At 44.7% G+C, this 288358-nt stretch overlaps 11 protein-coding genes and 1 non-coding gene across 25 annotated transcripts; 4 read left to right on the top strand and 8 right to left on the bottom strand.

The window, feature by feature from the left end:
- Positions 1-40312: 40312 nt before the first annotated feature.
- On the bottom strand, positions 40313-45447 carry fbxw10 (F-box and WD repeat domain containing 10). Its single transcript, XM_076760438.1, is given in 12 exon segments — positions 40313-40980; positions 41285-41562; positions 41657-41815; positions 41900-42042; positions 42154-42308; positions 42592-42713; positions 42800-43003; positions 43081-43187; positions 43294-43401; positions 43517-43647; positions 44490-44645; positions 44934-45447. Coding segments are annotated over 12 exon segments (2745 nt in total).
- Positions 45448-45688: 241 nt separating this feature from the next.
- Positions 45689-50996, top strand: prdm9 (PR domain containing 9). 3 transcript variants are annotated; one of them, XM_076759388.1, is made up of 7 exons: positions 45689-45761; positions 46877-46982; positions 47088-47180; positions 47440-47717; positions 47871-47938; positions 48285-48475; positions 48577-50996. In XM_076759388.1, the coding sequence occupies exons 2-7, from the start codon at positions 46886-46888 to the stop codon at positions 50694-50696; spliced, it is 2847 nt and encodes a 948-aa protein (XP_076615503.1). In that variant the 5' UTR covers positions 45689-45761; positions 46877-46885; the 3' UTR covers positions 50697-50996. The 3 variants fall into 3 exon arrangements, with proteins under 3 accessions (XP_076615503.1, XP_076615502.1, XP_076615501.1); XM_076759387.1 differs by lacking the exon at positions 45689-45761 and adding an exon at positions 46359-46478; XM_076759386.1 differs by lacking the exon at positions 45689-45761 and having other exon boundaries at positions 46651-46982.
- trnag-ccc (transfer RNA glycine (anticodon CCC)) lies at positions 46015-46085 on the bottom strand. The gene has a single exon. It is a non-coding gene; the product is annotated as a tRNA-Gly (tRNA).
- On the bottom strand, positions 50994-70249 carry LOC143338758 (neurabin-2-like). The gene is made up of 11 exons (XM_076759389.1): positions 70136-70249; positions 68395-69887; positions 60132-60264; positions 58283-58403; positions 57945-58049; positions 56152-56284; positions 54385-54537; positions 54224-54277; positions 53906-54135; positions 53724-53820; positions 50994-52451 (listed from the first exon to the last, which is right to left on the bottom strand). Exons 2-11 carry the CDS (start codon positions 69772-69774, stop codon positions 52401-52403), a joined length of 2457 nt encoding a protein of 818 aa, XP_076615504.1. The 5' UTR covers positions 69775-69887; positions 70136-70249; the 3' UTR covers positions 50994-52400.
- Positions 70250-72740: 2491 nt separating this feature from the next.
- sgca (sarcoglycan, alpha) lies at positions 72741-77221 on the top strand. Its single transcript, XM_076760322.1, has 10 exons — positions 72741-73125; positions 73241-73392; positions 74702-74768; positions 74855-75053; positions 75138-75306; positions 75717-75925; positions 76107-76133; positions 76430-76609; positions 76746-76772; positions 77080-77221. The coding sequence occupies exons 1-10, from the start codon at positions 73077-73079 to the stop codon at positions 77084-77086; spliced, it is 1086 nt and encodes a 361-aa protein (XP_076616437.1). The 5' UTR covers positions 72741-73076; the 3' UTR covers positions 77087-77221.
- A 1252-nt stretch (positions 77222-78473) lies between these two features.
- col1a1b (collagen, type I, alpha 1b) lies at positions 78474-95875 on the bottom strand. The gene is made up of 51 exons (XM_076759994.1): positions 95677-95875; positions 94093-94287; positions 93629-93654; positions 93429-93464; positions 92467-92559; positions 91991-92059; positions 91857-91901; positions 91665-91718; positions 91226-91279; positions 90932-90985; positions 90739-90792; positions 90602-90655; positions 90427-90471; positions 90276-90329; positions 90131-90175; positions 89888-89941; positions 89069-89167; positions 88901-88945; positions 88719-88817; positions 88543-88596; positions 88328-88435; positions 88025-88078; positions 87655-87753; positions 87452-87505; positions 87228-87326; positions 86966-87019; positions 86786-86839; positions 86625-86678; positions 86460-86513; positions 86222-86266; positions 86005-86103; positions 85131-85238; positions 84542-84649; positions 84162-84215; positions 83947-84000; positions 83720-83827; positions 83542-83595; positions 83372-83425; positions 83079-83240; positions 82862-82969; positions 82484-82591; positions 82215-82268; positions 81919-82026; positions 81758-81811; positions 81527-81634; positions 81335-81388; positions 80889-80996; positions 80516-80798; positions 80231-80421; positions 79859-80101; positions 78474-79710 (listed from the first exon to the last, which is right to left on the bottom strand). Exons 1-51 carry the CDS (start codon positions 95756-95758, stop codon positions 79564-79566), a joined length of 4353 nt encoding a protein of 1450 aa, XP_076616109.1. The 5' UTR covers positions 95759-95875; the 3' UTR covers positions 78474-79563.
- A 30346-nt stretch (positions 95876-126221) lies between these two features.
- On the bottom strand, positions 126222-131166 carry LOC143339441 (inactive all-trans-retinol 13,14-reductase). The gene is made up of 11 exons (XM_076760670.1): positions 131010-131166; positions 129515-129697; positions 129075-129316; positions 128782-128977; positions 128404-128601; positions 128198-128317; positions 127948-128086; positions 127445-127554; positions 127137-127303; positions 126789-126948; positions 126222-126391 (listed from the first exon to the last, which is right to left on the bottom strand). Exons 1-11 carry the CDS (start codon positions 131164-131166, stop codon positions 126222-126224), a joined length of 1842 nt encoding a protein of 613 aa, XP_076616785.1.
- Positions 131167-133505: 2339 nt separating this feature from the next.
- On the bottom strand, positions 133506-134485 carry gngt2b (guanine nucleotide binding protein (G protein), gamma transducing activity polypeptide 2b). Its single transcript, XM_076760339.1, has 3 exons — positions 134331-134485; positions 134032-134120; positions 133506-133871 (listed from the first exon to the last, which is right to left on the bottom strand). Exons 2-3 carry the CDS (start codon positions 134113-134115, stop codon positions 133743-133745), a joined length of 213 nt encoding a protein of 70 aa, XP_076616454.1. The 5' UTR covers positions 134116-134120; positions 134331-134485; the 3' UTR covers positions 133506-133742.
- Positions 134486-136519: 2034 nt separating this feature from the next.
- On the top strand, positions 136520-140295 carry tmem101 (transmembrane protein 101). Its single transcript, XM_076760136.1, has 4 exons — positions 136520-136688; positions 137811-137991; positions 138283-138429; positions 138853-140295. The coding sequence occupies exons 1-4, from the start codon at positions 136558-136560 to the stop codon at positions 139159-139161; spliced, it is 768 nt and encodes a 255-aa protein (XP_076616251.1). The 5' UTR covers positions 136520-136557; the 3' UTR covers positions 139162-140295.
- Positions 140296-143293: 2998 nt separating this feature from the next.
- lsm12b (LSM12 homolog b) lies at positions 143294-149122 on the bottom strand. The gene is made up of 5 exons (XM_076760135.1): positions 148971-149122; positions 146979-147112; positions 146250-146359; positions 144772-144898; positions 143294-143900 (listed from the first exon to the last, which is right to left on the bottom strand). The coding sequence occupies exons 1-5, from the start codon at positions 149095-149097 to the stop codon at positions 143808-143810; spliced, it is 591 nt and encodes a 196-aa protein (XP_076616250.1). The 5' UTR covers positions 149098-149122; the 3' UTR covers positions 143294-143807.
- A 269-nt stretch (positions 149123-149391) lies between these two features.
- g6pc3 (glucose-6-phosphatase catalytic subunit 3) lies at positions 149392-152870 on the top strand. The gene is made up of 6 exons (XM_076759442.1): positions 149392-149710; positions 150469-150575; positions 150675-150765; positions 150881-150999; positions 151120-151261; positions 151350-152870. Exons 1-6 carry the CDS (start codon positions 149493-149495, stop codon positions 151690-151692), a joined length of 1020 nt encoding a protein of 339 aa, XP_076615557.1. The 5' UTR covers positions 149392-149492; the 3' UTR covers positions 151693-152870.
- On the bottom strand, positions 151838-285964 carry tanc2b (tetratricopeptide repeat, ankyrin repeat and coiled-coil containing 2b). Of its 12 annotated transcripts, XM_076759429.1 has the most exons (31): positions 285614-285964; positions 271026-271141; positions 250550-250654; positions 222613-222684; positions 220031-220210; positions 199869-199985; positions 193846-193994; positions 189421-189604; positions 187556-187804; positions 182042-182173; positions 176074-176112; positions 174670-174951; positions 174382-174506; positions 172256-172487; positions 170479-170648; positions 169817-170095; positions 168788-168955; positions 167498-167658; positions 166792-166900; positions 166566-166688; positions 166129-166365; positions 165835-166041; positions 164821-164914; positions 162701-162958; positions 161808-161983; positions 161119-161251; positions 160196-160225; positions 158661-158752; positions 158288-158434; positions 157995-158095; positions 151838-157899 (listed from the first exon to the last, which is right to left on the bottom strand). In XM_076759429.1, exons 3-31 carry the CDS (start codon positions 250614-250616, stop codon positions 155829-155831), a joined length of 6384 nt encoding a protein of 2127 aa, XP_076615544.1. In that variant the 5' UTR covers positions 250617-250654; positions 271026-271141; positions 285614-285964; the 3' UTR covers positions 151838-155828. The 12 variants fall into 12 exon arrangements, with proteins under 12 accessions (XP_076615544.1, XP_076615545.1, XP_076615546.1 ...); XM_076759430.1 differs by lacking the exon at positions 271026-271141; XM_076759431.1 differs by lacking the exon at positions 160196-160225 and having other exon boundaries at positions 285614-285963.
- Positions 285965-288358: the final 2394 nt, after the last annotated feature.

The following is a 288358-nucleotide window of genomic DNA, read 5'->3' as shown; positions in this document are numbered from 1 at the left end:
TGTTTAATGTTTGTTCTTAGCAGTTTGTAGAGTTGAACCTGAGCAACATTTACCCACAATACATCGCTTTGCACAAGACTGTAGCCCCTTGACTTTACAGAAAACACAATGTTCAGTGGTGGAAAGAAGATTTACTCAAGTACTTCAGAGCGGTTTTGAGGTACTTGTACTTGTTTTTTTTTCACTGTCAGCTACTTCAGACTTCTGCTCCTCTACCTCGGGCAAATATTGCACTTTTCACCCCCACTGCATTCATGTGACGGCTGGAGTTATGAGTAATTTCTCAGCTGAGATCTTCCATCAAAAAAACATTTGATAAGCTTGTAAAATTCAACACGTGGTTAAAGATTAAACCGGCGCTTCCTTCGTGTCGTGACCCCTTGTGAAAAAGCGTCTCATTGTGGCTCCTGCTCGTGTTTCTGATGCCTGTGATGGTTATCAGCTTCATCAAAGAGACATTTCCCCTCAAAGCTGCTCAGATATTTTCATTGAAGCAATTATCCAAGATTCTTGATACTTTAATTACATTTCATTGATAATATTTCTGTACTTTTACTTTAGTAGGTATTTTCGACAAAGTAAAGGACCTGAATACTTCCATCACTGCGCACCACTGTACAGAGCTAGCAGCGCTATGGTGGCCTGAGATCCCCATTGTATGTGCAGATCGTCAGGCAGAGACTGTTTTCCCAGCTGTCTCAGGCACGCCAGGCATGAGAGAACGACGGAGGAGTGACGGATCCGTATCCCTGAGGATTAGCATGCAGAAGACATCCTGGTGTTGAGCAGGAGCGGATTTAAAAGCACTTTGCTGATAATAATGCAACTCTGAAGTTGGCAGACTGGGGAGGAGGACGAGACTCTTTGGGAAGAAAGAGCGGAGGGGGAAAAAAGTGCACATGCCGGAGAAAAGAAAACACAACCTCATCCCTGCGCTCTTTGAACTAGCAGCCACCTGCTCTCTCTTAAAACAACTTGTCTGGCTTTTTTATTATTTTGCTGCTCACCACTATAACACATGCTCACACGGAGAAATGTTTCATGTGCTGCTCGGAGGAATTTCGTGGATGTTTTTTTGCTCATGTGGTCGTATTCTCCACGTAGAAGCTCTACTTTAAAGGATTTGCCTCTGCTGATGTTATGGCATGTGAAATGTCCCATCGTATAGTCTATAGTGCACATGAGATGTTCTTTGGCAGTTGCATTTTATTTGATTGGCACTTTGGGAAGCAAGTGACGGGAAATCTGGCAGTAATCATTGGATTTAAGTGGGGGAGAAATGCTTCTGCATGAACACAAACATGCAAGTGTGCTCTTTGTTTTTCTGTTGTTGTCGGGTACATTTTAGAAAGAGGGTGGATCATTTGACAAGTATTTTGGTGTGAGGGAAGAACTGAAAAAAGAACTGTCCCATTAAAGAAGCAGGGCTCAGCCTGCATTACATAGCTTTATTCATTCAATCGTTTAGTTTCAGCCTTCTTTTCCGACTTTCATTTTTAACGCCAGCCCCACATTCATTTAATATTTCATGGAAGTCTCCCCTTGAAAATGAAAGCTGAGCAATGCCTCACAAAGTTTGCTTCCAGAGCTCTTGTTGTGGGTGTCTAGACATCTCAATCAACAGTGACATGGAGGCTGTCACGAGGAGATATGTTCATCCATTGCATTCATCTCAGCAGGCATCAAAAGCCCCCGACAGCAGCCTCCGTCACGCCACAGGTGGAGGATACGCGGTGAAATGGCACCATTGTCATCTCTCCGAACCATCTGCCTCACTTTCTCCTGCCCCCCTTGCATTGCCACTTGTTGTCATCACAGAGCAGCCACAATGGGCTGTCACCTTGTAATGAACCCTGAGGGTGCAAGGCACTGATTTAAAGTCCCATTACCGTCACAATACAGAGGGACTGTAGGAATGATGGCTGAAGTACGGCGCTTTGCTGGCTCCGAGCACAGATGGTGCTTTTTCACACAGTAAATGTTACTGGGTAAACTGTGCCGAGACTGTTGGACAATGAAGGTGAAAGCGTGCGCCGCGGCAGATTGGCGTTCTCTCTCATTTGGCTCCTTCTGGTCAGTAAAACTTCTCCAGGAATCTGTTTTGATGAGTTATTTCTGAAAACATAAATAAAGCTGCAATATTCTGCACCACTGAAGTGGAAAATGAAAACTGGCGTTGAAATTAATACATTACAGAGCCATTTATAAAAAATGCAGGTTCGTCATCAGCATGCACAAACCCTTTGTAGTGATGAAAAAAGAACATGACTTCTGTTCTGGGCGATTGTGTTGACTCTTGTTCCCCCGAGCTGCCCCGTGTCTTCGCTCTCTCCATGTGAGCCGTGTCTGAAAAGGCAGCGAGCAGCATGAGGCCGGAGCGACTGTGTCCGCTCATGTCACATGGCTCTTTTCATCTCTCCATGCTGCCATTATGGCAGGTCAGGGGGTGAAGGGCACCACAGTGGCAAAGCATGCTGGGATACAAGGACTGTGAGTCACTCTCCCGCCGGCGCTCGCAGCCCTGGTGGGTTTGACGGCACTTGTTGCTAGGGTACGCTGGCAGCTGCTTCGGCGCTGCGAGGAAACCAACCTATGGGGCATTAGTTCTGGTCAGACCCCTGGAGGATGTTTTTCAGCACCTGCATTTTAATTCTTCATCTGTATTCAGATGGAGGACCGTGGCAGCCTAAAATGTGTCATTACCATGAATCTGTAGGGTTTTAAACTCAAACTGAAGTTAAAATCCATTGTCAGAAATCAATATTTCTCCTTGGTGTTTGTTTTGACTTGAGTAGCTATTTATTGGGTCAAACTCACAACTGCTAAATTACCAGAAATGTTAATTTTAAGTCCTTTTCTCCAGTGATAGCACCCCTTATATTGGTGTTTGTTCATATTGCTCATTTTTCATAACATCAATTCGAACAGTCTTACAGGCAGCTAACAAACTGCGTGGCTAACGTTAGCCACTTCTTAGCCCCATCTGTGATTTGAGCTCTACCTACATCACTCTGTGTGATGCACTGTGTCTCCATACAGCACTCCATGTTGTGATTTGAGTGCTGACGTTGCAGGTCTACTCATTGTCATTTGCCATCATCACTTCTGCATCCATTAAAGAAGCTAACAAAGCCTTAAAGAAGCTTAAAAAAGCCTGAACCTTTCATACACTGAGACTGGGAGCTGCAAAGACTGTTGAACTGTTGAAAAAACATGCACAAAAGGTAAAGTCTGGTGGCACAGGCTTCATAATTTTAACAACATATTAAGTTGAGAGAACAAAAACCACTTGGTTAAGGTAAATATAATGTCATGCTAATGCTAATTTCCAGTCTGAGGCGGTATCTCCACACTGGAAATCAGTCCAGTGGTACCACGTTAACGCTAAGGCCTCACAGCAGCAAAGTGGCAAGTGAATACCAGTGGACTACCATTTTCTCAATTACTGTACTTCAGTACAAGTTTGAGATACTTGTACTTAACTTGAGTATTGGCATTTTATGGTAGTCCATACTTCATACACACTGCAGTTGACAGGGAAATAGAGCTTTAATTGCTTTGCAGAGCCACATTAATACAAGATGAAATGAAATGGGACATTCTCCCTAATGTGTACTTTTACTATTTGTACTTGGAATACAGTTTGATGCTAATACTTGCTGTAAAGAGGAAAAATATCTCAGTCTATATGTTCTCCAGCCAGTAGAACAGCGTGGAAGTAAACACTGTGTCTCCCAGCAATGCCAGATCTCAGTTGTCAATCGCTGTAATGGCGAACACCCACCCAGAGGCTCCAGGTTTGGACTCTGTTTCCAAAAATGTGTCCAAAAATGTTTTTTAATCCTCTCTTGAAAAACCGAAAACTACACACAATAGCTGCAGTGTCACTGCAGTTAAGATTTCCTCACGCAAAGAGTGACGAGAATTCAAAATATCAGATTGACTGGAATTTGGGGATTTCAGCCCTTCGCTGTGATGGACGTGCTACGTGTGGATTTTCAAACAAAAACAGCCAAGGATTACAGATGCTGAAGCTTGTCACATCGCTCGCCCTGCAGGATGAAGAAACGTTTGGATCAAACACAATCTCATGTCTCATTCCCGCTCGGCTTTCCCGAGAATCAGTGAAATGACTTGTGGGAATGGTGTGAGAACGGTGGGAAAGGTGTTGCGTTACACAGTCTGTTTGAAGCACAGTGTCAACACAGATTTGTTCATAAGGTTGACGGTTTACATTTAGCAGGTTGATTAGTGTATCCATACCGTCAGGGCTGTCAGGTTTTTGTTTCCTTTACCTTTCTTCTTTTTACGAGATTTTCTTGCCTCCTCCGATGAAATTTGCCACGTCTTCTGCTCGTAACTCCTGCAAACCTGCCAAACATTTCATTTGCCCTAACAATGTTCCCTCTCTGTTCGGAGCCCCGTCTTAATCCTCCATAGCCAGACGTGGCAATCCACATCGCAGTGCTATTAAACCGATCAGACACATCTCAGGCGCTTTGCCCTGCCAGCGAGAAATGCAGATGGAATGAAATCAAATGGCAACCAAACAAGAGTTGTTTTTGTCAGGACTAAACGTATATCTGTCCAATCACGCTGCAGAGCCAGCAGATCAAACCAAATTGTCAATTTAAGGCTGCTTTTGGCCCCTGGCTTGACCTTTATGGAGACAAAGTGGTAATCTCTGGACAGCGGTACGTGCCGAGTTCACACTGTGAACAAGCCGATGAAAAAGAATTGTGCGTCCTGTACAACACTAGCCAGCTCATCAGGCATGCGGTCCCAGCTGGCATGGAGGCAATATGAAACACATAAACCCTTCTGATATTAATGACTCTGTCGAGCTGAAAGCCTCTGATGCTATTCGGAGATAGGCGCTAAATGTCCCTGAGTACTGAGAACACAACATTATATGCATTCATATAAATATCCTCTCATCTCAGCACAAGACTGCCTGTCCTTGAGTTCCCATGAAAATAATAAAGAGGTGGGCCTCTTGTAACTCAATACCCAGATATTGCCTGCAGTGGTGGCGCCGAGAGATGAAATGAAATCAGAACAAGGTGATGACAATGATGCCACTTGTGGTCGAGTAGGAGACTTAAAGATCCATTCCCCTCATATTTCAGCTCCCCCCTCCGGCGTCTCTCTTTAGCCTCCCCTTGGCACTCCTTGACATTATAATGCTGGTAATAATAATCAAAAACCAAGTTACAAAGTGCTTCAAATAAGGGGATCATTATAACAGCAAACAGTGAAACCTGTAGACACCAGAATGGATCAGATTGAAATGCAGTGCAAATTGCAAGATTGCATTATTTTTTACTGTTGAAACTGTTCGTTTCAGTACAAAACGAGGTCTAAACAAGCAGAGAGTACAAGGTTAACATCAACTACATACAGTATCTGCTGCAGAGAAGCACAATATTTCATAGATTTTGCCATTTTAGTAAGTTTTTAACCAGGACTGGACTGTTGTGTCACAGCTGAACCGACAACAAGCTTTCAGTCACCAGTGAGGGAAGCTCCAGGGCTGATGATAGTTTGGATTCTGCACACAAAGTTTCAGGTTTTCTCTGAAATATTCATTCATTCTTTTAACTTTTTATCTTCTAGTCGAAGAATAAATTCAGAAGAATCTGGCCCAGCTCTTGAACAGATATGCATTGGCTCTGATGGGGCTAATTTTGCATTTACCCAGTTTTTATTTGCCACACACCCCCATCCTATTTTCCTTTCCTAAAGCATGGGAAGCCAGTGGAATTCAACCGCTTCTGCGGGTTGACAAGAGCACCAGTGCCATATGGAAAAACTGTGGTGGAGGACAGAGGCTTAGACGTTGATCGGGCATCCCCAACAGCCAGACCCCTAATCAGATCTTGAGACGAGCCAAGAGGCTGTCATCTCTGGGGGGGTCCCAAACGTCCTCTAACGCCCAGATCTGTCACACACCTGCCACTGTCTTTTACAGGGGCTGAGAGGCAGCTCGTACACTGGATCTGTGCCGATGAGACCAGTTATCAGCCCCTCCTGCAGCACTTCAATAACAACGTCAGTGTCAGGTTCCCCTTCAGCAGCGCACTACACATGGATGGGGGGCAATCAAAGGCCACTCTTTAACATTAGGGGAGATTGGCCTGAGTTTAACCCTTCTCTCGAGAGCCTTTAACAGACTGGAAACTCGCAGCGAGCCAGTGTCCGATTTCTCCGCTAGTTTACCCTCTGAACTGTGAGGACGGATGGAAGGACGGCTTAACCTCTTATCGAGACCTCCAGGGACGGGTAGCACTGGAGCCGGATGGGCCCAAGAGATCCTTGATTTCATTACTTGCCTGTTTGGCGTTGGCCTTTGTCGTCTCGCCGTCCCTGTTGTTTCCTGTGTGGGAATTCCCCTCAAATGAACTGTGTACGATAGCATTGCTAATTTGAGACAGAGCGCTAATTAATTTGCAGAATGTTGAGCGGACTCATGTATGAAAGCTGGTCGGACAAAATAATTTAATTTTGAATTTTAATTTCATCAGATTAGATGGAAAAACTAGTGCTAAGGCACCAGTTCAACCACTGAAATCTCTGTCACCACCTCAGCACAACTGAGGTGAGTGCAATTTCATCTGCAACAGAAAATTACACTTAAAAATCATTTTCTTGATCTTTAATTTTTGTCTTTTTTCTAATTTTGTCAGTGATTATAAATATTTTGCTACCTTTGTTAGCAAAGTCAAGTGTGTGACAGCGGATTTGGGTTTGAGTCTTTGAATTATGACAGAGAAAGTATTAAATTGGCTGAGGTTTGGTTTTTTCCCCAGCAGTGCGATGTTGTTTTCACAAGTGGTTTCGCTTCTATATAAATTTCCCCTCCTGTTATTTTCACTTTATTTGCAGTTTTATTTTTCCAGCTTTTTCCTCTTAAGAATTTACACTTACGGTGATAAATTGTGTGTCTTGTGTCAAAGATTATTAAAGAAAAAATGTGTATATTTCAAATCTGTTTTAAATTTAAAAAAACAAGAATTAAAGCCTCTAAAATCAACAGCAACATATTTTTCGCTGAAATCAGTGTCTGAATAATCCATAGAAACTTGCTGTCAGCAGTTTACACAAAGAATATTTCTTTGGACCAAAGTAGTTCCAATGAAAACTGCTGACTGCTCGCCCTGTGGATTATCACAGTGATTCGGGAAGAGATGCTGCCATTGGATTTTTTTTTTTTTTTTTTTTTATGTAATTTTTCATTGCTGTGAAGCTCCACTGACAAAATTAACATCCTTTGTGTCAGATTGGTAGCACAAATCTCACAGGCAGATATCTCAAAACCTGGCCCAAATAAAGTCAAAACTATGTCTGCATGGCACGAAATCACTAGCAGTCAGGGAAAAAATGTTATCCTTTGTAATTTCGATAACCCCATCTTTTAAATGACTGTATCTGCGCTGAGGGGGACTGAGGGAGCTTTGCCGTTCAGAGTGCGCTGGCCCTGATTAGACTGCGTGTAATGCCGAATTTGCACAAATGAGCACAGATTGGGGGAGAATGTCAAGGAAATCATTATCGCCTCCTGTTGCCCAGAGTGTGGTGCCATGGTCCATCATCAGCGCTCAGCTCTGCCAATACGTCTTGTTGCCCACCAAACACAACATTCTCCATTAGTTTCAAGCCCACAGACCCACACTGTTGGGAGATGTGTAGCTTTTCTTTCCGAGTATCACTCATGTACCTGTTTTCTCAGCAAAATGGGAGATGAGAGGAGCAATTACTGTGGAATTATTTTGGGATGTTGTACTCACTCTGAAATCTTCATGCCCGACATTCAAAAGCACGAGCCAGTGTTAAATTATGGGTGACAGACCTACATAAAATGGTAAACCCAGGCTGGTTGCAGTATTTGAATTGGACTGTTCTGCCCTTCATGAGACCAAGACCTTTAAGCAACGCTGACAAATACCACCTCTGGGCTGCCACAGATGGCATAGCAATCCACCCAGGCAATGAATAAAAGAGTAGGTGTTGAGCCCTAATATCCCATGTCTAGGACTATTGCCATTCTGAGGAGGCAGTGACAGCCAAGTCAAACACCAAAACTCCACTCAGCATTAGCCACACTGTAATAGCCACTAGCGAAAATGCCTTCTCTCATGAGCAGTTACAAATTATTCCAAGGTTTTGGCTTAAAAAACAGATTACATCTCGATTACTGTGACAACTGTTCATTCATACTCGCTTTAAAGGAGCAATACGTACAAATTTTATCTTAAAGCATGAAAAATTTCAACTAACATTAATATTATTATTAATTTTGACGCTATATCAAACATGTGTTGTGGAGACATCAACTGAAGTTAGCATGCTAACCAGCTAGCCCTGGCCAGTCCTGTCTCATCATATCAATTTGTACCTCAAGAGGCCGCAGTGAGTCACTGTAGCTTCCAGTGTGCCTTCAGTCCAACAACAGCGAGGGGGATTCCTTGCCAGGTTTGGCTCCTGGCTGCAGGGCTGACCCTGCCAAAACCCTGAGTCAGGCCTCCAGTGGTTGGCGCTGACTGATGCCCTCTCACTCCTCACCCGCTTGACGCCCCTCCTGTCCCCGCCTGAACCTGCCATGTGTTCATCATCCCTTGAGTCCTGGTCAGAGCCGCTGTAAATGACCTTGGTACTGTTCTCCGTGCTGTCAAACTGATCTCCATCAGTATGGGAGGTTGTGTTCATTCCTGGTCCACCTATGCTCACCCCCCCACTGGCCCCAGTCTGAAAACCTCCACCTCCTGCAGCTCCAAAACTCTTATCCTCATGGTGTAAACACCAACCACTGCTCCCAGTCTGAGCAGAGTCAGCTAACAGGACCGCAAGTTGCAAGGCTATCCGAGCTGACTGGCTAACAGTTAGCGGCAGTTAGCGTCTAATCTGGTGATACGCTGCCCCCTGTTTGTTTGGAGTATGAATTCTGTGGGTGGCCACGTCTTATACATTGCACCTTTAACCCAATGTGCTGCTTTGTTGTTCAGATAAACAGAAACCCCTCTCCTTCAGTCACATTATATGGATCAGTACAAGCCGCTAATTGAAAAGAAATTGATGTTCTCCTCGGGATGTGTTCAATGACTTCTGGACAATCAGATAATTCATCTGTTCTCTCTGAGTCCTTAATCCACTCGGCTTTGCTCCGCTGACCAAGCCACAGTCAGACTCAGTTCATGTTATTCTTGCATTTCTCTGCGCTGAAAGCAGCACGTCTTGAGAATTACAACAACATCTATTTTCTTCAATTTCTCACATTTGGCTTCACGCCCTGGCTTATGAAAGCAGGTGAGTGTTTTTCTCTTACCCAATGTCATTTGTCTCCGTGTGGATTGGTGGTGTTACTGGGTGGAATTAAGGGAGAAAAAGAAGAACTGACTGTACTTTGGAAAGAAGGCTGAGGGGTTCACAGCACTGGGTCTGCAAATTCACCAAAGTGCGCTTTCGCCATCATACAGTAAGTGCACAAGAAGCAGAGATATAATTCATAACTCATTTACAGCCTGTCTCATAAGATCAGGATGACTCAGAATTTATGACGAGCCATTATTCTTATTAGGCTTGTAAAAGAAGGCATTAGCCCACGCCAGGCATTAGTAAAATTCACTTTACCTAACAAGGGGCAGGCTGAGGTGAGAGAACAGCTATACTCAATCAGAGCTCTACAAGGTGATGGCAGGATGCCCAATTTCATAACTAGTATGAAGTGTGCTAAATTGCTAAATGTGACTAATTGTATAAGCTAAAGAGGGGGAATGGGAGTTAAGCAGCACAGTAGAGTTTGAAATTCGTGGGGTAAGCATCCAGGCGTTTGAAGAAAGTTTGTGTATACAGCATGGACAGCTGATTGCGTGCGAGGGAAGACAAACGGCAACTCATCACTGCACGGCAAGTTTAACTCCAGCCTCTTCCATCCATGAGATAATGGCGCAAGACAAAATAAAATAAACAAAGTGAAGGAGCTCCGATCCCCCACTCGAATGCCCCACGCGGATCCCGATTCTGCACGGCAGCTTTAGGAAATCCGGCTGTCCCAGGGTGTGTCAAATCCCACACGGAGGACCCCGGAGGAGCGAAGAGCACAGGCCCGGTTTCTTTGATTTTCGCTTGGTGTGACACGGTTCTCGCATGACCTGATAACTTCGCAGCCTCTGTCGGACAGCTGGGCCGAGCCCGGGCCGTCCAGAGGAGGGAACAGGTGGGAAGCGGCCACCTCATTGGAAGAGGTTTGCAACCAGTAGCTATCTGAGGGGTTGAGAGGAGCCGTTCACATGTTGGCAGCACAGGACAAACACGAGAGGCTGCGGCCCCGGAGCTGAGCAGCCAATCGTTTGATTTACACTTAGGATTAAGAGAGAGTCTGCATGGATGGAAACAGCTCCAGCCATTTCTAAGCTTAAAATTACAGGATTTGTCAACCTGGGTGTTATTCTCATATTTCGGCCCATTATGCCTGGTGGTTATGATAACATTTTACTCACCACCTCTGCTGTAGAGATTTTAGAAACATGTACTTTGGCAAGAATTACGTCAATCTGGGCAAAGACGGTGAGCCTCATATAACTCTGCAAAAAAACATAATTTAATAGTTTCAAACTGACGTCTTCCACGCTGCACCAATCAGTAGTTTTATATTAACAAAGGCCAAATGACCATGTGTTATGTGAAAGGGCTTCATAGTGATAAACCCACAGATAATTTTCACCAAACTCTGCAGTTCTCCTCGGCGATGTGGAGTGTTTCTGCATCTTTCACCTCGTCGTTTTGGTTTTCTGACGCGCAGTGACAGACAACGTTAGCGGCTAGCTATGAGCATAGTGGAGCATTAAGCTAAAAGGAGAGTCAGTGTTGGACTTTAGTTGATATGATAGCCAGAAAGACAACTTCAGATGATTGTTAATGTTGCTCCAAGACACCTGGATGAGTAAATAGTCAACTGTGCCTTGCTTGCTTCTGATTGAGACTAAAAAAGGCTCTGAAATCATTTGTGGCAGGTGGGAATTTTGCTTTTTGGATTAAAAACCTGCTGGTGTGTGTATATGATACGATACAGGTTCACAACATTTAAAATAACACGATCTTTCATGGCGTCCTGTCCTGCTCCAAAAGGCACAAATGCTAATTAAACAATGTTTTGAATGTTTGAGCAACATCTTCACTGCTGCCCAAACACAAAAAGACAGTTTGTGTCTGCATGTTTCCAAATGGCACAAATTACATGACAATGTACAGACATTCAGTTTGCACAGGCTGCAGCCATACAATCTGTCTTGATTGTGGCTAATTGCCTGACGACTGCTGTGCAATCAAGTCTGAATTTCCCATGTTTCTACAGCAGAGGTAGCAGGTAAAAATGCCATCAGTCATATTATGAGGACAATAACTTCAGGTTGAAAAATATCAGAATTTGCCATTAAAGCTAAATGTCACTTCAGCTTGGTGAGACAGTCGGGCCAGAAGCCTTAAGGGAAATGTTAACAACTGAATATTACATTGAACAAAAGCAATTAATTAGTGTGTTTTGTGTCATACAGCTGTCTAACCTCCAGGCCAGGGTATTAAATTCAGGATGACTGCAGTCATCAAGTGCGTCAGATCTGCCAAGCGAATGTCCGCTCCTGGGCGCTGTTTTGTGAGAAATATTCTTCATTAAGTCCCAGAGGGTGCAAACGCCATTAAGGAATATGAATTCCATCCCACTCATGCCATCATCTAATCCACCAAGAATCAAAGTCACATCTGTTGTTGTTTTCTTCAAACTGACATAAAAGTGTCGTAAAATTCAGAAGGGGTCGCTTTAAGCACAAAGGATGTAAATATTTTGTACAATCAAGGCGGCGTTGATGCTGCGACGTGATGTGTTTTCCCACTGACAGTTTCTTATGGTTTTGTGGTGAGACATTAGTCCATCATCTCCAGCAGGCACCAACCCCGGATCCCCTCATTGATCCCACACAAAACAAATGGTAATCTCCGACAGTGCGGCACAATGCTTCATCCTGCCCAATCCATTAACCCCTATCACAAAGCTCCCACTCTGAAGATGGAGTGCGCCGATGTCCCGCTGATAGACAGAAAGAAAGGAGACAGAGGCTAGGGGTGGTGAAAAAGATGCTGTGGAAGGAGAGGGAAAACAGGGAAGCAGAGACTGAATGTAAGAACAGAGATAAGGAGGTAGAGAGAGAGAATAAAAGAGGATAAGAGAGCCGAGGGTAAAGAATGGAGCTGCCATAATGGCGACAAAAAGTTCTGCTGCACCGTTCATCTAATCCTCACCTCCCCCAGCAAAGATCATAACCCTTTAAACCAAAGCTTCACTATCAAGTTCCTGCTTTTAACACCCAGTATTTACAGCAAAAACTAATGAAAAAGCACTGATTCAAGGCTACGTGTTAATCAGGTGTCATCACATGGTCCGAGTGGTACAGGTACAGAAGCTAGAGCCGCAACAGAAAGCACATGGTGACGGACTTAACGGCGTGGCGAGGAAAACAGGAAGTAGACCAGCACACGTAGCGAGAGGCCGATGATGGCGTGAGAGGCAGCTGCAGAGCAGATGAGGGAAGTGGGAGCAGGTGTGTGGTGGGGTGGGGCAGTCAGGTGAGGGGGAGTGTGAGCGGAGAGGAGGAACAGGGAGGCGGACCGTGATAGAAATGTTAAAGTAGTGCAATCACTGAATATCTCACACCACTCATCACTGAAAATGTTTTATTCTCAGTAAGTAAAACATCCAAAGTGTTAAGAACACTCACATGTAATGATTGACTTTCACAGATTGCAGCAGAGACGAACTGAGGTTTCCAGTCCAGGTTCCCGAAGTCCTAAAAAATAAAACGTCTTTCTTATAACCACGACAGCACATTAGTCACTGAAACGTCCTGATTGTCCACCGCGACCTGCACGTCTTTTTGCACACAACAGTCCAGACCACAGTCTTGAAAAAAACAGCTGCCGTCGCGAAACTCAGGTTATAATTAAGCTTTAAATTGGCTGCGGTGTTCCTGGCTTACGGGAAAACGGTAGCACCAGCAGCCACCATGCACGCCGGCAGGTTGGGGAGAAGTCAGTGGGTCTTCATTAAAGCCAAACCGCAGAGGGAGGCCTCGTTCTCCCTGCTCTCTCTGGGCTGCGTTGGCTTTGTCAGCCCTTCTTTGTAATTAGAACAGACCTCCTCCTCCCACTGTAATTAACAGCAATAGGATGTGTGCTGTAACTCAGCCTCCTGCTTTGTCATGCTGATAGGTTTCTGGGCCGGGGCTGAAGCTGGGTGGGCCACGTCTCACGCTGCTGCAGTGAGAAAGTACGTATGGATCTTTATAACACCATAACTCATTTTTCGCTTCTCTGTGAAATTAAAATACATGTACTTAATCACATCTGGGAGATTACTCAGGTACCGTGGACGTAGTAATGAGCTTGGAAATCAACATGTGCCATCTTCTGAGCGTTTGATGATGTAGATTACAGCCTTCTTTTAGTACCTGTTTATATATATTTCATATTTATGAATTCATAATTGGTAAGTGATCAATTATTCCACCTTATTATTCATTGTGCATTTTTGTTGCTGGGGAACAAAGGTAGCTTTTCACAAGCTGTACTCGTAGTATTGTTTATTTCCATGGCCTAACACCACCAAATGAAAGTTTTTACCCTCTGTGTTCTACCCTTATACCTGCTGTGGGTATTTTACTGGTGCCTCATATTACAAAATATTTAATCGAAACAAATATGTGCGTATGAATTCGTAGGCAAGGGACAACATTTTGGCACTGGAGGCGTTCTGGTTTCTGTTTGTAGTCTGTTTGTAATCCAAGTATTGACCAATCACGTTTGAGCGGGCTTTGGTTGCGTGCAGGTAAATATGATGTCGAGAAATGTGTGAAATGCAATCTCATAACCCATCGACGAAAGAGCTTAGCCTTTAGGTTCCGAGAGTACGAATCATTTACACTGTGATTCGTCGGCTGTAATCTAAAGTGTTGCTAACACTGAAGTGGTTTAGCAAAGGTTCGACCCTGACATTGACTCAAATTGCCTCTGCTCTCTGAGCCTGAGTCGCTCTTGTTTAAAAGTCGTGGTCAGGTCTTCAGTGGGTCAGAGCAACCTGAGGTCACGATCCTGTGGTACCCTCGTTACTCCATCACGGTTAAATGGCTCCCAGCTGCTCAGATATAGACGTAGCCCCGGGTCATATAGTAGTAAAGCTGGGATGTTTGAGTGAAGGCGGGCTGTGACGCACTTAAGTGGCCGAAACATCAGCGAAGACGGTGCATGAGCAACGAGATGCTCCCCATACCGCTCTCACAGATCCCTTCCAAATGTTTAGAAGGGGTGTATCTATTTATTTTCAGCTGATGAGTGAGAACAAGTGTTTCTCAGCGATTCTCTGCTGACAAGTCGAGACATAGACGGCTGCCTTCAGACGTTCTCCGCGTGCATCTTCTGTTTTGATGTGGCGAAGAGGAGCTGTGATTGCCTAATCCTGTTGAGACGACAACAAGGAGACCCGGGCGGTGCGTTTGATGCTGCAGGGCGCAGCGTGGACCAGATATTCCCGGAGGGACGTCTTCGTTAATACGAGGCGGGTGTGTTTCACGCACCCCGGGGGATCTGTACTCCCTGGCTGTCCTTCAGTGAGCTCAAAATTATAAAACCTACCGCTTCTCCTGCCTCGCCCGCTCAATCTTGTCTCTCCAAACAAGACTGTGATTGGATGGTATTTTTAACCTGTTTGTCCAAAGGTCCTTGGCATATTGAGGAAAGAAAAAAAAAGAGAGATGAGTTGGAAGAAAGATGGGCCGTCATCGAAACACATTTGTGTCAGGTGGTGTCCAATGTGTTGCAGTAATCTATGGGAGCACTTATGTCTGTGACATGAAGGGGCATTCATCACATTCCTCCTCAGTCTGTGGCAGCACAACGCTGGCAGAAGAATTTCAATGCGACACTTGGGCAATACATCACGGTGGACGTTCCTCCGCGGCACGTTCGACACATCGCATTTTCAGGGCCCTCAGCTTTGGCATCAGGATGCACCAATGCCGCCCTCTCTAATGTTCCAAGATGTCAACAAAGATCAGGCTCAGAAAGAGGCCTAAGCAGGCGAAAAAACCTCTAAATCTCCGACATGAAGGTGTCCATTATGCTCTGTTGGTTAACCCCAGAGAGAGCAGGCACAGGTCAGAGACTGTAAACATCTGTGTTGAAATGTGTCTAGACAACATAGAATAGTAAAGCAGTGGCTGCGGGCCAGGTAAACATTAACTGGAGCTCCAACTTATTTTCGCTCAAGCCAAAGACTGGAAAAGCACTTATCTCTGCAAATGGCACAATATCATTTTCCACCGTCCGGGGAGTTTTTATTACAGCTCGGAGACTCTGCTGTGCTAATTAAAATGGAGTTGTGTCCCTTCTACTACCTTTTCCTTCTATAAACCAGAATCTCTGCTCTTCTTGTACAGGACTGTCCTCTCCATTCATCAACACAACGCCGTCGATAGCTTTCAATTCTCTGCTCGCAACATGTGATGGATAGTCTGTGGAGATGTTTGTGTGCCACGCTATGAGGGTGCAAATAGGGTGTCAGAGATAGGCTCCTGAATGATACCACTCCTTATAATGAAGGTATTCTTTCTTTCTTTTTAAGAGGAAACAACCAATAACAAGTAATTAGCTGCAGAATCATCAGGGCACTGTTGTCCTAATTGCATCTCTTAAATGTGGAATCACAAAGTCGGTGGGTTTTTTGGTTTTTTTAGCAGATCAGGTGGAGATCAGATCAGGTTGACGAGTGACTGAAAGTTAAGGTATTTCTGAGGCTCCCTGAAAAATCAACTATATGAAGTTAGGATTTCATGAAGAAGCATCCAATCGGTTTTGTATCAGTCTTTGTAGAAAGCTGGTGAAACATTCATGAGCTCTGCAGTTTCCCTCAGCTCTGCAGAGCTTTTTACCATCTTTGCTTCACTGTTGGTGAACATGCTGAAGCCTTTACCTGCTGAAGAGCCACATATTTCCCTCAGGAGTTGAAGGAGACCAAAACAGAGCGAAAAGAGGGAAGTTTGCGACCTCTCTGTTGGATGTAAATAGGGAACTGTGAGCTCACACATTAGCCACAAGAACTCCATGAGATCTTAATATATCAGTGTTTACGGTTTGTGTTTTTGCCCTGTGGGCCTTAACTTTCACTTCCAGGGAGCTTTGAGTCCTCTTAATGATCTCAAAACACTCTCAGTGACTCGGGCCGAGAAAAGGCCAAAAACAAGTCAAAACCAAGAAAAAGCAGTGCGAGAGAATCTGTTAATGTGAACGAAGGAAGATGTTTTCACAACATCACTGACTTAAAAGCAGCGGTGGGTACGCAGTTGAGGGCCTCCAGGCTGAACCTTTGCTGCCATGCGAGATAAAAGGATGTGTTATTAATCTGCTCCATCTTCAAACTTCTAGGTCGGGAAAAACACCAAAGCAGTATAGAAGCACTAAATGAGCAATTACCCAGCAGCCTTGTTTAGACAAGACCTGCATGTGGCTGACATGAAATTTATTAAGCCCTTCAAGAGTAAAGCTGTCATCAGCTTAGAAATCAAATTACTCCAAATGACAAAAAAAAAACTTCCCCAGTGAAGATTATGCGAGATAACCGTGTGTGCACCAAACATGCACACCAGAGACTAGACAGCCATTATTACATATCTTTCAAATGATCCAGATCTCATCTGATGAAAATGTGAATTGGTATCACCTGTGTTTGTTTATACTCAGCGCTCACGCTGTTTCACAAAAATGCAATATCTCCGTGAGCATTATCAGCCCGCCGCGAACCGAACGCGCACAAGCCGCCTGCGATGCAGCTGTTCTCTTCATTGGGTTTGTTTGTTGTCGCTGTAACACTGATGAGATCAGCGCATGGATTACACTGGTTTGACAGCTCTGTGTGACAAATCTCTCTGCGAGAACGGGATCGGGTCAAGGCGTAATCTGTGGAATACGAACTGAGTTTATGATTCATTACGCGTCTGTGTTTTTGTCCGTGACACGGGGGAAAATAATGAAACCCTGACCTCTTTTATTGGTTTATTATGGTCCTGTCCGTCTCCCGCTGATTAGCATAACATTATTCAATTCTTTTTCACATCACACGTCAGTTTCTCTCGCAACAAATTACTTCGTCAGCGCTCTTGATGCCTATTTGCTGTGAATTTGCAAACAGAAACACACCAGCATTGAATCCGAGGACTGTATTTGTAGGAATATAAGGGCAGGGACACAAAGTGATGAGGGGGATGACAGGAAAGGCTGCTTCCTGTCCAGACAGTGTGGATGGGGCGCGATCTGCTGATGTGGAACACGGCCTGGGGCGCATCCCTGCCTCTCCGCACGGCGCCCATTATCTCCCATTGGGTACAAAGCAGCCCTGCTATGGCGAGCATTTCCTGCTTCCTCTCCCGCGGCAGAGCCAGGTACGTGTATGAGGCAGTAACATGACTTCCCACTGTAACCCAGCGGGAGGACAGAGGATGGAGGGCAGCATCTCGCTGGGTCGTGGCCTCCAGATTTAGTGGGCAGGAAGCATTGTTAAAGAACAAAGCCCGTCTGTTTTTTGGAGATGCAGTGCTACACGGAGCATGCTCAGTGAGGGAGTGAAGAGCTGGGAAAAATACCAAAAAACCAAGTCTGTCTCTGTCTTTTCAGCTCAGCTAGGTGCAGTACGCCGGACGGCATTTGCACACACAAGAAATGTTTTTTGTTTTTTGTTTTTTTTTGGTAAATAAAGAGTTTTTTTGTTGTTAAGATCAGTCATTTGTGTTAAAAATGTCAGCCCTCATATTTTCTTCTCTGCTCAGTACGAACCTGAAGGGAAGTTTAGGTGCAGCCCAACTGCATATGAAGTCTGTGAAAAGACAAATGGATGCTAATTTGTCTGAGGCACAAACTGAGGCATGACTGCAGAAAGTGTTCTTTGCAGCTCCAGTTCATAAACATGCAAGAGGAAGAAACCAGAACTTCCAGGTCAGAAAGCCTCATTAAAAATCCTGCTGATAAGAGAAAATCCAGGCGTGGAACAGAGCTTTAGAGTGAGAAAGACGTAAAAGGCTCAGTCTGAGTTGAAGGAGCTAGTGGAGCGGAGGCTAACCTGGGTGTGACATCAGGTCTGACACGTTACACAAACACCTCATACTCTGCCTCTGATTGGCTTGTTGCCTTCATCCGTTGGGTACGTTAGGCATGATGATTTTTAACCATGACTCGAGTCATACATGTGTGCACAAACAAATTATGTTGTCCTGATGCTAGCAGATCAGAAAACAGGTCACATGGGATATTTTATAGGGTGCTGAGAACACGTTTTGTCATTTAGGTTGGAGAACTTGCTCAACAGAAACATGCACGTTGAAGTCAATACGTCATGAATCTGAAAAGTTTTTGTCTCCGCTCCCACGGGCTTCAGGTGACTCAGTTCCACCGCGAAGGCAAAACAAAGAGGACGGGCCGTTTTGCCAGAAAATGCAAAGCAGCCACTTTGTTTAAACACCTCGCTGAAAACACGTCTTCTCCCAAACGCACAGCTTGGGCCTGAACAAAACATTTTTCTTTTCATGCATCTGACGCTGCCGTCCGTCTGCTGCTTGGCTCGGCTTAGCTTGATGCATCTGTTTGTGAGGAGAGAGAGGAAAAGAAAAAAAAAACACCTGCATATCTCCCTCCCAGCTGAATTGCTTAGAAGTGCTGCCAAGTAGAACCGGACAGATGTGGCGACTGGATCTGCTGTAGACAACTCCATCACTCTCCCCCACTCATCCCTCTGTATAAATCTCTGTCTATCACGGCTGCTGCAGTTGTCCTCCGAATCCCATTAGTTTTTGTCTGCTGCAAAGGGCGCAGGGGAAGGGCATTGGGAGATGAGGAGGGAAGTCAAAACCAAAGACAAGAGGGTTGCTGCTGCTCTACATGCCGTGCACCGTAGGTCAGGAGCAACATGTGTGGTCCATCACGCCATGACGTATCCCCGTCCTGTGCGGTGGCGCGCAGCCATCCCCGCGTTCGACTAATGACGTGTCTGCTCCTAGAAATGTGCTTTCACTCAGCAGGGGACTGACTCACAAAAGAAGTCAATGAGGACGAGCTCTCACATCGGCCATTTCCTCCAAACCGCTCCCGCCCCTGACCATATTCTCCAGGGATGATGTACACATGCATGTTACCGTTGATGAAGTCTCCTTTGCCGTCTTTGTCCGTCTCTCTGAACGCTGTATTCCTTTTAATTAAGCTTAAACATTTGGAATCCAAAAGGAAGACCTCCAAACGATGTAGACAGTTGACTCTTTCCTCCCTCGTCCTTCGGTCTTCCACCCATCCTGCCGCTGTCCGTCCGGCCTGATTTCCAAATCTGAGTCATGAAGTTCAACATCATAAACTCCACACATGCAGCTTAAAGCACAATTCACGTCTTTTGGAGTCATGTTTTTATAGTTTTGGCTATCAATCCTGCACGCTGCACTCACCAAGTTATTTGCCGAGATGTGGGAATGCGTTGCTGCTAAGAGGTCAGAAAGGGCAGCAGAGACACTTCAGCTGGTGGTGAGTGTTGAAAGTATTACCCAAACTATCCGTTTTTAAAGCTTCAGCTTTCTCGCAGTAGTTGTGCATGCTCAGTGTGTCGTGCAGGATTATTTTTGGGTGCTTTCTGTTTTTCATTTTTCGGCGTAGCTTCAGATAAAGTGGTTCGGATATCTGGCTGCGTTGTGGGCTTGTTTAAAACCTCTTTGATTGCTGTGTGTCGGACTGATGTCACCATGTTTCTAGATCCCAACAATTACTCTGATGAGCAGTGTTGACTGATAGAAATGTTAGCCAGAGCTACGAGAAGAGGCCGTGTTCAACCAAAATCCTTTAAAGCCCAAAACCGTAATTTTTTTGACGATGGAAATATGAGCTGAGTTTACATGTATAATCACAGAGTTTGTGCTGGTGATGACAAAGTAAGAATTTCCTTGAAATAAAAGCACATTTTAAACCCAAGTCCATTATTCATTTATTATTGGAAATCCTGTTGTCCATATATGATGAAATGTGTGCACGCCTGTAGGTAAATTGAACATTTTTGCATGTTCAGCTGCCTCTCTGACGGAAAGACTCTTTAGCTTCTGCGAACATTTGATTTGACTGAATAATTGGAAGTGTACCAACTTAGCACTGTTTATTTCTACAGTAACTGCCAAACTTCATAGTTATTTCCTGGAAACATCTTGGAAGGTTTAAGGAAACAGTGAAAGTGAAATAAAGCAGTGCAGAGTTTTGTCTGTCTGTCAACTGGAAATTGAGACTACAGGCCTGATTCAACGCTGTGACAAACAGTGATGCTTTGATAACTCGTTAGCGTCGCGTTTAAAGACTTGTAATCTCGTGATCTTGTGTTTTGGGTTTTGGTGGCAGGCAGAAACCTTTGTTTACATCTAGATGACGGATTGTACTTTTAACCTCCCGGTGTTGTGCGGCGAGTTATCAGGCCATTTTTGCTCCCTCCTTTTGGAAACAAGTAGAATTAATGGCCTGTTTGATCATGTGAACCAGATGTGTGAGATGGGAACATGCCACCATTAACGCCGCTCAGCCGTGAGTCTGCGCAGACGCTTCGGCCACGACGTGATGCATTTCACATTTCTGTTTCGCACTCTGTTGGTGAGGCAGGGGGTTTGGCTTTCTCGCCTCATGCTGGTAAAAATGCACTTTGGCACCACCAGGGTCCCTCTGGGGTAATAGTTGAATCTGAGTTTCTTGTTACAGTTCTGTGAATTTGACAAAGACATTCTTCACATTACTGTGTGCCATTAAAGACGTGATTATCTTGTATCTTGGGTCACAGCTCGGAAAATAGTCCGAGCCTTTGACCTGTATATTGGTTCTCTGGGCCAATAACTAGTGTGTAACATTCTTGGTTACTTCCTTGGCTTGTCACTTGGTACGTATTAAATATTGGACATGAAGGGTGTGTGTGGTGGGAAGGGAGTGACTACAAAGGCATTATTCACTGTGAGAGACAGAAAGGGGAATGAAATCCAGATTGGACAGAACCAGCACGGGCTGTTAGGCAGAGCAGGACATGAAAGCCCGCTCAATTGGTTCAAGTGTCCAGAGAGAAGTGCTTTTTTGGACAGTTTTGAAATGATATGCAAGACTATGAAAGTCACAGCTACGGCGTATGGTTCTGGTCACGGTCGTTTTAACCGCCTCTCCCCTCGCGTCCCCGTCTTCTGCTCGAGCATGAAAATAAAAACAACACGTCTGCTTTGACGAGAATGTGGGACTAATCAGTGCCAAAAAAAGCTGGCGCTCCAGTGCTCGCTGCCTTGACTTAGATGTATGGATGGTATGTGAATTTTTTTTTTTTTTTTTTTAACCATTTCTTGATTTTTTACATGTTTCAGTTCCTTGTTTTTTTTCCATGCACACAAGTGTTTGGCTGCAAAAGACATGTTGACATGTTGAGCTGAGCAGAACTGGACTTTAGAGGCACAGTGCTCACGTCACGTTCATGTACCTGTGGACGGCCTTTAAACACTTTCACCCCGAAACCAAAGTCTTAATCGCGACTGCAAGGTGGGGAAATATTTTTCTTAAAGTTCTGATTTTCTGACTTGAAAACCAAACAAATGTCACCAAAAGTTTGTCGTTCATGGAAATCAAACCCTAATTTGATAGAGAAAGTGTTAAATTCTGAATGTGCACACTCAAATTGGATTTGTTTGTTGTCTCCTTGTTTACTGTCTTTGCTTCATGTGGACTTTGTTAACCTGAATAAAAGTAAAAATGCATTGTTCTTGTTTTTCAAAGGACAAAACAATCACTTCTATTATTGAGTAGAGCCTCATACTTTTATCTATGAGACTATCTAAGAGTTATGGAGGAAAAAAAGGCTGCTTTTATTTACTCTCAATACCCACAATACACCCTGTCTGTGGCACCCGAGCCCATTGGTTCCTAATAAAGATGAAAATCTTTAAGCATAGATTCATTTTTTAAAAGTTTTGCTAACTTCCTTAAACAGATGGGCATTGTAGCTGTTAGCTAGCATTTATCAAACTGGAGAGAATGGTGCTTTTTTGGGGGGGGGACTAGTTTCAGCTGCGGATTAATACACATTCAGTGCTCTTGACTGTTAACAGCAGCAGGACGGTGTGTGTGTGTGTGTGTGGGATCAGCTCTAAATAAACTGCAGTGTATCTTACTGATGTGTTTTTATGGAGCTCTATGGCACAAAGCTACGTAGGAGATAATCCTCGTTAGCCATTCGTTTTCCTGTTCATGAAATTTACTGACAATGAGAAACATAAAGAATATCACCATAAATACTTAAAAAGATCCTAATTTATGTTATTCGATATTGTTATATAACCAGAAGACTTTTACGTTTTCATCATTTCCACATTTAGCCGTTGAAATGGGTCCCCGCTAGCAGCGCTGCAAATCTGCACCAGGAGAAAAGCCCACACTCACTAATGCACAATGCAAAGAGAATCTACAGCCGAGCGAGACCTGGGTCCAAAGAGCATGTGTAAATCTCATTAGCTGTATATCCAACTGTCCTCGTCGTGCAATTACTAAATTATAAATGTGAAATTAATCAGAAAAAGGGCTTGGTGTTTGTGCGAGGGGATTAATCTTGTCCTTGTTGCGCCAATGGCAAGAGGCATTATTCATGAAGCCTCCATTTCTCACCCCCCCGCCCCTCCTGGAATGAGAAATAGAACTCAGAGCCAAGAGCAAGCATTTACTCTCCAACCCCGCGGACCCTGACAAAACAGAGTTGTAATTATGTGAAATTATTGATATAAACAAACTGATGAATGGTCTTTGCGTCAGTGTGTATTTATGCGTTTCTCTTAATGATGTATATGTGCTTGAATGTACAGTATTTGCATGCATGGGGGGGGGGGGGGGGCGGTGCGTTCCTGTTGGAGTGGGTGTTTGCCCTTGAGTGAACAGTCGAGGTCCTCGCATGAGTGAGAGTAATGTGGTGTGGACTGTGGAGCATTTCTGTTTCCAAATCAAAGCAGAGTAAATATTATTTCATACTGAGACTATTATTAGTGAAAGCAGAGGCGGGGGGGGTATTTCTATTAGTCATCAAATGTGAAAAAAATGAAGTCACAAATGAAGAATACTGAAATTGTTTAGGAGCCACTCGAAGCCGGTCGTAGCACTTAATTGAAACCGCACTGCTCTCAAGAGAAGATGTCTGTGCCAAACGCAAATCTGCCCGGCAGTAAAGAGGAACAGTTAGGGAATCTTTAACGGGCCACAATCCATTACGGAGAGTCATAAATGTCCTGGGGAATATACACATCACTGCAGAGTGGGATGTGACCGTACTCCCGCTAAGACTCATCCTCATTTATGCGTCCATAAGCTGAGCTTTTACGAGGACTTTGTATAAGTTTGTGAAAGTAGAGCCGAGGCCGTGTTCTCCATCGTGTTCTTTGGCGCTGCCACCTATGTTCAGCCGTTTCTTCACGGCGATTCTTTACGTTAAAAAAGGCCGACTTGTTGAATTCTTCAGTTTCCTTTTAACAATAATAAAACAGACATTTCCCGTCCCTTCCCACGGCGTGCTGAACATACTCGCCGAGTCCATATAGACCTCTGTGCTTTGACTCCACTTACATCCACGTCAATCTGGATGATATATTCAAACCTGTAACAAATTACTCACTCCCCCACCGCCCCGTGGACGACAGGGGCGTCTTGTGTCTGATTGGTGGGCTTTGCTCTCATTTGTCTTTGACACCCAGCACCGGCCGGCCCGTGGCGTCATTCATCTACCGTGTCACTGGCAGAGCAGCGGAGTCGTGCTGCGAGAGGAGAAGTCTGGTCCTCCTTACAAACCGTCCTCGGTGCCAGGTATAGTCTTTGTCTCGGAGGCCTGTCAGGACCCCACGAGCCTGCCGACAGTATGTAAAATATGATTGGCAGCAGGTCCAGCTGTTGTGCTGTTTAAGGCTGGGGCCAATCACGTGGATGCAGGCCCGCAGATGTCTGCTAAAGCGTTTTAAAGTGATATCTGCTTGATATTGATGAATATGAATGTGACGAGCCGTTGTCAAATGTCAGCAGCGCATTACGTTTTTGAGTCATGAGGTATTTGTGCAGCACACGCGCTCACTCACACACACTTGAGGTGTCAGTCATCCATGTGACAAGCTGAGATTTAATAAGGCGTTTTCTCCCCATGCATCAAATTTAAAAGTCATGGGTCACACAGGCGTCATCGAAGGGCTGTTTGAGGTTTAAGTCCCGGTTTTAGGGTTAAAATGTGTGAAGTGATGTAACATAATATAAAAATACTCCAGGTGGAGCTAATTTCTACACCGCTGGGCAGTTTGTTCCAAAACAATGTGTTGTGATATTTAAGATAATGACATTTGAAATATAAATCTCAAGCGACCAAGTCAAATGAATGGAGTACAATATTTGTCTCTGGAATGAAGTGAGGTACAAGTACCTTAAAAATGTGCCAGACCTGAGTAAATGTACTTTGGGCGTAGGCATGAAGTCAGGAGGGTTGAGGAGAAGTCACATTAGGTCCAGCATGGCGTCGGGGTTTAGACCTCATGACCCCATCACGGTTTGCCCTTCAGCAGCTTCCATGGTCGATACATCAAACCAAACAAATCCCTGTTTGAGAGTGATGCTGACCTGCCTGCCATCCAGCGCTCAGACAAGAGGGATGCTGGGAGGAAAACCAGCGAGCTGCCCAGCAGTTCCTCTGGCGCTCATTAAGTTTTCATAATAAATAATGTTTTTTTAATGATGACCTTTGAAACGGGGAGAGAAACGACCGAAGAGAAACCTCATCGCGCCCCTTTTTGTTCTTTTGTCCTGACACGACAGATCACCGCCGAAACGGCTCGACCCCGCCACGTTGGAATCGGCTCGACGCCCTGCGAAGCGGCATCAAAGGAGCCGTCCGTGTGCGGCGCTGGCTGAGATGAGATGGCGTGGCTTCACATGTAGGACACGCGAAGCCGTGCCATCTCATGAAACTCTTATGACTTTAATTCAAACCCTGCCTTCCTCCCTTGCTAATCCCATTGCTGTTGTCGTGCGTCTGTTCAGCATTATTCATAAAGAGTCCTTTGAACCTCCGTGCCAACTTTCACAAAAGCATATTTCGGGTTTTACGGGCACGTTTATAGGCACACCTGGAAGTTGCTCCATAAAGGTCACAAATTGAAATATTACGAGTGTTACAAATCTGCTCAGCGCCTCGCCAAACGACAGTCCCGCTGAATACTAAACAACTCAATTTGTGCCTGACATCCGAGTGCAAAGCATCGTCCTTCCTGCCTGCCTCTCCTCATTCTCACTTTGTCTCCATGTGAGGTGGCTGAGACGAGCTCCGAGTCAAACGCCCTCCCCGCCTTTGCAGAGAGTCTTCAGCGGACTCTCTGCATGCTATAAAAAGACGGGGTTATCTACGCTTTTAGTTGAGCCGCAGCAGTTTATGGTCGCGGCAGCCCCTCTGGATCTGTGCCACAGTGTGAGAAGACTGAAAGTCTCCGCGCTCACCGAGGCGGAGAAGAGACGTGTGGCCAAAATGTCCTCGACGTGCTGAAGCCCTTTGAACGTTCGGCTCTGAGCTGAGATGCTGTGGATTTAATCTCCATCTTAGTTTGTCTACCCAAACAAAAATGGTGGAATCTAACTAAGTACATTAACTCAAATACTTCCCTGAGTCGGAGCCACTTTAGGATATAGTTTTTACTTGACTGCATTTGTTTGACGGTGTTTGGTTTGTCCCTTCTGGGCTACTGTAGCTACATGTCAGCGCAACATGGCGGACTCTGTGGAATAAGATCCGCTCCCACTGTAGAAATAAAGGGCTCATTCTAAGGTCATGAAAACAGAACGATTCTTATTTTCAGGCACTAATGAAAACATACTTTTGAATATTACATTGACTTCTGCCAGCAGATCGCCATAAATCCTGCACACTGGAGCATTAAGTCATGGTTCCAGCTTCACAAATGTGAGGATTCGTGGGAAAAATGTTCATAATTTTGTAATAATTCTAGCTTTAAGTTGGACAAAACAAGCACTGCAAAGGTCACTGTGGGCTCTGGGTAATTGTGACGCCATTTCTCACCAGTTTCAGAATTTTTACCAACCGAACAATCAATTAATGGAGAAAAATGACCAGCGGTCCATAATGAAAGTAATCATTGTTTGCACAAAATAGTTCAAAATGAGCTCCACTTCAATGAGCTGCAACTGTAAAATCCTGCTTTTATATGAATGTTTGAGTAATAATAATCCAATGAGAAACTTTATGCATTGAGTACTTTAATACTTGAATACACTTGCATGCTTTTAGATTGTAATATGAGTACTTGTAATTGAGTGAAGGATCTGAACTCTTCCTCCTCTGCTGCCAACCAGACGGTCATATTCCCACCGTATGAAAAAGCTTTCATGCTGTCAGATCAATCAGATTGTGATATATGTAAGAAAGCTCAGGAAACGGTCAAAACAAACACATCCAGCGTGAAGTTCAGTCTTAATGGGCCGTCCATTAATCTCCGTGGCCTGCAGCTCTATTCGTCAGCGGCCGTTGTCATCACCGTGGGCGCGCTGTATTAGGCCAAGGGCTCTGGTGTCGCTCCGCTGTGGAGCTGCTGATGGCTAAGGAATGATAAGTGGAGGGATAAACCTTTGTGGGGGTACACAGCAGCAAACAGACCCTCGGCCACTGCTAAGCATCCAGTTTCAAGACTTCAGGGGCACACAGGGTCCCATTCAAAAGCTCCTTCGGACATAGAGGCTCACTGTAGAGTAAATATAATCACATTTGTTCTTCACCTGCACAGGTGGCTTAAGACCGGGATGTCCCGAGCGCACATGTGAGCGAACCCGCGGAAATTAGCCGATTCTTTTTATCAACTCCACAAAATGTACTAAAGGAATGGCTTGACTTTTTCTGAAATACTTTTTTTTTGGCTTTCTTGCTGAGAGCTGGGTGAGAAGATTGATACCACTCTGTACAGTAAACATGAAGGAAAAGCTGCCAGCGGCACTAGAAGACACGAAATGGCAAACCTGGTTCTGTTCAGAGGGAATGAAAACTGCCTACCAGCACCTCTAAAACTGAAAAAACAAGATGTTAAAGCTTGTCTGTTTCATTAATACAGAAGCTGAAGTGTAAAAACGAAATGGTATGCCGTTATGGGAGTTATGTGTCACATTATATCTTGGCCAACAACAACATAGAGAAGATTGAGAGGATGTTTTAACGTGTTGATTTAGAGGTGGATAAACTCAGGCTAGCTGTTTCCCCCCGCTTCCAGTCTTTATGCTAAGCTAAGCTAAGCGGCTGCTGGCTGTAGCTTCAGATTTACTGTGCAGACATGAGAGCGTCAGTGTGATCTTCTCATTTAAGGAAGCGAATAATCTTATTTTTGAAAATGTCTCACTGATGTTTAAAAGACAAATGTGAACAAAAAAGTACCTAAAAAGTTTCATTAAACCTGCATATAAACATGATCAGTTGACAAAACATACAAAATGTGTACCGTACATTTAAATGATTATTGAGCCTTAAATCAAACTCCAGCACTGAGTAGCTTGAAAGCTTCACGCCAGGCAAAGATTTAAGGTTGTTTGTTAAATTCAGCCAGATAATTAAAGCCCAAACGATTCTTCTATGGATTAAATCTCACATCTGGATCGTTACTTACTCTAATTAGCTGACGTGTTGAAAGAAGAGCACTCTGCCCATCGGATTTTTGTCCAGTTCTGCTCCCTATTTTTTTTAAGATAACTCGCAGACAAAGACACAGAAGTGAAAACATACAAACGGAAAAACACTCATTAGCTCACGAGTGGGAGCATTCAAAAGGAAGACTGAAGAGAAATTGTTTGGAAGTGAAAGATTTCGAACCAAAACTCTGAGTCACTCTTTCTATCTGACGCTCTTGACCAAAAAGAGATGATTTAAAATTCATTTGTCAGCTGGTGGTTGCTGATAAGCGAGCGATATCTCACAGTGAGACACATTAAAGTATATTAACTCCAGCCCCTTCATGGCTTTTCTCCAGAGTTCTGTTTGTACTTCAAAGGCTCGGCGACATATTTACACACAAAATCTGCTTAAATCCAGGACACTGAGTATGAAGCCCTCGTCTCAATTGGTCCACTCCAACACTTAAAAGTAATAATTATGTAAAAGCAGAGGTTACTTTAAAGTATCTTGCGACTAACGACTAATCGACATGGCGGACTGGAGGCCTGGTTTTGCAGGCTGTACCTGCTCTTCTGAACATCAGGTGTGTCTCCTCATCACTCACACAGGTAACATGAGGTGAGTTTGAAGCCCAGCTGGAAGCAGGACGTCAAGCCTGTCTGACTTCTCCTCCTCTGCATCACTTTCTTGGTGAGACGTCATCAAGTCGGCCTTCGCGGCGATGCTAATGAGAGCAGTTTAAGGAGCTTGTCTGCGTCTTGTCCTGTGGAAGTGCATTAGAAAGTCATTTAATTGGCGTTCACTCTCAACCTCTCCATTTCTGCTCCCGCTGTTTGTTTGTGCTGCTCAAAGAGCCACGTTGCCATGGCACCTATCTGTGTTTTTCATTCGCCGCTTTATCATGTGGCCATTCCCCACTTTGTGCGTCTGCAGATATAATTTCCTTTTATACAGCCGATTTTATGGTCGGCTTTGCTCTTTGCTTCACCCTGAGGGGCAGCTCCCTCAGAGAGTGATTGAGCCTCTGTGTTTAAGCAGACTACCTCCGAGCAGGCTGGAAAGTGGTGTCGCATCAGAGCTGCAGATCCAGATCCGAGGCGCTTTCACACCTGTAGTTTGGCTCTTTTGGTCCAGGCCAAGGGAGCAAATTGTCGCCTTTTATTTCTGGTCCTGCTCATGATCACACAGACTTCTTACAAATGAATTAAGAGGAGTAAACATGAAGCCAAATGGACTGACAGCGCAGTAACTGGTCATCTCATGGGTTTAATGCATTCTGTGAGCTTTAAGAGTCAAGACTGCAGCTGGACCTTGTATATCGTGAATAGTGATGAACACACACAGATTCACTGTGTGATTGCTGCATTTCACTCGATTCGCCCGCTTCCTGCTGGGGAAATGTTAAAAAGACGGGCTTGGACGCCTCGAGTCAACCTCTTTGTTTGAGTTTGTTTGACAGCTTTGACGCCCGTTCAAACGAACCGCACCGAACGGGCACCAGAGTTCGTTTAAACAAAATCCAACCCGTCCAACCAGGATACGGTTCACACGAAGTGTAGTCCGAACACGTCTGAAGCTCCGAGGTGAGCTGTGCTGAATCGTACAAACACTTCCAGAGAAGCTCTCCTTGAAGGCTTTGTTGCAGTCGGTTGCACGCACATCTGGCCTGTTGCTGCATAAGATGGCTGCGCATGTGGGGTGGACGGGTTACAAAAGAAGCGGGTTGGATGGCGATCCGGAGCTTTCAATCACTTGATCTTCATCTGCTGGTTGTCACTGAATTATAGATGCTCAAATTCCCATTTTTCTGAGCACTTTCAAAGAGAAATATCAGTATCATACTAACACACTGGGTTATAGACCTCAAAATAAGTGTGTGCAACATTTTCACGCTCCCCCTCGCTGCTTTTGATTACACCAAGATCACTCGTTTTAACATATTTATACTTTCATCTTTACAGAGCATCTTCTTCTTTATCTTACACCACACGTCCGTGACCTGCTCTCTGCAAAGATGAAAAAAATCTGTCATTGACCTTCCGTGATCTCTTTTCATGCCCCGGCCCCTGTTAACACCTTTTTCATCATCCAAAGCATGTTTATATGTGCTGTAACAGCACAAAGTGCTGTAACCACTGACCTACAGCAGATTGTTTACGCATCAGAATCGGCCTGATAACTGATTCTTATCCTTCACTCTGGGCTTGTGGATCGCACCGTGTGGTTTGATATGTGTTATTCTTTGTCTGCTTGTCTGAACCACGCAGATGATGAAATGCCGGTGGGCAGTGGTAAAATAAATTAAAAATGATAAGAACAAACACACAAAAAAAAATTAGAAACCCTCCAGTTTTATTTCTGTTGGCTCCCAGCGAGGTCGCATTATTCGCGCAGCCGTATGGAAGTGAATGGCATGTGTGGCACGCCAAACTGATAAACAGCCCTCTTCAAAACTAACATCTCACCCTGCCCTCCAGCTTTCGGGAGAGAGCACCATGTTGACAATGGAGCGTGAGGTGGATGTGGCACTCTTCCCTCTCAAAATAAACCAAAGCATCACATCAACGTACATGAAGGGAATTTGAGGCCTTGCCTTGCTCCCCTCAACATTGGCAGCGGCCGAACGCGGAGAACAGGAACTTCCTGGCACAGTAGTGTTATTGTTGCAGAGGATGAAGAGGGTGTGAGCCAGGTATACAGAGTTAGTTCAATAAAGCTTAGACCAAAAACAGCAAATTGAGCGGGGAGGATTGAGAACAAGCCAGTAGTGTGTCTCGCAGTGTCCTTGAATCTCCTTTTTTTTGTCTGTGGATATTCTGAATATTTGCAGGTATGCACACAGAATGGTAAGAAATGAATAAACTGTGGAAAGACAAAGGGTCAGCAGTAATTCGTGGGCATTTCCATAAAAGCCAGACTATGGACAATTAAGTTTATGGCATCCTCAACACACACTCCATCCAACTGTGGAAGGAGGAAGAGATAGGAGGAGTCCATCCTTTGCCAGGATGCAGTATCACGACCCAAATCTCAGGTTTGATGGTTCGACCCGTGCCAGCAGTTCCCGGAACGTCTCTCTTTCCATGTGGGAAAACTTAACCTCACATGAGATTTCAGGGGTATTTGTTTTCACCTACTGTCACGTTGACGGCTCGCCCATTTGGGACGGATCAAGCTGATGCCAGAATCCGCTGTCACGTCTTCGTGCCACTCGAGAGACTTTCCCAGAGGTAAACACTCAGCTGAGTGGAAGCCAGTCAAATATGGGATATTCACATGGATGTTTGGAGTAATGTTGCGGGCGCCTGTTTTGCGTGGGTATCTCGGCATCTCCACAGTGTTTTTCACGACACAGCGATCCCAGATGTGGCCTTTGTGCCGTCGTCCAGCCCGGCACTCTCGCTCTAACCCGCCTGGGACACGCGCCACTGTTTTGGTCCCGAGAATCATGGGTTCGCTTTTTAAGGCAGCGAGCTGTTTATACGGGCGACGCCAACTGGAACCGTGATTGCAGGCCACTGGTTTATTTTAATTAGCCATGGAGAGCAGTTCCGATGGATTTTGAGTGTGACTCACCCGTTTTTCAAAACATTAGTCTCCACCAAGTCCCACTGTTGCCCTTTGAGGTTTGGTTTCATTTCAGATTGGTAAAAACGAGGGGCCATCCCTGCTGTGGGCCATGTGCACTGTAAGTGTGCATTTAAGTTTGTGAAAGATAGTCGCGTTTGGAAATTTAATTAATGAGACGAGGCTCTTCTCTTACAGTGTTCATGAGCCTACAGTATAATCTTGTGTGTCGGGGATATTAGAATTGCTTTGTTGTTGTTACCTTAGATTGAGCTTTATATCCACAGAGGGAATCTCACCACTAGATGCCACTAAATCCTGCACACTGGACCTTTAAAAAGCAGTCTGTCATCTGTGGACAGAAAAGCTTTTGAGATGGCACCGTGTCTGTAAGCCAGTCAAGACTACACTCACAAGCCTGCAGAAACATCTGGTTTTCTGTTGGTCCTGGAATAGTTCACCTTTAATTGAAAATTTAGTTTGAATAGATTAGATTTTACATTCAATTTACTGCACTCGAGGTGGCCGTCCAAGCCAGTCACAGCCCAGAAATATTACAGCGCGCTGATCCTGGTTTCAATGTGAAAAACGAAAGGAAAATGTTTGTTACAGCGAGGCACCGGCTCGCAGGCTGAAGGAGAAGAAAGCGTTCAATAAAAACTGGATTCTAGAAGCTGAAATATCAGAGTTGTGATCGTGCATTTAAAGCTTCATCCAAAAACAGACCAGCTGTCTGTTTCAGCTTTGTCTGATTTGCCGTCTTATGAAAATAATAAAAATGAATGTGTTTCCATTTTGAGTTTCATCGTCCCACAAACCCCGAGGACTGCTTTTCTTTGGCAAACCAGTGAATATTAAATAGTCCGTTGTCTCCACAGCAAACTTTAAACCGTATTATGTCAAAATCAGAACTTAATTTTTAGGTGAAAATATTGAAATCTGTTTCCTCATAGAGTGTTTTATGGACCCCCCGAGGCAAATTACAAAACACACATAACTTACACTAAACTGACCTGATGTAAGAAAAACACTATTTTAACAAATACATGTGCATTAAAAACTGCTGTAACAGATAAAAAAAAAAGAATAAATATAGATTATAATTAATATAAGATGAGCTCTCAGTGCAATAAAAGGTGAATGTGCAAAGTTACACAGGAAAATAAAGTTTAACGTGCAAAGTCTCCTCTCCTCACAGACGTTCTGTATGTTCGCTCATAATTATGTGAGAACAAAAACTGTTGTCATGATTTCAGTCTCGTCACTGAAGTTGGGTTTCAAACGTGTGCTTTTTTTCTCTGCTCGGCTCTTCTCACATCCTTTTCAGTCCCGTTATTTTAGTCTCATTATCGATGCAGCTTCCTTACTTTGAAATATCACAACAAATATTTGCTGTTTCATGTGTGGAAAAAGCTGAAAAGCCTCAAAGATTTTACAGTCACCACACAGTTTCACCACATCAAATCCTCAAACACCGACATCAGTTTTCCTTAAATACCTGCTTTTGTGATTTTTCTTGCTTCGAGCTTGAAAGTCATTACTTTTCCGTCTACGGCATCAAGCTGCCTGAAGATTCTCACATTTTTTTAATTGTAATTTTGGCTGTAAAATATGTAACAGAGCTGCGTTTTGCAGCCCAGTATCGCTGGGGGACGGCGTCTTTCCCCGTGACACCGGCAGATCATTGCCTCGGCCTCCTTGGCAGAGCGCTTTAAGTGAATCTAGTTTATTCAAAACACATGAGCTGCATGCGAGAGGCTGAGCCGCAGCTTCATACTCGCAGCAAAGACGTCTTTTGATGTAGCCACATCAGTGCGCTCCGTACACAAACGTAGACACTTGCAGAAGGAAAAGAGTGGTCTGACATTTCCAACTTATCACATGGTATCAGGTTTCCTTCGTGTACGTATGCAGTGGCTTGGCATTTAGAGAGCTCGGTGAAATTGTCATGGACTGTCACGGATTTTTATTTCATTAGCCAAAAGATTGCAAACGATGTCTTTCATTCTTCCTGTAGCTTTAATTTCTGCCTCTTTATCTCTGCTTTTCGGCAGCATTCAACATGTTTAGACTGTGTGTGAAACAGCACCGTGTAATAAACCTTGCTAACGTGAAATTTAGCTTTTCCACAGAGGAGCTGTAACTAGATGACAGCCCTACCCCAACACACACTGCAAGACGTGAGATGCCGTGTGCAGATTGTGTGGGAAAGACAACTCCGGCTATGTCATTCTTACTCCATGCTTTTATTGTTGAAGGAAAACAGCGCACTAACCCAAACTGCCTCAGCAGAGCACCTTTTAAACACTCCTAGCTGTTAAAAGCTGCAGCTGCACGAGGATCAGTTACATTCTTTATCTCACCTTATAGAGCTTTTCCGAATGAGAACTATAAATTTCCAGACTTGTGCTCCTCAAGAGTGGCCGTTCGTGTATCTGCAGTCCTTTTTATCTACTTTTTCCCCCCACGCTGGCTTCAAATTAATTTTCTCGCAGCTGTTAACGGACGTTGAAAGAAGAAAAAAATGGGTTGTAATTATTAAAAGTCTTTTGGGGAAGGTTACATAAAACACCATTTGAGTGAGTAAGCAGCCAAAGCCATGGAGTCATGGTGCTCTAGAGAAAGAAAAGAGGAAAATTACTGGCAGGCAGATTTATAAGAAATGGCCAAGACTCTCCTGGTTAAATCACTAATTCTGATTTAGTCATTAAGCAACATAAACACCTTTAAAAGATGTAAGAAATCTTTAGATTTAAGTGGGTGTTATTTGCTCCAGGCGGACGCTAGAAAAATGGGAAAATTTTGAAACACGTGACGCCAAAACGTGCGAGTTACAACACAACCTCTCATTGAAACCAAAGGAAAACACTTGAGAAACACATGTGTATCTTGGAGAACCTGTTAATTCATATCAGCCCGTAAAATTGCCATCATTTCAGAGGAACGTTGCCTGCGTTCATGTTAACTGCACAGTTCTCTCTCCGTATCCATTTCCCACTTTGTGACATGCGTATGAGACATGTCAGCCGTGGCCAAACAGATGTATCGCTGTGTGAATTATTGCAGTTGGAGGATTGTGAAGAAGAAATATTACAGAAATGTTAAACATAGCGGACCCAAATGTGACGGGGAGCCGTATCATCCGGTAAGCCTGAACGGAATGTCTGTGGGTCAATTAGAAGACAGCTCGCCACAGCCCGGCCTTTGTCAGCTTTTATTTGTTTCACACTACCAAATTAAAAGGTAATCACCTGATAATAAGGCGGCCACGCAGGGAAGGAACGGTCCAAACGTCAGAATACCCAGAAGAATGTCAGTAGTCAGAAAATACTTGCCTTTCGCACCGCAACAGTTTTCGATTCCTGACTCATCCAGCTTGGCACATTAAAATAACAGCCTGCACGCTGAAACAATTATGAGAATAATATGGGGTGTTTTAACAGCTGTAGGCTGTGGGAGGGCAGGGTGAGAGGCTGCGGGATTCGGTGAATCGTGGAGTAAGAGAGGAGAGACCCGTCACAATACCAGCATCTCACTCACCAACGGCCCAAGAGCTGCATTTCAATAACGAAAGCTGAAAATGAAACCGCGTCTGGATGCCAGTGGAGGGCATCCAGACGCTGACACGTCTACGGCACCAAAGCATTACAAAGTCCAGCTGAAGGTCGGCGTTGTCCCTCAGAGATTTGTGAGTGAACAGATTAATACGTCCACGTATTGAATGCCCTTAAATGACAGATAACTGATAAGAGAATATTATAGTGTGACATTTTTGATATGCTTAATGGCTTTCTTGTCAAGATGTAGAAAAGAGGAGCGATCCCTTTATCGTCTCAGCCCGCTAAACATGTCCGACGGCCCATTACTACTGAATCCCAGTAGTCCGAAAAATGTCCACATGACCTACACCAGCGTTGCTTGTTGAGGATTAGCGGTAGCAGAGTAGAGGCGGGTCTTCACAGAATATGAAGCTACAGCAAGCAGTTGGTTAGCTTAGCTTAGCTGAAACAGGGAAACACGTGCTCTGTCCACAAACAAAACAAAAAAAAATCTGCTGACGAGTTGGAGACTCTCGATGGCCATGAGAGACTTGATTTCGTGTGACCAACCGGCACAGCTGAAGGCGTTAGTGGGCTAGTTTTCGGTAACCCTGCTAGCTTATCTGCTTGTACGGTAGAAGGAGGAAAACAGTGAAAAAGGAAAACATACAAAAATAGTAAAACTTCTTACAGCAAAGACAAAACGGTAGTAGGCTAAAGCTGTTAAACAACCTGACATATTTCGTTCATTTCCTCCTCCACATTATCGACTGGTCTAGGAGTATAAACTGGCTCCTCTCCAGTGACAAACTCTCCAGCTACCCGCCTGGTGGCCAAGGCTGATACTCCTCTCACCACACGAGCCCCTGGGAAAAGCACATACGACGCTCCACTCCATGACCCAAAACATCTGCTGCTAATATGGGTCAGTTTTATCCACAGCCCCCCCCACCCCCCCACCCACCCTCCACAAAAAAAACCCTGCACATGACAACTAAATGAAAAACACAAATGGCATGAATCAACCAGGCTGTGTGTTATTTCCCAGCACTTGTATCAACACGCTCGGAAACCCGCTGAGCTGTGAAATATCTAAGCTAGGACACCCGTTGGTTCTGCTCGCCTCCAAAAAAGGCTCTTCCTGGGCCAGGGTCAAGCCAGGAGAGAGTAACAGCAGTCGAGTTATTGTGTCTGGAAAGCCGAATTTGTTGTGGCTGGTGTTGGGTTGCTTACAGGAAGATTGTGAATTCAGCTGCGAGGTAAATAGAGCGTTTTCAGAGGTTGCCTGAATTGCTCGAATGTTCTGGGGATTGAGCTTAAATCTAAGTAATGGTGTAAGGTAGAAAGTTTATTTTTCTGAAATGATCTGTGAAGGGAGACTATAGTGGACCACATCCATCAGAATTTCCATGCAGGGGCAGCAGCAGTTCACTTTTCAAGAAAAAAAAAAAAAAAGCACCACAACTCATTTCACAATCAAAACCCGTCTCTTAACGCGCCCCTGAAAGTGAGATTTTGTATGTGTGGGCAGTTGCTCGGCCCACAGTGGGGGCCCTTTCTTATCAGGCTCCGTGAACCTCTCCAAACAGCAAGAGCTCTGCTGGTATCAGGACTCGGTGGAGAGCAAACATCTGTACTAGAGATGAGTGAACAGCCATTTGTTTGTCAGACTGTGATTAAGTGCGTGACTCAAACTCGGAGGAAAGCGCTGATAAAGATGTCCATTAGCTGTCCTGAACTCTCCCTCACACTGCCGCCATGTTGCTGAGACTCTAAATAGAAACACTTCTGTTTACGCTGGAGATGGTGTCACTATTTACCGTACGTGACGAAGATTACACCCTTAATAGAAAAATGGTGGCAGCGCCGTTTTCAAACGCCTCTCCAGCGAGTTGTCACAAGAAGTACAATTGCGTCCAACACGAGACCTCTAATCCTCGGCTGCAGCTCTGGGCCCACTTAAGGGTTTGTTCTTCTTCTTTGGTGCGTGAAGACCTTTGTAGTCCGCTGCTACAATTAATTTTCTGTTCGTTTTGTGGCAGGAAGTGGAGTCAGATGCCGTTTGCTGTGACTTTTCGCGTGTGAATTGCCTTTTTGTTCCAAGGTGCCCCCCCCCAGACGATATGTGTCTACTGACCTCTAAATAGGGAAGTTTTATGCAGTTGACCTTTGACTCTTACGTCTCTGTATTTATGTCTGAGAAAATAGTGAAATTATGACACTTAACACTGTCGCCTGCATGTGTCTGGAGCTGCTCTGTGAAGACTGGGGGCCATTGAGACGGCAGGTCAATCCGCTGACACCCCTCTCTTGTTTAACGGTGACTCACTGAAACACATTCACGCTGACATGCCGAGAAAACCTAAGAAATAATCAAATAGACTGTAAAGCCTGTTATTAAAGCAGCTTCAGCCTGCCTTTAAATTTATGAGCATTTAATTATAGTAGCATACGGAGAGAAACGCAGCACAGTGTAATTTTACATGCAATTTGCAGTAATTACAAGATTATTTCTCAATAATTGTGAGGTCATGCAGTTAATGCAAGACATTATCTTAACAAAGACGCCACGAGACGTCAAAAACATGTAGAAAAGACGAGACTTGAACTGCCGAAGCGTCGATAATTGGTTGAAACATTCAGGACTTGTCACTGAACAGGTCTGTGAACAGGTCTAGTGGGCCCCCCAGAGGACAAGCACTAAAAATCACTGCTGTCTGTCAACAATGGCACAGAAACACCCAAGTTTGAATCTAATATATGCCGCAGCCTCTGGTGTTTCTCTGTGTCTTTTGCGTATAATAGGTCTTGCAGATAGAAAATAATCTCTTTGCAATTATCACAACACATTCCAGATGTCACGCGGTAAAAACAGATGGTCTCTCGGTGCAATCAGTCAGTTCCTAAATGGAAAAGAAAAAGTTTAAGCTTCATAGAATAAACACAAACAAAATCAAGAGCCAGGGAAAAAAAAAAAAAAAAGCAGTCCGATCGCACAGTGGCTCTTTATATGGAGTGACGCGTTTACTGTACGTCAGCCTCAGCTAATTCAGGTGTCACCTCCACAGCCCATATCTGCGCTCTCTGACATGCGCTCGCACTGAACCGTCTGTGAGTAACAGCTTAGCACAATCATCCGCTGGGGGTTTGTCTTGTAGACGAGGAGCAGTAGCCTCTTTGATCATCCTCCTGATGTGTGGTCACAGCGGTTTCACTCCGCTCCTTTTGGCTCAATCAAGGGCCCTTGAACGCAGCGAGGTCCAACTTTAGAAAACAGGAACCTGCCCAGCTGCAGAGGCACCGCCGAGATCCAATCAATGAGCAATCAGATTCCCTCTTATCTAGTTGGCTTGGCTGGATGTGGATGTTAATCAGTCCCATATCTCGGTAATGGTGTTCCTGTTAATTGCCTTCCCTCGTTCTGGCTGTATCCCCTTTCACTTGTGATCTCTATCTGCAAATGAGGTCAGAAAGGCATATGGATCCTGTTTCCAGCCCGTCTCCGCTGAATCCTAACAGGGAAGCAGCGCTGGCCGTGTGGCCTGGCGTTTAAAGCTGTCCTAAGATCAAGGCACTTGTCGTCGCTCCCATGCGTTGATGTCACGGCTGTGTCAGGCCTTGAAGTTGCTCATTATGATCCTCGTTTAAGCTGGGCTTCGGTTCTCCAGCAGTTCCTGGGATACAGCACGGTCTATGGCTGCCTTTCAGAACAATGTCCAGACTATGTTTGCCACAATGGGGAGATTTAGCCTCTGTTCTTATCTCGAGTCAGTGCCCCATGAGAGCGGTCCCATTTGCATATTCATTGAGCTTTTGCATCTGATGCCCATCTCGTTAGACCTGGGAACGGTGTGATATCTGGACAGCTCCGGGGCAAGTCAGCCGCCCGTCTGAGTGACATGCAAATACAAAAATAGAGCAGACCATGATTTGGTTAATCATTCTATAGCATGACTAACCAGGACTGACCTGGTCTGGAAGGACGGTTCTAGTCTAAACCGAGTGAAGAGTTCAAACCTGCTGCTGACACGGCATGACAAAATTTGAAAAATTAATTTGACAAATGAACTATGATGCAAATATCCACCTTTGGAGATGGAGATCCATGTAGAGCAAAGGCCAGCTGGGTCGTACTGAATCGTCCTTTGTCGCCTTCTCCTGAACCTCCAGCCCTTAAAGGCCTTCTTTCACCGCGAGAGGGTTACCCGTCATTTCTTTCAAGCTTCTCCTCATGCATAAATAAACCTGTGCCCTCCTCTCCCCGGCCAACCCTTGGGCCCACTCGAGGGAGCAGAAGGTCTAAGAGCATTCCTCCATGAAGACTTTCCCTTTTCTAACTTTGCTTTGATTTTACGCTCATTATCCCCCCTGCAGCTCCGCCGGTCCTGGACAAGAGACTCCATACCTGATGAAACAATGAGGGAGCTGTGCTGCATGATGAAGCTAAGCCGAGCTCGCGGTGGCAGGAGGGGATTGCATTGTCTCCCTACGTCACACTGCCACAGGAGGAAAAAAGGGGGGGGAGACGCCATTATCCCCAGTTTTCTGCAGATCAAATTAATTAGCAGCAGAGCGCTCCTGAAAGAGGAGCTTCTCCAAAGTGGGGCGTCTTACCCGGTCACTTCTCCCCATAACCCTTTGTTATTCACGGGTGCCCAGCTGTTGTGCTGCTGCTGTCAAAGCAGAGGACCTTCTCCCTGATCTTCAACCTCCTCGCCCCTAATGATGCCCTGGAGGCAGCGGGGCTAGAGGGCAGGTGGCAGGGTGAAAGGTCTCTCTGGATGGGAGAAGCTCCTCACCACTCCCATGACTTCTCCCAGCTTGTTTGAAGTGCTGCGAGAGCTGAAAATCCACAAAGATTTGCTGTCGCTTGATTGCTGAAGGACTGGATGGCTCATTAACGGAGGGAAAATTAGCAGACGAGAATATTCTCCTGATGAAGAATATTAACACTGGTACAAACAGCAGGTGTTAAGTGGCAGGCACTGATTATTCTAACTGCTGGAATCTGAGAAGAAATGCTTGAAAGGGCGTTTTTGTAGAATTAATTAGACAGTGTGGAGGAAAAGTGTCTGAAAATATGAAAACACTACCCCTTATTTCACGTTTTGAAGCAAACTACCTAAAAAATGTAAAAGACACTGCATTAAAACCGTGTTAGCTCAATCTGTATATCGTAAATTCAGAAACAGAAAGAAACATCTAAAAAACATAAACTTGTAAAAACTTACTAATAAATAATTAAACTACCAATGAACAGATTCTGGACAAAGTGCTTCTGCTGCAAAACCACTTTTTAACAACCATCAACCAACAACTGGATGATGCAATACTGACCCCTAGTGGAGCGTTGGTGAAATATCACATATGGTGCCTTTGAGCACAAAGTGGTGGTGCAGTGGTGACACATTATATCAGATAAAAATATAAATTAGCATCTGTCTGTTAGCATCTAATGCACATGTGACTGTCTTCATGTTTCCTCCTGCTTCTTGTCCCTCTCGGACAGTTTTTGCTCACAGCTCTGCGTGAGATGTCTCTCGGCCCGGACACGGTCTTCGAGCTGGGTCACTGCAGGCAGCCTCGATCCTGCCTGCTCCCTGAATGCACCCACAGGGTTGATCCTGGGCAAGCTGGTGCTAGCTTTCATGGAGCATTCTGGATTTGGTGCTGATCTCCTGAGAAGGCGCTCGGGAGCCCGTGGCCCCTCTGTGGCACTCACAGTGAACTCACTCACTTTCTTGCCTGCCCTGTGTGTGTCAGCGCTCTGATGCCGCGCTCTGCCTCGCGTTGTGTTTGTCATATTTTGACTGACAGCTCTTTTTAAAATGGGAACGCATGTCTTGGCCCTGCGGGGCTGCGGTGGATCGATCTGGGTCCGCAGACTCAGGTCGGGGTACAGAGGATCCTGGGACGTGTGAGGGCCCCAGGAGTCTCGCAGCCTGGCGTTGCACTCCATGTTGATGCTGACTTCGTCCGTGCACTGCGCCCTCTGGATGGCGTTGACCCTGAGCAGGAGGGAGTCGCGTGTGGGAGGATGATGAGGACCCCTCCTCTTCATGCGCTCACTCGTTGCCCTCTCACTCAGCATCAGAGCCTGTTTGGCACAGCGCTCTCTGGCTGTGAAGGAAGCGTTTCATTTACAACCAGCTGATCTTCAAACATGTTTCTACCACTTCTACCACACATGGAACAATCTGCAAAAGGCCTTAAACTTGGACTCCCTGCCGTCACTACAGCTGTTCAAAGGTCTTATTTCAGATCTTGTTTGAAATGTCAGCCGCTCTGTTTTCAAGCATTGCTTTACATCACGACGCCTCTGTAAATGAGGATGGCTCCTCAGTGGTGTTTTGAGGTAAAATGCGGCTTGAGTTAGTCGCCTCAGTCTAATATAATCTAATCCAATACAGCTGAGCATGCTTACCTGGTGCTCGACATTTAGCGGGGGTGGGCGGGGAGCAGGTGTGGCGCAGCAGCTGAGCTCTCTCTGGTTTCTTGCTGTTACAGTTGTGCATCCCCTGGCCGGATGAAGCCACCTGAGCCGTGTGATCTGCCTCGACACAGGTGAGAGGAGGCTTTCTGAGAGCAGCAGCGGGTTCCTCAGAAACATCACCCTGACCTCCCTCTGATGAGCTCCCGTAGTCCCAGAACACTTTGGCAAACTGGTAGAGCTTCACGCTGGATGTCGAGTTCACTAATATGCTAAAAGAGGGTGAAGACGTAGAAAACGAGTGACGGGTGTACACCACTGATGCAAGATCTGAGCATGACACCTGCTTTCATGCGGCTGACTCACCTGTTTTCATGGAAGCGCAGCGACAGTATTTGGCCTGTTTCAGCCTCTGCCGTGATGTCTCTCAGACAGTCTCCGGTGAGGAAATTAAATATGCGAATCTTTCCATCCACGCAGCCAGTAACGACGCGGAGGTGGAGGAGAGTCAGAGATTTCACCTCCCTGCAGAAAAGTCAGCATTCAGCTCAACATTTCGGGTAAAAAAGCTGCAGTAGCTTTCTGGACCCACCAGGGTTTCCTGCTTACTTCGGGTGGCTGAAGGTCATCAGACACTGTTCAGTGTCACAGCTGATGCTCCAGGCCATGACCTGACCGTTGCAGTCCCCGGATAAAAGGTGCCATTCGTCCAAGAACAGGCACTTCACTGAGCTCCTGTGCGCATTGATCACCTTCAGGAAACCAAAAAAAAAAAAGAACACCTTATGAACAAAGGTCTTATCAACTGTTGACATACAGAAAACAAAGTGCTTACTGGAACAGAGTTTACACAACAGTCTCACCCTGAGCAGCGACGCACTCTCCATGTCCCATATTTTGACAAGGCCCCGGACACAGCTGCTGCAGACTGTCCTCGTCCTGATCCTCACACACTGGACAGAACTGGGGTGCTTGAAATTTAAACCCTCAAAATGCTTCCCTGTGCGTAGACTCCACGCTGCCAGTGCGGATGTTAAGTATAGTGTAGTTAAGTTCACAACAGTGGTTTAAAACATTAAAACATACAAATGACGTGACATCGAACAGAACGAGCCTGAAACTCGATGAACATATTCTGTGCTATTGGAAATTTATCACAACTTGCAGGATTTTCCTGATTTGAGGAGGCTCCAGCCAAACAGAGATGCGGACGTGTTGAACTGCCAGAGGCTAAAGTGTGTCAGTCCGTCCATTTCTGAAGATGTCTGAACCTCGATGGACGTCCTTCAAAGGCTGCTCACCTTTTACCAGACGGTCTTTAGCTCCTGAGACAAGTCTGTCAGCATGGACATCCAGGCAGTTGACAGTGCCAGTGTGTCCATACAGCACCATCACGCACCTGTCTGTCTTCAGATTCCAGCACCTGCAGGTGTGATGAGAGACAACAAATCTCAACCCGGCCGATCAAATCTCAGTCTAATTATCATACACTGATTGTCTGCCCCTCACCTGATGCTTGTATCGTAGCTCGCAGTTATCACCAGGTCTCGGTCCTCACAGAGCAGCACCGCCCGCACGCTGCCGGCGTGGCCCTTCATCACTGACACCACTTTTGTTTCTGACGCCACATAGAGCAGATGCACCGCACGGTCCTTGGAGCCCATGGCCATGAACGATCCACCTCTGTAGTCCACCACCCGATGAGGATCTCCTCTGTCAGACACAACTGGGATGCATCAGTCACGCAGCATAAGGTTTGTTTCGTGTGCAGCGATTAGCGAGGCACTGACTTGTCCAGCAGCACGGTGGTAAAATATGCACCACAATAAACATTTCGCTCCTCCATTCGCACTGTCCTGGTTTTGATTTTGGCATAAGCAGCTGCAAATGGCTCCACCTGTGAAGGCAGTCAAAGAAAAGACAATTCACACACTGGCAAACGTACGTCTGGCGCGAAAACCAAAGTTTATTTATAGCGCTAATTAAGGTATTGATTTGTTGACCTTTTGGACACCAGCTTGAACATCCTCTGTCTCATCATCCCGGACAGGGACGGGGACTTTGACGATGCTGGCGTACGTAGGACTGACGATATTAACACCTTTGCACCTCTAGAAGAGGAAAAAAAACGATTACTGGTGATTTGATTTCATCCTCATCACCAACAGCTGAAAGACTTTTAAAGATACAAAATCTTACTAAATCATAGACATACAAATGCTCCACCTTCATCATCGCCTTAATCTGATCCTGAAAAATTCTCCTGAACTTGATTTCCTCCAAGGTTTCCTGTGTGCGGCGCTGCCAGTGTGGACAAACCTTCAGGCAGCGCCTCAGAGTGTGCTCATCCAACAGACCTGGTGGAGGACACACAGGGACAGTGTGATGTCTGCGTGCATGCACAACATTAGTAACAGACAGAATGGAAAATATTTTTGACTGTTTATTGTTTTATTGATAAAAATACCAAATGCAAATGTAATATTGATCACTTTGTCTCAGTGTGCTACACTGCTTGGATGCCTTTGTGTCATATTCTTCCTTAAAGTAATCCATCAGACAGAAGTCAATGGGAGCAGACAGCCAATCGCTTGCTTGGCAGGGCTTTGTTGTTCTTATATAAAAGAGCTTCCCACTTGAATGGGAAGAATTTAACGAGCATTCTTAAGTAATTAAGCTGCATCCCCATAGTGCCGTCAGACCGGCTTCGTTTCTCTACGCTGTCAGTTTCAGGGCGGGTAGATGCACACTTTAGACTGAAGATGGACAATAAAGTTGACTCCTGTTTGACTGCATTAGTTAAAGTACTAATATCAGACTGTAAAAATACTCCATTACAGGTACAAGTCGTGCATTTAAAATTTTACTTGGAATGTAAGTGTAATGTAATAATAACAAGACATGAGAAGAAAACACTCACTCAAAGTAGTTAGATTTCATCATTGGACTGCCTGTATGTGTGTGTCTGTCTGGATACAGCATCTTAAAGTACTAAAGATGTGCACATTATCGGATTAACTTGAAACATTTTTAATGATTTATGTTGCATAATAGAAATATATAAAGAATACAATTGGCTGTCAATCTGGCAGCCTGCAAACACTTCGTGTGTGTCTGTTGAAGGTGCCAAAGTAATGAAAGTGCTTCAAATTATCAGTGATTTTAGCATGTCATTAGTGTTACCTGTGCGCTGACTTACCTAATATCCTCTTTGACAGATCAACAGGTAGGTAGCCTATGAAGTCTCGGTATCGGCTGATTCCAGACACAGACTTTGAGGATCCTGGCACCACCATAAGAGCGGGGTCCTCCGGCTCGTCATCACTGTCCTGATCCTGTTGATTGTGGCTACTGGCTGAAAATGGCATACGGTAGGTAAGAATTATTAGTGATTAAAATAAACAAAGCAAAGATCGTGTTGCGTTCAATCACTTCATAACTGAAGCAAACTGTACGTCCTTTACCGACCTCTAGCGGTGGATTGTAGGAATTGCACCGCAACTCAAATTGCTCTAAGTTTGCACAAGTTCAATTTCAAGAGAATAGACTTTTTAACAAAACTAAACTATCTAACCATGATCTTTGTGTTTGTTTGTTTGTTTGTTTGTTTGTTTTGTTTTGTTTTGTTTTGTTTTGTTTTTACCATGAAATTGCAGAAACCCTCGTTTTTGTCTGACCAGAAGCACGCTGGTTAAATTAGCAACCATGCGTAATAGTTCGGCGTCACAAAGTGACAAAACACGGCAGAGATAGCGTGATTTCATCCAGTCCGGGCTGCTGCTGAACCACTTCCAGATCTCATTTATGTCGATGCCCAGCGGTCTCCCACCCAGCGCCGGGTCTGGGCTCCTGCAGGGGAAATCCTGAGGAGACGCGGGGCTCCTGGACCTGGCGTAAGTGAGTAGAGGCCATGATGTGACACTCAGCACACTCTGGATGCTTTCGAGCATTTGGGCGTTACTGCACCGTAAGATCAGCTCCACTACGAATCTCCTCTTGAATTCATCCGACAGCCTCCACGAGCACCGAGCGGAACCCGGTGGGTCAGGGGCGAAGGCGCAAGGCGGACACATTCCGCACATGTCGGCGCATCCTCGCGCCGTGTCACGGCTCAGCTCGCACGCCGACGCGCTTCGACCAAACTTATCGGACTTCATGTCGGTGCTGTGTTTGTGGTGCTCTCCGTTGGCTGCGTCGTCACTTCGAGGAACATCAACAAACAGACAGAAGACATTCAGCGGGTTGCCAGGCAACAGGTTCCACGCGCCAGCAGGGAACGGATGCTCTCGAGGCGAAGTAGCCGAGCTAGCTAGCTGCAGCAGCATTAGCATCACCGTCTGTGAGGAGATTAGTTTGTCCTGCTTTTTCCTGAGTGAAGTTTGAGTTATACAGTAGATTTACGCCAGAAAATGAAGCTATTTGCTTCTTCAAGAAACAACCGAAGGATACTGTCACTCAGGTGCGCACAAGAGTAGGTTTGTTTGTTTGTTTGTTTTTACCTATCTTTGTTCAGTTGTCCTGGTTTGGGGTGTATGTCTATTTCTGTCTACCTTACTGAAAACTATTTTTGGAATTGTGTGACATTGAAAGCAACGGAAAAGCTGTAGTCAAATTCTTCGCACTGAATGTGCACAAGACCTGGTCAATAACGCTGTTTCAAAATATGTGACTTTCTTAAAAAAAAAAAAAAAAAAATGTATATATATATATATAAACAAAACACGTGCGCCGCCCGGGAATCGAACCCGGGTCGCAAGAATGGGAATCTTGCATGATACCACTACACCAGCGGCGCTGTTAGCCAAACCGCAATCGACAGCCGTCTTGTCACTGCATGGTCAAACTTTATCGTTCATGGATTTAAGATGAGTTGGTATATTGCGCTTCAGTGTTGCTGCTTGGAATCGATGAGAAAATACAGTAAAGTGTTGCAATAGTATATAAACCGCAAATTGGTGATTTGACCTAACGCTACCACTTTTATTTGGAAAAGAGCACAGATACACTCGTGTGAACTCTTATGCTGAAAGTGAGATTTATTTACTTCCGGGGAAGCGTCGTCGCTCTCGGATCGTTTCGCCTCTGATTTGCCGTCAAAGTCCATATGAGCTAAAAGCAGGTTTGGAATGGTAACGTTAGCTAAGCTAGTTAGCTTAACTGCCCGAGGATTATAGCCGTTTTGATTTGAGTAGGTACAAAAGTTTATGCACATTAACGCTGAAGGTTTTAACTGTTCATTGTTGTACATTATAATCCCAGTCTTCATCCTGCTGATGCTTCAGTGTTAGCCACATAGCAGTTATTAACTCTAGGATAGCTATGATAATGCTGTCTTATTAGCCGTTACAGCTAACTCACCAGCACACATTTCACTGTATACTTAAGGGACCACGACTCTTGTGTATGAAATGTAATATTAGCCAGCTAGCTAAATTGGTTGCTGATCGGCGTTTAGTGAGCTAGGTCCACATGCTAACGTTAGCTGCCTGCCTGTCTGTCTGTTGTAGCGTTTTGTTTGCAGCCGTTTGTGTGACCAGCTGTCATAAATATCGAAGGTTAACAGTTTCCACCAAACTCTCCACGCAGTCTGCACTCATGTCGGGCAGGAGCAACGGCGTGGAGTGGGTTGAGACCACCGAGGAGGTTGTTGTATCAGAGGAGTGCCTGCCCCCTGACACCAGCAGCCCTGCAGGTATGAGGAGGTTCCTTGTTGCGTTGTGCTATAGCTTGACATGTAAACTGGTGATTTGACTTGATTTCCTACATAAGCTTCCATATTATGTCTGTGTTCCTCCAGTGATGCCGGTTTTAGAGCCAGCAGAAACGCCAATCCAGAGGTTACTGGGCACCGTGGGACATGGAGATAACCCAGAGGCTGACGGCGGGTTCTGTAAGCAAGAGACAATCTTTCCTTGGAAAACTTGTAGAACCACAAACTGAGGACAAAATGTCGGGGAATGTGCCAGAATATGACATTCCTCTTTTCAACCTTGTTACAGTTAATGAAAATACAGTGAAGCAGCCTGTCTCCAGACTGTGCAGGCAGTGTCTTTACGTTCATATTATCGACTTTTTGTTTAATGAGTGGTTTTATACTGATAACTTCAATTAATGAACTCTTCTGTTTTTTACCTTTTTACGTTTTCTAGATTGTGAGGAGTGTCTGACTCTCTTCCAGGACCAGAGCGATCCCTCTAACATTAACGGCCCGTCTTTTATTCTGGACTTTCCCACGAGCACGGGCGTCCCCCAGAGGGCCCTCCTGACTCTTCCCTACGGCCTGATGATAGGCAGGTCCAGTATACCCAGTGCAGGTGTTGGGGTCGTGAATCATGGACCAACAGTGTCTCCAGGAATGCATTTTGGACCATACGAAGGCGAAGCGACCACGAGGGAAAATGCCGCGGCTAGTGACTTCTCCTGGGAGGTGAGCTTTGATATGCTCACCTGAAATCAGTAAAATGAAAAAGTGACATTGAATCTGGACTTAGAGTGGAGATGTGTCCTCCCCAGATGTTTCTTATTGTGGTTATTGTTATGTGTGTGTATTTTGTCTTGAAGATATTCTCATTTTCTGCAGATTTACAAAGGAAAAGACGAGTACGAGTACATTGATGCTGCCAGAGAATCACACTCGAACTGGATGAGGTATTGTTCCATCACTTCTTCTTTTCTTGTCAGAGCCTGGTGCAGTTTCCCTTTAAATTATCTTAGAGAAGAAGAAACTCTAGCCGGAGTGTGAATTGAGTGACAGCCGTGAGGACGCCAGGCTCTGCATTAGTGCCAAGAAAGAGCTTTAACATAGAGGATTAAAATGAGATAACACTGCAGCTGATTTTTGGCAGCTTTAGGGTACAAACCAGAGCTTCCGTTATCTGATAATGAGCTGCTGAAGTCTCATATATTTAATTCCACCAGGTCATAATGTCCATTTTCCTCCACTGCTTCTCTGATGTCTTTTGTTGTCTTTCTGTTACCGTCTCTCCTCACACAGGTACGTGAATTGTGCTCGTAATAAAGACGAGACCAATTTGCTGGCCATCCAGTACAAAGGCAGCATCCTGTTCCACTGCTGTCGCACCATCCAGCCTGGAGATGAGCTCATGGTGTGGCCCAGCAGCAAACTTCTCTCCCACTTCAGTGACGCCTGGATGCAGGTGTGGCTGATGAAGTTGAATACAGCAGGTGAGTTTACTGCCTAAGTCTCTCTTGTCACATATGCAAAATTCCATTGGCTTTTTCTTTTTTTAATCACATTAATTTATGTTATTTTTCTGCCTCTTTAGAAAGTAATACAGCTGCGACATGTCAGATCTTCCTGTGCTCCCACTGTCAGCTGTCCTTCACTACAGCGGCCTTCCTCCAGCGACACACGCAGTCCTTCCACACGCAGCCTAAAGCGGACTGCACGACGCCGGCTGCCGAGGCCGTCGAACCTGGAAATCCAGCTTCCAGCGCCGACTCCGGTGACTCTGCAGCATCCGTGGTGGTGTTATCTGTCGACCCTGACAAGTCCAACACGTGCGGCGATTGCGGGAAGATTTTCAAGCAAATACCTCACCTCAGGAGGCACAAGCTGTGCGTCCACTCCAACAAACGCCCCTACTGCTGCCCACAGTGCAGGCGGAGTTTCAGCCAGGCGTCCGGTTTAATCAGACACCAGCTGGTCCACAGAAAGCAGGCTGTGATAAAAGACACTGACATCGTTCCTAATCAGAGCACAATCCTCAGTGAGAAGATGGAGAGCTCCACACTGAGGTCAGAACTTTTGAACACCGCAGATCCAGATGTAACTGAGGGAACCAAAGAAGTGACTGCAGGTGAGACTCTGCAGGAAGCTATGGATGTAACTGAAACTGAGAATGCTTCCACAGGAGAGGCAGAGACATCCCAGTCCAACTGCTCCGACTGTGGGAAGAGCTTCACGAGTGAAGCGTTCCTCAAAAAGCATAAGGTGACCGTCCACGAACGCTTACGTCCGTACGTCTGCACTGTGTGTCAGAAGTGCTTCGGCCAGTACAACGACCTGACCAGGCACCTGCAGCATCACCAAAAGCGAAGCAAGAGGGGAGAAAACATGAATCAGGCTCCGGAGGAAGCTACCGACATGCTCTTCAGCTGTGCTGAGTGTTCTCTGGCTTTTCCTTCAGTGGACGCCCTTCAGGAGCACATAAGTGAGCATCACTCAGAGGAGACCACAGTGGAAAATCAAGAAGATGATCCGCTTCCTGCTGGTGATGATCAGAGCCATGATCCGGACTTCGTTCCACAATCCTCGGTGGCTGAAACAGTCGAATCTATCCAAAAACGTCTCTCTCAGAGGCCTCAGCGACTTGGAGCTCGATCTAAAATTTCTGCCATAACCAAGCTCATAGCTCCAAAACGAAGGGCGGCCATTTGCAAGAAGCCGTTAAGCAGCCCCGCTCAGGCCGAGCGGAGCGCCACCGAACCGGAAGCCCCCGCTGCCAGAAACGGCAAGCTAACAAAATACAAATGGTTTAGCTGCAATCGCTGTAAACGGACGTACGCAAACCCAGAAGAGCTGAAAGTGCACAAGTGCACTTCGAGACAGCACAAATGTGGTCAGTGTGGGGCGACCTTTAATAAGTCTGGCTTCCTGAAAAGACACGAGCAGACGGCGCACGTGAGTGCAAAATCGTACAGCTGCGACCGCTGTGGCAGAGTCTTCAGCACATCGGGAAACCTCAAACAGCATCAGAAGAGCAACACGTGCATGAAGTATCACTGCACGTCGGAGCTTTTCTCCTGCTCCTTCTGTCAGTTCTCCTTCACTATGAAGAGCTACCTTATTAAACACATCAAGAGGCATCACCCCGCCGAGTATCTGTCGCACTGCGATTCAGACAGCCTCACGGAGCAGCTGGAGGAAGAGGAGGGGAAGAAAGAATGCGTATGCCCCCATTGCGGGAAGAGCTGGGCAAACGCCAAAGGTTTGAAATCTCACACGTGCTTCCAGCAGGTGAACGTACTGTACTTGTGCACAGACTGCGGAAAAGGCTTCACCAACCACTACGGCCTCAAGCAGCACCAGCGCATCCACACCGGCGAGAAGCCGTACAGCTGCCCCCACTGCAGCAAAAGCTTCTCCTACACCGGCCAGCTCAACGTGCACCTCAGGACTCACACCGGGGAGAAGCCGTACCTGTGCACCCACTGCGGGGAGAGCTTTCGGCAGTCGGGAGACCTGAAGCGGCACGAGAGGAAGCACACGGGCGTGAGGCCCTACAGCTGCCCCGAGTGCTGCAAAAGCTTCAGCCGGCCGCAGAGTCTCAAAGCTCACCAGATGCTTCACCTGGGACAGAAAATGTTCAAATGCACCCAGTGCGGGAAGAGCTTTTCCCGCAACTACCACCTCAGGAGACACCATCAGAAGATGCACTTATAGTGAAACTGAATTGCACTAAATGGTCAAGTACTTCACGACTGCGCTCTTCAACAGCTGCAGTGACCGTCTGAATGTCCTGTGCTTTATTTTAATGCTGAAGCATTTCATACCCCCAAAAGGTGTATTTTTATGTTAAGAATATTCAGTGTTCAAGACAGAAAGAGGTAAAGGTTAGAGGTCACATTTCATCTTCTCCATCTGCAACAGAAAAGAATGTAAAGGACGTCGCCACAGTCACATAAACAAACACCTGCTTTCTCTCAGCTCGATTTAAAGTAAAGAAAAACAACTTGACCATCACTGTTGACCATTTATTCCACAAAACATACAATGCAAAGCATGTGCACTGTACAAGCCTTAATATTATGAAAATACTCATAACCATGCCTGTTTTTTTTTTCAATTCATTAATCTTAATTTTGTAGTCATCCAGATCTACGTCTTTTTACATGACACAGTATAACTGTCTAATGAACTTTGCTTTGTGCATCGCGTTTGTCAGTTTTTGTCCTTGTTAGCTCATGTTTCCACCTTGACTATATTATAAATATTAAGTAAAATTAAAATATTTCAGTCTTACCTGAACTATACAAACATACTGGTATGACAGTTGACACAAGTAGACTCAATTTCATTTTAAACTGTGCGGAAATTGAAACAGGTATAAACCTGGCAGTGTTTTCCATGTGCTACACACACCGGTGTCAAGTGCAGCTGCTGGTTTGAGACACGAGCTTTGCAGATCGAGACGTTTGCTGCTGGTAACGGCTTCTTTAACATCCCAGTCCGCTCATGTTGCTTATATCAGTAGTCCTAACTAATACCAGTTACACAAGTCCTTGACAACATCCATTTGGAGGGGAAAAGGTCCATTTTCATTTGTGGCACAGCAGTTGTGGAGGCTTGTTTCTGTGGTCCTTTTTTTTGTTGTTTTTTTGTTTGTTTTGTTTTGTTTTTTTGAAAGAAGCGAGGGGTTGAAACCGGAGGATCGGACGCTCATTTACGAGTCTTTAATGTGTAAAAAAAACACAAACACTTCTGAAAGGTAGGCAGCAGGTGGTTCTCAAGGTTAAGTGACAAGACCCCTACGAAGGTTACTGTTTGTACAAACACCGTTCCCGTTTGTTCCTCCAATCCAGTGAAGCACCTCGCTGACGTCTTCTTCAGTGCAATCTCCGTCCAATTTACACATCTTCATCACATAAAATATACAACAACCCTCAATCTCATTAGTTTATATTATGTTAAATGTTATACACATATTAAAATTTTTTACAAACCAAACTGATTGTTAAACCACACAGTGTCACATCTGTACAAACTCTGAGAAAAAAAAGGAAGGTCACAAAACTAGGCAAAAGAAAGAAAAGGATTTTTGTTTTTTGGCAATTAAAAGCAACAGCCTGGTCTGTCACAAAACCACAAATTAAGGGATTAAATACTCTGAAAATGAAAAAGGAACAGTACACATCTAGAGCTCGGCCGAGTCTGCGTTTGTGACGATGGAACCGTTCTTCGAGTTCCCGTAAATGTTAACAGAAAAAACGTGGTTAAAAGGGTTAATCGGCCGAAATACAAAGCCTGAGGACGCACGTACAGGATGCAGCCGGAAACCAAGCTCAAGTTGAGAAATACCCTGCAGGTCATCGCAAGTACAATAACACTATCATCTGCTTTCCCAAACACGCTGACGGACGAAGGCTTTTATAAAGGTTCGGATTTCAGCTCCTCCACCCTGCACTCCAGGTCAGCCACCTGGAGAAGAGACAGGAAAACACAGTCATCACAGTGTTTCACTGAGCTGCTTCTGTGAGTCACAGTGTGAGAGCAAGAGCCACAGTGAAGATCTGAAACCCACCATACATTCACACTTCATTCAGATATCATCACCTCGTGCTGCAGTGTGACTCACCATGGCCTTTTAGCAACTAAATATGTCCCTCTGAGGTTTGCTTGACATTGCTGGAGCTTTAATATTTTCAAAAAAAGGCCACAAGGTCAAACTGTTCATGTGTGCCGAGAAAAAAACTGACCACGTCCTCAAACTGCGCCTAAAGGTTAACAAGCCGACTGAAAGTTTCTGTGCAGCTGAACCTGAAAACCACTCAAACTGCTGCCTTTTAATGGGAGAGAAGCTGCTTCTTTCAGGACAAAACACCAAAATGTCAGCACTGAAAAGAGGAAGAGAGTCATCTCTGCTGATGACGCCGCTGTAAGTATAAATACGTTGCTGCGAGCAGAGAGTTTCGCCAAGGAGTCCGAGCTGCTGACGGCGCCGAGAAAACGCTCTGCACAGCACGACTCGCCCGGCTACGAGTCAGATGATTGATCTTCCTGCAGAACACTGTCCCCTGAGCGTGCATCAGAGTCATCCCAGGACAGCTAGTCCGAGGAAGAGTGCTGACTCTTTGTGCAACGGCTCGGCCTCCACACTCAGCAGACCCTGACCCTACGGAAAGCCGTAGGGGACGTTTGAAAAAAAGGGACTGCGTGACGCTCTACAAGACAAATGGATCCTCAGAGTGCGAGTGATTAAAATCTGTGAGAGAAAGTACGCCGCGACAAATTTGGACCATCGCTACCTGAGCAAGCAGGGAAGAATTCTGTAACATTAAAGAAATATTCAGAAAGCATCACTGAAGTATTATCTGGGGCTCCCGGTGGCCTCGGGGTTCAGGCCTGAGGCAGACCATGAACTGCAGCGTCCAGTCTGGAGCTCCCTCTCCTCATCTCCTGTCGTTTTCATACAGTTAGCCAACTCGTAAAGGCAGAAAAAGACCACAAAACCGTGAAGCTGTTAAGCAGTGAAACATATTTTTGGTGTAGGACTGGAGTGTTTTGGACCCCACAGACACAAATCTAAACTGGATTGAAATGGATTCAGTCTGCTGTGGCAGAATCAGACACTCAAGGACTCAAATTCGTTGTGGGTGGCTCTTTCGTTTCCTTGAATTCAGTTTACAGTACAGTATACGGTTAATATTTGTCTTTATGTGTTTCTCATGGCTCTCCCCTCCCCCTCCGTACCTGCTCTTGGAGTTGTCCGGACTCCTCTTTCAGCAGAGACGCCTCAGCTCCAACCTGTGCACAGCGCTGGGTCTCCTTCTTCAGGTACTCGATCTCCCTGTTGAAGGAGGCAGAGCAGAGTGTCAGACTGTGAGCATCGCGCAGCTCCTGTCGCTGCCGTCTGCGTGGTCTCGCCCTCTTACTTCTGCTGATACTCCTTGATCAGGCGCTTGGCTTTGCTGTACTTGCGCTCCAGGGCCTGATACTGGGACTGTGTCTCCTTCAGGTGCTCGTCCACCGCCTGGCACAGGCTCTGAGCCTCCATCCAGTAGCCCTCTAGCTTCTCCATGCGCTCCTTGTTCTCCTGCAGGGTCTGCTCCAGCTGGGCTTTGTCCATTCGCCAGCGCTGCTTCTCCTGCTGCGCGTGGTGCAGCTGGAAAGACGGGTGAAGCATTTCAATCACGGGGGACACAGACACACCTATTCACACCATTAAGTTTGGTCTTCATTGATGAGCTCACCTTTCTTTTCAGCTGCTGGATCTCAGCCTGAGTCACAGCGTGTTTTATCTGAAGCTGCAGAGAGGTGACAGGTTTAAATACACGTGTTGATATTCAGCACACCAGAGGAAACGAGCTGTGATTAAACAGGAAATGCTCCAGTTAAGGAGTTCCTTTCTCACCTCTTTGTATTTATGGGCCAGTTTCTCAGGGTCCGTCTCCAGAGGAGACATGTCCTCGTTCTCTGCCAAGTCAAACACCTCGATGGCGCTGGGATACGGCGGGCTGACCTCCTCATCCTCTTCCTCTTCCTCATCTGTGCCATATTCACCGCCCTGCAGGGATGAAGTCGAGGTAAAGAACCCATTGACAGCCAAACGTGCTGATGTAAGGTTGAAGGAAACGGCTCACCCACATCAAGAACGATCGGTTTTCATAGAGGCTGTTTGGTAGAAAGTGTGTTCACAGTGTGTCCTGTGGATTATTATTAGAGGAACTGAGTGTTTCTGGGAAGACAGATTGCCGATGAATAATTTATGAGCAACTTTTGTTTGATTTGAGCACACAATGAAATTTCATCCACCTCCATTTTTGGGGGGGCGACAGCAAAAATCTCAGATACTGACGACTCGAGTGTTCACAGAGTGGTGAACCTCGCTCCATCCTCGCTGTGAGCGACTGAGCCTTTCCAGGACGCCCCTTCATACCCAATCATGACACTATCACCTGTTACCAATCAACCTGTTTACCTGTGGAATGATCCAAACAGGTGATTTTGGAGCGTTCCACATCTTTCCCAGACTTTAGTTGCTCCTGACCCAACGTGTTTGAAACATGTTGCCCCATCAAATTCAGAATAAAGGCAGATATTTACAAAAATCAATGAAGCTGATGAGGTCAAACATTAAATATATTGTCTTTGTGCTGTTTTCAGTTGAGTTTATGTCAAAAAGAATTAGCAAATTATCACATTCTGTGTTTTACACAGCATCCCAACTTGTTTGGAATCAGGGTTGTGGACACTGAACGCTGAATTTTTGTAGGAAAGCTTGTTTAAAAATCTATTCTGTTTGTAATGATTAGAGTTTTATCATTAAACGTTTGGATGAAATGTCACAGAAAGCAGGAAAACAAAGTGAAATAGTCATTTAAACGTGTCTTTAAAAGCATGTTACTGTGCTGTGACACCAAATGGACACTAGATGGCGCAGAACCGCACAGAGCAGACTGTACTTTCTATTATACAACCTAATGCTTTTCAAGAACCACCCACCATCACCCTGCATGAATGGGGCAACTTCCTCTCTTATTACAATGAAACTACACTCAGTGTTTGAGCACTCTCTCTCCGTTTATGTAAAACTCAAACAAATCCCAGGCACATGGATTAAAGCAAATTTGAGTCATCCTGATTTGTCCCCGTTTCGGAGATGAGCTCATCGTTTGATCAGACTGATGCTTCGTGCTGGATACAACAGCGATGGCTTTTGGCCAGGAGCACACAGCCACAGTGAAGAGGGTCACTTCTGTTCATGGTGGAGCTGGAATACATTTCATAATCCTGAAAGAGGAACCAAGGGCATCCAGGGCCAACAGATGACAGCCGAAGAAAATCATTTTAAGGCAGTATTTTGTGCTGATCCGGCTGAAAATGTTACGTAATCTAAAGGTGTTTAGTGACACCTTTGTTTTGTTGTCTAGTAGCTTAGTGCTGGACTGTACTTCAGCTGCACTGTTAAATAATACCTTCAATTGAATTCTCCAAAATCTGTCTGTGTGGTGACAGCATGTGTGTGCATTGGAAGTGTCGGGGGGGGGGTTAGTAAGCGTTGCACCCTCGTTTCAGCACTGTCCATGTGCAGACATTGCACAATCGCTAACTCAAGAATGACAACCCAAGCAGTTTTGTCAGCTCACATCGGATCCTCGGCCACAGCGTGAAGGCTAACCTCTTGTTCGTCCATGTACTGGTTGTAGCGCTGCTCCATCATCTCCCTCTGCCAGCGCTCCTGCTCCAGGGTCTGCTGGATGAGCTGGGCCACTTCGCTCTGTTCTCCCGGCTTCTCCCGCCCGATCACGAACCTGCATTTTGACAAGTCCGGCTCGGTTAGGACCCAACAACAAAGCTAAACCCAAAGCAAAACTGACAAGCTGAGCTGAAACAGCCTTTAATCTGATACGCTGTGATAATGTGCTGTATGTGCACGCTTAATAATACATGATGGTCTTCTTTTTTCCTCCTCTGACCACTGAGAAGCACTGACTCCGCAAGGACCAGGAACATGTTTTTTGCATATAGACTGCTCCCAGCCCTCCTCACTTGATATAGTGTAATGTATTAATGTAGTAAGGAATGCGCCGGCCCTCTGATGACAGAAAATGGCTTCCTGTTTAGAGCTGAACAAAGGCCGTCTCTATGGAGTTGGCCTCTTCTACGATTACAATCAAACCCTCAGCTCTGCCTCCTTTAGCTCATTGTACAGTTCATCTAAAGGCTATATGTTCCTTGTATTGAGGCTCATGAACCTTTGTCCAATTAAATCCACTGCGTGAACAGTAAACAGGAAGTAATACAATAAATCAGGACGCAGCCACAGAAGCTCGTTAAGGCAGCCGCTGCAGCCTTTCAATTTCTTACTGACTAACGGGTAATTAAATGCTCACAAACACACTTCCTGCTCGTCTATTTGTCTGCCTGATGTTTTTTTATGAATAGGCCGGAGCTCCAGTGCCCTTCACCACCACTGCAGCGGATCCATGATGTATGAGCTATCTATGGAGGGCTCTGATCTTCACAAGTCACAAAACACTAACAATTACCCTGCAGTGCTGACCACTAAACCCTGAATTATGAATGAGCTTAGATGACAAAAGGAGCACACAGGGAGCAGCGAAACGCCAAAGAGCCGGGCTGCAAATAGCCCTCTGGCATTTCAAAATGATACTTTCGATGCCAAGCGTATTTGTTCCTGATAACCGTGTTTTCTGTGGCTCCAGTGTGGAATCTTTGGACGTCTCAAAAAGGAGCTTTTCAATACTGAAGGGTATAATCATGACCCTGTGAGACTTAAGATATAAATCTACAGTCTGGTGAGCTGAATGGGCAGGATGTGGTAGACGTCAGTCCTGCGTGTGAGCCTTGCTGTGGGTATATATCAAGAGGAAACCATCTCTTTACGCAAGAATGCTGGATGTCATAGTGAGCTGCGGCAACAAAGTGTAAAAAAACACATGTCCTGGTCACAGCTGAGGCGTACGCAACGACACGATGATGAAAACGTTAGAAACCAAATACCCATTTATCTGAGAGCGCGGCCTTGAGATACATGCTAACATCTGCATGCTACAATGCCCAGAATGACAACGCTAACATGTTCACGTTTGACAGGTGTTCACCACCATTGTTTAGCATGTTAGCATGTGCTAATTAGCACTAAACACAAAGTACAGCTGAGGCTGCTTTGAAGGGATTTAGCCTGATGATGGCGCTCGGTTAAGTATGAAAAAGTCATTACGGCTGATCCCGAGGAGTCCGTGGATGTCTGTAGACAATTTCATGGCAATCCATCCAGTGGTTGTTGACATATTTCGGTCGTGACCACAGTGGTGGACCAACATTTCCATCTCCAGAGCCATGCTGCTGTTGTGGCTAATAAACACTACGCTGGTGCTGGATGATTTGTGTTCCTGTGCTAAAGTGTGTCAAAGCAACTGCAACAAAACTACTGAGAGTGACTCTTACTTGACAGTTCCTGAGGTGTTCCTGAGTACAGAGGCCGCAAAGCTCTGGGTGACTCCCACCAAACTGGTCCCGTCCACCTCCACAATCAGATCGTTCACCTGGATCCTGGAGGAGGCAGTTAAGAGACGAGGTTAGTAATAGCTCAGCTGCGCGCCTCTGCTCATCATCTTTCCACTCGAGCCCACACGAGCCAAACTCCATTTATAAGTCGCCGTTGTTGGCAGCGAGACGTATTTGCAGTTGCCAAGAATCAGAAAGACAAGTGGGACAATGAAGCATCGGAGCTCGTGAGCTGACCTCAGGCTGACGTTGGGCCTTTTCAGTATGAATAAACATACCTGCCATCCCTGTGTGCCGCTCCTCCATCTGTGACTGTCTTCACAAAGATGCCCAGCTTCTCCAGGCCCATGTCAGCCCCTGCCCCCATCCCGATGATACTGATGCCCAGACCATCGCCATCTGAAAGTGAGTGTGGAACAGCAGACCTGCCGTTACTATACGGTTACTGTAGTCCACGTTTAACAGGTTTGATTTGTTATCCTGTCATGTCGCTGTGAGTCAAGCATGGGAGCTCATGGACTCTCCGTGGGTGGGAAGCGTGGCTTTGATTCCACGTCGATGCCCTTGGGATTCAAATGTTTAGTAATAATTTGCGGCGGTGGAAGACTGTCAGCTCTGTCTCCGGAGCGTGAGGATAAATCTGTGTGATGAAGTACAGAAAAGAGCAGTGTTTGCCTATTTCCCTTCAACACAGATGAGATCCAAATTAAAGGTGCCTGGTGGAGTTTTCTGGAAAACAAACAGTTTTGTTTACGTTCTGTGTTACTCACCAAAAGGCATTGTGTGTGTCCTTGAGGCCTCACAATGCACTTCCTTCCTCGTAAAACATTTCTAAAACCATTTGTTCCTTTACTATTTTAAACCTCGCATTGTTTACATGCATGTTTGCTTGCCACCACCACTCTTCTTCCCCGCCTTTGTTGGCTGTGTTTTGCACACTACTGCCACCAACTGCCAGTCAGCGGAATGACACTGAAACACCAACAGACTATAGACCACATATTAATGCCCTGCGGTGTATCAAGATGTAATGTTAACGCTTTAAGCCCCCAGTGTAGCTGTGTAGTTGTTCAGAACCAGCGGAAGAATCTGTTCCAAAGGCTGGATCCAAAACTGCAGAAGGCAGCTTCCCCGCTGGTCTTTGTCTGATTGTTTTCGGTACAGTGAGCAGCAGAGAGTCCACCACGGACACGCAGCACATCGAGTTCAGATCAAATCAAACTTTGCATCTTTGCATCATATGAACCGCACAGTCAGGGGCAAGTCCATGGCAAGATTTCTTTAGCAGGAGTGGGATCTTAAATCAATCCTAAGGCTTACTGAAGGCGATGAAAGGATCAAGAGTGATGTGAGCTCTTTGCACTTGTAAACTGCAAACTGACAGCGGCATTCTGCATGCTGCTGTAATTGATTTACAGCTGGAATAAAAGCATGCACAAGCTCCTTTGTATCTCGAGGAGGAAGGAAGAGTCAGACCTTCACGTAGCCTTTAAAAGATAAAGCAGCGTTTCAGTTCTTTCTGTGTGACTTGAAAGTGAGATCAGATTCAGCGATAAAAGCCAGATTTCCTGCCTGAGGTGTCGTGCTGAGGTGATATTTTAATTTGTTCTGTTTCTCTCTTTTGGGCCAATAACTAGAACCTCTGTTTCATCCTGATTCGATTAATGTGCACACAGTAGAACATCATTTATATAGAACATGGTCACATATGGTATCCTGTGTAAGCTGCCCTGTACACAATTCTAAATATAGTCTTCTATAAATATATTAATGCTCCATAATGTTGAAGGGATGTTGGAAGTGTGGCTCACTGGGGAGAGATGGACGGTAAAACCGCTGCCTTGCCTTGCAGGAAAACAGGGTGGTGGGCAGAGGGCAGATGGCGAGCACTGAAGGTCTTTTCACTTAAGTAATAAGGTTTTCTCATTTGACTTCAAAGATGGAAAGAAAGGACAAATCTCTTTTGTGTTGGTAAAGGGTCTTGTACTCATGCAAACCATCCACCTGGTGCCCCAAGCAGGTTAAAACACTCTGAATTCTTTGCATGACCAAATCCAACTCTTGTGAACGCAGCTGCGTACGGGCACAATGTAGACAAACTCTGTACACGTGAGCGCCGTTCGGTACCTTTCTCCAGCTCCACGGGGAACAGGTCCAGCCTCTCCACCCTCTTCTCCAGCTCGTACTCCGCAGACGCCGCCATGGGGTCCACGTCTTCATTACGCCTGTCGTAGTCCTCGTTGGGGTAGGTGGCAAACACCTGCAGGAGGAGAAGGAGAGTCACAAACACTGAAGCGTCTTTGACTGTAGAAAACAGTGTAAACGTCTGCACTGCATTTACAAATGTTCAGTTTTCAGATTTCCCTGAAAAGAGGGTAAAGAATTGCACACTTCTGGAAATACAGAGTTAGAAGAGAAGATTAAAACCAGTATCTTACATCCAAAGATAAAAAAAAAAAAAAAACCCGCCTATCAGCACCTCCAAAGGTCTCTAATCAACATGTTAAGTCGTGTTTCCGTTCAGCTCATTGTGAAAGCAACAATTTGTGGTTTTATGTTTGGACAGCCACACTCGCTGGTTCCCCATGTTTGCTGCCTCTGTTAGTATCGATTCTCTTATCACATTTTCACCAAGAAAGCGCAAAAAAGTCAATCTATTCCTTTAAATGAGTCTGTTCTTTAGTGATAGCTGGTCCTCTTCGAGTTTCTGTGGGTGGCTCTTCTTTGCAGACACGGTGGCTCTCTCTCTTCTACCTGGTTGTTTTTGCATTTACTCCAAATATAGTAACTGCTACTGAAAACAGAAAGCATCACTTCCTGTGCACCCCGCTGAGTATGATAAATGGTGAATCACTTGTGTGTGTGCGTGTGTGTACCAGCAGGTAAAATAAATGGGCAAAATGCACGTTTATTTAAATGGTTTTCAGTCTCTCTGCTCATGTATTAAATCCAGAATTTCACTTTAATTCTGAAATGTGCTTCTGCTTAAGCTAATACACATGGGAAAATGGATATGATGCATCCAGTGGGAGGAAGCTACTGATCTCAATTCAGCTTTTAATTTCTATCATTTAGTTTGGGCAGTAGTTCACTCAGCGCTGAAGAATGCTTGTTGTGCACTGAGAAATGTTCAACATATCTGAGATTACAAAAATGATGGCAGCTCATCGCCAAACACTCAGCAGTTGTGGAGACGCATGCAGCTGAGACAGACAAGCTGGTTACATGGTTTGATAATGTCTGACCACCGGCGTTAACGCGGACGTAATGCAGTTGAAACGCATCGATCATCTCGGCTGAGGCGGCCGCAGCGCTTCCTCGAGGCCTCCGAGCTGTGTCGTTTCACAGCGGTAATGTGCATCAAACGCGCTGTGAGGAGAATCCATCACCGCCGCTGAAGCCGCTCTCATGAAGACAGAGGCCTCTATTTCAGGGCCCAGCTTTCTACATTCACTCTGGCCTACCAGCATGACAGTTTACATAAGCACCTCCAGCATGCTAATGGAGGCCTTCTGCAGCTGCTGCTCACAGGCCTCACACACACACACACACACTAAGCTTTAAAAGCCTCACTTTCAGTCTTCCAAGGTGATTATGCATGCACCACCTTGCGTGCTCCGCTCACCGCGCTTATTCAGCTTTCTTTCATTCATTTGATTAAAACTTCTCAACTTTCCTCCCCACAATCCTTTGCTCCCTGCGCCGCAGCACTTTGACACTCTTTTCTCAAGTCTTTGTTTGCTTCCTCTCGCTTCTTTCTCCGACGCCTCGCTCGTCCGTCCGTGTTACACAGTGGCGTCGGTGCTACCCTTCAGTCATATGAGCAGAGAGCCTGTCAGTTTTGACAGCGCCTTTGAAATGTAAACAGCCCCTCCTCTCTCAGATTTATTCAGTATCATTGTATGATTATGAATCATTGAAGCCTCCCTTACTCATAAGAACAGGGTTTCAAATGTCATCGCCTTGAGCCAATCACTGTCATCGCCGTATGCTCACGCATGTGCTGACGAGGTTGACGCATACAAATGACATGCTGCTTTCCAGTTTAGCCCCAAAGGATTCTTTCATTCAATTTCATTACATTTATTTAATATGGTTTACCCCTACACTAAATATGAAGCTCCTGCCAGCAGCCAGTTAGCTTAGCTTAACTTAGCTTAGCTTAGCCAGAAACAGGGGGCCCAGCTCTGTACAAAGATAACAAATACAGCACCTCTATAGCCTGGTACATATAAGCCCACATAAAACCCTACTTTTTACATAGATTATACAAACAAGATGCTAATCAGAGAGCTTTGGAGTTGCTAGCTATGTTTGCACACAGCCAGGCTAGTTGTTTCCCCCTGTTTCCAGCCTCTGTGCTAAGCTAAGCTAACAGGATGCTGGATTTAGCTTCATATTTACTGTACAGATATGAAGGTGGTTTTGATCTTCTCATCAAACTCTGAGCAAAAAAGCAAATAAGCGCATTTCCCCAAAATGTCAAGCGACGTCTTTAATAAGGTCCATCTCTGGCGATAGCTGGTCCTCTCTGTGGTGTGTTCGCGCTGGTTGGAGGTCAGTCAGTGTCAGCAAATTTAACCTAACTGTACTGCAGATGACAGACAGCATGAGAGCAGCACTGAAGTCTAATGGCTTTTGATTTAGGTTACCTTCGTATTTAGAGGGATTAGCAGAATGTGGATTACAGACACACAAAATACACTGTTTGCATCCTAAGTAACAGAGCATGAAACAACAACAGTGCGCTCCCAGCCTGCGTGCCCACTGTGACGCTCTCACGTGGCACCGTTTCACTCCTTGAGTTTAAAGATCAAGAGGCCACAGCTGGTGGCTCGCAGTGCCCTCGTTTTACGCCCACGATGCTGCAGGAGATCAAACGAGGAGGTTCAGCTGCGCTTAAAGTGGCACTGACAGAAAAATAAAAACGTGGCCTCCGGCCTCGGACAGGTTCAGGGCCGGTCCCGCGATGCAGACTACCATCTTGCCCTCACTGACTTAACACTTTCGCTTCCCAGAGGAAGATTTCCTCCCTCCCTATGTGCGATGATCCCTCACAGGGCAGACGGACTAATGGGATCCTGTATGATGTAACCTCTCACCCCGGCCTCGCCTAAGTATGTAGAGTAGCACAGGAGGCGAACTCCTCGAATGGAGAGGTGCCTATCTTTGGAAGACAAACATTGGGATTAAAGGCAGGGTGGCGGGGGGGTGGGGGGGTGGGCAGGGCTGGAGGAGGACGCTGCTCCAGTTGTGGCAGATAGTAGGTCAGAGGAGCTAACAGATGGCCAGGAAACTCCCTTCCTCCCTCCCTCTGCTACCAGCCGCCTGGGATGTCCTACAAAAGCTCTGTGGGCAGCTAGCTACAGCCACTCACCAGCTAACAGATTGTGCTTGTGACTGTAAAGAGCACCCACTGGGGACTGTAAAGAGTATTTAAAACAGTCAGTAAGTGACAACTACCATTTTACAATGCAGTTGTCGTGACAGAGAGATGGTTAAATGATAGAGCAGCTCTGGAGGCCTCTGCGCTCCTCCAGCGTGGTTCCATCTTAATGGCCCCTGGCTACAGTGTGATTGGGTAACACTGTGGTTAAACTAGCGAGTCAGTAAACCCTTTCCCCCTCCTCCCACTGCCCACAGCAGCATGTCAACTGCTGTGTTTCTTTCCCTCTGGACTCTCCAAAAACAGATCTAATTTTGGACTCAGCCAATAGGATGTGTGGAGGTGGTGCCATTGGTTTTTCACAACAGAAACAGCGTGTTTCCACTCGGTCTCTCCGCATTCTGTACCCAAGTTTCCATCTTTTTTTTATTACTCATACTGTTCTTGCTATTATTTCATCTGGATTGGGGAATGTGAGCTTCGCTGCTGCTCTCCGTTTCAGCCATAAAGGTCAAAGTGAATTAAGGTGATTACGGTGCATAATGTGGGATCTGGGTCTGTGGACGCCTCACTCTTCTGTGATTAAACCACTATTCTTGAGGTCTGAATGCTGGTGTGATGCTAAATCAATCTGTTCAACTTGCAGACTCGCAGACTAAAAAAAGCACTTTTCCTCTTAACAGTTTAATGGCTCCACCGTTAATTGCTTTCCAAACCACCACAGGTTAAACATGTCCAGAAGTGGCAGGTAATTGCTTCTAAATCCTCCTTAAATTTGGAGGTTAATCCAGATCCCAGATGTGCGACACACAGGCAGAAAATAAGGATGTGGTCCAGGCTGCCATCGCCCTGGACCATTCTCCCCCGGCCAATAAAATGGATATGCTGGGTTTGTCACGGTAACGTTTGCACGGCACCAGAGCCTCTTTATTTTGGCAGAGCGGTCTTTGGTCCGCAGTCATGCTTAGGCTTAACGCTGACCCCGGAGAGAGAGACATGGCAGAATGAGAATAAGGTCACCAACAGAGGACTGAATAACGCAGCATGTGGAAGGATACAACCATACATATACAGCCATATTTATATATTGCTGTATGTTTATTATTGATGCTAATATCTTTTTATTATTATCTGAATTTATATTGATGTAGACCTCCATTGTAGTTTGTTTTGAGCAACAAATACGTATTAATTAACAGAAAATAGCCCCACAAAATGAACTATTGACTCCAGTTTGAGTGATGTCTGCTACAAACTACAGTGCCCGGCCCTTTCAGGAAATTATTCAGATTTTTTTAACAATGAAACTAAAGATTTACATCTTTAGTATTAGCGAATGGGCTTGAGTGCCACTGACAGGGTGAAGAGGTCTTAAGAGTCTGATTGCACCTCTCGGTTTTGATCTTTCATTTGTGTAATTAGATTTGTTGATGATAATAAAAACAGTGAATGAAATCAGCCTTATCCTTTAATTCCCCCCGTTGGGATCAACAGGGTAAGTAACAGCAGACAGAAACCTTCCCTGCAGCACAGGTGCAGCCTCAAAGACGACTGTAACCAGCGTCTGTTGTTTCCTGAAGCTTGACGAGATGATGGCGGGTTGGACGGGGCGAGACACCACTCAGACATCATGAGCGAGACATTGCATAACGTGGCTTGTCGCAGTAACCTGAGCGAGTGGGCACATCCCGTAAACGCTTGCAACCCACCACCGCTGCAGGTCTAAGAAGTGGGGCAGAGTGACCTTGCTGATAATCTGTCTGGTCTCCCACCCCTCCTGGCTGTGAGTAATGCACCGTATGAAATACTGCAGGCCCGCTGAGTCTAAGTAATAGACAGTTTGAGGATACCTTGACATATGGTGATGTATTACCTCTCCCTAGGCAGTCCCTCATTGGCTGACCTGAGCGGTGAACACAAACCAGCAAAGGTCACAGTTTGGGAAGTCTATATTACGCAGTTTGTGACATAAACCTTAAATTCGCAGTTCCTCCCTCCATGATTGTCAAAATTCAACAGCCTCCGTTTATTACAATATAAGAATAGTCATTGTTTGGGTTAATGATACAGTGAGAAAGAAAATCATAGGTGTTCTGTGAGCGGCCTGGCAGGACCGCTGTTCAGAGTTGCGTAGGCAGCAGAAACCCATGAGAAAGTGTGTGTTTATATGTGTGTCTGTGATGATGGGGGGGCTTAAAAGTGTAAGAGTAAGCGGGGTGATGAGTTCGGAAATCCAGTCAGCAAATCCAGCGGACGGTCTCTTGTTTTTTTTTAAAATCTTTCCTCCGACAAAAGGATAAATAATTAAAAACCACAACATGCCGGGCGGCTACATCGTCAACTACAGCACTGATACCAATTATAGACTGAAGCCAAAACAAACAAGCTGAGCAAATAAATAAGACATGAGAGGCAGCTTCCTGCGTTCAACGAGCAGGCGGCCCTGAGAAGCAAGGCGAGTCTGTGACGATAACAATGCTGCTATTTTTACTAACAGTAGGAGACTGGTGACAAAGAGCGAAAGGGAGAAAAGAAGGAGCGAGAGAAAGAGTGTCAGGAGGAGCAAACAAAGGGTCTAGTGAGAACCCGACCCGGAGCAGAACTGCTATTTTTGCCAGTTTGAAAAGACAGAGACGGACAGACAGAGACAGGAGCGTTTAATGTAAAACAGGGACAAAGGAAGACGTCCAACCGCCATCGCCGCAACAACACTTAATTGTGGCCAGAAGCTGAATTGTTGCACAGATGGGAAATATGCACTAAAAATGGGCACTTCCTGTTTGGAAGAAAAACCAACTGACACTGTGACTTAAGAGCTGGCAGTTATACAGTCGCATGACATTTGAGCTGCATAATAACGCCCCTCCCATTTGACCTCCTCCCCCCCCCCCCACGCTTACTCTCATCCACCCCTGCATCAATCTCCATAACAAAGGCCACACTGATACAGTGTGAAGGGACCCAGTGGGAGGTTATTCTCCGATGACGGCTGCAGGGTCACAACCAAATTCTGCCTGTTTATCAAAGCCTATGAGTTCTGACTTCTTTATCACACCACACATGACGCTTCCTCCTTCTGTCCCATCTTTGATCTCATGAGGATAAAATAATGTGACAGAAGTCGGCTTTTATCTTTTTCTTCCGGCATTACAATTGCATGGACATGCTAAGCTGAGGCATAATTCATATGGGATTCGTGGGATTTTCAGCATGGCGGGGACAGTTTGCTTCCATTCAGGCGGTGAGGATGTCAGAGCGCAATATTAGCTTCCTGCAGATATGTCAGTATTTGAGTATAATCAGTGTAACAGAAATTGCTGTAGATTCATGCTTTATAAACTGCATTTGTTATTTTTCTTAATTCAACCTTAAAATACTCTATTTTATTGGTAATATTATTTAGAGGGAGAAGTATTACTTAAAGATTCCCTGTGCGATTTGATTTCTCCCCAGGACAACATTTTCTGGTTCCAGCCTCTTAAATGTGAATATTTTCCGGTTTCTTCACCCCTCTACGACAGCCGACGGAATATTTTTGGATTGTGGACAAAACAAGACATTTGTCGACGTCCTCTTGGGCTTTGGGAAACACTAATCAACACTGAACTAATCAATTAAAAGAGAAAATAATCCACAGATCAGTCGACAATGAAAATAACCATTAGCTGCAGCTCTATTAAACAGAAACTTAACAAATCATCTTAGATAATTTTGAAGCCCAGTCACCATCTATTCAAAGGAATAGTTTGAAGCTAAGCTAAGCTAAGCTAAGCTAAGCTAACCACCTCTGGGCTGTATATTTACCAAAGCATGGTGTCAATGTCATCATCTAACTCTTGGCAAGAAAGAAAATATTTTGCAAAATGTCAAACTACTTTACAGTTGACTGTTCAGCTTTAAATTATTTTGCCTCAGGCCAAATATCTGTCACAACTCTTTTGTTTATGATGAGGGTTTGTGTAAGCCTATTTGTCATCATGCTATTTGTTTTTAAGCTCTCAAGTATGGAAATATCGAGCCCGAGCGACGAGACTCCGCTGGCCCGTGTGCAGCCATGGGAAAAGACCAAGAGCAACTTTGGACTGGACTGGCCGTGATGTGGGACAGGAGCCCTTCGTCGCTGAAATGGCTTTCCGCGTGAGGGAGCGTGTGTGATGTGCAGTGTCAAGGCCTGCTGCGGCTGGCAGAGCCTCTGCAAGCCTCAGACGTCAAAGCAGAGCAGCGAGACTGCGCTGTAGAGGATCTGATGCTCCTCTCCAGATCATTACACCACCCCCAGACACAGAGAGACACTTTGAATCAACACTACCTCCTCCTCCTCCTCGTCTCTCCTCTTCTTTCATCTCACTGGTCTGAGAGGAGATCACAGTCTCTTCTCTCATGTCCTCCTTTTTTCTCACACACACAAAAACACTCCATTGCTCCCCATGTACTGTCCGCTGGCTGGATATTGGCCACGGCAGGGTATCCACTTCTCTAAAACAGGACTAATTATCCAGGCCTCTTTGTTCCTCCTCCACCAGCAATTATTTACAGAAGCAGCTCCCACTGCATGACAGATAAGTATCTACATCGCAGCTCTTTTGGGGCCCATGTCAGCTGCACAGTAGGAATGCAGGACCATCCATTAGCAGCTGGCTACTGTGGAGGGGAGGGTGTTAGCGGTGTGCAAAGCCCCCGTGTTGAAACAGGGTAAAATCAAAATGTCAGCATCATTGTGACAACGCTAGAAGCTGAGTGAGTTCATTAAAACAGCTGACAGTGGTGCTGGCTATGACTGTGCCACAGCTGATAAGCTTTAAGGTCAAGTTTCAGTCTCTCAACACACAGGGTGGAAAAAAAAACACACACACACTGGAATATGGACATAATTACAAATGAGAAATCAGCACCTCAGCCTAATTAAACAGAGCTCTGATGGTACAGTCTGAGAGATAACAGCTTCATGTTCTACCTAAGTATTAATATTCATCCCACGTGTCCTGTCACTGCATATTTTCTCACCTTGATGGGCTCCATGCTGAAGCGGATCTTCCTGGAAGGGGGCGGGTCCTCCTCCGCAGGCAGCCCAGCAATCTCCACGCAGCTGGACTCAGGCTCGTAGCGGTCATCGGCATCATCTTCCTCCTCATCCACCTGGCTTCCTCCAAAGTCTTCCCCCACCGCGCTGTAGGTACTGATATCCACAGAGTCACGTCCCGACTGTTCGTCTCTGAGCGTCCTGTCTTCCTCATCCTCGGCGTGCTTGGCCGTCTCCCCCTCCTGCCTGAGCATCTCACCTCCATCTGGAGACCTTTGCTTCTCAGCAGCAGCTTCTCCATTCTCCACGGAGATGCGGATGTCACCTTGCAGCGCCGTGCTGCTCGGGTCTTTGGCCCCAGAGTGCTCCTCGGGTTTGACCTCAGCTTTTGCCTCAACACCTGCATCTGAAACAGTCTTTTCTCTCTGCTCACTTGGCTCTCCTACAGTACTGAAATGCTCAGCAGCTGGGGTGCCTTGGCCCCCATTAATGCTTTCTGACGGGGGAGTCACCCTCCCCCTGGGGCCCCTTGGAGGCCCCTCTTGGCCGTTCTGATTGCTTATATCTTCCTCCTTGTTGCCTGCTGCAAAGGCACAAACCCTCTTTGTGATTATTTTGGAGTTCAACACACCCACCTTGGCACTGACCCCCCGGGAAGGGAGTGGTGGGGTAGAGGAGAGGCGGTGGAGGTTGTTCCGGAGCTCGGCTGCCCGTTCGAACACAGCACTGAGCTGGCTGACCGTGGGGGACACAGCCTCGCTGGTGTCCAGGCTGTCCAGAGACTCTGTGCTGCCGTTGAAACGAGCCACCACGTCCAACCTGCCATCCTGGAAGCTTGAGGCCTTGTCTGTCTTCAGTAAGACCCTGGTGGTGGCCAGCTTCTCCTGCTGCAGCTGCCTCTCCTGCTGCTGCTGCTCGAAGATGCGGCGGGTCTCCTGCAGCTTGGAGTAGCTGGGTGACGAGGCCCGCTGGTGCCCGTTCTCCGGTTTGGTGTCGAACTTGTTAACGCGCTCGGACACGGTGGATCCGAGCTTTAGCAGCGCGCTGTGGTCCACGTTCTCGTTCAGGCTCCCGGCTCTGGGGAGGGTGAGGCGCACCGATTTGTCGGCGTTCCTGGCGACGTCCTCTCCCTCCGCATCGGCTGGGGATGTGGTCTGCATCTGCTGGAACATGTTTTTGATACGGTGCACATTGGAGCCGTACCTGCGCCCTCGGGGGCCCTCCTGCAGGTCCCCGTTTGCAGCATTGTCTTTGACGGGCTTCAGGGCCTGCATCCCCGCCTCGTACGCGTTCCTATGCGGGGATGGGCTCCTGAGCGTAGAGCCAGAGCCGGTGCTCTTGGATGTGGATTCGGTCTTCATCATGGTCAGTCAAGCGTCGCAACGGATGCTCAGCGACGGCATGTCTCCTTTCTCAACCCCCGGTGGCAAATCCGTGTTATCCACCAGCAGCCGATCCTCGCGAGGTGGCGCTCAGACTAGACCGGCAGATGGGGAGAAACAAAAACAACAGATCGCATTAAAGGCCTGCTTGCATCCGCTGCAATTCTCGTCCAATGCAGCGGAGAAAGTGAGCACGATGCATCTGTCATTAGCTCGCTTGCAGTTACAACAATGCAAACCTAACCCTCACAGACAATTACATTAGTCATTAAAAAATATCTGCACAGAGAAGTAGAACAGTAACGAGGCGCGGATTTACCGCATCTGACGACAGATTGCTTACGTTTAATCCCTTTTTACAGGCAGCATCATTTTGATCTCTTCATTCTGTGAGCTGCAGATTTCTGGTCCTCCTCTCGCAGCGGCAGAGTGCTGCTGCATGGAGGAGGGAGCTGCTGGGTCATAGTGCCCGCCCGACAAAGCTAGTCCACCAGCAGCCAATTCTGTGGGTGACTAACTGCATATAATCCTAATTTATTATTCTGAGAAAAACCATATTAACCTAGCGTGTTGTAGTGAGCGATGGGTATTATTTGTCTTCTCATTAATAGCAACGTTGAATCAGTCATTGTCAAAAAGGGGTAGCCTGCTAACGTTACTACGTATGTGAGGGGGCACTTAGGAAACTTGACAAAACAGAAATTATGATTTGATTAAAAAGATATTCCCACAAATTGAGTCAGGTGTAATTTCAAGTACAACTGAAATAACGTGAAAAGAGCTAGAAAACCAACAGAGAACCTATTACCCCTTAGCCGTCGGCTAAGCTAAGTAGCTAGCGTTAGTTAGCTAGTTGGCCAAGTTAGCTAGCTAGCGTTAGCTATCATAGCCAACGGTAATAGCATAAGCATTAAGATAACAATGTTAGCTAGCGAAAAGTAATGGATTAACGGGTTAAACAGTTTGCTGAAAACACTGGATAAATTGTGAACAAGCTCAAAGGTAGTGGATAAATAACTAACTGACAGATAAATGTATTGAGAAAATGGTTAAATGGTTGAAACAGGTCAACATGATGAACAGTTGAAATAGTCAGCTAAAGGTACTGAATATATGCTAAAGTAGTAGATAAATCGCTAAAACAGCTTGTAAGCTAGCAAGTTAAATGCTTAAAATAGTTAGCTAGCTAGCATTAAGTGGTTAAAATGTCCAGCTTCTGCCATTAGGAGTAATAATTAGCATGAATGCAAGCAAGCACATGTTCAGATGAAGGAATCATTGTGTACATTTTAATCAGCAGGTGGGACAAACTCAGATAAAATGGTTTACCACCTAACCGTCCTTGACAGGTCTGTGTGTACTCCTGCCTGTCAGAGAAGCGACGGGCTTTAGGACCCAGTAACACATCACTCACGTCAAACCTCCTTGGCTAATAACACATCCGTTACTTGCAGGCCACATTGTCGCTTCCTGCATTCTGCATCTGTGCTGAGAGATACATTAAACAGTATCACTGTAGGTAGACAAAGCATTTCCCTTTTTTGGTCGAGAGCAAGTTTTGAACCTGCCCACGCCGTCTCAGTGTCGGCATTGTTACGGGGGCTGATTTATCTACAAGGCCAACACATTGATGCAGCTGTCCCACACATGGGAAGGAAGAACACGAGGCTTATTTTCTAACTCATCCAGTTTCCCTTTTATCACTGCCGCCACTTCATCTCACAGCAGGTGAAGGTCTGCTCTGAGAGACATAACTGGAGGACTTAGAGCCTGAAAAGACTGCAGTGTTGTCAGATTGTACATCACTTTTCAGTAAAGCAGCACTGCCATCTAGCTAGCTTTCCTTTGAATGTGTGTTGCAGGCTAACTGTGGGCCTGGCATAGTAAAGCAGTGGCCTGTCCTTGAATCCATGCCTGAATGAAAAGTAAACTGATAAAAAAAAGTCCTCTACATTAATTTATCTTAAAGAAAATGAAGAGTAAAAATATTCACTCTCTCTATAAAGTTTAAAATGCATTTATTGCTGCTGTCTGATACCTGCAGACACCCACCATTCCCTCAAGGGTTAAATCATATTACAGCTTTCTGATTTTGTTGCTTATTTGTGTTTTGTGCCTGAATGCACTTGCTTACAGTTACTACTTTCTGTGGTGTAGCCTGTATGTAGCTATAACTGAAACACAGCAATATTAAAAAGACATGTAGATATGATTTAAAGGGATTAAAATAACATGAAATTGAGCGAAAGTTGATTAAATCAGTAATCACTTCCCTCCAGCTGCCATTTGCAGCTGCACACTTCAGTTTCTCTGTCGGGTGTCAATAATGCTTTATTTTATTTTAAGTTTTATTTATCCTTGATGCATGATACATGTTGGTATTTAATTTGGTTTATTTCCCAATTATTTTAGTTCAGAATCAAAACAAACATTTGGACAAGCGAGACCTGTCAAAAAGTTGGAATTATTTAGTCACCCAAAAAAATATAAAGTAACCATGAAAACTTTCTCACATGCATTTCTAATCTCATTACCCACTTCTAAATTATAAATGTGTAGATCAGTATTAGTGAAAGCACTCAGATCCATGCATATACCACCAAATTAAAGACATGATGTTTTATTTGCTCATCACATATTCTGTATTCTGGAAGCTGGTGGAGTCGAGGTATAAAGTAGCAAAAAATGGGAATACTCAAGTAAAGTACCTCAAAATTAAACGTACTCAGTTGCTGTAAACATGGAAAATGCTCAACTAACGTAAGCGTGTGATGTTTTATCACCACAGGGAATAATGCAGCTCTTGATTTACTCCACACTCCCAGACAGCCATCAGGATGCTTTTAGGTGAGTGAGGCAAAAATAGCTCTGACATGTCTGCAGCCAAACCCCTCTCCGCTTGGCTCTGTCAATCACAGGCCAAAACAAGATGGCAGGCTGCGGGAGCGGGCTCTTCTTCTTAACAGGCAAGTTTATTCCTGTAATTTCTCGTCTTCACGACAACACTGCAACGCTTGTTTTAGTGTCAGGTCTGTGTTTCTAAGTGTGAACATTTGGACCTGATTTCAGCTGTCGGGGACTGTAGAGCTGTAGACTGTAGAACTATAACATCAGGGCTTGTGTGTAGTCCTACTTGAAGTTTTTGTGGAGTGTTTTTGACCCTTGAGATAAATCCTTTGGTGTGTTTTTTACACTTCCACACAGTTTGTGCTGTCAGTTTGCTCAGGGCCAATGCAGAGATTAAAGTTTCCATTCCTGTGGGGAAGTTTTTCACATATGAGCTGATGAGAGAGACCTTCCAGAATGACTTTGAGCCTTTGTCAAAACTCTACGGTAAGAGCCTGAATCATATTACTTCACTCTTTTGTCAGTATTAAATTACAAGACAGAGATTTTCTTATCGTGCGTGTCCCTCTGCTCCTCTTTCCATCTGTTGTTGTGTTGTAAGCCGGGCGCTTGTACGATGACCCCATGATTTTTAAGTGCAACCGGCAGAATTTCCCAGACCTCCCAGAGTGGCTGCGCTTCACCCAAAGGCACCCTTATGATAATGGCTTCCTGTACGGCACGCCAACAGCTCCAGGAAAAAGCATAATTGAGGTTTGATGTCATCATTTACACCAACAGTGGCACAAGCCTGAAACATTTCTGACTGTCAGCAGGCTGCACTTTGCATTCATGGCCTTATTTCGCTGTTTAGTTGTCTGTATTCTTACCTGTCTGTGCTCTTAATGGGCCAAACATAGATGAGACTCCAGTGCCGCTACAGCGGAGACACATCTGAAAAATGTGCAGCTTTCTGACACATCGGTGACACATGTCAGGTTTCAGACCCTCAGAGACAAAAGCTTTCTCTCTAGAGATGCTATTTTGAACCGGCATTAAAAATTCAGGAAGAAACGTGTCTTTGAAGAAGGAGACATACAAGTTTGTGCAGCGGCATTTTATTTTCAATCAGACAGAAAGTATTCCAGCTGGAAAACACGTTACACTTTGGATGTAACCACAGATAACAGCTGTACCTCAGAGTCACAACACTACATCACCAGCCCACAGCCCTTTTCTGGGGTTTAACTCCTGGAGTCCAGGTTGATTTTGGTTAATGTTTGCTCTCTATGCGTTCGTTTCTGTCTTTATTCAGCACCATTTAGACTGTATACTCACAGCTACAAGTCTGACTTCTCATTTTGTTCTTTTTTAAGTGTTAAACAAACAAATAAAAATCAAAGAAAAGACACAGGCTCCTTTAAAAATGTACAAATCTTTAGTCATAATCATTCAGCATGTTATATTATTACAGCTCTAGATTGTGAAAACAATAGTTTCACCATTAATAATTATAAGAAAGCTTAACTTTCATACAGGAATTCAGCTCAAAGTGCTTCACAAGAAAGAAATCACGTGCACCAGAATGACAGAATGGACAGATAAATAGATAAAAAATGAATTTTTAATAAGATGGACATAAACACGGCAAACTAGAATACTTATTTGTTGTACTGGTAAATTGATGTAATTCCAGCTCATCATGTGCCTTTTCCATTAAAAGTCTATGTATGGCTGTAAAATACTAAAAATATTAATAATTCAAGCTTTAAATTTTTCTTTTAAAAGTGTTTCATGGTCTGTGGACATGAATTAGTACATAAAAGCCCCACATCAGCACATCAGCACTTACAACTGGTTTTCTAAGCTTGTCTCTACATAATATATAAATGAAGTTACACAGCTGTAAATAAAACATGCAGGCAGACTCCTGAGCGTTCTGGCAAATGCAGGGAATTGATAACTGATGCAGATTGATGGAAAGTCAAAAACCTCCTTCAGTGCAGGAAGCACCACAAACCAACAATGAGCTGATATTTCTATGAAAGCTGATGGTGACAAACCCTCATTCTTTCTCTGACAGGTCTATGCCGTCAACAAACGGAGCTATGAGACAGCCAGACACACACTCGTCATCAAAATCACTGCAGGTGCGACTGATTTCGATCACTAATTCGTTGTGCAGTTAAATTAGGAAGTCGAGGAAATGCCTGACACGTGCTGCTGTCACTCACAGGGAGCATGCTGCCATATCAAGCCGAGTTCTTCCTCGAGCTGAGGGAGGTTGAGAAGGTGCTGCCCTCTCCTGTTCAGGATGAGATAAAGCAGGATTTACAGAAGCTGTGGAACACAGAGGCCTTGCAAATTGTCAATATTACCAACGCCCTGGACCGGGGCGGCAGAGTTCCCCTCCCTGTTCCTGGACACTACGAAGGGTAAACAGACAGATTCCTGCTTCCTCACTGCAGCGTTTAAGCTTTGGAATGACCGTACCTTTCTGAAAATCTCATTTGTGTCAGCGTGTATGTGAAGGTGGGCTCGGAGGAGTACTTCTCAGACTGTCTCCAGAGGGTCCTGACGCCTGAGCATCAAAAGCAGTGCGCAGCAGGGGCCAAAGTCAAGGCCCCCAGAGGCTGCAACTTCTGCAGCATTCCCAGTAACTGCATCAGCTGGTGCAAGACGGAGCTGGTGAGGCCTGAAAACAGAAAATCTGAATTATGTCTAACTCGATCTCATTTTTGCTTTTTTCTTGTCAGACATCACATATTTTCACCTCCTCAGGCTCCTTAAAACCCATCAAACGAGGCCATCTAAGGAGGAAAAGTCTCCTTTCTGTTGATAATTTGTTCTTTTGCCTGTCTCTGTTTTCTGTAACTTTAAATTCAGTACTTTTCTTTACTGTTTGTCAGAGAAAGCAGTTCAAATATGCTATATAAATATATAAATATACTCTTCAAATCACTGCAGCTCCGGAAACAATGTTAAGCAATAAATCTGGATTAATGAATCCAGAACTAGCAGAAACAGTCATTTGTTGTTGTCAAGAGCTCCACACTTTGTGTCTGTAAAGACTCACGTTGACGTTTCTTCCTCTGCAGTTTGATCTGACAATGGAGGAGCCGACTCCACCTCCTCCCACGGCGGGTTCGGGGATTCTGGAGGACGGAGGTGACTTCGAACCTACGGAGTCTCCCCCCAGCAGAGACTTCTTCCCAGACTACATCGTGACAGTGATCGTGCCCCTGATCCTCGCCATCATCCTGTGTCTCCTGCTGGCCTACGTCATGTTTGGCAGACGAGAGGGAGTGTACGGGTCCACTGTGAATCTGCAGTGTTTTCCTGCTTCATCTTTGTGGAATTTCGTGCAGACAGTGCAGTGGATTCCACTCTCTGTCATGTGGTGAACTGACCCTTTAAGAAAATGATTGATCCTGATAAACTGTGACATAAAAGTGACACATTTTTCTTTTCTTTTTTTTTTTTAACAGTGAGAAAAGGAATGCAAGAACAAACCAGTAAGTACAACGTCCAAGTACAAGTCATTTTTGCATGAATCATCATGTACTGCTGTCAAAAGTAGCAGAAAAGTACAAGTAACCTACCTGAAAACTGTATGGAATTGCAGTACTTGAGCAACTACGGAGTTATTGTCCGCTGCTGTATATCATGTTTTTATCATATTTTGTCTCTCTGTACAAAACAAGACCAATAAAAAGATAGCAATTAAAGTCAAGAGAAAAAAAAGCTCAAAACAAACCAAATACAAACATCAGAGTGAGTGTGAGTCACTCTGCATACGCTCGACTTACAGAATTCAGCTGTACCACCACCACACCATCCACGGGAACACCGAAGAGCTGAGGAACATGGCCGGAAACCGACACTTTCCACCGCCTATGTCCACGCTGCCCATGTTCAACAGCCGGACCGGGGAGAGGGCTCCGCCGCTGCGGTCCGACAGCCCCAGCATCCCCTTAGTCATGGCCCAGCAGTAAGAGCCGCACACCCTACTGCTGTCCACTGTCACCACCAGTCAGCCATCCTGCCTCTGTGATCTCTGCTGCTATCACTCGCTTTTCCTGCCCAAATGATTCTTAACATAGATTTTGTTTTTCCTGTTTTTACAGCGATCCTTACAGTGACACTCTGCCCAGGTAACCTCATGCATGTGACTTTCTCCTGCAACACTTCATTCACTGTGGTCTATAGATTTACCTCAAAATGACAGTAAACTCACCAACATGTGCAGTAACCCAATGATGATGCATAGTATTTATACTGCATTATTCTACTGCTATTACTGCTATTATTATTATTATTATTATTATTATTATTATTATTATTATTATTATTATTACTATATAGATATAGAGAGAAAATAAGGGATCAATAAAGTTTCCTGATTTTGAAGGTTTGTGTTGGATTACTGCCGAGGACTCATCGTGTCGTCTGTGTTTGCAGGAAGTGAGAAGGCCGATGGAGAAAGTGCCTTCGATGCAGCGCCTGTCAGTCATGCGGTCTGTGCTGCCACAGTCTGTCGTCCTGTATTTGCAGTGGGAAATTATGTTTTCTTTCTTCTTCAGGTGTCTTTAAAATAAATGAATAGTGCGTATTTTGTCAAATTGTGACTCGCTGTTCCATCCTTCACTTCTATGAAAACATGTCAAAAAGCCACATTCTTCACTGTTGTGTCCATTAACAAAGCTGAAGGTGTTAAAAGCTGCCGGTTCCACATGAAGTCCATCATGGCAGCTTTTCACATCTGTGCCCTCATGGACACTGAAACCATTCCTCCTGTCCACACCTTTGCATGCATTTTTTCCTTTTAAGTGAAGTAAAAGGGGAACACACTCACGTCTGCTGCAGCTTCAGAGATGCCCGGCAGCTTGAGCAATCTGCACAGTTCATTCTTCCAGAAGAGGAGGATGCACATCAGGCAGACGCTGTCCACAGGCAGACGTTTGCTGGACTCGGCTGGGAATTCCACCGTGTGCAAATCTGGCCTTGCAGAGTCGCATCTGCTGCAGGCGACTTCAGAGATTCAGCAGGTAAAACAACTGAGGGAGTCAAAGTCAAAGGCATCAGCTGTCTTTGTTTTGATGTAAAAGAATAATGGCTCCATCTTTTCTCAGCGAGTGACATCTTGATCGTTTTCTGTTGTGCAGCGTTGAACCTGAAGGTTTCAAGAGCGCTTTGGATCCTGTTTGATTCAGTGTTGAACTTTGTTTTAAAGCAGCGGCTGTTGCACCACAAGTCCAGAAGGGGTCGCTGGTGCATCGTTGGGGTTTTTTTGGGGGTCAGACACACATCTCCTCCCGTTTGTTCAGACTTCCTTCTCATGCAAATCTCCCTGTTTTCAAGCGATCGTGGTGATAAAAACAAGAGGACTATGAAAAGTGTAAAAGCTGCACGTGTCATTAACATTTGTTTTTTCGCTGTCGGCTGCGTTTTTACACTGTTTTCCCTCAGATTTCTAAAGGAATCTGGAGGCAGATGTGAGGAAAAGCTGCAACTGTGTGTGTACCGATGAAGAAAAGCCAGGTTTGAATATTTGACATTGGCCTTGTTTTCACTGCTGCTTGAACAGAAATGTACTCAGTGCAACTGTTGTGGAACAGTTGATTCCTGAACCTTCTCTAACTGGATTTCAGTACCAGAGCACCAATGATCTCCTGGGGTCTCTCGAAATGTGACATGCAGCTTACAGTCCAAATCCTAACACCTGATTTCAGTTTCACAACAGTTGCAAAAGAGGACAGTGAAAACTCCGCCACTGAGTAGACCACTTCACATGCTTTATTTCAGCACCCAAAATAATTAAAAACATCTCAATTTATTATACATGTACAAAATAAGTACAGAATCTCTCTTTTAAACCATGAAAGTGGGTCTGCTTCAAATTCTTTTTTAAGAAACCCTTCGCGAAAGACATCAACAAACAACATAAACAACGGGGTGGGAGATGTGTGCTGTTTTTTGTTTTTAGTGAAGAGGAGTTTTCCACAGGGGTAAACAGACAGAAGGATGAACACTGAACACACGGGCAGGGAAATGATACTGAACCAGAGTCACTTGCTTTTATCTACAAAGACATGATTGCATGCATTACATCTGCAGTGATCACCTTCTCTGAGGACCTCTTTTATCAAACCAACACTTAAGAAGAAAACAATTGCACTGCATAGACAACAAGACAATGAGTCAATTTAGTAGCACCAAAGGTTCTGCAGGCATTAGTGGCAACAATTACAGTATGACAGTGAGAGTTTCACCATCAAACACCAATAACTGGACCTCATTGAAATGGTAATAGCACCATTGACTGTTTTTGATTTCCCCACAATAGACTCGTGTAAAATAAACCCTTTTCGTTGAAGAAAAAAAACTGGTTGTGACTTCTTGTTATGAGGTAGCCATCTACATATTGCCATGAAGGTGAGCTTTTTCTCTCTTGCTCGTTTGCTGGTCTTTGCTTCGTCGGAGCAACGTTCAGGTGTTTTTCTTTTCGTGAATTTAGAACAAGAAGACACTTCACACTTTTTACAATTTATTTAACACCAGGAAAATGGTACATATCATTTGTTGTTTTCAATGTCCTTCCGCAGCGGTAGAAAATGGCAAAAGTCACCTGTGTTTCATTGCGTGTGTGGATCTTTCTTTTTTTTTCTCAATCTCCAGGGGGAAATTTTACACAAGTATATATTATTTTCTTGTTGCCAGTGGAAACAAAAGATTCTTTTTAAAGTGTCCTTGTGGTTGGTTTTGGTTGAAGTAGCAGTCCCAAAAACTTCTCATGATTGGAAAAACATAAACACCGTCTTCAGTAGAGTGGTTTTAAGCATGTGGACCAATGGCAGCCAAATGGGTTTTGAATGCATAGAAAAAGGATTTAGAGATGACTGCTAGAAAAAAAACAACAATGTCATGTCCATATTTCTTTCATTTTTACAAGAAGCAGACGGGGCCAACTTGGACGCCAAACTCCTGATCAGGTGCACCAACATCCATAGGAGCAATGTCAATGATGGGCAGGCGGGATGTTTTTGATGTCTTGTAGTCGATGACTGTCTTGCCCCATGTGCCAGTGTGTGACTGTGGAGAGCAATGAAGAGAAGAGAACATCAGATATTGCTGGAGATATTGAGTCCTTTAACTGCGCACAAGGATCAAAACTTTGCTTCTCTAAAGGATGCTTTTCTGTCCATTAGAAATGTCTAGAAATTCAAGCTCCGCGACTCACCGTGCAGCCATCCTCGCTGACGCTGTATGTGAAGCGGCTGTTGCCCTCGGCTCTGATCTCGACGTCGTTGGAGCCCTGGAGAAGCAGGGCCTTCTTCAGGTTGCCGGTGGCGGAGTCCATGTAGGCGATGCTGTTCTTGCAGTGGTATGTGATGTTCTGAGAGGCCTGGTTGGACATCAGGCGCATGAAGGTCATCTGGATGCTGACGTCCTCGGAATCAGCTCCATCGCTGCCATACTGGAACTGTGAGGTGGAGAGGGGAGAAGGGTTCATTGGCCGGACTGTCACTGACTTAAAAGTGCATTTTCTACAATCTGTCGATTCATGTGGGTGATTTTAGTCCCTGCAGGAAACTGTTTTAAGAGTTCTTACCTGGAATCCACCGGTCATGGACTCGCTGAACCAGACGTGCTTCTTCTCTCTGATGTTCTTGCTGAGGTACCAGTTCTTCATGGGGACGCTGGAATCTCTGGGGGAGATGCAAGTCTCACCAGTCTCCATGTTGCAGTGGACCTTGATGGCATCCAGAGGAGATCCCTGGTTGGGGTCAATCCAGTACATGCCTGCAGCAGAGGAACATAAAACAGTTTGAGTCTCAGCTCATACTCATCTTATACTTGATCTCGGAGCTGCATCAGGGCTCAGATCTGCACCCACCGCTCTTCCACTCAGGGTGGCACATCCTCAGGTCACGGCACATGCGGGCAGGGCTCTTCTGGGTACCGTCGGGGCTGCGGATCTTCTCGACCTTCTGGGTCAGGGTCTTGAGGGTGGTGTCAACCTCCATATCGCGATCGCGCATGACGTTGGGGTCGTCGGCGCGGTAGTGGCCACCACGGAAGGGATCGGGGGCCTTCTCCTGAATAGGCTGGCTGATGAAGTCGAATCCACCGCCGGGAGGTCCAGGGGGACCAGCAGGTCCAGGAGGTCCGGGAGGACCCTGTTTGGAGACACCAGATATTTACAGTCTGCAGACACATTTGAAGTGAATGAGGTATTTGCTTAAAGCAAAGGTCATCATGCAACTTACAGCAGGGCCCATCTCTCCATTACGACCACGAGGTCCAGGGGGTCCAATGGGTCCAGGCAGACCGTTCATGCCATCCTTACCAGGGGCACCAGAAGATCCAGCAGGTCCCTATGGAGCGAAAGCCACATGCTCACTTAATGAGAGAAATCAACAATTCATAACAGCTCAGCTTGTCATTTTACTTCTCATTTTCTATTATAGGCATGTGTAAAACTTGTTATTATAACATGTAGTCCAGCTGAACATGTGCAACACTTTTGATATTGATGTTTTTGTACTATTTTTTGCCACATTTTCGAATATTGCACACACACATCTGAGCTTTTCGAACATGTTTTCTGAGTCAATGAAAAAGGCTGCTGAAGATTAAAATCAAACTTTGTAAGTACTTGACTGGTAGAGAATTGATTTTTTTGTGTAACTTATTGTAAAACTGATGTACTTACTCTAGGTCCAGCAGGTCCGGAGGCACCAGCGGGTCCTCTCTCTCCAGCACCTCCCTAGAGGCACAATAAGATGTGAATATCACATACCATTTAAGAAATAAAGTTAAAATAAGACAGTGATGTTGAGATGGTTTCATGCAGTAATCTCCAAACTTTTGCTCGTTTCTCTACCACTTTGAAACAGTTACTTACAGCAGGTCCGGGCAGACCCTGCATGCCAGTGAATCCTCTGTGTCCCTTGTGGCCTCTGTCTCCAGCCTCACCAGCCTCTCCTCTATCTCCCTTTGCACCAGCAGGGCCCTGAAGGAAAGCAACACGTCAACATGCCGTCTCATAGCCAGTCAACACAAGACCAGAACCACTTCTCGAAAGGTATTATGTTTATATGTGTTACTGATGCATATTATGTCATGATGAACGTACAGCAGGACCACGGACACCAGCGGGGCCAGCGGGGCCAGCAGGGCCAGCAGCACCCTAAAAGGAAATCAGATCACAATAAAATCAAAAGATATCTGGACAGGGAGTTACCTGATTTAATCCCATTTTTCACCAGGCTCAAGATAAGAAGGAGGCGGGCTTACACTCTCTCCACGGTCACCAGATTTGCCAGAGGGGCCGACAGCTCCAGGGGCTCCAGGAGCACCAGGGGGTCCGGGGGCTCCGGGCATACCAGCCTCACCACGGTCTCCCTATAGGAGGAGGAGGAAATCCCCAGTGAAACAATGCTAGATAGCTAAGGCTAAATTTGCATTGCTATTGGGGAGCTATGCAGGATTAAAGATTAAATGGTCTGGCAAAACATAGCAGAAGGTTTTGTGTTTACATATTATTTGAGGCTTGACAAATTAATAAAATTAATCCAGAGGAGGAGGGTTACCTTGGGGCCAGGAGCTCCATCGCGACCAGGGGCACCATCATGACCAGCAGATCCCTGTGGAGGAGCAGCAATGGTGGTGATCGTCATAATGTTCAGTGGTTAGCTACATGCTAGGGAAGCAGTGCTATGGTGAACCAAAATGTGGTAAAACGCATCATTAACCAATGAATGATGAATATGGGTGAATTTGTAGGTGCAGCATGTGAGACCCTAATAAGTGCTCTCTGATTCAGAGTGAGTGGATTGTACAGCAGGTTGAGGCCTCATACCTCACGACCAGCCTCTCCGGTAGCACCGGACAGTCCGGGGGGTCCAGCGGGTCCGGGAGGTCCACGCTCACCAACGGGTCCAGAAGGTCCCTGCTTTCCAGGCTCACCCTGAGGAAAAAAGAAGAGAGGTCAGTTCACTGCATGCTGATGGAAGCTCTGAGTAAATGATATACAGGAGCCCTGTGGTACGAAATGATGAGAAACAGATTCTGTTTTCATGCGTACAGACGTGCAGTGCTCTCCTGCGCCAATGGATAGGAAACACTAAATGTTTTATTTAAAAAAAATACAACCAATATTCTATGCGTGCTTGGAATTTGGCCTCTTTAGCTTCATCTTATTTTAGCAGAAAGCGCTCTGGACATGGTCAATACTCACAGATGGTCCAGGCAGACCAGAGAAACCGCGCTCTCCACGCTGTCCGGGGAGACCTACAATACCACGCTGTCCAGCAATACCTTGGGGTCCGGGGATACCAGAAGCACCCTGCAGAGAAGGACACAGCAGCCAGTTAGCAAGCACATACAGAAAACATGTCACTGTTGTACGTTTTAGGCAGTCAAGAAGTACTGCAGGATTATGGAGGGGGACTCACAGGGGCACCATCGGCACCAGGGGATCCCTTCTCTCCAGAAGGTCCTGGGGCTCCAGCAGCACCAGCCTCACCAGGGCGACCAGCAGGACCGGTCTCACCACGTCCTCCCCTTGCTCCATCTTTGCCAACAGGTCCACCGGGGCCAGGGGGTCCAGAAGCTCCCTGGACACATGCAGAGGGTTCAAGTCATTCAATTCAACTCTGCTGAAGGTCATGATGGTAACATACAAATGGACTAAAGACTAAACTATGTTGTTTATTGCTGCTGGTTATGTGGACTAGGTGTAACTTACAGCAGGGCCAGGGGGTCCAACTCTGCCAGCAGGTCCAGGGAAACCAGTAGCACCCTACACACACAAAGAGACAAAAGAGATGACACTTCATGCAACTTCAAGCAGCAGCCCTGATATCACCATCACTGTCATCTAATTCTACAAAATCTAAAAAAAAATGGGATACTCACAGGAGGTCCAGCACCACCACGAGCACCTTTGGGTCCAGGAGGACCAGATGGTCCCTGTTAGACAAGAAAGAGGAAGTGAAGAAGCATAATTTTATAATTGTCAAAAAAACTGAACTTAGCAGTTATATTGTAGTCAAAGTAAAGATGCATGGGAGTGTTTTATGACATGTGGACTTACCTGAGGTCCAGCAGCTCCGACAGGTCCAGATGGTCCAGGAGCACCAGCATCTCCCTTGGGTCCAGTGTCACCACTCTCTCCCTTGGCACCAGGCTGACCATCAGCACCCTGAGGGTTGGGGGGAAAGAGAGAGAACAGCTCAACACATGCTGTATTGTAACATAATAGAAATCACCTGAATTTGTAGAAGAAGATCAGCTCTGGTCTGAAACGTGTCGGATTCTTACAGGAGGTCCAGCGAATCCAGCGGGTCCAGCAGGTCCAGCCTCTCCGCGCTCACCCTGTTAAAGTGATGAAGTGAGAAGCTTTAGGGTCATTCAGACATAAATTTACATAAATGTCATGATATTCTGCATGTGGCTACAAATCCAGTAAAACAGTATATCTGTTTGTTTTCTGGTCTTCAATCAGGTGTGTCTGGAGTGTCTGGAGAAGAACTTACAGGGGCACCACGGGGGCCAGTGGGTCCAGCAACTCCAACAGCGCCGGGCTCACCCTAAAACCAGAGGTGAAGGAGAAGGACAGGAGGTCAGTCCGAAACACTTATTTCATGACCGAAGAATCGTACCGCAGAAACAGAATTTAAGACAATTTCCAAACATGAAAAATGAGGTAAAATAGAACTGAACTGAATTCTGGACACATTTGCTTGTTTCCTACTATCATACTAATTTGAAATGATCATGTAGAGTAGAGGAACATTTAAAAAAAACAGACCCTGCATTATGAATAAAGACGTCGTCAGGGGGTGAATCCAGCAAAGATCATGAACCTGGATTGTTGATATTTGTGGGTTAAAACCAAAGTTGTGTCTGGTCTTACCTTCTCACCCTGAGCACCAGGAGGTCCAGGGACTCCAATAGCACCAGTCATACCACGAACGCCATCCTTGCCCACGGCACCATCGCCTCCCTTGACTCCAGCGTCTCCCTGAAGAGAGAAAGTTTATTAAGATCACTTGTGATGATATTAAAGTTTCCTCACATAGTTACAAGAACCCAAATATGTCACGACTTAATATTGGCTGATCTGGTTTTTCCTCAGAAATCTCCATACATGCTTCACCACTATGGTCTCCCTTCCTGTCTCATAATCTTTGCACATTTAAGATATGTTTGATTCTTGCTAGTAAGCTCAGAAAAAGCAGTGTGGCATCTGTTGGCCCATAAAAAGCCCTTTCTTGGGTAATGAAAACCACAAAAAAAAAACATTAAATACTTGCAAAATTGAATGTAAATGAAAGAAATTAAGTCTTAATTTAACACAGAGAGTTGTTTTCTTTCCTGTTAGCCCTATAATAAAGACCAATAATGATGCTTGCAACTGTGCTTAATTGAGGTCACGCCAGTGAAGCAGAATTTAATTCAAATATCAGTTTTAGAGAGACAAGCTGGACAGGTATGATACTTACTCTCTCTCCCTTGACACCGGGGAGACCAGAAGCTCCACGCTCACCGGGCATTCCCTGCATACCAGGGGATCCCTGACCACCGGGGGCACCAGCAGCACCAGGCTCTCCCTACACACACACACACAAACAGAAGCTACACATTAATATTGGAAATACTCAAGAAAACAGTGAAATTTGCAATACATAGTGGACAAAACTAAAGGATGATAATGATAATGATAATAATAATAATAATAATAATTTGGCAGTGTTTTAACACAAACTGTGCTTTCAGTCAGTTGTTTTTTTTCTCGACATCCATGATGGAAAGTGAAATAACATTGTTTTGTGATGTTCTTAAAGGCCTCACCACGAAGCCGTGCTTAGTCCCAGTGAGACACTGCAGCAGACTGGATGCTTACTCAAAAGCAAAGCTAAAACTTTCATGATTGAAAGCAACATTTCAATACAGTCTGGGGTAAATAACAATAAACCTGTCCTGTAAATGTAAATGGATGGATGTCACAGGCTTCAAATTTGTGTTTCTGACCGTCTCAGCTGTCAACAGATATGAGAAGCGTTAAATATCCTAATGCACTGTGAATGCATCAGTGGATGTGGACTTTTTATACAGTACTATCACACTGGATGACTAAAAAAAGGATTAATCCATTTATTGTGTATTCTTACTGTGTCGAGAAACGCTCTCTTTCTTTGTATGAAAGGATTGCTCTTTCTGGTCCTGGATGAATATTTATTTGTCTGTTATATATTGGTACTTGCTGATGTTTATCTATGAACACTATGCATTCATGTTGGGAGTAGACAGAAATTTGAGATTTAATATTCAACAAAAAGACATTTTAACAGCAGGATCAGTGTTTTTTTCACCCACCTTGGGTCCATCGTTACCAGCGGGGCCAGGGGCACCACGGGGTCCAGTTGGGCCACCGACGCCATTGGCACCGCGCTCACCAGGGAATCCTCTGTCGCCCTAAAGGAGAGAAGGGACAACCAACAGGTCACAACCAAGTCCAGCTAAAGACCGGATGAGCCATGTTTCACCGTGGAGGAGGGAAACGCGTTGCTTCTGAAATTCAGGGGATACTCACTCTTGGTCCAGATGGGCCGGGGGGTCCAGCCTCACCAGGAGCACCCTGAACAAATGAGGGAGAGGGGAGAGGGTTGTCATGAAGAGCAGATGATAAGAGCATTGAAATCCTGAGACTTCAAAATACATGACTTCATAGGTGCTGTAAGATGTGTGAACAGCTACTCAAACTAAACACACGTCGCATGGTGCAGAAACAAGTTAACATTTGGGCGTTCACGATTCCCTGCAATCCTTACCTGCTCACCAGGCTTGCCAGTCTCACCAGTAGCACCTTGGGGTCCGGGAAGTCCCTGCACAAGGAAGAAAGGTGAAGATTTTAGAGTTAACAAGTGGGAAATCTCAGAAGTGTATGAACAAAAACAAAAGACAGCACACAGGATGCTAAGACTCTCAAAACCTACCTGGAATCCAGGAGGACCAGCAGGTCCCTGCTCTCCCTTCTCTCCAGCAGGTCCCTGAATACAAGGAGGCAAAGCAAATGATGAGAAACCTTGCAGCCTCTAAATACTGATGGCAATATTGATCACATCACATGGTTACTGCGGACAGGGGAGATACATACAGCAGGGCCAGAGGGTCCAGGAGCACCAACATCACCATCTTTACCAGGAGCACCCTGTGGAGAAAAACATTACCCAAACCAATTATCAGCTGTTTTTCTGCTCTTTCTGCCCTTTGGTTTTTGATAGAAAACATCTTTTTCACTGGTGGAGTTTGATTTGTACAGTTTGAAAATACTTACAACGGCACCAGCAGCACCAGCACCGCCTCTCTCACCAGGCTTACCACCATCACCCTGTTAAAATGAACAAAGGCCACACTTGCATCAGTATTCGTATTAGGTTTGACTCCTATGGGCTGAAAAATATTATGTGAACAGTAAAGCAGGTGTTACTGAGTTGTTGCTGATCTCATGTTGAGGGATTTTGTACAGCTACGTAGCATGTATAAGATTCACAGAAGGGCAAATAAACTAGCTCCACAGAGGGGGGCAGTTCACTTACAGCGGCTCCCTTGGGTCCAGGGAATCCCATGACTCCAGGCTGTCCTCTGGCTCCAGCGGGGCCAGGAGGTCCAGGGCGTCCATCTTGTCCTTGGGCACCCTAAAAATCGTCAGAGGACAGGAGAATATTGAAAAAGAACCTCCTATCAGGATTAAATGGATTGTTTGCAGCTGCGGTGCGAGCGAGTCATTGCTATTGGAAACTATTCATGGGTCAGAACTTACAGCAGGTCCAACTTTGCCATCAGGGCCAGGGCTTCCGGGGCTACCAGTCACACCCTATGGAGGGAAGGCCACGTATGACAAAGAGTCAGTGAGGATGAAGACAAACAACAGATAGAAGTCATATATTGAGTGTATTCCACAATGCTGTATGTATGTTTAGCCAGAAGATTAAGAAGAGCTTCTTCTTATGTTGCAGAACTCACCTTGGATCCAGGTGCGCCAGGAGCACCGGGGCTTCCAGACTCACCAGTGGCTCCCTGAGCTCCCACTGCGCCAGGGGCACCACGCTCACCGGGGGCTCCCTATTATACAGGTAAAGAGAAATCAAGAGCAATCTCTGTAAGTCGTGATAGTGAGTGACAGTTATGACCTAAACTGACTCCCTCAACATCAGAATGAAGCTTTGCTAACGGCTGTAAAAGCTTTCTGATGTTACCGCGATGCCCAGAGCAAAATCAGGCAAATTGGTTTTATCTAGGTTTGAATGCTTTTAGGATTCAGTAACTTAGAAACAGAGTTTGACAAATCTTCCTGACCTGCTTCAGGAATCACTGGGTAGATCCACTAACTCACCTTGCCACCAGCAGCTCCATCAGCACCAGGGAAACCACGAGCACCAGGGGCACCCTAATGGAAGAACAGGCACACCGACCATGTCAGTAACTGTGGTGAAAACGCTCATACTGCAGGGGTGAATCCCCCTGGGAATTTAATGTACTTTAAATGTGCAGAATAAGAGTGACACTGGGGCCGTACTGGTTACTTTAATACAGTGTGAAATGGATAATTGTGGCCCATGATTAAGAACTTTGTTCTCCTGGTCAAATCCTGCTTGAGGGCAACGACACTCTCTGAGAGAAAGAGGGGGTAACATACACGCTCTCCAGGGGGTCCACGGGGTCCAGCACCACCGGGCTCTCCACGGGGTCCTCTCTTTCCCTCCTCACCAGAGGGGCCAGCAAGTCCCTGAACTCCAGCGGGGCCCTGGAAAAGAAAGCAAGGTTGTTAGAAAAGCATTATTTCCTAAAATCACACAGGTGAACTAAAGGCAAAGTGTTTAGTATGCATTACTATGGTATTTTGAAACTTACAGACTCTCCCTTTGCACCAGGCTCTCCCTTAGGGCCAGAGGGACCGGGGTCTCCCTGTTGGCAGAAATAAACACATTTTATTTAGGCTGTCAAGTGATCCTGGATCTCTGTAACACTGACAAACAATATGTGCTGATACCAAGTCTCAAAGTTCACACAATAAATAGTCTACTCACATTGTTACCCTTGGGACCAGGAGCACCAATAGCTCCCTGAGCTCCAGCAGGACCACGAGCTCCAGGGAAACCAGGAGCACCAGCAATACCAGCAGCGCCCTATGGGAAAGAGTCTGGGTGTCAGAACACTTGATGTGCAGGATTCAAGTGGAATAAACATGATCAATGCGTTTGATACTTACAGGAGATCCCTTAGCACCAGGAGAACCATCACTTCCGGGGGCACCCTGATGACAGAAGAAGGAAATAAAATGTTGAAAATGATGAAATTGCATTTAGGATTTCTCTTTTTCCTTGCCACGTGACACTGTGTAATAGAATGCCCAAAGGAAAGTCCAATATCGACTCACAGCAGGTCCAGCGGGTCCAGCAGGTCCTGGGTTACCAGGCTCACCACGGGCTCCCTGGGGTCCCTCATTTCCACGGCCTCCCTGAGCACCAGTCTCTCCCTGTGAAGCAAAGCAACGGTGTCTCAGATATATAATCTTACCCACTCAAAAATACATGACAAATCATAAACAAATATCTTTGCAACTTCAAATAAAGAGTGTAAATAGAGTAAAATCAGTCACCACACTAATCTTACATTCTGTGTCCAGAGAGTAATTTCAGACAGTTTGATTGTGCTGCTGTCCTAGCCTAGTTTTGCACTTGCTTCCTCTTGGTTCCTAAAATATCCAGGTTTGTGTGACCTCATAATAGGTGAAAGTTACAGGTTATTCTAATAAACCCTTCCCTGTTCTGATGGCAACAGGTAAGGCGTCATTAGAGGTCTAATGATGCCATCTGGTGGCTGCAGTGTTCACCTGGGGTACACAGTATTAGGCCATGCTGGCTAACGGTTGACTGTGCAGAGTAGAGAGCATAATTCATCTGTTACATGTGGAGTTAGCATTGAGAAGTTTGCCCACTAATGCTAATCCTGCAGATACTATCATGTCCACAGTGTCCACAGTCTTCCTATTAACACACCAAACCAGAGATACTGAGACAGCAGAAGTCAGGTGGATAACAAAGGAGGTGATTGGCTAATTAGAGTTAACAAAGCATCTAGTGTCAGAGTGGTACTGCTACACATAACCTAAGGATGACAAACCTAGCAAGGCCTACTATACAGCCTATTCTTATGGTCATTTTATTGGATATGAAAAACGCCTTGGAAAGCTTACCTTAGCGCCGGCACCACCGGGGAATCCAGGGGGACCAGCAGGTCCAGTAGTTCCCTGAAGAATAAAGACACGATGTTAGCAAACATCCACGAAGACAACCATAAAATGGAGGGAATGCTAGTAAAAGAGCGGAGCATCAAACCCTTCAATTCAGCATCATGTAAAATGGCATAACACAATTTTACATGGCTGATATAAGCTCATCTAACCTTCCAAGTAGAATCAAGGCAAATTAATACTTACAGGGGGTCCACCAGGGCCAGTGTTGCCATCATTACCACGAGCACCCTGCAGAGGAGGAGGAGATCAGATCAAAGTGCTTTTTGCAGGATTGGACTCAAGCATTATTAACAGCTGTAAACATTTAGATTTGAATGGCAGAGCTTACAGCGGGGCCAGGAGGTCCGGGGCGGCCTCTCTCACCAGGAAGACCGCGAGCACCCTACAAAAGAACAATCCTGTCAGCCTCGCAATGCTAGCACATTTCACACGCACACATGTATAATAATTACAACTTAAGAGCAGAGTCAGAAACGTACCATAGCACCGGGGACACCGTTCTCACCAGAGGCACCAGGCTCTCCCTGTAGACAAATACAAGGGGGAAGAATGAGCTCTAAGACATTTGCACTGGAATGGCTGTGATTCAAACTAAAATCGAGTCTGCGATGATATCCCTGCTTTGGTGAGCAGTTGCACATCCTGCTGTCCTACCTTAGGGCCAGCTGGTCCAGCATCTCCCTTAGCTCCATCCAGACCGTTGAAACCCTGTGCACAACATCACCAGTTAATACGACATCACAGCAGCTGAAAATGGTGATTTTGGTACTCAGCGCTCCTCCAAAACTCACTCTGTGTCCCTTGATGCCGGGGAGTCCAGGGGTTCCGGGGAATCCACGAGCTCCCTGAGGAGGAAAACAAGAGACATGTCAATAACGTTCAAGTTCATGTGTGATAATATTTGCTTTTACTGCATCTACAGAGGAAGAGTAACCAGGAAGTAGAACCGTCTCCTGATCTTTGCCATCAGTGGGCATCGCTCACCTGAGGGCCAGCAGCTCCACGCTCACCGGGGCGACCAGATTTGCCGGGCTCACCCTGTCAGAGACACGCAGAGAGGAGGTCAGCATGTGCTGATCGGTGTGGAAATATCGCCACTAAGCAACTACAGTAAATGAGTTGGAATACGTCACGCAGACAAACATCAGAAGGATTAACATGGACAAGAGATGGAAATATAATCATTAGTTTAAATCTGTTCAGTGTTAGGATCATCAGTTAAAGCTGTGTCTCTCCTTAGTTACACATGATGGTGCCAATAATCAATAAATCACTTACATCATCTCCGTTCTTTCCAGGGGGGCCAGCGGGACCACGAGAACCCATGGGACCCTAAAAAACACAATAAATGGCTGCGTTAGCTCCAACTGAACGCTGACTATCTGCAGCAAATATCTGTGAATATTCACTGTGTCGTTAAAGGGGGTGAGGGGGTATTTATCACAGGTGTGTGCAGATGTGTGTCAGTGGGTCGGTGACTATAACAGGAAGTGAAGCACAGAGTACAGGAAGTAATATGTTAAAAGGAAGTATCAATAATACAGAATAAGCTGCATCTTATTGATTGAGTGGAATCAATATTGTGGCTTTTCTTAGTCAAACTCATTGGGGCTGATGAGGACTGAAAACAGCGTCTTAACTGTGGACACAGCTGACATATTTTCCCCCAGACAAGCCAAGAGAGACATTTATTTAGTAGAATATGTTGTATACTCACAGATGCTCCAGGCTCGCCGGGCTCACCAGGGGGGCCGGTGAAACCCTGAGGACCCTGATGGACAACAAGAACAAGAGATCAAAACAACGTCCTCTTAATGGATTTATCTTTGCTGCAGTGTCGTATATGAGACGCGTGAAGTAAACGACTGGGGATGAGAATCTGAACTGGAAGTGATAAGGGACTACTTACAGAGGAGCCAGCGGGTCCAGGAGGACCACGAGGACCCATAGGACCCTGTTGATGAAGATGAGAAAAAGGCGATTAGATTCTCTTTATTTGTCTGCGAGATGAGCAACATGAGAGGTGAGAGGAAACCATCGTACCATTGGGCCAGGAACAGGTGGGCCACTGGACTTGGAGTGGTCAACGTAGCTCATTTGAGGAGAGAAGTTCTGTAAGGGGAGATGATGAAGAATTAGGTGCTGAGCTTTGGGGAAACAACACTATTATTATCCAGGACATGTCTCACAGTTCAGTGACTCGGTTGACAGCGTCAATTCATAGTCACGCTACAGCTTTGTGATTAGTGTTCCGGAGGTCCAGGGAGCTGTCTGCACTGCCAGTGCCTAGCTGCCTCTCTCTATCTCAAAGCCTCGCCTGCTGATCTTATGAAATGTTTGCAAAGTGAAGAATCACTAGTACAACTGATGCAGAAATGAGAGAGCTTTCGAGGGAAAACGATGCTTTAACCTGGACTATCTCGTCTTTTTTTTTTTACGTGTCTCATTTCAGACAGAATCGAGTCATTTGCTAAACTTCATCCCAGACTTCCTGGATGTTACGACTTGGATACACTTACTCCGCCAAGGCCAGGGGGGCCAGGGGGGCCGGGTGGGCCGGGGAGGCCGGGCTGTCCATCGAGTCCATCATTGCCGGGAGGACCAGGAAGACCCTGCAGGAAAGTCAGTGAGACACCATCAGTTAGTGATATTCTTTGCTCAGTATTTCACGTTTTCATCGAGGTCCTTCAGTTTTAAGTTTCCTAGCAGACGGAATTAGAGCTCACAGCCAACCAAGGTGGATTAGACTATGTGATTTCTATGAAATCATAATCTATATCGATAAATCTGCATAGCAAACATGAAGCTGTTATACTGTGCATCATGTAACATCACACATATACACACACACACACACACACACACACACACACACAGAGTGTGCTGATGTTTGAATCAGACATGCTGCATTTCTTGCATTACGTGTTGTTTAATATTACCTAATCATTTTAGAAGCCAATTTGCATAATGTGACCTTTGAACTTTTGATGACCTGTTGACCTTGTGACCTCATTATCAAAGGTCACCAGCGACAATATGTCACAGCAGTTTTACCAGTGTTTCCATTAGTTTGTAGGGACTCAAACATATAACACCACTGTGTACATTTTCACATTTTGACACAGTAATTGTTGAAAATCTCAGGAAAATAAACATAATTAACCACATGCAGTGCAGCAAAGCTACTACTGAAACTGAATGAGGCGACAGATTTTGTTATGAAAACTACACAATAACCAACACAACAGGGAAATGCTGATGTGTCTGATGGGACAAATGCATCTGACTTGTCCCTGATGGAAAATGATCATATTCAATAATATCTATGAAGACAAAGTTGCTTAAACACTATGCAGCCAGTTTGTCCTTGTATCAAATATATTCAATTATCATGTTAACAAAACACAGGTGGCATTTGCACTGAAGGACAGACGAGCTCTCCTGAACAGTGTGAGGTGTGTGGAAGAGAGCTGGAACCTACCCTGTCTCCCTTGGGGCCAGTGTCTCCCCTTACTGGCTATGGATAGATGGAAAAAGGGAGTTAGGCTACGCTGCAATGTTTCATCCACAGTGTAAAAAGAAGTGCATCATCTAGAATACAAGCAGGACAAACTAAACTGGGCTGTGCCAGCATGTCCAAACATATGTTTCAATATCAGACAAGGTTAAAGGGCAAGATACCTCAAGCTCTCCTGGAACCTGGGGTCCTACAGAACCAACGGAGAAAAAGAAATTGTCAACACCTCTTGAACATTTATGAGAGACACATTTAAAGCTTTGGACATTCACAAAATAATGTTAAGTGTTTGGGTTTAAACTAAGCAATAAGCCACAGCAATCTATAGCAGGTCCAGGCTGGGAGTCAGGGCGGGCATGTTGGGAAATTACATATTCATTGCCGGACTTCGCCAGAGCAGGTGTAATCCATCGTTAAAAGACTGCATATTGAAAATGAAATGCACAAAAGGTAAATCCAAAGCGATTCTTTTCTGAATTAAAATCCTCTGGAAAGCAGGCAGGCTTAGGGCCTCAAGTCCATGTGTGGCCAGTGAGCCATGGATGGTCAGAGATGAGGTGAGGGGCACTAGGTGGCGCCATAAAGCTAATTAACCACAGAATTGGTGAGGAGGAGGAAGGTGGAGTACCATCAGCGTCTGGGCAGATAGGGCAGCACTCTCCGTCTGGGATGATGGGATCAGCACAGTCGGATGTGTCCTCACAGATCACCTCGTCGCACATGACGGTTCCGCTGTCGCAGACGCAGATCTGGCAGGGTTCTGGTTTCCATACATCCTTATCGTTGTACAACTGTCCATCTAATGTGCAGCTGCCGAATGTGCCTGAGAGGAGAAAACAGCGGTGAGTTCGGTAACATTAAATAAGAGCCGAATTATGTACAATGTGCTGCTAAGATTTAGCTGAGTCTTGGGTACATGTGCACCAGCGTTCATCATATGGGAACCAGATGTGCCCAGATGGCTTAGATCAGATGCCAGCCTCAACAGCATAATGTTCAGTCAAAATTCTTTTTCGTTTTCCCATGCAGACCTATATTGTTCTTTCAGATGGTAAACTGATGAGCTGCCATCTTTTTTTGGAGTTTTGTTTTTCCTTACAGCTGCTTCTTAAAGTTATTTCAGCTCTGTTCTTCAGTCTGTATCATTCGCGCTGCATTGGGGTTTCATTAAGATGCAGCAAACTGGTTTTTAATTTGCTAAAATGGTGTTTGATGACTGACTTGTGAGCACGAATAAAGCCACCGAGGACGTATAACGTTAGCGCCTGTCCAGAGGAGGTATAAGTAATTTGGGCCAGATAAATGAATAGATTTTCTCCTAAGAAACTGCGAGTGGAAAATTACACTGGACCTAATGACCTTTCAGGCTGTTGGATGTGTGGTTGGACCCTGGAGGTGGGAGGACTGACGTTTGGGGGATGAATGCACAATTCCAGAATCTACCACTGGGAGGCGCTGTTGTCCCACTAATCGAGATCCTCCGCACCCTCCTCTGCATGATTAATTGATGTCTAGACTTTTTTACTGTCTACCTCAGACTTGAGCTATTTTTCCATTGTGCGTTTTTCAGCTAACCAAGTCTATTTTTCCGCTAACTGTATGAAAAAGCTGTTTAATTCAGAGTGACATTCTTATGACGCTTCAGAGCAGAAGTTTCACCATCTAACAGCCAAAAGGGGCTCCACTTTATCACGTTTGGCCCCCCAACAGTCTTTGTGTGCTCATTTTGTAATGCGTTGATCATAAAATTACAGATCCAAGTGGTCGAATCTACAGACTTTGGCACATATTTTTGTGACCTGAATGCAAATGTTCTCTAAAAGTAGTGTCCAAACTCAGTATAATAACAGTTTTATTAAAGGCTGTGTCATTTTGAACATTCTTAGCTCTCTCTGAAAACAATGTCCTGTCACTGCGCATCTGTTACATCGCAGCTGCTCGCCACAGGTTTGCGCTCCAGCACGCGGAGGCACAGTGAGCGCGTATCTGTGCGCCACTGAGAAACAACAAAGAACAGATCTGTAAATCTCCAAAAACCCATCAAAAAGCCTCACTGTTTCACAACTTTCACAACCTCTGCCCACTGGAGTCAGTTATCCCGCAGAGGACGATCAGCTCCAGCAAACTGCTCAGCATCCTTGCGGGCTCTCCACATCCTGAGGGTGCCACAGTCCCAAAACAACCCAAATCAATGTGTGAAAGTGATACTTACTATCATCCTCGCCTTGACCTCTGGCCAAAAGCACTGCTGCGCTGAGCAGCAGCGCTAACCGAATATCCACAAAGCTGAACATGTCTAAATATTAGACATGTAGATTCTTTGCGGCAAGGGGGAATCCTCTTTTTCTCCTCAGACACCACTCATACACGGTAGGGTCCGGTCTGTGCGTAACTCCAATCCAGACCCTAGCAGAAACTCCCTACTGCCTAAACAAATGACTTAGCTTGGCTTTTATATGCCAAAACTTTTGGGGAGGTCCTGTGCGCACCAGATAACTTGTACATGTTCAAGTCAGGAGTCCCTCCTTCATCAGAGAGAGGGGCCGTCTTAAAACATGTCAAACAAGTTCACGTTTCAGCCCAAACGTGGATGATGTGGATCATCACTTACACGACGACTCTCCACCGCTCAGACGTGTTTTATCATCTCCTGCTTCTCCCTGGACTTTTCCTAATTGACGCTTTTGGTGTTTCGTCTTTCCGGCATCCAACCTGAGACACTGTGTCGCTCTGCTCTTTTTTAAACCGTCCGGACACTGGATGATTTTATTAGTAGAACAGATTATTTGCATCTTAGCCTTCATTAGACCCCAATTTATAAAGGATATGCGTAGCAGTTGAGGATTGGTTATGTGTCAGTTGTGCACAAAGTTATTTGGTTGAAATGCCTTTATTTTTTGATCATTTGTGCTCGGTGGTTTGTTCCAAGAAAGAAGGAAAGGGGTCACACTGAGATCTGTGACGCGTGCGCAATTTACGCACGGGGAGTTTAACAAATGGAGAATATTTAAGTGTTTGTAGACTAAACATCAGAAGATATTAAAAGCCTTGTCCCTTCCAGCCATTCCTGAGAGGGAGTCCTGTGCATGTTGTTATCTAGGTATTAAAACTTAACTGTTATTTCATTTTTTATTTATTTTTTCTTTTGGGCCTATACACCTTCAGAGTACCAAGCACCTGCAAGCAGCTGCAGTTTGACACCAGCATACTGTACGTACCAAACACACAGATCCACAAGTATTAATGATTAAATATAACCTTACACACAGACTGTATTCAAATCCAGGTTTTACATCTTTAAGGGAAGAGTAATTAAAAAGTCATTATGAAATGTTAATATCTTCTACAAAATCCTTTTTTTTTTTATCTTTCCATTTTTCATTAAGCAGCTGAACCCTTGCTTTATCAAGACAGCTGTCAATACTAGTGCTTATATTTCTATGTTTCTATTAACAGAAGCAAAATGAACAGTTTCAGAGCATGTACAACAGCCTATGTTAAATTCCACCTTTTCCCAAAGAGGCATGGCCATCCCATGATGTTAGAGACTGGGAGGGAGGGAGAAAAAAATCTGGCAGATCCACAAAGCAGTCTGGTTATACTGTGGACACGTTGCAGCTTCTACAACTACAGTATGGCCCACTTTGACCTTTCCCTCCGCTTGACTGTTGTCTTCTTCAACCCAAAGACGTTTGTGAACAAGTTTTCGCAAGTTGGACATTTAGCAGATATTTATCGCAAGCACAAAAGCATGTTCCATGATCCAGTGGTGGAAATAATCAAAGTATGGAATAGCATATGTTCTTTTCATTGTTAGTGTATGTGAGCACAGAAGTTCAGTTTAAAGAAAATTAAAATGAAGACTTTCTAAAATACAGTATGTCTTCTCCCTGTGATCACTAACTTACATTATCTTGAAATGAAAGTATCACTGAAGCTAACTAACTAACTGGATCATAAAAGAATAATAATAATAAAAAAAAACATGAATAAAACATGCTAAATGTTCACTATTATCAAACCAGGCAAAAGTGAAATCATCTGAAAGAAAATATAGAGAAAAAAGTAAAACAAAAAACAACAGCAGAATCTAGCAGCTACGTGCTAGCTAAGCTTACTAGCCCAACATACCCTTCTAGCTAATATAAAATCATCACATTAGCAACATGTAGAATGACATTTTCCCCAAAACATCACGAATTACACTTAAAAAGCTAAACCAAAAAAATCCCAAAACATCTTTACAAAGCTCACTCTGGGTTTATGGAAGCATTTCACATGATAAATGAGCAAAATCAACATCATCTGAGTCATAATAAGTTAGCCAGGCTAATTTCATGCTAGCTGGAGCAACAAAGAATCATAACAGAAAATATATAAAATCTTTGTAACTATCAAACAAGGCAAAACTGAAACTATTTAGAAGAAAAGATAGAAACACAATGGATAAAATATAAATATTTTAAAAACAGTAGTAAATAGAAGGTTCTACTAGCTACATACTAGCTTTACTAGATAGTTTTTACTACTTTACTAGCATACTAGCTAGTAGCATCTAGTATGAAGCTATCATACAGTGAGTAGAAGTATGATTTCCCAAATTATCATGATGAAAAGACTGAAAAGCTGCATAAGTATCCACAAACATCTACATAAAGCTCATTTTGATTCTCATTCTGAAGCATTTAATTTATTTGATTCATTCTTTTCCTTCTGCTCTGAAGACATTTCCACATCCACACGGGCACAGTCAGTGCAAACACATGGGCTTGATATGGCTTCAGCTGCAGGGAAAATGAATAGTTTTCAGGGGAAATGTGTGTGGTTAGTGATTTTGCACTAAGCAGGTATTTCTTAGCATCTGTTCCCAGTCTAATGAAAGCTGGGTGTTTACCCACACACCTGCCAAACAAACAGACAGCTGTCGATTTCCATTTCAGTCACTTCACATTTACAGATTGATGATAAGATGTCACAGTGCCCCTTATGTCATGCACTTGTGTAACAGTCTGCATCACCTTTCTTGAGCATGGAGATGCTGCCATGTAACCTGTATTGGGGGGGAAATACATGTTTTGTTGTTGCAGTGATGCAGTGATAGAGATAGTTTTAAGGCACTGTCTGCAGCACATGCATAATACAACAATAAAGTGGTTCAAACTGCCACAAGTGCACAACGAGGAACCTTCAAAATAAGACACACCCATTCGAGTGACTTTTTTTGTGGGGAAAGAAAACGACGGATGAGAGGGGAATCGTTTAAGGTCCAGAATATCACAGGTTTCAGGTTGTTTTAATGAAATGAAAATAGGGACGTCCTGTTTGGCAGAGTCCTGTCGTTTGTCTGAGAGGAAGCCCTTTTGATAAGAACTGTGCCTGTGTACTGTCTCTGTGATTTTAACTTAAAAACACCATTTCCTCAGCACCATAACATGACTGTTTTATCGTCTTTCTTTCCTCTGTGTTGTGAATGTGTAAAATGTGTAAAATAGATGGACTATGTCTTTTAAGCAGTACATTCTGAGTGACTTTCCATAAGTGAAATGAAGCCGAAGCTCACAGGACAGTGTTAAAATAGAACTGGTAATTTTCTGGTGTTTGGAGTTGCTGCAATCTATAATATATTTCTTTGCGGCGAGTCTCTCAGAGTTCAGACCGGTGGTTTGGGTGGAATCCTTCAGAGTCAGTTTATGGAGTTTCAGCTGCATTCACATATCCTGCCATTGTAGCTTGGAGCTCCATGTTTTCTAACCGGTGGACAAGATATTTAGCATATTTTAGGAGACAAATTTCAATTGCTGTCTGTTTTTTCAGGCAAAAGAATTGGACATAATTCACATCTTTCAGGGTTGCTGGCGTAGGTGATCACTCGAAATCCATCCTCGTCTGACAGTATTTGTGCTGTAAGAGCTGGAGGAGGACAGAAATAATTGAATTGCAGCCACCAAGCTTTGCAGACTCGGGGGAGGAAATTCCACGTTTGTCACTGGCAGCTTGTGGAAGTACATGAGCCCGAGATGTAACAGGTTGTGGGAAAAGGTGTTCTCACAACCACTGCTCCAGGTTTTTCATGACTCTTTTCCTGTCTATGAGAATTTTGTGACTCTTTTCCACAAGGAAACCTAACAGATCTCCCTGGGAGGAGCATTTCTGAACAGAAGCTGTTTGATAGTGGAGAGGTTATGTGTTTGTTAAAAGCAGCGTAGACCCTCCGGAGGGGTCAACTCATTCTACTCTCATGTGAAATATATCCAGGATGGATGCTAAATTAGCTGTAGGAACTATAAATGGATCACTTTACAATCAATTAACCACACATTCTAGAGAGTCTGGAGAGGCGTCATTGCATAAGTAGCTTTACATGCAGGATTAAGACGAGGCAGAGCTTGCACAGTAACTAAAAAGGCCCAAACTGTGCATTCCCCTGCAAGCCTCTGAGCTGTGGCTGCAACACGTAGCATCTGCCTGGCCTTGTCCACGTGTTTCTACTTGTAAGTCTCTGAGCCTGTGCTGCTCCAAACTCCAACAAAGCCAAACCCTCTCTGTCTCCCTCTCTCACTTGTTTCTATCACTTAGCGCCTGGAAGCCCATTTTCCTCCACCTTATTTAAGGAGCTGAGGGGCACTTATTGTTTTCTTGCCTTTTTTTAACTATCATGTCTCCTTTAGCTCACTGTCTAACTGGCATTTCGCGATAAGGCCTCTATTACTAGCTGTTAAACCTTTGTTCCAGGCCATTATGATGTTTTTTAATTATTTTCAATTACGGGTTCTTGCAGACATTTCATGCTTTGTTTACATAGAAGCCCTTTGTAGACCCATGTGCTTCAGACAAATTACAGGGTATGATGAGGAAAATTGCACAGTATTGCAAATAAAATCAGTCACTGTACAGTATATCTTTACATTCTAAATGGCTGTTATCAAGTGTACTACTGAACTGTAATACTGTTTACCTTAACAGTTTGCAAAAATTATATGTGCACATTTAGTAAATAATCATGGTAAAAATGATTTTTGATTTTGTGTTAGCATAACACACAATGGACAATAAAAAGCCATTTTGAAAGCTACTCTATATGGACAGAGAGTATACTGTAGGTAAACTGTCAAGAGGTTATCCAAATACAACTGAATGAATGCAAAATGTTTTGTGAAACAGCTTATTCTTAAGTGCAATTTACAGTCAATTTTTGATAGGTAGGGGTCAGTGGTTAGATACCTAAATGATCAATATCAGTTCACATGAACACTCTTCTTCATGCATGCACTCATCAGCAACAAGGGCATCACATTTGCCACTTTTAATGCTGTCATAAAACATCTCAGTATCTGTACTGGTATCTCTATCGATGCTGGTGATTCTGGCTCTGGTGGGTTGATCACTTGGTTGGATTGCAACCAAATTTTGTGTCGTGACCGGCTCCACGCTTTCAAATGAAACTGTGGTGTTAAAACATAGTTTATCAAATAAACTACGGTCCGTGAGGGGATCTTGGTGCCTTAGTGGTTAAGATGCAGACCATACTGTCTGCTGCCTCAGTTCGATCCTGACTGGGGACTTTCATTTAAAAAATGTCAGTATCCAGAGTTAGCACTTGGCTGCACAGCATCTCATTTAATAAAACCTGTTATAAGTGAACTCCTTTGAAAACTTAAGGTCTCCAGCAGGGATCCCAGTCAGGGCAGCGTGAGTCTGCCGTGTACGTGTACAGACGAGCAAATAACTAGTGTGACTACTGCAGTCGCCTCCATGAAAATAAACCTACCAACTGTGGCCCAGACTTTGCAAGTTCATTCAAAGCTGCAGCATCAGTTGAAAAAAAAAGAAAGACTTCCACGCAGCGTTACGGGTAAATGCTCAATTACAGGGTGAATGCTTCAGCCCACTTCTGACTGTTGCTTCAAGTAGAGCCCAACGTGAGCTGCAATCATCTCATAAAGGCCCAACGTTTGTCTCTTTAGTCTCCAGGCTGGGGTTAGTCTTTGCTGGCTGAGCACCACTCTCACCACTACAGTAGTCATTTACATTCAGGACAGTCATTTTGTGCACTGGCAGCCAAATGGACGGTTGGAATTTACACTACTGTGTAGATGTATATATTCAATGAATATAAGTCTGTTAGATTGATTCTGCTGTTATGAAACATCCGTCATGCCAGTATCGCTAGCATCGCCCAATATTTAGTCCATTCTTGACCTTGGAAAGAGTACTTTGATCCGATCACACTATATATTAAAGTACACATATTCAGCATTAACCAGTCACTATTGGCATGCATATTAGTAGCATATAGTCATTATAAAGTACTTATTAAGCAGTAATTAGGATGTAATTGAGGGAAATCTCTCTTCATAACTGTCCTTTGAATATGAATCTACAGCCAGGAGACAATTAGCATAGCATAAAGACTGGGAACAGTGGGAAACAGACTTAGAGCAGCCTTCATCATCAGAGCATCATTAGTAACATCATGACCACCTGAAGGGGTCAAGTATTATCAGCTCTGATCCAGGCTGGTTCAGCCTCTTCTTAGACGGAAACTTCAAACCTTTAGGCTCCCGAAGGTGCAGTTTCTCCAGAGTACGAGCTGTTTCTTATTATAATCATTACTAGCAATGGTAGTAGTAGTATTCCGAATGTTATTAGAATTATTAAATGATGAGTATAACCTGTGTTGGACATGGGAAAAATTATTATTTGAAATTTGAAATGATTTATAGATGATGACCTGATTTACATTTGCATGTAATTATTACTAATCAATGTAAAACATCTAATGCTAAATGAACTGATGTAAATGAAAGGTAAATAGGTGCCAGATTATTTAGATAATTCAAACTGTTTTTGAAACTAGAGCTCAGCTGCCAAACAAATCCAGCCTCCCATGAGCTCCACCCGTCGTGACACATCACCTCCCCTTTGGGGCGTGAGAGAAAATGGTGGGGAGCCCAAAGCTAGAAACTCATATCCACCATCATGGACCCACATCCTTCATTTGCTTAGTGCTGAATGCCAATCTTTTGACTAAAAAATCAGATTACTGGTTTCCTCTTCATACCCACACAGCAATAGTTGTTTCAGGATTTGATGTGGGATGTGCTACTCGTCTATCTGCTGGCTTTGTTTCTCTCACAGAACATTTCAGCAAAGGCCCTTTTCCCCCTTTTCTTGGTTTTCTTCTCATTTCTGCATCTGGATTTCTCCACAGTCCCAGCCCCCATCCAAACTCCGGCTCTCCATCCCTCCCTCTTTTTCTCCCTGCCTGCTCTCCTTTCTCCCACCAGCGCAGACATCCAGTCAGACGCAGAGAGTAGATGGAAAATGTGACTGGATCCTTCCCTGACTTCAGATAATGTGCAAGACTGCTGGCAAGCGTGGCACCACTAAAAACAGGGAAAGGCAGAGAGAGAGAGAGCGCATACCGAACTGCGAGAAGTTTATCTGAAGGGCTGCTCTTAGTATCACATAAAGAAAGCAGAGTGTTCATCATTGTAGTTAGATTGTGTTGAGAAGCAAAAGCTTAATCCTTGGAGATTTACTAGTATTTGCTGTTCTGCAGCAGCAGATTGCTAACTGCACAAAATCCCATAAATTGCAGCGGAGATTTTGTGCAGAATATGTCCACAGATGACGTGCACAAGCTCCAGAACAAATGACTTGTCCTCACTCCATAGAGAATGACTGGAATCCGTCAGTGTCCCCTCATCTGGTCACGTTTATGTCGATTATCTACATGTTAGCGCAACGTCAGAGGCCACAAGACAAAAAGCAAAGAGCCCCGCTGTGCACGCGGGTGTCATATTTCGCTGCCACAAGAGCTCAAAATGCAGGAGAGCCTGCTACAATGCAGAGAGTGGGGAGCTCGCACAGTGATGTTGGGATGGAATATTCTATTCTGGATGGGAGACACACAAAATAGGAAAATGTGACATCTTCTGTGTTTGTGTGTCCAAATTAGATCCACATGCCAGGAACAATTTTGAATCATGAACTCCAAATTGCATTTAATACTTGTGAAAATTGTGGGATTGTGACCTGTCACTCATGTGTTTACTGATGCCGATTGAAGAGAAATGCTACTGAAGTGATGTTCTGGTATCCACAGTTCCCATTTCTCCCTGAGCGTAGTTTCCAGTTGACCTGCAGTCTCTTCAGGGTGGTTTGACGCCGGTCTTTCCCAACATCTGGGAAAGTTAGTCAGTGTTTTAACTACATTGCCTCATGCTTTTATCCCCAGTTTGTTGCTGTTACTCCTTTGCGTTATCTGAGCAGCACATCAATAGGCCTAATAAAGACTTAAGCTGTTTTAAGGTCAGCCACTTAAAGAATTCTTAGCTCCTTTGCTTTCAATACTATGTTTTGCAAATCTCTTAGTCACGCTAAGTACTTTGATTTCTCCTCTGTACAACCAAACTTTCAACTTCTAAACAGTGTCAAAAATCCAGGATTTGAGGATAAAGTCGGACTGTCACAAAGCAAGTTTGCAGGGAATGATTTGGTGGAAATGAGCTCAGAGATCCCGTCTGGAAATGTCGTTACTCCAGCTGCCTGCCGCCCCTCTGCAAGCACTCATAAATACTGTGGCCTGCAGAGATGCTCACATGTGAGGGAAAACAGGGGAAAGTAGGAGGCACAGCTGAACATGAGAAGACGCAGCAAGAGAGACAAAGAGAGGCAAGACGAGTCTAACTGAGTAGACGGAGGTATTAGGTTCTCAAATGGATTAAAAGGGAAAGTGGGATTTTTAGTATCCATACTGAAGCTCCGTAATGTCTAGAGAACCAACACATCGAGAAAAAGAGGCAGAATAGACAGCAGGTAACCTCAAAGTAAGGGGGACTGGAAATAGACGTAGGGAAGCCAGTAACTATGTAGGGAAAAAATTCCCATCTGTCGGATGACTCATACTCTCCCCTCGGCCACAGAAACGAAAATTAACAACGTCCTAGTTCTACACTGCTAAGACAATGGGCACATTTTTGAAGCACAGGAATGTCTTATTAACTCTGAATATTTGAAGACATTCTTGATTTGTATTTTATATGTCTATATACTTTAACTGCTGCTGTCACTGTCAATCTGCAGCGTATATTACCCCAGAGCGTTCCTGAATTGAGATGATTTAGTGAGCGGATGAATATTAATAAAACCTGATTGCGTGGTAAATAGACGATTGCCCCGTGCTATCTGTCCCAGTTTGTTAATGTGAGACAGTCAGGTACAAGCTGTCATGTTATCACAGCCTTGGCAGTGTGCATCTTGGAGGATTTTCTCTCTCAATAACTCTGGAGGAGAAGTTACAGATGTTAGTCTAACTGGCTCTGATGCTGTCCAACCTGCATATTTCTTTTGGACAACAGCAGAAAAGCAAAAAGAAAGGTAGCTTACCTCAGCCCATGAGGTCTGCTGATGCCACAAGCAAGTTTCTTTGTAGTGGATAGTACTGATCTCCTACACACATGAAGAATAATGTGATCAGTTTTGGTAACACAGGGTTTCCATTCAGTTCAGAAAATCTCATATAAGTTACTGCGTCAAACACACGAAGTCAAAACTTGTCACTCAAAAATCTACTAAGCGGCCTTCAGATCCTGAACCCCATTGAGTCCTTTATTTCAGAAACTTACGATTCTTTAAGTTTATGATGTTTTTCAAATATGTACTTCTTTATTTATACAAGATGCGACTCAGAGGAGGAAGTCGTCTCGATCATTTCATGATTACTTTCAAATTAAGTCACAGTCATTTCTACCCAACCAGACTGACAGACAGACACAGACACACGCACACTACACACAGTTTTATATTGCTGCATTTAGGGTAACTTTGGCCTTACCTTCCATTGTTATTTTCAGTTTTTATCCTTATGTCAGTTTTATTTTAACTTAAACTACATAACCTACCTCAGTACAAACGCTGGAGGACACAGGAGGAAACAGTTAGCTTCGCTCTGCCAAAGAGGCCTTTCATCAACTCCTAACGTTAGCTCACTTATTTCATGTTACACGTAGTATCTCGTGTGTATGACACATGTAGAAATACAATACCCGACATGGTGTTTTTCAACAACCGCTGGACATGACTGCATCTCTGAAGTCGTCATTGTGAAGCTAACAGGTAACGTTAAGGTACTCAGGTGACTTGGACGTATTGGTGGATAGCTTACTAGCTAGCTGTCGCGTTAATTAGCGTTAACAGCTAACGTTAGCGTGCTAGCTATCAACATACAACAGCTTTGCTGCAAAACACACGACGCTTCCGGCTGACGCGATACAACATGTTAAGTTACAAAAGACAGTTTTGGGGAAGCTGGGTTGAGTATTTTTTATTCTTTAATGGTGGCCTCAATGTTAGTATTTCCACCTGCTACTAGTCTTTATGCTAAGCTAGGCTAAACATAACCTGGACCTGTGGTGGAAGTGACGTTAGCTAAGCTAAGTACACTTGCTCAAATAACTTACTGTGCTAAAGTACAATGTTGAGGTACTTGTGCGTTACTTGAGTAAAGTAAAATTCACAAGGAAAATTCACTTGAGCTTCCCAGAGTATAGAAAGTATTTAAAATTACCTTCACCTGCTGAAACATTTAACTAATAAAATTTAAACTAATCCATCAATAACTATAATTTAGCGATATAATGCACGTTATTGTGTATTTATTCTGTATAGTATATTTTGATTGTAATACTTCTGTGCTTTTGCTTCAGTATACTTTTGAACACACAACTTTCACTTCTAACAGAGTATTTCTACATTGTGGTATTGCTATCAATGTAATATTCAATGCATTTAGATTAGAAACTGGTCCTGGATGTGTTTAGTCTGCATTGGTTTTATATGCATGTGTTTAGTAAAGTCTGCAGGGCCTTCCTTTCTCTATATTTGACACTTTTGGCCTCTCACATGTTCACTTTTTGTTGTTTCATGAGTGCATCATGAATAAAAAAATAAAGTTCTCTTGTTTTGCTTTTCTTTTAGCAGTATGTCAGGAGACCAGACCAGTCTACCAGTCACATTCATCTGTGCACCACATGTGATAATATCAAGAGTAAGTAACCTTCATATGGAGGAAGAGAAAGACTGTGAGCCTCTGCAAATCCTTAACCAGTTTATGCTTTGTCTCACATAAAATGAGAAAATGGAACATGGTAACTTAGGAGGATTAGTTTCAAGTAAAAACTTCCTTATTGTCTCAGTATTTACCAAATCTTTCATGTTTTGTAGCAGTATTTCTAATGGAAAATGTGTCTCATCCTTTTATAAGGCTGTGAATCAGTCGACTTTTGACAACGTGCTGCTCTTCTTTTGGCGAAGGGTAAAATGCCTCTCTTCACGTTCTGCCAATGCTGTTTTCTCAAGGCCTCCAGGTCCCAGTGCTTGACATTACATCGGCAGACAGGAGAGAAGGATGAAATATGCCTCCTAGCTTGGACTTGTAGGACTCCCTCCAGGACTAACCAGGAAATGTGGTGAGGTAAACAACACTCTGTGTGTTTGTTGGTTTTATTTGTGTGAGAGAAACTGTGATTTTAAGGGTGAGGTGCCCAGGCTGGTCTTGAGACCTACTCAGGTCTCTTCATTGTCATAATGCCATAATCTGTAACAGACTGACATTTTACTTTCGGGCTTGATGTGATCATCTTTTGTGATCAGGTGCCTTTACAGATAGCTTGTGGAGTTTGCTTCTGTGGACAGCTGAACAGTGAAACGATTGGTCATTTGCTCAGATGGCTAAAAGGAGATATGTTTGCATTTTCCTGACAAGGACTCATTGTGTTTGTGTGAAGCGATCGTGAAACCTTTCAACAGCAATTTCAAGTGCTTTCCATTGACAAGTCAGTTTGATTTATAAAGCCCAGTATCACAAATCATAAATTTGCTTCAAAGGCCTTTACAATCTGTACAGCATAAGACGCCCTGTATCTTCAGACTTACACTTTGGATAAGGAAAACCTCCCCCCAAAATGAACCTTTCATGGGGAAGAAATGGAAGAAATCTCAGGCTAACCCTCCTCCAGTACAGACAGACAATAAGAAAATGTGTGTACAGAATAGTAGCCTAGTAATATCACAGTATGGACAACCATAATGACAGAATTATAGATAGACGGTAAACTTATATGAAGAATATGATCCTGGAGGACCCTGAGCAACTTCCAGGTGTTGTGAAACAGAGAGGACCTAAGTCACATGACCTCCTCTCCGCCACGTGACACAAAAAAGTTACTTAGAGTGCACATAAGAAACACAAGACAATGTAAAGATACACATAAATACTATCAAAAAGAGGAAAACAAAGACAAAAGAGCATAATGAAATAGGTGCGTGACGTTGTTACAGGCACAATACATTTTGACGGGGGGGGGGGGAATGGGTCAACAAATCATGTGGCGCTGATGAGGGTGAACGCTGTTTGTGCCTCGTTTCCTGCTGATAGTCAGCAGTGTTTTCTTTTGACCATTACACAAACCCTCCCAAACATTAGCCAATTAAGTTTTGCGCCTAAACCTAATGTTCTATTTTCATAGCAGTGGCCGTGTGACATATGTGTAAAAAGGGATGGGTGGAAAGTTTAATATAATAAAATGTCTTTTTTACAATTTTGAGCAGCATGTAGTTTACAGCCATCGGTCTCTGAGGAAGTTCAATGGTATATTCTTCTATTTTTGAGATGAGATGATCCCTTAGATATCTATGATAGGAGCAAGCTCATCAAACCAGCTGCATGCTGACACATAAGAAAGGCATCCACATGTTCTCAGACTCTCGGTACAGTGCACAAATGGTTCAATTCCTCAAAAACATCCAAAGCCTTCTGAACAAAATGCTCATATTCCACATTTTTTTCCTCACAGTATAAAGAGATGATGGAGGATTGGAGCCTGTAATTAGATTTCCTAGAGACTATTGTCACACCCATTTCAGCCTATTAATTCATTATTCCTCTCTAATGCTTTTGGAAATTCTGTTTGTATTGGAAACACCGGTCGGCAATGTCTCCTCTGAGCATGTGCAGTAGATCCCTCAGTGCTCCAACAGATCGAGCTTCCAGTTCAGCCCGAAGTTTGCTGAGTGCTTCAGAATGGTTGAGAAGAAAAAAGTGACCTCAATAGAGAAGAATGCAGTGTGGTCTGCTCTCCCTCCCCTAACATCCAGCATGGGCAAAAAAGACTTCTCTTAACCCACTGTTTAGCAGAGGGAGTGTATACGACTTGAGCCATTTAAATGGCCACAGCCGCCGTCTTCTCCTCCTTACTCCTCTTCCACTCTTATTTTCACCTCCTCTTTTCATGGGGAGGATGTGAGTAAAGTTGCCACGTTAAATGCTTTCTCTCCTTCCCTCTCTGCGATTGTTCTCACTGCAAAGAGATGCTTGAGGAAACAATCAGAGTCGTCGCTGGCAGACGTCTTTGTCTGAGCTACGATTGTTCAGCCATTATAGTTCACAACAATCCATATCCAAAGCTGTGCCTGCAGTGTTTTGCATTTTTCCTCATCTTGTGTCAGCCGAGGCTTCGAGAATGCCATTTCTTTCTTTCGATCAAGTGTGCTGATAGCAGTTTTTACTTCCTTTTCCATGCCTTGCCTTCCCTCTTTGATAGAGTGCGTGTAATTGCTTGCAGTCGTCACCCTCGCCTGTTTTGTTGCAGTAGCCCTCTGTGTGTTGTACAGCAAAGGAGAAGTGATATAGTCATACTGAGATGAGAGCAAGCTGAGTCAAAGCTTATCTTCTCAGTACAGTTTAGCAAATGTTTAAAATATTGACAGTTTGCATGATGCAGATGCACAAAAGATAATATTTAGGTTATCCTAGATGAACTTGACTGTTACTGTGGCATAAGTGTCTGTTTTCTTTGCCACTGCATGCATTGTTTGCCATGTCAAGATTCTACCTTGGAGGCCCCAGGAGGAGACGTTTCATGCATGACGAGGTATCCTGGTGCCAGCCACATGTTCAGAATCTGAGGAGGAGGAGTTAAGATTTATGCTAGCCTCCTGTGTCACCCTGAAAATGCGGGGCTAACAGCTTTCAGATGTGAGAGGAAGTATGGAGGATGGTGGTGGTGGGGTCGGAGGGGTGTGTGTTTGGATTTGGGCTGTGCAAACTGTACAAATGATCAGTCCTAATAAAGGCATTTAAATATTTTGTCATCTATAGTATTGATAGTAGGTGCAGGGCAAGAGTGTGTTGACTAATTACACAGAGGGATGTTCACTACGGTCACATTGCTGCTGACACCATACCAGCCCACCTGTCAAACGTCACCCTGTGGGCCCACCACCTGCAGGGACAGGCGCTGAGCTCAGGTACATTGCAAACTGAGCAGCATGAAAGTAATTAGTAGTTTTTCAAATCAGCGTCATCTCTCATGGCAGAAGCTGATTGCTGCCTGGGTGCCAGAAAGTGTACAATTAAATGTAAAGTCCGATGCAGACAGAGGACATAATGCTTCCTCCCGTTATTCATCTCCAGTGACACTGAGGGCTCGGGCCATGCCCACCGAACACCTGCTGTCATTAAAACCAAGAACTGTAATTTCTTCGCTCCGTTCTTTACACCTGCACGTGCAGTTATGTTGCACGTGGGACACCTGGATAGCTCTGAAACCAGGTGAGCTTGCTGATCTGCACACATATTCTCCCATTTTCACCGTGCTGTGTTGCGTCTGGAATTTTAACAGAAGCTGTTTTGCCCCCTGCAATTCTGTATTTAACTGCATCTGTTAAAATGCCACATAAAGACAAAACAGTCACTCTTTTTGCACCTCGGCCTCCTGACGTGGTCATAAAATATTATATCATACTTTCTGTCTTGCTGTCATGAAAAGGAGAGAACGTACACCTTAATGTCTCATATGTGTCTGAAACCCTGCGTTCTCTCATTCTCTGCCCTTAAACTGATGTTCAACACCACAATGACTTTAAATAGAAATAAAGCCCATCGTCCTCTGATGAGTAAGTCATAGACGAGTGCAGAGAGCAGTGAGTGAATATCACACTGACTGAGGCCCAGGCTTTTTGCTCTGGACTGAGACTGAGCTCAATATACTCTCATCCTAAAATAAATTCTAAATTAGAGGGTTAAAGAATAGAGGAAAAAAAAGGCCATTGGGCTTGGTTCTTGGCCCCACGCACCAGCCGCTGTGGAGTTTTCTTTCCTGTCTCCTATTATTCCTGGGCTTCTGCCTGGATGAGTCAAGAGAAGGAGAGAGCTGCAGAGAGGAGGAAGAAGAGAGGGTGGACGAGACAGATAGACAAAGAGGCAAGAGAACGACAGGGAAGATGGCAGGAGGAGGTGGAGGGATAGGGACGGACCGGCTGTAATGCCTCTCTGTCTGATCTGGTGTTTAAACACGGATTTGAATGACAGAGCAAGAGTAGAAAACTGTGGAGGTGTTCAAGTGCAGAGAGCTCCAGTTTCAATTCACAGTAGCATTTAAGATTTTCATATAAAAGCTCGGCTGAAACAGGAAGCAAACTGTTCGCTGTGACTCGTGGTCGGCCACATCGGCGCTTCTAACAAAGATTTTTCACTTCAGCAAAATTATTGATTATGAACCTTGTGTGTTGGAGTATAAACATGGTACAAATATATTTATATTCTGAATAAACTGTGTGAATTTGTTATCCCTCTAGTGACAGAGGAGCTTACGAACTAACAGCTTGCGAGCTTTTGTCCCACTCTGCTCTTTATTGGAGAGGAGTAAACTGTCCAGTATAGAGGAAATTAAAAGAAAATTAGAGAGCTTCTGTGACTGACTCGTGCTGGCTAGCATGTTAGTGGTTAGCTCATCAAATACAGCATGTCACCAGCTAGCCCTGTGAGTCCTCGCTACGCCACTGAGCTCCTCTCTGGGCCGACTCCCCAAAATCCACAGTGGTCTTATTTGAAGGGAGCCACTTGGACAGATCATGAGGTCTCAGCTAAAAGATGTGATCTTGATGGATCCGTAGGAGACTGGAATGACAGGCTGGAAATATGAAATGATAAACAAGAAGTTTTATAGTTCCTCACATAACACAATATGTTCTATCTCAGAGTCAGTGTGTCCAAACACAGGTAGAGAAAAGCCACATTTTTCCAAACACTACTCTCTTTTTCACCTCTACTCTGTCCTCTGACAAATGTCTTTTCCAGTCACATCCTAGTAAGATGTGTTTAATGGCTGAGCCATGAATTTGTCCAAGAATGATGAAGCCAGATGTTTTTGGATGCTGGTGCTGCAACCTGAGCGAACATTGTCTCTGCAGCAGCCAGCTCTGTGATCGATATTCACTGAAACAAGTGTCTCATTGGAAATCTTCCTCTGTGAAGGCCGATGTGCAGTATTCCATGTGTGCTGCTCACAGTTTCACAAAATTATCGTCTTTTCTGGCCCTTATCTGTCTTTTGCTCATGTCACATCTGTTATCTTTTATCATGAAAACCTGTGTGAGAGCCTCTGCCATCGTAACGCTACATCAAAGACCTGCTTCTGTTTGCATGTAGGAAAAAAGACGCTTTTACACTTTTAGTGTTTATTGGAGTAAGTTGAGATTCATAAGCAAGGGCCCTCACAGTAGCAAGTCTACGTTAAAAGTGGCTCTTTTGCTGCACTCATTATTTATTAACTGAGAACATCAAGGGCTTTATTCGAGGTGTTTCAGCACCCCTGGGTGTTTTATAACAGCTTTAGGTGCTTCTGTTGCCTAATTGGGAACCAGAAAGCAGTTTGGGCCCCTTGCAAAATGTACAGTAGGGGGCTGGGGGTCTCAAAGAACCCATTGAGGGCTTAATAGGACTACATTATAATGTTTTACTGTAGTGGAAAATGAATATGCAACAGTGTGACCTCAGTCGTCATCATTGTGGCACAGCTGTTCCTATTCCTTATTCAGAAGGTAAATTTATGCTGACAGGGCATAATTAGCATGGCAGGCAACGTCAAGGTCTCTGATTGAAATGTTTGTTTGATACTCGACACCTCCGTAACAATCACTAATTTATTAATGTCCGGCTGTTCCAATAGTCACTCTCTTTTTACCTCTGTTTGGGTTCCAAGGTCTCCTGAGAAAAAAACGTCTCGCTCTTTAGCAGCTAGATGCTGCAGAGATTGCATGAGATTGAGATGTGAGCTGAACTGTAGACTGAGCTGCAGAGTCCAGTGATAATTGTTTGTGGGTTTGTCACTGTGAGCGCCTCCTTCATCCATTTTTAGAAAAGCAACAGGGATTATAGCCGCTTTGGATGGCACAAGAAATACAACTCTGTCAACCTTTAATTTAAACTTATTTCTGTGTGGACAGAGTCAAGTGAATAAGATGCAGCAATTAATCAAATATAGAAAATTAATGTGCAACAGCTTTGGTAATTGATTAATTGGTTCCATGTCCTCAAATGTGAGACTTCGCTGCTGCTTCTTGGTCTTACTTTATAGTAAAATAAATATTTTTGGCTTTTGGGTGGATGGTTTGACAAAACAGGACACTTGAGGATGTCACCTTGGAGTCTGGGAAACAAGGATGGACGGTTTTCACTGGTTTCTGATATTTAATGGACCAAAGGAGTGAGTGAATGTGAACTGGCTTCAAATCTAACTAGAATAATGTTCAGGGTCTTGACTTCTTGAGCCAAAAGTGCTGATTGTTGCCTCTGGGTTTTGCTGGTTGCTCAGCAGATTAAATTAATCCAGGATCAGACTCCCCAGTGGCAGGGCTTCATAAAGCAGCCTCCCACCTCTCAGCTAATGGCTAGCATACGGCAGGTAGATGTGTAGGGGTACCAAAGATGGGGCAGCAGGTTTTACACAGCTTCAAACGGAAGATGTTGTGTTTTCAAACCATAGATGTGTAAACCCCGACCCCCTGCCTGTAAGAAACCTCTTGCCGTTCCATGTGCAACACAGAGAGCTGGCAATTAAGCTTTATGAGATGCTGACGTGACTGCATCCATACAACCAGGTGTATTGTGTGGCTGCTTGTTTACACTTCTGATAGCTTGAAGTGAAAAGCAGCTCAGGATCTTCACAGCTGCGTCCAGCCAGACACCGTATGAGCACGTGAAGTTTAAGCGCCTGCTGTCGGTGATCAGGAGAAACGCAGTTTATGTGACGCTGGCAGCTGCTCCCATTTGGGGGAGGGGAGCCCTGATTCAAGTGGACAACACCTTAAAGGCCAGATGCACACTTCAAGAATTCAGGCTCCACTCAGGCAGGCCCACATGAATCTGCACAATCTGGGTTAAGGTTCCACGTCACAGCTCAGACAGAGCAGCTTGGTATCAAAGCTTTGACTTTAGCAGCAAGTTTAGGACTGATTTCCGGTAAAGTTTCTGATTTTTGTGCTGAATTGGGTCTTTTTTGCATATAGTAGCTGATTGATGAACATAGAAATATTGAAAAGTAAGACACTTAAGGATTTGGGTTGATGCTGAAGAATTTTTAACGTTAAATCGCAAGTTTTCTAGGTGTTCTAGGCATCAGGATACAGAGATTGCTGTCTGCAGACACTGTAACACGGCCTCAGTGTTTCAGCTAGGACGCAGACTTTTTGACTGTGTCTTCAGAGGAAATACCATGGAAGATATACAGAAAAGAAGAGAACAGGCGCTCTGAGCCAAACGGGTTAGGGATGGTAAGAAGAAACAGCAGCTTTTGAGGTCTCCACGTCACATGTTTAACTACAATAAATGCTAGAAGAGGGCTTGGGGTGAGTCGGGAGTGGGCGGGAGTAACGGGTGCTCAGGCTCTGATTGGCTCCAGCCGGTTGCCCATATTTAGATTAGTGTCATGTCCCTCCCTGGTTTGTGTTCAGCTGTGCTTTGGAATGAAAGGCAAGATGTCTGGCTGCTCCCTCTCTCTCTCTCTCTCTCTCTCCACATCACATCATGGAAACTCACCGAGAGCTCGTTCACTGGCTCTGAAACTTTTCTCTCTCGTTTATTAGCTGTCTCTCCCCCGGACAGATTTACATGTTGGAGAAACTGAGGCCCATGAAAGTTCTGTTCTTTTTCCTGGCTCCTGATCGGTGCTGTAGATGGAAATCAAATCACTGATCGATAACACTGAAGTATCTGTTTTTCCTTGTAGCCCCAGAGAGTCATTTGATTACTATGAGGAAATGAGTGGGCAGTTGTGTATGAACAAACTGGGACTCGACACTCATCCCCCTCTTTCGTCCATCTTTCTTGCCAAAGATCACTGCTTAATAGACACAAACATGTTAAAATGAAATAAAACAGACAGAACAGATCAAGTCTGCACGCTTGGATCGCTGACATTTGCTGGCTGCTAACAGCCGTTTGTTGAACCTGACTTTCAGTGTAATTGTGTTCGCTTCCCAAATGATCTTTTTTTTCTCTTTTCTGTCCACGTTTGCAAGCAAAAGAGTAGAAAAAAGAAAAAAAAGAAGAGGAGGCGCTCGTCTTTGCCTGACATGAAGCATCAACTTTTCATTTCCCAGGCCTGCCACATCAACAAAGGGAGTATACTTGGCCGAGAAGCAAAGAGGAGGAACAAAAACAGTGTCGAGACAAAAAAAATGTAAGAATCGACCACAGAGGGGGGAAAACGGGGAGGGAGGAGGAGTCCATTCTGGCAAAATTTAGTTTTCATGGCGATACAATACCCTCTGATACCATTAACCTACACTTATTTACTGCTGGTGTTGATGCTGCTTCTGCTGCTGCACCACACTGTGCTGTGGATGGAAGGCTACAGCATTTACTCAATTACAGCTTTTTGAAAATTTAGATGAAGATAATCAAAATCCAAAAAGAAGAGCGGGTCCTCTTTTCATATAGGAAATACGTCCTTCGCTGCGTGTCGGTTGCAGCGTTTTTTGACGGGCTCTTTTGTGAGGCAGCGTCTGAGCAGAGTGAATCATCTCTGCAGTGCACCGAATATCTGAGTTCATTCAGAACAGCTGGTCTTAGTTAAAGCACATCATCTACCTCAGGAAAGAATTTGAAGGCCCAGCAACAGAATATAATCTGCAGATTACAGAGACATTAAAGAGCAGCCTCTGATGTCACCTCCCCACGCAGCGCTGGGAGTTAGAGCAGAGGCGAGTGTGCCTTCATCAGGGTCTCAAGTGAACTTCCCATTTTCAGAATCACGTCAGCGTGTGAATGTCAGTCACACGGGTTAGACTTTTCATTAAGTTTAATGGTTATACTTAACCTGATAATGAGTGGCCACCCACATTTAAGACAGGATCCACAGCTTCCTGCCCCTTCAGACCCCTCTGACTCTAATGACTGCACTTAAGCTGCACCTGGGTAACTGTTACGCTCCTTTTTAACCCTCCTTTCTTTAAACTAATACCCCAAAAACATGGATTGTGAGTGAAAAAATCTAACTGGTATCGTCTGGTAAAGAAGTGGGGTGGATTTACGGCGACAGGGATGGCTCACTCTCATGCTAGGCGCCTGCGATCTTGCGTTTTGCTACAGAGATCGTAAGCTCTGAGATTCTCCCTCAACATGTCAAGACACTGAACAGTCTGGATTCCTCCTCAGAACAGTTTTCCTGGAGCTCAGCCACTTAACAAGACACCATGGCTGAATACAGTCTGCCTTTTTTAACATCTGCAGCAGAAATAGTGATGTCGTTTAATATAGTCTTTTGGGATGATGCCGCATGTGTCCGCGCTGAGGTTTCTACACTCACCTTGCAGCCCTAACATAAAGTATTTGCCAAAAAACAGACATTAAGTAGCTCAAGCTTTGACTGTTTCATCAGTTTCCCCTTCTTTTTATCTGCCACATCGTCACCCTGCACCTCTTTAACTCATTTTCTCTTCCTCTCTCTCTCTCCTTTAATTTTTGTCCTGTCTCTACCTGTCTTGCGCATTGCTGAAGTTCTTTATTTCCCTTTACACCCTCCCCACCTCCTCCCACTTGCTTCCCCTTAAACATCTCTAAGCAGTGGGAGGGAGAGAAGCACCCAGTTAAAAGAGTAGCCACCCCGGGGCGTCTTTCCTCAGAGTTCGAGAGGTAGGAGTGCAGACCTTGTGTCGGACTCCACCTTCTCCCACCCGCTGAAGCAGCCCGGTCCCACCCACCCTGCCTTGCCCATAGGAGTGGGGTTTTTTTTTTTCAGTGACACAATTACTGCACCATAAAATCATACAATTTGTCCTTGAACTGTCAAATTGATGGAGGTTGTTGCTGTTGATGCATGTGGATGCAGCATCAGTTCTAGAGGTTGTAGTTCTTCATTGTCTTCTTCACAGCAGTAAAATTTAAGAAAAGCTTAAAGCCCTGAGATTCTCCTCCCACTTCTAACCAGGACAGCTTTTGTTCCAAGTTTTCCAATCTTTTTTTTTACTCCACTTTCATGAAATCTGATAGCTTGAGTGGCTTTTTTTTTTTTTTTTTTTTTACATTTACATCCCCAAATATTTCCCAAAACACAGGTAACATTCTCTCAGTGCTTATTTTATGAGTGGAAGCATGAAAGGGAAAAGGAGGATGACAGCAACAGACAATAACTTGGATAAATGAGGGAAAGGAGAACATCTTTTTGTTCTGTCCACACACATGAGTTCAATTCTTCGAACATCTGGAATCACTTAAGGCTGCTCTGCTGGCTGCATTGTGCTCAGCTCTGCTCTGTGACTTCAGCTTCGGAAACAAAACCTGAAGGAGGAAAAATGAAAACCGTCCCGAAACAGTCCGTCTTCACGACTGAAGTTTTTTTGGTTAGTCCCATACGCCAAAATAGACACGCTGTTTTTAGTCATATAAGTTTTATCATGGTAATTATCTGCCATGCTAATTACATCTTCACTCTGACTTACAGACACCAAAATTCTCAGTGAGCAATGATCCCAGCACTCAATTCAAACCAGATTACTATGACAGATAAACTCCAGGCAGCTAGTTTAACCACTAACTAACGTCATGTGCAAACGATAACACATGCTAGCATACGAACCAAGAGTATGATTGTTTCTTTACTTTTGAATTCACCTTCTTCAGTCACATGATGCCTTTTCTGGTTTGTCTTTGTGCTTTCTGAAACGGCTGCAGAGCAGAATTAAGACCTAATAAAACTATACAGCTGGGCTTTGTTTGGACTTCTGGCCAGTAACCTTTAACAGAGATATTGTTTAGCTATCATGGACATTGGTTTTTGTCCACAAATAAGCCCAATTCTGTGAGTGGATAGTGTCCAATGTGTTGCAGATTCAGTTCAAAATCTGTGTATTAGCTCGCCTGAATAACGTGGAGCCTTTAGGCTTTTGAAAGAGGGCAGTTAGCTCAAGTAGCTGCATGTATTCTACTGAAATACACTGCATGAGAGGCATTTTGAGGGAGCCTACTTGTATTTTACCAATGTGCACCTTTATCATTTTAGCCCACGACTTTCCTGAGCAAAATATTGTGTATTTTACACTTTACAGTGTAAGCTTACCAGAAAGAGTGTCTTGCCGTAGATTAAATGTCCTAAGAAGAAGGTGAAATCTGCTCCATTGTGACAAGATTTAAAATGAAAATGCTGCTAATGCATTCAAAGTTTACACTTTGGGAATGCCCGTTCTTTAGTGGGAGTTCTTTTGCTTTTGATATTTTATTACTTTTACTGATAATATGTTAAAATTTAACTGAAATAACCTTTCAAGGGTTTTGTTTAATCCTAAAAATCATAATACTTTGACAAAATGATCCCTAACTCATGGTCCACTTTACATCTCTTTCCGGAGCTTTCAGCTTCTTCATCAGTGGATGCCGTTTGCCATGTGAGTCAACCTTTGAGTTACAATTTTTTTTGTCAACTTACTAGTTCAGGAATTAACTCTTGGTCTCATCAGCATCTTTTTATCAATTCCTTTCACACGTATTGTATTAACGATAAGCCTCATTCTTTGTTCTGTGTGTGTATATACTGTATATGAATGAGTGTGTGTGTGTGTGTGTGTGTGTGTGTGTGTGTGTGTGTGTGTGAAGAGAGAGAGAAAGTGATTCCTATAATCTCAGTCTGTCTGTCTCCAGTACCTTTAGGGCAGTACAAGCCATAACAAGTAGACCACCTCTTTCACATTACCTGTAGCTACTTATATTCCACTCACTCACACCTCCAACCAGCTATATAGTCTGTATAACATGAGCTTGTCACAGCTCTCAAACGCTTTCCTGAATGTTTTTGTTGGTTTTTTTTGCCTCTACTGTACTTAAATAGCTGTATGACCTCTACAAATACAAAAATGCACTTTTCATTCCCGAGCCCAGCACCCTGAACTGTGTTAAAATGGCTTCAAAATCCAGTGATGACACAAAGAAAAAAGAGCAGGAAAGTTTCATACGCTAAGCATATGCACAAATACAGGCACTCATTGGCGTGAAGGACACATAAAAGGGTCGGATCGGCAGTGGTCTTGGTAGGAAGAACTGTCAGACAGGCAAAAGGTGGAGTCTCTCATTGTGGTCCCAGTGATGTCTTTGTCTGTGGTGCAGCATTTTCACTGGGGGAGTTTAATCACACTCAGCCTGCTGGCAGACCAAACATTTGAGTTCAGAGAGGATGAATCACGGGCAACTCGTCAGTAACCTCCCATCTTCTCTCATCTTGATGTCACGTTACATCTAAAGTAAAGAGGACAGATAATGAGAATGAAGGTTCTGAATGTGTATAAAGCTTAAAAACCCCCTCCAATGAAAATCAAGCCTTTAGCCTTGTTAACTTGTCCACAAGGATTTTTTGATATACAAGACATCACGAAAGAAGTAAGCAGTCAGTGCCGTAGCTGAGTATCGCAGTGGACCAATGATGGTCTCACAGTCCCGTCAGCTAGCAGGGTGGGCTTGTGGTGAAACGAGGGGTATCAGAGGAGAAGCCAGGTGTAGCTGCGTATCGCGATTTTGCAAGCCAAGTTTCACTGTTTTTCAAAATGATGGCAGTGACGTACTCTGTGATCTGAAATGGTGAGACTTCATATATTACCAAAGGATCTGAAATTCCGAGAGCCAGACTTCCAGAGTCTTGTAGTAGCCATTTTTTCAGAGCACTGTTCTGAAAATTTTACACAAAAATGGATGGATTTTGCCACAAAACTTACACTGAAGCCCGAAACAAAGCTTCCAAACAAATCTGTAGTGTGCTAGATAATGTTAGCTAACGTTAGCCTGCAAAGTTACCTGATGATTCATGCAAATGCTGACAGGACATTTTATGGCTTGGGGATGTAGAAGAAGAAAGTTGTTAGATAGCTGAGATGAAGAATTAGATGATGGCTACATTCATTATGATAATGCTGTAATGTTTCCGCTGTGAACGTGTGTGGCTGAATTGCTCTAATATTACCACTTGCCATTGTGTAGCATACAGTTCCTACACAATCGATGCAAGGAGACACAACAGTTCCTGATATTTTCCACCTGGAACAATTTAGATACAGGCTCAACTGAGAGGTCATCCTGCCAGCATGGCCTCTGTGCTGTAGTAAAACCATGTTGGTACGACCCCTCTGGGATCGTCATGCTGTGAGGCCTTGCCCTCAGACCCCGGCCCTGTGAGCAGAGACCAGAGAAAACAGCCCCTCCCAATGGGAGAGCAAAGCTTTCACTTGAGATTTAACAGGGGATCTGGACAGAGGAATTAGTGTCAGTCAGCTGGAGAGCAGAGCTGAGACACAACAGGAGCATCCAGAAACCATGCCCATGTGTTTGGCATTTAACCGCAATGGAAATAGTAAAGGCAGGTTTGATCACAACAGCAGTGTTGGTAGTCCAGTTATCCTGAAGTGGTAAATCCTAGTAAACATATGTTGTATTCTTAAGCTGCTGCTCTGGCACTTAATTCGTGACAGTTTTTAACACATTTTGTCATTATGTGGCCAAAATATGAAGCCAAAGGGCATCACAATCCATGAGGAACTTGAGAATGCCACCTTCTGGACGAATGTTTCTCATATCTGTGCCAAGTGGAAAAGTAAACAGATGGCGTGTGCAGATCAAGACCTGAGCATGTCTCAGCAAACTGTGTAACACTTCTGCAAAAGGGTGCGAGTTGACCCTGAAGCACATCTTGGGAAGCTGCATGCATTGCAAATATTATGTTTTCTGATGTTAATCATGTTAAAACCTGAATTCCTAGATGTTTTTTTAAGCTGCATCTCTTAGTTTTCTTCTTTACAAAGAAAGTCTGGTCTTCTTTCCTGCTGAGGCATAAAGCCTCATCCAGTCAGGTACGGCTGTACAGCACTGAACATCTTCTTGAATCAGATAAGGAGAAACGCCACATGAACGTTACAGTATCCCGTCTGTATCCAAACCATGTGTTGACGAGTCATCTCCTTGTGAGTTGGCTTGGATCACACCTACAGAAGAGCCCCCTCTAGTGCATACTGTCTCCAGCCCTTCGTCTCAGCCAAACTTCCCAAGCTGGCTCACCATGTAAACACAGAGCCGAACGAGCAGCGATGACGAATGCGGATGCGTTGGGCTGATGAGGATTACTCAGTGGAGGGTGGGCATATTCCAAGGGGAAGGTGGAGGTGGGGGGTTGGGGACGAAATGTGAGAACTCTGGATCATGTCTTAAGCATCGGCTGGAAGGAGGAGCTATAGTCACATAGTGCAGATGGGTGTGAAAGAGCGAGGAGATTAACTCTTTGACTCAACCACAGGATCATTATTATTAGTTTAATTTAGGTTTCTTCCTCTTAAGTGTCACATCAGTCTTTCAGTATCTCCTGTGTAATTATTCATATGCAGCATTGCCCATTTCTTGTCCTTACCCTGACAAGCATCTAGCACTGTCAGTACTGGATTAAACCCAGAGATTGTTATCCTCAGCACAGTTCTGACACACTGTAAGCTATGATCACATAATAGAGTGTTGTGACTTTGTGGTTTAGCAGGTGGTGATTACTTTTGTTTTCTCTATAACAGCGTCTCCCTCCCTGTCACTCAGTTACACTTTTTTAAAGAACGGGACAGGCGCACTGACGTTGAAGTGCAGCCTTCATGTCAATGTTAGGACCTCTGAAAGCAACCTGGATGTCAAAGGTCGGCTGTTTGTGGTTGCCAGGTGTAGCCGTGATGCAGTCTTTGTTGTTCTCGTATACTTCATAACGGAGCAGGAGCTTGTAGAAGCGACAGAAAGTGGAGCTCCAAATGTTCTCCTTTCTCTGGGCCTCCCTGTTCCTGCCTCCTCTTTCTCTCCCTCGCTCTCATCCAATCTCCAACATGCAACATAATTTACAATCAAATGTGCAGAGCAGCTTCAGAGGAAATATTATAACCAGCTGAAAAGGGAAGGTAGAGGCCTGCCAAGACACATTCCTCAGTTCGCTTGGTAGGCTGAGAAGAAGAAATAGCGAGGGAGCTAATCGAGTCTTTAAAGGTGTCATCATAACAAATGTGAATCCACCGGACAAGGAGGCGAACGAGCATGTTGGTGATTTCAGCCTTCAGCATCGATTAGTCTGCTGATTATTTTCTTGATTTTAAACGGGCTCTAATCAGTATTTTTATAATAGCATTGAATAAAATGACGACCTGAAAACAAGACAGTGTTAAAGGGGTCACTCACAGTCATGAACCTACAGAGAATTAGCTTCCATCGGTTTTATTGAGCTTTATACAGAGTTACGGCTCATTGGCTGCATGACCCACAAACTTTACTGTTTTGGTTCACTCTTATCACACTCATCGTGTCATTTTTGGCTCAGCATGCAGCTGTCTTCAGTAAAAAAGGTCTTAAAACACCAACTGCTAGCCACCAAACAGCAGATAGACATAGCTAGCAACTAGCAAGGGGGGATGGGTTATGATGAAGCAGCTAAAGAGCTGGATATGTTTGTCAGGAGATGGTGGAGACCAAAAATGGGGCAAAAGTGAATATTGGAGTCACATTCAAGCATGCCTCCAAAATGAACAATAATGTTGCACCAGAACTGCTGAATGTGTTGACAAGCAGCTCTGCTAACAGGTTTTGGTATATCATCTTATATGTCATTGCTGTGTTCACAACTTGTTTGGCCAAAAATCACTTATTGCAGGTTTACGTTTGCAAAAGTTGTCAAATAGTGAAAAACAAATTTTAAAAAAAAATCCAAAAGTCAAGGTGATATCATTAAATTACTTATTTACCAAAAGTTAAAAAAAAAAAAACCAAAAAAACCTAAATATATTGAAGGTACCATCATATGTGACGAACAAAAGAAGAAAATCCTCAAAAGTGAAAAGCTGGGACTTTCAAGCATTTTTGCTTGAAAATTTCTTTAACAATGATTCGATTATCAGAATAGTTGGTTAATATTTTTCTGCCAAACGATTAACCAACTAATCGTTTCAGCTTGTACTGAAATTGTGTGAGTAGACAATGCCAAACAACCCCAATTTTTATGTAGTCTGAGCTTCGAGTGTGCAGCCATGTGGCGCAGTGGTGTTTCAGATTGTAGAGAGATTGCAGAATTGGGGAAGATGCCATTTTCCTTGGATTTTCCATTTAGCTCAACAGAAAGTTGGCCTCAAGCAGCAGCTGTTAGCCGACATTGGAGAAGAGATCTGTGATCTGTGCCGAGCAGGAAAACACCTTCGGTTTGATTTGGTTTGATCCACAGAAACAGAATTTAAGAAATATGTTTTGTTTTCTTGTCTTTCCTGTGTAGGTAACATTTGGTTTTAAAACCTCACCTTTAGTTAAATTTAAAGTTGGTATGAAAACTTTCATCTATCAAGGGCATCATACTTTCCTATAAGATGGTAGTTAAATAGGAGTGACCCCTAAAAATCACCTGATGCTACTTTTTATCACCTGCTCATGCCTTAAAGCCCAGTCTGATCCTGGGTGCTATCTTCAGACCGGGTCTTCCTCTCATCTGAGCCGTCTGAAACTTTCTTTTGAGAGTCTTCAGATTGGTAGCAGCTGTGGTTGTTGGCTGGGTTCAAGCTGTGGGAGGCTGCGGCGGGCCAGTGGGGAGGAGCTCCAACATCTGGAAAAGAAAGAAAGCTGGCTGAAAAACTGAGACAAGAACCTAGCAACATGAATAGTCTTTGAGCCAATCCTGCTGCTACAGCGTTTGCAAGTTCACTGTTCGCTTTATGTAAATAAAGGTTTTAAGGTGCCTGGTTTGTTGGATTAGCTTTGAGCCCAGCCTCTGAAATTACATTTGAAGGTGTGCATCTGCTGGGTAGAGAGTGCTGGGCAGACTGGTTGAGACAGTGGAAAGAGTGGACTGCTGTTTTTGAGATCCGACCCTCTGGGCCTCTCCTAGTGTAAGAGCATGTCTAAACATGTGGGAGCTGCCTGCAAGAGGAAAAAAATAGGAAGGGGGTTGAGGTGGTGCTTGTGCTGGTCAAGAAAAGCTTAAATTCCTCCTCAGATCTACCCACTTTAGCTTTTCTCTAAACTTAACTACTGTACTGCTGTTGTTAGTGAAATGACGGGTCACGTTTCCTCCTCAGTTTCCTTTCCTTCTTACTTTCTGCTATAAGATAGAAAGACCTTTTATGAAAAGTGGTAAACTGCACTGAATGATGAACTTTAATAGCCATAGTCATAGACTTATTTAAAGGTAGCAAAGTCAAGAGCGCAGGTGACTAGGTGACGTTATCTTACCAAGAAACCAACACCAATACCATAATCATCATCAATGAAAACACACCAAATCAAACAAGCAACAAAATTATGTAAAAAATGACAATCATTCGTTTTGAATTGTTCTTGGTCATTTGTTATTTTAATGTGCAACGGTAATTTATTCCACTTCCCAGCAATACAGAACCTAAAAGAACAGATACCCATTTTGGTGTTAAACCCCAGCAAGTGAAAGTTTCCAACATTAGCTCTAGTCTGGAGGGAAGATTGTCTTTGAGATAATTATAAATGACAATAAAAGTAATGGTTTATATACTGCAATAATAAGCAGTTAATGAGGACAATTTTAGGTTGCCAGGTTCTGAAGAAATCCAGTTGGCTATTCAGTTCTAAAAGTAACTTCCTTTGTCTTTTTATCCTGTTATACTAAACTACTGCCTAGAATCTGGATCAGCTGCTCACATGATGATGCAAACATGAAGATGTTTAGCGTAAGATGGTTAGCTTGCAAGGTTCGACCAATGCATCGGCTGTCTTTTCTTCAGCTGACACAGAGGCAGCAGGGAAAAACAGAGTATTTACTTTTCAGCAAAATCAAAAAATGTTAATCTCATGGTGGCGCAACAGGGAAACCACAGTCAGTAGGATTCATCCTCTGGGGACCATGGACATATGTAAAAAATTTTGTGCCAATGCATCAAAAATTTGTTGAGATATTTCCCTCTCTGCTAGCATGTCTTAAAAAGAGTTGGGTTAACTTTATTCCAGAGCTCAAAATGTGGGTAAACAGAGTTTAGGTGGATTTGTTTATAGCTCTGCGAGTCAGTCAGAACACAGTGTAGGAAAGTAAGAGTTACTGCAGATGTCACGTTTATTTCTGGTCAAGTACTGCACTTTTATCATGCCATGGTAATTATATGTTATGGCCTACTGAACTTCTAACCAGGCAAAGTCAATATAATTAGCTCCTCTCCCTTCCATTTTGCTCCTCATTCCTTACTTTTGGCCTTTTTTATTCACAAGTATTGAAAGGAAAATGGTAGCAGAAGCAACTTGCACGCCAGAGCTGCAGCAGCAGGGAGAGCTTTAGCTGGGTTTGTACAGCAGAGGGATGGATGTTAACAGAGCGAGAGAGGTAGCGGCATCCCACCGGCTGCCTGGACAGAGGGGGCATTCTTCTCCAAGGATCCCCTCGGTCGTCTCCTACAGACCACAGTTTGTCAGCCAATCTGCCCTCCGTTTACTGAGGAAATGTTCACTTAGTGTAGGAAGTCTGAGGTTTCCCCCCCTACGTTTGATTTCAGCAGTTACTCAAACAACACTGGGGTTATAAGTCAGGTCAGAACAACATAGGTGGGAACTAAGAAACCCAGGGGGGCCTGTAATCTCAGTTCAACAGTAAGTGATATATAAATAATTAGCAAAAAAAAAAAAAAAAAAGTACCCATTATACCTGATGCTGATAATTATTTTTGATAAAATAATTATATGTTACAGGTAATACTTGATGTAATCATGGGATCAATTCATATATGTTCATATCGAACAACATCAGTTTTAGCACGTCGAAATTTTGAGTTTGGAGCATTTTTTAATTTGATTAATCAAGTTTATTGAGCATGTCATGATCTTTATGGGCTCACAGTCACAATAAGAAAATCACTGCAAGTGTACTAGAATATAACCATTTTAAAGACACCTGGTCCAAATGATGCAGAGTTACAGTGGGGCATTAAATATCAAATAAAATCATTTAGGTATAGCTTATTTAAGTGAAGATATTGCACGTTATGAACATTTAAACACCTGTGGTTACCTTCTCACGCAAACCAGCACCAACAACCCCATCAAAACCTTTCCCAGCCCCTTGTGTACTGTATATACACAGTTAGTACAATATGGTAAATGAGTCACTCCATCTTAAATTTCGTGAAAATCCGGTTGCAGTCTCATTTTCTGGCCTCCCACTTGAATGAGTTAGTGGCACCATGTTAAGTCTTAGCTTTAGCACAGCTTTTAGTACAAACAGGACATAACATCCATTCCTTTTAATTGTCACAGAAGTAGAGTATTGGAGTTAGTGTGTGTATACTTCATCATATTAGTATACAGAATAGATGAGACTTGGTGGTAGTGTGTTCCTTAAGCTTCCCACAACAATCAAGGGTCCTTTTTCAGCAGGTTTGTGCAGTGTCTCCATTGTCCTGCAGGGGAAGTAGAGAGCACCCTCACTGCAGCTTCTTCTTAGCCAGCTCGGCCATCTCTCTGGCTTTCCTCCTCTTCAGCTTCTTCTTGAGGAGGAGCAAGTCAATGTAGACGATGTGATCCAACACCGCAGAGGCGCAGAGGAGTCCACCATGCAGAGCGCCTGCTATCCCACAGCTGAACACGTCTTGGCCTGGAACAGACAGACACAAACACATTGTACAACCTGCTGGATGAGACAAGACTACCTGGAGTCTGGATTCAAATTATCCTCTTATGTTTCCCTCCAGAGGATGTTTTCCTTCAAGCGCTTTAATTCCCTTAGGTTTAAGACTTTCTCACAATTATTTTTAAATGTTTTAACTGTACCACTAAGAAAAAAAATGGCTGCTTTGGTATGAAAAAATGCACAGAAACTCTCATATTTCAAAGTGTTGTCAGCCCCTCCGCATCACATGAGTCAATCTTAGGGCTTGTTGAGACATTTCTGTGCCCGTGAAAACACTCAATCACAACACACCAAGAGCTGACGGTGCTTGCAGAGCTTAAGAGAAAAACCAGTAAAAGCTTTAACAAAGTTTGTATCATACCTGAGATGTAGAGGTTTTTGACGGGGGTGTTGCACCTGTTCCTTGCCACAGTCTCAGCCTGGAAACGCTCCAGGTTGTGCTCAGCAGAGTACATGGCCCCACGCTGGGCACCCAGGTAGTGCATGTTGGTCAGTGGGGTCGCCACATCCTGGAAAACCAACTGGAAAAACAGGTTATACAAAGATTACAATGCAGTCTATGGTAAACCATACCGTGCTTTCATAGCTGTAAATTTAGCATTTTCTATGTTTTAGAAAGGTTTAGATAATTTTAATGTGCATGCACAAACAGCAGACACCCTTGAACATGTGGATACGTGAAGGTATGATAGAGAATGATGGCTCCTACCTTGTCTTTGATTTTAGGGAACAGAGTACAGGCCCAGTCAAAGAGGTTCTTAGCAAATCTCATTTTGTACTTGTAGTATTCATCACCCCTTTTGCGCACTGTAGTGTCCTTCCATTCCTCAAACCATTCATAGTTCACCATCGTCAGTATTGTCATGCAAGATTTTCCTGTGAGCATGAAGCACATCAGACATCACACCTGATCTGTATGGACTTCTGTTCTAGAAGAAGAGCATCTTTAAAAATGTCTCTATCTTTAATTATTTTGAACATAGTTTCCTGTTTCTGGCAACAGTAGGAAAGTAGTACCAGGGTGTCTTATTTTGGCTTCTGGGTCTTTGGAAGATGGCATTGTGATGAACATCATGGGAATATTATCCGGTGCTTCCTCTTTACTCAATGCAAAGAAGTCATCCATCCTAAAAATAAAAAAAACTTATGAAACTGTAAAATTTAGATCGTCATCCCTCACTTAGAGCAGTTGATGCATATAGCTGATCCTGTACTCCATCTAGAGGACAAACAAGGGAACTCTAACTTATCTAACTTGTTAGTTGAATAACCTTTTGTAAAGGGTCAATAAATGCTACAAGTTTAGCTACACATTTTTTTCCTTTTGGAAGAAATAAAAGCTGACCCACAAGAAAAACAATAAATGTTAATGTTCCTGGGAGCAGGCCTACCCTGAGAAGTTAGTTTTGCCTCTGTGAATTTACCACATTCCTACTTCTTATACAATGGGACCCCCTTGTGGTAACTGAATGCTACCTCTGCGTGTAGTGGTATGTATGATCAGGGCTCTGCATACTTACGACTTGTCCATATCATTGTTTTTGAACAGCCAGAAGTTGGTGGACTCGAGGCCCAGCTCCTCTTCAGTTCCATCAAATCCAGAGAAGACCAAGAATGATCCTCTGCCATGTTTCATCATGTTCAGTCGCTCCTGAATATCTATAATATGGGAAAGGTTATCATCAGCTTGAAACTCCCTCGCTGTTTTGAGGCTAAAATTTGATTTCATTCAGGATTCATGCATTTCGGGAAAAAGGATCTGTTGATCACCTGGCCAGACTTTAATCTCAGGGGGTAGAAGTTTCTGGAAGGTGGTGAAGATGCCACAATTGGACACAACCACTGGTGCATGAACCTCCACCTCCTCCTGACCTTTCCTCACTTTGACACCTGTCACATGGCACAGAAAGGACGTCTTCAGTCAGTTACCTGTGACACCTTTAACAGGTGAAAAAGGAGCTGAAATCTTTTCTTACCGCAAGCCGCTCCCTTCTCATCAACCAGGATCTGGGAGACAGGAGCTCTGACCAGGCAGTTTCCTCCATATTTCTGAATGGTGCGGATGATGTGGAAGGCGATCTCACTGGCACCACCTTTAGGGTAGTAGGCACCTCGTTTGTAGTGATGAATCAGGAGGGCATTGATCAGAGCACTGGATTCCTTTGGAGGCACGCCTGAATATACACAGAACATAGGCGTAATAATTCTTCTGTTGTGATTATTTTTCGAAATCGTATTCTCCTCTTGTTCAGGAACCGAACTTGTTTTGGCTCCTTACTGCAACAATTTGCGTTCTGTCTCACTTCTGGACTGGAGGTTGGTTTTCTACTCTAGTGAAATTTCTGAGGACCCACCATAGAAAAGATAAGAAAAGATGAGATGAAGATCCTTGTTGCTGGTCAGGGTGTTCACCAAGTCTGTTGCACATGTTCCAGAGAGACGGAAGACCGAGGAGAGGAGGTTTCCGATGCCTGACTTCAGCAGTAACAAAGACACCCACTGTGGGATCAGTTTCAGAGTTGCCAGGTAGTGGGTCTTCTTAGCTGAGACCTGTTGGACAGGAGATGTTCAGGATGGTCAGAATTCATAGTTTTGTTGTGACATTTTAGATGACCCTCTGAAATATGTGTCCACCAGTTGCTGGTACCTTCATGATTTTGAAAAATTCCTTGATGGCCTCTGTGTCATCAGGGAATTGCTTCATCAGATGGGCTTGCATCTCAGTTTTGCCGGAGAACATGGTGTACTCTCGTTTCTCATTGCCCAGGCCAATCTGAATGGTGTCAAAGTGTTGATTTAGCTGGTGGAACTCCAGCTGACCCTCAGAGATCTGGTCGAAGGCAATGCGCAAAAGACTGTTCTCGTGGACCTGACCAATGTAGTGAAGCCCTGGAGGAGATAGACCGGGGAACATCCACATATGAACGGTATTAACAAAAAACGTGATGAAATGTGAAAATGTGTAAAAATAAGGCCCAGGTATATCTTTGAAGTGTTTCTGCTGAAACACGCGGTCAGATTATCAAGTAGCAGCTTTTTTGCCAATAATTTTTCAGACAAAATGCGTGAAATTACAAGTAGTCTTACCAACATCAAACTCAAAGCCCTTCTCTATGTAAGTGTGGCAGCAGCCTCCGGCCTGGTCATGTTGCTCCAGGACCAGGACTTTCTTCCCTGCTTTGGCCAGTGTGGCACCAGCTGTCAGCCCACCAATACCGCTGCCAATGACGATGACATCCAGGTTCTGGGGCACTTTGTCAAGGCTGAAACCTGGACAGAGACACAGAGAGCTGATGTTAACGTGGTACAATTTATCTTTCTAGTTCGGACAGATTTAGTAAAGATGCATTGTAAATGTTATCTTGAGTAAGTGCTGAAACTGAGGCATCAAAATGCGTTGCATAATTAGGTTGCATAATAGTTTGAAGGTTGTATTGCACACTCTTCCACCATAAATACATGACTGCAGAACTAATTCCTGTATCTGTGTTCTCGGCAATAAACTGTAGATAAAACCGCTAACATAATCTCCTATTCATGATCTAATTAAGATTACGCGCACAGATGAAAAGTCGTGACAGTACTTCTCCTAATTTAGGCCAAACATAAACTTGAGTTATCACACAGCAAACAGGTCATTTAGATAACCGTATCAGCACACCTCAGCAGTTGTAAGAACTACAGTTACAACATTAGTTGTATTTGCAGTCCATCCTTTTCAATGATATATTTTATAGCCAACTTCTATATACATTGAACTATTCTCTCTATCACTAGGCTATCAGTTATCGTTACTGTCATTAAAGGCCGCATTGAGTGCTAGTTCAAGGATAGTAGTTTGTTTATTTTCAGGCAGACTTGCAAGTTTTTATGATGAGCTCACATGCATTTGAAATTAGGGTAACCAAGAATAATAAACTGTAATGCTACAGCCAGCAGCCAGTTATCTTAACATAAAGACTGGGCACAGGAAATAGAGCTGGCAAGGAACCAAATGGTCATATACCAGCACAATAGAGCTGACTAATTAGCTAATTAATTTATACAGAAGTGGTTCTACAAAAATAATAGCTGCTAATTTCCTGAAAATATTCACAAAATAAAATAAAGCATAAGCAAAAATGAGCATATGTAGTTTTCAGTGGACCTTTTTCACAGCAGAGGTTTTGACTTATTGACTATTTTAATTGTTGAATAATGAATTTGTCCATTGTGATCTCAAATTTAACTTTTTATTAAAAAAAAAAAAAAAAAAAAAAAGGAAAATCAGTTAAATTCTTCAAATTTTTTGTTTCTGATTTTGGATTTTTTGGGAGAATTGGTGCTTTGCTGGCTTGAGTGGTCCATTTTTGTTTTAAAAATATAGAAATCTCAAATTTACATTTAAGTGGACAATAAAGTCATACTAATATATTGATAAACCACAGCAGCTGTAACAACTACAGTTACAACTATGTAGCATTCATACTAATATATTAATAAAATACTGTAATTATTTGATATATTGTTAAAAGCAGAGAGCTCATCAGGTTCAACTGGTAGAAAATACACTTTCAAGCATTTTCAACTGCAGTAACTTTACCTTGCTTGATGACTTTGTCCCGCTTCTTCTGATCAAACTCTCGAGGTCCAGGGGGTCTCACAGACTCCAGGGAGAAAGGGCTCGGTTTCCCAAACAGGTACCAGTAAGTGCCAGCGGCCCATACAACCAGCCAGACTAAGAAAATCAAGAGCCACATCGTGGAAGCAGTCGCTGTTTCAGTGTCTGTGCTCAGTGTTGTTCTGCAGCGGTGCAGAGTGATCACAGCCACGGTGGCGGTTTTATTCTGAACGCTGCTCCTTTTTATCGTGGTAGTGCCAAAGGTCTGGAGCAGAGGGCCAGCTAACACTGTTCATGTTATGACAGCAATAAAGATAAAGTGATAAAAGACCCATTTTTCTTGCAATGCACAGATCACATTAACGGTGCCTCAATGGCACACGGCTACTCAGCACTCGTTAGGTGCACAGACAACAGCAGTGCGTTAGTCTTTTTTTTATCCCTTCATCCATTTTGCTTTATTTCACTCGCCCTTAAAGGAATTCCTGTAAGAGATGCGCTCTTCGACAAACATAAATTGTGCAAAGAATCTGTCTAATATTTGAAAGTCAGTGCTTTTAAAGTAAATCAACAGTTCCACTGCCTGTTCAGATATCTGAAATTAGCAGTTACAACATTTAAGGCAGTAATTTATGACAAGTTTGTAGGAAACTTACTTAGATTAGATACATCTGCACAAGTGCTCCTATCTGATAAGACAATTAAGATAAAAGAATACACTATGGACAAGTCAGCCTAGACTTTACACATGCGCTGTCCAGTTGTATGGCTTTACAACAGTGCAGCTGAGTGAAATTAGTGAGTTTCAGCATTTCAAGTCTGATAAGGACAGAGTTGTTGTCCTTGGTGAAGCAGTAGGGCTTCGATGGGCCAAGAGGGAGAAATCATTTCATTGTTCAAATTGCTGTTATAACACTGCACGTAGCTGCCCTGCAATATCCACAATATTTTACTCCTGAGGCATGATAATAAACAGACGTCTAACATGTAAATCCATGTTACATGACCTGTGTCATTTCATGCAGTCTATGCATGGACTTTGTGCTCAAGCTGTATACCGATTCAGCTGACTTTGAGCCATGAATGTAATCTGAAGCAAGCGGTAGCATGAACAACAACAGGTTATGTTGGCTCCAATAAAATGTAAACGTAAATTTAAGATTGAGCTCATGGAAGACATTTTGGTTTCAAGCACTGTGACGCAAACAACTCAGGTGTAATTAGTAGTGGTATTAACGATGGCTCTGTTCCGTGTATGTCTGCTCCTTGTCAAGGCCTTCACATATGACCAAAATGGTCATATTTGCAGCTGTAAGTTTCCTCTTTGCATGACATTATCAAACTCGCAAACAAAAGAGGATTAGAATCGATGCAGCAGATATTGCGTTTTTTTTACTCCACACATTCCTCTTCTCAAAACCTGGAGCCTCTATTACCCACAATGCAACACCGACAGTTCAGTCCGATATTCAGGTGCGTTAATGCTAGTAGCAGCTAGTGTAGACTCAAGCAGAGACAAGGAGGACTTACAGAGGTCTGATGACATCAGTCTTTGTAATTCAACACCCGGAGATTTTTTTCATGTTTCATTTTGACTCAAGTGACATCGCTTGAGGCGATTTACCAGATTTTGCACAGCTCCCTCTGGAGCCACAAAAAGGTTTGTACAGGCTAAAACCAAAGAAGTTTCCCTGTAAGAAATATGCCATTTTAGTCGTCTCCAGAATCTCGGACACATTAAAAATGGTTCAAATATGTTTTAAATTACATATTTACAATCATATTTATGACCTTCGCGGCTGACATCACCAGCACCACCACCTGATCACCAGCTCTGGTGTGACAGTATCCTTTGCCCTTCAGCTGCAGCAGGGAGTTGGTTTAGCCTCTGTGTTCAGCCAAGAAAACATTTTGAACTTGGCATCAAATACTGAGAAATCACCAAGTTTCTCTAAATGACAAGTGACCATAAATAGTTCAGGAAACAGGTTGATTTGTGTGAAGAAGGTGCTGATATGTTCTTTGAAGTTAAAGCCACACTTCAAAAAGCTGTTTTCATACTGATCGCTGCGTTTGCAAATCTTGGCCAAATGATTTGCATTTGTTGTTGCCCGGATTGAAATGACACTAATTGGATGGAGAGCTCAAAATGGAAGCCACTGGAATAAGCTTAAAGACTTTGATACAGGAAGCAGCTTTGTGTCGACAGGCCTGTGCGACCGACTGCGCTGCAGCAATGAAATCCTATTAAGAATTAGACTAAGTAGTAGCTGCACGCCCCCTGTGACTTTGCCCTGCTTTGTGCAGCAACACGAGTGAGTGTCATGTTGAATTATGCTGATTACAGTCAGAGATACCAAACAATTCATAGTCAGCCCTATTGAATATTAACCAGCATGATACAATGAGAAGAAAGTGCAATACGGGTGCAATAAAAGTGAGATATGCTAATGAAGACCAATAATGAGAGCAGCCAGGTCAGGTCAAAGCTTCGTACAGCTATTTTAATTTAATTACAAATTGATAAAGAAACATTTTCATATCAACAGGTACATACAGTAATCCAGTGATGGAAAAGGGTCTCTCCTGGTTAGAATACCTTTACAGATCTTAGTTTTCTCCCTACTGTACATTTTATCCACAAGAGTTCTACAGGAACATCACAGCAATGTAACTGGCTCTCATAAAAAACACTTTTCCCTGGATGTCGCTGTGCTATGTTATTATACAGCCTCCCTTGTCTCCCTTGTAGGGGTTCTTGTCATCAGGAACGCCCTTAATCAGCGGGTCATTTGGTAACAGTCCCTCAACAAAAGCGATGGTTTCTGCGCAGTTTGCACCCACCTGTTCAGAGGAAAGAGGAAAACAGATGGAAAACGACAGTTTAGACTTGCGTGCTACGACACAGGCTTTTAGTAACTAAAATTAAAGATAATATTAGGCAGATTGTTCACAACTGATGGCAAGAAAACAAGACTCTCTGTTTTAGAGGTAATTTCCTTACAGGTGTTCTTGGTGTGCTAACTTCCTTCTTCAACTGTTCCAGCTCCATTTTCAGGATTTCCTTATCTGACATATCCCGAGCCATCCTGGCTGGAAGAGGAAACCAACATCAAAATGATGAAACGTCACAACAAATGCCTGAAAGTGATTCCTTCAAAGTCAAAGTGCTGTAACTTGCACTACATTGAGATTTTTCTCATATTACTACTTGTCTTCCAATCATCCAGTTTCAAAAACACTCATCGGACTAAATGAATGTAAATCCAGCACAGGCCATAAGGCGCAGTCATCAGTCTTTACCTGTTGAATGGCGGGATCCCCAACAATCAGAGAAAAAGTGTCGGCTCCTAAGAGCTCATTGACTGTATTCCTTCCTCTTGTCCGGTCGCTTCCTCACACTGACTGATCGGTGCTGTCCCACTGCTCTTCATCCCAGCTGATCCCCGCTGCTGGCTTTTGGGAGAGGTCGGCACAGGATTGGACCTGATGTCACCAATCCCCCGTGATGAGATTAAACAATCAGGAGCCCTGACCCCTGAACAGGAAGGAGGAAGGGAAGGGAACACAGATCCTCACAGATCTGATCTGCAGACGGCAGGACTGAGAAAGTGAGACACTGAAATAGAAACGATCGACGTGTGAACATCATGTCATCTGATGCTGCCTGTAAACTGTAACGCACCAAAAATTCAAAACAATATAAGATATGTGATAACAGCCTTTCCAATCAGTTGCTCTAAGGCTCGCAGCGTCACCTCATTAAACATGTGGACACGTAGAGGGCTACATCCACCCAACAAGCAACAGTGAGACTGCTGTTTTGGGGACTAAACTGGTTAATTTTTGCTCAAAGTGTCTTTACAGGCACCGCGTTGTTCCTGTTGTAACGATGCATTGGTACATATGTGCTCATTTAGTGATATTGCATTATAAATGTAGTCTTTGAACACGGAGCTCGGGGGACTTTTCTCGTAAGCAGTTTGGTAGCAGCAGGTGTTTTTGGAGCATCCCACAACTTTCCCAGCCTTCAGTTGCTCCTGTTTTTAAGACTTCCAGAGTGGGTGAACTGGAGACTCTAAAGTGCCCATAGATGTAAATGAATGTGTGTCTAGTTGTCCTTAGAGCTTCCCACCCCCACCTCTTACCCAGGCTCCAGCATCCAGCTCCCTGTGAGGCTGCACAGGAGAAGCAGTTGGAGTTAATTGTTGGGCTGAAAACAGGCTGATGGCATCAAAAAGCTTGTTGATAAAAACAGAAAAAACCAGTGAACGCCAAGATTTTTTTTGTAACTGAGAAAGTTCAGTGTGAAGCATGTTCACTCACTTTCAGTTAAAGGTTTTGTCCCACTACTCTGGACTAATAACCTCAAGTTGACATTTCATCTGAGACATGAGAGGCTACTGATCCTTAACTAAACCTTCAGCAGGACTCACACTAAGCCATTTTCAGGATGTGGGTTAGTCTCATCCACTCAAGATTAACCTGAGACACGTCACTGTGCATGAACAGCAGTGTGGAGTCGCTCCTGCCGTTATGAAGGCCCGGTGTGTCGCTGATGGAAAACTCCCCACCGATCTGTCCTGCCTCACTTTCATACTTTGAATCACTTTGTCGGAGCATTAACAGGATGTTTTTTTTAAGAGATTTTGAGGACTTTCGTGCTGAAACGATTAATCAATTTGGTGATCAATAGAGTATTAATCCACAGCAGTTTTGACAACTGACTAATTAAGTCATTTATCAAGTCAAAATTGGCAAACATTCTCTGTCTCCAGCTCCTAAAACATTAAAATGTAATTATCTCAGTGTTATTGTTGTTGTATATTGGATATCTTTTGATTTTGAGCTGTTGGTCAGACAAAACAAAGAAAGTGAAGATTTCTCCTTGGGCTCTGGGGAGAGGACACTGTGGTGTCCTTGGTATTGTTTTGAGGATTTTCTGGGTTTCAGTGAGCTGAGGGCTTTACAGTCTTCAGTTGTTATTACTAGCATGAGAAATGGCCTCTCTTTTTGTTATTGCTCTGCATGCTTACAAATAATTGTAATAACTTTTGCATTCTTAATCTTATACTATTATATTCTATTATTTTTGTCTCAGTTTTAAACCCTGTCTACCGCCCTGGTTATGTGCATTTTTCTTTATTTTCTTATTGGCTAAACTTTTCATTGTTAATTACCCCCTAGAAAATAATTAGGCCATGTAGCAGTCACATGTACTTTTTCCTTCTTTTGAACTTAGTTTCTGTAATGATCGGTATCCGCCTCTAGGTGGCGACGTCGAAGTTTTTATCCTTTCCCCAACTGCCATGAACGAGTCTGTCCCGCCCATTTCCTGTTATCGACCAATAGGAGGGCGTCTCTTTGCTAAACCAGAAATACTTTTCAAAATAAGAGCATAACTGTTTGAATCTAATAATTCTCCTCTACAGAAATAAGATGCTTGCTTTTATTTCGACAGGTGTCTGTATTTTGGCAGGAAGTCACTCGAATATCTGCACTGTCGTTCGAGGATAGACGTACAGTGACAATGGCAGCTCCCAGCAGGAAACAGACGTTAAGATTTCTCAGTCAGTTTGGAGCCTTTATTCTAACCCGGTTCGGATTTTGGAACTGCTTCAGCATGTTGATGCTGTTTGCGGAACGAGCGGACTCTAAAAGGTAAAAAGCTTTGGATAAGAAGGCGCTGTGAAGTAGCTAACGTTAGCTAACGGCAATCTAAATCAGCGTTTAACGTTTACAAATACAGTCTTCATCGTCAAGATAATTATCAGAGCATTGCGTCGGTTAGTGGGGTGGATGTTGCCTTAAATACTGAACAATATGCGTGTTAGCTGACTCGTTCGTGTGTTTTTCTGTTGAAGTGAAAACATGCCAAGCTAGCTAACGGGCTACGTTTCAGAAAGTCGACACAGCCTCAAGCTAACTGGCAGCCATATGGAGTTGTTTAAAATGAAACGACGGCTCATATTTAGCCTGCTCTGTAATCTTCAGTCTGACAGGGGACAGGTCGTAATTATTTGTGGTGGTAATGGTGGTTTTAATCTCGTATGTACACTGGGCGTGTATTGTTTCTGTGTGCGCTGGGTAGCTCTTGCTTAGACAACCACACCCCTCTGAATTATCGTGTAATTAGAGCGACCTAAAGGGAAATGTGTAAGTTTCAGCCTTTGTCATGCCTGCCTCTCCTCAGCTGGTTATTTTTCCTCTCAGTCTCCTTTAAAGTAAGATATTTTATTTGGTGTACTGCTGACAGACTTAACTCTTACTAGGCCTGTTTGAATGAACCTTGATTATTAATGGATCGTTTTACTGGGTTTTCTTGAAGCTTTATGAATGTCAGTAGTTGCTTGTGGTTTTCCTTTCTACATTAGTGTTGATTGATGTGGAGGGAAAAAACACACACACACATTTATACTTAATCTCTTTACTGAAGTTGAAATTGGATTTGCGGTTGTACTTTTGTTACTGTCACATTACACAAAAATGCTGTTATTCATTTAGATATTGTACAATTATTTAGACAGACAAACTACAATACTGCAGTGTTATTGTTAATGCATTTCTAAGACAGAACAACACATGAGAGATGCATTAATCACAAATGATCAGTGGTAGCAGCATTAATGCAAAACAAGCACAGGTTTATTGGGCCGTTTCAATGCTCATGTCCATCTGCAGTACACAGTTATATATAAATACACGCATGCAGTGAAGTATGAGACTAACAATTAAGCAGTAGCAGTATGATTTGAAGCTCTTTTGATTCGTTGTCATCTGCAGGAAGCCGGACATCCATGTACCGTACCTGTACGTGGACATGGGGGCCGCCGTGCTCTGCGCCAGCTTCATGTCGTTTGGGGTGAAGAGGAGGTGGTTCGCGATGGCCGCCGCCGTACAGCTGGCCATCAGCACTTACGCGTCGTACATTGGAGAACAGGTGTACTATGGAGACTGGCTTAAGGTGAGTCACCTTCTGTGGTGTACAGTATCAGCAGACTCACCGCGACGTCTGATGCAGTCTTGCACTCCGCCTGCTGAAGTCTGTCAGAGGTCAAACCGCCACAACATTTGGATGTGTGTCAGATACAGAAGCTCATGTGAAAGTGGCCCAGATCAGTGTTACATTATTAAAAACACATCTGTGTCACACACAAGGATAAAAATGGATCTGGGCCACCACTAGAAGTCTGAAAGTAGATTGTTTCATCGGAGGTCGACATCGTCGCACAGCCTGAAGTTTGCTGTCCTGCAGGTACGAATGTACTCCAGAGCGCTGGCCATTATCGGAGGCTTCCTGGTGCTGGCCAGTGGAGCGGGGGAGGTGTACAGACAGAAGGCCCGCAGCAGATCCCTGCAGTCCACTGGGCAGGTTTTCCTGGGAGTCTACCTCATCTGCATGGTAAGACCTGTCCCTTTTAAGGATGATTTGCATGTGGATGAGCTCAGTGATCAAATCTGACACTTCACAGCGGGCAGACAGTCACAGAATACATTTATCTACTGACTGAAGCTCTTCTCCAAAGTGTCATATGCTGCTTTTTCTGCTTTAGATCATTGCAAACTGAATATCTAACAGTTAAAGACGTCACTCAGGCTCTGAGAAACTGAGGCTCATTTCTCATGTTCTGAAATTTACTGGTTAAAGACTTGTTAGTTTGGATTCACAGATCTTCTTCTTCTAGAAACCAGATAATTCTTATTTCTATGAGTTAAACTTTCTATGTGCATGTGTGAAATGAATCAGACCTTCACCTTTAAGAGTTTCTTCACAGCAGATGTGAAAGTCATTTTAAAAAGCGCAGTACCGCTCTCCCTCCACTAGGTGTACTCCCTCCAGCACAGCAAAGAGGACCGGCAGGCCTACCTGAACCACATCGTGGGCGGAGAGATCACCCTGATGCTGCTGGAGGTGCTGTTCGGGGTGCTGGCGCTGGCCTTCCTCTCCGGCTGTTACATCCGTCTGGCCGCGCAGATCCTGGCCACCGTCCTGCCGCTGGTCATCCTGCTCATCGACGGCAACCTGGGCTACTGGCACCACACGCGCAAGGTGGAGTTCTGGAACCAGATGAAGCTGATTGGACACAACGTGGGCATCTTCGGCGCCGTGCTGATCCTGGCCACCGACGGCTGAGCCCCCGGGCTCTCACAGACAGGCTCTGCAGACCGAGGCGTCTGCGCAGGATCAGACTGTCGGCCTTTACGTCACAGCCCGACTTCGTCCTCAAAGCCACCGCTCAGTGACCTCTCAGGGTTCAAACACTCCACGCTGAGACTGTTGGATGTAAGCAGCGTCGACTGTCTTCCAGCTGGTAACTCTGCTTTTGCAAGAAAAAGAGAAAGAGGAGCTTATTATTTTTTCCGTTTAATAATTTATTCAGATTGTTTTTTTGTCTCTGTAACGCTCTGAAACACGACACTGAGTGTTCGCACTGTGTACGGTCAGGGAAACACCTTTTACTCCAGAGGTGTCTGCTGGCTCCATGATGTTTTACAGTAAAGGGAAAGTGAAACTTGAACGTATGCTGAACTCTGGGAGCGTTATCGTTCTGGCCTTTTTTAATAAAGACTTTTGTTGCTTTTGTCTTGCATTCATGTGGATTTCGTTGAGTTGAATAAGCACAGCTTTTATATCTTCTGTGTAAATACTGGTCACATTTTATATGAAATGACTTCCTTTAGTTGAAGGTTATGATCCATGTTTGAGTATTTTGGTCATTAAAATGGATTCATGTCACTGAACTGTAATTATCCTGTAATAACTGATTATTCTGACGCCTCATGCTTCCATGAGATGAACAGTGTTGCACAGGATGAACGGCTGAATGTAATTTCATTAAACGGGATTCATAAATCATGTCTGTGATTGAACACTGAGTCGCCAGTTTATTAGGTACACCTCTATAAAACGAGCACTGAAAGTTTCTGTTATGGAGCCTCGTTCATATAAACGAGGTGGACAAAATATTAAGGACACGATTATTCAACACCACAAACTGCAGCCTCCAAAACGATCACACCGTCGAATCGACACTTCTGGAACAAAAACTGAGCGCCGTAATCTTCGTTAAGGGCGAGTTCATCACAGAAACGCAGCATTAGACTGGATTGTCTGAGTAGATTTGCCTCTAAAGGAGAGACTTCATTCACCTTTGAGGTTATTTTTTAATCCTGACGAGTCAGATTTAGCTTATTTATGCAGGTGTTTCACTTTGGCTTTTGCACCGTTTCAGTGTGGATGTTAAATAAAGACGTAAATCTCACTGAACTGCTTTAACTGGTCAGTTTTTCTTTTTAGAGCAGTGAAATTACATTAAATAAAGGTTCAGCAAAATGTCCATTATCACAATTAATAACCAATAATCAGTGGTGGAAAGAAAGCACATATATTTACTCAGTTACTGTACTTAAGTACAATTGTAAGCTACTTGTACTCAATTGAGTATTTCCATTTTTCTGCTACTTATAGTTCTACTTTTCCACATTTTAGGGATAAATATTGTTGTTTTTACTCCACTACATTTATTTCAAAGCTTTCATTTCTAGTTTGCAGATTCAGATTCATTCATACAAAATCTAATAAATAAATTACAGATTAAACTGTATAAAGTAATTGAAGTTAGTTCCATGTTTACCTGCTGCAACATTAAGGAGATGAACGCATTAACATCAATAAATCTAATCCAGTAATATCATGTGTATTACTCTGAAATGGGTCATGACTCTGCATACATTTACTTTTGGTACTTGAAGTTTATTTTGATGCTTTTGTTCTTTTACTCAATTGAAATTTTAAATGCAGGACTTTTACTCGCAGCAGAGTATTTCTACACTGTGGTATTAGTACTTTTGCTTGATTTTAAAGTTGTGAGTAGTTCTTCCACCACTGCCAGTGAAGAGGCAGCCATGTTGGTGTGACCACTGATATCATCTCATCTATAAGTTCACAGTTAAAGATAAAAAAATGCCGCAGGTCAGCGTTGAGCGTCTTTCTGATTGGTCAGCGTCTACAGCAAAGATCAGAGGCTGGAACTCACCGAAGGATCATGTGATGAGACCAGACGTGACGTGTTGATGGTTTCTGGAGGGGCCAGCTGGTGATGGACTGGAACTGGACGCGGTCGCTCACACGCGGATGTTCGCCGGACGGTGCAGGTCCAGGGGTTGTAGGACATCTGGAGGTGGGTGTTGGTGGTCTGGAGCTTCAGGCAGGTGAACTGAGCAGCGTCAGACTGCGTCACTGAGACGTTGTTGTGGCCGAGCAGCAGCACCTCCAGCCGCCTGCTCAACAGGCCGCCGAGAGCCCCCACATCCAGCGGAAGCTGCCGTAGCTGAGGTCCAGTTCCCCCAGGAGTCCAGGTGCTGCAGCAGGTTGTGGCCCAGGCGGAGCTCCTGGAGGCCGGCGGACTCTGAGAGAAGCCCCGCGGGATCCAGCTCGGCCGGTCAAAGCTCAGGTCCAGTTTGTCCCGCAGCGCCGACATCAGCTGGAGGAGAGTCACTGTCACATGCACGAGGAGAACATTACACCATTTACTCCATTACATTTATTATAGAGCGGAAAGAGTTCATCAATCAGTCCACAAAACAGCTCCGATCACTCATCAATCCTCTTTCACTGAGCAACAAAAACACGCGCTGCTTCTCGTGTCTTTCTGCGGTGGTGGAAGGTAACTGAATAATTTACTGCTGCACTTTATTATACATTTGAGTAACTTATACTTTGAGTATTTCCATTTCATTCCACTTCAGTAATCTTCAATGGAGGACTTTTACTTGTAACAGAGTATTTTCAGTGTTGTATTAGTACTTTTACTTCAGTAACAGATCTGAGTACTTGCTCCACCTGATTTTATATCAAAGCAAATTGAAAAATTTGGGCTCTTTTATAGACTAAAAGTTTGATAAATAGAAAAAAATGATCAATATTTGCAGCCTTATTTCACATCATCAGTTACTTTGTACATAAAACTTTAAATACAAAGATCAACTTAATTATAACTTCCATGTAAAATATGGTGCATGTGTGTATAAAAAGTACTATTAGAAGCATAAATTAGTTACATCTTTACAAGCTGCATTACATAACTACATTAAAACTGTAGTTGTTGGAGTATTTTGCATTGCTTGTACTTGAGTAAAACATCTGACATAATCAATAATCAATAATTAGTAACATGAAATACTGTTTTTTGGTACCTGTGGCTGCAGAGTTTGGATGCTGCTGTTGCACATCAGGAGGATCTTGAGGGACCTCAGCCAGCTTGTTCCCACTCAAGTCCAGCAGCCAGGTGCCGGGGGGGGGGGGGGGGGGGGGCACCGATGAGGACCTGGACCAGACCTCTTGCCCGGCAGTCCACCGGCTCAGAGGACTGGTAGCGGCTGGGGGGCAGCCTGAGGCCCAGCACCGTGTTTAGAAGAACGATGCAGCGGCACCAGACGGATGATACTGATGTCGCTCCAGTAAATATTTCTGATTAGAGAAGGATTACGGGCTTCAACAGATCACAAACAGAACCTGGTCTGTGCTGGACCTTTTCCTGAAATAAGGCTTCACATCTGCTGCTGCATTTACAAACATGATGCTACTTTTCTAATGAGAGCAGTTATCTTAGCATTTCTGCATCACATCACGTGAGATTAGGCGGATTTTTTCAAGCTAAATCCTTCAGGATGAAGATAATTAAGGTACAAATGATGGGAAAGATGGCTGGCATTAACGAGGACTTAAAGGTTCCTCAGAATTAAGCATCTTTTGTGAATTAAAATGACACCAATAGTAGAAAATATCAGCAGCACTGTGGGCAAAAAAACTACCATCAAAGCAGCCTGAGTGACATTTTGCAGTCCTCCAAAGCACAGGTATCACTGCTGTGAGGTGTTCTCCAGGCACAGACACATCAGCACTGTTTGAATATAGATTTCATGCCACTGATGGTCTGTTCAGAGCTCTTTGTTAACCAGACGGCAGCAGCATCAAACCACAAGCTGAAACAATCTCAGTGATTCATTTGATGGTTTCACTTGGCTGTAGTTACACCGAAGCATCACAACCCCTGCAAAGGCACCCGAGCACCGTCCACAAAAACCCCATCCCGCTCAGACACGTGGACGCGAGCGGCGGCCTTGTCCGTCACCCTGAGGACGGTTAAGGACGACAGCTGTGGTCACGTTGAGCGAACACGTCCACAGCCGACACGTTGAAACATGCTCATGAAATCATTGTGCGTGAGGCGTTCAAAAAGCTGTTGAAAATTACAGTATTACAGTCAGAATTTTTGTTACTTTTATTTTAGAAAATGTCCTTTAAAGTGTGGCGTTTCAAGTCACATTTTGTTTAAAATACAGAAAATACAGACAGTAGAACATGGATACAGCAAAAAAAGGAAACAATGACAGAAAATAAAGCTAACAAGCCTTTCTGACTGCTCTAGTTTTCTCTTTTTGAAATGGAACTGAAGGCAAAGGAAGGAGGGCGGAAAAAGAAAAGGTTTCGGGGACAGGGGGGAGGAGTGGGGGCAGAATGAGACAAGTTAGTTCAGGAAACTATGGTTGCTTTATGGTTCATGTTTAAATTATTCTTTATAAAGTCTAATTTAAGATTTAATCTTTCCTCTTTCTTTTTTGTCTTTTTCATTTAATGGTATTTTGATCTTCTGGATCCAGGGCCCTCAGCGCTCCTTCCTTGTGGTCTCTGACTGAGGACAAGGAATGCCGACTTAGTCTGGCAGTGGGAACAAAACCACCCGCGTCGCCTTCCCCCGGCCAACCCACGCTGCCAACTCAAGAAGATAAAGTGGAGTCCTTCTGTGTTTGCTGTGCTTGTGAACGTTGCATGGACTTCTGACTTTCCACGTCTCTAAAATGTTTCTCAACCTGCAGGGATGGAACAACATTCATGAACAATCTGGACGCCAATTATGAGAAAAATCAACTCGAACACGTGTGTGTAAAGGAGCAGCTGGCCCAGTAAACTCAGAGGAGTCCAACCAGCAGTCAGGGAGCCAGTTTCAGTCACAGACGACGGTGACGCAGGCTGTAAATAACTGCCGACGCTCTTTCAGCCCCTGCAGGCTCACACAGGTGTGTTATGGTCCTGGTCTGATTAGACTTCTGGTCAGGTGATGTTAGTACGCGCACGCCGTTAGTCCAAATCTGGGCTTCAGGAGCGTTCTTTGGACACTGTCTGCCTCTCAGCTGAGGTTTTTACTGCAGCCTGTGACACGCTGCCTCTTTCCTGAAATACTTTGTGCACGTAAACGTCGTCAATCTGTCTGACGGGCAAACAGCGTTCAGTGTTAGAGGCAGAACGCTGCCGTTAGCCACTACAAGTCCTGTCAAATATGAGTTTATTAGTCTTCCTTGGTTAACGATGCTCTTGCCACACAGACATGATGATTCGGGTCAATATTAGCGAAATGTGGGCGAGCTGAAATGGAGTGAAGGCAACAGAGTCTGACCATGTCCGAGCTTTAAAGGAAAAATAAAGCTCTTCACAAACACTGACATGAATCGACCGTCACCAACCGACTGCATGGATTTTCTGCCTCTTTGTCATCTGTGACAATAAGATGAGCATCTTTCATTTTGGACTGCTGGTTGGACAAACAAAGCGAGCTGAAGATCTCTGAGAAGCTGAGCCGTGCATGTCATAGATCAGTAATTATGGGACAGAGACAGTTGCTAGCTGTGGTCTTAAAGCCGTGTGTTGTTGGTGAAATGCTGTGCAGATAGAAAGCATACTTACTATTTTGCGTACATGACTTAAAGCGCTTCCCTCTTTGCCTTTGCAGTTCTCAACCTGGTAAGGCGGCGAGATTACGACGTCGTCCATCACAATAATGTTCTTCTCCTGCCATTTACAGTCTTTGATGCTGCAAAGAAAAGCACAGCTCGTCTCATGTGCGGCTCGAAAGCTTTGGTTTGTGAAGCAAACACTGACGGCGGCTTTTCTAACTGTTTCCTTACATCTATCTCAACATTCTGCCAGCTGAACGATCTCCATGACCGGATGTCTGAACGTGATGTCCACTCATAAAACACTGACTACTTCTACGTCAGATACGTGCCACAGACGAACAGAACGTCAAAGCCATCACATGAGGAAACGAGTGAATCTGAACTTTTTTCTTTTGTGAACGTACTCGTATCAATCACTAAACAATGTTAGTGATTAATAATGAGCTGCTTTTAATCATAATCCATGTCTGTATATGTTGTAAAACATCAGAGCTTATTGATACTGAGGTGGTTAATAATTCAGCCCTGGGACCTGTTTCAGTGTCCAATCCTCAAGATCCAAGAAAGAATCAGCTGCTGAACTCAACACGAGCTCCGTTATCCATCGTGAAGTTCTTCAACTTCGACATCAGGAAACGAAAACAAGCTGTTTTTGCCTGCAACCTACTTTGACAATACTGTGCATTTCTGTCTTTATGCCTCTATTTAAACTGGTCTGGAGTCAGCTCTAGTCAGCTAAAACCTGAGACCTGATTGGCTAATGTTAGCATCAGTTTAGTGTTTAATATGACTTCCTCGCTGGAGTTCCAGAGCGACACATCAGCTCAGTTAATGGTCTCCTTTCCACAACAGAGCTGATTTTAATGCAATGAAACGCTCAAAGGGCAGAGGGGGGGCGTCTGGATGGAGAGGAGGAGAGGTGAGGGAGTTCATTCACAGGTGACAAACGTCTGCCTCAAAACCAGCAAAGTTTGTCACCAGCACAGACGTCGTAGAGACAGCGTGCCGTCAGTCCCTCCTACAGTATGTTTACTGTGTTACTTTCACTTTCTAACGAGCAGCATGTTTTCGCTGAGTTATGTCTTTTACAGGATCTGTTTTTCTGCTGAATGACGTGTACTGCGGCTCTTTCTCACAGCAGCCGCTTGTCGACTGGTCGAACATCACTCAGCTGCCATTAGGGTCAACTAAGCTCAACCGGATTTTGGATCAGGTCTAAATAGTCTTGGTTTTACTCTGAACTGTCGAACCGCTTCAAATTGAACTTTGTGTGTCGGATTCAGGTAGGTTTTAAGCAGACAGCTTCAGATTGGCTCCAGGTAAGTAAGTAACAGCTGACATGAAATGACTGAAATCAGCATCGTTTCACCTTCTTATTGACACTCTGTACTTATAACTGACACACATGTACTGATGACCTCGACGGAGCAGGCGAGCAGCTGCCTCCTCCGCCCCGCCGACCCCACAGCAGCATGCAGTTCTTACGTTTTGTGAATAGTCTGGAATAGCTGTTGGCCCTCCACAGAAACCCCAGCACTGATTGCATAGGCTTGGGACAGCTTGTCCTCCTTTTCTGTCCGTGCTCGATTGGCAAGCTGTGAAGAGTGAAGCAGAACAAAAGGCATTCTTAATATTATTTACCAAAAGAGCTCTGAACAAAGACCACGTGAATCAGTTAATCACAGGGTGGAACTTCCACATTTCAGCAAAGTCGTGGATCCATCTAGAAACAATAGGTGTTGCTCTATTGCTGTGTCCCAGTTCAGGGGCTGGATCCTCACTAGACTTTATTTCGAGACTGAACACATGATCAGGCTGACAAGGCCGCTACTATTTCACAGGCTCCTCAAAATGCAGCTTTATTTTGTCCGAATACACCGGTTGGTAAGTTCTTTAATGGAGCGTTCACTGACCCTCCACGGCTCATAAAGTCAGGAGATATTACGTGATTGTGTGTTATTTCTAAAGAATTAGCCATCGTGGTCATCAGTTACTGGTAAACGCCGCTGAAAGACGGACATCAGAGGGCAGAGGTGACAAATCACTACCAGAGAAACTGCCTGGAGACAAAATTTGGAAACTTTTGACTTACATGTGCTCTTACGTTCAGCAGCACATTCACTTCTCAGAGTCACCTTTGATTTATCTGCCTCTGAAGTTAATCATCACCCTCATCATCGTGATTGGAGGACAGAAACATGATGGTGGACTTACCTTGCTAACATTCAGTGATGCTAGTGGGGGTGGAGTCTCAGTGCGGTCATTTATTATGTCCACATCAGAAACATAGGCTAAGTTGATCAGGATGACGTCGTTGAGGTTTGGCTTTCCGCTGGAGGAAGCACATTCTTCGAAAGAGCTAAAGTCAAGGCACACACACGACTTCACAGCGGCGCGTCACAGCACAAACGGACCGCTGAAACCTGACCCCTGCTGAACCTGAGCGCCATGAGCGAGACTGAACAGAGACGCTTATGACACAGAGAACACAGGCTGACTAACACTGACGGGGAAAGGTGGTGCCAGTTACAGCGTGAGGCTACCAAAGGCGGTGCTGCCACCTACAGCACCCACGCATGAATGAATGGACACTTGTGTTAGAATGATGCACAGCTGATGCACATGCACACAGCAGCGGAGCACGCGTTCATGTTCAGCGAGTTTGAATGAAAATGCCACTAAATTTAATCATCTGTTGAGTCAATTTCCCTCCGACAGCTTGACTTATTTTAGCAGGATCTTTGCTGGTTTGAATTCTTCATTTTTCCAGGGTGAAATTTTTGAGTGAAAAACAGCAAAATTCTGAAAATGGAAATTTGTCTGAGTGTAAATGAGTGTTTCAGAAAGCCTGACAGAGCAGGTCCTCACACCATCATCACTCGTCCTGTCAGTCACACATGCACGACTTGTCAGACTTGTCAGCGGGGCTCTGAGAGAAAACCGGCTTTGCCTGTATTTTACACTAATCTGCGACACATTGATAGCATCGAACCCCTGAATGATCTTGAATTTGTCGGCCAGTTGATCCAAGAAACAAAAAGACACAAACTGGGACAGGATCTGACCTGTGATGCCAGCATGACCTCAAAAGTTTGACCTAAGTGGGAACCTCAAGCCAAGTGAAATTTAACGTACAAACTGGTCTGATCTTTGTTTCATCCTGAGCTGTAACTCATTAGACTCATGTCAGACCTGTTTAAGAAAGTGTAAAATAAAAGCTCAGGCTTTTCTGGCTTCACTAAAGGCATAATTTGACTGTGATGTTCAGTTTATCTTGGCTGGCTGTTCTCTGTCAAACATCTTAAACAAATATTACAGATCTCTGATGCCAGCTGTCAAACCTCCGCACTGTATTAACTTCATTCATTTGGAGTTCCACCTCACAGCTTAAGCCAGTCAGTCATGATGTGGCCTACAAGCCATCTACATAATGTTAACACTCATACACACAGGAATGGGTGTAGACATCTCCACCAGCAGGCTAACGTTAGCTTCACAGAACTCATGATGCCTTTACACACCTGAATCGGGTTAAAATGAAACAAAACTGAGGCATAATTCGCCCCTTTAATAACCAAAGATTTAAAATATCACCAGAACCGGGTGAGACATAGTAAAAAGCCCCCCCCGATAAGCCTGGGAATGCTAATACCGTTAATTGAGCTAGCAGCGGCAATGTGGGCTTAACCGAAACTTAGCATGTTAGCCGAGCAACAGCTAGCAGATGGTAGCGTGGATGTGTGACTGCTAACGACTCAAAGTAATGCTACTACAAACTGTGATGCCGATCTGTGAACAGAAGCCAGCGCGAGGTGCGCTAAACGTCAGTTAGCTTGCTAACTAGCAACGGTTTGTGGCTGCTGAGAGCACACAGCCATGATGCCTTACTAGGACTCGTTGCCAGATAGTGATCCATGTTGAGGTCCGGCAATACAATGAGTGGATTCAAAACACATGCACTTCATAGCAGATATCGAGAAGCCGTGAAACCACCCGGCGACGCCGACAAGGCCTTCGACAGATTAGAGGTGGATGGGGAACTATCTCACGTACGAAAAACATTTAAAACAGACAAAGATATGCAACTCAGCTACCACCAATTACGCCTGCGCGGATCACTATTTGACATATTTTCGGTTACCCTACAGGCCCTTGCAGCCAGGCAGGCCAGCGAGCCGCCCGCAGCTCGAAACCAACAAAGGATACTCAGAGTCAACATCTTAGACTGGTAGTCAAACGCGACGACTTCTCCTTGCAGACGTTGGCCCAAGCAGGTGAGGCAAGAGACATGGCTCCCGACGCTGAAATACTCCCCCGGTCCAGGAGCCGCCATCTTCTCCGCCAGGAAACCGGAGCGCCTGCCTTACGTAAAACGACGCGATGTCGTATTGAGACGAAACCTGGGCGTGTCGAAGGACGTCGCGTTATGCTCATTTATTCTATTACGATGACTTGTATTAACAATTTTATCTATTTAACGTCACGTTACACAATTGATTCATCTACTACGTGCTTCAACCAAAAATCAAAAGTAAATTCAATTTAATTAATCGAAGCAGAAAGTTGTGTCATTGTCTCCCGGTCAACCGCTGACAAGTCAAAGTCTCCCCCTACTGGAGGCATGACTGTACTGCCACCTTTGCTGCAACGCTTCCTGAAGTAGAAAATATTCAAGATTGCATTTTGATTATCATCATCGCAGCGTATGCACTGATAGAGGGCGCAGGGATGGAGGGCATTTACACCCAAGGCATCTGGATGGCCGAAAGTCTTCAGCAGAGGACGATAAGTCAAGAAAAAATATGGCTGGTAGTCACTCATATTGGAGACCCTAAAGCAGCCTTCCTGCTCGTCTTTCCCTTCACATATTTCATCAACAAACGCGCTGGAGTGACGGTGCTTTGGGTAGCAGCTATATCTGAGTGGTTAAACTTGGTGTTTAAATGGTAAGGCTAACAGAAGCAGCTAACGCGTTAATGTGTAGCTTTTATTTCATGTTTCAATGTGTTATCTTCCACACGTTAGCATGAAGCTAAACGGCTCATTGACATTAAAGTCAGTCAGTGTCAGGTAACTACAACAACAGCTGAGGTATTTTCTTTTTTAAAAAATTTTATTCGCAACAGTGAAGTTACAAACCAATTTTGTATTTTGTTCCGCTAACGTCGCATCTTCCGGCGAACGCAGTACAACCGCGTACACTGTCCGAGGTGAAACAGCGAACAGCGGAACCTTTTATGTACAGCATGGATGAGTAGTTATTAATGGAGACCTTTTCTCATTGATTTATCAAAAACCCGATATATGAGAGGGGAAAAGAGTGGCTAGAAAGGAAAACTAATAACATGAATTACTTACCATAACAACGTATTAAGAATACCTATCACGATTGATTACATGTAATACAGATTGACCCAAATGATAAACGCGTTAGGTATCATGAAATAATGTCCAACACAGACCACACTACAACTGCTATTATCATCAGTCTGAAGTGTCAAAAGACAGAGTGGGTGTAGGGTAGAAATCAGAGGGAAAATGTGTATTTAATGATTATTAGGGAAGAAACAAACAGAAACAGGTTTAATGTTCACAGTACAAACACCACCTGAAGTCATGATGCTACACACTCGAGTACAGTACCTTTATCATACAGAAATGTGCATTATTGTATATTATGTGCTGAGATTTCAACTTTTCCCAGGATGCTGTTTGGAGAAAGGCCATTCTGGTGGATCAGCGAATCGCGTCTGTTCATCAAGACGCAGCCCAAGGTCCAGCAGTTTTCCTCCACCTGTGAAACCGGCCCAGGTGAGACGTCCTCTGAGAAAGATGCTCATCAGTCATAGATAGAACATTGAATTCATTGCACAGTCAGAGCTCTGAAGCTGGCGTCTGCGTCTGTCTCAGGCAGCCCGTCAGGTCACGCAATGGTGACGGCAGCAGTCTGGTGGGTCGTGGTGTCCTCACTGGCATCATTTCTGTACTCACGCACTCACAGGTTTGTGCATTTAAAGTAAACAAAAATGTTGATTTGGCTTCGAAAATGTACCGATAAAGACACTGGAGGACATCAGAGCTATCTTTAAGGAATCTCTCTGTCTCTGTGCGTCCAGCGTGGTGCTATCAGCTGCTCCTTACCTGCTCTATGTGCTGATGCTGGTGGCAGTCGGGCTCTCCAGGATCTTCATCCTCGCCCACTTCCCTCACCAGGTCGTTGCCGGATCCATCACAGGTCTGAATACAGTTATATTGTCTCATTTCATATCATTTCTCTTTCATCCCTTGTTGCCACAGAGGTTAAGTGAGAACATTTTTCATTGCGAATGTAAACTGATTGAATCGTCTTTGTCAGGTTTCATTCTGGGGATCGTTCTGAGCCGCAGAGTGCCAGAAGGTCGCCCCCTGCTGTTCTTCTTCAGCCTCAGCATCGGGCTGCTGCTGGGCACTCTGATGCTGCACGCTGGACTGCAGTGGCTGGGAATCGACCTCTCCTGGTCAGCCTTTTTATTGTGTACTGATGAGTCTGTTCAGCTCACGATAAGCTCTGTGAGGTCAACTGGACATGTTCTATCTGCTCCACAGGTCTATCGCTTTGGCCAAGAAATGGTGCAGCCGGGCGGAGTGGATCCGCCTGGATACGGCTCCGTTCTCCTCTCTGACCCGAGACTGCGGGGCCCTTCTGGGTTTGGGGCTGGCCCAGTACTGGAAGCCAGGCGGATGGTCTCTGCCTTGGGCCCCGCGGGCTTTGTCTCTGGCCATTTCCTCCATGGGACTGTACCACGTCAACCGCCTGCCGCTCCCGGTCCGGCCTCAAGGCCTCTTCTACGGCCTGTTCTTTGTCAAATTCGTCATCGTGCCTCAGATTGTCATGGTGCTTGTGCCTGGACTGGTTCACCTCTTCACACACAAAAAGAAGAAAGACTAGAAACGATGACAGTTAGAGGTGTCTTTCACTCCTCAAAGGACAGTTTCTGTAAACACTCTAAATGTCTCATTAATGTCTGGTTTAGTACTCAAAGGCGTAGTAAACACTGCGGTAGCTTTTTTTTTTTTTTGTGGTGTTGCCGTCGTGCAGGGTCGAGCTTTTGAATGTTCAGACTTGGTGATGGGTGACATGGCTCTGAAATAACGTCAGGATATTTCGGGGGAATTTCTGTGAACGATATTCTTGATGATACGACAAAATACGGAGGGTAACTTGCCAAAGATTTTGCGATGCTCTGCTGAGCGAATGTAGTTCGTCTGCTTGGTTTCGAACTCTGCTGTCTCTCTGGGATTTCGGGCTCCTCGTACTGAAGCGGGTGTTTCAGCTCGAGCTGCTGAAATCTGTTGTGTGTGACGCTACGACGTCATGTCATAAACAAGTTGGAGCATTCCCATTATAACCATGGGTTATTTTACTGTATTAAAAATCCTTACCAACACTGTTGGTAAGGATATATGACACACCTGTACTTGGGACAAATATCTTGTGCAGTGTTTTGTTCTTTTCCCCATCATTAAGACTTTCTGGTGTTGGGAATTTAACTTTTGTTTACGTGAGAAAGGTCAAAGGAGTAACTCCACTCATTTAATTATTACACTCCTACAACAACATCTGACAGTAAAAATTAAAAAAGAAAGACCAAAATCGATGCAGCAGAACCAGAGATATCAGTTTTATACCACACATTCCTCTTCCTGGTCAAAACCTGGCACCTACATTACCCACAATGCAACTCAACCACCAACAGTTTGCTCAGAGATTGGTGTGTGCTACGCTCGTATCAGCTAACGTAGCCTCGAGCCGCGAGCTTTACGCAGAGATGAGGAGCAGCTTACAGACAGTTGGAAAACTCTTTGCAGCTCCAACCGCGCTGACTCAAGTGACATCACATGCTGACTCAAGTGACATCACTGGAGTCAGTTTATATTGGGGTTACCATTAATTTAAACATGAATACCTTCACTCGTGGTACGTTCAGGGGTTGTTTTGGAGAGGTTTGCTTCTCTGTGGACACTCTGGTGTTACGTGTTGTTCTGTGGACCAAAATCATCCAGAATAAGAGGATCACATTTGTTTGTTCTGTTCAGATGATCAGTAAAATAAACGACTGACATGCCGGGCTCGTTTCAGTTGTAACCATTTATAAATATGTTCTTTTCTTTTTTTTTTTTCCAATACATAGGTTCGACTGTACAGATTACAATCAGTTATCATGAGATAAAAACACATTCTTTTTTATTGTTTTTAATTAAACTTTTTATCACAGCGATCTGAAAGCTCACATTTACAGACAAGAGAACTCTGCTCAGCAAGCAAATACATTAAAATAAAATAAAAGAACCTTTTGCTTTTGTCTGGTGAGTCTGAGGGAAGAATGATAAGGACAGTTCAGGGATGGCGGCCTCCTCATCTTCATCCGAGCGTCGCGTCGCACACCAGAGTCAGAACACTGCTATACATGTTTCTGCTTGAGCTCATGGAAAGAATAGAACATGCATCAGACTATTTACAGCAAACTAATATACACAGACAGCTTGAAACCATACACCCCTCAAATATCCTCAATTTAGAAGTTTTTGTTTAAATTAAGTATAATACAGTTTATACCTTCATTTCTGTAAAGATTCGTCGGGCTTCTCTCGGGGAGCAGGTGAAACTGAGAATGAACCGTCTCTCTTCTTCATCAGAGAACCGAAACAAAAGGTTACAAACGGGCTAGAACTTTTCCCACATGTACAAATAACTTGAATATTCTCCACTTTTTCTATCACTCAACTCCAAACGTGGAGCTTCTGCGCACTGAAACCTCAGTCATTCATTTTTTTTTCTGCAGTAGATTCAACTTAAATCCAAGATGTGTGCAACACCAGCGGGTCACACTGGCTGGTTTAGAGTTAAAGGACAGTCGTGGATGTTTTTTTTTCTTTCTGAACTAACGAACCCGAGCTGGACCGAGTCGGTATATACAACTTGTGCTAGAAAGTCTATACATCTTCACCGGTTTAAAAACGTCGTTTGCTCTTCATATTGTCATTCATCGCGGCTTCGTAAATCATAATAATAATAGCGTCTATGATAGTCTGGCATCACCGGTCAGAGGTCTGACTGATCACACACCCACTTTCTCCAAATTCAACAATCATAACAACGAAGTAAGTAAAATACATAAAGTGCACCCTTAGTTAAGAACTCAACAGGCGTTTTTAGTGCAGAAGTGGCGGAATAAAAAAAAAATGCATTGTGGGCGAAAAGAAAGGACAAAGTAACGCGGGAGGAGGGGAAACGTCCGACAGTGGTCGTGTTTGCATTCGCTTGCTTTTTAATCGCTCTCTGAGGAACACGGCGCCGTCACGTGCAGGTGAGGGACAAAGGCGAACTTTGACGCTCGCGTGCCACCTGATAAAATCACCTCCTGCGGGATTTTCCTTCTCACCGCTTCACCAGCATCAGTCACTTCGTGGTGATTTAAGATCCCTGCAGCCAAAGATTCACACTAGAAACAGATGCGTTGCACTCAAGGCCAGATTTTTTTTTTCTTTTTTTTTTGTCTAATACAGCAATCTGTCCTCAAAACAAGCTTTATGAATTCTGCAAAACAACCGCTCGAGCTTCTACTACAGCAGCTGATGCTTTGCCTGTTCATGGAAGCAGATGGTTTAAGCAAGTATTCATGACAGGAAGCTGGTCCAATATGTCCCACTGCAGCCTCGACAGTTGGTTGGACGTCACACTAAGGCATATCATGAGGTCTGTGATACAGTAACGACTCCAGAAAGAAATACAGAAAATCACGATTTACGGATCTGAACCCCCAGAAATGATGAGACAGGCGGAGGGACCGCGTGGTTGAAGTTTTAACACCAGCTTGGACTTTAAGACGTGCACACACACACACACACCTCCCGACACTCTGGGGAGGATCTGAATCTGTGTGTGCGCTTGTCAACTTAACACTGATACAACTATTGTGATAATCGATTGATCACTGCGGTCATCCTCTGCTTCTAGCCCCTCCAGTGTGAGGGCTGTCTGCTTCTCTAGCACTGAAAACTGAACATCTTTGGGTTTTTGGACTCTTGATCGGACAAAACGAGACATTTGAAGACGTCATCTTGGACTCCGGATTACACTGGGCGTGTTTTTACTGTTCTCTGCCATTTTACAGACAAAAAAAAAAAAAAAAAAAAAATCCAAAAATAATCTGCAGATTAATCGATACAGAAAACAACTGTTATTTGCAGCCTTAGTTCAGATCATTGAGGACCTATTGCAGCATTGAAAGCTTTTTTTTTTTCTTTTTTTTGCATTACACCACAACAAAAACTTTTATTTTGACACAATAGAGGTAATTATATCATTCAAAGTTGGTCAGTGTCCCTCATTTCTTACCCTGGATCCACGTCCATGTGACTAGCAGTGGGACACAAAGGCAGGGTTAACAGAATACAATTCAAACGCAAACTATGAGTTTTATTTCTATGTACAATATATAACTTAATTATAAATATTGTCATTTTTCTCTAAGTACTGAGTTGTTGAGCCATTTGTATTTTCTGAGCAATGTACAGTATTGAACATATAATATTGTATTACATAGAATAGAGCCTACTAGCAACCTTGGTTAAGAGCACACTTTGAAAGAACAGAAGTTGGATACAGAGTCCACAAGTAGAGTCCGATGATTAGTACTTTCCCTCCTTCAGTCCCACCTGTTGTGTTCACCTGTGGAACTTTGTGCCACACAACATTTTGGAAGTGCACCGGTCTTTGATTCAGTGTGAGATCAGAGCTGAGGACCCTCCTGTTAGCCTACCTGTGTGCAGAGTATGATAATGAAATAATCGCTTCTCACGGTTAGTTTTGTTTTTCGTATGATGTCTGAGAGCCTTCGTGTGTGTGCCGGCTGTGTGGGTTTCTCTCTCACTGGATCTGTCTCTCGTGAGTTCTTTACGGTGAGTTCGTCCATGTCACGTACACGACGGTCAGCGGCGGGCGGCGGCTGTTGAGCTAAATTATTTTTCTCCTCTCACTCCCACTGACAAGCCCAGTCCAACCAACCAATCACAGACAGGCCATCACACATTTGACTCCACAAATGGTCTCTTTGGTTTGATGGGGGAGGTGGGGCCTTGGGTCCGGGAGTCACGCGAGAGCTGGCGGTACATGTTGTCCTGGTAGGCCTGCGCCACGGGCAGAGTCCTCGCCACTTTCACATCCGGGTAGGTGGGCACCTGGCTGACCCGCTCCAGGATGTCCCCGCTGCCACGGGAGCCGTTGGCCAGCTTGCCCAGTGAGGGGGGCTGGGTCTGGGAGTAGTAGTCCTCCTCCAACAGGTGTCCGTTTTGGGCGTTGTTTGTCTTGTTGTAGTAGGCGATGTTGCCCAGCGAGGCGGGGGGACTGTAGGTGGAGCCTTGCTGGACAAGCTGGCCGGGCGAGGTGGGGCTGATGGCGGAGTCCATGGACGTCATGGCCCTGGACCGCGAGGGCTGATGCAGGTACTGCTGAGTCCGCGCCGTCTTGTCTATGATGCCCATGAAGGGTGTGTTCCGAGAGCGGGTGGTCTCGCCCTGATATAGACCCCCGCCGCCCTGGGAGGGAGAGATGGGAGAGATGTCATCGCAGGTGCGCTCATATGTGGCTTGCAGGGGGATCTCCATCTGCTGAATGGAAGAGGGAGGCCTGAAGCCCGGCGCTAAATTCGAGGTGGATCCAGTTGAGATGTTGTTGCTCGAGGGGGAGAATCGAAGGCCCACGCTCTGAGAATGGATGAGAGGCCTGGGGGTGGGCACGTGCTGCTTCATCTCAGTAGTATTGGCACTGACCGGGCGTCTCACCATATGGGGGATTTCGGGAGAGCCCAGCTGGCAGGGGGGCACGGCATTGGCGCGCTCCAGTACGTGTTCGGAGACTGGGTAGTAGGCGGCTGACTGGCTGCGGCTTATCTGAGGTGTCTGGCTGTAACGGATGCCCCCCGGGCCCCCGCTGCTGGCGCGGTAGGCAGAGGAGGGGCGCTGGGGTAGCTCATCCTTCAACAGGCCCGACTCCATAACCCCTCCTCGGCCGCCGTGCTGACAGAGGGCCCCAGAGCTGAGGCTCGCCTGGACCTGGGGCATGGACCGTCCATCCAGGGAAGGCTGGTACACAAGCCGGCTTTCCACGTCCACTGAGCCCCCTTGGTAGCGTCCACCGATGGAGTGGCCCATCTGGCCCCCGTAAAGGCTGTTGCCCATCACGTTGCTGGGCTGGTTCGTGCGGACTATTTGGGCTATGGAAGGCTGAAGACGGAGGCCTTGGGCTTGGTGGTGCTGGGAGGACAGCGAGGGCTGTGAGCTCAGCTGGAATGAACGCTGGCTGCTCATCTTGGAGAGGGGGGATTTGGGTCGGCCGGGGAGCTGCTCCGTCTGGTAGCGCACGGGCGAGCCGGACTGGGACCTGTACAGACAAACGCTCTCCACTGGAGGACTGGCTCTGTACTGCGCAGCCCGACGTAAAGGGGAAGGCGGCGGGCTCTGGTGATCCATCCCCTGACCCCCAGTACCCATAGAAGGCGGGCTGAAGCCGTAGGACTGCTGGTGCACCGGGGAGGTATGAGGCGGGCTGTGCCGGTAGTGCGAGTTCTGATGTGTCGGGGAGAGGGAAGGCGATGTGGGCTGGTATGTCCCGCGGGTTGGAGAGGACATGGAGGAGGAGGTGGGGTGATATTCGTAGGGCTGGCCCATGGGTGAGCCCCCACCAAGGTAGATCTGATCTGGATGTGTGGGGGACAGCGGTGGGCTCTGGATGATGGGAAGGCTGGAAGGATTGCTGTGAGACTCCGGCGGAGGCAGACCCACAGACATGGCCTCCAGCTCCTGCTCCAGGTAGTCCTCATCCTCAAACAGGTCCTGGACGGGCTCCATGTCCTCTAGACGGGGCTCCGGGGGAGGGGGAAGAGGCATGGACAGGGACAGGGACTCCTCCTCTTCGGGGGGAGGCGTAGGAGGAGGGGAGGGAGGAGGCTCCAGCTCCAGGTCCTGCTGCTGGTGCTCCTCCTGGTTGAGCTGGTGACACTCCTCCTCCACCCTCTGGAGCAGCCGCTGGATCTCTCGGTTGTTGGGGCACTGCTTTATGGCTTCATTCAGGTCCTCTAAGGCCTCAGGAAATTGTCTGGAAACAAAAAACGGTTATTTTTAACGACTGAAATGATGTCCAGACTGTAGCTCCGGGGACACGTCAACATGTATTTGATGAACGGTGCGTACCTGCTGCTACGCTTGGCGCGTGCCCTGGCATAGTATGCCTCATAAGATTTTGGTTTCAGTTCAAGTGCCTTAGTAGCAAATTCCTCAGCCATCCCAAAGTCCTGCAGAGATTGAGCACAAGAGAAAACTACTGAACAACCCCCAAAACATATAAAGACAGGAAAATATGGCCGACAGCATTATCCGCTATACTGTTCGGTTATTTAATCTGATAAATGTCGCAGAAGTCTGCTCTGGTAAATCCCTGAGACGGTGACATTTTGGCTTTTTTTCCCCGTCCTTCGCTGACTTACGTTCATTTTCCTCCGACATCGGGAGAGGTTGAGGAAAAGTGACACTTTGAGTTCCCTGAATGTCTTGAGGTCCTCGCTGAAGCCTTCGCGTGGAAACTTTTTGAGGGCGTACTGATAGCGCTGCGCTGCCTCCTTCACCTTCCCCTTCTGCCGGACAAACAGAAAGAAGTCTGGTTAACCTCCCTCGCTTGTCTTGTTTGTACTGAAGGTTAACTGTGACAGAATTCTATATATAACTTTCATTTTCTACCATATATAACACATTATTTTTACCTTTTACCTTAAGTCTATATTGCTCATAACAGCAGTATAGTTTTATATTTCACACTTCAAATCACATCTGTAATTAAATCCATGAAACGTGCTCTCCGACCTTGTAGAAGCTGTCCCCCTCCTCGATGAGTTTGCTGAGTAAGATGATCATGATGTCGGGTTTGGAGGTGGCCATGGCCCATGTGGCTGGACCTGGGTAACACAGGAAGGAGCAGATGAAAAAAAAAAAAAACAAAACAAAAAAAAAAAAAAAAACCACAGTGAGAAAGACACACAGAAATAAGCAGAGGAGGACGAAAGGGAGGAGCGACTGGGAGTCACACCACACACAACGATAATAACGGGTGAGGACGACAGCCAAGATGGGGGATGGAGGAGAAAAGACAGGCAATCCACTGCAGAGGAAATATCACAAAAATCTGCTCTGACGCCTCGAGAGCACTGAGACCTCGCTGTGGGACGTCACACCTGGGTCAAACACCATTTGCCAATAATTCTGAGCTTTTCTTTAATGCTGATCAAGTTAAATTTGTCTGATCGGAGTGCAGAATGAGCACATTTTGATTGCTCTCAAGGGCTAGAATTTGTGATTATCTGCAAATATGTTTTGGCCCAGGCAAACCCAGAGCACACGTAGAGTAAAAAACAAACAAACAATAAAATAATCACGTCGTCATGTCTTTCCATCGAGACACATTTTTCTGTCTTGTCAAGAAGTGCAGATGAACAGTAATTCTTTGTGCTAGTGGCTGATTCAGGGATGTGATCAAGAAGAGCGGAAAAGCAGGAAAAGCTCCCGGTGAATGCGAACGGGAGCGGCGTGTTTCAAAAAGAAGAAGAAGAAGAAGAAAGAAAAAAAAAAAAAAGACGCTTCATCCCTGCAGACTGTCTTATGACTGAAAAATCCAACAAAAACCGCTTGACTGAAACTGATGTGTCTTTTCTGTATCTGCGCAACAGCAATCCTTGACACATGTACACACACACACACACACACACACACACACACACACACACACACCACAGGGATGAAAAGGAGGGGATCTTGCACGAGGAGACACAGGGCGGGTACAAGAAACAAAAGAGGCAAGCAGGAGGGATATAACAGAGCTCTGCAGGCGTTAGCTGTCCCCTGAGCTGGTGGTGGTGGTGGTGGTGGTGAGGGTGGTGGTGAGGGTGGGAATGCCGCTGACTGGCCTAGCTGACACTGTGGAAACGTCTGGAAGATGAACGATGCACAGTACAGTGGTTTATCACCTCAGTCTGTGGTGGCGGTGGCACAGAGGAATTACAAACACATGCATTTTCTGCTAGGTCACGACCACGCAAGTGTTACTGAGGCCTTCCGTCATGCATCTGTGGGATGGAAAGGTCAACACCTCGGTACGACGTCGCAGGCTGGAGGCCGGGCATGCTGTCATTAACCACTTGGACGTTAGCATCTACCTCTAGGCAATCCCGACTGCATCACTGTCAGTGCTAATACCTTTGCATGTTATTATTTGTGAAGGTTTGAGAAGGTTTTGGTAGCTAAGCTGGCCTGCCGACACTTAGGACGACACAGACAACACAGAGAGAGGAGATAGAGCTGTCAAAATGCCTGGTGGGGTGAGAAGTCGACAGCCTTGGCTTTACCTCGGGGCCGACTGGGCAGCGTCTGACATCCTGGGGCCGGAGAGAGAGGCGGGGGATAGGGGCAAGAGGGAGGGGGGCGGGAGGGGAAGGAGGAGGAGGAGGAGGAAGGAGGTCATGAGCAAGGGAAGGAGTGTAAGTGGGAGGGCGGAGCGAGGGGTGGGGCAGAGTTGCCAGAGAGAAACGGCAAGAAGGTGAGAGAGAAAGAGAGGTGATGGCAGTGGTGGTGGAGGAGGAGGAGAAGTGAGAAAAAAGGAACACAAAAAGAAGCAGCAGTGAGAAGCGGAGATAAGTGCCTCAGCGGAAAAGAAAAACATACCGAAAAGAAACACCGCAAGCGCTAATAACAACCTGTCTCTGAGCGACCGCGGGGGAACACAGAGACAGAGCATGTGATTGAGGGAGAAACTGGGAGATAGCGTGAGCGATAGAGACAAACAGAGGCACCGAGAGAACATGACAGAGAGAGAGAGAGAGCAAAACAACACAGCGGCAAGAGTAGTACGATAAAAAGAAACACACATCAGAGCCATAAATAGCTGAGGAGAAGCAGCACGATGCGGCAGCGGAGGGGGCGGATGACATACAGGAGCAGGAAGTGGTTTAAGCTGCATGGAGACACAAACCCCAGTCCATGGCTGATCGCAGGAAAATGCTACAGTGCTCCGCAATGACCAGCAGGGAAGTGGGTACTTAAAAGGAAGTGCGCTTTCATCTCTGGCTTCTCCCTTCATTGTCTTTCATGCAGCTCATGCTTGAACTCCAGAGCGTGACCTTTTCAACCAAAATACAATCTCAAGTTGTATCTCATTTCACGGCAGGCAAATAACCTTTCGCTGTGGCGCTACAGGACAAGGATGCTGCATCTAAAAGAGGTCCTCTGTGAGCTAAACGGTGGGCTCTTCGCTCTGCTGACCCGCTCTTACCTATCTTGGCTCCTTTCTTGAGCAGGGCGACCACCACCGACGTGTTTCTGCAGCCCACCGCCCTGTCGAGAGGACGCATCCCGCTGTAGTCTACGTGCTCTATCATGGCCCCGTGGTCCACCAAGAACTGGACCTGAAAAGACAAAGAAACGTGGTGAGAACAGTCGTCCAAGCGCCGAGTCCAAAAACTCCCTCATCTGCTCCAGACGCTTACAGTTTCATCTTTCTCACATTAAGAGAGGTGCAACATTTCAAACCCAAACTGGCTCTTTGAGGAAGCATCTGACGCCAAGTTTTGGTACTTGACAGTGTGATACTGACACCTCTCAGTTTGCACCAAACAAGAATTAAAGATTCCCTCCAAACATGTTTTCAGATACATAAAGATGCTCTGCACGGATTAATGATTCATATCTGATGTTGTTTTTCCACAAAAACGTGGTTACATCTGCTGGTTCTCCCTCACCGAAAAACCAGAATCTACTTTATGTCGATGCTTTAAAAGTTAAAATACTAAAAGCAGGACGTCTCTTCCTTCACATGTTGAATATTGGACGAAGTTCCCTCTTCATCAGATGAATCTGAGCAACACCCGTCTGCACAGTGAAGGTCAAACATCCCAGTGAAGCAACAAAAAGCCAAACAGATTTCTGAGCGGAGGTGCGATGCCCCGCCCTGTGGCCACTTACCACCTCAGAGTCTCCGTAGAAGGCGGCGAGGTCGAGGGGCGTGCGTCCGTTCTTGTCTGCGTGGTCGGTGGCGGCTCCGCTCTCCACCAGGCAGCGGACGACAGGTAAATGGCCTTTCAGACAGGCCCAGCTCAGAGCGGTCAGACCCTCCTTATCCATCAGAGACAGAGAGGCTCCTGGGAAAGCAAACGGCGGCGGTGACACAGAGCCAGGCGTCCTTCACTAAACACGCTCCATCTGCGGCTGTGTGGTTTGTCATTTTCATTATTTCATATCTAACTGCTTAATTCGTTTTGATGGATTTTTTAAAATCTGTTGCTGATTTAATTTGGCTGTAATTACTGTAAACACAATTTGAAAACAGTAATTATGCTTTTTTTTTATTAGTGCAGTGACTGTGTGCTTTTTTCTGAATGACTGTGGGGTTTAGACAAATATGAGAAAAGAGAATTGTGTTCTTCGTTCAGACATTAGCACTGGAAACATTCACACTTGTTATGAACTCTCTATATTCCGGCATCCACAAGCTTTTCTCCTCAGTGGTTCGACGGATGAGTCAAATCTGACTCAACTGTACGTCTGTCAGGTCGGACTTTTTGCGTTTGCATCCACTCCAAATAGGGAAAGACACAGAGGAATTGCTGTCAAAACAGGCTGAGAGCAGCAGCGAAGTGATTGGAGTTAAGAAGACGTGTTTAACGGAGCAATTCAGGAGGATGCCCTGCACGAATCCTTTAAACTTAACATTAATCACGGTCATTTTGATTCGCAGACCTCATGTCAGACTCTGAACGCCAAAGATAAAGATATTCATTTCCTTTGCAACCAATTTACACATCTGTATTATATTGGATATTTTGTGTTCATGTCATAATGCATAAAGCCTGTTTTACCTTGAGCCAGTAAAAACTCGACAGTGCCCAGGTGTCCCTCTGAGGCGGCCATCATTAGAGGAGTACGACCCTGCTTGTCAGCCAGGTTGACATCCGCGCCGTGTGTGAGGAGAAGGTCCACGATCTGCCAGTGTCCCTGTCGGACGGCGCTGAACAGCGGGACGATGCCTCTCCTGTTGGGCTGGGCCACGGCTGCGCCCTGCTCCAGTAACAGACGACAAACCTCCAGCTTCCCCCGACCAGAAGCCGCAGTCAGAGCTGGACGCACAAACACAGTGAATGAGGGCTGAGGTGACGGACATGGTGGATAGAAATCAGGCTTTCAGTTCTTCAGGTTGCCTTCATGCACTCGATTTTTGTCAGAAGACGCAGGAGGACGCCTACAAAGTCACTACCAAACCTGCGGTGACTGATTTTTGTAGAAGTAAGTTGTGAACACATTGTCAACACATCATCGCCTTATAAGTTGAACTTGTTAGCAAACACATCCAGCAGTTAAAGAGCAACACTGTCAGCCATTCGGAGTCGTGTTTGTGTCCACCTGGTGAGTGCTGGATGATGACTGTCCAATAATCACCCTCTCCCAGCTCTGTTTTTGGTTTTTATCACCTCCTGAGGGAAATATCCGAGTCTTTAGCTGCTAAATGCTCCACTGTGTTCACCAGTTAGTTGCTAATTGTGTCTGAGCAGCTAAAGTGCAGTGGGCTTTTAGAGCTTTTTCGCTGAAAACAGCTGCCGTCTGTGGCCAAAAACGACTCTATGAGAGCGGCGAGACTGAACCAGAACAGTAAAGTTGCAGCCGGACACCTAAACAACGAGCTGAAACTCACTATGAAGCTCTTAAAACTGAGGGGAGCTGCAGGTCCAGGTGATAATTCTCTGAATCTCTACGAGTGACCACTTTAACATTGTTTCTGTCGTTTAAACATTCTTATTATACGAAAAAATATTGTAGCCAGACAGAAGTGAAGAGAAGAAAAGGATGAAGAAGAAGAAGAAGAAGAAGATAAGGTATACCCGTGACACTTTGGGAGCAGAGGCCTTTGAAAAGACATCCTCTCAAATGTAATGATTATAATTGGAATAATTTAAGCTGAGGGAACAAATCTCTTTAAAGTCGAGTGGCAGCAGCCCCACAGGGGCGGAGGGCTGACCCCAGATTCACCTGTAACCCGACAGATACTGCAGTTCTGAAGCTGATACTGACTGAGTTTAAAAAAATCTGATGACAGCTTAGTACGGATCCCTTAGATTTCTTTTTGTTTGCAGGACTTTTTACAGTGGAAAAATCACTTTGTCAGTGCCCTCTGCTGGACAAACTATGTAATGACACTGTCTCTGAACGACCGTTTCTGTACTCTAAGTTCTTGTTACTTCTCAGCTGACTGACAGCTGCAGTGAGAAATATCACCCGACGTATCGGCTCAGCTTTAGTTTCAACCCGTCGACTCTCTGCTGGAAGGACGCTTTGATCTGCACAGTTCAGCAAGTATATCCGCACACGCCGATACGCCTCCAGCTGCTGTAAAGAATAATGTATTTTCAGCCGACCTATCCAGTAACACTGCGATTACAAGTCATCTTCCAGAACAACCGTCATCCTTATAGACGATGAAAGCAGGGCTGAGTGAGTCCTTCAGCTGACAGTGAGGAGCAGCTTTCCCATCACGGCGGCCGGGGGAATAAGCAATGAGCTTTGATGGCTTTAGGTTACAATGATACAGAACATTTCCCAACAGCCTGCCACAGGGCAAGCCGTTTCTGGGCGCCCTGGATCACAAACATCCTCCCCCCCGCCTCCCCCTCTTCTGTGTGAGCCCAGCCCCGTCTGTGCTCCAATGACACCACTGCACTGCCATCAGCATCTGACGCAGCAGCAGCAGCAGCAGCAGCAGCAGCAGCAGCAGCAGCAGACACACAAGAACGATCGCTCATATCCGCACTGCAGCGCTCCGCCTCGCGCAGACAAACCCTGAGTCTCAGGACAAACTAGTGTATTTTTGCATGAAGTCCAGGGATTTCACAGCTACATGAACCACTAAGCGTTCACAGCCCTCCGTCAGCGCTGCATGCAGGGTTTTATTGGTGTAATAATGTCTGGCTGCAGTAGGTATTCCCACCTGTCTCCCCCCACAGAGTGTCAAAGTTATTGATCTGGGCCCGCTCCACCTCCTCTTCATCTTTCTCTGGCAGGTCCAGCAGGTAGGACACGATCTGACGGGGGACAAGATTCAAGAAGACGCAGATTAATGTCCAAGTTTACTTTAATCAGATAAAAGATAAAAATAAAACCACCTGTTATCATAAATCTACTTTCCTTTTGAATTGAATTTTATTGAAAAGGCTGAATTTATGTGACTGACAGTCATCATTAGCAACGACATCAATCACCACATTTCCATCAGCTTCGGCCTATTTAAAGCCTCAGGATTTACCACATAAAGTTGATTCATACATGGTTCCTCTCGCCCTTAATTGGCCCTCTTTACATCTTTCTATCTCCATAACTTCCATCATACTCCCAGTCTTTATCCTTCGCTCTCTCTAAAATTCAAATTAGTGTAAGTTTACTGGTCTGCGAAGAGATTTGTGCTTCCTCTCTGAGTCTGTTTGATTAAATATTTCACCGTCTGATTCGTCTCTCCTGGCGCTCACATTTAGTGTGTTTTGAAAATTAAACTGCAGTGAAACATATGACAAACAAATCACGGTATTACTAAGAAAAGTAGCGTCATGCAGTGTCAACGTGTCGGCGCTGTCTGCTGTCTGTCCTGTGACCCAACGAGCAGCTTCAGCAGCTGTTCTGGTGTCTCTCAACAACCTCGGTGTGAACACAGACTGTCGCAATAATGACTACATCCAACATTTTCCTCTAGCAAAATCTACCTCAACAGATATCAACCTTTAAGACAGAAGCGCTCCAAAAAGTAAAATGAGCGTTGGAGTTAGAGGCGCTATGGAAGCAGTAATAGTTACAGGAGCTCATTTTATGCCTTTAATCATTTTAGCTTTAAGACTCAGAGTCCCTAAAAGAGCTGAAGACTTCATTATGTCTCACTGGAGGGTACAATAATCAAACCATGACACCACCGTCACCCCCATCGCCCTCCTCCACCCCCACCCCCCCACCGCACCTCTGTGTATCCCATACTGGCTGCAGCGATGAGGGCCTGCTGGACCGCGTGGCTCTTGGTGAAGGCCGCCTGTTGTTGGGTTTGTGGTGACTGCTGCTGCGGCCCCATGCCCCAGTCACACTGGATGAGGAACTTCACCACCTCCATGTGGCCCCTCAGGGCCGCGTGAACCAGGGCGCACTGGCTGTTCTTATCCAGGTGGTCCACCTGTTGACGGAACGTTGATCAGGAAGGCGAACAGCAAGGACAATACAGCGCCACTCCCCACACACTCTCCCTTTTTTTATCACTCACCTTCGCTCTCCTGCGGCAAAGCGCGGTCACGATGGCCATGTGTCCCCCAGCGGCAGCGTAGCCCAGCGGCGTGAGGCCGCTCTCAGACGGGGCGTCGACAGAGGCGCCGAACTCGAGCAGCAGAGCCACCATGTCCATGTAGCCCAGGTGTGAGTGGACGCACAGGACGGGGGCGTTGTTCAGCACCTCTGTACGGTAGTTAACATTGGCCCCGCCCAGCATCAGCAGCCGGCTCACCTGGACACACAAACACAAACAAAGATGGAAAAAAAAACACGGAATGAGGAAATAAAAAGTTACCTGAGCAAAGCAGAACTTAGAATATTGAAACTATCTCAGTCCAGAGAGAGGAAGATTTCCATGAAGCACATTTCAGAAGCAGATTGGAACATGTTGAAATATTCTGTAAGTATGACTCCTCTCTGCTCTGCCTGTACCTTGATGTTGGGAGTGTAGAGGTTTCGGAGTGAAGAAAGTGCAGCTGAAAGGCCCTCTGTGCTGTAGGATACCCACAGGCCTTGCAAGATAGATGAGGAAACCCCGACTTTCTTGCTGAGACCCTTGAACACAGAGATAGAGTGTAAATATTCATTACTGTGGAGCCAGACCGCAGCTGTGTGTGTGTGTGTGTGTGTGCGTGCGTGGAGACAAATAATGGTATACCTTGAAGATATGTGCTTTGAGGATGTGATGGCCCAGCTCAATAGTCTGCTGCCTGTTCAGCTTGTTCTCCTGCCGAGAGAACCAGAAGGCCAGTAGCGTGTGACCGCTCCTGCAGAGAGGACCAACACGCAATCTTTCAATACTTCAGACTGACTCATCAGGTCATTACATCGCCTTATCGTCTGCACAGTTGGTGCAGTCGGTTTTAATTAAGGAACAGGAAATAAAACATTCCGCACGCTAGATAAACATAATGTTCCTGCAGCTAAAAGAGAGGCTTCTTTTTATACAGCGACAGTCACGGCTGTGGCCTTAAAATGACATTCTGGGATGTTACACACGACACAGAAGCAACAAGAATCAGTAAATGTCATATTTTTGGTAAAGAAAGTGGTGAATGGGAACTTTTGAATGGGATTAAATACTGTGTAATTCTATTCCTTAAATTATAAAATCAATATATTTCAGAATAAAAGACCTTTTCATGTTTTCATAATGATATTCAATCAGAATTAGTAACAGCTGAGATTTAGTGATTTCGTATTTGTGGAGCAGCAGATGAAGATAAGACATACAACTAATGATTCAGTCACTTCTGAAGCTACTTCATGTTTCCAGATGGGAAAATTCAACAACTGCTGCTTCCTTCCAGCAGCAGTCGTCTTCATTACAGACAGTCCGGTCCCTTCCAGCCCGCCGTCCTCACCTCGGATCGCAGAGGAACTTGGTCTTTTCTCCTTCCTCTCTCCAGATCAGCCACTCCCTGAAGGAGGGGTGCACGAACATCCTGGTGCCGTCCCTCCTCTTCACCAGGAAGACCGACAGGTTGTCCACACGCTGCTGGAAATCCTCCCAGTCCAGCGTGCCCTGCAGCACACAGTGTCTCAGAGTGAGTTATCATTTCTAGCTGCCTCGTGCTGATATTAGCCAGTTCTCTCAGCGTGGAACGACTCGCTTCACTGCAATCTGTTCCTGGAAGTTCTGTTTCTATGATAATGGATGAAATATTTAATGTTTAGACATTTACGAGCACAGAGTGAATTAACCTCAGCGCTCAGTAAACACACACAAAAAAAAATCTTTCTTTCATCTTGATAGCAAGCTGAAGAGCACTTCTGCATGCGTCAGTCTTCCAGCACAAATTCAATAAAACCTGCATTTAATCAGTTTTTCATTCGAGTAAAGAAAAAAAAAAAAGATGATGTTTTCTTTAAATCGTTAAAGCCTCTAAAAACTTGTATCTCTAAAGGACATTTAATATTCATTGATAAATAACCAACAGTTCAGGGTAAGTTAAAAATTCAATCGTCAGAATTCAATCGTTTGCACTCCAGCGACAGTTTTCTGAGGAGGTGAACCTCGCTCCATCCTCGCTGTGAGCGACTGAGCCGTTCCAGGACGCCCCTTTCACACCTGATCATGACACTCTCACCTGTTACCAATCAACCTGTTTACCTGTGGAACGTTCCAAACAGGTGTTTTTGGAGCGTTCCACATCATCTCAGTCTTTTGCTGCTCCTGAACCAACTTGTTGGAAACGTGTTGCAAAAACCAGAGAAGTTAATGAGGTCGATCGTTAAATATTTTGCTTGTGTGGATTAGCCAGTTAAAATAAAACACAGAAATGTGATACAAACGACCTGAAACTGTTCTAATGTGGCAGGAAACCTCATCCCTCACAGTAACACGCTGGCTGAAGAAATCCGTCTTCAGTCCCTTTAATCCTGCCTGACTGCGTTAAATAAACATGTGATGACATGCTCTGGTTTCCGATTGAATCAGAGTATTTTAGCTGAAGGACGGAGTAAAAATCACAGATCAGCTGGAGACGACTTCACACGGCAACCAAGACCTTTTCATAAACCCCATATTTAATGCACATAAAAATCCTGCTCTTTAAATGAGAAGTTTGACTTTGATGCTGACTGGATCAGCGAGGCCATTTTATAATACATCAATTCCCTTCAAAAGGTCTGGTATATTTTAGGACGGCTACCTGCAGTGAACCAGCGTTGATGGCCTGATATATCTGCTCATCGGTCAGCGGATGGAGCGAGGCCACGGCCACGTTGAGCAGAGGCAGCGCCCGCTCGAATGACGACTGCGTGGGGAAGCGCATGTTGCACTGCAGCAGGTACACCTCCGCCAGGTTGACTGGAACCACCTGAAGAAGGAGGGAGAGAGCGTGAATCGCACCGCTGGCTTCCTCTGGATCGGCTCTACAGAACATGAATGATGCATCGTGTTTGTACAGCACGTCTTCAACTATTCCACGTGGTCTTCCTCAGAGAGAAGAATGTGAATTTATAAGCTGTCATTTCTTATGGAGTCTGGAAGCACTTCTGAATACATGAAATTAAATGAATCTGGGGGTATGAGATAACATATTTCATTATGAAATGCACACTAAAACAATTCAGCTGCATTATTTATCAAAAAGGTGTGCGGCTCCTCCAGTCAAAGACTTCATGAAACTACTTTTACGCAAAGCATGCCAGAGTGCAGATAAATAAAAATGCTTTTCAAGCGCTGCCTTTGCAGATTATGAGCACCAAATTTAGTCTGACACAGTGGGCCCCCCCTCATCTGGACCCTCCAAACACCTCCTCATCTCTGTCCTTTTGCTATGGATTAAGGAGTTACGCTTTAGGCCCTGTTTTCTCAGCCTATATTTTTTGACATTTTGGCAAACTGGCACCGTAACAAGTATGCTGAATTAGCTATTAGCAGTTCCTGTTTGCAATGTGATCATTCATGTACAGATAACTAGAAGCAGATCACTTTGATACTAAGGAAAACTTGGTGATTCTAAGGCAAGTTCTGCAGCAAGGAACATCTATTTTTCTAGGATTTCTAGGCGGATTAATGGATGTTTATTCACGACGTCGCACTTCATCTAACAATATGTGTATCACATCTATGTGTTCAGATTTGGGTGAATTATGAGCCTCGCATCTCTCACTCATGCCACTCGAGTCTCAGCTACACCCGTGAAGACCCTTACGAACAGGCAATAGCTCAGTACCTTATAGCTGGAGCTTTTGAGGACAAGGTAGCCCTTTTCGATGAGGTCAAAGGTGAGCTTGAGGTACAGATAGGAGCCCTGGCTCAGGGCTTTGAGGTGCGCACTGAGCTTGCCGAAGGTGGTGTTGTCCATCTTGCCGTTGAGCGAGATGTTGTTCTGGATCTCCGGGCTGCTGTGGATGCGGTGCAGGATGTAGCCCTGCAGGTCCTGGTCTATGGCGTCGTTCTCCTCCAGGCCGTCCAGAGAGATGCGGTGGAACGGCAGCGCGTTGGTGATCTCCTGAACAGCCAGCGACTCGTTTTTAGACACGGCAGCTCGATAAATCTGGCAGCAGCCTTACACGCTTGCAATGGTTCATATACAGGTCAAGAACAAAGTATAACATGCACTTAATTAATTTCCCATGAATGAAAGGTACAGGGAGGGAAAAAAGCCAGATTATAAATAGACTTTTTTCATGCTCTCTGCATAATAGAGGAAATATGAAAAGGTCAGAGACAAAGAGGGCAGAACTGTATTCAAGACAAACTCAACAGTCAGTCAGGGACCTCCAGCTGATGCAAAAATAACCTGCTGGTAACGCTGATGTAAAAACCCTCCACGCTGAATTAAAAACACAACTTTCTGAGTCTGACTGAATGTGAAACAGCAGATTCATTCACCTGTAACGTAGTTCTGACTGTGACCACCAGCTTGAGCCAGGGAGGGAACTTGTTGATGGTTTTGGTGAGGAAGGACACAATGGTGTCTCCGTAGTCCGGCTTGTGGAACTCTGCTTCATTCAGACCGTCAATGAGGATGATGAGGTCCTCCTCGGAGTTGATCTTCCTCTCTGAAAAAGGACGGCATATCTATATAAATGACAGACTGCAATGAAAAAAGTTCTCCATCTTTAGCTTCAAGATTCATTCTTAGCTGAGCCACAGTCACATTTCACTCATCACAGGTTTTGTTTTGGTCTCTTGGGACAATATTATTACCTGTGAAGGTCAGTTTGGCGAGTGAGGAGGTTTGAGGAAAAGTCAGTTCCAGCACAGAGATTAGGAACGTTGATCTTGATCATATTGAGCACATCGAGCACAAGAAGCATCTAATATCATGCACCAAAGGTTCCAGTCAACGAATAAATTGGATACTGAGGTCTGAAGGGGCATCAATAATAAATAGCCTGAAGCACTGTATTTGAATGAGGCAAATACCTTTAAATTATTACAAATTCAAGATTATTCTGAAGAGCGTGAAAACATTCAGACGAACAGAGCAAAATAAATCAAGGTTACACCGAGCGGGTGAGAGGCAGAAAGACTCTGAAAGGCCTTCTAATCACCTGGAGCTGTGGATTACTGTAGTCCTCTGATTCTGTATAAACAGAGCATTTTTCTTTTTTTAATGCAACAGATTATTACTTTATACAGATGATTTCAGACATCCAGACGCTCCAGAAGAGATAAATCCAGTGTTGTTGTGCTTTTCCCTTTAAGTTCTGGAGAACAGACATTTTTCTTGAACAGTCGCATCACAGAATAAAGTCTTAATGCTGCGAATCGATCATTTTAAAACAGTTTTTGCGTGATATTATTGTTGTTTTGGACCTTCAGTCCATTCTGTGAGCTTTGATCTCTGTGTTGGGGTTTAAACCACCATGAACGCATTCAGATTTGGGAGTTAACAACAGTAGTGGAATGTAACTCAGTATATTTACTCAAGTACTGTATTTAAGTACAAATTCAAGGTACTTGAACTTTACTTGAGTGTTTCCATTTTACTCTGCTCTACCTCACCACATCTCAGAGGCAGATATTCTTCTTTTTACATGTGTCTGGCAGCTTTAGTTACTTTTCAGATTACAAATTTTCATACCTGTTCTGTCCAGTGAAAACCACATATCTCCAAATTCTGTGATTTTTGGTGTTTTCTCATAAACTGAAGTTTTCCTTTATGTGTTAAGAAACTCCTCCTCCTTCAGCTAAATAAACTCTTTCTTGGATCAGCTGGAAAAGACGTCGTCACAAAGATGAAAACAGGCTGTTTTTCTGTCTTTACAGATACGTGGTTCTCAGAGGACATCAACACCACAAACACATGATGATCTTATAGAATATGATGTGTTGCTGTAGATTAAACGAGCCCACGGTCTATAAAGTAGTTCAAATGAGCTCAACCTTAAACATCTCCAGCAGTAAAATGCAGCAAACACATTAATGCCGCATTAATATTCATCCCCAAACATCAGATATGATAGAAAAACACTGACAGGGAATATTTTACTGCACTATGAGTACTTTTACTTGTGATGCTTTGATAACATTTATTTGAAAATACTTACAAACTTAGTAAGTAAGTAAGGTTTTGACTGCAGTACTTTTACTTCAGTGAGTGATCTGCACCATTCCTCCACCCACCGCTACCTCACACTGTTTCCAACTGCAAGCTTTTCACCTTTGTAAAGTGCATCCAGGGGCTCTAGGACCCCCCTCCTGAAGGAGGCCAGGGGGTCCTGGACGCAGGAGCGCAGACTCAGAATGCTCTGGAGGTGAGGCTCCCTCAGCAGCTGCTCCCTGTAGGCAACGAGGTGCGGCGAGCGGCACAGCAGAGCCGCCACGTTGTGCACAAACTCCGGCACCAGGCAGGTGTAGGCGTTATCCGCCTGGCAGTAGTGGTACGCCACCACCTGGGGGCGACAGAGAGTTGGGAGACGATTGCAGGCAGGTCAGAGAAATATAAAGGTGAACACTTCCATTTCCCTCCTGGTAATCCTAACCTTTGCCAGCCTTTGGGTATTGCAAAACTGATTGAAGATCAGTGTCAGGGAGCACGGGAGCCAGATGACACACTTTTAGAAATAATACTTTTTTCAGGGCTCCGTCAGCACAGAGCCAGTTTTCCCAGCGTCTACTACAGCTACAACTCATTTGGGATTGAGTCAACTTCATGGTGGATGATCGCAGTATAATGAAACATAATACTACTCGTTTCGCTGTACGGTTTCAGCTATTAATAATTCATCGCTTCCGGCTGCCAAGAGAGACTGATTCGGAGTTAGCTCATGCATGCTCATGTGTTCGATGATTGTGGCACAAGAAGTCAAGCGTTAAACTGTAATATTTCACAGCCACGTGCTTGAAACATGTTTGAATGAACGACAATGAACGACTGAATGAATGAGAAGCCTTTGGGCGGACATGTCGGGATATTAGAAACTAGTTGGGGGCAGGTGAATTTTCTGAGAGGTTAGCCGGCAAAACAATAGCAGCAGGTGTGACCAGGCGCTCCTGGGGACTGAGAGATCACAAAGAGTTTGGATTTTCGGAGGCAGTGACAGCGATCAGAGGCCAGGGAGGAAAAGGGGATGGAGGAAAATTAAAAAAAAGACTAATCAAAATGGAATGCTAATTTTTGGGCACAATGGAATAAAGGGCTTTAAAACAAAAGGGGTGAAAAACGGGGTGAGCTCAATTATTAATGCACAGAGTTAACAAGATCTAATAGCTTGGCTGGGAAATGGCTTTCTGCAGGTATAAATATTTCATAAGGCTCCCTGGCAAAGTTGTTTTTTCTTTTTTAAACACATCTGCATAATGCATCAGGCTGGGACTGGGGATGCAGATGGCTAAGCAGCAGGGAAGGGGGACCAAGGTACAACAGCAGAACTGAAGAAAAGCAGGGAAGTAATCATCATATAGGCTCGCGTCGCAGACAAGTTAAAACAAGCTAAATACTCCAGGAACGACGCTTTAAAAGGCAGCATTTAAGACAAGAAAGAGCTGCGCCAGAAAAGCCTTTTTAAAAAGAGCTAAAAGCGAAGTCCCAGCTTATCTGCTCCTGTTTTGAAGTCGACCACCTCAGGAGCGAACCCTGTGTGAGCTCATGATAGCTTGCAGGTGGCACGAAACTTTGACTTTCTTTCAAAAGCTTGAATCCGTATCATTTCTCACTGAACCTGAGCCGTGTCCGCGCTCGCACTGTGGAAAGGCGTTTTCAAAAGAGCGAATCATTGGCTATCCCACCACCTATGTCGTCACTAATTGAAAAATTAGGACATAAAAAGCAGCCGTTTAAAATTATCTTGCCGTTTTTCAATTACAGGCGGACTGAGAATTTCACGCTGAACCACAAACACAACGAATTCACCACGATATAAAAAGGGCCGTTTAAGTGATACAGCAATATTTCCTTTTAATAATCATGTGCGCAGCGCTACTCTTTGATGAAGAAAGAAGGAAAGACAGAGCCGACAGTACAGTGGGAAGCAAACGAGGCCCCTGACACTGGGTGTGGGCCGGTAGAAATGCCCAGAAGAGGCCTGAGCTTGTGCATTTCACACAGCAATCAACTGAAAAGCTGGAAATTTCATATTAAAATCACTACAAGCTTCTTTTTGCAGCACCTGGCTGAGAAATAAATCATTTGTATGTGTAAAAGAAGCCAGTGGGAGAGGAAGAAGTCGACCCATTGACCACAAATCTTCCCACCCACGTTATCTCAGAAGTCTTAAAGGTGTTTTGTCTGTAAACACAGGCTGAAATTAACACGTGTGTGTACATGGTCACAGGTGTATCTGGTACCTGAGACGCCAGCCTCCTCATGGCTTCTTCCTGACGTCGCCTCATCTCAGGGGTCCCGGGACAGCTGCCTCCTCCCAGGGTGCCGTGAGTGGGCTGGGGCTGGGTGAGAGGGAGCCCCTCTCCATCTGGACACAAGACGGCACAACACACTAACACGTGGCACATTCATGCAATCTCTTCACACTGTTATTCTCACAAGAAAGGCTGCAGCGAGACGGTCCAGCGTTTCTGAAAAACTCTCATTTTAAGCCATCTTCAAACCACATGCAGGCATTGGTGAGTGCATACGTTTGGGTGAGGCCTGAGGGCTGTCGGAGGCGATCTGTCTCATGCGGGTGCCGTGGCAGCTGAGCGCCACCAGGCGGGAGATGATCGCGGTCTTGCCGAAGCCGATGTTCCCCACCACCGCCACGCCACGGTTGGTGCTGGCGTTGGGGCTGTTGAGGTGGGCGTCGATCTCCTGGAAGAGCCACTCGCGGCCCGTGAAGACGGAGTCCATGGTGATGCTGGGCACCTCAAACAGCAGAGGTTTGAGGGCGATGTCTTGAGGCCGATAGGGTGCAAAACGCACTGGTGGGTCGGGAGAAATCGAGGACCAGTTAGTGATATTACAGTCACAAGCCTCATTTATATACTTAATGTTTTAGAGTTCGAGCAGATATACCATATATCATACAAAATATGTATATAAACACATAAAAAAAACTCCATATCGATACATTAAGTCGTACTAATACAATCAATATCTGTGTTTTCTAACGAGGGATATTCATTGTTGCTTTCACTAGTGTTCAAGGTTACAAATATCAAGATAAAAATAAAGGACAAACAATGATATTCATGTCAGGTATCACTGAAGATTGACACCAGTGAAAAGAGGTAATAACCTGCAGGAAGGGTTTACGCTGACGGGTCAATGATTCACTTATGAAAGGAAAGTCAAACGCTCCAGGACTCTGAGGCAAACTGCAACCATAAATTCTGGAAAGACACCGCAGATGGAGCGGCCGCACACAAAATGGCCTCGGTAGGATAAATCTGAGCAGGTTCGGAAAATAAAAAGTATTCACTCTGATCTCACTTTAAAGTTGAATTTGGAATAATATATTTCAGACATTCAGGATCCAAAGGGAGGGACTGCTTTAACAGTCCAGCCCTGTGAGCTTCAGGCGCATTTTGTTGCAAAAGCACATTTGCACAAAGTCAAGGGAGTGACTACTTTAACAGCCACTGCCGACTGTTGATTCTACTCACTAGGGGGAGTCATTAAACTAAAGTCCTCCAGAGGTTGGGCATCTTTTCAGCAGAACATATGGACCATTAAAGACTAATGAGGCTAAAATGAATCTGGTATGAACTTCAGAAGCCGTGTGATAAATTCAGTGTAAAATTTCGTCGGCTGCTTCTGGGTGTCATCTCCTGGGTGCCGTCTTAAAAACCGGTTTGAGCTTTGAGAGTAAAAACATGCTCTCTTCTATCTGGTGTGTCATTTCTTGAAATGTTATCTCAGCATCTGGTAATTACGTCTGATTTAGAATGTGAGCGGTACGTGAATAATCCAAGCGCTTCGCTGGCGAGAGCGCGCGACGCTCCACGAGAGCACTCTGACTTGCAGAACGCTCGCCAGCAAGCGGGACGGCTGAGAGCAGAGCGAGGCTCCTGATGCAACGAATGAAAATTAAAGTAACTTACGTGACTGGGATTGCCAGGCATGGGTGTTATTAGCGGAAGCTGAGACGAACAGCAAGCAGAAGACAGGGAGAGAAAGAAAGAGTGACAGGAGACAGAGTAATGAGAGAGGGAAGAGAGAAAGGCCGTGAGGGCAGGAATGACAACTGGCAGCAGTGTGTAGTGTATCAGAGCTCAGGGCAAGGTGTAGCTCAATGAAAAACACACAAAAACAGAAAAAAAGGAAGCAGCTACAGCATCAGCATGTCATGATGTCAGAAATATATGGGAACCACCAGACCAGGGTCGATCACTAATTGAAACCCCTTGAGTTACATTGAGCGTGTTTCGCAGCATGTTGGGGGGGGGGGGGGGGGGGCTGGGGAAGGTTTGCACTTTTGGGAGAATCTAATTGGTTCCATTGCGCCGAACAAGACCAATCAATCCCAATAAAAATAATTGAATCCAGTTCTAGTAGTAATTCGACCCTGGGATGGGAGCCTCCAACAACCCACTGTGTGTGTTACAGGCCGCTGAAGTTAACCACATCTTAGCATAAAGTAATCAAGACGTGGAGTTATTACAGAAAGCCAGACAAAGCGTAAAATCTGATTTTCACCTCGGCCTTTCTCTTGGCTCCTTCGCTGAATTTGATCAGATTCTTGCAGTGTGCGGTGAGAAATGGCTGCTGGTCAGATGACAGCCAGTGCAGTAGTTCATTTCACACTCTGCAGCGTATTAGCAATAAGCACACAGTGAGTCAGAGCTGTGGGGAATCTGGATCATACATTAGACTGGTCGGATAAGATGGTGAGAGCCTGCAGATTTTTTTTTTTTTTTTTTTTTTTGTGCGTCTGCAGAAACCTTTGTACTCTGTGCAGGTACAGTGCAGATTGTACCAGGAGGCGGGGGGGGGGGGGGGGGGGAGTGTTGCATTAGAGCTGTATGTCTTCTGTAAATGACTCCAGTGTGCTGATTAGGAGCATTGCTACAGAACATAATGAGCTGATATCGCTCTTCATGTATTCCTTTACCACACAGCACCCCAAAGTGCTGTTGCAAGCATGACTTTTTTTTTTTTTCCCCAGGAATGCTAATTATAATGGCAGAGTGAAAAGAAATACGATGATATAATATTCCTACTTATGCAATCAGCAAAAAGTACAAACAGATATACCTGGAAGTGGGTGAAAAGCTGTCCTCGTTCTCTACCGAGCGCACGGCCAGCGCTGCATTTTACTGCACTGAGCTCTGTGCCAGCTGCTGCCCGATGTAATAAAAGACATATTCATCTATACTCCCTGGTCAGATTATTTCAGTGCTAACTCAACAGACACACACACACATAAACACACACAGTCAGAGTGAGACAAAGAGGCAGAGAGCGACTACTCTTATTTTGCCTATAATTCACAAACTGATGTAATATCCTTCCATTCGGGTGTCACGCCGCGAAAGAATGGACCTGATGCAACACTGATGATGGAAAGGCAAAAACTACCCAATGCTGCCATTTATAATAACATAAGCACTGAAGTAAGAGGCTCAATACCCCCAGCTACTCTGTTTTAAGTGGCCCTAATCCAATTATCTTGGGGGTGACTGAATGCCAAACGCGGCCGTAAAGCTCCTGCCGTCCTCGTGGATTTACTAAGCACACCCTCGCACCGTCGGGCACCGTCCTCTGAACGATTACGCCGCTTTGTGCACACTAAGTCGTGCAGCCACTACTGCTCCACTGTGTCAGGTATTCCAGGAAAAAAACATGGCAGCCATGTTGCGAACGGGGGCTGAGGGAGTTGTTTCCAGGACGGTGGAAGCAAATGTGTGTGAGGGATGGATGGATGGATAGCAGTTGCTCATAATCCTGCCCATAACACTCCCCCTCAGGCGATGTTGAGCAAGGTATCACTCCAGCTCCCCCCCCCTCCTCCTCTACCACCAACCCTCCGCGGCCAGACGGAGCGAGAGTCTCAGACGTTTTAATTATTCACCAGGTGAGGATGACTCACGGTGGCTGAACAGCCTTGAGAAGGAGGAAGAGGAGGAGGAGGGAGATGAGAAGCAGAGGAGGAGAGTAACAGAGGAGGGGAAGTGGAGGAGGAGAGAAGGAGAAGGAGAGGAGGGCAGAGTTGGCACAGAGCTGGAGGAGGAGAGGAAATGATGGGAGGAGGAAGAGGAAGAGACGCGGTTTGGGTGATGAAGTCTGTTGTGCTGTGCGGGGTCTGGGGAGTGTGGCGGCGGGTTATCTCAGGTCAGCTGAAAGACTTTTTTGTGGCTGATGTGGGAGTCCGTGGACGTGTGATTTGGTTTCTGCTGTCTGGTTTTTCAGACATACACTTAAAATTTCAGTCTTTTCTTCCAGCAGAGGATGCAGAGCTACAGCTTTCATATGCAACACCAACAGGATCTTACATAATTTGTGTCAGAAAAAAAAAATTGAATCTTATGTAATTTGCACGACAGGGTTAGAGCAACAAAATAAACCTGGATGCATTTCTTCAGACGATGTGTTCTGATCTTCTTTGTGGCTCAAACTGTGCTTTCAAACATACTATTTACTGACCTGCTTTATGTCCAGCAGCCAAACAACAGGGAAAAATGATCAATACCTCACATGAGACGCATACCACATGTCAAACTCTAGATTATTCTAAAGATAATCATCTGAAACTCAGCACTGCTTTGCTGCAGACGTGTTCATGCACTGTCATGAAATCTAGCCTGTTGGGGTTGTGGGGGTTTCTCCTTCAGTCTGTGTTTGCTGTAAATACATGTTTACTATAAACACTACTGTAATTTAAATTGATGTAGACCTGCAGCTGTTTCTTTCAACTGGTGTTCATTAAGGCAGCCTTTATTCAATCCCATGAAAAGACCAAAGCCAGCAACACGTGTTTCAATACATGCAATGCACTGGTTCCTCCTGCCATGTCCTGATAATCTTCTGAAAACCAGTAACAAACATGTAGCTCCATGTTTAAAATGGGCTCAGGAATTTCCTAAAACAACTGACCACTGTAGTTTTTTTTTTTTTTTACAAACATTACTCAAACAGGAATAAATAGTCCTTTTCTTGGGATGAATACACATTCAGAGCTTCAGTGAGTATTTATGACAGCAGGGTGGTGCTTGAAGGATGGAGTTGAGATAAACTACAAGGTCCAGGTTCATCACTACCCACAGAGGTGTGTGGAGCTACATCAGCGCTTGTTAATACAACTTATTTTTGGTATTGGCAATAAGAAAAACACTGAATATCTCCAGCCTTATCCTTTAAATGGATAATCAATTACGGTGTTCACCAGCATTTCCAAGTCTTATTATTGAAGTTGCACCCTCTGTTAGGAAGTTTATAAGGGAGTAATAACAACTCTGGAGTTGAAAATGTTCTTATCAGCAAAAACCTGCAAGCATCCACGAACACAAGGCCTGTTTTGTGTCTGTGAACGGAGGCAGAAAGACAGCGAGGTGGCGAGGGAAGGGGGGGGGGGCAGCGAGCGACAAAGACAAAGAGAGGGAAAGCAAAGATAAACGAGGGAGAAAATGTGTGTGCAGTGTACAGTTATGTGAGTGAGTTTGCGGTGAATAGATAAGGTGGGTGGTAAATCTTAGAGGTAGGCAGGCAGGAGCACAAGAAGGTCCATTACAGTCTGACTCACTCTCCTCAAAACAGCAGCACAGCTCGGGCCCCCGATGGCCGGCATCAAAAGAAGCTTCGACAAAACCGACCGAGAGAGAGAAAGCTGCATCTGTCAGCTGGTTACCACCTGACCAACAGCACATAACCAGCAGTCTTCATCTCCTCTGGAAGCCTGCATCCAGCCGTCTCTCATGCAGAACAACAAACCAGCCTCTTTCTGTGATGCACAATATGTTCAAAGACGTGTGCTTCCTGAAGTTTACTGATACTGTAATGACTGCAGGCGATGGAATGAGTGCTCTATTTGATGGAGACGGTAGAGGAAAGGGACAAGGGATGACATGAGGCAAAGGGACAGATGCAGGGACGGATGGGATTTGTCCTCATATCATCTGTTAGAGCTGCAATGATTAGTCGATAGAAAGAAAATTAATTGCCAACTCTTTTAACATCAGTAGCTGAAGTCAAACATTTGCTGGTTCCAGCTTCTTAAATTAGAAGATTTGCTGCTTTTCTTTGTCATTTATGGTAGTAAATGAAGGGTTTTAGACTGTTGGTTGGCCAAAAGAAGCAATCTGAAGACATCACTTTGGACTCTGGGAAACTGTGATGAGCATTTCTCACATTTTCCAGACCAAATAATCATCAAAATAATCGGCAGACTAATCGATAATGGAAATAATTGGTAGTTGCAGCGCTGTCGCCTGCAGGGAAAAGCCCTGCTCTTCCAAGTCACTTGCCTCCATGTCCTGTCTCCCTTTGTCTCATTCTCTGTCTCTCCTGGTGAAAGTGCAGGAGCAGTGCACTCAGGGAGGCTCTGACACTGATCCGAGGAGGCAGAACGCATGCTAGGACGCAGTCGGTTGGCATGTAAACACACTTGGCTGCCCTTAGAGGAGGAAGGTTGAAACAAGTGGCTCTGGCAGTAACAGTGAAGCTCTGAGAAGAACTCGCTCCTCTCTAACCTCTTCTGTTTCTCCGCGTCCATCTCCATCTCTCTCCCTTCCTTCCCCTTTCTTTCCAACACTCTCACTCTGCGTCTGTCTGCAGCTTCCACCCTCGGGCGGAGGAATCACATCGCGGCTCAGCCGAGCACACTCTCAGCTAAGTGGGGTCTTAACAGGTGTTTAAAACACACAGGGACGCATATTTGTGTTCGCTTGGATGGCAGAGGGCTGCCATTACGGTGCTCATTACTGGCTAAGTGACAGAGGGAGAAGAGCGAGGGGACACATAATGTTGTGACATAAGGCCATTTGGTGAGGAGGCTGAGGAGGTTTGCTCGATCACAGAGGCGCTCGCTGTGTCCTAGACTTGAACAGTGTGCAGTGGAGCTCACGCTGACTGTGAATGTTAAGAACTGAGACAAATCTTAGCTTAGTGGTGACACAACCGGACAAAACGCTCTTTGTGCACTCTCCAAGTCTCTCCCACTCCTCTGTTTCACACCTAAAAACATGCACAAGAACACAACAGCTGACAACAGCAGCATCACTGGCCTCACACAGGAGCAGAGCTATACATACACGCAGACATTTGCATCTGAGACGCACTGAAAGCAACATCAAGCGTCGTCGACTTTCTTTTGACTTGTAAAAATATCTCGCTCATCACGCAGCTTTGCTTTGCGACGCTCAGCTGCTGTGAGTTGTGTTGTTTGTGGGTGAAAAACAGAACAGTGTCCTACTGTTTGCTTCTGCACTGTGTCTGATGAGGAGCAACTGGCTAATCGCAGCCCAGCCTGAAATGAAACAGCGTTTTCAAGTCGAATGAAAGCGAATGCTTTCACTTGTGGTTTGTGCAGCTTTCCACGTAGGTCCTGCTGTTCTCATGTCCGCATGTACGTTTACCAGTGCAGCATCTCATGCGACAAACGGCTTTTTGCTTGCGGCGTTTTGCTGCAGCTCGTCATGGTGAGCCATGGATAAACTGGAATTCACAGGCTTAAAATGATGACCGTGCAATCGCAATATCCCCAGTCTGAGTTCAGCCGTGGGTTTGCTGTATGTAATCCCCCATTTCTCCCTCTTCTCTCGTTTCCTGTCAGCTCTCAACTGCCCACTGATGAATCAATGTGCAAATCTAGCCTATTTTCAACTACCTCTTCCACGTAGATATTTTTGGGGGGCATTTTAGTCTCTGCTGACAATGAAAACAGGGAGCAGGATGACAGACGGAGATCCTATCTTCAAGCTGCATATATATTTTCCAAACAAGAGAACCAGCTTTCAGTGCACATGAGGGTGAGTTCTGTGTGTGTGTGTGTGTGTCCGTGTGTGTGTGTGTGTGTGTGTGTGTGTGTGTGTGTGTGTGTGTGTGTGTGCTCTCTGTAACTGCCTTGCTGCTCACCTCTCAGGTCCTGCCCGGAGCGACCCGGCCCGCAGGTGGTGCTCTGTCTGGGCATGCGCAGCGAGGTGCGTAATGGAGTGTGTCTCTGCTCATCCAGGTATGCCAGGTCCTCCAGGTGGGCTGAACTGGTAGCTGTTGTGGTGTGTTCGCGAGTGTGTGACAGAGAGGAAGACAGAGAGGAAAAGAGCAGGATATTTCAGAGAAAGAAAAAAATACTAAAACCCTTAATATATCCACAAAAATATACAGAAAACCCATAATACACACACACACACACACACACACACAAGAAGGCGACACTGTTTCATGCCACTGTCCGGAGGCAGTTGTCAGGCTCCCGCTCTCATACTTGCTAACTCCTACAGGAAAGGCAAGCCAGCCCTACGTGGTTCTGTCCTAAAACTCCCTCCTCTCAGTGTCTGTCACGCGGCACGGAGGCAGATGCCATCCGGCCCCTCTCAGGATTAATTAGCTCAGCAGACAAATGTCTTATTCATGGAGTGAGCGCCGTCTGACGCTGGCTGCTGATTGTTCACACCACGCTGTGTCTTCAGGGCCAACGCTCGGAACCACTGAATGTTAAATGAGATTAGACGCCGCCAGCGTGAATAAGCGACGGACTCGATTCTTCGTCACACCTGAATCCCATGGTTCAGCGAGAGGTGAGGGACTTGAAAGACTCTGCACAGTGAAATCCAGGAGAGATGAAGGGACTGAACCATCCAGGAGTTGGCGGGCGGGGATCATTCAGTTTGTCCCTTTAAAATGAGACAAGTGCACCGACAGGAAATTTGGTTAGAATAAACTCCACTAATGCAGAGATAATGGAAACGCTAAGGAGGTGATGATGGAGGACAGAGACACTAAATTTATCACTGACTGCTAGTTTGGGACTCTGCAAAGAGAGAGTGACAATTTTCTGGGAACATTTAAAGTGTGTATTTCCAGTTTATTTCAGCTTTGGTATGAGTTTACATCAATTATGAAAAAACTGAGATCTGAGCTCTGTCTAAGTCCGATGGGGAAAGAAATATCAGCTGTCAAGTGACCGGACAGGTTATAAGCTCCTACTTCATTTGGAGGGAAAACAGAAAACGAGTGCACCTGAAATGTCATTAATTATTCCTGATCGCACCGGAAACCAGGAAGTCAGTCGGTGTGTAAACTGTGATGGGTGTTTACAGCTTGGGTCTTAATTCAAACTTTCCTTTTGTTTCTCCAAAATGACTGTGGCTAACACAGATTTTCCTTTAAAACCGTCCGATCGTTGAGCTGCTTGTGTTTCTCGCTCCTCAGACTGTCAGCAAGTTCCCAGATATCAGAATATTAACTTGGTGAGTACAAGGTTATCATGACCGCCAGAGCGACAAAAATAAGATCCGAGTTGTAATAAGCCGGATTTGTCCTTATCAGAGCTGGGAATCCTTTTTCTCTGACACTATACCTGAAACACTCCGAGGTCCTGAGATCCCAAGTCAAATTCAATGGGAAAGGTGTGACCGGCAACGCATGTTTCTCCTCAGTGAAGAATGTCTCTCCTTCTCCAGTCACTCCAAAAACTAAGGCTCAGTAATCCCTCCAAGTGCACACTCTGAGCACACCGCCTATCGCCAGCACCTCAGCGCTGATCGTGCCTTGCGAGTGGTTTCTGTGCCGCTGGAGTTAAGCTCAGTGAAGGACCGAGCATGTGTATGGCGGTGCGTGTTGCTGACTGCCTGACTCACTCCAGTCATAGACCCAAAAATGAGCCACATGGGTTTCCCAAAATGGAGGGAAAATGGCAGCTGAGAATGCTGGAGGCTTGGCCCTGATGGGAATGGGGGTGCTGGTCATCCAACTGGGCTAAAAGCGGAGACAGTGGAGGCATTAATCTGCTGCTAAAGCAAGGAAGAATGACTCAGGGCTACCAGGCTGAAAAGACTCTTTTTTTTCTCTCTCTCTCTTTCAACTGTGTTTGAATGTGAGGACTCAAATCTGTGTGCTCATCATCTCTATCTGCAATGCAGCAGGCTGCTGGGGATCACATTCACAGTTCCTGAGCCAGTGCGCTAAGACTGCACGCACAGCGAGAAGAAACACAGAGGAAAGAAAAGCGGTATGGAAGAGGGAGCGCGAGAAAAAGAAAGTGAGGAAAAGTGCGACCGTGCAGCAGAGAGCGCCGCCGCTTTGGGCACTGACAGCCACATCAGAGGCTTTCTGTTTTAAAGACTGGCTGATAGCACACACACGCACGCACGCACGCACACACACACACGCGCGCTCAAAGACCAGCCGGGCTGCCGTCCAGAGCCGGTCGCAGTATCAGCCGGGGAGCCGACTCTGGTGCTCTAAACGCCTCGCCGTTCTCCTCTCATCTCCGCGAGAGATGGCTGGAGACGATAAATAATGGAGGTCCTGCTATTTAAACAATAATATTTCCGGGTATTACACAGACTATATAAACAGAGGTGGGATCGCGGACAAAAGGGAAATCAGGATAAAATGGAAATCAATGGCACTTGTCCGCCTCCAAAATTGAAAAATGTTATCTCAGGTGAGCTGTTATCTTAATTTAGTGAATTTATAGACTACAGAGCGAGTTCACTGAATCTCTGGATGTCGTTTATACCCCTTTAGTCTTATAGGCAGTTATATAAGCTGGTGCATATGGATCCTAAGCAGGGGTCACCTCACCTAACTAAAAAAAAAGAACAATTTCCTCTTGTGGTATGAAGGTACAAAAAATCTTACAGGTTGTTTGCTGAGGTTTTGTGATATCGGTGTCTGAGATTTTTCCTGTTGCTCCATGACAAACTGGCTTGATTTTCATTTCAGCTCTGTTAGCTGCTTTACTGGCTCTTAAACCAGTGGAGGTCTGAAACAGGAGCTCTACTCAGCCACTGCAAACAGCTGTAAAATGTAAGTAATGTACATGTATATAACATAATTACAGCAGGCGTACAGATCGTGTCATGTGGCTCTGGGGGACTTTTGTAAAGTTAGATAAAATCAAGGTTATCCGGCTGGTAAATTGGACTTGTGTCATAAATATGACTGGAAACTCCTTTCCTGAAATATCTGATATTCAAGACTTGCTGCTTCATAATACAGACGTACATTCATCCTGAAAACCAAACATGGATGTCAGCTAACGGCCGTCCTTCAAAGCAATTAAACCAAAACTCTGTTAATATAGTTCAGTCACGTGCAGTCACTATTGATCCTGGTCTTATTTTCTAGTGTTTTTTGGACGCTTTTCCTTTAAAGTCCAGTGATTCTGTCCATCTGTCTGTCCCCCGAGCTGCCATGTGACGCCACGCTCTCCCCCGACCCTCCAACACGTGGACAGTACAGAATAAGAAAGGTTGCTTCAAGCGTCTGAGAGGAGCAGCAGGTGGTCGAGGGCGTGCGTCGCGTCTTCAAGCTTAAACGGGGTGTTCGGTCGCTCGGGCAGGGAGGGACTGACGAGAGTTGCATTATGGGAGATGTAGGCTGTAGCGTTTTCCACACATTGTTTCTTGTCCTTACTTAACGTTCTCCCCTGAATTAAAAAAATATTCCTGACGTGCAGTAAAAGACTCATTTTTAAATTCCGACCAACTCTGCTCCTCTCGAGTGAGGAGTATTAGCACCATGAAGGGAGAGAGAAAATTTAATACTCGGTCTTGGTTACTCCTTCCTCCATATCCATCCTAAGCTCTACCAACGCGCTGCCTTCATTAGGTAATAAAGTAGCCCCCTCCCTCCTCGTTTCCTCCCCAGTCGCCTCCTGCTCTCGCTCCATATCGCTCTCCCTCGCTCTCCACACATCAAAGCGAGTCTCTCTGTCACTCTGGGGGATAGAAATGGTTAATGCCTGGGGCTTTGATGTTCCACTGCTGTGTGAGCCCAGCCAATCCTCAGCCTGTGCTTGCCTCCCATCCCTACATCATCTAATAATTCTTTGTGGAGGAGAGGGAGAGAGAGATTACGAAACTCTTCTCTCGCTCCTCTTCCTCATGCATCCATCTCCCTCTCCTCCGTACAGAATTCCTGTTCCTGACAAACACAAATGCCTCCAGAAGCACCGTTCCACCGCTGCCTCCCTCTCTCTTTATTGTATTTGTTGCATCAGCTGCAGCTTATAGTATGTCTTTAAAGCCGTCTCCGGCTCACTCGGTCTCCTTTGAAGGTCTGGGTATTGAGGGGCGGAGACGAGATCCAGGGTGAGTCTCTAAACCCGGCAGAGTCGCTGCGCTGCCAGACAGCGGTGTCAAACAGCAGAACATGACCAGCATAAAGAGAGGGTCATAGCTGCAGCGACGCGCCTTGTCGGGCATATTACAGAGTTTAGTGAAATACATATGCGAGCCTGCAGTGCGAACACACACACTTTTTCCAGTGGGAGTAAGAGAAGTGCATAATAGAGCTCATCGTCTGCAACAGCCTCTCTGATGATGAGAACAATAACACAATCAGGCCCATTAGGACTGTCTCAGTGTTATGAAACTGACATTTTTCCTGATATATTTACTGTTACTTTTGGGAGCCTTTCCGAGGCGGCTGTGGCCTACAATGAGAAACACACATCAATGAGACCTCTGTCAGCAACACAAATGCCAGTTTTCCTATGTGATATTCTTCCAGCCGCAGTATGTTCTTCTTCTGCCGCTGAAGCTGTTTTTTCTGTCTTTCCCAGACTGTATTATTCTGCTCTGTGGTTTCAATCCACACCAGAGGGCTGTGAGAGTTTAACAAAATACCACTGCGGATTTGCAGCTACCCCAAATGTCAACATAACCCCATGAAATGTGAAAACAAGAGATGTTTCCTCCCTGGATAATCAAAAAATGCTGTAAGATTATGACAAATTGAATCAAATCAAACCACAATTTAGCTCCTCCCAAGACCAGGCTCAGATTTGAGGAAGTTTAGCCTGATTTATCCCAGATTTGTGGGAGAAATGTGGTCTGGAGCTTTGGGGGTTTTTCTTCACTGAATATCTGGTAAAATGAGCAGTTTATAAATTAACTGAACGGCTGGCTGACTTCCCAATAATTTACAAAAATATGTGATATTTATGGGTGAAATCTGAATGATTATATCACTGCTAATAGCCGGTGAGAGGCACTGGAAGAAGGATTTTTAAACTAAGGTCCACATCAGGCTTTTTTTTGGCACCTCACACAGATGAGGCTGGACTTGCTCCTCCAAAATGTGAAGATACTCCTCTACTCCTTTCAACTTCATTGATAGGTTTGTGGGCATAGAAACGGACGTCAAAGCAGTCAGAGGGAAAGATCACAGTTCATCTAGGAAGAAGACAAGCAAGGAAAGGAAGCTCGAAAGGAACGAGGAGGGAGCTCTAAACGAGTCAGAAATAAGGCGTAACATGACTCAGAACCAGCAGTGAAATCCAATTTGGCCACAAACAGCACTGCACCTTGCTAGAATTTGCACACTGCATGCCTGTGCACCTGTAAACAACCTTATTTCTGGCTCTCCACACAAACTGCTGCCTTCACAGGAGAGGGAGGGAGAGAGGAGGGGACTCACCAGCCACAGAGTTAGGGCGGGGCATGAGGTACAGAGGGATGGAGTGGGCGGAGTGGGAGGACATGCTCTCCAGGTTGCGCTCAGGGATTTTGTTGAGGCTGTAGGTGGAGGCGGTCATGTTTTCATCCACCCTGTACAGGAACGAGTCCATGCCTGATTTCTGGGACTGCCACAGCTTCAGGTTTCCCCGGGAGCCCTCGCCGTATTTGCCGCCTCGCTCCATGTTCTCGGAATAGCTGGTCAGTGTGGCTGAAACAGAACAGAACAACATCACCTCATCGCAAACGTGCGTCATACCTTTAGGCCAGTTTCTCCACGGGCTTGGTTTGAGGTTGAGCGTCCTCCCTTCACTTTTACTCCACGTACTGTTGCTCTGAACTGATCTGCAGTAGGCTGACAAAATGCTTTGCTCATCAACCTGCAGGTGTTCACCATTGTTGCCAGGAAACAATGCTGGCACCAGCTTTGACACAAACACTTCACATCAGTGAGCATTTTATCTCCGCTGCTTTCCTGCTAAAATGCAAGAATGCCACAGTTGATGTCCACCTGACACGTGCACCTGAATCTTCCTCCAGCGGGAGCACAGACAGACAGTTTGACTGAAATCTGACCGCAGTGTTTGACTCAGATCATCTCATTTTAATTGGTTTCTGGTCACTGGAACAAAGCTCTGACTGACTGTTGTAACTACCTGTCTGAGCAGGAAAGACTGACTGCTTCTGCACCGTCTGCACCTTTTCTTTTTTTTTTTTTAATTGCATGTTTTACAGACATGCTTTTATTTGGTTTCTAACTTTATTGCTTTTTACTACTTGAACTCTACCTTTATTGATTAAGATTTTCAAAAGACAAATTCACATTTGTTCAAAGAAAAGCCCACACAGAAAAGCTTTCTTGGAGCGGTTTCAGTGTGACAGCCATGGTTCCATGCAAAAACGTACACTGAGGTCAAATCAATTTGTAAGATAAATTAAGTGAGTTTTCACCAAACTTTGTGGGACTATTCCCCTGCTGCAGCTCAGCAAGGAAACACAAAGGGGGATTATCACACTAACAAGACTGGAACTTTGGAGCATACCCATTTGATTTGCATATTAACTGCAGCTGAACTTCAGATTGTATTTTTAAACAGACTGACAACTGGAGTTTCTGGCCCGCGTCACATTAAATTGATGTATCTGAGACGAATTTGGACATGAGGAATAACCAAAGCGACTAAACACTATTTCAACAAACGACGTCAGAGCTGCGGAAAATGTGTGAACGTATCCGTGAGTGCAGGGCTCCAAGTACGTAAATTTAGATGATGATGATGAATATAATTAAAATGTTATATAACCAAACCTACAAAGACAGCTGCAGCATATAAGAGCACACTAAGAATCAAGCTAACCATACCACTGTGACATCCTGTCTGTTCTCTACACGGATTCATCTACATTTTTCTTAATGTCAACAAATCCCATGAAAAGAATAAACCAAAATTTTCCCCACAAAGAAGTTCCGTCCGTGCAGCCGCAGACTCCATTGTTGTCTACATCTTTGCACTGGGTGACATGTTCTTCATTTGGCGCTGTAGTTTATTTTGAGACAATCCCACATGAACCGTTCTGCAGCTGTAAATACACATCAGCTCACCAAATGCACTATTTACTCGTGTTTAAATAATGCTTGCTAAAAAGTAAAGTACCCAGAAATCACTAAGCTTTTTAAATGAACAGAACTATATATTTTTGATGCGTTTTAAGCCTTTTAGAGGCCACAGACAGAGCAGGGAGGAGGGAACGTTGACTATGAGAAGCATATTGAATAACGTCAGCGCTGTCCTTTGAGGACTTTCACATTTCTGTGTGGCCTCTCACCGATAATCCCGCTGTCCCTGCTCTCCAGGGTTGAGGTGGGACTGGTGACGGAACCGTAGGCACAGTCCTTGTTGCCGGCCTGGCCAGGCATGGCAGGGGGGAGGGTGGAGCAGGGGCTGCCTGCAGGGGGTGAGGCAGTACTGCTGGTCAGGGTGGAGCACGGGCTGATCCTCTGGTTCTGGCCCTGGGACACACACACACACACACACACACACACACACACACACACACACACACACACAGTTTTAAAAGCTTTGTTTGGTTCCAGCAGCTCAATTAGTACACACTGGTATGAATGGCAAAGCACAGCGTTTGGATTTTTGTATCTGAGTCACATCGAGAGGAAAATGTCACTTCAATATTGTCATTTTCAAAAGCTCAACCCCCCCGCTGGCTCCATGTAGTCAGTCCTTCAAAGGATCGGACATCCACACAAAAACATATCGTTAATAACTAATCATTCGTAGCATTTTCCTAAAATATAGGTTTGAAAGAGCGTCTCCAATTGGACGGTGCTACACAGCTTAAGGAAAGTACACATTCACAGTATACTTCCACACACGAACACGCTCAACAAGCAGTATTCTCTCCACTAATGTGTGTAAAACCTGAAAATAGCACCTGTAACACTCAGTCACTTTACAAATGCAGATGATTTGGAGAGATTTTATACATATCAGCGATGTGAGCCAGAACATCTAAAGGCAGGAAGCCAGTCATTTCCCCTTTTTAGATTGTGCAGTCCCATGGCACATGAGTGCTTGCATAATGCAGTTCCTCCTAAAGATGTGTTGTAAAACTTGTGTGACAAGTTTTTCACTGAGTTTTCAGACAAATATAACTTTAAATGGGTGTTATAATCTGCATGGAGATGATAAAAAAACCTATGTTTTGTTGAAACTGATTCGTCAGGAGGAGAACATAGCATCTTAGCCTCACTGACAGGCCTCTTTTCATGCACATTTTCCTCTTGATTGCCACACATACACACTCTGAATACATATTCTTTCCAGTCGCTGCATTGTTTTGGCACCCTGCCGTGACCCTCTTCTTCATCGGCTCAGGTTAGGAGACAAGAGACCACAGGGGACAAAATAAAAACACTCTGCTGCGTCTCATCTGCTGCTGCACACCCCCACAATGCACTCTCACACGAACACACAGGCACATACATAGAAAAGGGACATGCATGCAGCATCTGTGGCTATGCAGAGGCGCAAGAAAAGGAGGGATGCTAAGTGAGTTAATGTGCAATCAGACACCGAACCACACAAACACATGGACGTCCCTCCTTTACGGTGCTGTGAGTGAGTTCAGGTCAACGCTGGGGTCAACGCAGAGAGCAGGAGGGGTGAAGTGGTGCTCGAGGATAAATCTAGACTAGTTTAATCTGCAGGAAGACGACAGAAGGGACACACTAAGCTAATACACACACCCACACACACGTACAGTTGGGGCTAGAGCTGCAATTATTTTTATTATTGATTAATCTGTCAATTATCCGCTGACGGCCTCCTGAGGCCGTGGCTCTGGAGATACGTCGGGATGCCAATTAATCGTAGGGTTGGTGGTTTGAACCTCTTGTCCACATCTCAAAGTGTCCTTTCAAGACCGCTGATCCCCAACTGCTCCCACTAGCCTAGACATCATGGCCCATTTGCTAATTAAACACAAAGTAGAGCTGAGGTGTGCAGGAGGGTCATTATTTGGTCATAAACCAAAGTACTGGACAAATTTAGATTTTGACCCAATGAAGGCGCTGGATGAAAAGTCAGAGGATCATCGGTGTTATTACAGTTCAACCTGAGGGGAACAGGAAGATCTCTACCACATTTCATGAAAATCCATCCAATAGTAGACATTTCACTAAAAACCACCAAATGTCAACCTCATGGGGGCGATGGAGGAGAAGTCAGAGGATCCCCAAAATCATCCAAATTCATCCACTGGGGACTGTGAGAATTTTATTCCAATCTATCCAACAGCTGTTGACAATCGTTTGCTGGTTAAATGATAATTGCTAACTGATTATCAAACTGCTGCTGATTAATTTTCTGTTAATTGAGTCAGAAGCTTTTGCAAATGAGCCCCAGACTCCCTTAAAAACACACAGTTTTGTGAGTTGTAAAGAGAAACTTACTAAACTTTGTTAAAACTCTGTCCACGACAAATTCTTTATCATTCGTCCCCTTTTAATGTATTACAATCAGATCCGATCACATTCTGATCAGGACACGTGACACCTTACATTCACATGTGTTCTTCCTTGTACAGGTAACGGGTCCAGACACAGATGCTTGTTTATGGTCAGATCGTTAGCCAACAGTTTGCAAGGCTGGGATGGCGATGCATGCACACATACCTTTAAATATTATGACACGCGTGGATATCAACAGGTTTTTGGAGATGTGCAAATATTGCGATGCTGACCTTTACAAGAAGGCGGTTGAACGAATGACTGTCAAGTCATTGTTAATGTCATTAGGTTAATTGCAGTATGCAGCGCTGCATGTAAACAGGACTATTAGTGGAATATCAATTTTCATTACCCGTGTGAAAAGCTCTTTTGGAATAAGGGCAAAAACTGAATATTTTGTGCCTGTAAACACAGTCGCTGTCCACTACAGCACGCGGCCTCTAGCCTCCGCTCAGTGCGTGTTTGTGCGACTGATTGAGACAAAGAATAACATTTTGTCAGGCACGCTTTCAGTCACCGCTGCCCTCTGCTCCTCGCCGTGGACGGGACCGCTTAACTGTCATGTTTACAGGAGCTTGACACCAACGCCAACAACAAACACACAGCGACACTGCAGCTCTGTCTGCTGGGCTAATGAACCTCGCCTTGTGCAGGTCTGACCTTAAACGTCGCACGAGGATCGGATTGAACTTGGAGCATTGCGTCTGTTCGGGGAGCCGGAGCACGAGAGTATGAAAGGCAATTAACTGCACGCTCTGCGACTTAAGGTCACCTTGCCCCGTCAGCTGGTGAGGTCTGGCAGCAGAGACACCAGCTATTGTTGGGATTTAACCATGTCAGATGGAGGAATGTAGGTAGGAGTTTCAGAGAAAAAAGCAAACCCGCACTGCATGCTCACTGATGACTCGCTTATGATGACAAATAGACTTTCAGCATTCTACAAATATCCAGATTACATGTGAGAATCTACTGTATTACTGTAATTTGTGCTCTCCATTGAAAGGCGGTAAATCCCAAGCAAATTAGAAAAATTACAACAAAAGCCCACTCTAATCTACTAATAGATGGTGTCTCGAGGCAATCCTTGTCATATTTGGTGGTTAATGAATCAAACAAACTGCAATCCGGAGAACAGTATTTGGGGCAAATATCTAAAATAATAAGTTTGTGCTGCGTGCACGATGCAGCGGGGTGCTAGTATGAGTCACGGCTCTAAAAAGAGCCGCTTGAATAAACCTCTCTCAATTTATACACCCCCACTGCTACAGCAGCGCTCACATCAAGCACAGGCAGTCCATCAGTCTAATCGCTTATCCACACTGCTTTAGCGCGAACCCGTACCTCAGCCCGCACTGAACGCTTCAGCAACAGGTTCGCCCCTTCTCCCCTCCCCGTTTCTCCTTCTCTCTCTCTCTCCACTGCAACTGTTTTCCTCCCTCGATTTGGAAAATTCATACCTGTCAAATCAGGTTTCGGTAGAGAAACCGGGGCATCTGCTGCAGAGCTTAGAGCAGGCCCGTTGCGCCGAGAGCTGTTTGTTGTACCACTGCCAAATTCACACACTGAAAGGTTACGGTGGGAGAAACATTAAGCCGGCCCTGCTGCATGTCAACTCAAGAAACTTGAGTTCAATAAGCAAAGTTTAAAGCACACTGGGAGAAAAATAATGAGAGTATTTGTTATATATAAATCTAATTAGACGGGCAGATATCTGATGCTTGATGTAGGGGCGCTGATAAAAATCTGAATCTGAAGCGCTGCGGTGTCTGAGGGCAAAGTCTTTTGATCTGGCTATCCTGTCTTCCAAAGATCTGTCATAACCAAGTGTAAACAAGGACATTACCAAGATAAATGTCAAAACAGATCAAATCAGACGACTGCGTGTTTGTTCAAGTTCAGAAACGCGATCTCCCACAATAGAAATGTGTCAAAATCACACACGAAATCAGACAATTAGATTAGGACAAACCGTAACAACAGCAGAAAGGGCGATAAAAATTTAACTAAAGCGAGGTTTCGGCACAACCCTTTATCCTTTAAGTCTCACAAAACCTCATACGTTTCCCGTAGACTGAGTCAAAGTGAGTGCATACATCTGGTGACATCATGGCTGTTGAATGTTGGCGCTGCAACTTCTTTTCAAAGCAATCCAGACAAAAATGAGCCTCTCAGTCACGTCCTCAAAGCAGACTGGGTTGTGTCTCCGGTTCATTAGTGAGACCCATTACCTGTCTCGCCTCGGGTTCCTCCATGCTGTACTGGGTGCCGGCCGGCCCCTCACTCACTTTGTCTCCCAGAAGGAAACCCAGGCGCGTCATCAATGTGTTGGCTGCCTCATCCACCGACGGAGGGGGGCCCAGCTCCTGGCTTGACTCCCCTGCAGAGGCAGAGACACGGGAGGAGGGAGGAGGTGGAGGCAGAGGAGAGAGAGAGAAAGAATGTGTGTCAGTGGTGGGCAGGAACAGAACAGCAGCTTGTTTTCACTAAAAAAACATCCTTTAAAGGCTTCATGTCAGCCACCTCTTTACCTAGAAACACCAAACGTACAGAGGATCTGATACACTTGCTTTGCATAAACCACTGCAGCAACAACAGAGCCGGATACAGGAGACAGCGCCTGAGCTGAGGACGATACCAAACAGCCTACCTGAGTTTTCCCATAGCTCAGAGCTGTGCATTACAGATGCATTCCACCACTGCCGGACGTCTTTGTTGAGGCGTCTTCTTACATAAACTCAAATTCCCTTCAGCCACAACTACGAGAATCCCTTCAAACTGTTTACAAAACCCCTTTCCACGCTGACTAGCAGAAGCCCTCCACGCTGACGGCAGCTCCTTCCGCACCACTCACCGCCACTGCAGCTCGTGTGACGTAATGAGATACGCCCTTCACCTGTGAGCGTGTGTGTGTGTGTGAGAGAGAGAGAGAGTAAGTGTGTGTGACTCTTTGAGACGGAGCGGGTGTGTATCCACAGCTCTATCCTGTTTACACAGACTCATAGCTCTAAAAGAGGGAAAAGAAAAGACCAGAGCGAGAGGGTGCGTGATGATCAGATGATCAAAAACCGCACACACACACACACACACACACAAACACACACTCGCAGAGCTGAGGGATTTCAGTTGCAACAAGACCCAAAACAAAATCCCTTAATGACCTCATCCTTTCGCCCTGCTGCCTGGTTACTTTCCATCATAACAAAACGTCATCGTGGTTTCATATTTTTCAATAACACCTGGCTATCATGCCCTAGAGGTGCCTGCTATATCAGTTCCATTAAATTTCACTTTATTTCCTCCAGTGTCACTCTCTGAGCTGAAGCTTCCACTAATTACTCACCCTGCTGGTTGTAAAGAGAGTAACTAGTGGCTAAATACAAACAGCTGCCATTGGATGTATAAGCCTCTAAATTGGCCCAGACATTAATGACATTGAAGCCAACAGCACGAGATGGCCGGTGTTTAAATAAACAGCAGTGAGACGGAGACAGCTAGCGGTGGAGCCAGTTTTCTCTCTCTTCCCCGCCCCTCAATCGTTTTCCTGCGGGGCAGGTTGGACCGGACTGGCAGGTAGCTACGCTAAGTCCTGACTGACGGCCGTGAGACAGTCCCAGCCACCGCGCCGTCTCTCTGAAGACAGACGGCTTGTCCAAAGCCTGTGGCCTTTCACTCATCCGTTCAAAGACTTACAGACGGACAGGCAATCTAAAGCCCGGCCTCCCCTCTCTGTGCGCGGGCAGGGCACTGTCAGGTTTCTCATTAGATCGACTCCAAGGCTGGCTGAGCAAGTAAGAAACGACGGGCACCTTCTGAGGGAGTGAAGGAAAAAAAAAAACCTGTGAAGCAAATGGGGATGACATGTTGCCGAGCCTCAATAAAAACACACAGCAGCAACCAATAATGAGCTAATCACAGCACACATTAGGTCCAAAACAGCTAATTATGTATGAGCCTTGATGAGATGGATATGGTGGCTCAGTAATGCAGCTGGATACACTTTATGTGGAGCAGAATATGTTTATGAGGGCCTCCAAGGTCACTGAATCCCTGCGCATCCCTTGAGGAAGAGCGCTGAATGCAGTAACGGAGAAGATGTAGGTAGATGGGATTACTGCTCCACCTGCTCACAGCGAACATCACAGGGGACGGCTGACATTCGCAGCCATCAGTCGCAGGAAATTGCCGGAAAACAAAAGCAAAACATCCATCGGCTAACGATTCTCGACCTTACGTATGCGATCTTACATACGTGGATGTGCGAGCTGCAGAGTCTGGACACGGAGGCAGTGAAGGCCTCCCAGTTGACAGACTGGTAGTAGTAAGCAGTGAATACATTAGCACTGATTAGTCAACTGCTCCTGAGGGGTTTGCAGCCGTGACCGTGATCAAACAGGGGCTCTGACTGTCTCTCTCGGCCTCTGCGTGACTGTTTGTCTGCGTCCCTCTCACTCATCTCTTTGTCTGCCTCTCTCTCTCTCAGTCCGCCTGTTCTCTGCGTGTTCACTTCCCGTCTTTCTCTTCCCCCTTTCTTGCTTCTTACAGCAGCATCTCTGTCGCAGCCAGCTGCCGGACGACTCTGCGCAGGGGCGAGCTGTTTGCTTCTCTTTTGATGTGGGAGCAAAATCTCTAATCTGGGCGCCCGAGTCCACAGTAACTCCCTCGAGCTAAACACAGGCGATCCCTTTACACGTCCATACACTCTCACACTCCGAAAAAGAAAAACTACAACACTGTTCAACATATGGCTCAGACCCGGCGGTTTGAGGAACTATTATCATGGAGCTGCCAAAGAAAACAAAAGCTAAAGAAACAAAAATATATCACAGCACTCGTATTTCATCTCCATCATGTACATCTGTTTTTAACTGCAACCAATAATCATGAGCCACAATCAAAGCGGACGCATACTCCACCATAATATATGGATTTCTTTCCCTTTACAGCTCTACTTTTCCTTCTTCACACACGGATTATGACAATCACACACCTCTTGCCGCAGCCGCTGATGACACACATTTAGAGCGCTTCAAAGCGGCGTGACAGCATCGAGAAAACAACGCTCGCCTCAAGAGGGACTTCAGGCGTTTCTCGCCACAGTGACACCACGAGCTCTTTAATGATAAGATTTGAATATGAAAAAAAAAGCATAAAACACATCTCGACACACACACACACACGCACACACATTCCTCTCCGTTGGATTCCCGAGCTGCGAAGGAGACAGATGGTTGCCATAGCAACTATCTTTGCGCGCAGCTAGGAGTGTGTTTCTGTGCGAGCGCATCTGTTTCTCCCCGGCCGTCCACAGATCTGCCCTCACGCGCCCAGAGAAGCATGTGTGCTGCGAGCGGCGGCCTGGACGGGACGGGGCCCCGCCCACAGGTAAGGTAACGCACACACACCGTGTGGCGGCTCACCTGTACCCGGGCTCTTCACCCGCCACTTCAGCGGGGTGAGTCCACAGAGAGCAAACACTTGTTCAAACAAACACTGACCAGGATCTCAAAGAGTAAACCACACGAGTCTTTAGAGCGACGAAGACTCAGGGCTCAAAGTGAAGAGGAGGGGGGCAGGCATATTGAGTGACAGGTGAAAATGGATTCAAAGAATAGCTGCTGACACGTGAAGGAAACGAAAACAAGGCAGATTCACACCTGTTTTAGAGTCTCAAGGTAAGAGGGAAACATGAGTAACAGTGACGCGCAGAGAGAGGTATGCAGATCAGCACTGGATGGCTGATGAAGATATCACAGGAGTGAATTTCACATTCCTCACGTGCGCAGTAATGATCTTATCCACGCAACAACATTTTAGAAATGAAGGCACGCTCGGTGCCAGGTCTGGATTAGAAGCGGCTGATATGATGACACACACTGTGGGACCGCAGAAGCTTTCCTGTTCGCATCTCTGGCTGTGCTGCTATCAGAGAGCAGCACTGCTTTATCTGCATGCTGGACATCTATCTGATTTTTGCATCAATGCCATGAAACACCTTGAAATGTCAGATTACATTTTCTAGAATAGCCAAAAGAGTTTCTCAACTGATATTCCAGAATTTTTTTTTACAAAAACTAGCCACAACCCTCAACATGTTTGTCTGCCAGGTTTTATGAACTCCCCCAAAAATTAAACTGGATGTTTTTGCTGTTTGCTGCACTAAACATGTCTGCTCTGTAAATCACGTGTCCAAACCAAAATGGGGAAATTTATATCCGAGACACTTTGGTTTCATGATGGTGGTTTCCACACTTGCTTGTTTCCAAACAGCCAATAAGATCGCACATTAAACAGCATGTAGACATATTTGGCCTGTTCAGATGCTGACGTGGTCCTTCAAACCACTGCTTTGCTAACTGAGCCTTTCCAGGATGCCCCTTTCATACCCAATCATGATCCTCTCACCTGTTACCGATCAACCTGTTTACCTGTGGAATGATCCAAACAGGTGTTTCTGGAGCGTTCCACATCTTTCCCAGACTTTTTCTGCTCCTGTTCCAACTTGTTTGAAACGTGTTGCTGCATCGAATTCAGAATAAGCATAAATTTAAAAAACTGAATGATTCATTGAAGCTTTCAATTGAATATATGTCAAAAGGGATTAGCTAATTATCACATTCTGTCTTATTTATGTTTAACACAGCATCCCAACTTGATTCTAATTTAACCACAGAAGGGCATGACTAAATGTGATTTCACTTGGACTCAACTCTAAGTTTAATCAAGTGTATCTGGATATGTGTATGGGTATTTTGATATAAAATGACATACACCATGATAGAGCAGTTATCCGTGGTGCCCACACCTCGTCTGGGTAAATATTGTAAGAAGGTTCAGCTGTAACATCATTAGAGAAGCTTTCACTCTGATTTATATAAGGAGGACAGTTGGTGGTGAATTTTACAAGCTATCTCACAAAATATTCACACACGATATTTATGACACCACAAATTTGTTTGTAGGCCATAAAAATCAGCTGATACCTGACTTCATCCCGGCGACAGACAGTGTCAGCAGCAGAGTGTGGACTGGCATGCGATCGGATGTTTAAGTCACTGCCCTGCTGCTACTCATGCCAGGGAGCCCTTGTTAAGAGCTAAGATGTCCATCTGTCCACCTGGGAGGTGCGAGTCCTCACCCCAGAAAACTCATCTCAGCCCTTCTGGTTCCTCTCCAGCTCAAGTTGTTATTGCACAGACAGAGAATTCCTGTTTGTAATCAACTGTTTTCCTGCCTCGATGGTGCTGCAGATTACCATTTCAACCCTGAAATGTCACATCTGTAGGAGCTCTTAGCAGCTCATCACAACTGATAGGCTATTCCACAGTCTGTTTCACAGGGTTTCGCAAAATAAAGCCAGGGTCATCAGTTTTTCATCCGTGAGACGCAACAGCGAGCCGGGTGCCAAACTAAGGGGACTATCCTAAGGTGCTACATACTATTCAGACGTACACAGACATAAGAAATACGATGAAAATATATTCTAGTGCGTTTCCACAGACAGATCACCTACTTAGAGCTCCCATTGAGCAGAGACTCAGCAGAAGAGGCTGACAGACGGACAAGGCTGGTAGCACTCTGTCGACCATTTTCCTTCTAAGTTACAACAGTTAAGCCCACAGAGCCCCCATCACTACTCCTCTCATGTCTTCACACAACCCGGAGCGTTGTAGCATTGTCCTGCCCCGTTGAGAAGTCCGCACATCCACCCGAGGTCGAGCCAACAAGACAGGTCAGGAGGCTAACACTGTGCTTCTCAGTGGCAACAGGAAGGGGAGAGGCGAGATGAGAAAGCAGATATACGAGAACAAAATCTCAGCAGAGCCCTATCCTCGAGTGACCCGCTTCACTGTCCTCCCTGCGCGAGGAGGGGAGAGACGAGGGGGGGGTAGAGGGAAATCTGGACTGTCCACAGGATTACCAAGAAACCATCGACTGTGAAGTTAACAGAAAACAGAGGCGGCACCTAAACAGGCTCTGCGTCCGAGAAGCAGAGCAGAGTGAGAAAGCAGCAAGAGAGGATTACGGAGAGGGAGAGGGGGGAGGCAACGAGGATGGACTCTGTGGGCACCGGGAAAGCTATTTCATTAATGACCTTAGCAATGTTTTCGCCTTTGCAGCAGCAGGCAGAATAACTGGCAAACCCAGAAACTCTCCCCATCCCTCCGTGAGTCGTCCTACCGCGTCCGCAGACAGGAACCAACATGCAAAAGGCAACGCAACAAAATGAGGGATGGGCTGGCTAAAAACTTACCAGGGCAGTATGTGTCCAGGTCTGGATTCTTGGCAGTGGTGGAGGTGTGTGTAGGGGAGCCAAGCTCTGATTGTGGAATGCGAGGGCTCTCCACAAACTTTGCTTTCCGCAGAGGGGCTGGGAGCAGAAAGCACACACACATATAGAGAAGGAGACAACACGTACACACACAGAGACACACACACACACACACGCGCGCACACGCACACACAGATCAGGGAGATGGAGGAAGACGAGAAAGAGAGGACAGAGGAGTGACAGGGACAGGAAAGAAAGGGAGGAAGACAGAGAGCTTATGAACTTGAAGCAGCACACTGATAAAATGAAAACATCCTCAAGGCTTTCTCAGCCAGCTTTGTGTTTGCCTTGGGTCAAATAAAGCTAAAGCATGTGTAAACAAGCAGCAGGGGCAATCAGGTAGTGGGCTCAGACAAACCAATGCAGCGGCAGAACATCGGCCAACCACTGCCATGTGAAAACACCACCGCGCCTCCTCTGTATAGGCCCTTCATTTCACTCCCAGCACTCGCAGAGCAGCGAACAAGATGGACTTTCGGACTGGAAAGATGGAGTGCGATAAATAAGCTTGTTGTGTCTATTTGTCCAGTGTCATAATCACACCGAGAAATGCAAATGAGATCCATTTTTGGAATGTTCTCGCGCCTGACTCAAGCACAAAGTCTGAGACATCAAACGAGTCCCTTTGACAAGAAATTCAGAGACAGAGTTGCATGCTGGAAGGCGGGGGCGGCGGTTGTGACACGATCTTTTTCTGGGTTCTTGGTTGCGGCACAGGGATTGTAAACACCGCAACCTAGACTATCTTATAGTATCATGAGTGCATACATTATGGCGGCAGCGTCAGGTCTACTGAGAACAAGGATTCAGAATGCAGAGCCGACTTTGTACCGATCAACACAAGCTCAAAAACCATCCACTCAGCTGCATTCTTCAGTTACTAGAACAACTTTGCAAGGACGCTCCTGTAAACTCACGATTGTTTCGGCTCTCCACAGCAGCTGCAATGCTCCCACAATGCCAATGCACAATACCAACTGCTTGTACTGGATTCTCTAAAACTTAAATATATACAGCAGACAGTGACTTTTGCTACCCTGAGAGAAAAAAAGGCCATCGTTTCATAGAGGTGAGTACGCTCACACACAGCAGCACATATTTCTCAACATCTTTTCTCTGATTCTGAAAAAAAAGTCCTCGATGTCATGAAACGCAACTGTGATGGAATTGAACACAAAGGCATTCAACCAGTATCACCTAAACTGTGTGCGTGGCTCATCTGTTCAACCTTTTTTGTACGTGTGGGGGGTTTGGTAGCATAATTTGTTTTTAATTGACTAATCTGGTTAAATAAGGGTTTAAAACAGATTATGTGCTGCATTCTGCAGCTGTTAACCCTTCTTATTATGGGTGAGTGCAAGTGTCCAAAGCTATCTGATGAAGCACGGCCGAGTGGGGTGAGCAGGAAGTCACGAGCAGCAGCTGAAACATATGTTCGAGCAACAATGACTGCAGAACAAGAAGGGACTCCTTAACACGCTGTTTGGGGTTCATGTTACAGCTAATTCCAGTGTCGTGTGTATGCGTGTGTGTGCATGCGTGTGTGTATAATGGGTGGAGAGTAGAGCTGTCCATCTGTCTAGATAGTCTTTGTCTTAGTTTTTGTGAGGACAGACAGAAACAGATCATACTACTGCAGCAGTGCAGACTTTTGGTCACAATAAAACATTTGTAGAGTCGAACAGAAAACACTGGAGAGTTCATGCCCAAAGGCGGCACAATCCTCTAGACTTGCCTTTTTAAACACAGATTTTAAATTTCCAACCTCCACCCTCCATCCTTATCTACATAAAAGCAGATCCAGAAACTGTCCGCTGTCTTCAAGCCATTTGTCTTCAAAATGTCAACTTTTCAGGAACTACGACGGCTCTGCTTTGTGCTTGGTGACGGATTTTTTTCAAACACTGGTAATCTAATGAGTTTAAAAGGGTTTATGATGCATATCAGTGGTAGAATTTCTCAAGCCATATGGGAGCATGTAATCCTTAATTTTATCTCAAGACTAAGAGTCTACAGCCATGCTGGCAGCTCTGTGAGGCTTTACTGGGGCACAGCAGTGCTCTGAGCTAAATGCTAAAGTCAGCATGCTAACGTGCTCTCACTGAGTAACACGGTGATGTTTAGCAGGTACATAGTTAATCATGCTTACCATCTTAGTTTAGCATATTAGCATGCTAGCATTTGCTAATCAGCACTAAACACAAAGCAGAGGCGAGCATGATGGAAACGTCATTACTCTTGTTGGTATTCAAGCAAAAACGAAGTATTGGACAAACTAAATAAATAACGAGGCGTCCATTGATGTGATCACAATTTAATCAGAGAACATGAAGTTTCATTACGATCCATTGACATTTCCCTTGAAATCACAAGTGTCAACCTCATGGTGGTGCTAAAGGAAAACTCAGAGGATCAGTCTATAGGATGCATCCTCTGTGGTCTGTGCAAAATTCACAACAATCCATCTGGGACCAAAATGGCGGACCGGTCCACCAGCTGACATTCCATCCCTCGAGCCGCAGCGTGGCCAAACACACGGATCACCAAACCTGCGGCTGTGAAAGGTGGTTTTCAACGGACAGAGACGACAAAGGGATGCAGGTGCCAGGTTCATGAAAAGTTAATGAATTATTTACAGGAACTCCATGAAAACTTGATCTGGATCTGCACCAGAAACCAGTCACTTGTTTCTCGCATGGTCGATCTAACTCCACCAATTCACTGCAATCTGCTGTCGAGGTTTGAGATATTCTGCTCACTAACAAACACACAGTCAAACAAACAAAAACAAAATCTCCTTGGCAGAGGAAATAAAGCACTCCTTCAGAGCTGTGTGTGTGTGTGAAGTAGATGCGTTCACTTGACGCACACACACACACACACACACACACACACTTTAATGCTGTGTTGGTATGGTCTGGAGAGGACTACGCTCATTGACCACATCTAGGAAGTGAGCCAGCACAGATGCCACAGTGAGAAACTACAACTGACAGCCAGGAGGAAGAAGAGACCAGAGTCATCAACGACTGGATCAACTGCTTCGATGGCAACTCTGACGCAGACACACTTGATGGACGCCTGACAAACAGGCTTCCAGGCCACTCAGACATCATTTTCTTTAATCACTAGTTCAAATTACATAGAAAGAAATCTATAAAATGTGTCAGTGAAAAAATAATGATCGCACTTTATTTTAAGGGACAAATATTCACCATTAAAGAGTTTTATTGGCATGCATGTTAGCAGCATGCTAGCTCTTTATCAGTCATTATAAAGCACTAATGCCTTCATCTGGGGGCTAGGGTTATTAAAGGTTAGGGTTAGGTTATAAAGATCATAACTCATGTACAATAACTTCCTTATTTGCTACGCAAACTCTTTGTTAATGGCCTTGTAGTTGTAGAATCCAGAGCACACCCCCAATAACCACTACACACATTTTCACACACAATCACAGCGTTTCAGTTATATTTCCGCTTGTTTGGTGAGTCTCAGGCCACAGAGGAAGGGAGCAAACCAGCAGCCTGCAATGGCTGGCCTGTGATGTAAAGTGAGATTCCTCTGTCAAACCACAGCGCTGCCTCATTCTGATAAGCTGCTCTTGCACCTGCAGTGACGAGCCTGCAACAGCTCGCGCTAGCCTGTAACAAGCTACGAGGACAGCGTGACGGGCCGAGCTTTGACGTGACACCGTGCATCCTGCAGGATGTCCTCACATATATCAACAGCTTTTACATTTTGAATCTTTTACAGTTCACCTGCCAGCACGCTGAGGAACACTAGTTGACAATGACTGTGCTAAGAGACTGAAAGCATTTTTTCCTCCCAGAATACCTTTTTTTTTTTTTTAAACTCTGGTGAATGGCAGATTACCATTTCTTTTGTTTGTTGTCTCCCTGATCTCACCTCTATAAAATGGCGAAGTGAGACTGTCTATTGGAGTAAATCCTCTCTATAGCATCGGCTCCAGGAGACTAAATCCCAGGGACTTCTCTCCTGCAGTTCTGTTGTCAGTGTGTGCCAGGCTGGGGATGGGTGACAGTGTGATGGATGGCAGCAGGCAAATCCACTCCTCTAATGAGCTTATGAATAAATATATCTAGTCTGTGTGTGCAGATGCACGTGGCCGTGAAATAGATATTTGTTACATGCTCTGGATGTGAGGGTGTGAATATGAATATGCATGTGACATGTATGCAAGTGTACATGTGAGATTAGAGTGGGAAAGGGGAGGGGATGCCAAGAGATTGTTGACAGTAAATAAGCTAAAGGACAATGTGAAAATTTAAAAAGCCGATCTCTATTCCCAAGATTGTCAGCACGCACGCACACAGCCTTTGGTGAAATCATCAAGAAAAAAAGAGAGCAAGTCAATATTGTGATTCAAATTCACGTATGCAGGGTGCTGTGCATATGAAAGAGAGCCTCTTTTCAACACGACAGTCCCCTCAGACACAACCTGGGTTTTCAGCAAATAAATGACAAGATCTGAATATGAATTGGAAACTCTCATATGCAATGCACATTCCCGTTTCTCATTCGCTGCAGATTAGAGAACGATAAGCGGGTGAAAGGAGACATTTCTATAGCAGCGAAGCGCCGTCTGCACCGCTGTCTCAGTTACATACGACCTCAGGCACGCACTCAGACAAAGACACGGGCGCCCACACGTTAACATACACACACGTACAGAACAATACTGTGGGTGAGGACATACATCGGCCGGCTGTCTGCAACCCAAGCTGTACAGAAACTGAGCATGCGGCCCTGGTCACTATGGCAACAGCAGAGCACGGGGAAAGGACGAGTCTCGTCCACCTTTCTAAAGGTGGCGGCAGCGCAGGCAGAGGGAGTTTTCACCGGCACAAAAACCTTCAAGGCCCCGACACATCTGCTCACATGTAATCAAACTGGCTCTGCTGACAGCTCGCGGCTGCTCTGCAGGGCCGGGCCTTCCCCTCGTCACCTCGGCCCGACGTCCTCGGCTCTCACAGACACCGTCACAGAGGCTCTGAGCCTTTGCGCTGTGGCTGCCCGTCTCTGCTGAGCTCCCATCAAGTCCCTTTACAAATGCGAAGACAATAAAGAGGCTTTTACGTATGTTTGAGTTCCTGCATGCGATGCGTTCTCCAGGAGGGCTGCGTGATACGGTTAAATCAATATCACATCATTTTTTAAGGCTATTTAAATATTGTGTGTTATATTATGGCTTATGGCTCGCACATAAAATATCAAAGTCAAACTGATGCTGTGCTCTGCTGTTAGGCTTTACGTAAGACAATTATTTTTTCAATTCGCTCAGAATAATTAATTTAGAGTGCTCAATTCTGTACAATAACAACAATAACATAATATATTATCAAGCTATAGTTTCATTTAAAGTTGACTATGATATTGAGAATTGGTCAATGTATGATGAATAACATTTTGTGGCTTTGATGTTAAGCTTTTAGACAGCAAAGGAGATGTTCTGCGAACTCTTATGAAGTCAAAATAGATCCAACAGAAGGTGCAACTATAAAGTTATGTGTAAATTTAACGTCTTTTGTTCACTTTTTCATCACTTGCAACTTCTTAAAGGCCACATTAGCCGCTACTAGCATGACACAGCCAAACTGCCTGCAGTCCAGTTGCATTGTGGGAGATGTAGGCGGCAGCTTTTGACAAGGAACAAAAACAATATCTCAGGTTCTGCTGCACTGATTTAATTTGTATTAAACTGTCCATCATGAGTCTAACAGTGTTATAGAAGTGCACCTCTAAATCGCTGGAGTTCTCTTTTAATACGTTACAGATGAAACACAGATGTGGCTGATAATGAACGTGGTCTTGATACTGACGACTTCAGACGTGTTGTTTGATTTTCACTTCAGCAGTCTTTCTGTACGACCCAGAGGCTTGTTCCCAGAGTGCACATAGTGATCCGGCTCACAGACCACGGGCGGTTCTGTGTACTTGTCTGGTTGACTTGTTGAACAAAACACTGCAGACCAGATGTTGCTGTGCAATACGGCGAGCTGCTCAGTCACGGCCTCGAAACAGAGGCTGCTGACAGTCAGCAGCGAGTGCAAGTCCATTAGCCTCTGCCTCTCCCTCTTTTATGTATGTGTGTGAGTGTCTGTGTATCTATCATTACAGCCTTGGGAGGATTAGCAGAGCAAGGTGAGGCACAGGCAGAATTTTAAGAGGGCAGAGGGAGGGGCTGATTTTCTAAGAAACGCTCATTAGCCGAGCTCTCTCTTGGCCAAAAAGATGTTAATTCGAAGTTTCACATAACCTTATTGGGCCTGGATTAGACCACGAGCACAAAGTGATATCAACGCTACATCAACAAATGAGTAAATCAATCTGGAGAAGGTACTCTGAGCTGCTTATCATCAAAGTGTCGAAAAATCACCGACTGTATGTCACAAAGCATGAATCTGTAAGCAGCACTGCAGCCTGGGAACAAGGGCAGTGATCTGATATGTGATTGGGAAGAATCTGCAAACAACTGGCACAGTTAGTAATCCTCACACGGCCCTTAAGGTGGGTCTCAACTTAAGACTGAGCCTGACTGATCAAACATGATGGGGCTTTTTCCCATCTGTGCCCACAGCGCCGTGGACCATCCTCCATGAACAATCAATGATGGAAAATCAAACAGTTCCCCTTAAAAGCACATTTTACAGAAGTGTTTCTTTTTTTCTTCAGCTACACTTCCTCTTGACCTTCCCACCGTTGTGAGGGTTTTTAATCGAGCTCACATCTTACTGCTATTTGTGCATCGTCTCACTGCTCTGAAGGCACTTTATAACATTGTCTATGAAAATGTAAATCGAGTGTACTGCTTATAATTGTTCCCCTCCAGCCCTCCAAATCAACGGGGTGTTTTATAACATTTTGTCACCCTGGACCATTTATATTCATCATACCATCTCTGGTTTAAATCCCTGTTGTATAAATCCCACTTATGTCCATACCGCGGGCTTTCTGTGCATCAGTCCTCTCGAGTGAACAAAGCCGTCATTCCAGCCCTCATGACTCAGCTGGAGAAGCACGGCGACGATTGATAACATTGAGCGATTCAGTCGCTGTTAACTTTCTCTTATGGTTTCACTCCTTCGGTGGCCGGGGGACACGGAGGTGTGACCGTGAACTTTTCACGTTGTCTTCCTCAGCAGGACACATGGCGGGCCTGTTCTCCTGAGGCTTGAGGATGACTGCAAGCCGTAAAGTCAAATACGAAACCACTTTGAGTGAGAATAGCATAATTGCCAAGGACACCACCTGATACAGTGATCTAATAATAGCTAGGCCACCTTGACCTCTGTCCCAACTGGAGTTCAGCCCCTAGTGGGGATATTTATAACCTCCCGGCTACGCTCAACTTGAGACCACACCCTTGTCACTGAGAAAATCAGGACGAGCTGGATGTTTGTCTGCTGTTATTCGATTAAGAAATTAAATTAAGCATTTAAACTAGACAATGAATCAGGAAAAGAATTACATGACAGATATTGAGGCTTCTGATTACGATGTTTCTGGTAATCTGGCGCTATCTTTAGCACGACACATAATGAAGATCAAAGCCCCCCCTTCCGAAAAGAAACTCTCTCACGTCTGACAAAAGCTGCAATCAGTTGTTGCTCTTACGTAATCCAGTAAACATACTGTAGTTAGCAAACTGATTGCAGCCATACAAAGTCAGAGCTGTGATCCAGACAAACGGCTCATAGCGGTTCAGCGCCCTGAAATGACTGAGCAAATAAGTTAACAGCACACAGACAAGTGGTGAATGTTAATACTGAGGGCTGGTGTCATTGTGCAGTCCTGTGCAATCATCTGTAAGGTCTCGGATACGCATGGACACACTTACACACACACAATAACACACTTCTTTAGGCCCGTGTGTGTGTGTATCTCACACAGAAGTGTTTGCTCAGCTCTTCACCATCAGCATTCACAGAAAGCAGTGAGGTGGTATATGTAACCCACTGCTCTGTTTTGTAAGCAAATCATTATCTTCGCTATTAATAGCACACTGCGGGTTTCTCTTTTCTACTCTAGAGCCGTTTTTCCAGGAGGTACTGCTAAATATCCAGATAAGACCAAATGTTAGCAACAGCCACACTGAGGGGTAGTAAGATGATGGTAATGGTAACTTCATTTGTATGTTAGCTTTTATGCAAAAATGCAGCCTTTTGCTTTATGGAAAAGGATCAAAATTCACAAAGATAAACAATCAGTAACAATGTTTTATTCTTCTAAAATAGAAATTCATTAAACTAATATGCCACATTATTCTTAATAACCCCCCCCCCCCCCCCCATGATATTTAAAAAAAAGAAAAACATACATAACAAATTTTCTATTCTAAGGTCAAGCGCAGGCCTCCCCAAAAATGTTAAAGAGAGAAGATAGTAAAGGACTTAAGCGGTCTGGTAATGTTTAATATACTATAATATAAGGTGGTAGGTCAATTAAAGCTTTACTAAATTACTTCAAGATCAGGTGGGCCCTCACAGTGCCATTAGCAGTGAGGTAAAGGTCAGGAAAAGATCTTTAGCTATGCTCATGAGATGATGAAAATATCTGAACATTTCTGTAATCTTGTTCAAATGGGAATAAAGATTCAGTCTAAAATAGCTCTTAGTTCGGTCTGTTTGGCCAGACAGCTAACTAGAGACTGAAATTCATCGAAAGTCTTTCTCACATTGATGTGCTTAACACACTGAGGTAAAAACCGAAATATAAAATTGCGTATCATCTGCATAACAGTGGTGAACGGCATTGAGATGATGTTATCACGTGGAATTGTGTATATAGAAAATAGAAAGGGACCGAGAATGCTTCCTTGAGGAACGCCACAGTCTGTATCACAAAAAGTAGATTCAGTATGAAGGACACCAGACAAATAACCAGCCAAGACATCCACATTTTCTGAGACTGTCAGTCAAATTTTCAGTCACTTTGTTCACACCTAAAATGATTCTCAGTTCCTGTATTACTTTCCACAGGGCCCTTTCACTGCTGTGGGTGCTTTGAAAACATATCAGAAACTTTTGTAATGGACTGTTGTCATTTACATGATTAGGTACATGGTTATGAGACCGTTTTCCAAGGAAAGTTTACCAAGGAAAAGGAGAAAAGGGCCTGTAATTGCAAGGGTCGGCACTCTCTGGGTTGCGTTCTTCAGCAGAGGGTACATGGCAGCTGTTTTGAAAGCTTTGGAGAAGATTTCTAATTGCAGGTTGTTACCTGGCACAGACAGTGGAAACTGACTTTAAAGGACATGGACAAAGGGCGATGAAGAACACCAGAAGACATGAGGGGACTTCATCTGGATAATAGCAGCACAAACTGTCTTCTCTCATCATAATGAACCACTGTGGTTCTAGATCCCAGGGAGTTGGTAAAGAGTTAACAACACTGGCTCCCTGCATGACTAATTCAAATTCTACACATTTGAGAAGTGCTGCTTGACTGTAAAGGACTGTTATTTGTGGAAAAAGCTGGGTCACATGATGGACAATAGGGGGAAAACCCTCCAGATAGTTTTCAACAACTCTAGTATGCAGCTCATGATTAGACTCCTCTTCTAACCTTTAGCACAGGTAAAAGAAAGTGAGGGATTTTAAAGGACAGTGGTGTCGTCAGCGCTTGATTTATAGTCGGGGTGTCATGCATAGTACAGACTGTGCCCACTCGTCAATAGAGTCACTCAGCAGGCTGCTTTTGTAATCAGGATTGAGTGGTGAAACGGGCCTGCAGCCCCATCACAAATCCAGACGCCATAGTCACTAAGTGACACGTACAGCCGATAATCCACTGGTTGGCAAATTGACATCACATTAATTTTCACAGGCATTAAAGTCCAGCTAGGGCGACTTTTCATACACTGTGTGTCAGGTTGGGTGATGCTTCAAAACTGACCCAAGGAGGTTGGATTTTAGACGGGCTGTCATATTTATTTCACAACTTATCTTAGGCTTACAAGCCATTTGTCTGACACACACTCAAGGGATTGCAAGGGAGGGAAATTGAGCAATTATATAAATCGATATCACTCTGAACCACTGCAGAGGGTATATGAGGTTTTATTTGGCTGATTTTCAGGTAAATGGGCTACATCAATTGCCCACAATTCAAAGCCAGGTTTAACTGACTTGTCTTTTGAATAAAATATGAGATCATAGGCACTGCCATAGACTCCGAGACACTTGAAGAACTAGGGAGGAAACAGAGATGAGCATTAACCTTGGAAAAACACAGCATCAGGCACATCACCGACTCTACTGTATCACATATTTTCACTGGGTTTTCTCGGATAGTGCAGTCTATATTTTCTATTACACGCTCTATAACTGCCTCCAACAAGACCTATTTTTCTCTGTGCCGGTTGAATTGCTGGCTTTACATTCACACCAGACAATCATCACACAGCTAGAATGTCTCGAGAGGGAGAGTAATAACACAAAAAAGCCTTGTGTCATAACCACAGAGGGATGCTCTATATCACCTCGTCCAACCTGCTCCATCAGATTCAAATAAACCCACGAGAGAGACTAAATTCTTCCACCTTGGACACAATCAACATGGCCGTTTAGCCACCCTGAAATCGAAGGACTCAATGTCATTGCTCGATGCATCCTGAATGACAGCTGACAAAGTAAGCTCATCAAAGCACTCTCCAGGTGGCGATACTAAGTGGTGTGAAAACTGGCTGTGGGCGCCTCATCAAAAACCATTCACCTGAGACTAGCAATAGCAGCTGCTGATGAGGTGCTTGTGTTTTGCTGGCAGACTGTGTTATTGAGACATTTTGTTATGTTCACACACTAGCTAGCAGTCCCCTGGGATGAGGCAGGGAGGCAGGCAGCCTGCAGCACTGGAACTGGAAGGAGGAACCACATCCCAGCACATGACAGGGTGATTCTGGTACACAACAACAAGCCGCCACCGCCGCTGCTGCAGCTGCTGCCGACTGCACGGTGTTGGGAAAAACTCCCAACAACTTCAACCCATTTATGCAACCTTATGCTACATATGACGCTGTGCTCTGGTAGGAAAAGTGAGACACACAACAACAAGAACAAGCACCATTAGCCGCCCACAGCTTGTGCTTAGACACACACACTCCAACCGACATACACATACACACGCACTCTCAAAGACAATTGAATGCTCACCCACGCTGACGCATGAAACAGAGCAGCTCGCCACGAAAAAACACTTACATTATCGCACTCTGGTTGATTCACAGGTCCTCGAGCCTACATTGTCATTAGAGTGCAGCCCTTTGACAAATGCATCGTTTCACGGGGAGAAATTACTTTGCTGCGCTCCTCCCATTAGCCCCATGTCTGCACAAACGTCACTCGAACCAGCGGCCCCTCCAGCTGCTGGAGCAGAGAGCAGACAGACCTGGAGCGGGCTCGGGCCGAGCCAAAGGTGGAGCAGCAGGTGACAGGCGGAGACACAGTTTGCAGGCACAGATGGAGCAATGAAACAAGCAAAAGAGGGTGTGGCAGGGCTCACCATTCTCAAACCAGATCTCGCATTCCTGAAGGCTGGAGTACGACACCAGCTCCCCTCCTTCCCCCTCCAGCGACACGAGCACTCCTTCCTCCCTGAGCGATGACCAGTTCATCAAAGATCAGAAAAAAAGAGAGGAAAAAAGAAAACAGGAGGAGAAAAACACCTGCGGCCGAGCAGGGGAGGATAAGTGGGGAGGAACAGGAGCTCTCTCTCTTTCTTCCCTCTTGTTTCCTTTCGGAGGAAATCTCCACAGGTTTCAGTGCTGATGCTGCCCGCTCAGTTCAGTCGCAGTAAATGATACACAGCCAGGCAGATATGGCAGTGACGGGAAGAGCGAGAGGAGGAGGAGGAGGAGGTGGAGGAGGAGGAAAGAGAGGGAGGAAAAGGGAAGGAGGAAGGAAGAACGCAGCAGTCACTGTGTCACAGGGGGACACAGAGGTGACACCTCTGCGATGGCAGGAGTGCCGAAGGTGACAGGTGACCGAAAACCTTCGCCGCCACGATAGAAAACGAAAAACAAGAAACAAACGGCACGGGGGAGCCTTTCCTGCGAGGAGCCCGTGAGCACAGATAGGACTGAGCTCCCCATTCGCCTCCGTGACTGCATTAGCGCTTAGCGTGTTATGTATAGATGTGAGAGGCGCACTCTCTCTACAGGAACAGGAGCCCAGGTCTCCAACAGATGAATGGTGCAGTGCTGCTGTTGTCATGGCAACCGCAGAGCAAAAGGAGGGGGAGGAGAAGGGTGGGTATTGAGGGAGGAAAGAAAATGGCATAAAAAAGAAGGAGGGAGGGAGGGAGGGTATTATTAAAGAGACACAGTTTTGCCGTCTGTGGACGGGGGTTTGGGGACACATAAGATCACAAGAGGGGAAAAAAGGAAAAGAGGTGTCATTTGATGGGAGCAAGGGTTTCAATAAAACCTACTCCATTTTCCTCTTGGGCTCAGGCATCCCTGTCTGTCCTTGTTTTACCCTTGAAACTGTATTTGTACAGCTGCAGCCATGTTTTACAGCTATTTAGGGGTTCAAACCCACGGGGCTGAGAGTTTATTGTGCAGCGCCCTTGCTTTTGTCCGGGTTCATATCCGTCAGCCTGTAAGCCCGCTGTTTTCTAAGTGTTTTTTATTAATCTCCTCCAGTCACACTTATTTCCCCAGGGTGACATCTCCGAACACCATTTGCAGCGTGCTACCAACAAGCCTTAAAGATGTGCTACAGTTACAGGTCAAAGTTTTTCAGCGCCCTGTTCCGCGCACCGCCGGTCCGCTCCATCATGAAACCTGGGGCTCATCCCAGCCGGAGACGCACTGATTTATTTTCTGCCGTTTTTAGTTTTTGTGGGAGAAAATAGCTTAACATTTACATCTGTGGCATGATACAAGTGATGTGTATTGTAGGCTGGTTGCATATTGTCAACAACATGCAACAAAACCCGGGGAGATGACAAGTGGGGGTGGCTGATCACATGCCTGGCTTTAACTCGAAGACAGCATTATCATGAAAATGAGCAGAGACAGAGGCTGCATGAGTGCATGAGAAACAGAAGCATCAGGAAACTATTAGAGCCTAGATTTTGTTGCTGACTAGTGGTTTTTTTCTGTAAATTAAAACACTGCTGTCATCATCTGGGCTGCGATCAATCCCACCCTGAGTTGTGAATTCTGACTGATCACAAAATATGCTTTTCAAGCAACATAAATCTTGTGTAAGTGTGTGGTGCCTTCATCATCAGCTCCTTAAAAACAGCTTAGAGCTGAAGAAATAAACTATGATCTTTATTCCCACCTCCATGAAACACAGCTCTGTTGATATTACGTCTTCTGTACGTGCCGTGTTCACCTTCTCGGTGCCTTTCTCCTGCAGTCACACGACAGAGACGTCACAGACTGTCTTAACTTGTGCCTTTCATAATAAGCTAGACACATCAATCATTACTTATCAGAAATCAACAATTTCTAAGTGGTTTTCGAAACATTCTTGTCAGAAACTATTTCATTTCAGAAACTTTCCTTTGTTGTTTCTGTATACTTTGCTGCAGATTCTTCATTGCGTGTTCAAACACATTCCCACTGAGCTGTGCACCTCTCCAATTCAATTTTTGTTCCATTTCTGAACTTCAACCATTGATTTCTCCTTTTTTTTTCTAATGTCTGTTCACGTCATCATTCTTTAATCTCACCTTGCGTTTTTCTTCACAATTTTAATCAATAAATTCCTTTAAGATGTCTCCAGCATCTCCAACATGCTTTTAAAATTGCTTTTTTCATGGGTAAACCGAACTGTGTAGAGGAATTACAGCATAACCCCAATGAATAAACAAACAATGATCCTGAAATCTGTTCACCAAAAGGAGTTTAAGCTTCTGCTGTCTCCTCCTGCCTAAACTGCAACACTTCAGTCGTGCTGGAAAACAGACTAGATGTTATGGAGACACTGAAGTACCTCACTGAGCTCATGCTAAGTGTGGGCATAATCAAAGCACTGAAACTCCAAGGTAAACCCTGTGTATTGTTTTTTGGACATATCCTGTAACATTTTGAGAAAAATATACTTATTCTGGTTATTCTGGTGCAGAATTAGATGAGCAGTCAATCTCTTATAACAGTCTGTTAAATACAAGGTTACAATCAGCAGATGGTTAGCTTAGCTTAGCACAAAGACAGGATACCAGGGGAAACAGCTAGCCTGGCTCTGTCAACAACAACAAAAATCCAGTTCCCAGCACCTCCAAAGCTCAATAAATAACATGTTATACATATTGCTTCTTTCATCTGTATGAAAAGGCAAGTGTAAAGTAAAGATTCAAACAATATAACGTGTTAATTAGGGAGCTTTAGAGGGTTAGCATTGGACAGAGGTGAGCTAGCCGGTTCCCCCTGTTTCGAGTCTGTGTGCTAGGCTAAGCTAAGTGGCTACTGTCTGTGACTGTATCTTTACTGCACAGATATGAGAGAGTGTTATCAGCCTCCCATCAGTGGAACAGCTTGGATGTGGCCTTTCTTTTACTCTCTGACACCAGCAATCACAATCATGTCTGAAAAACTTAATAAACCGCAACAAACGGCAGGTAGAGATATGTACTAATTCCCTCAAGAAACTTTCCGGTGATATGCTTTAACACGCCGTAAAAGAACTGATGTTTGCGTTTAATGAAGAAAAGGCAGATTTGTGAAGATATTTCATCACTAAAACATCCAGACTATTTGGCTGATGATTAAAATATGACAAGAGTATCTGTCACCGCACTTTAATCCAGCTGGTTCTTTAGTGCTCCTCCTGAGGGCACCACACTTCCATTTCAATTACTCCTTTCTACACTTAACCTTCACTCTTTTATTTTTCGCCTGTGACAGCGGAGCTGCAAATGTCACATTTCCTTTCAGCTGAAAAAATGATTTGGAGGGTGAGTGGCGGCAGGGACAGTTTAGAAAGAAATAATGACAATAATTGAAGAATGATTTTCTCAAGGTGCAACGTAGGGTAAGGAGGCGTGGAGACTGAGGTGTCCCAAATGTCAGTGTTCATTTCCAAAACTCACAGAGGATGCCAGATGCCATACGAAACGCGAGGCTGGCTAAGAGGGCGTGGAAAGAGGAGACTGAGGTGTCCCAAATGTCAGCCTTCATTTTTAAAATACACAGAGGGGACAAGATATCATAAAAAGTCCAAGTGTGGCGCACTGCAGGTCTGTGTTAGATGACATCATGAGTTAAGGAAGAGTCCAGATTACACATTATGACGTAGTGCTTCTACATCCACTGCAGCACAAACCTCATTTCTTAACTTCTGTAAAAGTTTACGAATCGTAGAATCAGTATATGACCTCATTTAGACCCACACAAACGAGGAAAGACACAAATAAAAAATGTAATTCAAAATCAAAAAGCTTTCACTCGTCATCTTTTAATCCAGCATGGACGAGAAGTCCTTAAAGCCCTCAGAAAAAAGGGAAACTCTGTCAACTGGTGACGACCATGAGTTCACAGACATTCAGTTTATGATCACACGTGACAGAGAAAATCAGAAACTCCTCACAATTAACTCACGATTCGACACAAAGTCACTCGGGATTAACAGATTAAGACCAGATGGTTTGTTATTCGTATGTTTGTGCTGGAATTAAAAACAGAGGCTGGAGATGGTTTTAAAGTGAAACTAAAAGGCATCTATCCGGTGTCACATCAAGATAACCGGTGATGTATTTTCTGATGAACTTCAGGTAATGACACCCTTTTACCTTCTGAAAATCCCCAAACTAATGTGCCTGGACATGAGTTTCTGTGGGGTTTAAGGCAAAATCTTATTACAGTTGCATCTGCGCAAGACACATCCCAACCAGTGATCCTGTCATCACCATTAAGACACTTAAACACCACACGATGACGCAGGCCCAGAACTGCAGCATTCATCACGAGCAGCTAATTGAACGGAGCTCAACTGTTTCAACGTGGATCCTTTAAGACCACCCACGCAATGAGCTGTAAAACCTGACTAAGCAGTTCTGCACAATGTGCCTTGTTAATCCTGACCGTCCACGCCACTGCCGTGCGCTTTCATGCCTACACCATGTGACCATTTAGAAGTTAGCTTACTGTAGCACGCTGCCGCTTATTCACATATCACTCTATTACTGTAAGCACCACAAAGACAATTGATTTTAGATATACTCATATTACTGTGATAATTGCTGCAAGAGTGGGAGAAAAAAATTAGGTGGTATAATTAAACCAAGCCTATTCTCAGGTTTTAAGGCCAAATGCAATTTTCCACCTTTATGTGGCAATCCATGGGGAGGCAGTAATTGTATTGATTGCTGCCATTAATTAGGGGAAAGCAGTGTAATCTGGGGAGAGATGTTGAAATAATTCCCTTTAAATGTTTCAGAGTGGAGCAGGGCCAATCAATCAACTGGGGCAACGTCTCCGGCGAGCCTGACACTTGAGTGAGGTGTTTATTAAGGAACAAATAAGCAATCAGTGATTACGGCTCATAACAATCAGCCACTGAGATACCAGTGGGAGAACGAGCAATCATTGCTACTTATAGTCTTGGACAACAGCGGACTAAAAATAGACACCGTGAAGACAGTAAAACACGCATGACGATGAAGGAATGCTGGAACAAAGCCGGCTGGTGAGAACATGTGTTTTCATGAGCGCACAGCAGGAGAGAGAGGACTTGTATCATGACTTGATCTAAAAATGAACATTTTCCTTGGGATTTTGCAACGGCTTGTAATTATGTCAAATCACAACAGTCAGAGACGCTGTCCTTTAAGCGGACAATCCGGGGTCACGCCCGGTGTTGGCAAACATTGGGATAAAGCGCACTCAGGCACAGAAACTCTCCAGACTGTGTACTCTGACCTTTCTGGAAGCCAGAGGGATTAAAAACCACTTTCTCTTGGAGGTTTAATAAAGTATGAAAATATTATTGTTACTTCGGTTGGACTAAAGAGGACAGAGACCCCAGTTATCATGAGTTCCTGCTGAGCGTTAGAGGCTGAGAAATCTGTCGTAACAATGAAGTTACACATTCACAATTATGTTCAAGTAGAAGTGCAAAAGTATAAGCAGCAAAATGTACTTAAAATATCAAAAGTAAAAGTACTCATTGGGTGGTAGAATGGCATCAGAGTGCTACGTCATTTTATTAATATCATGACTGATTTTACTGTATCTTAATGTTTAGGTGGCTGAGGTGGAGCTCACATACTGAACGAGCCTTGTGGTGCTCTTGTTTAGATTAATATAGATTTCAGCACAAAAGTTCAGGAAGTTTACGGTTGTCATGGAAATAATTCACCTGTCCTCACAGCTGGAAGCTCCAATGGACACAAAACCGTTTTCTTGTGTTATGTGCAGAGCATCTTCTTACATGTTCAGCAGATACAGTTAAATTTCCATCCACAATCAGAAGTTACCGACTTGTGGTCCCACCAACACAGCGATCTGAGACGGGTCCGCTGTGATGGCGCGGTGCAGTATGTCTCCTGCCCTCCTCACCACGCTGTTTCACAGGTTGACCCTCGAGCATCTGAGGGCCCCCTTGAGAGTCTTCATACAGGCAGAGGGGACTGAATCAGAAACCCAATGATTCTCTAAAAAGGTCAGTGCTTTCATGGCGTTTTCATTCTATCAGAGCCTTGAGCTTGAATAACTCAAGTCCTCACCAACACCACCACTCCGGCTCCCTCAGGCCAATCAGGTGCTACGCAGGAGGGCAAAGAGGGGCTGTGATTGGTGGAGGACACCGGGGGGGGAGATCAAAGTGCTGCAGCCTTTAGACCTGCTGCTGTTTGCTCTCTCATGTGCTCCTCTGCCACCACTCTTTCTCCCACCTCTGCCATCTCGGGCATGGGAGGGGTTTTGGCCTTTGACGCCAACACACACACACACACACACACATACACACACACACACTCGGTACTGTCAAGCTGTGCAGGAAGTGGCGCTGAGTTGAATTAATTAAAGGGTGAGAAAGCCGGGTGGTTGAGACCTGCTACAATCTGGCGTTCGAGAGCAGACACAGGTCTTTGAGGGTTGGAGGCCAGGGGGGACCTCGGGGCACTCCAGGACTGTTGTGCGTGTTGTTGTGGAGTCAGATGTGCTGATGCAACAGTGTTAAAGCTCATATGAGTCACGTAATGTCACACAAAGATGTGATCTGAAGATAAAGCTCGATGAGAAGGCTTCTCACATGCAGCGTGTAACAGAGCCAAATCGCTTTTTATGATAAACTGATGCCAGCGCTGAGGCCACACCTGCCACACGAGCTCAACAGAATCATACAGTTTTGTGTTGTTTTTAATTATTACAACAGACGACGATATAACACACAATAGGTGGTGTGACAGAGACATAAATCTGGACGGATTAACGCAGTGAAGGTCTAATCCTGCCAAAACGATACCTCTCGCTGTCATGCGTGCAAACACACATGAATACTTAAAGTGACAAGCGTAAGCAGGAGAAATTACGCAAAGGTAAAGCAGCCAGTGCACGGCTGAGACGTGCAGGATATTAAAAATGAGAGAATAATTCCCAAGTTAAAATCTGAAAGCAGCCCTCTCGAGCTCCACAACCTGACGCGAATAATATAACAAGGCAAACGACAGCACGTGCGACAACACTGCAACGACACCTCTGCGTACGTCAGCCACGGAGTAAGAATAGTATGGATGAGACAGCAGCGCACATAATCGAGCTATTCTTAAAGAACAATGTTCTCCTGTGTGGCAGAGATCAAGACAACAACAGCACACACACACGTAGAAATGTACACATTCCCATACGCAAGCTAAGAAATTCACTTTGAGTCATGCAGATGAAAGCGTACACACCAAGTAAGGCTGAATCTGTCATGAAACATGAAGTAAAAGAGAAACACAAAGTGAGCAAAGATGGCTGCTCATACAGCACGAGGAACCAAGGAGGAAAAGAGTGATAAAACCGGCTCGGCCTGAAACCTAATTCTCAAGTCCTGATCCCCTCAAACCGGATCCTGTCACCCACACAGAGCCCTACAGTGGTGTGGCACACCCAATTAAAAGGGAAGAAGAATCACTTTTGGCGCGTTTCCTCTTTAAAACCCATACTTTGAATGACCTGGGAGAGAGTATAAATCATTCTGTGTGATGTAAAAAAAAAAAAAAAAAAATCACGGTTCTCCCCCCGGCATATCAGAAATGGTTAATGATGTGAGGTAGCTGAGAGGCTGGTGCACCCTAGTGGTGACTGCTGAATCAAGCTTTAAAGTCCTTCACACCCACTCTGCTTCTATGTGGAGGCTGCACTGATAGTGGGTGAAGCTGCAATGTCAATATTTCATTTCGCAGTTTGAAAGCCAGTACAGCAGTAAGCCATGGAGGTCCACACAGTCCTGTGTACCAAACCACAGCTTCCCCCTTAATAGCAGCAGAGGGACCATGACACAGGCCTCATAATCCGGTTAATGGGGAGACGAGGGAGGTGTTGGGGGGCGATTTTCCACATTCTCTGAAGACGAGTGTGGAAGGAAACGATTAGCGGTGGGAGATATAGAGCGATAAAAGAGGGCAGAGCCGACCGCAGCTCTCAGTCCATCAGCTGTTCTTGGCACTGTCAATTAGGTAGGACTTTGGTGATTACAAGAATTGGAAATTGCAGTGTTTGCCGCAGGCCAGAGCTTTATGTTTCTGCTCACAATTAGCGGGTAAGTAATACGGTAAGTGATTACTGCTTATCGGCAACCATCAGGGCGAGGAGCCATTCCCCTCCTCCTCACTTTGTGTCATAAAATCTGCTTTAATTCACTGTGCGTGATTCTCTGATTAGGCACCCTGCCTACAGTGGTACAGTGAAGGGTTAAGGGAGGCTGTATTAGTACAATGAGTCTATGGGGGAGGACAGCTACAGGCAGGGATGTGCGTACAAGACAAATCTGAACCAGATCCAGCCCACATCTCTGTTGGCTGTGGTTTTCTTCCCAAACACAGGTTTTTTTAAAATGTGACAACACTGCTTGACTAATTCAGATCTTGCACTCTTTCTGAATCCAGCGTCACTGCTGTGCCTTTACCTGTGAGCTTCTTCACGGGCTGCAGCCTGACACTGATGGCCTGGTGGGTGAGCAGCGGGGAGGAGGGCAGCGAGCGTGACACGCCCTCCATTATGCGAATGTGCTGCATGCCCTCGGTCATGGAGAGCGGAGGCACAGCGTAGTCTCCTTCGAAGGCACAGTCGCTGTCTATGCTGCCACCTGCAGGACGGGAGGGGAGGACAAAACAGTATGAGATGCTTTTCCCTGCATTCCCTGACACTCTCACACTGCGAGGAGAGGGAAGATGATGAGAACATTTAAGTCTGATGTTACTCATGGAATCCTCTCAAATGACATTCTGCCTCTACATTTGAGGACGCCACTTAATTTACATGAGAATGATCTAAATTAAAAAAAACACGTTGGCTTCAGCTAACATTTCTTTCCATTATCAGCTAACTTGCGGATTATTTAAGTGATTGTTTTGTTTTCAACAGTCAATTCAGAGAGAAGCAGCAAATATTCTCACGTTTAACAAGACAAACAACAACAAATTTCTTCTTGATAAAAGACAAAATGGCTGATTGTCAAAACCCAACTAAACTTTTTAGCACTAGCCGAGTTTATTGAGAGGCTTCTGCGTTTGGCTGCACTGGTGTTTCTATTTGTGTGTGACACACAGATGGAGTACTCTGATAGTACCTCAGCCTGGTCTCTGGTTTCTGGTATCAGTGCAACACCAGTATTGAGCGCAACAAGAATGGCGTGACCCAGAAGAGAGAACAGCCCTGCAGGCAACATGTGCCGCTTACTTTCACTGTTATAAGCTACAGAGTGTCTGACCTCGGTAAACCCTACAGAAACACAATACCCCACAATTTTAATGTAATAAAGGAGGATTTTCTAACCGTCTGAATGTGTTGAAACAATCCAAAAAGGAGCACAGTCATCATAACCATGAGAAAGCATTTTATTTACAAAAAAAAGGGCTCACACAATGAGAGGTAATTACAGACAGAGCACAAACAACCACTCTCCATCACTCACCCACCCCTTTCCCTCTCTTGCTTCAAAAACCACAAATTATGACAACTTAGGCCTTTTTTTTGGGAACTTCACACACACACACACACACACACACACACACACACACATTCCCCAGTGAACAAAAACCAGCCAGCTGTCTGTAAACACAACATCCATTTTGTGAATCAGCTCTGCCTCAGACTGCCCATTTCCCTGCAGACGGAGCTGTAAAAGCAAACTGGTCAAGCAACAGTCTCGCATCAGATAGCAGCCGCCACAGTGAGACATGAAGCCATTATCAGACACTAGTCCGTGACAAGTCCCAGAGGTGGCCCGGACGACGGTTAGGACGGGGTCAAATGGGTTGTCGTAATGCAAATACACTGGTATAGAAACACTTGCATGCATGCAAGAAATACTAAAAACATCCCCGCACACGTCTCTGTGCGGCTCCACTGCTGGAGTCAGTCCATCCATTCACTGGGGAATGTCACTGCAAAAGCAAAAACAGCAGCCACACCAGCGGTTAAATCCCAAGCATGGAAATTCTCCTCATGGTGTGAATACCGGGGGGGGTGTCTGGGTGTTCTGGTAGCAATTACCAGTAGTCGAGAAGCAGATTTTCATGCATTCCAAAATGGGATGAAAACATATAATTATACTACTATTAGCTAATTATTCTACCGAAAATAGCAAAATTTAGCACTTTTTTTGCACATAATTTCAACACTTCCTCATGAAAACAGACAAACTGTGACATGTTGAAGCAGAAATCAAGAGGTGTGATTTAGGGCAAAGATGGAGGATGGAGAGGCAGGAAAAGCCGCACTTCAGCGCTGAGATCCACAGAACAAAAGCGTCGAGGGGGAAATGATGGTGTTTTATTTTAGACTGCGATGAGAGACATGTTTAAGGGCCACTCCATGCCTCGAAAATAAACACAAACACCTACTCATCGAGGTGTTCGGCTCAAAACATGCACCAGGAGGGGGGAGAAAGAGAAGGCAACGTGAAATTATAATTGCCCAAAACATTGCCTGCCAAGAGCTGACACTCCCGTGTTGATAAACATCCACTGATGTACACAGCCTATTTCACCAGGAAGTAACTCAGATTTATAGGAAAAAATACTAGAATGTAAAATTCATATAGCCCTCTCCCAGTAAACATAAATTCATTTCCAGCAGTCATAAAGTTTCTGCCATAAAATGCAACCTGGTAAACGAGGCCTCCACGAGTTTCTACTGTGAAAACATTAAGGGAGAAGAAATGGAGTCTGGAAAAAGGCCGCCAGGAGAGAAGTATTACTGGAAATGAGAAGGTAAACGTGGGGAAAAACAGTTCACACGCTGTTCCTCAGCAACTCGGCTTCTCATTCACTCACATAATGCACATTCACGCCTGGGAGCAGCTCAGTGCGCTCCATAATAAGAAACAGGAGAAGAAGAGGAGGAGACAAGCTAGTGCTGGAGTGCTCAGGTGGTGTTAACAGGCAAACCTGAGGTCATGACTCCAGACTGCTGCTTACTACTTACAACTCTTCTCCTCTCATGTGATTATTTATTTAAAAAAAAATAAAAATAACGTGTGCTTACCTTGGCCAACGTGGCTCAGCTGATGGTCTAGACCGGGCGAGCGGGGGTCTGCCAAGTCCTCGCTCCCACCATCTGCAGACGAGGAGCAGAAAGAGAAAGACAGGGAGTGAGCTCGGTGGTGCTGGTAGCGTGGCAAGGAGGTGCGGGCCAGCAGCATGGCCACATCCTCCTCTCCTATCAGCCAGGTGTGGGACCGCAGGACCCCCAGCAAGCTGCTCACACACAGACCCTCCACACCCTTCCTCCTGGGGCCCAAGCGGCCCCTTATGGTGGCGAAGGGGGACCGCGCCGCCATGCTCCACTTTTTGCGCCTCCCCATGTTTAGACTAAACAGTCAAGTGAGCCTCTATCTCGAGGGCCTGCCCATGCCGATAACAAAATAGTTTACATTGCAGCCGTTGTTGCATGCACACAGTCCCGTGTCACAGCCACGATCACAGAGCTCACTGGGCTCTGCGGTTCAGTGAGCGAGGACTAGCAGTAAAACAGTGGGCGTTTCCCAGGATAGATCCACATACGGTTAATGATATGAGGATCAATTACGCCCAAGGGAGCAGGCAGGCAGAATTAGCCACAGTGGATGGAGCTGAGAAGAGGGGAGTGGGGGTGCGGCATCACTGGGCAGCACAGTCAGTGTCACCGGGGGATTGTTTCATAATCCTGCTCGAGTGAGGATGGATCTACTGTAAAGCACCACAGGCCGGCAGAGGAGGTTCGGAACAAATGAGTTATACTCAGAATAAATGCATCCCACTGGAATTAAAGGAGCTATTAATAAAAGCTAAACTACGGTGATGTTTGAAAACTAGTCGAAGCCAACGGATTTTCCCTGTGCGGAGAGATGAAAGATTGTTGCATTAAGTAGAAAGGCAGGAAAAAGGATTGTATATTTTGTCGAGCCCCGCATTGTGTTTCAATCACAGAGCTCACCATCAGCCCAGAAAGCCCAAACAAATACTCAAGTATTATCTCCCCCATCGCAGATTCACACACTGTGTGCCAGTCGCCACACAGCAGGCTAGATTGGCTCGCTGGTGGAAAGATCAAGCTTGTCGATGGACAGATAGATTAAGCCGTGGGGCATGATTGTGTGAGAACTGGGCCAGCCTGAGATTGACACTGATTGCAGAAAGGAGTCCTCTGCAGAGGATTTTCAGTCCGTCCTTCCTGACCTGAACCACCACGTCAGGATGTGTCAGATGAACGTGAAATGTTATGCAATCAAAACATATAATTTTGGAGCGATTTTGAGAGATTTCAGCAACACAACCTTTTCATTCCTGGCGCTTACAGACAAAACCATAGATCCCGCTGCTGACACCTTTTCTTGCACCTACAAACCCACCAAAAATAGCGTCTCACCTCGTATACCCGATGAGCCATATCGTCTAGTAAAATCAATGCCGTGGAAATCAATACGGGCTTTGAAGACGACGTGCTCTAGCTACGAGCGCTGCTTGCACAGTGAGCCATGAAAACACACACATGCACATGCAACCACATGTAATGAGTGTGATGTTGTGAGCGGTGAGCTCAGTGATATACAGTAATAGATTGTGCACACTTGCTATGCTCCTGCGGCGTACCTGATTAGCACCTTCGGTGACGTCTCGAGCAGCTTGCTTGTCATCAGACAAGTTCAGTAACATATATATTTATACCCATACCTGAAGTGTTTATAATTAAAATGAAAAGAGGACAGTAAGCCATGGAAGTCGTTAGAAGAGTCAGTTACTGATTAGAATGCACCACAAAATTCTTGGGCCTCATCTTCTTCAGATGATATTGTCTCACTTTAAAAACTGAACTCCAGATTGTGGCACATTCTGTGTTACACATCGCGAGTAGCTTTGGTTTGGAGCTGCAGGATTTGCTGGAAACCATTCAGGTTCAGTTCCGTTCCATTCACTACACTACAGCTGTAGGTTAACCTTCAATTTAAATGACTTTGTTAGTGGACAAATGGGGCTTTACTCTTTACAGGAGTCTCCTTTCTACTCCACTACATTTCTTTTTAGGCCTGGGAAAGTTAATCTGTGTGCCTCTTTTATCCGAGAGGGAACGCTTCTATTGCTTCTCTTGTTACCAGTGATCACCAGACAATGTCCTGCCACACAGATCAATGGCGTATTAAGCAGGGAACATGGAAGGGGAGGACTGGTTGACAGACGACAGAGACATGCTTTTTCATTCCGACCGCAGAGACAAACAGTGGACATCATTCAAGTTCCTCACAGAACATCTGTCAACCACTTGTGTCAACAACAACGTGAGAATATAAGACAGCTCGGTATCCAGTTCAGAGTCAGAGCAGACAGTCTGCACTCTGTAACCACATCCTATTCGGCTGTAAAATCAAAGCTTGGCTCTCTGAGAAGGTAAAAGACCATCTCCTAAATTGAAGAAATAATGGCGCAGTTACTCTGCTGGCTATTCGCTGGAGCTGTGTTAGGATGTCAAAGGAGGAAGCCAATTTCACACGTGGACAAAGAGTCATTATGGGAGAAGTCAGCATGACATCTGATAGTGATCCCATGGAGCACGGCGGAGAACTCCACTATCATTATCACTCAGACTGACTTTGATGAACCTGCCCGTGTTCACGGTGTTCAGCGTGACCTCTGCTCCAAAATGAGGCTTCTTTTCCAGGTACCGTCTGAGGATGATTACTAGAAATTGTGGTCTTTTCTGTGATCACCTTTGGCAAAAAGAGAAGCTTAAAAGACAAAGTGTTGGGCAGAAAGCTAAGTCATCACTAGGGTTTCTTCTTTTTTTCCCATCTTTACGCCGGACGCCCAAAAACTCTGAATAACTAATGTGGAGGAGAATTCGTGGAACGAATCACAATTTGAAATGGACTCGGTTCTTTTCCTGCGACCGATCGATCGCGTCACACGAAAAAGGAGCTGATAGACTCGCCCCAAAAGTACAATCGATGCCCGTCTTTTACTTGCAGGACCCTCAATGGACAGAGAAAAAGACTGCAACTGAGCCATGTAACAGAGACACATCCCGGATATTAGGAGCCCAGAGAATTACATCCTTCAGCTCAATGACTTCCCTCAGTGACAGCGCACTGATTCAGTGTCCGCTTCGCTTCTTTTCTGCCTTATTTCTTACCTTTGCTGATTGCCTCCGTGGGGCCCTAACGCTGTTGTGTTGCCAACTTGTCAATCCCCCGTTTCTCACCAGGAAGCAAACTAGGACCCCTAATTAAACACCCGTATTCTCCCTGTTACTCTCCATGTCTCTGCTAATCTTTCTCACCATCCATCACAATAACGTTTTAGGTTAGAGGGGCCACGAAATCTTTCAATGAGCTGATCCAAAGATTCTTCATCCTATTTTAGCACAGTTTCTCTGTGATGCATTACAGCAGGCACAGAAATCCTTTTTGTACTGTGCATACCTTGAAGGCATGACATCTACGGAGACAGAATAATAAATAACTGTGTAAGTTCGGTACAAGTAGTGACGAATTTATAATGAAGTGCACACCATCTTTGCATTATCATACACTTTTTTCTCGAGAGCTGAACCCCATAAATCTGACGTGGAAACAGAGGAATCATGTGCGAGGTAGGATAATAAAACATGCTGACATTTATCCAGCACACAGTAGCCCACACACACATAAAAACGAATGTGCATGCCATATATCACATGGAGCGGTTGTGTGTGAGCAGATGTACCACGGGTAATTTACCAAAATAGAGATTGATTTAAAGAGAGTTAAAAAGAAAAGTTTGAAACTGGAAAAGATAAATGCCAAGGAATGAATCAGTGCCGTGTGCTGAGTCCTGTGGAGAGCGACGATCGGCGCTGCCAAACTGTAACGTCTGATGTCACCAAGGAAGAGGCTGACTGCTCCGGCGCCTCTGAGCAGGACACTTAAAAACACAGACTCAAGTGCGCCTCAAGGACTCAAAACTCTCAGGTTTATTGCAGACATTTAACTATCCCACTAATTATTAACTCTTGGCTCTATAAAAAGGCAGGAAACAGTGAACAAACGCTCATCACAAAGCCGAGGTGAAGTCTTCAGACTAACTGTGTCCAACAATTCAATTTCTAATGACGCCAAGCAGAGCAAAGCTGAAAACACAGGCGGACATTAGCGACAGATACATTATCAAATCGTTGTGTTAAAGTTTCTGCTAACTGATTAATCATCTGATCAATGGATCAACCAACCTTTTCAGCACTATTTGTGTCTCAAATTGCAAAAGTAAAGATTTTGTCAGCAGACGCACTGACGGCACCGATATCGGCACGCTGTTCCTGCTATCGATCAGCTAATCGATTCATTGTCAAACGCTATTATGCAAGTATGCAGTTTGACTTTGGTCTCAGTCAAACACTCCGCGGCTCCTCTGCTCTGATATTCATTTAAGCTGAATTTAAACGGCATTCACAACAAAGCGGAGCATCTCAATGGACGCCACAGTGAGCTGCACCGAGCCATATGAGAGCACAGACATCTGCTCGTTTGTAAAGTTGGCGGACATCTTCATTAGCATCAGCCGCAGTGTAAGCTAACATAGAAATGCATGCGTACTCCAAAGGATACGTACACACACACACACACACACACGCACAGTCTTCTGATAGAGAGCTTGTCAAGTGTTTTCTCTCCGCCGCTGCACTGAGCCAGCGCTGGTCTACCACAGGAAGTGGAGGGCTCTGACATCCTGCCAATGGAAAACAATAGGGAGCTGTCTCCATCCAAACCCCAACACACACATTTACCGTATATACGTACACACACGGCCACGCACAGCAGGAGCGAGGATGATATACTGTGATCAGACCAAAAATATTCTTTGCAGGGGATACTTGTGTCAAAATAACCCAGATTTCAACAAGGAGTCAATGACAGGGTTCTGCTTTGGTCTTGAATTTTAGCTGCGCATTTACTTCTGAATGCAGTCAAAGGATGAAAAAAAAAATCATGTGATCGTACGTCTCATTCTCCACAACAATTAAACAGACAAAGTATGCTTTGACTCCATTTCTAACTACAAATACGATTAAAAGTAAATCTGCGGTGTAACGTGATCCGCTTTGGGTTCCTAACATAAGCAACGCTAGCAGCCCACCTCTGGTCTGGAGTCAGATATTCAGTCTTTTGTTTTGAGCAATCACAGCTGAAAGAAGGAAGCAAATCATAGATACACAAAAAAAAAATACACCAGTAATATACAAGCAGCCAGATACAGTTACTAGAAGAGCCCCTGAAAGCTAAATATTCATTACTAAATATACAAAAAAATCAAGTCAGTCCATTAGTGGACAGAAAATTAATCAGCAACTGTTTCCATAATTGATCACTTCAGTCATTTTCAAGCAAAAGTGCCAAACTTTCTCTGCTTCCAGCTTCTCAAATGTGAGGATTTGCTGCTTTTCTTCATTTTATGGCATTGGAAACAAAATATTTTGGGGTTTTGAACTGTTGGTCAGACAAAATAAGACATTTGAACATGTAATTTTTAGGGTTCTGGGAAATGGTCATGCATTTCTCACTCGTTTGTGGCTTTGGGAGGACAAAAAGATCAATCATGAATATACATGAAGAATAACAGGACCACGTTTTCCTGTAAACAACCATATATCCTCGAACCTGGAGCTTCATATTAACCATGAATCATCCCTGTTTAAAGCACATGATGGACGTAAACGCGACCAAGGCCACGCTGCTCAGTGTTTCAGCCTCAGAAGAGGAGGCTGAGAGTGAGGCTTGCTGGACTGTTTGTCACTGGCTGTTTTACCTGCAGTGGCAAGCCAAAACACAAGCCTGTCAACTCTTAAGCAATATTACTTTGAGGGAGGACAAACTGCCCCAGTTATGAGGGTTCCCAGCAGAGGGAAGACTCTGCTATGGACCTTTGTTTTTGTGAGTCTGCGGGGACGGCGTAATGCAGGTGTGCCGAGCAGAAGAGTAGGAAGGAGATTCAGAGAGGGAGGACCAGCCGAGCCAGCACTTTCACAAGCCGTTAACTGCGCTTAGGACAATGCCCATATCAGCTTTGATTTAATGTGTGTGTCCTACTCTTTTACAAGCAAGAAGGCTGAAAAAAGCAGCCAGCCGACATGAGAGCAAAGAAAGTGATGTGCTGTGTGGGCTGCAGACACTTCTGAATGTTTCTAATGCCTACTGCCGGCTGAATAGACCAATACCACGGAGCAAAAACTGAGTTTAAAACACTACAAACTGGATGTGTTTGGACTCGTTTTACATTTCAAGCCTTTATATTTGAGTCTGGTCATTACGTAATGTGTGCACTGAACACGCATCCTGAACCATTTGCTCAGTGTAGTAAGTGAATCCAGGAACAGGGGTATTGTGTCCCGAGGGCCACACCATGATTAGCACTCTTTATTTGAGGTCTGGTTCAAAATGGTGCAAAACACACTGAAATAACAAGATGTCACGTCACACCTGAATACAAACGCGCCACCAAAACAGCCAATGCACACAGCTATATATGGAGCTTAGAGATCCAAGCTGAGCCAGTCCATTCTTCACCTGGAATTTCAGCAAAATCCTTCTTTAAAGTGGCAAAACGCCCACGTCACAGCATAAATAAAGAGTATTTCATTTCTAGGATAACAGCAGGGCAGATAATTTAGACAAATGGCTGTTGTTGTATCCGTGGCTCACTTGTTCTCTCTGCATATTGGTTTACACGCCGAGAGCAAGCTGTAAATTAGTGGCATCTTCCAATTTGCCAAGCAACAGCGGATGTGATGAAAGAAGAAATATTCCTATATCCCAGTCATGCCCAAAGCACTACAGGGGTATCTCTATTTGTCCTCTTGTTACATAACTTTTGATTATCCGGTGGCTACGACAAATCCCAGTGCAATTTTTTTTAGCTCATACTGCTGCTGCTGCTGCTTTTTTTTTTTTTTTTACCTCACCAGTGTTCCCCGTTACTACAATATGACCTGCATTACACAATATATTTGAGTTATTTTGGATAAATGCTGGCCCAATGGCCTTACCTTTCCAAGACAGATAATATTGTGAGGCAGCGTTTAGCATCTTGATAGCAGGTCAGTGCTAAAAAAGTCCATCAAGATTAAGCCATAAAATGCTTTAATCCCTAAAACACATCAGCTAACTTGCATCCATGAGGGTTTTATTTTTGATTTCTTTATGAACAATCAGTCAATTAATACAAATGAGAGGCATGTGATGGTAGGCCATCACTGGACCAACAATGTTCAGTCTTCATCCTCCAGCACAAAACAGAAGAGAGAAATCTTGGTCGACTTGTCCGACAGTTTTTAACTGATATATCTAAAACATGCACCTCTATGATGGTATACGTGCCCCAAGCATGACCTGTGATTCTCTCCAACAAAAAAAGCCAGTGTTTCCTTGCCTTAAAATAACACTTCATCCCCTCCCACCCTCCAGAAAAGCCCAGAGCCTATGACCCCGGCTGCTGAGGTATACGTGGAGGACAGCGAGCAGCACGGTGGCGGCGCCGGGCCAGAGAGGTGACGCATATGTGAGTGGCTGAGTGCGTCAGGCTCTGGCTGACAGCGCCACGACTCAGCAGTGTCCTGGACGGATGGAGGTGTTATGATGGAGGAAGCAGGGAGAAACAGAGAATGTGCGTGCGCGTAACGGAGAGAGAGAAAACGAGAGAAAGGAAAGAGCGATATGCCCTGACTCCTACACTGCCATGCGATGCTGAGAAAAGCTGTGTCGCAGCACTGAGTGGGTGGGCTTCGTTTAAAAATAAAATAAAAATAAAAGCTAGTGAAGAAGAGTCTGAAATAAAGAGAGGCCGCATCAAGCATCTCCTACCTTCAGTCTGACACACCACTGGGGTTACATCACAGAGCGCAGAAGTGAAAAGCATGCAGCAAAAATAACCAAACGGAAATGGAAGTGTTACAGGGATTCTGCTTTGGCTGCCTTGAGACTCAGGGAGAAATAAAGAATATGAGCAGAGAAATAAAGAGCTGGTACGGCTCCTGGTCTGCCTCCAGGTGTTCCAATGAAGGACGATGCTTTTGTTTCTATGCATTTTTAATCCCTGACAATCACACACAGAGGGACCGCAAAAAATGTGAAAGCATACATCGCACCTGCACCGCCTCCCTCCTTATCTCCCCCCCGCTCATTTTTCTTTTTCATTTCAGCTTCCCTTTGAACATTAATAGGTCAATCTGTCAATTATTAATACAGTACAAAGGCACGCCCATCACAATTTCAGAGATTTGTGAAGTCCAAAACCCAAAGATATTCAGTTTACATTAATCCTCACGCTCGAGAAGCTGGAGCCAGTAAATGTTTGGCATTTGGCAAAATATCATGTACATAGCAATCGATTGCATATTTAAGATCCCTTTACAAAACTCTCTCTTAAAAAACAAGTCAGCAGGAAACAGTAAAGCAAAATAAAATCTGTCAGACACTATTTTCGACCAACTTATGGAGCTAGCTTAAACGGCTAACTAGCTACAGCTCATCATGACAGTTGTTATTTCAGCAGGCGAAACAGAAAACTGAAAACTGATCTGTGGTTATTCTTCGTCTCAGTTAATCCACACGTCGGCCCGCAGCACGAGAGAAGCATCACCTTCGGTTCCCTTTGACCTCTGGCTGTCGACAGCGAGAGGAGGGACGTCTGCGACTCCTGCTAAGGTTGCAGATGCCTCTCTCCGCACCGACGAAGAGTGTTTAATGAGAGAACGTTGGGATCCTGATAAATTCACACAGGGAGGCTGAGGAAAAGCGCTCCTGCCGCAGTCAGTGCTTGTTCATTATGGAGGAAGATATTTACTGCCTTTCAAATTACTGCCTCGGTGAATGACAGACTGAGCTATTACCATACAGCAGCTTAAAGAGGAATACTGCTGAATTTGATGCTTATTCATGCTGCTTAGGGGCTTCTCTGTACTGTGGGGATTTGTAAGCTTCACAACAAAACCAGAAATATGGAAGGAGAAGTTTGTACCACACCCTAATCTCGCCTTTGCCAGCACCACTGAGGATGAACTAATTCTTAGAGGATCATTCAAGGGATATTCAAGGATATTCAAGGAATTCAGAAATGTTTTCTTCAAAATCAACGACTCAAAATGCTGAAACCCATGAATAAAATACCAGACCCGGAGAAACTGTCACCGCTATTCTATTAGCAAGTCTGCAAGCATTACTAGCTGCAGAGTTACCGCTCGCTACAACAATGCCAGCAGCAACAATTATTTTTCCTGTTTACCTCTGTCGTTCACAGGAAGAAAATTAGATTTTAACAACCTGACAGCTCGAGAAAGAGCATGTCTCAAAATTATCATCATCATTTTAAATGCAAAGGACTTGACTTGGGTTAAATACACAAAGCTCAACTTACGTGATGAAATTCAGACAATAAACAGTGCATTCAGCGTCAGATGCGTAGCTCCAGTATTTGAGCTCCAGTGTACATTTAAAGTCTAAATCTCTGGCACAGGCTCACACAGAAGTCAATTTAACTTTCCATGCACTGTCTGCAGGCTGTATGACTAATATAAATCATTTTCTTGAGTGGCCATTTGGTGATATTTGTTTTCAAGAGCAATAACTCTGAAATGAGTTATGCTTTGACAGAATTGCGCCTAATTGAGGGGTACAGTGTGCGAGCACCACAAAAAGACTTCTGCAGAAAAACAGCCTAAAAAGAATAACAAACGCATAAAAAGTACACCAAAGAGACGGCAAATAACAGAATGCAATCACTACTTTATCTATTTATATAATGATTTAATGCTCGGTATCCTTTTATTTGGGCCGGAGCCACAGAGTGCACCTCTCCGTGTGGAAAACCAGCTAAATGCCAAACAAACAACAGATAAAAAATCCCTGCATACAGCGTCTCCAAAATAGCCACGAGCACAAAAACACAACCGTAAAAAAAGGGTGTTTGATGTTGGATAGAAAAAGGCCAGCGGCAGACAAGCAAAGTGTCATTTTGTTTTTCTCCTCATTCCAATCTGAGTGCAAAGCTTTCAACCTGCGAGGGGGCTAACAATTAGGGAGAGAGGGAGAAAGAGAGGGAGGCACAGGCAGACACGGTGGCCGTTGACTGCGCCCATAGTAACAGATGAGGCACGGAGGACGGAGAGAGGTGAAATGAAAAGAAGACAGAGGCTGTCCTTGCTTCTGCGCCCTCTTTCATAGCGCTCTGTTATTCTTATCCTATGCTTGCCCACAGCAATGCAATAATTCATTCTGTTCTCAGTGTCACTGTGACGATGGGGGGGGGGGGACCTACATTCACACACCGAGCAGACCCACACACCGTCTCAGTTGCAATGGAGACGGGCCTACAATTGCAAACAAGCAGGCCTGAATAATGAAATACACATTAAATATAAAATAGACTGGGGGGGGGTTGGTGGTGCTGCAGCGCCACAGCAGACGCCAACACATGCAAGTAGGCGACTGCATGTGGCTGGATGTCTCTTACATGACAACTACACTCATGGAAGTACGCGTACTATAGTTAGTGTTAAATGTACTCATGTCCCATCCTGAACTGATGCTGCTGCTGCATCATCTGCGCTGCATTTATCAAACTGAACATTTCACATTTCAGATAATGTATTCGTCAGGATGGACGGACTAAAGCAGAATATGGTGCTGAATTTGAATAACTGTCAGAGCAGCTCAACTTCAGACACAAAAGGCTGTCAGGTTTACATAGAAAGAACTTTTAATACATCAAAACATGTTTGCAGAGCAGAAAGAATACAACAATGGGTGTAAAAAAACAATGTCACAAACTCCAGGATGTGGGTCAGTGTGTGTGTGTGTGTGTGTGTGTGTGTGTGTGTGTGTGTGTGTGTGTGTGTGTGCGCCAGGGAGGGACGAGTATTGTTTCTCACAGATCCAGCGTGCTGGTCTGACATCAATTTTTCATGTGTAGCTTTCAGCTGGGCACCTATTTCTGTTTGGGTGAAGGTCTCCTTGTTTGGCTCTTTCCTGCAGACATTTCTGCAGCTGTAGGAAGATTTCATGTTGTTTTGAGTCAATGTTTTCATTATATCGCTTTGACTGAAAGTGTGATCATAAGGCCGCAACTAATGAGCATTTTTTATCAATATATCAGTCAATTTTCTCAAGTTTCTTCACTGAATGTTGCAATTTTGTTTGAAAAGTGATAGTTTATCAAAATAATTGCTGATAAAGTTTCTGTCAATGAACTAGTCAACTGACTGAATGCTTCGTCTCTGTGTGAATGACAAGCTTTGTTCAAATCTATTCAATAACATGATTCGATGCGGCACATAGCCCCGTCTTTTAAATACACATAAAACCAAAATAAACTACAATTTCGCATGGAGTCTGGTCTTTGTTTGTCAGTCCAAAAACACCCAAAACATTCAATTTATAATCATATAAAACAGAGCGAAGCCACAAATCCTCACATTTGAGAAGCTGGAACCAGTGACTGAGTGTTCGAATGAGTAGCCAATTATCAAAATTGTATACTATTAATTTCTGTCAACCAACTAATCAATCGATAAGTCCTTTCAGCACCAAGTGTGGATGCAGCTGTTCCAGTACGTGTCTGCACATGTGCGACACTGTCATCAGACCTGTCAAAACAGATAAATTCATCTGGAGGCCTGATAAAGCCAAACCTTCCAGCGAGTGTCAGCAGGAGTTACAGCTATTGAGAGCAGCAAACATGGCTGCCACAGACTGGAGAAGAGGAGGAGGGGGACACCAGACAGTCAGACAGACAAGTACAGACATAGACAGACTGTAGGTTTTAATTCAGCGATGGCACGATAACTGCCGTCAAACAGAGCCAGCCGTGGAGACGCATTTGGACACACAGCTGGCGTGGGTTTAGTCCACGCCTTGCTGTTGTGGTCCTCGCAATTGCAGCCCTTGTGAAGTGAACCAGTGCCGACGTTCGCTTATGCAACATTGTGTTTAGCAGCATTTATCATGCGGCGCAAAGTGACACAATATCCCTCAGTACGCTCAGCTAGCAAGGGCACTTCCTGCTATTCAAAGGCACACAGCGTTGAGCAGCAATAATGAGCCCATCCACATCAAGAGGCACAATGAAAGCCCAGTTCCCCGACTGGCAAAAACAACAGGATGCCGCTGCAGAAGGGGGGCTGATAAGTCCTGCATGGCATCAAAAATTTAAATGGGCCACCACCATGTTATTTCATACTTCTCACGGCCAAATGCACAATCCAGCAGGCTGTTTGGTGGAGGCTTTTGGGTCTGTATATGTGTCAGTGTGTGGTATGCTGGCAAGAGAAAAGATTAATACATTCTGAAAAGGAATAGTGATAGAAAGGATTGAGGTCTTCGGAAGAAAGAACAAACAGCTCAAAAATGAAGAATGAGGACTGGGGACGGCTAATGGTTAGCACCTGTTATAATGAGAATAAATTACTGATGAATGGGTGGAGAGAGGGATGAAAAAGGAAGGTGAGGGGGTGTAAGAAAATAACCAGTCCAGAAGGAGGAAGAGTGATGAAGCTGTGCTGAACACGATAGCGCCTATGGGTTGATGGAAAGAGATGAAGGAGGAGGAAGAGAAGCAGCAGTGATGAATGGAGAAGACAATGATGAAGAGGGCAATTGACTCCAAGGCGGGACAAAATGAAAGGTGGACGTTCGGTTATGAGATGATGTGGATAAGTGGACACAGCAGGACTTGGGGGGAGGGGGAGGAAGAGAAGGGGATGGAGTGGTGAAGACTCATTAGCCCACGCAGGGCTGGTACATTGAGCCTTCCCTGCTCCACCGTTTCATCTCCCTCTCTTCTCTCTCCTTTTGTTCTCCAGAAATATCTGAGTGGGTGGGAGAGAGAGTGGCAGAGAGAGCGAGAAAGAAGGAGAAAGTTACAGTAAGTGAAGTGATGACAGAGTGAGGGGGAGAGAGTGACGGAGGAAGTAGATGACTCGAGAGCAGGCCTTCAGAAAATGTTCGATACGACAGCGAGAGGACGCCAGATTTTCATGACCAAAACACGTCTCCAACGTTATCCAAAGCATAACAGCAGGGCAGTAACTACATACACGCAGCACGACATTCATCTCTGCAGGGCTTCCCGCAGTCTTTTATAGCGAAGGCACCAAACCTCAGCGGCAATAAAGAGCGTCTCCGCCAACGTCAGAGGGGATCGTCACATTTTTATGAAATACGATAATAGGCTCATTAAGCTTCAGGGAAGAAGGGGGCAGCGGAGCTAAATCACACGGCGAAGGCCACGCGTTTCGCCAGCGAGGCCAGTGTTTAAAACATCAGCAGTTAAAGCAAACGTAAAAACCACCCATCACAGAAGAGCTGAAGTGACTGGACGATGAGCTCAAAATGAAATGCCAACTGCTTCGACACCTGAATCACGCCGTGCCTCCGTTTGAGCTCCTCAATCGCGAGGATTTTGAGGATCTCATGTGATTGAAGTTGAATGTTGGGTCTGAGATTGTTCAAGAAGTCACTTTGGGGTTTAGTTAATTGAGACAGGCGCAGTCACTATTTTCTGAGATTTTGACAATATGATTAATTAAGAAAGAAACTGGCACATTAATGAACACTGAAACTAGTCATCGCTGCAGCTCTGCAGCATCACAGTTCACACAGATTAACTTCTGGGTCCAACTTCAGCCAAACCTTCTGTTTTGCTGTGCCATGAGGAGTCATTACCAGCATTTAAGGTGCACTCATTTTCAGCTTTACCTCAAATGAAGTTGCTGAGCTAAACTTTTGGCTTGTTTACAGCCTGTCTGCTTGTCTGACTGCTTGTGTTTCTGCCTGCTTCAAACCTATTTTAAGTGATGCTGCTGTGTTTCCTCAGCAATTAACTCAATGAGTACAACGTTACCATAACAGACAGAAACGACAAACCTACGAAATCAAGCTCCAAGTTCAACCAAACCTCATATATCATATTAATTATGATATAAGTTGGGAAATATCTGAAGGAAGTAAGACTAAGAATGTAACAAAACTGTGGTACCAACTATGGGAACTTGACCCAAAATATACTGAGTTTTTATGGGATGAGCAAGAAGAGACAGAGGTACAGCTGGGTGTTGTTTAAGTTCAATACGATACTTGAGTTTCAGCACCAAAACTTTATAAAAACATTTTAATCTGAACACAAGCAGCCACACACAATAAACAAAATCCTGATTTCAATCTGGTCTGATCAAAGAATATCAAGGTGTGATAGCCAGGTGTAGAGAGGCAGATGGAGTGGAGGGATGGAGACGTGAAATCAGAGAAACCAATCAGCAACAGCGAGCTGAAAGGAGATACTTGGCATCATTAATAAACCTGAATACATAAAGAGCAACATGAAGAACACTGTGAATCACTATTAGGAGACACTTGATCTTTCATTTCTGTCTCTCACGCAATTTTCTCTACTAATGGCCATCTGTCAGGCACCATGGCCTCTCCAGTCCTCTCTAGCTACAGTAACACACACACACACTCACACACATATACACACACAGCGTCCATGCTTAAGGTGTGGCACGATGCCGCCAAGACACTGATTGCTGTGGGAGCCCACTACCTGGGTCAAGGTGACACCGAGCACAGCAGCCACAACAAACCAGACGGAGAGACGGTCTGACACGTGCTGCTGAGACCAGTCAAAAAACAGACTGAAATCCCATAATTGAACCCCTCACCTTTGAAAATACACACTGAGACGCCTACACAGAGCCTTTTTGAAGGCAAGAGCTGCTCAGACAAACAACCCAAATCCTGAGAAACAATTAACGGCTGAACCTTGATGAATAGTGTCTCTTTCCAAAGCCGGCTTCCACCACTCCCCACATCCACAACTGAAGTCTACATCCACACAAACCGTCCATGCATCCATCCATCCGTCCATCCATCCATCCATCCATCCGTCCATCCATCCATCCATCCATCCACCCACCCTGCCGCCCCGATTCATCCAGCTCACCTTTGTCAGTCGAGCACCTCGTCTGCCCAGGCAATAAAAATCCTGCACCATAGTGAGGAAGATCCTAAACAAAAGGAGGAGATTGTAGGGGCACAAGGAGGAAAAAAAAAAACAACGCGGTTAAAAAAAAAAAAAAAAAAAAAAAAAGAGGAGGCAGAGAGAGAAGAGGACAAAAGATAGAGGGAGGGAATGGAAGGGAAAAGAGGGAGACAGAGAGAGAGAGAGAGAGGTGAAGAATAGCCCAGACAGGCAGAGAGCTCTCCACGATGTGAGCAGCGAGGGAGGGCGAGCGCCAGGTGTCAGTACGCATACACTCACTGAGCCGCGCATGCACACACACACACATACACACACACACTCACAAACATAGGCAGACAGGCAACTCTCGCTCTCACTCTCTCCCCTCCTCTTCGTCGTCCTCCTCCTCCTCCTCCTCCTATGGCTCTCTGGCAGCAATAACTCTCCCTCATCCTCCTTCTCTCTCTCTCCTCTTTCAGCCGGGGCAGAATTCCTTAACTCTTTCAAAGCCGCTGATCTCCGACGCCGATTGCTCCTTCCACCTCCACCTGCTCCACGGCCTGAACGATTAGCCATTTTTAACATACAAATCGGATTCTGAATCACAAAAGTGGCGACCGTGAACCCGCATTAACAAATTCTCAGCAGAAACGAGCTGTAAACACAACGTGTGTGTCGTGAGTATCTTAGCAAACAGTTAGCACATGCAGCTTAAAGCGAGGCTAACGTTCACTTCGATTCACACATCTGACTCTTAAACTGCTCCTCCCTCTTTGGTCTTCACCAGCTAGTCGCTAACTGTCTACCTGGTGCTGGACGGGTAGTGAGCATTCATTTTAAGTATATTTAAGTATATTTCCAACACCTCAGTGATATGATACAATTGTACTACAAGTGTGTTCTGAATGCTCATGAATCCTGATTTTCACTGCTGTACTTCACTTAAAGTTTGTACAAATTTGTGCCAGTTTAGCAACTATTTACAGTATGTTCAAGTATTACTCAAGTGGTACTCAGGGACAGCTTGAGTAATTGAAAAATAGCACTAAGTGTACTTAGAGCCTTCTTCACAGAGTATAATTGAAGTATATTTTCTCACCTGGGTAATTTAGTGAATTCCGCGAGTCGACCAAAGGAAGAAAGAAAGTGGCTGCTGCCTTGTGACTGAGCTCCCAGCATGCCGCAGGCCTTTATGTGAGCAGACGTTTGGACTTGTCGCAGTAAGAAAAGCACAGGTGCTAACCAATAACATTAACGATGGCTCTGCTCTATTCAAACGTCCCAGTAAGCCATGACAGTGTGTGCACAGCACCACGACCCTGAGAGGAGCAGCTGAATGGAATTCAGCCATCGTTAAATTTACTATTTACATCTGTGCTGGTCCTACTTTGTAAAGTCCAAATGTCTTCTGTGAAACACCCACCTTCTGTCCTGCTGTCTACACTGTTTACACTGGTAAAGATGGTTCGTTGAGAGAGAAACGCTGGAAATGACTCAATCTACCCGAACAGAGAGCGGTCTGTGTGCAACAAAGTGGTTTCTCTAAAGAGATTATTGATCGAGGTGATCGCCTCACGCAAACTTCAGACAGGTAGCTAGCATCACATTGTGACTATGCTTGGTCCAAACATCTCTCGTTTCATGCCATGTTGACCACAGACACAAGCAGAGAGCTTAATTTATACAACATATCTTCAATCTAAATCGAAATATTGATCAGAAATTACAATTAGATATCTAATCTTCCTCAAATTGTTCAGTTCTAGCATGTCGTGAACGTGGCGCGTGTATTCTCCTGAGTCCACATTCACAACATCAGCTCTAGAATTGCCTCTTTATTCTATTTTAGTCGTACAGAAGAGCAACTGCTGAAAGTCTACATGCCCTTCTATACGGATTGATAGAGGCGACATCTTTAGAGCTCCAGTATCACAGAGAAATAATACACCAGGGCGCTCAATGCCCATCAGGGAATTAAAGCTGGAACACGCCTCAGCGAACATTCATGAAATTGTCTTGTGTATTGGGATGCACAGAGGGGGCTTCTGGGTAACAGTAGCTCATGGAAGTTTGCAGAGAGGCTCACATACACACCTCCAAAATGTCAATTACATATCAAGTGTATCTGCTGTGCTGTGGATCAAACAGGGCAGGATGTCCCTCAGGAGCGGGGCTTGGCCAACATTAAGGTTTATCCAAATAAATGGGACAATGACACTGTGCCTACTGCACTACACGGCTGAAGCATCACACACCTAGAGAACAAGGTCCTTCATGCAGTTTATTGGGCAATTTTAGCATTAATTATATAAAAATTGCAAAATCATGTCCCTCTGTTATATTGGAACGACATTTCTAAAGCCTCTAAACAGATTTCAATGAAATCTGGTATTGTAGGTTTTAGGTAAAGAAGCTGAGCTGTCACTCAAAACGCAGCGAACGCATGCACGAATGGTCTCACCAGCGTTCACATGTTCAAGGTCTTTCACTTTCCATGACCGCAACACTGTCCCTGCTCAGCTGCCACCTAGGAGAGGACACCTTATCTAGGTCGCAGTAACACCAACTGCTAAATATCAGTCACACTTCGGCCGTGAACACCCTTTAATCGAGCTGTTAACATCAACATTAAGAGTTGACACAGATCCAGCATCAAGTATCAGATGCAACAAATGCTCTCTCATTACAACCCAAGTCGACTTTTTGTACAACTTCCTGCCTGAAGCCAGTGTGAAAGCTTTGCTGTAAAGAAATGAGAAAGAGGAAAAGGCCATAGAGGGACAGCAGGAAGCAGAGCAGAGTCAGAGGGAAGGGAAGGGAAATGGACGCATCGAGACAGAGTGAACAGGAGTGAGACTTCCCACTATTGACGTTGTGATCAGAGAGCGGAGGAGAGGTTAGACCAACGCTTCTTTACCCACGCATCGTGCTGCCCACTCCCTGCCGCTAGAGCTGCATGGTTCCCTTTTACAAAGGAGCTGCATGGGAGAGACACAGTCACAGACTCTGGCGCCGGTCTCCATTTAAATGTCACTACTTCCACACAGCAAGTGAAATTACTCGAACCATTGTGAGAGCAGCCGTCAAACCACCGGCAGAGTCGGTGTCAGCGGGACGCTGCAGACCCCGCTGTGGGCAGTCTCACGGCTGATGGAGCGAGCCTCCCGCGTCCTCTGCTGATTTTAGACATGCATCTGGCCTTTGATACAGATTTATGACGGCAATCAAAGCAGGACCGCTGAACGCAGAAGGATGAGGCGTGATTCACGCCATCTTCACACATCAGAGTGCGCGGTGGTGAAAAAGCATAAGAGGATGTGCTTCACTGCGATTATTGTGACGATGGTGATACAAAAGAAACAATGTGCGGCTGAGTACCATTGGCAGCAGCGAGCACCAGCTATTACAGAAAAGAATGCACTTGACAGTATTGACTTTTTTTGTTCAGCAGTTGAAATCGCTGCATACGGTCTTTCAAGCTGTCTTCAAAGTACTGCATGTACTGTATACAGACAGCAGCCAAACTGAAGGAAACTCCTCAATAAACGGGCCTTTTTCCGAGCAGACATTTTGACTTATCGTAGTAGGAAAAGCACAGGTGTTACTAATTACAGTAACGATGGCTGGAGTCCCAGTAAGCCATGACAGTGAGTCAGCAGGCACACCACCAGGCAGCTAAATGGAATTCAGCCATCATTAATTTCATTATTTACACCTGTGCTTTTCTGACTGTGACACGTCAAAATGTCTCGAAAAAGGCTCGAGAGTAGAGACGCGAAACAAACGCAGGTGCTTCCAAACTGAACGTGCTGACGGAAATTCAGTGATTAATGTGCTGCGATGGTCTTCACGGTCAACACACCTCAAACAAACCGACCACCTGTGGGAGATTTTGGAGCGACGCGTTGGACTTGAAGCTGTTCTGGAGCCTTGCGGTGGCCCCACTTTACTCTGCTGACTTTACTCCATAAAACGTTAAATAATTGTGAAAAATGTCAATCACAAGTTGCCGTAATTAACAAATACGCTCAAATCAGATGCTTTTCAGTCCTGCGTCTTGATTTCCACCACATCATCCCGCCATAGCTGCGGCTCTCTGAAGGGATCGTAGAAGAGGTTTCAGGCCGTCACATTCTTGAGCCTGAAGGACTTAAAGGAGGTAATCCAGCGCAGGCACGCGGGTGGCCATGACAAGGGCGGTATGTGCACCAAGTGGTGCCACTGAACCATAATGATGGGCCCATAAGTGCCTCCCACACTCCACCGGATAGGAGAGCGCCTCTGCTGACACGCCGGGCCGTCGTCTCCCAGCCCTCGGCCCTCTCCACAGTCCGTCTGAATTGTCTTTGACCTTCAGCACGCTTTCGTTTTGCTATGGCTTTGTTACCGCGGTTGCCCGGAGACGAGGCCACAGGTGTCTGCTGATAAGGTTGGCGGCTCCGGGGACCGTGTCACCCACCGCATCGACGCTGCTTATATTGTCTCTGACCCCAGACGAGGAGCAACTTTTCCTATTCTTTGATGTTTTGGGAGAAAGCTGATGAGGTCAACGAGGAGATGCACTGCAAAAAGCCAAATGTGAGTACGATAAAATATCTAAAATCAAAGCAGCACGTGTTTGTTTTTCGTCCTGTTACCAGGCAGTTTTTGTGTTCAAGTGTTTCACCTGTTTCGAGCTTTTTTGGCCACAAGTAAAAAACTGCTTTGTCAAAGTCAGATTTTGTTTCTTTGAGATTAGATATTTGCTTAAAAATCTTCATGAGTGAAATTTTCCTGTGCTGCTGGCAGACATTACTGCTTATTTTAACTAATATTTGATCTATTTCGTTGCTTCTGTTCCTTGTTTTTGAGAGTTTTTGCAGGCCGTTCATGTCACAGCTTGTGAAACCTTCACGAACCAACTTCGTCTGACAGACTTTATAAATGATGAGCTTTCTACAAAGAAGAGGAAAACATACAAGATTTCTGACTCTTCCTGTAACTTAATCTCTCGAGCTCTGATGGGAAAACAGATTATACCCCTGTCTGTATCTACATATGAAGGCTTCTCACGGCTGGAACGGGATCCTGATGCATCAACTCCTCTCTAACAGACACGAGCTGGAGCTGCACAGTTCAGCTCAATCACTGCTGCATAAAGGCAACTCAGAAATAAAGGTCAACAACAGAGAGGGAAAAAAACTAAATGACAAGTTGCAGCGAAGCTGGAGGAGGCTGCAGACATCGGGCTGTTGTCCTCAGTAAGCAAAGGTCAAAGCTGCTCTTGACAGCTGTCCACCATTGATTCACAGATTCATTGTGTGCTCTGCAGTCTGTGTGCACAGCATCTTCATGCTCACATGCGAAGAGGATTAAGACAAACAGATGCATAATGCACAAAAAAGGAGTCTGCAGATCAATCTAGAGTCTACAATAACAGCACGGAAATTAAATTAACAAACCTGAGCTGAATACAAATCAAGCAGAGCTGAAATGATCAGTCGATCAGCAGAAAATGTATCTGCAACTAATCTGACCATGGATTGAATGCTGAAGTTATTTTTTTGAACATGCTCTGGAACCAGATTCTCCAGTGTGAGGTTTTGGAAATTAAATATCTTTGACTTTTGCTCGTACAAAAGGCACACACCCTGGGTCTCGGGAAATTGATGGGTGTTTTTCACAATTTTCAGACAAACAATCAGTTAACCGAGATATTAATCGTCTGACTGATGAATAATGAAAATAACCGTTAACTGTAGGCTTCACATAGAGCATAAAAAATATCCAACAATGTCATAATTTAAGACTTAATACAGAAATGATCAATACCTGCTATTTGGGCCCAGTGAAAGGAAGGGAGAGCTAAATATGACATCCCTCTGCAGGACAACAGTGCTCCCACATGTCAAAACCTGGACCACTGAAAGCCCTCCATTCATTTTTTTCTCCTGGGTTCATTAATACAGGAAGGAAGCGGACATTCTGTGGAGCAGTAGGTGCCAATCTGTCGCTCCATGGAGATCAGCCAGACTCAGCTCGTGTTAAGCTGCTGCCGCTGCTCCTCCTGTAGCCTCCTCCATCTATCGGATGGGTGGGATGATTGATTTCGACGCAGTAAATGCAGTCACTAATGTCACTGGATATCCCACCGCTCGCTTTGAATGTAAGTAGCAATATATATGTAAATGTGCAACATCTGCATATACATCTCTTTCTATTGCTTTTATTAGATTTTAAAGTGCACTGACAACTGACCAGATAAAATCATTGAGTAAATACTGGGTGCGGTGTGTGGCCCACTGACGACATCTGAACAGAACTGTTGATTTTTACAATATTAGATTTTCCATTGACCTGCAAGTTCTGGTTTTGGTTTTATTGTTCTTCAAGGATTTTCCAAAGCATAACAATTGTAATTGTATTATAACTGACACACAGCATGTATTTCCTTTCAATGCCGCGTTCCTTCGAGCTTATTCACAAAGTACAGACTATAAACAGTATAAAGCACACTGGAAAAATCAACAAATACGAGAACAAAAGACTGTGCATTTATCTTTTCAAGCTTGAAAATTTTTTGAAATTGCAGCATGATAATGGCAGTTAAAGTGAGCCATTTAGGCTTCCTGTGTCACGTTCCACACAAAAAAATCTTGATGTCACGCTTGATTTTCCATTTTCTTTGTACCAAACAAGGTGTGGGCGGCACACAAAGCAAGGTACAAATAAAACCGCCTCCCCTGAAAACGGTGCGGCCTCAACAATGGAGAAATCCAACTGTAATTTCAGCACGTCATTGATTAACTGATTTTGAAAACACTAGAACGCAGCGGCGAAGCTTCCGCTCGCCACGTGAAGCGAACACGTAAAAGTGTGCTGATCCCTTCTAATTCCAGCACACTTTAAATCTACGTGCAGAAAGTGTCAAAAAGTGACAGCTGTGAGAGAAACTTCAATGATTTGCACTTTGACGATAATTCCGTCTCCGCCGCATTAAGCCGGGCTGTTGTGTCACTCCTCGTGCTTTAGAGCTTGAAGCGTGTTTGCTGATCTGATGATCTCTAATTAGATTTCTCCACCACTGTGGAAAATGAGCCATCAATTAGAGTGCTGTGATTACGGGGAGCGATTTGATTCCTGTCAAGCACCTGCTGCCTTCAGACTCGTCGAGCTACTGGAACGTTCCACTTTCTGACTGAAGCGAGGAACGTGGCCGCTACGCCGCTGTGAGGCGGTGTGCGTTCTGGGGCGTACTGTCATTTTTGAAAACAGGCCTTTTATTTCACTTTTAAAGAAGGTGTGTGAAGTTGGTTTATCCATCCCTGAATGTTTTTAACTGACAGCTAGCATCAATCTCTTCTACAAAAAGAGGAAGTCAACAGATTGACAGGAGCGTCTTCTACCATCTACAGAGACCAGAGAGGATCAGTGAGATGAGCTGCAGAACATCCATCTCAACACGTCAACGTCATGACAATGAAAACAGCACTGTGATAACGTAAGCATGCATATATCCGATTATACTGTACACATCTAACCTGTTTGATTCAGCTGTCAATCAAACTCCAGACCACATTCAAGAGAACTGCGGTGCAGGTCATTAGTGGTGTGAAAGCAGACCAATCAGAGCACTGTGTGAGCACAGATATGTATTTTTAGCATGAATCTTCAATCCAAAGCTAAACTAGTATTAAATCCATCTGCTGATCGTCAGCTGTCAGGAAAGAGACTTCCCGACAGAGTACAGCCTTTATTTATACGAGATCCTTCCACCACACGAGTGCAGGGATTTTCCCTGATCCATCCGAAAATGAAAAGGAGTTAAAGCAGCGGCGTGCTGAGCTGCGATGCTCATCTGTATTTTATCAGTTCTCTGATAAAAAAAAAAAAAAAAAGTACAACAAGCTGGCTTTCCACCAAAAACATGGTGCTGGTCCACGTGTCCTGCAAGATTTCAATGTCAGAACTCCACTCAAATATTACTGTGTAAAAACAATTGATGGCAGTTATATAAAGAATGAAATCATCACATCTCGTGTTCGCAGTTCCTCTGGTTAATCTTCAGCCTCGAGGTCTCTGTGTGAACAAAACATTCTCCATGTTTAACGTCGCACCTCAGCCAGGGGAATTCACCTCAGCATTTCTTTTGTCCAAGGCATCAGCAGCCTCCACGACTTCAGGCTGTATCTCAGACTCGTCGTCATCATTGTCGCTACATCTGCTTTGTTTCGGAAAACATTCGCTTGTTGGGCCATGTCTGATCTCTCTCGCTCGTCGCTGTTTGCAGTTATGGTGGCTACACAGGCTACGGCATTCAATCCGAGGGAACTTTATCGCAGCGAAGCAACGATGACATGAACGTAACAGCTGTCTCCTCGATCAAACCTTCATCCTACGCATTTATTAGAAGGATATGTGCAAATGTTGTTTTTGTGTTTAGAGGGAATTATTTTCAGCAGACGTGATAACCAGAGATTTAAATATGTCGGACTTCAAGAGGTTTTCCAGGTTCAGGTTCAGCTGCAGTCTGGACTAATAATGCTCCTAATCAGTATGTTTCCCTGACCTCTTTGTGAGCACCAGAGGAGATAAATAAAACACAAAGGTGCAGTGAAAAGACAACTTGATAACACTCTGGATCCATGCTGCGTTAGTGTCCTTTATCCCATTTTCAGGTGAGTAAAGCTAAAGCTCGTTAATCCAAATCAACTCCCGGAGTTAGCGTGTAAACTACATCTGGTCTGCTCAACTGCCATCTCCCTCAGTGCTTATTAGTCATGCAACAGCTCCGTGTCCAGACACCCAAACCTCTCAACCCCATTTCTCATTTTCCAATTAGCCAGTGCCATAAACTGTAATTGCAGTGTCAGGCAGTTGACTTTGTTTCAAGTCCAGATGCACTGATGGGAGCAAGAAGGAGATGGCAGTCAGAATTTTACCCATAACACCACGAAAATGAGACACACGCCTCCACACTTTACAGGCTAGAAAGTATAAGGCACAACGTAATATTTGACACTATGAGGGGACATTTTCCTTCTCATTCACATTTTGGCTTTCCAGACGGGTGTACTTGTGCATGAAACTGCCGCAGGCAACAGTAACAGTGGGCCGCCGCTCTGTCTCAAAGAAAGCCTTACATACACACACTGGTTGAAGTCTGATCTGTATCTTAACGAAAAGACTCCGAGCGAAACTGATATCTAAACAGTGCTGCTGCCGTAACTGCCAGACATTTGTCCTTTTTGTTTAAACAGCCTGAATCTCAGGGTGCGAGATTACACATGCTCTCGAGTGAACATTCACTGCAGATCTTAAAAGGCGTCTGATTAGTCGCAGAGTGGCTGGAGTGAGAAGAACGGCAGCAAGTTGCAGACTGACTCAACTATTAATGATAGTGTGAGGACAAAACACAATGCAGTTTCCAGAGATAAATAAAACATGAGGCTCAGTAAAATGCACACGACTTGCCGTCTGCGTCTGAAATTTGAGTTCTCCTCATGGGTCGGCGCAGCAATGACGTCACCAAAAACCGTCCAATAAATGAGCCGTCAGTCTGAACGATGGAGTGATTACAGCTCTTGGTTTGACTGTAAGAAGTCAGTGTGAAAAGGAACCAGAACAGAGCTAAAAGGCAACAATTGATCTTTGTCCTTAGACTAGACCAAATGAACCAAACTCAAAGGTGAGAAAATGTGTCTCATAAGACAAAACAGTGAAGCAGCGTCTGAGCAGCGTATTATATCAGCCTATTATATCCTTACAAATATCAGTCTGATGACTAAACAGGCTACACAATGTAGCTTCCCAAGATAAAACGCCCTGTTCCCTGAATGTGTCGCAGAAGACATGAATACACATCTGCAATCAGAGCAGCTAATCTGTGCTATTCAATTAAAAAAATGCCATTCACCAGCTTAGTAACTTGGGGCTCACACAGCTACTCCAGTGCAGATCAAGGGACGGCTAGCTCATCTGTTGTCTTCAGATTAGCGGGTATATTCCCCATCAGAGCTCTGGCGCTCACTCGAAACACTATCAAACACAGACGACGATCATCTTATCTCACCATCTCACATTTGAACTACAGACCAATTTCAGCGGCACAAACAGGAACAGTTTGTAAGAGTTGTCTCCCACAGCAGCAGGAGTGGGATGTGGCTTTCTAGCACTCCCTGTATGTCATAAACTGATAAGTCGGGGTTACTACAACCAATCCTCCAGACGTCCTCAGAGAGCAGCTCTGAAGCACATTAAATTTATTGTCTTTGCACCGTTTTCAACTGAGTGTCTGTCAAGAAGGATTAGCAAGTTATCACATTCTGTTTCATTTATGTTTTCCACAGATGTGAAGATGTAAATAAGATTTACGTACTTACAGCATCATCCTCAAGTCAATTCAGTCATTAAATAAAGTTTGAAAGCGGCGGCAGTGTGTGAAAGCATGTACACATGTTTCAGTGAAGGAGCCGGATCATAAGATCAGCACTCGTCTGCTGGGAGGAGTGACAGCAACAGATATGAAAAGAGTGGAGGGTGCTCCAGTCATGCTCTGCCGCTGGGCCACTTCACACATAAATACACAAAGGCACTGAAGGCAGAGAGGAGGTGGCTTCTGTTAGCAGTTCACTTTAGCCTTGAAGCTCGCAGTGAAGGACACAATACACATGGATGAATCAAAAGAAATGTATACACTGAAAAAAAAAATATACTGTACGTGAATTACTTCCAAATCAGCCCCACCAGGATCTCACTGAGCTTCAGTTTGAATAAAATCACAGAATTTGCAGCAGCTTGTGAGAAAAATTGCAATGCCATTGTAATATTTTATGAGTGTGTTTCTAAAAATACGAGTCAGCCATGAGAAAAATGTGATTTCACTGACAATTATAACATGGAGCTAATGCAGTTACAGTGGAAATCACCTCCAGAAGCTTTAGAGCAGCAGGCTCTGCCACCAGTTCATGAGACTTCTTGTAATAGTCAGCGGCTGACAGACGACATGAGCACTGCAGACGACCTGCGCTCCATGAGGAGGAAACAGGGTTTTAAATCATGTAAGATTGATAACAACCAGGAGGCCAAATGTCAAATGAGGGATTGTTTTGCCCTCAAGTCTAGAGCAAAAGAATAACACAACACTGAAAAACTGAATATTTGGAAAAGTGCAGCTACTGAATGTCTTTAACTCGACACCAATCATGCTATGACAGCCAGTGCAGTGAGACACTACATGTCAGACAAGTCAGTGATTAACATTCTGTGGGCGATGTGCTTAAACCGACTGCATCCACACTGTACACCTCAGAAACAAGCTCACAAACTACTGCATCAAAGTTTCACAGACTGATTCTTCATGAACACTTGAAGTCGTGGAGTCGAGGGAAGAGATGGTGACACACTGTGGGATATTTCAAGCTTTACATAATTAATTCATCTGCGCAAATCAAGTTTTTGGCTGGACGAAAGCCCTTAGAAGGCACATTTTCACACCATAATAAAGACCCTATCCTGGGGAGACAGTTAAGAGAGAGGAGGCTGTTACATTGGCTTGGCAATAACCCGAAACTTATTAGATTCAAATAAGAGCGACTGTGCTGTTACAAAATGAACACTCCAAGCTCTCCCGAGTGTTGCTTTTGGCTGGGATTATCTACCACATCAAAGCTCTGTTCCTCTGAGTGAGAGCTTTATAAGGATTGAGTGACAGTAATGCATGTGCAGGAACAAAAGGTTTCGTGTGGCTTCACCAAGGACCTCGGAGTAACATGGTTAAAGCGTTTTAATAGCTATTTCACCTGACTGTCGGGAAACTCGGCTGTGGGCCTACAGGTTTGTCCTTCATCCACAGAAAAAAGAGGTTTGGATTAAGCTGTCTGCATTGTGCAGCGGTGAGGGCTGACGAGTGTGTGTGCAGTGTTCACCATATTAAATTCAAGACTTTTTAAGACCTTTTTAATACCACATAAAATGAAGTTTACAGCCCCTGATTCCAAAACAGTTTGGATGTTGTGTAAAACAAATAAAACAGGTGACAATATGCTAATCCTTTTTGGCATGCACTCCAACTGCCAGCAGTTTAAAGACAATACATTCAGTGTTTTAGCTCATCAACTTCAGAGATGTTTCTAAACTTATCCTTATTCTGAATTTGATGCAGCAACTCAGGAGTGTCACAACACTCAGACAGATGTATAACATCTCCTGACAGCCTATAGTCAATACAATAAAAGAAACCATGTGCATTAGGTCAAATACCTGCACTAACATGAGCGATAAACTGGTGTTTAAATACAACAAAAACGTAGGGCTTGACCACGAAACCTTGATCTGTTCTGTGGTTTGAGATTCACCCAACTTGCAAAAAGTGCTTCTGTGGTGAGAAGCTTTTACTGCGAAACAGCTGCAGGAACTGTTGAGTTTGCTTTCCAAGTAGTTAACACTGCGCCTTTATTACAGCTCTGATGGCACAGCAAAAGAAAGCCATCATTTAACAGCGAGGGCCAAAATGCAAACCTCCAGCAACAAAACAACAGTGAAACCAACATTAAGCAGGTGCTGCGAAACTACTCGACTGACGTAAAGAGAGCAGGGAACCATCGCGTTATGGCCGTGCTCCCATGACGGCTTAACAATCAAGCGCGGCTCAGACGTAAACTGCTCCGAATGTATCTCGGAAACAAAAATCTCCACAGTACAGCGTGACCAAAGCATGTTTTAAGTGCCGCTGGAAAAAACAGGTGCGAGGCTCTCACAACAGGAAGTAAAGCTCTTCAAGCAGCAGGACTGACGAGTTGGTTTGGATCTATTTTAAGCAGCAAACAGGGTTTAAGGGGTCTTCAGCAGTCACAGATTACTCTTCAGGAACCAAAATACATTTCATCTTCTGAGCTTCCTAAAATACACCCGCCGATCAGCGGCCACCTTCTGTGCGCTGACAGGCAGATGCGTCATTGTTTGTGGCTGGCATCAGAAAACGGACTCACCGCTGCTGCGACTCTTGCGGTTGGCCTTCCCTCCCGTCAGCAACATCTTCAAGCTGTTCCTAAACATGACTGCAGCAGATGCCCTGGACCAGACTACAGAAAAATCTGTTGGGGGAAGAAGAAAGAATAAATAATTATTTGTGGTAGCACACTTGCAGCACGACCAAATGTCTGCTGGGAGATCTGACTGACGTTATTAACAATAGATTTCAGGAGTTAAAAGCATTATTTAAGGATCAGATCAGAGCAGCTCAACAAAACTAGATTGTCAAGAGAAAAGACGATAAAGAAAGAACCTTCAGAAGAAGTTAATGGTGTCACATAAAGCAGAATTGGCTTATAATCTCACAAATTAACACTGACTGATGGCAGTAAGCCGCCACGCAAGGCCATCAGGAGCGATCAGGGTTTAGTGTCTTGCTCAAGGACACTTTGAAATGTGGACCATAGGAGGCAGGGAATGAACCATCAACCCTGCGATTAACGGCCAACGAGCTCTACCTGCTGAGCCACAGCGGACCCCTTCCTTTTTTATGTTCTGTCTACGTCTAATAATAATAATAATAATAATAATAATAATAATAATAATAAGTGTGAGATGGTTGTCCTGTAATATCTGATACAGTTGCAACCCTATATCCTTGTTATCAATAGTTATTAATGTGGTTATTTATTATTCATTTTTCAGCACGTCCACCTAAACCAAACTTCCAGCTGTGAAGGCAAAAGAGAGAATCAACGCGACTGGGCGCCAACAGACGCACTTACTGCAGGTAAAGAGGCGCCTGACCACGTTAAAAACATTTACTAAAAAATACTTCTCGCTCTCCCCTCGGCTGTAGTTCGATGCTCCGTGGATGCACAGAGATGTGAGAAAAAGGTCGAGTGTGTAGAAAACAAAGGAGTCTGAGCTTCAGACACACAATAGCTGGCTGACAGCCGTAGCTAACGTCCCTTTAGTCGGTCACAAACATTGGCTGCTTGTGGTGAATCCACTCCAAATTGTGTAAATTAAGTGAGATGTTCACTTCACTCTTACAAGGTCGAGGTCAAATCCAGTCGACACTGTGGAGTCTGCAACCAAAGTTTTGTGTACAGCATCAGCAAACTGAAGGCGGTGGAGTTACAGTCGACAGATAACACCATAAACCATCAGATTGTCTCCATTTCTTGACTGCAGCTTGTTTTATCCCGCTAATTCCTCCCCGCAGCCTCCCCCACCTCCACCCCCCCCTTAAAGGCGCATATATCTCTGCTGTGAGGAGTAAAAAGCGTGGCAGCAGATGTTCTCCATTAGGTGGGAGTGACTCAGCAAAGCCCCGCAGACGAGCTCCAGCTGAGGAGTCGGCTTTGGACCCAAACAATTAAAAAGCACCTCAAAGGAGAGGACATGGAAAAGCTCTCAAAAAGCCCCCCCCTCCCAAACCGTGCTTAACCAATGTTTTTTACAATCCCCTCCTGACCTTGAGAGAGTCTAAAAGGCTTGGAGGATCATAACACTATCGTAATACACTGTGAGGGACTCTGGGGAAATGGCGATAGCGATGAGGCAACACATGATATTACAGTCAGGTGGGATGAAACTGAGCCATAAAACATCTTTCTTTGGCTTTACTGAGTTGTTCTTTTATTTTTAAGGGTGTGAGAATCTTAAGTCGCTCTTAATGATACAAACCCAAATGGACTCAGCGTCTGCAGACTAGCAGGGGCAGGTCTAAGCAGCTGAGTGTAACGCAGGTGCAGACTATCCTAAACTGAGGCTGAACCTTTGAACTCCAGCCTGAGACAACATTCTTTTTAAAACATGCTGGATTTCATCAGGCTGTGTCTGGCGGGCCTCTTGTAGAATTAAGCCGTCAGCAGAGGGTCTCAACACGACAGAAAATGGAGTGCAGTCCTGGCAGCTGCCAATTTGGAGTTTAGCTCAAGTGTGGAGAAAACGAGGGAGAGCTGAAAGAGAAGTCGATCTGAACAACAACAAATACACCGGGGGGAAAATTGAGGGGAGCTACTGTAGCTGCCAAAATGAGACCCAGCCTCAAATCACTGCAGCTGCTTTTCTGGAGATGCCTCCAGCTGTGCTTGTTGTTTGTTTTGAAAGAAGGTGAGTGGTGACACTCTGACCATTTTCCATCAGATATTTTTTTCCACATGTGTGAGAATTCTACTTTTCAGAATGTTGATTTAAAGGGAGGAAACAGAGAGAATCGGGCGTTGAGTTATTACCTTCTGTGCGGGTCGTGTGCACACCTTTCCACTTTACTCCCTGGTCATTGTGTTAGATTAGGTGTTAGAGGAGCCACGAACGCTTGCTGTGACTGTCGAGAGTCACAGCAGACCACATGTCAAAGCCCGACCAATCATCGTCTGCCACCGTCCACAACTACAGGTTCACTGAGATGAAATAAAACCTCACAGGAGTTCTCAAGCTGGCTGAAAGAAGGAAAAAGAGGCGTTCCAGGTGCTGCATCCACTGTATTCCACTATGACACACACGCCTCACATCAGTCCTGTCAAACCATCATCAGGTTCATACTGTGAAGTCAGTACTGTGAACAAAATATAATGAACTAGCTATTTCAGGACAACTCAAGAGGGAGTGAAGAAAATACATGCAGTATTATTACTGCTGTTAATAAAATATGTACATTTTCAGTCCAGTTTCACCTTTTTGCAATAAATGTCTTTCTTGTGTCTGACAGGCCTGCCAGAGGAGTAATTGCTGGGTATCAGTGGTGGTGACAGCAGATCCTGACGTCTGATATGAAGCGTTGGAGCTGAACAATTCATCAAAATATTATCGAAATATGACCAAAGTGCATCAGGAGCTGCGTTTTTTTCACCGAGCTAAAACATGTCACAATTAAACGATTACTCCCCGGCCTGCAAATCATATTCTCCAGACGTCAGGGAACGTGCTTGTTTGGTACAGACCCAAGCAAAAATCCCATCATCATTTCTATCCATCGCATTGTGTTGACGAAGGCTCAGACGAACCAGTTCAGTTTACTAATAAAAACACTTCAGCTGCTCTGATTTAGAGGCATCACTGACAATAAATCTGAATATTTTTGACCTCATTTGCCACGCAGTGCAGTGTCACCCAGCCATTGTGACAGGCTCCCTAAATAAAAAATGAGGCCTGATGTGAATCAGTGGGTCCATGAGGAAAGGCTGACATTCTCCTCTGTAACGTTTGGCCCAGATCCTGATGCAGCTATTCTCTGGTGTAGTAAAGCCTTCACAGTATCTGAAACTGTATGAAGAGCCTCCTACAGGGCTGTCTATTATAAACGTGTTATCGGCACCTGATATGATTGTCTTGGCAACTGAGCTGAGGCAGTGAGTTAACTGATGCTACAGGCAAATAAAATACATGACAGTTCTCTTATTGAGGCCCCTTTTGCTGAATTACATGTGCCACCAAGGGCAGAAAATGTAACGTGGTGTTTTATAATCCTGGAACAAAGCAGAATCGTGGCCGCTGGTCTCTTCTTAACAAAGCTTTACTGTTCGATTATCATCCTGCAAATGCTAAAGGTTAATTTCTAATTGTATTCCCCGCCGATGCCCCTGCACCATGTGACAATGCAAATCCAAGTTACTGTACCTTTGACCACTCCATGCAATAAACACGTTCATTTTACCAAATTCATCAAGTTTTATGTTGCTTCCCTTTCCACTAGCGAGCTGGGTCATAACATGCCTCATTTGCTGGTATTAAGTATGACAGTGATTGATACTGGAATAAATACCATTAAGACATGCAGAGAAACTGGTCTGCCACTGGGTCTTGTTAAACCAAATGATAATGGAAATCATGGGGCTTGTAGCAGTAACGACAAAGGCTGATGCAAACCTTAAAATGAAGACTTTTCCTGGTAGAAGCTTCTATTCGCTGCTTGACCCCTTCCTCTGACAATCCTCATAATATTTTATTCGTTTTCTTCTTTTATGCATCACCTCTGCGATTGTCTTGCCTGTATATGTGCCTGTGCGATAAAGCTCTTAGCTCTACGGTCAACTTCAGTTGGATTAACTGGCACCCCTCAGCTGTGGGAAAGAACCAGTTAAAAGCCAGCTTAACCCCAGCAATGATTAGAGCTGCTTCATGATACAGTCACATAAGTGATCCCTACGCCTACCAGAGGGATGGATGAAAAGCATTAGTCACATCAAAAGCAGCAGGTCAAGGTGGCGGAGCGGTGACACATGAATGGCTACATCGTGACGTGGGCTGACTGGAATAGTCCACATTTTTTACAATCTAATTTATTTTTACACTGTTAATTGCCATGAACATAGATTTAAGGATATTAACCTTACAGCAACAGTCATCAAGCCTGCAAATGTCATACCTTAAATTAACTCTCCAGTATCCCAAACTTCAGCACTTTCATGGCACCAACTGAACTGCTTCAACACTATCTTCATTTGGTACCACATTTCCATACCTCAAGACGACATTTCATCAGCTACAGTGGGCCAGTAAGCATGCGGCATGCTTGTACCCAGATCTAATAATGCTGGTGATTGGCTATCTAACGATCTTAGAGGTATGCAGGGAAAACACGACGTAACGCCCAGAGATGGGGGCTCGAGTGTGTGCGGTTGTATTTTAAGAGGCTTGTCTACAGTGTGCATCACTTAGATGTAAAAAAAATGTCCAAGAAGAGATCAGAAGTGTGGCTCCAGTTTATCAGGCTCAATGCCAAAAGCGCGTGATGCAATATATGCAAAAGCACATTGTTGCCAAGACCGGAAACATGAAGAATTTGAAGAAAACACTTTAACGTGCACGGAATAAATTCAAGAGCAGAAAGTTGCTCCATGTTCGACTGCGAGAGGGAATCAAAATCTCCACCGCCCAAGGACAGCGCCATGGCGAGGTCACGTCTAGCAAACATACCAGGTTGTACTAATGTAAACAGCTAGTTTCACCGTAATATGTAAAGTATTTTTTGTATCAAAAAAAGTATTAATTCAGGAACCAGTATTGAAGTCAAGGTATCAGAACACGTATGGAAAATGTTCTCCAGTAATAAGGACAGGCCTTATCATGTAGAGCCATGCAAGCCCTTCTCTCTGCCTGAAATCCATTCATTGGTATGAATTCTCTGCCTTCCCATGACAAGACGTAGACAGAGGTAAGAGAGTGTAAGGTGGCAGCGGGTCATGGCTATTGGCATGCACACTCATCTCCAGAGATACAGGCAAGGCTGTACAGGGGCATCTACGCAAGTATCCATGCAACTCACTGCAACTTCACCTCGGCATAAAATATGAGCAGGGAGCAGCTTATTATGTCTGGTCTGCTTAGCCTGGAGGCCAGACGGCGTTCTGTGGTTATAATACTAAATCAAAATCTTAAAAAGCCATGACTCAGTGAGCACATATTGTAGCTTCAGCTCTACATACTGTAGCTGAGAGGACTGGGGATAAAATACAGAGGACTTCACAGTCTGGCCTGATAAATCTGTTTCCATATGTACAGCAGTGAGCTAACCAGGCAAAGCTATAGCAGCTTGCTAACTGCCAGAGCAGAAAATAGGGAGAGATGTTGCTGTCCGTTTCTAGAAGAGGCAATCAATGTATGAAATCTAAGAGGACAGGATACTGAGTAGGCAAGTGAGCACACACACATAGAGACTCGCAGGTCGCCATAGAGAGACAGCCACGCACACAGAAATGTACCCGTATACAAAGCTAAAGCAATGTTTCATCTGAGGGTGTAAGCATACACATCGCTCATTCCCACTCTCTCTGACCCTGTGTACCGGCCTTTGTGAAGGGAAGCCAAGAAGCAGCATGCTCTCACAGATAATGTGCGTAAGCGGATGCAGCCCATCTCAGGCTCTTCCACAGCTCAGGCATAATGCTCCTCCAGTGTGTTAAAAACCACTTAAAGGCACATTCACCAGGCCCGCATGATGAGCCGCTGTCATCTGGTCACACGGAGCGCCGCACTTGTTTGTTCTGATGAAAAATGAAACGCGGCTTGGCTCGTTTGTAAGCGAGGCTCATAAAGGCTGAATTAACAGTCTCCAAAATAGGTCTCAAACACGCATTTTGAACTGGACGGATACCTGCGTGAAAGGCTTTAAACTTGCATTTAAATTGCATTACCAGCCTTAGTTATTAAAGTATGTAGCTTTAGCTATAAACCTCGCCTGAAGAATTGCTTCGTCATGGCATAATGTTGAGAATATTAGAGGATTATCTTAGGTCTCCTCATACTGCGACCCTCCTGTAAAATGAATTAAATTTTTAATCACTAAGCCCCATCTAAATTTTTAAACATGAAAGAAATCCAGCCGGCAGCAGGTGCAGACGTCCCCCTCTGAGTCTAAGCCTGGACTGAGGACCACTGTGACCCTCCATTAATTACACAGCTTATTTACAATCAATAAAGTATCCTTTAATGGGGCCAGCCATGGCAAAGTCCAGTGTTGCAGGGCATCCAATAGGATTTTTCTCATGTTCCCCCTGGCCCCCAAATTAAAACCCATCTGAGAGGAAACCGCACAGACACAATCACAGAGTTTGAGAGGACACACGTTTCCCATGGGAGTGCTCTCACTGTGATTACCTATAACGCAGCTGAAGAGCAGACAGGTTTTAAATTAAGATGGAGGAAAATTGGGCTTCTTGAAACACGGCAATTCTTCAGTGCCCACCGCTGAAATTTAATTTTTCATAGAGGTGAATGACTGGGGACATTTCAAGGTAAAATCTAATTTCGCCAAACCTGTCTTAAAGTGGGCAATTAGAAGTCACCCATGAAAGAAATACAGCTAAATATTGCTGTTGCAGGAGTGAAAATCCCTTCGCACCCACAGCACAGCGAAGCATCAACAGTTTGAGAATGAAAAATGGACTTCGCCTTCAGGGACACACGTTTCTTGGAACAATTACAGTAGAATTGGGCGGTCTGACTGGGAAACATGAGTGTTAGCTATAATCAACTAAAAACTGTCGCAGAGAAAGCATTTTTTCAGAATACTTATATTGAAACATCAGTATAATGGAAGCTGAGTCATCCACAATCCACCGATTTTCTCTACTCATTTCTATACACTGTCGTGCTTTCGGGGTTTGGGGAGAAAGAGTGAGGGGAGCAGAGCGGCAGATGGACCTGTTCATTAAAAACAAAATCCTGCTGCAGAGGTGCATCTGAACACAGCAGAGAACGTGCTCACTCAAAAGGCAAAAACAGGACTCAAGCTGGGGGCTTGTTCAGTCAGAGCCTCCTCCCTCATTTTGCCAGCAGTAGACACCCTGCAGCATCAGACAGGGATAAATCACACGCCCATCTCCAGTCTGAGGATGGTCGGGGGAGCAGAGTTCCATAAATCACTCTGATATCAATAAGGGGAAGTGTCAGGCCCCGGCTCACAAGGTGAGAGTTGCACAGGGCGGTGCAGAAACCACTTTAGGTTGCTGGTAACAAAGTTTCACTCCTGGCCTGCGGTAGATTATTTATTAATCTAGATTAATGCCCCTGCACTCATTGCTTTGCAGGGGGAAAGCGGTGATATCTGTATCCTGATGCAACATATAAGGCTATGATCAGTCACAGACGAGACAGTTCTGGATCCCAGGGTGGCCAATATTACCGCCTAAAAGCTCCTCAGCTTCTTTATCACTAGTTTGACATGGAACATACGGCGCGTTCACTCCACACTTAAGAATAGTGTCACATACTAAAGTGTGAGAGTTTCATTTTTCCAAGAATGGGAACAATTCATCTAAAACAGTCTAATAGCTGAGATCAAAGTGTCAAATGAAACAAACGTGTAGTGTATCAGGAGGAGATCTCTAATAAAACGAGGGGTTTCTAATAGCACGTTCCCAAAGTATTGTATTACAGTTATCCTCAATGTTCTCCTGGATAATTAAACGATACTGTAGCTTTATGTTATGTCCATCGTGGCTCTAAATACTACAAGTCCCATGAGCCTCAGCTACCTGGAGGAGAAGCCAGTCAGAGGCATAAATGAGAGTTGTATTGAATTCAGAAGGACTGACTGTACATAAAGATGAGCGACACGGTTCCACTTCCTGCCACCGTCCATCTTTATATCGTCAGTGGTTGAATCTGTGATCAAAACGCCAACCAAGAATCTGAACATGAACTGATTTAAGGTCAGTGAGTCGATACCATTTATGAAAATGCACCTTGGGAATTGTAGTTGATTTTTCCATCAATGTTTTAATGCACGCAGCCTTTTGACTTGATTCAACCTGGAGAGTTTTATGTCAATCCAAAACTTAAGAGCGCTCCATCTACCCGTCTTTTACTTATGGAGTCCTGCAGGAACTCCTGCTTTGCAACTCGATAGCGGTGAATTGGCTCAGACTGAATGTACCATCACAGACTGAAAAGCAGTAACTCATCTATTCTCCGTCGACACATGAGCTGTAATGTAGACGTAACGCCGGCACACCATCTGCGACCTCAAGCCTTGAGAGTTCAGTGCTAAAGAGCAAAGACGTTTGGCGCAGGTTTCATGTTCCCAAAGTGACACGTTCACATTTAATATTTCCATCTCTTTGCTGTAAGCTAGGCTAACACTGCTCACCTGACCTTTCAAAGTAACGTTACAGAATTAGAGCCAACCAGTTGAGGGTCTAAGCTGGTATGTCCTCCTTGGTGGCCCTCTGTTAAAGTCCATAGTGCTTAGGTAAAGTTGGGCTTAATGTGTTTCTTCTCCAACACACTGACACAGCCCACATACTGTATATGCAAGTGAATTATTATGTGCTCTGGTTGTGTCATCTCCCTGTGGGGCAACAGAAGTCCTCCTACACAGGCCAACTGGCACACAGTTTCATTACCAAATCTATGCCCAGTTTAAACCAGCTTGGACCTCTCTCACCCTCTCGTTCAAAGGAAGCAACTGAAATTGTATGTCAACCTTTATCAGAGCCAAAGAGAGCCAAATGAAGGAGGACATAATTCATTGCCTTTTATTTTCCCCTGTTTGTTTTAGTGGATGACTGGGCAAGACCAAATAATGGGATGAAATACTGTGAGCCATGTAGGCAGGTGTAGAAAATTCTTCTCGCCGAGCCAAGGAGGGAAATAAATCATCTAAATGCACAAAACCCATTTAGTCTCTCAGAGCTGCATGACCACAGTTTTTTAAAGTTCAGCTGCATGTCTTCTTTGGTAATCTCTTCAATGGCAGACAGTGCGGAAGTAGGCATTTGTCAGTGATTAATGAAAAAGCATTTTTCCCTGCAGACATCAAAATGAGAACGGCAGCCGAGCTCTGATTTTAATATGTAGTGAATGTGCCACTTTAATGCTCCCTCGCTCTTGCTTGGTTGCTGCAGCGAACAATAACACGAGACTGTGTGGATGAGCAGCAGTGAATGTGTGGCGTAAACCTCTCCGAGCTTTGCCACAGAGCAGGTAGAAAGAGAGAGATACTGGAGGAGGAAAGAGCTGCTGAGCGCAGCCCTAATTGTCATGTTTTGGTACTATTCTACTCTTATAGCATTACCAGGTAAACACATAAAGGAGTATTCTTAAAGGTTTACCATTTCTACAACAAATGAAGCCGGACGATGATGTGAAAAGTCAAACACAAAGAGAGGGACGGTTAAATGAGACAGTTTGGTTAATCCCACCGACTGCTGCTTCCAGTCCTCCCTCCACTCCCCTTCCTCATCCTGCCTCTTCATTCAGAGACCTCACTGCTACACCTGCTGGCCATTTGAAGTGCTGCTGCACCATCTGCATTGACATCCTGAGCAGAGGTGCCAGGAGTCATATTAATGAATGATGAATTGAAACCTAATCCAAATAATAGCCTTTCATGGTTGTTGCTGACATGTGACACCGACATGCCCATCATCGAGCCTGTAGAACACACAGAAAATTTTGTTTTTGCATAAATACGCTCAGAGGCTGCTATTTGTATGCCTCTGGTGCCCTGACCCTGTTCAAACAAATAGACCAGAGCTTCAGGAGGAAGAAAGGTTCAATGTTTGACAGGCAGCTTAAAGGGGCAAACAGAGCCATGACGTGGGGAGGGAAGGTCACTCTGCAGAGGGCCACTAACGGCAGGTAATCAAGGCTGGCACATTTGCATTGAGATGGAGACATTTAAAACCAGCCTGTGTCTCCGGTCTGAGCAGGCGATGAAATTAAATTCTTAGAATTAAATAAGCTGAGGTCCTGTAGCATCTACTTGTCTCCTTCACTTCACCAGAATCATCTTGTGTTCTGCAAGTGGCATTTGATAGCTGCAGTCCTCTTTCACTGTAATCACCCTCCAGGTTACAGGGTGAATATTTAATTATCGCTATAAAGTAAAGTTCCATACAAAAGGGGATCTAAAATTGAACTACGCCTAAAACAAAAAAAAAAGCATTCACCCCTGACATCTTGTTATATTGTTTTACACCACTAAATCACAGTTAATGCAATGACGCTTAATCTGACACTGATTAACAGTGAAGGTCGATCTACGGGGCGAACGGGTGGTGCAGCAGCAAAATTCTCAGCCATGACTGCAGAGAACCTGGACTTGATTTGTGGTGGCTGTGCCTCTGGATTGTGCTTTATTGGAAGACACACATAATTGGCCATATTCATCAGCGGGAAGCAAGCAGGGGATTGTATCCGTTCCACTGCAGGAGTGACTCCAACAGGTCGGTCAGGGTGGCTACACGGTGAGGTCTGAGACCTGGGAGGGAAAGTATGACGCTCCCACATGTTACGCCCTCCTGCCGCAGATCCAAAGAGGCAGGTGAAAAGAGGTGACTGCCGACTAATTTGATGTAGCTGGATTACCAGCAGAGCAAAGCAAGCATCCGGCTCACGGCTTAGAACTTCAGGGGGCCCTAAAGCTCAAGTCCTTCTGTACCAACTGGTCTCTGCTAATCAAGCTGAAAATTTGTTCGCTAACTTAAACACAATATAAGGACCTTGAGCTGCATTACCAATTATGAGGCCTTGTATTAAAAGTCCAGTTCTAAGTCAAATAATAATAATTGAATCCAGTGAGATTCAGTGTTGTAAAATACAAAAAACAGAAAGCCAAAGAGGTGTGAATCATTTTCCTAATAACCCCTTGAAATGAAAGCGTAAAATGGCTGTGATAACTTCTCATAACATCCTCACACATCTCGTCCTGGCACAGCTGTCACATGGATCCAGTGCCAGCCTGAAGCTGGTTTCACACACAGTAACTGCATCTCCATCAGTCTGTGCTGTCAGTTCTGTCTGCCTGACATAACTAGCCCTCACATGATACCCAGATGGGCTGATTTGGCCACTTCAAGGGAAGCACTAAACAACCAACTAGCACAAGCTCGTCCACTTGCTCTAATTTCATGTTGATGTGTGTATCCCAGTAAAACTCGTTTTCTTAAAATGCTTGACCACATGCCACTTAGCCAGAGGCCTGTTGAGGGCTTGTAGTAACTTTGTATCTCTGAGCAGCAGAGCCAGATAGAGTGCTGGACTTCCTTGCCTTGGGCTATTGTGTATGAAGTGCAGCTGAGTGGTTGATGGGCTTAGCATGGCTTCTAAGTTGAGCAAAACCACTACTGGGTTGGTTTCCTTCATAAACTGGCAGGGTTACAAAAGTCTTCATCTAAAATGAGCTTGAAGTTCTTCTCCTGGCATTGATTAACTCCATAAAAACTCATCTCGCTTCATCAAAATTACATGTTTGGAAGTTTTGTCCATGAAAAAATCTCTTCACGCCTTAAAATGGCTTAGATGTAACTCTGCACATCTGCCTTCATGTATGCACCAGTCTATGAATATGCAAATAGTCTCCGCCTCTATTTCCACCCACCCCTCTGCACGCAAACGGTGCTTTCTGCAGGAAGCCCTGAGGGAAACCTTCTCCCACGTGCCATATGCTCTTGAACTACCTAACCTTATCTTGCTAACACTACACCAGCAGCTTATGAGGAAAACCTTTATCGTGACGTAACTTTTTTGTGAACGACCCCAAAGTCATTTGATGTTTTCTGTGATCTTAATGAATGTAGCCATGCAAAATACAGATACATAGCTGCACCTGGCTTCTCCTCTGCTACCCATCATTTCACCTTAGCCTCATCCTGCACGGGATCGGTTCTTTGGGTATGCGATATGTGACACCCTGGATGTCTCAATCTGTGTTTCTGAGACTCAATTCTACACTGCAGTTTAAGGTGGAAATGCTCAGCCATGGCGCTCATTTCCCTCATGATATGTCTTGTACCATATAAAAAAATCATATAAACGTCTTAACAAGGTTAAAACTTGATTTTCATTGTAGCGGCTCTTTAAACCAACTTAAACAGGCCCCAGAGCAGAGACGCTGTGGCTGTATGGGATAATATCTAACCCTCCGTACAGACATTTGTAAATTACATGCATTGCAGACTGAATGTCAATGCTTCAGCCATCATTGCAAAGCTCAGCTGCTTCAACATGCATTGCTGCTTGTGGGCAGAAAATAGATGCGTGTCAGATTTTTTCTTCTGTTGCACTGCAGCAATGTAACTAGCCAATCAGTGACACCTGTGTGCTTCGACTTGCTGTTTGCAGTGGGTTTCAACAACAAATACACAAGGTTAGCAAAGATTTCAGGTGCGTGCTGCAGGTTAAGCTTTGGTAAAGATCATGGTTATGGAAAACAAGCTATGGTTACGGTGGAGTTAGGGTTAGTCAAATGAAACACTCGGCTGTGGTTAGAGAAAGACTGTAGATATGGTTAATACAACTGAACTTCTGTGACAGGATTCCAGCACATACTGAGCTGTCACTTCGACATCTAGCCTCTTTATTTAGGTATTACATTTTCCATTGACTGCTGTGAAAGACAACAAAGACAGAAATAGCTGTCTCTGTCTGTCAGTCAGGTAAAGGTGAAGGATTCATCACGGTGAGGGTCACATTTCCTCTCAAAGAGGTTATGCTCTCTATTTATGACATCTACAGACAGTGCCAGTGACGTCAAGAAAACCCACAAGGAGTCCGTGTACCCAACACATCCCAAAGGCATTGGGCAGAGAGTCATCAGACATTCAGAAGGTGGGTATGGTTTCAAAACCACAGGACAAGAACAGAACAGATCAATGAGGAGCTGCATCCAAACAGGTGGAGAGAAGAGATGGAGTTTATGTCAAAAGGGTAGCCATAATGACATTTGGTGCCAACCAAATGAGATTCTGCGCTCAACTGGGCCTGCCCACTCATAAATAAGACAGAAAAACAGTTCCAATTGTAAAAAGTGATTGTTGACAACTGCCTCGGTTTTGTTCGCGTCTGGGGAAATAAGTCTGTGAATTACGCGGCATGGATATAAGGGCGGTTTGATTGAAGCAGACGCACATTGACTGAGATAACAGATTAATGTGTTTCTCAACGAATTATGCGTAGTTCCAGTCCTGTGTCACCACGTATACCGCCACCGTGTTCACATTCACTCTGTGAGGAGCTCCATTGTCCACTGTGAATTAGCAGCACCTCTCTAATTTCCTTTCATCTCATCCACAGACAGTTTCCATGGGAGATGTACATGCCTTGAGGCTGCAAATGACTGAAGATAACAGTGAAAAAGAGGCACTGACAGGTTCCAGGAATGTACTGTATTACTGTTTTCCATGTAATCAGTCTTGCTCGTGGAAAGCAAAAGAGCATTCAGGTCTACAACTGACTTTAGCTTTGTCATTACAAATGCGATGTCTGCCTTAAATTCTTGTTTCTGACGTGCGTCTCAAGCCTCACATGCTCGTTTCTTTTTTGATCCAGACTCACCATTAATTCCACAGCCAGCGATACAATAGCACACAGAAAAGAACACATTAGTGTGCCTCACAAGGGCATTGATACCTTCAGGGTTGCTATTTGTGGCTATGAATCTGGATCTGAGAAGACAGTATAAAGGATAGAAGGGAGCGTGGGCGGGAGAGAAAACATCTTAAATTACTTGCTCTTCCAGTTCAGCCCACCACCAGATTGCTGTCAGGCTGGACTGACGTTTGATTGAAAGCGCAGACTAGACCACGGGAAACGGAGACCCAATTAGCGTGTTAGCTGGCCGCTGACCTCTGATGGCAATTTGATGACCGCCAATAAAAGTCTCTTAGATTTCCAGCCACCATCGCACCGTGTGTCAATCACGTGGCTCAGACACAGAGTGATGAAGCTGCAGCTTGCTCCCACGCTCATGTAGTACCATGAGCGTGCCTTGAAGGAATTTGGAAAGAAAGCATGGCGATAGCCTGAGGATGACATTAAGTCTCTCATACAGATGCTGGCAATCATCCATGCTGTTTTCACTTCAGCAGCAATGCATTTCAGTGGCTTCTAATTGAAAGATACTTATCATAAGTCATTTCATTAAATGACTTTGATTGTTTTCATGTCACATTGCAATTATTGTCTTTTGTTATTATGAGTAATCCACAGTGTTGGGTTGATGAGGCTGTGTTGAGAAAATTAATGAGCTATAGATGAAGGAAAGGGCATCTTCATTCTGTCTAGTCCCTATTAATTTCACTTAAACGAGACGGTGTACTCTTCATGGGACTACTCCATCCTCTCCTGGGTGATATCTGCAATCACTATGCATCTCCAAGAGGGCACATGTCTGTGTGTGTGCGCGCATGTGTGTCTACACACTCTGGATGAAGACATGTGAATCTGTCAATCAACTAGAAGATGATTAAGCAGCAAATATAGGCTAGCTCTCTGCCCTGTTCAGTAAGAGAACCCATCAGCCGGGGGTGAAGAGAAATTATGTAGATGCAAACATGCAGGACCACCTCCAGTCCTTCGCCTTTGCTGAAGGTCACGAGCCGATGGATGAGTGTGCCTTTCGTCAGGCCTTATGCCACGCACATTAGCAGGCTGAGCCAGGCCTTGCCAACATCAGCAAAAGAAAAAGGCTAAGTGCTACTGCCCTCTTGAGATAGTGTGTGTAAGGCTGACACATCCCATCTTCACTGAGTGTAAATAGTGCAAAAACAGCGAGACCGTGGGGAGGGATTGTGGAGATAGGACAGAATTAGAAAAGAGAAATAACCAAAGGTCCATCAGTGACTCCTCTGGCTCAAACTGCTGGCACACATGCATATTTAATGAATTAAGAGTAAAGATTTTCGGCCATGCAGTCGCCAGTGGAGTTTATACTGTAGGTCAACTGCAGGTGATATAAAATTATTATCACCATCTGTTTTGGCTACAGTGATCAACAAGAGCCAAAATCTACAATCATGGATAAAGTCCATATCACAGTGACATTGAGAAACACAAACTCCTGTGATGTACATTTCCCTTTCCACAGAAGTCTTTGAAAATGGTCTGCTGAAGATGAGAATACAGGGCGACCATGTAATCTAACCAACCTACTAAAATGTGAAAGAAAATGTTCTTCTGTCTGCTCGTGGTTTGGTTTCATGACTGAACTTTATAGAGGCAGGCTGCCCAGGAGAGACCGCCTTCATAATGGACCCCTGCCAGGCACTTCATCCGCAAAATAATTGGCAGTGGCCGCCACATGTATGTCTGCTGTGTGTGTGGGTGGCTTCAGAAGTCATGAGTGTCGCTGAGGTGATGCGTTTTGGCTTCGTGAATATCACAGAAGTGTGGACGTCTCTTATGTCTGGACTCAAATCAATGGTGGTCCACTAAAACCAGTCGGTCCACTTTATCACCACCACCATCACGTTCAGGTGATCATACATTTTATCATTTGTCTTCAATGTCCCCAGAAATTGCTGTCAATCTACACCTTGTGGACTAGCATTTTTGACTTTTCCCAACCAAAACAATTAATTGAGAAACAGTTCGTAGATCAATCAATAATGGAAATAATACTTAGTTGCAGCACTAAACCTGGCTGACACGGACCACCCACAAATTCACCGTGGCTTTAACAAACAATCTGCTCCCCTACAAAGCACGCTTGCTGACAACTCTTTTTGTTTTTTAATGTATTAGATTTGGGGGGAGGGGAGGCAGCTGTTAGCTGGGCCCAGCTGTCAATGAAGGCTGGCAGAGATGAGAGGGGAGGAGCTGATTTTGAACAAACCTGTGCATACATGGTCCCAAAGGAGCATCACTTTAAAGAATTCCCTCAAAACCCAGATGATAGCTGGATGTCTCTGTTTACCTCTGCACCTGCTGCACATTTGGAATCCCATGCACACATTAATTATGCTAAATGCTGTGATGGAGAAGAAGCAGCCATGGCTGACTTGGCAGAAGGAGGCACAACATGAAATGTCTTAATAGTCTGCAACTGCCTGTCAATGGCGAGAAAACATTTTCTTGAGATTTGGGCTTGTGTACTTTCATGCACAAGCTGTTGTGGTCTTGTTGCATTACATCAAACGCAATACAACAAACTGCACAGGATGAATTGAGGTGGGGTGAGGCCAGGGATTGAATAGATTATGATTTATAGGCTAAAACTGCAGACCCGAGCTTAATTTGACAGGGTTTTGGAGAGAAGTGGTGGGGAAAAAAAGTCCCAATTTTGACAAAACGAAAATTAATTCACAACAATTTTGCTGGGCCGTATCTTCTACCCAGACAATTATTATGCATGAAGTGAAAGAAGAGAAAAATGTGAAGGAAATTGTGGTACAGCTCAGTCTAGACTACAATGCAGATTTGCTTTTCATGCAGTTCACGCAGTGTTATTTCTCAAACCATACATTAGCACAGCCTGATTCCTGTGCCCTTCATTTCCTGTGCTGGAGCCTGGCTAGTACATTGTGGACTTTGCAAGCCATTACAGAGACCACTGGAAGTTATTACGCTTAATGACAAGGCTTTAAGATGGACAATTGCAGTCTGTTCTTAAACCGAAGGCTTTTAGTTGTTCTAGCCTGGATTCTTCTGAAAATTACTTTTGAAAATATTCTGTCATTGAAGCATTAGCAAAAGCTATTCATTCATTAACACAGTAGCCTTCTGCCCATCACAGCTTTTATCATTTGCACTCTGACTGAAAAAAAATGTATGCATAACTCTACCGACAAGACAGACACAGAGTTCCTCTTATTACATATGACAAATGGCATAAGAAGCCTCTTGAAGCCCTTTCATGTACAACTCCAATAATTGCCCCTGAACGAGTGATTCTTTGCTCGAAGGCAACGCAGCTGCCTCCCATCTCAGGCCACTGCGCCCAGAGCTGACCGATGTGTCCAGCTTTAAATCCGCCAGCCACAAATGTCTTGATGAGCTACATGACAATTAGACTAGCTTGCAGCTGTGAGCGTACGAGCCAGAAGTGCCATGTTCGAGACGCTAAGGACAACACAGAGTCGAAAGTGTGAGTTGGTTGGTCGCCCCCCCAGTGATAAAGTGAGCAGCCACTTCTTTTTCACCTGCTAACAAGGTGCTTCACAAGGAGGTTGAGGTTATTCTCGAGGCTCATGCCATTTGCTCTGGGGTGGCGGGGTAACTAGCGCAGTCACAACAACACCATCCCTCACTGGCTTCCCGCTTCACCCAAAACACTATAAGCTGGAATGCATGACTAAGGCAGCCCTACCAGGAAGTGAGGCCAGGTCTCTGTGTGTCACAAATTTCCCAAGCCAAGAATCCTTTACATTAGACAAGACAGAGCTACTTGCATGGCATTCCTCAGTCTTTATCCATCTATCTTCAAAACAAACAGGCCAGTTCGTCATCCAGGTCTGTGGCGTCTGTATTATGCTGAAAACAAACAAACAATGTGCATCCTACCAGCATCATGTTCCTTGTACATTCCAGCTACTTGGAAATATAAACACTTGTTTCATTGGCTCTAAATCTTCAGCAGATATGTGACTACAAGTCCTGACAGATGCCAGAAAGAGACTAGCCTACCTACCAGCATACAAGGATGACTAAAAAACTAAAGCAACAAGATCAAGCCAGGCAGGACAGCTCCCCCACAATTCAAACAGAATTTATCTTGCCTGTAAATTGGTTTTCGTCACAACTGGCTGTCAGTGTTGGCGTTTGTGGGTTTCAGCGTGTCAGATTTGACACAGCTCCCCTTCAGTAGCTGTGGGCTGTAGCTAACCACCCACACACCCCACTGGGGAGCGACCATCTTCTTCAGATCCCCTTCAACAACTTGACAACACTGATCATTCTCATCATCGTCCCCTCCGGCACTCAGCAGAGATTTACAGCCTGAAGCATCCGATTGGTCAAAGCATGACTAATGTTACTGGAAGAAAGCCTATAAATGTGGTCGCCCCATTGTAGCGGGAAGCTGAAAAATAGAAATTAGTAACCACACATTCTACTCATTGAAAAATACACTGCAAAGCGCCAACACCAAATGTTTCCAGAGGTTAACGGCACATCACATTTGATGACATGCACAATTGGAGGACTAAAATCCAGTGCTGTATGTGCCTGGAGACACTGTCATGTTTCTGCATGTCTGCACCAGTGACCAACACAGGAGGCACGCCGCGTCAATCACGAACTGACGGATCAAGGCTGCATGCCAAAAGGGACAAGGCAGCCTTTCTCCGGTCCAGGACACTTGCGAATTACAAGATTTGTGCATCTTCGAATAGATGTCGAGGAACGTACTGTGTATGTGAAGCTGTTTAACAAGAGAAAGCTTGACAGAGAGGCAAAATTAATTTGTTCACCAGGATGTGTGCAGCAGATGCAAAACGGGACGATGGGTCCACAAAGATACAAGAATGAATAGCCATGGATTTGGGGAGAATGTGTATGTACGGGGTCCAGAATTTTGTGCTAAACCCTTGATAAAAAATGAAAGGTTTTACGCATATAAACCCAATTAACAGCTCTAACAAAGAAATTCCTTCCTCACCCTCTAAAACGTGAGTAATGCAGACCTTTGCACCAGTTTATGGTCGGATCATAATTTATGCCACCTCCATAAGCAGCGCTCACAGACTGTGTCTCCTTTGTGCAGCCCCAGCTTTATGCCGGCAGAATCTCAGAGGGAGAAAAGAGCCAGTGTCATGCGGTCAGAAGGCATTTCAGTCAGACAAAAATTTGTGTCAGCACTTTCTGCCGGGGAGCGAGAGGCCAGCGTTCAGAGCTGTTAGCCTCTTTCTCAGAGGAGAGCCAGAGTTTAATGGGACTACTCTTCCACTCCATTTGCCGGCCCGCATCTTACCGGCCACAGCTGCATGCATGCGAGCCAGCGGCTGTCACTCTGCATACCTCTCTGCAGCCTGCGAGCGCCACACTCCCTTTAACAGCTGACAGAAGTTGTTCGTCCTCACACACTTGAAATACCAAATAGACTGCAGACATAATGCGTTTGGATGACACAGTGCTAAACCCTGGTAATGAGACTGCAGAGGTCACTGGCAGATGCCTTTGTGAACTCCTTACCTGATTTGTTGGACGAGCCAAACCAACTCCTGGTGCTGCTAATGTCATATTCATTCTGATTCCGGCAGAACCAGAAGACCTTACTCTAAAAAACTTCTCACAGAATGACTTTGGATCTATTTCAGAGCCAAACAACAATTTCATGGCTGGCCAGTCACAGAGTAATTACATATGGCCCCAAGCCGACACATCGATCAGTACTCGGGACACTTTTTAAAAATAAGACTTTTTTTCTGACAGACAAGCGTCTTCAGAGGAGATGACAGCACCTCTACAGCACAGACTGTAAAACAGAAGCGAGCAACATGAACGTATTTCTTAATGATAAGAGTTTTCTTATTATTCTGCAGAGCCACCTTTCCTCCCCCAGAAGACGCATCATGATGAGGTAACTCCTCCGAGGTTGACTAGTTAGTGGGTTGACAGAACATCCGTTGACTAGTCTGTTTCAAGAGAAGTCCATTTTTAAATTTGGCAGCACTGCTAAAAAACACATAAATACTTTTTTTCATTGATCTTGAATAACGAACAAGCTCAAATTAATTCAGAAAAATAGCAAAAGGAAAAGTTTTCTGATCCATTACTATCAGACTAATCGCTTCCTTTGTTGATGAAGAACAGCAGTGAAGAGGGAAACATTAATATGGTATATTTACAACAAGTCCTGCTCGTTTACCCAGAACCTGTTTTACATGACATGTTTACACAAATTCAGATGTTTGCCAAGATGGAGCTGACTGATAAGACAACCACACAATGTGTTTTACTGTAATCTGAAAGATTAAACTATCATTTCAAAAGCGGTATGACCAAAGGCAGACGACTACTGTATGACTTCCAGGGTTTATAAAGGAAAAGAATAATAAACATGGTCAAACATGCAAGTTTACCCATGCATCCATCCGAATCACCACACAAAGAACAACTGTGCTCACAATACGAGTCAGATTCAAAGTACAGATAAACAACATGCGTGTATTGTTGTCTGCTTGCAAACATGAGGTTAACAATGCATCTATTGTTCTGAGAACGTTACTTCACGTGATGACCTTGGTGTAATGTTGCAATAGGTATAAAGGTCCTGGCTATATACACGAGTTCAAGTGCCATGAAACTTGAGAGATGACTCACCATGAGTAGACAGCAGGCAGGTCTCCAAATCCGGCTTTGAGGGCAGCGAGGCGCTACATTTCTCTCGCCTGAACCACAGTCCAGATCCCTCTCCAGAGGGGACACCCAACAGTTCTCTACAAAGGCAACCACAGTGAAATAAAACCTTTAACTCAAGGCGAGCAACTGACTGAAAGAGCCTCGTATTGACACGAGGCAGAAGCGGCAGACGCAATTTGACAATTCCGGCTCAGTGGCGTGGCGAGTCTGTGCAGTGGACTGCACACACCGTCACTGTGCGCTCTGTTGATGATCTTTTTCCAACAGGGAACACAAACAGCGGCTGGTGAGGTATCTACAGGGCTGGTTGTCAAAGGGCAGGCTGGGACAGCAGACAGTTGTCACCCTCTTCAGGGGGTGGATCTGACATAAAGTGCTGCTTTCAGAGTTGTGATGCGGACCCACCGAGTCCCTAAGCACTCTGACCAAATGTGTCATTATGTCATTAGGTGGCCGGTTAAGGACGGCGGAGTGGGGGGTTGAAATTTTTGTGTGTGGGAGATTTCAGCAGTGGTGATAAACACTAACAGAAGGCATGTGAAAACCGATCGTTTGGTTGTTTCCTCCTAAACAAAGTCCATCAAACGATTTTAGACATTTGAGCATCTAATTTGACAACTCGCAAAACACAAGTGGTCATCCAGTGTCTGAATCCAGCCTTTGACATTCTTTTTCATTCTGTTTGTGCAATAACATTATTAAATCTTTACAAAGATTAATTGGTTGAAGCCGCATTGGCCCCAGAATCATATGTTCAAGTTATCAAGCAATCTCCATAAATACAATTGGCAGTTAAGTTGCTCTATAGAGAATTAATTAGCCCGCACTTTTGGAAAGAGGATACTGTTTGGTTGTAAAATTAAGTTATGAGAGTGATGCTCCAGTATTTGTCAAACAAACGGTTCCTTATGTGTCAACGCTAAAAAAACGTCCCCCAGCGTAATTCAATGAATTCACTGGAGCGTCACGGAGTCCTTGCACCAACCCTCAAATCTCCCTCTGTGATATCCAGCAGTGTCAAGGCAGCTGATTTCCTCGTATTCATTAAGGACAACTAAGACGTAGACTTTGAAAAGCTCGCAGAATGTCATTTGTGCACGAAAGACGTCTTCAGACAACACAGCAACACAATAATCAAGTTTCCTCAAGGGTGTCACATGGACTTCATACTTTTTCCATTTTCTAATTATAGTTTGCACAATGCTCTCTGTAGGGAACACTTTATAAGACTTAATCTGAATTTCACACTGAATTGCCAACACATTAATTAAGCCGAGCCAACCAATGGGAGCCTAAATAAGTTACAGCAATAATAATGAGAAGCGGAGAGAAAGTCATATCTCCATAACTCGCACTTTGATTATATTACAGCATATATTGATTATTTATTGAAATGTTTTTGTTCAGGGCTTTGAAAGCTTGGAGGAATTTAAACAGTGTCTGTGAGGGCATGCCTGGGGTAATATTTGGCTTTTTTAATCTAAAGTGAATAAAACGCTTGTGAAATCCCACACAGTCATCGTTTAATGAAATGCCATCGCTTCGAAGAGACACTCATTTTGTCTAGCTCTTATCTCTTGGATTTCTTTCTTGATTTGCTCAAATATAACCCGTCTGAAAAGGTCTGGTTATGCAAGGTTTCGTGTGCGTGTGTGAAGACGTCTTTACTGGAGAACATAGCTAATGGTTTGGGGTTAGAGAAATGTGGCCACTGACAGACACGGAACATTTCCCAAGGTCGACTCCCTTTGTCACTTGAAGCTCGAAGGGTCAGAAAGGCCGGGCAGCTGTCCCCCCCCCCCCAGCAGATGATGATTAGAAGAGAAGCAAGGGCAAAACACCTCCCTGTGCTGTTCGTCTGGCTTACGACGATATGGATTGCTGAAGCAGAAAAAGGGCACTCAATTAGACAAAAAACATCCGCTCGAATCTCAGTCCCAAAGAAAGCCGTTTCAAATCTCAATCATGAGGCAGAACGCATAATTCTCCTTCGTCCACTGGGATTCTGTATTATTAACTGAAAAGGCCAGAAAAACGATCAAAACAAATTATGCGACCAACACTGTAAGTCCCCATTTCACTGATAAATATGGCATTTAAGCTTTCCCTCTCATCTCCTTCTCAGAGGCCGTGAGTGTTCAAGCTTTCATGTAATACAAATGCCTCTGTGTAAAGTCCAGCCGCTCGTGTTTGCCTGTTTTACGCCGGCTAAAGTGGACTGCTTCACATCATGAAGAAACCTCGGCCGTGTCTCAGACTCTTTCTGCCAGTTTGAGAAATAAGCACTCAGACAAATTGGCCTGCTTAGACCGGACTCCACGCTCGGAACAAGGTGTCTCAGATCTCCCCTGAACATATTTTCTCTTTGCCAAAGGTCTGAGAAATAAAACACAGGTCACTGAGGACCAATTACTTGCATTGAAAAAAGAAAAATCACCTACCATTGTTATCACCAATTAATTTAAGTTACATTGGCCAAGACAGGATACCAAAATAACAAGCAAAGACACGTTTGTGGATAATAAGGTGGCTCCTTTAATTGTGTATTGAAAGTAAAATTAATGCCATATTTACTCCATCTCTCAGTCTGAGGTCATACAAAAGGCAGTCAACTGAGATTTAGACATGAAGAAATATCCTTCATGAAGATGCTTTTCTGTCATGAACAAGTAAGATCAACATCCAACCAGGAGATGGATTCAGGAATTCGGGTGGATTCAGCTGAGGCGAGGGGTGTTCAGTTGGTTGCAATCTACAATCTCACCACTAGATGCCTCTAAATTCTTCACACTGGGCCTTTAAGTCTTCAATAACTAAACTGTTTGTATCTGTAATGACCACTGCATCGCTTTCCTGCTGTCAGTTTTACAGAGCTGCCAGGTGAATTTCAACCTCATTTGCATCAAGCTAGAATTTCTCAGTTTCCACCCCAAACTTTATTCATGCCGCTGATTGGTTTAAGAGGTGATTGGCTTCCATCGCGCGGCGGTCACTGGTTACTGTATCACCTGTTCAGCATGTTGGAAATGAATGCTACAGAGGTGACTTGCTGAGCACATTAGACCACACAGATCTACTCATGAGCACACACAAGACCCCTAAAATGGACCTGAAGTGCTGCTCAGCTGCTTGTCCCATTACTTTTCCATAACCAAAATGCAATTTCTAATGTGATTACAATTTCTAATGGCTGGTCTTTACCCATAAACCAATGCAACACCTGCTGCTGCATCCTTTAAGTTCAGATGCCCTTTCAGTCTAGCCCCAAAATGAGAAACGCTGGTGCTGAGACCTCGGCTCATTAAAACATGTCACTAACGTTGCCATGTGGGGAGCCAGCAGAAAGAGGCTGAAAAGCACTCTGTACCAACCGAACACAAAGGCTTTGGACAGCCAAGGTGAAGAACTCAGTGTAAGCTGCTGAACAATACAACCACCTCCAACACCTACTTTAAGAAACCAGCCTCAAACGGGCTCAACATTTTATCAGAAGAAACGAAAATAGAACATCTGAGCAGCAGCCTGGCAGGTATCCGTGCTTTAAGTGGCAGGTACATGTTTGAATGACAGCGCGACGAGCCATCATCCGAGCACACCGAATTAACGGGGATCGACTTTAAACAATACTAACCTTCTTAACAAACACATGCCATCTGCCTGTCTGCACTCCACAACGCACGAAAAGTCTGCAGTTGCTTTACAGCCACTGCTATTTTGGGTGCTAGATTGGTCATAGTCGGTGTTGATCGAAATGAATGAAACGTTTAGGCAAACACAGTCTGAAAGCTGTCCTGGCAGAGGGGCTGGAGCCTTCAAAAAGCGTGGAGAATGGGATACAGTTACAGAGCTGGTTTAAAGCATTGCCTAAGATTAGCCCCTTTCTTAAAATCCATCTCATTACAGCAGTAACATCTCATAAAAGAGTGGGAGATGATGGGAGCATTACTCAGACCTTAATACTGCAGCTAACATGGTAGTGAAGCCTCAAGTGAAATGCGTTTCTGTCTTTCTCTTTATGGCGAGACCCCAGACTACAGCTGGAGGAGGCACAAAAACCATGACTGACCAAAAGAGGAACATATTAACGAAAAGGGTTAACGATCTCCTGCTTTCAACGGCAGGTCTCCCAGAAAAATAATCACAAAAGGAGAGATATGTGCAAATGTTGGCGTTATCAGCCTGTGCTCTCACAGTAAAAACACTGACAATTTCTCTGACCAACCACTGTGTCGTTAGCTCTCATTACCTCTGTGACTCCATGTTAAAAATGTATGCTTCAGGGCCTCCTATGTCTTGTTGGCTAAATGAAGAGGGAACCTAATATAGTTTCCTTGGAACTGGCATTAACACTCTGTGGGGTTTTCAGCTGGATATCAATTAGAGGCTCATTAGGCATTTAGAGATGGCAGTCCCTCTGGCTTCCTGTCGCCCACTGTGTAACAGGCTGACCCTGACCTTGAGGTAAGGCTGGAGCTCTCAGTGTCTTTTCAGCCCTGGGAGGGAGATCAGCTATCAAGCAACCGTATCAGACAGCCTTCCTTCAAATCCTGGATTGCAGAAAACACATTGGCTAACTCTCTGAGCCTGACACCCCAGGTTGTGGGTTTGAAAGGTATGTTTTCTTAACAAAAAAAAAAAAAAAGAAGAAGAAGAAGAAGCGCCATTTATCACAGCCACAAACTGTAAAAAACGAAATTTTCATTGTTTTTTCCAAATGCTTAGAAATAACCAAGTCTGACCGTAAAATAGTGATATCTCCTCAAGATCACTTTATTCTACGTGTCTCATCTAAAATTTCCACCAAAGTTTGGAACCTTTTTTTTCTATGGCATTATAAGGACTGCACAAAAGGCATTTTTACCTGCAGCCATGGTTGTGATTTTCCATAGAGGTGCAGGACTTGAGCCATATAAAGTAAAAATGTGACAGAGGGTTAAAACCACAAAGCCATGGGACTTAAGGTTCAGGGATCATCATAAGAACCAGGGGTGTGCCATCAATCTAACTTTTAATATGATAAAACAATTACATCGTGATAATGGCCAAATTCCAACTTGATGGAATGACGTCATACCGTTACCATTGCTGCCGGCTCCACGGTGGAGGTTTGGTTACAAAAGATCAGACGTACAACCAACCGCAGTGATATGTGAGATGTGCAAGACGACGGTAACAACAAAAGGCGGAACACAGCAAAATGATTTCACCACCTCAAGCAGAAGCACCTGGTTGAGTTTACGTGGAGCGAGATGTGAGGAGAGATCAACAGGTGTTGTGAGTTCTACACCAAGCGGACAAACTGCATGGACTCGGCACAGCATTACCAAAACTTAAGCGAATTGTGCTCCATATTTTGTCGTATAAGAGTATCGATAACGCAGGATTCCCTGAAATATCATGATGTTATTTTGGGGCCAATCTATTGTCAACTCCTAACAAAAAAATCACAATCACAGCATGTAGCCTTTGTTATGACACAGCACACTGGGCCATCTTCAGAGAGAGCAATACTATACTACAATATCGACATATGTCACTGCTTTGGTAAATGCATCAGTGTGATCCCGTGAGTACAAGCTGATGAATTCGGTTAGTGATAAAACAGATTAAAGCAGCATGATGAATTCATGTTGACATGATAGGGCGAATTTGCATTTGCAAAAAACAGCATGCGACCCGTGTCCTTGTACTGCTCTACGAGAGTGCAGGTGCTGTGACCAGTAACCACAAGGCAAGGAGGAGACCACAATGCACCAGTGTGCACGTGGCACGGCGAGCAGGCCTTTTCAGCCAGCTGGACAACAAAGTCTGAGTGCAGTGAAACTAAGCGTAAGAAAATCATTCTGTGTTTTAAACCTCAGGTACACCTCAGGCTACAGAGGCCGGCCAGAACATTTCAGAACGTATTACTCAACTCGCAGACGGAGAATGCGTAAACGAGGCTTTCCTGAACAGCACAGAGGTTTTGTTTGAAAGACTGCCGAATAAAGACGCATCATACCCAGGATTAAAGACTTGACCCGTCCGCAAGAGCTGCTGAGAGACGTATTACTGAAATACTGACAAGCAGAGATAATGCGACTGAGCCGTGAAGGGCAGGGACGGGGATCACGCTAATTGGTAAGCCTGGTTTGTTTTACTTAGCAGTAGCCTACATCACAACATGGTTTTGTACAGATGAATGAGTCAATGAGAGAGGGGGGATCCTGCACAAATAATCAAACCCCTGCATCAGAACACATTTTATACCAGGAGTCACCAAAAGCTCCAACAGTTGCCTGAATTACTAGCTTGGTTAGTTTCTCTGTTGCAGAGCACATTGCGGGGAAATGCAGCTTGGTCCTGCATGTTTGCAGGTTTACTCATCGAGCCTCATGCAGCTCCTCTTCATTCTTGCCCCTCGGTGTGCAGTTTGGGGCAGAGGTGCTTTGGAGTATTTTTAGACCGACTCAGAGGGGACTCTCTGCTCTGACTGCTAACACAATGGACTCTCATGCCTGAACAAGGACATACTTTGGTGACTGGAGGCTGAGCAGTAGACCACTACTCTACCTTAAAAACAAGCCACTGTTGAAGGAAGTCACTCACTGAAACTGGTCCCTCTGCTGTGAATGGACTCTATCAACAAGGCCATTTATCTTTTCATATCTGGAAGGAAAATGGAAAATCCTGAGAAAGGTTTTAATGCTTTTTGAAGAGCATCTCATACAGAACGCTGTGCGCTTACACTGATCTTTATAATCCTGTGTTAGACAAAGTGCATTAAAGTCACATTTCACTAAGTGCCACCATGGGGTACAGTACTGTAGATCCCACAGTGAAGCTAAAGTGGAGACTTTTCATTTGCAAAGGACAAACCCATGCAGCTGCAAGCATTGTGGTCTGTAATCTGACATTTGGTTGAACTGAGAAAACTGAGTGCATGTTTTTGATCTGCGTGCACTTTCCTTTTTGAAATTTATAAGTGTGCGTGGCCTGAGTAAAACCGTCTTGGCCTGAGTAAAATACAATAGTTAGGCTACAAGGAGTCTTAAAAAACAGCCTGCAAACTGTGCCACGTAGCATTACAGGCCTGCAGACAGTATGTGGAGCAAGTTTCACTTGGCTTTGATTCATTTCATCAAAATTTGTTGCTTGTGGTCCAAATAAAATCTATAACTGAACGCACAATCCTGAATGGATGCTTTTGTGGACCTGCTGCCCGAAAAATCTCATTTTACTATAAAAATCTGCTAATGGTAACTGTTGTAGTTCATCTTCTATTGAAATGAAACTGGGGACACAAATTAAATGAATTAAATTAATCTGTGGATTACATTTTAATTGATTGTTACTTTCGTTGATTTTACTATAAAATGTCCCGGAAAATACACAAATTAAAATCTGAAAAGACTCAGTTTCACATGCAGTCAGTCCAGGGAAAAACTGATCACAAGAAGAAGAGCACAGAGGAAACATAACCAAAAGCCTTTATTTCGTCGGACATATTGGTTTAAAACTCCTTGAATAGTTGATTAACCTGTGAGTTGAGTCATATCAAACATTTTGACACTGAAAGTTCTCTCCTGACTATGGAAACAGCAGTCGACAAACAGTCCGTTTAGTACGAGGGTTACGTTTGGATCTGTGTCCTCTTCAGCTTTGGGAATGAAATTATTCTCCTTAAAAATGATGATTTACAGCCATGTATTTATTGTAGTTCCTCAATACAAAGAGCGTCATTGAAAACAGCGCTGGCCCAGACTCCAAACACTGCTACTTTTCACAAAATCCTTTTCTCCTTCACTCCTACACTCATCGTCACACCCTGTTTTTGCACACAAAGCCAATGGAAGCAGCAGCATTAACAACAACAACGTCTCCACTGTGTTCCACAGACACAGAAATGCCTGGGCAAATTATAATGAAGTTAACCCATTAATGGCACTTCACATCACAGAGGCCCATCTCCCACTGCTAACTGAGCGCCACACACAGAAGAACAGTGGAGCTTTTTAGATATGACAGAGCGCTAGTGTTTCACTGACAACTTCACGCCAGCCCACAGATCACGTTACAAAGCCTGGGCGGCAGCAGTGTCACTGCTTAAGCACTAAATAGGTGACATGGTGGTAGCACTATTTGTTTTGTGCTGAACCCATTATCACACATGGTTAAAATGCACAGCTTTCATGACAAACTGCAAAGTCCCTGGTAAGAGCAGATGTTCAGAGTGAGGAGAACAAGGAGGACGAGTGCAACACTCGGATGATGATGTCTCAGATGTGTGCACAGAAGTGGACAAGAAACTACCTGGTGGGTGTAAAAAATCTGCACTTTCACCACAGAAGCCCAGCAGGGGTAACAGAGGTCACTGGTTGCTCCCAACAACATCACAAAGTGAAGGTTGTTGGTGTCATAGCTGTTGTTCCAGCTATGAGAAACAGCTTTCAAGCCTGATGAATACTCTGCCTTTCATTTGCCTTCAGCAGCTGGGGTTGGCTCAAGCAGCTGCCTAATAGGCTAAGAGGGATCTCTGGTTCCCTGGAGGAAAGTTTGAGTGGCAGACTGATTGGATACAGCCGCATGGCCAATCTTTGTTATCTAACAGCCTAGCAATCTTGGCAGAATCAGGTAATGTCATGTAATTTAAGAGGTAGCACACATAAAAGAATGCATGCAACACTTGCACTTGTCCAGAGAGAGGTGATTAACTTGATTTCATTAAAGCTGCAATGCAGCAATACGCTCAGAGACTCCAGTCACAGCAGTAACTGCCAATATGAAATACATCAGCACAAACTACGGGGAAATGAGTAGAAATGACTTCCCACACATCCCTCAACAGGAACAGGCTTCTGGTCTCAGGCCATGCTCACACAAATACATCAATCTGAACATGCTGTTACATGTCAGCATCTCTCAGGCCTTACGAGCTTTTTAAAGATAATTTCCTACATCCACGCTAACATGCCAAAGAAAAGAACAGCACTTAAAATTTCTTCTGCACGACATTCACAGTCCTCTTGGGCCAGCAGCTGGACTCCATTTTCACCAAGTGGCTTTCCACTGTTTTCAAAGCACTGCTTTTTTTTGTACAGAATGCAAACAGGGTGTCAGCAAGTCAATTCTGATTGTGACTATCAGTAGTAGAACTAGTTGAGATGGGAGTCTCATCACTCCTGACGTTTGGCTTTCACAGGTAGATGCACAGCAGACTGTGACTCACACATAAGGTTATTTCTGCCTTTATTCATGCTAATCACTTATCCCAAATTACCATGACAGTAATTAAAAATCAAAACGTTTCAAAATGTCTATTTGCACCTGGGTGAGAATAGTCACATGGCATCAATTCAGCTATTTACACCTGTCAACAGGTGACGTAATCTAAGGTGTGACAAGGTCCACAGGGGGAGGAAGTAGCCGTGGAAGAGCGGGTCAAAAGCAGGATTTTCAGCTAATTTAAAAATAAATTCTCTTCATAATGAGTGCATAGTTTGGCAGTAAAATAAGGCTCTTCTTCATACTCGAAACAACACCAGAGATAACACACAAAACCCCTTGTTTAGGTTTAGGAAACGATCATATTTGGGTGCAAACAGCACTGCCGGCTGCAGCCGCCTGGGACCTAAAAGCATCTAAAAATAAGAAGCAGTAGAGAAAAGATTAACATCAGACTTATATATTCTCTACAGGCAGGCCGTCTTATTACACACCTTCTCTTTTGGGACATATGTCGTAATAGTTACCACACTACTATAATCATCTGTAAACATCGACTCACGGCAGCTGAACACATGCTTCTTCCAGATATACAAAATCTAATGCTGTGTAACGCTGGCAGACTAAAATATTAAGTAAGAAAACACACAGACAAACCTCAAGTTATAATATATTGATGCAGTGCCCTCATTTATTGTTTTGAAAGTGTAACTAGGCCTGTGTATCATAATAGCCTGCCTTGTATGTAGCAGAGGAAAACACTTGATCACTTTGATCCTGTGCTGTGTTTTCGGTCGAGCTGCTGGATTCTTTTTAAGGTGTATGCCCAACTCCTTTGAAGAGAAACAGGCAACAACATGTACAAGAAATACAAAACAGTCTCACCAGCAGCTTCCTCCACATCTATTTTGGCTGGTTTGAAATCACAGACGTTTCCCATACAAACAGCACATATTCAAAATACCGCCACATTGCTGTAGTGGTTTTGCTGAAAGCGCTCGTATGCAATAAGAAAGCCACAGAAAGCTAAGTGGTATTTGTGACAAATAACACCCCAGAACAACCTCGACTGTCTGATCTGAACTGCAGCAACAGAGGGCTGATTCCTGGCACAAACATCAAAATCTTCATCTCGTCAAAGGCAGTGTGGTACGAGTAGGTGAGAAACGCAGTCAAAATGTACCCACCACAACTTAATAAATGTCACTGACTCCCAGCAGTACAGGAGACAACAGAGCAGCGACAGCCGGGCACAGCCGAGATGAAACGGCCCGGCGTACCTCCGCTTCCATTCACTGACAAGAAAGAATGAGGCGCTAAGAAGACGCCTTTCTCGCATCATTATTACATAATCAAAGGGCCACACCGAAATGAGGGACATGCCTGGGGAGAATCTGTCCCTCATTAAAGGAGTTCAGCGCACTGCCGTCTCTCCTAAATGAGGCAATTTCAGAGTGTTTTACGGGCTATCAGGAATATCTTTATCCACAGATTTCCCAACATGTTGAAGCTGCTGCTGGTGCTTCTCTGATTTTCTACCGCGCGTGACGCCATCGCTGTCGTCCCCTTTGCCTTTCTAATATGACTGCCTTGCCTGCGTGTCTCTGAGCTTAGAAATGAGTTACTGGCCAGCAGAGAAATAAATCATGACCAAAATATCAATTTCAATTCCCTTTACGCTGCATTTCTGTCTAAACTGATGATTTTGCTATTCATACTGCTGGACACACATACATGCACGTATACATACAAAACCAAAAAGCAAAGCATTTTATTTTTCCTGTAGGCTTTTCTTGTTTTCCTTGCCTGTTTTTTCCTGATTAAAGCAGAATAAAGAGTGGCATTTCCCTCAGCGCTCCGTGAAAAGAATCAAAACATCCCAGAGGATTAGTGCTGACCGATAAATTGTTTTTTTCTTGATGTCGCAATATGAGCATGCGCAATAAAAATGCATCACAAAAGACTGTCTGAAACGTGATGAATGAGAAAAAACATTTTATTTACATGAACCATTCAGACTGAGCATGCAACATTTAACCTGTCAGAAGGAGCCCTGGATACATGGGCCGTGCATTCACAACATTTGGCCAATCGGATGAAGCCCCAGCTAGCCGTCAGCTAGCGCAAGGCTAGCTAGCACGGTATTCATGCACAATTTGTCTCATACCATACAGACCGACTGAGGACGACACCTTTATTCCCAATACAGGAAATGATGTCACATTTTCAGAGCTGATGCGATTGAGAGCTCAGTGATGTCTGGCCTGATGGTGGATGCACACCAAAAGAGCTGTTTTACCTCATTAAACAACAGACCTTCTCATATCTGAAGGAGCAGGCAAACACTCTTGTGCTGTTAGAAGTCTCTTAATTAACTCCAACCACATCAAAGAATACAAAAAAGCGGCGTCAGATATAGTTTTTTACTAGTATAACTTGTATAAAACTGTCTATAAACAGCTGCTGGTGACACTTCAAAGGAACAGATAAGGGTATAAACTTGAACAATATGAAGCAGCACCAATCTATAAAATTCAGTGCATTCTGTTATTTTAAGACAAAGTGCCTTTCTGATGTCTTTTTCCACATTTCTAAGAATGACTTTTAGTGACCCACAGAATAAGAATGTACATGAAGATTTGAGCAGTGGGATCAGATGAAAAGAGCGATAACATGCTAACAGAGGAGGTTTTCTGGTCAAGAAAAGTGAGTTTTACCTCTTCTGTAAAAAATATCCTGTGGCTGCATCACATTATGTTCGTCTACAATGGATCAGCCCGTTGTACCAACAAGTCCTCCAAAATGACAAAACACTGTCTGTGCCCTCCACACTGACGCAGGGACACGTCGTGTGATCTGACACCACTATCATCAGGATGACATCATCAGTCTGTGCCTTCCAAAACCAGCACGGATCAATCAGTTTGTGATCTGACAACGCTATGGTTAAGACTGGGTTAGCTTTAGGGAAACATCTTGGTTTGGGGTAAAATGACCATTTTGTTGTGGGTAAAGGACTTTTGCAGCCATGGTTACAATAACAAACATGCGGCCAACGCTCAGGACGATCGTGGTCATTTTAAGAAGAAAAAAAAAACTTTAAATGTCGGTTGGAAACGGGAACAAACAGCGGTCTCCCGGTGTTTTGCTTACCAGTCCATCCAGCCCATTGTTTCAGGGCACTGACTGAAACAGCTGATGCAGTCGCTCTTCTTGGGAGGACGGACTCCCCTGAACTGCTCGCTGAGGCTCGGTGAAAAACGGCAAGTCTAGATATTTCTGTCAAAATGTTTAAGGCTAAAATGTCACCATTTCGTCGCATTAAAAATATCTGGATGTTTCCACATCCACCCAACAGATACCAAGAGGAATAAAAACATGTACCAGTTAACAACAGGGACTAAATGCAAAGCACCACAAATACATGGACTGCAGCTAAACAGGACAATAAACCAATCAATGACATGGACGTCATTAAGAGGTTTAATATTTTAGGCTGGACATTTCTATTAAGAACTTGCCACTAAGATCCACACTGAGATTTCATGTAAATTGAATTTCTGACAATTCTACTCAATTAGGGCTTCATAATTAATCACATAATAACTGCGATAACGATTTTGCTCCCTAAGAATAAATTACATTTTATCTGGTGCGATGCTGGCATGTTGAGTTTCGGGTGCCTGCTTTAGTGTCAGAGCTGATCCAAAGATTTGAAGCATGTTTTATTTATACTGTACGTTTCTTAAGTACAGTATGAAACCGAAGGCTGTTTTCTGTCAACTTGCAGAATCTTTTTGTTTTGACCTTTGGCCTGTCAGTGAGCGTGACAGGAGGGACTGTGTTGGCTTGGACTGTGGAAAACAAGGCCTTTCACTACCCCCCCCCACCCCCCCACCTCTCCCTTGCAGAGAGCGATAAGCACTGGAAGACAAAAAGTTTCGGGCCGGTCGGCTAAAAAAAGAAAAACATCATGATCTCATAATGGAAAACCTCCACACTGTGAACTCAGATGTGTGTCGGGAGTGGGGTAGCAAGAGAGAAGCAAAACTAGCGCATGTCATTGATGTGATGAGAGAACGCTTTGAGGATGACTGTCTTTTATCTACGCCGAGCCGAGCTGACAACCAAGAACTTGAAGAAAAAAAGTGCAGCGAGACAGCAGTCATCTCCAGCCTCATACAAAAACCATGAGTGCTGGAGCCCAAATCTTACCAGTCTGCAGACCTATTTTTCTGATAAATGCTTTATCACAGCAGCTCTCTGGATGCTGTAAAGGCATAGCTTGTGATTGTAAGAGTGTGCGTAAGCTATGCCCTAAAAATGACATTTTTCCCTGACAGTTTTGCCGTTTTACAAATATGCAACCCGTTTAATCCTAACCACATAAGTGAGAAACATAAAACATCTAAAACAACTTCCAAGGTTTCACATCTAATAACATTTCCCATCCAAAGCAGACTCAGTTTCCACCATATAAAGAGCTGAATGGTGATCATAGGGAAATAAGCGTTTTCCCCTTACAAACAACAGGCATTACACAGATTAACAGCCTTTGTTGAAACATACTATTACCACATAAGTCCCTGTCGAGAAGGACCAGATGTCAGATAATAGGCTGTGCTGAGTGAGGTAGGTGCTGGCCTGAAGCCACCGAACAAGTAAGAACAGCTTCCTCCATATAAACGTCTTCACTTTATGGACAGCTTGTTGTCTGGGTGGGCAACCCCCTTAAAACCTGAGACTGCGTGTGTTGAATATAGGTTACACGTAAGAGGATACATGTAAGTATCCCTTATGTTCAACCAACAGTACATTCATCGTAGAAGGTGACTATATATTTGAGTACAAATGAATACACAACATCCTTAATATCCATTCACCCTGTGAGACACAGCAAGACCTCTGCTTTAAAATGATCTGTAAATGTTGTGGTAGCCTCCCTGTTCTTTAAAGGATATGAATGAATAACTATCACCAAAAAAAAATAAAAAAAAAACCATAATGTTGGAGAAAAACCCATAACAAGGTGTTGCACAGTTCTAACATTAAAGTCATAAAAATACATTACACACTCGCTGTCTGCTTGTTATTGTGTACAAAGGACCAGCTAAGTCTATCTCATTAAACACTACTGGGAGTGTTTATTGGCTTAGCTGGCTGGCTGGGCTTTGCCTTTGAGCAACGGCAAGATATAGGCATTATAGGTTATAGATTGGCTGCTGCAGGAGCCTGACACCTCAAACACACACATTTTATCAAAGGTATATTCGCATAAACTTTCAGCTGCAAGCAGCGCAGCTGAGAAAGAGCAGAAAGTGCTGCACATAAGAAGGACAGATTACCTTTCCTAGACTTGAACCTTTGTTTTTTCTGGCCAGCTTTGGCATCACATCCGTGCCTCCTCTGCTGCTGCTGCCGCTGTTGCTGCTGCTCTGGTACAGTGTCTGCTGCAGCGCTCCGTGCGGCTCCTCAATCCAAATTACCCGACCAGTCTGCACGTTTCCAATCGTTCCGAAATAGCTTGGGCGAGTGACTCTGAAAATAACTGCACCGATCAAAGCGGCTACGTTCAGTCCAAATGCAGCAGACGGTCACAGTAGCGACACCCATGGGTGTACGCGGCGCAAGCTCGGTCTGCAGCAGGTAGCAGTGTCCGGACTGACGGCTACTTCTCGCCCGCCAAATGAGCCATGTGTCGGGACCATTCACAACTTAAGTCATGTGTGTGGTGCAGTCGGAGCCAGTCGGTGCCCAGTGCCACGCAGCGCCGCAACATGGAGCGCTGACCTGCCTATCACTGGGTCAAGTCACTTAAATCTATCAAATATTACGCTTCCGGCGTTAACTTTCAAAATAAAACCCACAACAGTTGCAATGTTCGCAACGTATGGTGTGAAGCGCGCAAAGAAAATTCAAAATATGCTTCTAAAATACAAATAAACATTAAAAAAATAAATATATCTTATTGTATTATTATATTTATTTTTTACGTATTACGTTTTAGCGATCATCAAGTCATATTTCCGGTGTCCATCGGTTTTTCTCTGGCCGGCTTGACGCATCTGAAATCCCCAGAGAACAGACGGGGCGCATGAACAAACATACAGTGGGGGTGGGAGTCAGGCTTAATGAATTATTTATGATGAAAGAAGGCACTAATACCTAAATCATTCATAATTATTCAGGAGAAACAAGGTCAATGCCAATCAAACTTCAATTCCTCTCCCCTGCTGATCATGGCATTTCACATTAGACATGATGTATGGAGAAGAGGTTGGCCAGTGTCAGACATTATCCTGACCTCTTCCTCAATCAGTCAATAAAATTACAGGCCCATCACACAGAATTACAGTCAGGGGCGCGGTATACAGTAAAATTAACCATACACAGTGCTTAGTTGTGGCATACAAGCTAAATGGCCCTCTGCTAACATTTAAATTGATGCGCTGTGAGACATCACTTTAATGTTTCATACTTAAACTAATGCACACTGTTCACTGAAAGGGTCATTTAAAGGGAAAATGCAAAATTACATTTTTTTTAGAACAGTTTATATTGATTATATTTGTGGCTGTTAACGTTATAATGACTGGTGGTCATAGTTTACACGTCTTTTATTTACCGCCACATTAGTGCTGATTCATACTGATTCTTAATTGAATGATAATACGCTTATCTGACAACAGATGTAATCTACTTATTCTCTTATCGCCGTGATTAATCCACAACCAGTATTCAGATATGCACTTCGGCGGTAGAGCCCTTCTTTGCAGTTGCTTGCAAGTGATTTGGGGTCAGTTTAAGAGGGATTTTTTGTATAAGTCTACACAGTATGGCCACTTCTTTTTCAGTTAGCCTGGACTGTACTTCTCAAGCGCCTCTGATTTGCATAGCATCTCCTACAACTTGTCACGAAATGGTATAAAAATCTAAATATCTACTAACTTCATTTCCTGTCAAATCATCAGCTCCCACTGCAGCGTTTGGTGACTTTATTGTGTACATTGTGATGTGTAAAATGTTGTTTTTCAGTTATTATTCTGCTGCTAGGATGATGGTGTTCTCTGTTATATCTAAAGAAGTGCGCTGTGCTAGCGTAAACCCTATCAACCAGTGTTTAAGAAAGCAGGTTCTTGCCTGGATGAAGACATGCCAACATCATACATCTTCTTCTAAATACATCCTTAAGTTGGTAGGTATAACAAACACACCAAAGGACATATTTGTACTTTAAAAGGTTCCCTTTCTGCAAATAGTAATGAGAAATACCTGAGGAAGGCCCTGGAAACTGGCTTTGGTGCAGGGCTCCTGCTAGTGTGAGTGTGATGGACGAGGTGGTCACAGATAGCCAAGCGGTCGAGGCCCCCAACCTCTGGAAACACACGTGCTTTCACTGGCACTGAATCAAATCCTGCCAGAGCTTCCTCTGTCTCTGTCTTCCCCTGTACTTTCCCTTCTGACTGATTATAAAGAATGAAAACAGTAAAGGTGAGTGTGCAGCCCACTCTCGCCTTAACAGATTGCAAGGGGGCGGTGAGATTAATGGGGTCTAACGCAAGATTGCGGGTAGATCAGAAGAATCGTGGGGAGCCAGAGAAAAGTGACTCAATGAAGCCTGGCCCTGGATCCCCTGCTAATCTACTGGAGCTCGAGCTCCTCTGGCAGAGCTGCATGTGTGATGGCAGTCAATGCCAGACTGGAAGATCACACAGTCTATTCTTCTATCAGTTACATGTGGTGCAGAGGGAGCAGAGATCCACACAGAGGTTTGTCTTTAGTGTTTTCAAATGTGAACAAAATTAAAAGTGACCCACGGTGGTGGAAATTTTAAGGTACTTGTACTTTACATGAGTATTTACATTGTCTGCTTTCATTTTATACTTCTATTCCACTCCAATTCAGGGGCAAATACTGTACTTTTCTATATGAAACCTTTAGCTGCAAGTTACTTTGCAGATTCAGATTAATAACATACAGTATGTAACACCCACTACAGGTCGCCACCCACCACAAGTATATATATAAAGTATGTTGTGTTATTATGAGTTAAGATGAAACTTTATTGATCTTGGGGAGAAATTCCCACT

This window comes from Chaetodon auriga, chromosome 20 (assembly GCF_051107435.1).
Source record: "Chaetodon auriga isolate fChaAug3 chromosome 20, fChaAug3.hap1, whole genome shotgun sequence".
NCBI lineage: Eukaryota > Metazoa > Chordata > Actinopteri > Chaetodontiformes > Chaetodontidae > Chaetodon > Chaetodon auriga.
This window is presented reverse-complemented; position numbering and strand designations above follow the sequence as displayed.

Bases quoted from the DNA above. Each gene is read 5' to 3' on its own strand.
- prdm9 (XM_076759386.1), top strand. From the start codon at position 46,760: ATGCTAACGTTAGCTGCCTGCCTGTCTGTCTGTTGTAGCGTTTTGTTT. The intron at 47,181-47,439 runs GTAAGCAAGAGA...TACGTTTTCTAG, and splicing joins AGAGGCTGACGGCGGGTTCT to ATTGTGAGGAGTGTCTGACT. The intron at 47,939-48,284 runs GTATTGTTCCAT...CTCCTCACACAG, and splicing joins TCACACTCGAACTGGATGAG to GTACGTGAATTGTGCTCGTA.
- LOC143338758 (XM_076759389.1), bottom strand. From the start codon at position 69,774: ATGATGAAGACCGAATCCACATCCAAGAGCACCGGCTCTGGCTCTACG. The intron at 54,278-54,384 runs GTGAGAAAGGAA...ACCTCTCTGCAG, and splicing joins TGGCCCATAAATACAAAGAG to CTTCAGATAAAACACGCTGT. The intron at 53,821-53,905 runs GTAAGAGGGCGA...CTCCTTCAACAG, and splicing joins ATCAAGGAGTATCAGCAGAA to GGAGATCGAGTACCTGAAGA.
- sgca (XM_076760322.1), top strand. From the start codon at position 73,077: ATGAGAGAGACCTTCCAGAATGACTTTGAGCCTTTGTCAAAACTCTAC. The intron at 75,054-75,137 runs GTAAACAGACAG...CATTTGTGTCAG, and splicing joins GTTCCTGGACACTACGAAGG to CGTGTATGTGAAGGTGGGCT. The intron at 76,134-76,429 runs GTAAGTACAACG...CTCGACTTACAG, and splicing joins AGGAATGCAAGAACAAACCA to AATTCAGCTGTACCACCACC.
- col1a1b (XM_076759994.1), bottom strand. From the start codon at position 95,758: ATGTTCAGCTTTGTGGATATTCGGTTAGCGCTGCTGCTCAGCGCAGCA. The intron at 83,241-83,371 runs GTAAGTTACACC...GCATGTGTCCAG, and splicing joins TTGGACCCCCTGGCCCTGCT to GGAGCTTCTGGACCCCCTGG. The intron at 80,422-80,515 runs GTGGGTGCAGAT...CCTCTGCTGCAG, and splicing joins CCACCCTGAGTGGAAGAGCG to GCATGTACTGGATTGACCCC.
- LOC143339441 (XM_076760670.1), bottom strand. From the start codon at position 131,166: ATGTGGCTCTTGATTTTCTTAGTCTGGCTGGTTGTATGGGCCGCTGGC. The intron at 127,555-127,947 runs GTAAGTATGCAG...TTTTATTTTTAG, and splicing joins AACAATGATATGGACAAGTC to GATGGATGACTTCTTTGCAT. The intron at 127,304-127,444 runs GTACTACTTTCC...TCATGCTCACAG, and splicing joins AGCCAAAATAAGACACCCTG to GAAAATCTTGCATGACAATA.
- gngt2b (XM_076760339.1), bottom strand. From the start codon at position 134,115: ATGGCTCGGGATATGTCAGATAAGGAAATCCTGAAAATGGAGCTGGAA. The intron at 133,872-134,031 runs GTAAGGAAATTA...TCCTCTGAACAG, and splicing joins TTAGCACACCAAGAACACCT to GTGGGTGCAAACTGCGCAGA.
- tmem101 (XM_076760136.1), top strand. From the start codon at position 136,558: ATGGCAGCTCCCAGCAGGAAACAGACGTTAAGATTTCTCAGTCAGTTT. The intron at 136,689-137,810 runs GTAAAAAGCTTT...TGTCATCTGCAG, and splicing joins GAACGAGCGGACTCTAAAAG to GAAGCCGGACATCCATGTAC. The intron at 138,430-138,852 runs GTAAGACCTGTC...TCCCTCCACTAG, and splicing joins GAGTCTACCTCATCTGCATG to GTGTACTCCCTCCAGCACAG.
- lsm12b (XM_076760135.1), bottom strand. From the start codon at position 149,097: ATGGCGGCTCCTGGACCGGGGGAGTATTTCAGCGTCGGGAGCCATGTC. The intron at 147,113-148,970 runs GTATCCTTTGTT...GCTCTTTCGAAG, and splicing joins GTCTAAGATGTTGACTCTGA to AATGTGCTTCCTCCAGCGGA. The intron at 146,360-146,978 runs GTAAGTCCACCA...CACTCTTCACAG, and splicing joins CATCACTGAATGTTAGCAAG to CTTGCCAATCGAGCACGGAC.
- g6pc3 (XM_076759442.1), top strand. From the start codon at position 149,493: ATGGAGGGCATTTACACCCAAGGCATCTGGATGGCCGAAAGTCTTCAG. The intron at 149,711-150,468 runs GTAAGGCTAACA...AACTTTTCCCAG, and splicing joins TTAAACTTGGTGTTTAAATG to GATGCTGTTTGGAGAAAGGC. The intron at 150,766-150,880 runs GTTTGTGCATTT...CTGTGCGTCCAG, and splicing joins CTGTACTCACGCACTCACAG to CGTGGTGCTATCAGCTGCTC.
- tanc2b (XM_076759429.1), bottom strand. From the start codon at position 250,616: ATGTTTAGGAACAGCTTGAAGATGTTGCTGACGGGAGGGAAGGCCAAC. The intron at 189,605-193,845 runs GTAATGGGTCTC...TGTGTGTCCCAG, and splicing joins AGGAACCCGAGGCGAGACAG to GGCCAGAACCAGAGGATCAG. The intron at 167,659-168,787 runs GTAGCCGTCCTA...TGTGTGCTGCAG, and splicing joins TCAACGCTGGTTCACTGCAG to GGCACGCTGGACTGGGAGGA.